General features: G+C 43.7%; 1 protein-coding gene and 3 long non-coding RNA genes across 12 annotated transcripts in view; all 4 read right to left on the bottom strand.

Moving 5' to 3' along the window:
• Positions 1-6,414: 6,414 nt before the first annotated feature.
• Positions 6,415-126,489, bottom strand: LOC308475925. Of its 4 annotated transcripts, none has more exons than XR_013985541.1 (3): positions 126,226-126,489; positions 116,278-116,374; positions 6,415-6,833 (listed from the first exon to the last, which is right to left on the bottom strand). It is a non-coding gene; the product is annotated as an uncharacterized lncRNA (long non-coding RNA). The 4 variants fall into 4 exon arrangements; XR_013985542.1 differs by lacking the exon at positions 6,415-6,833 and adding an exon at positions 58,623-61,806; XR_013985543.1 differs by lacking the exon at positions 6,415-6,833 and adding an exon at positions 80,924-81,034.
• LOC308475987 lies at positions 36,380-42,887 on the bottom strand. The gene is made up of 3 exons (XR_013985614.1): positions 42,801-42,887; positions 37,658-37,774; positions 36,380-36,681 (listed from the first exon to the last, which is right to left on the bottom strand). It is a non-coding gene; the product is annotated as an uncharacterized lncRNA (long non-coding RNA).
• Positions 86,908-97,600, bottom strand: LOC308475898. Of its 4 annotated transcripts, none has more exons than XR_013985502.1 (3): positions 94,680-97,600; positions 88,961-93,465; positions 86,908-88,915 (listed from the first exon to the last, which is right to left on the bottom strand). It is a non-coding gene; the product is annotated as an uncharacterized lncRNA (long non-coding RNA). The 4 variants fall into 4 exon arrangements; XR_013985503.1 differs by having other exon boundaries at positions 86,908-92,056; positions 92,695-93,465; XR_013985504.1 differs by having other exon boundaries at positions 86,908-92,923; positions 93,367-93,465.
• A 70,387-nt stretch (positions 126,490-196,876) lies between the features above and the next one.
• TBC1D4 (TBC1 domain family member 4) overlaps positions 196,877-231,309 on the bottom strand; it is a 93,804-nt gene continuing 59,371 nt past the window's right edge. For all 3 annotated transcript variants that reach the window (XM_081002913.1, XM_081002914.1, XM_081002915.1), the window contains 12 exons: positions 228,446-228,520; positions 226,721-226,947; positions 221,755-221,904; positions 213,858-214,018; positions 210,898-211,107; positions 209,097-209,255; positions 208,395-208,553; positions 206,813-207,057; positions 205,326-205,485; positions 204,511-204,680; positions 200,266-200,442; positions 196,877-199,370 (listed from right to left, as the gene is read on the bottom strand). In XM_081002913.1, the coding sequence (XP_080859039.1) occupies positions 199,158-199,370; positions 200,266-200,442; positions 204,511-204,680; positions 205,326-205,485; positions 206,813-207,057; positions 208,395-208,553; positions 209,097-209,255; positions 210,898-211,107; positions 213,858-214,018; positions 221,755-221,904; positions 226,721-226,947; positions 228,446-228,520 (2,106 nt within the window). In that variant the 3' untranslated portion in view covers positions 196,877-199,157. The remainder of the gene's footprint in view (positions 199,371-200,265; positions 200,443-204,510; positions 204,681-205,325; positions 205,486-206,812; positions 207,058-208,394; positions 208,554-209,096; positions 209,256-210,897; positions 211,108-213,857; positions 214,019-221,754; positions 221,905-226,720; positions 226,948-228,445; positions 228,521-231,309) is intronic.

Raw genomic sequence — 231,309 nt, 5'->3', positions numbered from 1 at the left:
TGGAGAGGCTCCATCAGTCAATGCAGATCAGGCTTAGGGAATTTGTGGACCGCTGGTTGTTGGACTACATATCCCATCATTCCTCACCATAGGCCTTAGCAGCTGGGGCTGATGGGAGCTGAAATCCAACAATATTTGGATGACCACAGGTTCCCCATTGCATTGCTTCCACTGGGATTCAGTCATCATGGCTAACCTTAGCGGAATAGGGGTCCTAACATACATACATCTATCTCAATTTCAGTTCCTTCTGGTAATATGTTCTTGAGTCTTTTCTGTCTGAGGTTCTGACAACAACAGGCCTACAAAAATTGTGAGACTCCAAGTGCAACGATGTCCCCAAGCCATGGTACATTTCCTGTTTCTGCTGCCTGCCCAAGATTTAAAAACCAGCAGGGCTGTTAAGTACCAGGCAGGCTGCAACACGCGATGAAAATGTTGGTGCTACATACTCATCTGCATATTTATTACACAAATCCAGGATGCAAAGACCGTGGAATGTGGTACATGCTTACAGACTGCCCCCTTTCGAAAAGGCCACTGTAGAGCTGGAAAAGGTGCGGAAAATGACAACCAAAATTACCCCAAATAAGTAGGAACACACTGGAAATTGTGTGTTATGTAAAGAACCTGGACAGACAGAGGTTTCTCCCAATAATAAAATTTGGGGATGCTCAGTGAAACTGATTGGAAGGAGATTCAGGACAGCCCAAAGGAAGTACATAATTACCATATTTTTCCGTCTATAAGACGCCCCCTATTTTGGGGGACTCCAATTTAAGAAAATGGGGGAAGATACTATCCGTGTATAAGACGAGCCCAAATTTTGAACATTATTTTAGAGTTAAAAAACCATAGTCTTATACACAGAAAAGTATGGTAACTTATGAAACTCACTACTTCAAATTGTGGTGAAGACCACTGACTAGCTTAGATGGTTTTAAAGGGGGGATTGGGCAAATTCAGAGTCAGCCTGGCCTGTGGCGACTGCTTGGCACCATCTCGCTTTTTCTGAGGTCTATGAGGACTTTTTCTGAGGTCCCTCTACAAAGAGCTGAGCCCCAGATTTTAAAATAAAGAGGAACAAGGACATCTTGATTGTGAAGATTATCCTGGTGATTTATTTCATAATTATTCACAGCACCCAGCATGAAGTCTTGGGGTATTTTTTAATCAATCATGTTTATTAATGCTATTAATTTTCAAACATTCCCCTGAAAGACAGGATAATGTGGCTAGAAAAACACATGAGTACAAGATAGAAATTGCTGTAAACTGACAGATGAAATTAAGTAGGTTTAGATGCTGGGGCACAAATTAGGTAGCAGATATTTAACTCCCGTGTCCAAAAGTTAACTCTAGATGGTCCTTCAGCAACTATATGTGGGATCAAGTGATTATTTCAGACCCCTGATTTGTTGCGTCCATAAAACCTAAAGAGGGGATCTTTCTGAAACTTCACATGACATATTTGGGTGCTTTTTCTCCTTTTTGCCAGGCAGAGGAGGAGGAGGAGACTCACAGCACAATCCCATGCATGTCTACTCAGCAGTAAACCCCACTGAACTCTGTGAGACTTACTCCCAGGTACACGAAGGGGTGATGGACTTGTGACCCTCAGTATGTTGCTAGACTACAACTCCCATAGCCCTGTGGTGATTTCCATGATACTAAAGCAATGTCAAGTGTGTTAATTATAGTAATTTAATTCACTGAAATTGTAAATGCTTGTATGCATCACTATGTGTTTAAATTTGATTGATTGGTAACTGAATTCTAGAGAGTTCTCTAGTAGTTCTCATGTGAGTGACTAACCTTGGTCACACGGGAGGTGTCTACTGAAGGAGAGACTCTCTTTTATGCAAAGCAAGATGGCTGTGTTTTAGGATCCACTGTGAACACTGCTAAGTAGAATGGAGTGTTTCTTCTCTGCTTGAAATAAAGAGAGCAAAGCTGCAGGAGAAGGTAAAAGTGGGAATCTCTCATAGGAGCTGCAAGGCATGGCCTAAATATGATGCCGAAGGCTGAGTGCTGAGCTCTGGAAAGAGAGGAAAATACAGTTGTTTGGAAGTTAGAAGAAGAGATGGTAAACCCATGCTTGGGTGTAAATATTATGCTTTAATTTATCTATAACTATAAGTTTCCACAAGTAAAGTTTTTGAACATTAAAGTCTGGACATTGGTTAAATTTTCAAAGAAGGGTGTCAGTCATATATATATATATATATATATATATATATATATATATATATATGATTTGAGCAGCTTAGCTGCTATTTCGCTACTCTGACTTCAACAAAGTGGAACCTTTAGACATGCTTGTGCTAATACTAGAAGAGAGGGGTAAATATTAAATCTAGTGGATTTAGTGTGAAACACAACATCAAAAAGACAAGGAGCTTCTTTATATATAGCTATGGCAGCAACAAGAAGGAACAAAGACAAGACAATAATCAGTCATCATTGTGGACATTTATCTTTCTATCATCACCAGTGAACAGGTCATACAGGATTTTGAAGCATTACAAAATCTTGCAAAACCTATTTGACCAGATGTGATATAGGGAGAACAAAATCAGTGGGCACATGATATGCATTAACAACTTAATAGACCGTAAAAGTATTTTTTGTCTTCTGCCTATCTGCTTGGTCTCCCCACTCCCCCGTACATCTTTGCTGTTTCTGTCTTGTCATTATCAGAAAAAGACTAGGAATCTAGGCTATGTCTGACAAGTGTTCACACTTATCAGGGCAGTGTATTTTTTCAGGCAGAGCAACCAATTATATAGCATAAGGAAACTTTCAGATTGGTACTGATTATTCATTTTGTTGAGGTGCCTTGTAACATCGTTAAAAGGTCATGTTTTCTCAATTTGTACTAGTCGATGTCAACTTTTATATATTCTGCAGCTCTCTCTGGATTAAGCCAAGCTGCAGTCTGCATGCCAAATTTGAAGTCATCTATAATCCAAGTAGGCTGTGATTAAAAATTACAGTGCTGATATCCTAAACTAGATTTTAATAGCTATTGCGATAAGAAAAGTGGCCTTATTGGATTATCAGCTTTGAATTAATTTTAGCTATCCACTTCTCTCTTATAATTGTTTCTCTCAAGCCTGAACATCCTACTTCCTCTTCAAATTCCAGAGAATCTAATGAACATTAGGAGAAAATAAATAATTGCGTAAAAGCTTTTAAAGTTAAGCAATTGCTCTGAACTAATTAAAGCTTCGTGCAGTACCATGTTAAAGAAAGGCATTTAGCCAACATGGAAATTAAAAATTGCCATGCCTACCCTGTATTATGTAAGTCTTATGCATTTAATAATAATATTAAGCATATATAAGGAGCATTTTGAGTATGCAAAGCACTACATTTAGCTTGAGTGATGCATATAACAGCCCTATAATAGGGCTGGTGCTGTGGTCTAAACCACTGAGCTTCTTGGGCTTGCCGATCAGAAGGTTGGCGGTTCAAATCCCCATGACAGGGTGAGCTCCCATTGCTCTGTCCCAGCTCCTGCCAACCTAGCAGTTCGAAAGCACGCCAGCGCTAGTAGATAAATAGGTACTGCTGCGGCGGAAAGGTAATCGGTGTTTCCATGCGCTCTGGTTTCCATCACGGTGTTCAGTTGCACCAGAAGCAGTTTAGTCATGCTGGCCTCATGACCAGGAAAGCTGTCTGTGTACATACGCCGGCTCCCTCGGCCTGAAAGCGAGATGAGCGCCACAACCCCATAGTTGCCTTTGACTGGACTTAACCGTCCAGGGGTCCTTTACCTTTACCTTAATAGGTCAACATTATTATCTCTTTCCATCTTCTGTGTTGCAGAGCATGGAGGGATAACGGTTTGATTTGGACTACTAAGTGAGTTCACAGCCAAGGTTAGATTTGTACCAGAGGGTTCCAGGCACCTGAGTCTCTTTGGTATACCAGCTCTTAAATGCAACACCACATGCTGTAGAGGACTCAGGACTGTAGAGGACTCAGCTACATATATGGCAAAGACAAAGTGCTTTATAGACTATTTATGCAGTCTAACACGATGACACCAGAGGGCGCTGCGGAGTTCCATTTTTGCCAACCCGATTTCTCATACAAAGTTTGCAATGCGTTTAACCGAAACACTTCTTTGATGTGTCTAGTTCTAGCCTGATTCACTGTTCATACCTGTAGGTGAGAAGGTAGCTCCAGATCAACTGGTAGATCTCTAGAAGATTTGCAGTAGACCCTCCAGGGTCTCTTACTCCAAATTATTTAACGATTTGTTGTTGTTGTTTAGTCGTTTAGTCCGACTCTTCGTGACCCCATGGACGAGAGCATGCCAGGCACTCCTATCTTCCATGGCCTCCTGCAGTTTGGTCAAACTCATGCTGGTAGCTTCAAGAACACTGTCCAACCATCTCGTCCTCTGTCGTCCCCTTCTCCTTGTGCCCTCCATCTTTCCCAACATCAGGGTCTTTTCCAGGGAGTCGTCTCTTCTCATGAGGTAGCCAAAGTATTGGAGCCTCAGCTTCAGGATCTGTCCTTCCAGTGAGCACTTGATTTCCTTCAGAATGGATAGGTTTAATCTTCTTGCAGTCGATGGGACTCTCAAGAGCCTCCTCCAGCACCATAATTCAAAAGCATCAATTCTTTGGCGATCAGCCTTCTTTATGGTCCAGCTTTCACTACCATACATCACTACTGGGAAAACCATAGCTTTTACTATACGGACCTTTGTTGGCAAGGTGATGTCTCTGCTTTTTAAGATGCTGTCTAGGTTTGTCATTGCTTTTCTCCCAAGAAGCAGGGGTCTTTTAATTTTGTGGCTGCTGTCACATCTGCAGTGATCATGGAGCCCAAGAAAGTAAAATCTCTCACTGCCTCCATTTCTTCCCCTTCTATTTGCCAGGAGGTGATGGGACCAGTGGCCATGATCTTCGTTTTTTTGATGTTGAGCTTCAGACCATATTTAACAATACCAACAACTAAAAGAATCCCTCACTTTACACACACATTAGGCTACTCTAATGGAGGAAGAATAGCAAGGAACCTGGTTTGTGTGGAAGGACGATGAGTTCAGTTCTGGTACTGAAAACAAAATCCTAGGCTGAGAGTCGGAAGCATAAATCAAAGTGTATGTTTTTGCTCCCAGAGCCACTATTTGGCACCTGGTTGGTTGATGCTTCTGAAGGCTCTAGTAAACCCATTCCCCAAAGCGGACCCAAGCAAAGGTCTGCCTTTGCCTACTGTAGACGATGGCTTGTGGTAGAGCAGAGCAGATAGGCAGAATTTGCAGCAGATACGTATACTGTCGCTTCAGAATCAGGAGTGGCACAAGGCATTCTGAAGCAGATCCCTTGTTGCCATTGATCTCATGCCGCTTCTCCTGTTTTTACTGCTTCTACCCCAAATGCTCTTAGGGGCCATTTCTCTCGATAGTTCCTGGTCCCCTGTCACCAGCTTGCCCACTCCCAGTCAAAAAGCAGCAGAAAGGAGAGGACCTCATGATCTTTCTCAATGACATATTATTTCATGCAGAAGTTTTTTTTTCTGAGATATGTACAACTTCTTAAAATATGAGGTTTTTCAAATACTGTTTACAACCTTAAATCAAATTTGCCAGTGAGTTTATATTTAAAAAAGAGAAAAGAATCGAAATGGAAATAGTATAAGGCTGTTACGGTAAAATCTGGGTGCGAGGCTGCTCTGCCACCCAGCTTGTCGGACTAAGTCCGCGGGTCCCTGCGGAGGAAAATGAGCGCAGCCGGAGACAGGAGCAAGATGCAGAAGATCCAAGTTTATTGGGCAACAGGTTCAAGGCGAGATTGAACCCAGAGGATGGGGTGACATGAACTTTTAAAACTTCCCTCCATGCCCCAGAATACAATGCAAAATCATCATCAATACATCACGGTTACATCATGAATACATTAAGGAGAGGTTGGGTTACACAGGATTAACATATGGAGGATGGAGGGGGGAATATGCAGAGCTGGAGATATGCACAGATAAGTATATCCTGAGTATCGGTGATGAAAGGACAATAGTCTGTCACCTGGCACTGCCCGGAGGAAAGGCTTGGCAGAGTGATTTGACAGGATTAGGGTCTTCCTGAGTGTACGTGACACCTTGCTTGAGGGATTATGGAGGACAGAGGAGGTGTCATGGAGTCCTAGAGAAATGGAGTAAATTGGCACTGAAAGCAAGAAAATCGGTGCTTGTGTAACAGTGGGGGGGCTGAGGGGTCCATGTAGGGCCGGGTGCCCTTGAGGTCATCGCCTCGGATCCTCTGGTGACCGGCGGAAGGGGTGAAGAAGACATGCCCCCCCTTTCCGTATCAAAGGCACAAGAACTAAAAGGCAGAACCTGACCTTAAAAGCAAGATAAAATCAACCAGCAGAAGGACTAAAATAAAACAGAACAAAAAATAAATAAAAGCGCCCTGCCAATGCAAACTCCAATGCATTGTCTCATTGCAGGAGGAGGGGGATGAGTCTGAGAGTGTAGATTACAACAACGCTTCAACACAGTGCAGTCCTTTTCTCCCTGCACTGCAGATTGGGCGAAGAAGGGAGAGAGTCATGTAGTAGCAAACACAGATCTGCAATGTAGCCCAGTGTTTTCGCTGTGCTGCAAGCTGAGAGCTGCATGGCTGCATGTGGGTGTCGTGTCCAGACGGTATCACAATCGTCTCCATTATCAGATGGGGGCTGAGAGTGATATGACAGTTCCCTAATAAAGGTTTAAGACTGCCACCTACTTGATCTTTACTGGAAAGATGAAACGGCGTAGATCAACAGCAAAGTAAATCATTCAAGTAGCAGCAGCTTATTGCGATTTTTCACTCCCTAAGCAATAACAAATGTGGGGAAAATATAATTAAAATTATACTGAAAGCTCAGAGGTTTGGGGAATGTAAACCATCCTTTAGGTGGTATAAATCTAGGAGGCAGGGAGGTGAACAGATATTTCTTATAATTAACTTATACCACCCCCCATCCGTACTTCAGTTTGTGAAGGGTGCTGGGAATTGCAGTTCTGTGTAGGGGAAGCTACACTTCCCATGATTCTTTGGGGTGGGTTTGCTTTAACTGAATGGTGCATGTGCTGCCTCTGTGTCCAGCTATTGGAAGTTGCATTTATTAGCTTGCAACTTCTTGTTCTTTTTCCTCTACAGTGGTGCCTCGCAAGAAGAAATTAATTCGTTCTGCGAGTTTTTTCGTCTTGCGAATTTTTCATCTTGCGAATTTTTCGTCTTGCGAAGCACGGTTTCCCAAAGTCTTCAAAATCACCAAAGTCTTCAAAAACCTCAAAAAAGGCTACCACACCACGTGCTATGAGTTGATCCTCGAAGTCTCCCTGGGTATTAACGGTTTTAAGAAAAAGGAAACAAACTTGCAAGACGTTTTCATTTTTCGTCTTGCGAAGCAAGCCCATAGGGAAATTCGTCTTGCGAAGCAACTAAAAAAACGAAAAACTCTTTCGTCTTGCGAGTTTTTCGTCTTGCGAGGCATTCGTCTTGCGAGGTACCACTGTATTCTGCACTTCCAGTGCAATCCTGTGCATAGCTATGCAGAAGTCAGTCTCACTGAGTCCAATGGAAATGTAAGTCCAATGGAAATGTGTCAGGATTTACTTCTATTAATGTAACAGAAACCAATCTATATCTAGGTTCTGTCCTGCTGACTTTGCATATCATGGCTTCCCTTTCTTGGCTCTGCCCAAGGACCCAGATACTTTGGCCACCTCATGAGAAGAGAAGACTCCCTGGAAAAGACCCTGATGTTGGGAAAGATGGAGGGCACAAGGAGAAGGGGACGACAGAGGACAAGATGGTGGGACAGTGTTCTGGAAGCTAGCAGCATGAGTTTGACCAAACTGCGGGAGGCAGTAGAAGACAGAAGTGCCTGGCGTGCTCTGGTCCATGGGGTCACGAAGAGTCGGACACGGCTAAAAGACTAAACAACAACAACAAAGGACCCAGAATTTCAAAATCCATGGTTAGCAACCTCCTGGAAGTTTGGCTTCAGGAAGTGTGATTCCTACGTTCTTCCACCTGGATCTTGTCACATTCTCTCTAGTATAATTATCTCCCTACTTTGCATGAAACCCAGAAGCAACAATGGAGAAAACACAAGTCTTTTGCTCTTCCTTTATCATCATCACTTCAGATGAACATTTTAAGTAATTGTTATTCTTTTAAAGGGATGTATTGATTTTTACTAATGTACAGAAACATGATGAGCTAATCCTTTCAAAGCTACCTAAGAATATTTCATTCTAAAGAACTCCTCTAAAATCATCTCAGAATAGAGTTGTGTGGTGTCTTTGAATATGACTGATTAGATGTCCTTTAAACTTCCTTCAGATATTATGAGCAACAAGCTCTTGTTTAATTTAGACCCATCAAATACAGATCCATGGAAAGAAAAGAGATAAATGCAGTTTCATGTTCAGTAGCTCTCATGCCAACTCTCCAAGTCACTTAGAAACTCTGATCCTCTGGGATAACCAGACTTATATAACCAACATGCTTAAGTCTAATTAATGCATGAAAGGGTTAAGACCGTAGAGTAAGCTGTCCTGCCAGGCTTAGTCTAGGTCACTCTCCCTCACCTTGGGTAATCAAGCCTATTGTTGTACCTCAGTCTACCTGACTCAGTGTGTAAAGAGGTGTGTTGCTCCAGCTTAGCCGCTTGACTCTCGCAAACCATTCTTGTGTTCCTATACCAATATTTTAAGAACTTTCACCACTTTGGAACTGAACTAAACTTTACTGCCCGTGCAACTTTTCCAACTGATGAATGAAAAGCACATGAACCTGACCTTTGAAGAGTGTGTAAGTAAACAGATTGTTTACTAAACTTACTAGGCTGGATCTAGAAAAAGTAAAAGTTGGGCTTTTTTTGTGGGCACTGATTTTAATGAGACTGGCTTAAAAGTAAGATGTTTAGAATTAAGGTCCTCTGGCTCAGTTTTCTGATTATGCCGAAATTTGGTTACAGCAATTCTCATAAATACAAAGTAACATTCGGACAACACTGTCCTGCTCCTTCTTTTAAAAAAGCAAAACAAAAGTGCCTGATATTCTGTCATATACTAAAAATAGCCCTGGAAGAAGGAATGTTATTAAATATCCTGAAGAATAAACATGAAACCAGTCCAAAGTATTTTGCTTGGATTTAGTCCACCTGAAGTCTTTTATTTCCCCCCTAGGCCTAGCTTATGCCAAAATTTCTGTCAGGTTCTTTCTCTGAATTTTTATGACTTCCTTATATTATTCAGTCAGTTAAGTTGACAAATACAGACACTCATTTCTTTGCCAGTTCAGCACTTTTCTGGATACTGTACTCGTACTGGAATAGTCTTCTAAATTCCAGAGTAGTATTATAGGAGGAGGAAAACTGAGCCAATGTGCGTTATTTGAATGAAAATATTAAGTCCCTATCCAGCTTTACTTGTTCACAGCTAGACATACATAACTGCTGGTAGCCCTAGACACCCATTCACATACAGTGGCGCATTAAGCCTGAATGCGTATTATTATGGTGTAGACAGGGAGATTGATCTAAATCCAGATCTACACACAGATTTCTCTCCAGAACTGGCCAAAATAATGCGGAATAGTTAGACTTTTATTATTTAAGGTATTCCAATTTCTATCGCACCTCATTGCCAAATGGCCTTGAGGCAGCTCACAAGACTCCAAACAATAAAAAATGTAAACAAGCAGCAATAAAGGACTTTTAGATTGGCAGAGGGCAGACTAAATAAATGTAGAGCTAATCGGCTAAAATAGCAGAGAGGCACTTAAAACTATTAAAGACGTGAGAGAACAGGACAGGCTTTACCTGACACCTGAAAGACGTATGTCTCTGCAGGGAGTTTTGCAGTTTAGATGCACCCACAAAATGGCCTTTTATCTAATTGTTACGCACCTGTCCAGCCATGCACATTACGGGGAAGGCTTATGAGAATCTCAATTTCAACTGAGAAAGCTGACAACAAGTTGGGTTCTCGTAGTAAAAAAAAGGTAATTGGCTTACCAGAATGTGCATTATTTCTGGAGATCCCATTACCTTTGCAGAGGTTTCTAGGCATTGGGGCCAGAGAATTACGCAATTGCCCGGGAGCCTGACACGGATCAGATCATTCTCATCACAGGTTTCCAGATGACTACTTTGCAGAAATATTAGTCGGGAGGGTAAAATCCCCACCATGTAGGCTGCCATTGATTTTCTCTTATGTTGTGTCATGAGTAATGTAGCTTCTGCAGATTGTTCTTCTGGATTTCGCGCATGTCTATTAAAAAGCAGAGTTAAAAGTGAGAGTGTAGCTTTGATAGATGCTACATCTTTGCGGGACGCGGGTGGCACTGTGGTCTAAACCACTGAGACTAGGGCTTGCCAATCAGAAGGTCGGTGGTTCGAATCCCCATGACGGGGTGAGTTTCCGTTGCTCTGCCACAGCTCCTGCCAACCTAGCAGTTGGAAAGCATGTCAAAATGCAAGTAGATAAATAGGTACCACTCTGGCAGGAAGGTAAATGGCATTTCCGTGTGCTGCTCTTGTTTCGCCAGAAGCGGCTTAGTCATGCTGGCCACATGACCCAGAAAAACTGTCTGCGGACAAATGTCCCTTGGCCTGTAAAGCAAAATGAGCACCGCAACCCCAGAGTTGTTCGTGACTGGACTTAACCTTTTTTAAAAAAAATATTTGGAGTGTGTTTAGAACTGTTGTATTTGACTTGTTATAGAAGATCTCCAGCCTAACTCTAATAGAGACTTATGGTCACCTTTCTAGATGGAAAAAACAGGGCGAAAATAGCTAAGGCTAAATCCTGACAACTGGAACATTGAGCTTCACACACACACACACACACACACACATTTATATATGATGTACTGGCCATTACTAGGGTGTGCTTAAGAGTGTTGACTAGTGAGCTGTCCAAGTTTGTTCTTTATGTCCTTTCTGAGCATCATAAGGCGTGGTATAGCATACTCTAGAATACACTAAGTTTCCAAAAAAATAAAAATAAAATAAAATTCTAAGCTGTGACCCAAAGCACATTTACTTACAACAAGACAGTTCCAGTCAGAGCACTGGTGCTTGTTTTCAAACCAGTAAATCTAGGATTGGAGGAGTCAATGCTTTGTGTGTCATAAATATAAGCCAGAAAGGTGAAGACCAATGTCGTCTGCCTTTAGAGCATCAGTATGACAGGTTCCATACAAGATGGAAAAATCTATGAGTAACAGGAAGTCTATCAAATCTACACACTACACAAACACACGTTTTAGTGAGGGGGAAATAGTTTGCAAATTGTATTATTATTATTATTATTATTATTATTATTATTATTATTATTCTACTGGGCTTTGATGACATTTATGCTGAAAACAAACATGATTCAACCTGTATATCTACCAAGCCAGTCTATATTTTACTGAAAGAAGGGTGGAGAGCATTTGTTCGGGTCCCATCTGGAAGAAATAAAAAGGCCATTCTTAGATTCCCTGTGGCATCTATTCACAACAATGTACATGATTTCATCAACTCTAGCTGTGCACCTGCGAGCTACTTAGTCTGTTTCCATACTGGGGCTGGGCTGGGGACTATGAGAGTCCAGTAAGACTTCTTCCTGCATCTCAGTTCTGGGAATACTCAAAATCCTTAAGGAAGCATGGGGGGTTAGTTTTTCATGATATACCGTATTTTTTGCACCATAACACTCACTTTTTTCCTCCTAGAAAGTAAGGGGAAATGTCTGTGCGTGTTATGGAGCGAATGCCTACGGGTGGCGGGGGGATCTGCTGCAGTTGTGAGCAGAGGATCCATGGTTCCCCTTCCTTCCCTCCTCCGTGGCTCGCTATGAAACAGCAAAGCGGGAGAGGAGCCGCTGAGTGGGGAGGAGAGAGGGACAGAGAGCTCTCTGTCCCTCTCTCCTCCTCACTCAGCTCGCTAAATAGCATTATTAGCAGCATCCTTCTCCACACACCCCATGCGTGCTCCTTGTCCCTTGAGTGCTTTTCCTTCCCTCCCCACTTAAAACGTGGTTACAAAGCACGGATCCACATGGATCCTCAGGATTTTTGCACTGGGTCACCCCAAATTCACCATCAGATCACATAGCATGTCCATGGCTACATCTTGCACCAAAAAAATCACGCACCCACTGTTGCCTGGGGCCGCAGTGGTGCAAAAACGTGGTTACAAAGCATGGATCCACATGGATCCTCAGGATTTTTGCATTGGGCTACTCCAAACTCACTGTCAGATCACATGTCTGTGGCCACAGCATGAACCACAAAAATCATACATCCACTGTTTCGTTTAGAATATTTTTTTTCTTGTTTTCCTCCTCTAAAAACTACGTGTGTGTTATGGTCTGGTGCGTGTTATAGAGCGAAAAATACGGTAAACACACCCCTTCCATTTAGAAGGCATGCATTTTCAATTGTCAAAATTGCAGTCCTAAGCAACCCTACTAAGAGAGTAAGTTTGAGGGATGTACTTTAAGGGAACAGACTCAGGGCTGCCTGTAATACAGCAATTTTCTAGCATGTGGCAGCAATAACAGCAAATAGCCCTGTGGCACCTTAAAGGCTAACAAATTTATCATGGCCTAAGCTTTGCTGGACTAGAGTGCACTTCATCAAATGCACTAATGAATACATTTGTTGGTCTTAAAGGTGCCACAGGACTCCTCGAGCAATAGCTTTTCTTGATCAGAGATTACCTGTGCTCCACATCTAGACCTGGGGACACTGGCAGAGGAAGAGGGGGGCGGGGGGAGCGCACCACCCCTGGCACCACGATCCCAGTGGGGTGCCATCGCGGCTGCCCCCCCATGCCCCCAGGATGCATGCCACGCCCCATGAGTGACTCGCCACACCCCCGGAATGCGTGCCACGCCCCTGTGGGCAGTGCGCCACACCCCCGAGATACGCACCAGGCCCCACCTAAAAAGACAACAAAATGATCTGGACTCCTTGGCAGGTTTTGAATAAATATCCACAAATCTATTAGTTGAACACATGGTAGATAAGGCAAGGATATGTACAATTTTATAACATGCAGAGAACAATATGTGCAAAGAAACCAGAGAGGGGAGCTGAGGGAAGTCCTGGGTGGGAGGGGAGAGGGAGGGTGGGGTGGGAAAGGGGGGGGAATAATGTAATTGATTATTTGGATTGATAATTTGCTATGTTGAAATTGTCTAATAATATATTTTTTGTAAAGAGATACGTACCACGCCCCCAGGACACCCACCGGCCACGCCCCTGCCTGCTCTCTGCCCCCGGTGCCAGAGCATGAAGCTCCGCCACTGCCTGGGGAAGCAGACAGATGCCTCTGCCAACAAACTGGAACGGTGTGGGCACTCATTGGAAGGTTTCGCCATTTCCAGTGGCTGTGCTGATCATGGTTTCTAGGTTACCCTGATGGAGAAAGGCAGTGCAATGAGGGTAATTTAACAAGGGGGCATTTTGCAGGGTCCCATAAAGTAAACACGGACTCCCATCCAAGTTTCTTCTCTCTCACACTCAGTGCAAGTGGTGAAGTCAGAGCTTTCTTTTGGGGAATTACAGGGAGAAGAAATACCCAAACTGTATAGAAATTTATTCATGTATGTGGCAAGAATGTTACATGCCCAAAAATGGAAAGAAGTCCCAATGAAAGAAGAATGGATACAAAAACTTAAGGAATACGCAGAAATGGCGAAACTTACCGGGAAAATAAGAAATCAAGATAACAAACTTTTAACAAAAGAATGGAAATGGTTTATTGAATATTTACAAACAAACTGTAAACAGATAGGAACATTGGCAGGATTATTCTAAGAACCTGCAGTTTTATAAGAGTATACATTTAAAGTAGATGAATAAATGAGCAAATTAAGATAATTTGGAATATGCAGAAAAAATTAAAAAATTAAGGCACCGCAGAAAAAGGGGGCAGGAAGTCGACTTTCGAAATGTTAAAATGGTTCTAAAATTATTGAAATGAACAAATTTGAAAAACATTTTTTTAAAAGTCTGAGCTTTCTAAACTCTAAACTGTGTGTCGTGAGACATTAGTGTGTTGGCTGCAGTGGGCTGCAGGTGTGTCCCATCGCTTCTCCTGGGGCTGGAAAGGGGTCAGCAACCTAAGGCCCATGGGCCAGTAGCGGCTCACAAGGCTTGTCTAACCAGCCCATGGTGACCCCTGCCACCCCCCCACCCCGCCGCCTGCTCTTACTGGTGCGGCGCGGGGACCAACTTCTGGGTTGATGGTGCCTGTGCACATGCGCATGGGCACTCCTCCAACCCGGATGTGCGCCGGAAATAGCGTGTGCGCACAAGTGCGGGACAGAGAAGCGCCCGTGCGCATGCACACACACTATTTCTGGTGCACTTCCGGGTTGGAGGAGAGCCGGAAATAGCGTGTGCACACGCGCACGGGCGCTCCTCTGATCCGGAAGAGCATGCGTGCGCACACACTCTGGCCCATCCTCAGATAAGGTTGCCAACCTCTGGTTTAGTTTAACCTCCAGTTTGCTAGTAAAACTGAATTACTGTGTCATGAACTGATGCATGTCTAAAATGTGTGTCACCAACATGAAAAGTTTGGAAAGTTCTGGGTTAAGTATATCAGTTTTAACTTTGCTACAAGGAGGGAGGCGATCTACCCAGCAGCAGCCAGCAATGGTGCCCCACCTATGCTGCCTCACTGGTTGTTACTGGGTTTTCTCCAGAGAGAGCACTAAAGGCCTTTGAGGCTGGCTTTAAAAACTGCCAAAATGAGGAACATCTCTCTCTCTCTCTCTGAATTTTCAGAGGCAAACAGGCAAAGCATTTAATTTCAAATTGAGACTCAGTGCCTAATATGCTGGTTTTACTCTTGCATTGGCTATAGCTGGTTCTGTTGGGGAAGAAGTAATTTTATTTGTTTTGTGAATTTGTTATTTGAATTGTTAGCTGCCTTCGAGCACAGGGCAAGTTTTGAACTGACAAAATTAAGGCGTTAAAGCGTCTGAATGCCACACTCTGCAAAAGGCTTCACTCTGCAGCTTTTTAAGCAGCCCGTATGCCCAGATCTACGGCAACGATGCCAAACGGAATGAGTAATATTTCATTCCTTGAATTCTGAGGCACGAAACGACAGATTAAATGCACACAATAAAATTCTCCCCTCCCCGCAAAGATTCAGTGGTTTGTTGTTCTTTGCTATAACTGGGCCCTGCGATGGGTTGTGGGTTGTTGTTGTTTTTTAAATGCAATTTGTCTTTGAATAGATAGGCTCTGTTTAAAACCAGGAAAGTTGAAAGCTTCCAGGCACTGCCTGATAGCCCCTTTTTCAATTGCTCACCTTCTCTATAGCTGAGTGAACACTTAAGGAAGTTGAATAGCATTGCAGCCTGTCTGGGACATGAAGGAATGCAGGAGGAGGATAATCACAGCATCATCAACCCAATTCTCCAAGGTAGCTGCCCAATAATGCTGTTCTAATTGAATAACTTATCCATAGCTATTTCCCCAGGGAGAGCCTCCAGGTTAAAGCTCTGTATGGAGGCAGATGGTGCAGAATGCACAATGAAACCCCTAATTTTCTCTCACCACTGGGCATGTGAGCAGAGATTTGTTTTCTCTCCCTCCTTTAATATTTTAACCATTTCCCCCAAATTATTATGTGCCAAGGAGGCAGAGATGAGGAAACTCGTGATAAATTACAGTCTGCTCAAGACACGACCCACAACTCCTCTGCTAAGCAGTAATTGTTGATGTAAGCATCTGCCAGGTGTGTGTGTGTGTGTGTGTGTGTGTGTGTAGAAATGAAAATAACCCAATTAATAGCAAGTGTCACCATTTTGAAGCAAACTCATACAAACTACCAAGCCTGACAGTTTCGGTCAGGAGTCACATAGACACGACTCAGATACCACAGGCAAATGACCAAGTTCAGATATTTAGAATGAGGGTGCTACCAAAAAATATTTTTCTTTGCACAGCATGTGACTAAATTTTACATAGATCATATTACATATATGATTGTTGCGATTCAGAAGCTTATATTTAGTAAGAAGTTCTAAAGCACCTCAGGTAACTGTGTGTAACAGGAAACCACCTCAGAAACATGGTCAGTTGTGGTGGGACACTATATTGCTATGATTTTCTTGTATTAGTGGTTTTCATTTCAACAGTATTTTGTAGCTTGTATTTTGTCTCAGACCCTCCAAGTGTCCCTCTTTTCCAGGGACGTCCCTGATTTGGAGAAGCCGTCCCGGTTTCTGATTTGATCCCGGAATGGCCCACTTTTCCTTAGGATGTCCCTATTTTCATTGGAGAAATGTTGCGGGGTATGGAGTTTTCAGATCCCCAAGCCATCTGAAGGCAACCCTGTATAGGGAAGTTTTTTTTTTTAATGTTTAGTGTTTTATTATGTTTTTGTATATGTTGGAAGTTGCCCAGAGTGGCTGAGGCAACCCAGTAATATGTGTGGGGTATATATAGTGAAATTATCATTGTGGAATGGGACGTCCCTATTTTCATCAGAGAAATATTGGTGGGTATCTGTCAGTTACTTCTTGTGGGCTCAGCCTTGTTTGGTAACTGTACTCTAGTTTCATGATGTTATGTTCTGTAACTATATATATATATATATATATATATATATATATATAGTGGTACCTCTGGTTACGTACTTAATTCGTTCCAGAGGTCCGTTCTTATGGGGCCTCCCGCTGCCGCACCGCCACGCAATTTCTGTTCTCAGCCTGAAGCAAAGTTCTTAACCCGAGGTACTATTTCTGGGTTAGCAGAGTCTGTAACCTGAAGCGTATGTAACCTGAAGCGTATGAAGCGTATATATATATGTTTAAATACACCTCTCTCTCTCTTTCTATCTCTGGATCCTATATAGTAGGATACATCCTTCTTGTGTATGGATCATGCCCTCAAATATGGCACATGAGAATGACTTTACCACCAGTATGTGCGTTAGTATTAGTAAAAAATATCCTCACTGCCAATCTTCAGATATCCAAAACTGCAATACCCATGCACAAGAGAAAGGTATCGACAGAAATACTAAAAATGTAAGGGGTGAAACCTGTAGGGCAGGCTGTGTATGTAACAGCACTTTGAGAACTAAATATGGTCAGTGACTCACTTTGAGTGCTATTGGGGATGGGAAAGAAAATTGAAGTGAGGAGGAACAGAGCGGGTCATCCTCAGAGAGAACGTGGCAGGCTGGCTGGACATGAGCACTTCATGCTGCAATTTTTGCTGCACCTCCCACTTACACTGCTTAAAAATCCTTCCTACCGGTGTACAGCCTGTGCTCTCCTGAGGGTTCAAGGCAGGGGGCACAAAAGTTAGGTCTTGTTCTTGATCTTGAGGGACACCCAGTGACTTTCGTGTTGCTTTCAAAGTGCATAGCTACAGTACGTATTACAGGGTTTCCATATTCCCGAGATTTTGAGTTTCCTAAGAAAAAGAAAAGGCTCCTGAATTTTACTTTATATGGCAACCCTAACATTCTATTTCAATTGCTTTGGTTTAGCAGTCACACCATCTCAGCGGTGAAACGCATTTCTTTGAGGGCGACAGAAGCTCTCTAAAAACAATTCTCAGCACCTTCGCCAACTACAATTCCCAGAATTCTCTGGAGGAAGCCATTATAGCTGATCTAGTGGGAGAATGCGGATTAAAATGAAAATATTGATGCAATCCATCCAAATGAACTCTCATTGACTTTAGTGGGGGGGGGGGTTAAGCAGGTGCTTAGCTTCCCCTCTGGAACAAATGTGATTTAAAATGGGATGACCTTTGGCTCGGTTGCACCCTATTTGAATCCAGCTTTTTGACAAAACAGTCTCTGTGGATTTCAAATCCAGTGGTTATTGTTGTTCCCCCCTTAATCTCTACCACGATAAATATGTGCCATACAGCTGTATACATCTACCTAGATAGGATGGAAAGCTCTCCTGAGTTTGACTTCTAAATGACAGGTCACAGCCGTGTTTTCTTTCCTTTTGTTCTTCAACCTGTAATACAATCAGCAGCGGCAGCAGCAAATGCGGCTGAAAGGCAGAGCCGCCTCGGAAGGCGAGGCACGCAGAGGCAGCCTGTCAGCAGCCTAACAATATGACAGATGACAGACCCACAGGCAAATCTGGGATTGCCAGCAGATCAGCCCGGAAGTCGGCCAACGAGCCAGATGCAGCTACTGCAAAGATGATATCCTCGTTTTAGCATCTGGGCTCTGCGTGTCCTCAGCTTTGACCCCAATGGCTAGAAACAAATGAGAAAAGGTCCAGTGATGTCAAAATATTCTCTCTTCCAGGGGTTTGTGCACTTATTAAGATTTCACCCTTCGGTTTCTATACTGACAGGAGCGAATCTGTTGACATCTAGGTAGCTGCAGAGCTATCCCCAAGGAGTGAATTCAGCAGGTGATTCGCTACAGGTAAGCTAGGGCATTTTCGCATGCCAGGCTCCCGCCTGCGTCTTATGCTAATGCGGGAGAGAAGGTGAAGGAAAGGCATCTGTGAGGCGGATGAATCATCTGTCCAGTGCCAGCTTTACACTTGGGTTTCACAAACCAAACTGGAGAAAAGAAACTGCCTGGTAGAACCCCGTGTGTGAAAACACCTTTCAAATTGACCAGGAGGCAATGCTAACACAACACATAACGTGATGCCAGATGGCACCTGCTCTATGCTAAAACTGATTTACTTCTCAGACACACAGCACTCCTCAAACATGCATAATTGCCTTGATTTGGGAGCAGTCATTGAATGGAAAGAGGTTTGCTCCTGCAGATTTCCTGTACGGATGATGCAACAGGCTCCTCTATGGGCTGGTTTAACAGCCGTTGCTTTCCCCCACAGAATTCTGAGATCTGAGGCTCTTTAAGGGAGACCAATGGTGTCCAATAGGCTTCTCAGGAAGCTCATCAAACTATGGACTTCTTCACACATTGTTCTCCATGTGACCAAGGATCAGCAAGGCTGTGCTTCCAGTTCCAGCCACAGTGTCAGGCAACTTCGACCAGTTCCAACCCTGACATCTGTGGAGGTGGGAAATAGACCTGACCCATGTGTACCCACATTAACAAACAATTCGGCTGGGTGCCTAGATTCAAAACATGGGACTTTGCATACTCTCCAGCAGGAGAGAGCCCCCAGCAGATAAAAGCACTCTCAGAGTTAACCGGCAGCATAGTGTTGAATATAAGTTGTTAAACCCTTTTGCATATCCCATTTCATCTGCCTTAAAATGTTTGCCTTCTCTCTCCACCCCTCTAGCAATGAACAGATTACACACTGATAGTTAAGTTTGAAATGACTTACTTACTAAACCCAAAGGTCTGGTTCATGTGTTTCTCCATGTAGCAGCGAGGAGAACACAGGTGCAAAATACACAATATAGCTTCAAACATGCGGTCTGAACTCAAAGTTCAGACATGTCTGTTCTGGATTATATGGTGAGAAAAGAGTGAGGAAAAGGAATAGAATCAGCTTCACTTCCTCCCTCGTGGAAAGGAGGAAAAGGAATAGAATCAGCTTCACTTCCTCCCTCGTGGAAAGGTGAGGATATCACCTAGCTGAGTCTAGAAACAGAACTCTGTGGTCTTAACTCTTTTGTGCACTAACTAGCACTCATGCATAGTTTCATTTGACTGCAATTTCCCATATCATCACACTAGGCATAGAAGTGGAAAACCCACGTCAGTTGACCTAGCTTGGACTGATGGAAGTTACATTAGGAAGACAATAAGTTGGGGAAAGCTGGCATATGCAGTTAGATATCTATGTGTTTAGGCTTTCTTGGGAGCTAGGACCTTGATCGTGCAGGTTTCTAGCTCCTGGGAAGGCCTGTGCTCAGAGAGATCTATGCCCATTGCCTCTCTTCCTGCAGATATCCCTATGGATGCTGAGGGCTAGCTAGGAGAAGCCATGCAACTTTAGAGAACAGCCATACTCCCCTGAGATTATGTGGAGCCACTTTCACATGTACTATATGACTTCTGAGTTTTTCCTTCCAGAATTCTTTGCAAGAGCCTATGGATTACCTGAAATAAAACAGGTATACAGTATGTAGTGTGGATCTGTGTTTCTTTAGACTTTTTCAGCTAGCCATCCCACCTTCAAAGCCTTCTCTTCCTTCCAAGCCAGCCAACCCATCAACAGCCACACAGAATCCACACAGTCAGGTGAACATACAGAATTCCCTTGCAACACCCCTCCTGTTTTACTCTTGCAGTTCTAAACACGAACCAAAAGCCCCAAACCGCCCAAAGGAGACAGGCCCAGCTGGAGACAAAGAAAGAATGGACAGCTTGATTACTTATGCTGCAAAAAAATAAAATAAAAAGTGATCCAAAAAACAAAACACATAAACAAATGCAAATAAACGCAAAAAATATATGTATTTCTAATTCATTAAAACAAATCAACAAATAATATATCATGATTGTTTCCAGTGGTGCTGTCAACCCACTATGGGTCCCCTCGCTGAAATAGTTTCTGCTGCGAACTTCATAATATGATTCTATGGTAGGCTGAAGTTCCTGGAACAAAGCCTCCATATGCACAATACACAGGGGGCAAGGAATTATGCCCATTCTTTGGACCTTATAAGGATCCTCTTTCAAAGCCCTGGAATTTTGGCTAAATAAAGGCATACTAGGGCAGATTAATTGAAGAGGGGAAAGGAGGAGTTTAACGGAGAGTGCAGAGTTATGGTATCCAGGTCTCCTTAATGTGAAATAAAATATTGTTACAAAAGCTAGGTGCCTGCCCGCCCCCCTCTGCCAAGCAGTGGCAACAGCGCATGGGGTCACAGGCCCACATGCAGGGTCTGTGTCCCTTTGAAGAATTTGCTCAGATTCTCGTGCTTTAAGAAATATGGTTTATTTGCTTATTTATACCTTCAGTCTGCATGGAGGGAGTCCAGATTTTACAGCATGGCTCAAAGCTTTGCAGGCAACCTTTCCTTCTCTCCCGCCAGAATGCATCTCATCCTTCGTTTTGTTTTTTTCCTTCTTCATCCTTCCCAGAAGCCCCTGCTTCAAACTCCCTTTTCCGGTCCCCTCAAACACACAGTTACCCCAGCGACCCTTGTGACATCTGACTCCCCAGGCCAAAGGATCCTTCTATGGCCCATCAATACTTTTTTGTAGTGCTCCTCTTTTGTAACGCAGGTTTGCATAAGCCAGCCCAGGAATTCCCACCCAGCTTGCATTCTCCCTTCATACCACAAATAACCAAAATCCTAGCATTTATTAATTTCTGTTTTAGCCTGTCCTTAACAATATTTAAGCGCACACATTAGGAAAGTAGTAGCAGCAGAGGAGGATGACACACACACACCCCAATACACTGATGTTTCCCATCAGGATGGTAAATCCTAGTTTTCCAACTAATATTTAGAAGAAAAGAAAAGTCTGGCTGCCTACCTGAAGTAGAGGGGAGGGGCACTATTCGTGACTGAAGGAGCGTCTCCACCCCCATTGTTCAGCCCATACACTGAAGTCCAGCTCCAAGGACCTTCTGGCGGTTTCCTCACTGCAAAAAGTGAAGTTACAGGGAACCAGGCAGAGGGCCTTCTCGGTAGTGGCACCCACCCTGTGGAACATCCTGCCATCTGATGTCAAAGAAATAAAAACTACATGACTTTCTGAAGACACCTGGAGTCAACTCTGTATCAGGGAGTTTTTAATGTTGGACGTCTCACTGTGTTTTTATATTATGTTATTATTATATTATATTATATATTATTCGCCACCCTTTGTGAGTCACTTTGATGGGTGGGATTGCATAGGAGAGGAAGAGCTAGACCGTCACTCTGATGACAGGTATGACAAGAAATAAATATGGGAAATGGCATGTTGCTTCACCTGATAAAATGGGTTAGAAGAAGAGTTTGGATTTGATATCCCGCTTTATCACTACCCGAAGGAGTCTCAAAGCGGCTAACATTCTCCTTTCCCTTCCTCCCCCACAACAAACACTCTGTGAGGTGAGTGGGGCTGAGAGACTTCAGAGAAGTGTGACTAGCCCAAGGTCACCCAGCAGCTGCATGTGGAGGAGCGGGGAAGCGAACCCAGTTCACCAGATTACGAGTCCACCGCTCTTAACCACTACACCACACTGGCTCCCAAAGAAATAAACAATTACATGACTCTCTGAAGACACCTGGAGTCAACTCTGTATCAGGGAGTTTTTAATGTCGGATGTTTCACTGTGTTTTTATATTATGTTGGAAGCCGCTCGGAGTGGCTGGGGTAACCCAATCAGATGGGCAGGGTATATGAAGTATTATTACTGTTGTTGTTGTCTTTGACTTGAGCTGCCACGCAAATTGTGAAGTGGAAGCCAGGCTCACGCCCCAGGTGGAGAGAATCTGTCATGGCTTCTCTTTAAACGTTACATCTTTTTTCACCTTCTCTACGTCTTTCTTTTATGCCCTGGCGAATTCTTTCTTTTCTTTTCCGTGTACCATCTTTGGGGAACACTCTCCCCCCCCCCTCCGCCATATACACACAATTACCTTCTCCATTTCTCTCGCCGCCTTTCAGGTTCCTTGACAGAGAGCCACTTTTCACATCCTCAGAGCCCTTTATGACCATTGTTAAATTAGTGCAGGGCAGCAATCTTAAAAGACGCTGGCTTGGAAGTTAACTCCATCCGAATCGATAGGACTCACTTCAGAGTAAATAAATATGTGGGAACATTAAAGTGAAATGAACCGCTATTCCTCTAGCCGAAACCTAGTGTGTGGAAGGGAGTTCGCCCTTCTTCAGAAATGTACTTTGCCCCTCCTGTGGTTCCCTACAGGCACTGCTTTGAGCATTTTTAATGAAAGAGCCATAAATAAATGTATGGCTGAATATAATGAAGGACCCTGAGCTAAGACGCAGGCAGAGAAGGAAGACCGAAAGCAGATAAGCCTGACGTATACAGCAGCCAGCTCCCACAGCATGCATTGCTATGACCCAGGCTGGGCATTCTGGGAAATAATTGAAGGTCTTGAAGGACAGGGAATAAGGTTGTTCTTCTAGCAGGAAGCAGCACCGGCCCCAGGGCAAGAGAAACTGGAAGGTGATGTACAGCTCTTGCATTCACCGCCGGCTAGATTCTTTTTGACACAGGGGGAATGTCACTGCCCCAAAGTGCTATCTGCTCCTGTCACTATCAGCATTCAGCAGGTGAAACTGTGTAGGCGATGGAGCTCAGCCGAGACGCCCAAGGAGAGAGAGAGAGAGAGAGAGAGAGAGAGAGAGAGAGAGAGAGATGGTGGAGGACTAAGAAAGAGCCCCAAAGGGAGGCCCGGAAATCACATTCACGAAAGGGCTGGAATGTGGGGAGAATTGAACAAGGAACGCAGAATGACACAGTCACTGCAACTCGGCCAATTATAAAGTTTTCCTTAAAAAACACAAAAAAAAAACAGTGCAGTTGGATCCTCCGTCTCAGCAGCAGTTTCTGCAAGAAAGCCAGGTACTGGCTGCACTCATTCACAGTTTAAACAACACGTGGCTTTTAAAAACAGGGAAACAAAATGGTTTTAGCCAAATGGCGATGTTCAAAAGAATAAATGCAAAGAAATAGAGAGCTGGAAGATACTTGTTATCTTTCAAAATGCACTTACCAATCTACCCTTAAAAATAATAATAATAATAATATAATAATAATAATAATAATAATAATAATAATAATAATAATAATTTATTATTTATACCCCGCCCATCTGGCTGAGTTTCCCCAGCCACTCTGGGCAGCTTCCAATCAAGTGTTAAAAACCATACAGCGTTACATATTAAAAACTTCCCTGAACAGGGCTGCCTTAAGATGTCTTCTGAATGTCAGGTTGTTGTTTATCTCTTTGACATCTGATGGGAGGGCGTTCCACAGGGCGGGCGCCACTACCGAGAAGGCCCTCTGTCTGGTTCCCTGTAGCCTCACTTCTCGCAATGAGGGAACTGCCAGAAGGCCCTCGGCGCTGGATCTCAGTGTCCGGGCAGAACGATGGGGGTGGAGACGCTCCTTCAGGTATACAGGACCGAGGCCGTTTAGGGCTTTAAAGGTCACCACCAACACTTTGAATCGTGCTTGGAACTGGGAGCCAATGCAGCTCTCTCAGAACCGGTGTTATGTGGTCCCGGCGGCCATGTTTACCTTCCCGCTGGAGCGATACCTATTTATCTACTTGCACTTTGTGCTTTCGAACTGCAAGGTTGGAAGGAGCAGGGACCGAGCAATGGGAGCTCACTCTGTTGCAGGGATTTAAACTGCTGACCTTCTGATTGGCAAGTCCTAGGCTCCGTGGTTTAACCACATGCACACGAAAGCTCATTCCAATAACAAACTTAGTTGGTCTCTAAGGTGCTACTGGAAGGAATTTTTAAATTTTATTTCTAGGTCAGTCAGCAGTGGTAACTGAAGGATGTCAGAAGTTCTGGGGCAGAGTGGGGGGGCAAGCCCATAGCTGTCAACTTTTCCTTTTTTTTAAGGGAAATTCCCTTATTCCGAATAGGATTCCTCGCAAGAAAAGGGAAAAGTTGACAGCTATGGGCAAGCCATTCTTAGCGGGCTTCTAGACCTGGAAGAGCAGGTATCTGAGATTAATTTCAACACACCACCACCCCATACTTGTGGGTTGGATTTCTTCTCCTGTTTTTGCAGCTCTTCACTTCTGCAGCCAACAAGGCAGGAGAACAAAAGCGGGCGGGGTGGGGGGGTTATGAAAGAGTAGAATGCCCCTGGCGTTTGCAACAAAACAGCAGCAGCAGATCAACGCTGCTGCTCTTGGTAGGTCAAGTAAGGTAGCAGTGTCAGAAATGCACTTTCCGCTACCCCATAGAATTCTCCTCCAGCCCCTTTATTCCAGCTAAACATTATGCCAGCCCACTTGAAACTGAGCAGATGTCCTCTGCTCACAAGCTGGCAACTCATCAACCTTGGGAAGGGCACTGACCTAATTTCCTCTTGTGGATGCAAAGCACTTGAGGCTGTCGCTCTAGTCACGCACAGCAGGGGCCTCAAGTCCTGGATCGGGAAATGTCAGACAAAGGAAGCTGTTCTGGACAGCAGGCAACACTGTGTCTGTATGCGTGCAGCGCTGGGGAACCCACAGTCCAGGTGAACCCACTGACTACGCCTGTTTTTTCACTGTTCGATCCACTCAGAAGGCAGCTGCCTATTTTGCCCTTGGGGATTGTCGTGCTAGACTGGAAGCAAGGGAGGTGTCTTGGGGAAATGCTCCCCAGACTATTGGATATTCCATCTGCCCTGCACCAGTTTTTAGGTTTGCACATCCATATTTTTATAGTTGCATCCCAAAAGCATCCTATTGTGAAGGGTTTCCGCCCGATCTGGGGTCATAAGGCTGGAGCTCACCTAGCTCGGAAACCCCAGAGGTCAACGTCATTCCCAGGGAGAGCCAAACCATCTTGAACGCTTGGCAGAGGTCCCCCATAAACGTCTCTCACCTCAGCTTGAAGCTGACAGTGTTGCTTGTGGTTGGACATACCCAAAATCGTCAGACCTGAGCAGATCTGGAAGTCACACATGGAACTAAGTATCCTATTTAAAGGCATTCTAAAAAATATCTTTTTGGCATAAGAGAGGAAAATAGCTTTTTCTCTACCTTATGAACTTTCTAGACCAGGTGTGGGGAACCTTTGGCTTTGCAGATATTGCTGAACTACAACTCCCATCATCCCTTGTCATTGGCCATGGTTGCTGAGGATGATGGGATTTGTAGTTCAGCAATATCCAGGGGGGAGGTTCGCCACACCTGACCTAGGTCTAGATGGCCTTTGACAGCTCCTCCAAGGATATCCTGACACAGAAACAAGCCTTTCCTATTGAGCCAGTTTTCCACAAATTTCTGATATTTTTAGAATTTGTGATCCCCGTTTCAAAGCCTGAGACTGTCACAATGAATACACATATGGCATTGCCGAGGCACAGTGACGATACCGTCACTGTTTCCCTTTTTGCAGAACCTTAACTTTGCTTCTTTTTCTTCCTCACTGCGGCAACCTGCACCTATAAATACCACTGAACACATTGCATCTGACAGCTCATATGGAAATCTGAAATACCCCTTTCCTTCTCCATCACCCGTCAGAGCAGCTTATTCAGCTACACAAAATACACTCTTTTTGTGTCATTCAGGTATAGAAAAGGGGCCAAGGAGCAGTGGAGACTAGATATGCCTATGGATGGGGCAATGGTTCTGTTTTATATTATTTATTCTATAAATGTGGGCAAGTGGGGGGTCAAACACTAAATGCTATCTGGGTATTCTTCCTTCTGTAACTTTCCAGTGGCTTGACTTCAACCCTAAAGGTGCACTCTCCCATTGTCTCCCTAGACAGAGGGATGACAACAACAATATACACAAAGATAGATAATAGTCTATCTCAATAGAAGACAACATACCCTCCAACATTTCTCAGATGAAAATAGGGACATCCCATTCCATAATTATAATTTTACTATTTGTACCCCACACATCTTACTGAGTTGCCCCAGCCACTCTGGGCAGCTTCCAACATACATAATAAATCATTAAACATTTTAAAAAACCCACTTCCCTATACTGAATTGCCTTCAGATGGGTTGGGGGTCGGATAACACAATACCCTCCAAGATTTCTCCAATGAAAACAAGGACATCCTAAGGAAAAGTGGACATTACGGAATCAAATCAGAAACCAGGACGGCTTCTCTAAATCAGGGATGTCCCTGGAAAATAGGGACACTTGGAGGGTCTGAGAAAATAGACAACGGAAATGCAAAACAATAACGTTTGATAACATTTGCTGGTCAAAAACAGAACTATATAGCACAAAGGGAATGGAGAATTAAAAATTAAGAGTCAGAGTCCATGAAATAAACATATATATTTCTAAGCGGCATTTAAAAGGGTACCACAATTTGACCACAAATTACCTGAGGGAGAGCATTCCCAAGGGCAGAAGCTATCACTCAGAAGGTCTCCTTCCACATTGTCACCAAATAACAACCTACTGGTTGTGCAATGAGCAGCAGGCTCCCTTCAGATTGGTTTGGTCCATATTTTGAATGCAGTTGGTGTGAATGGCACCATCAGAAAACTGAGAGGGATTGGTCAGTTTCCTCAATATGGGGAGCCTATGATCTTCCACATGGAGATATCTCAAAATGCTCCTTCCAGTTAAAGAAGAGGAAGATCCTGGTGAAGAATTGAAGGCAGTTAGGATATCAGAAAATAAAGAAGGATTGGATAATGAAAGAAAGGTGGGAAGAAAACAGCTGGGAAAGATAGAAGGCTGACCTACCCACTTATCTCATGGTTGGTAAGCACATCCCTATTGGATGTGCATTGTCTGTTAGGGAAATAAAGCTTTGGGAGTAATAAAATCAAGCAAACCTTTAGGAATGGTATCACAGCTTATGGATAAAAGAACATAAGCAATATTTTGGGTTGCTGGCTTCAACACCCAGATGGCAAAGGCTTCAGCACTATTCTACGCCAAGTCTATTATCTGGTTTCTCTCTCTTCTATAAGTACTCAAAATCATTTTTAAAATTTCCTTTTTGATTTCTGCTAAGTTGGCGGAAATTGTTCTGAATGAAAAGAGGCCCTTTAAAAAAAACAACCCACAACGCTCTTACTTGCAGGAAATTATTGCCAATGAATAAATTCCTTTCACAATGCATTATTCTATCGCCACAGCTCATTGCAGGAGCCTTTTTCAATGAAGTTATGATCTTCAAAGATATGACAGGCTAGAAATAAACCAGACAGTTTAACCGGCGTCTGGGAGAGGATTTATTTACAGGGCTTTGAATCAAGGGGCAGCAATTTAGCCAACTGTTGCTGGTCACTGAGAGCAAAGCTCAGTCAAGAGATGTGCATTATTTCCAGGTGTGCCTGCGACTGCGTGTTTATCTGTAATTTCAGAAGTAGTGTTCAAAACAGCAAAGAGAAGCTGGTATGCAAAATACAGCCAGAATCCATAGATGTAGAAAAGACAATGGGTTGCATTTAGGAATGTGGGAGAAATACGATAACATTCGCACTGAAAGGTGGACGTACATAATTCTCACTTTCCCACAATCATTTGAAATTCACGCAGCTCTGAATTTTGCAATGCAATTTTCCAGCCAAGGAATGTGTACAAAGTGTGCATATAAACACATGTGCCAGTGAAAATAATATACAAAAATGTGTTCTATTGGGGGAAATTGCATATAAAAATGTGTATAGTAAGTGAAATTTGCACTGAAATGCTGACGAAATTTTGGGACGAGTCTTTAAAAGGTGATGTGGAAATGTGGAGAACTGGAAAAATGAGAAACTGAGAGAGCTGAAATGCTCAGATTTCATCCCTAGGGTATCCAGTGTAATACTATGTGACTGCTCCTCAGTGCATTCTACTTGCACAATGGAATTCGGGGGAGAGGAAAGAGGCGTGGTCCCATTGACCAAGTGGAACCTTGCACTGATGGGCCACAGTAGTTGAATAAAATCACTTCTTAACATGGAGCCTGGAGATCCAGTGGAATTGTTGGCAGGTGCGGAGGAAGGGGGGTGTGGTGAGTGCGGGCCGCTCGAAGTGTCACCACTGAGGGGGGTGACAAAATGTCGGGTGGCACTCACCGTGGGGCCTGCAGCACACCCAAGCCACACGTCTCTCCTGGGTCCGCCTGCTGCCTCCCCGCTAGATGTAGGGTGGATGAGTGGGAAGAGGCAGGCAGACTCTGGAGGCCCCGCGGTGCACCCTGCCCCAATGCTCGCTCGCCCCACCCCTGGGGTGGCACCCTAGGCCATAGCTGTCAACGTTTCCCTTTTTTAAAGGGAAATTCCCTTATTCCGAATAGGATTCCTCGCAAGAAAAGGGAAAAGGTGACAGCTATCCCCTAGGCACCTGAGCGGCTTCCTCCGCCACTGATTGTTGGTCTGGAGGGGGCTTGGGGTTAAAAATCCTGCTCAATTAGGAAGTCCATTAGACAACTTCAGGCCAGTCTTGGGCCTTCCTCACAGGATTGTTGTGAGGATATGATACCATAAGAATCGTGCATCTTAATCCTGGCAAACTGCCCTTCGTGTAATTCAGAACTCAGTAGCTGCCAACACCCCTGGAAAACAGAAAACAAAAGGTTCTTGGGTGTTTTTTTTTAAAAAAAAAGATTTCAAAATTGACTCAGTGTTGGCCATTTAACTGCTCCCTGAAATTCCGTACGTTTTTGTTAAAGTCCTGGATACTGATAAGAAGTCCCCCAAAATGCCCCCAAATGTGGTGGTTGTTTTTCATCTCCAGGGAATGGTTGCAAAGTCCAAGCAACTTTCAGAGCCTGGAGAGGAAGCATGTATCAGTTAAATGCAGCATTTGCATTTAAATACTGAGATGCCTGGAAGGAAAGTTTTTAGGCTTGTTTTCTTAACAAGGTCAAAAAAAATAGAGGCCAGGGGGAGAGCTTTGAGAGAGTAAATACTGTGTTTGTATAAACACAGTAGCTGAATTTGGGCTGGGAAGTTTTCCTGTGCTTGGTTAAACAAGATGAGAGATTGTGCTGTTTCCTCTAAACTCTAGAGATTGCCCACAGTTCCCTGGAGCCTTAAAAAATCACAATTCGAGGGAGCTTCCTCAGCTCCATTTGGGATGTCCAATGGGGCCAAGTCTTAAAAACAACGATGAATTAAAACCACATTTTGTGCCAAATCTCATCTTATATTTTGAGGTATAGAAGAATTAAGCAGTGCAATAATGTCTGCATCAGAATACACATGAGCATGAAGAGCCGAGCAGTTTCTTACTCTGAACAAGGTTTTTAGAGGAAGTCTATGTCAAAAATGATAATCTTTTGGGGATCTGAGTTGCGCATATCCACTCTTCACAGGTGTACATCAATTTGTGACCACACACAAACACTGATAATGGCCTCAAACTAGGACCATCCACTCAGAACACCCCATGGCCCTGCAATTTGCTGGATGTAGAGTAAATGTTCATGTTTACACATAAACAGAATTAGCCCTCCCATGAGGCAGGGTGAAGAGGCTGCCTCGGACAGCCGAAGAGCAAGAAGCGGTACCCTGCCCTGCCCCACCTCTTCCACCAGAGGCAGAACACCCACTCTCCTTGGGAGTGTTCCAGCACATGGCATTATCGTCCATCCTCCCTGCTCCTGGGGTGGAGAAGATGAACCCCAAGGCCTAGCAGAATGCTGCCCCTCTCTCTGAGTTCGGTGAGAGGGAAGCATAGATTTTTGCTTTGTGTGTACATGCCCCCATGGAACTTCCCAAGTAGGAGCAGGGCATGTTGTGTTTCCCAGTTCTTATGCTGCGTTTGAGGAGGCACAGCTGCCCTCAGGTAGGTTTTCCATGCCAGTTTAAATGGTGAATATGGATTATTTGAATCTGAGGCCCCACTCGGTGCTCGTATGAGGAAACGGATGAACCTGAAGGTTTGCTCTGGGATGGTTCAGCAACTCGCAATACATTGCTAATGGAAGCAACAAGCACACCGTGTGAAGATGCAGCAGCTGTAATTTTTGGGTGGTCTTATGGCATGTGAAAATAACTTGAACCGGGCCTTCCCGACAGAGAACGAGGTGGCCAGGCAGTTTCAACCAACAGGCTATAACAAAGTTGGTGTTGAATGTCTTGGTTCGTTGTGGGTTTCAACATTCTGCATTTTCCCAATAACAACTAGGGGCAGCCAAGGAAGTGGAGCAGCAGTGAGGAAACACAACATGTCATGGCATGAGGAAGCAAGCAATTTCTTATAGACAACAGAGATGGCTAAGGGGTAGAATGTGGCAGGGTGTTTTTTGGTAGCAACCACAGGTTTAGCATAATGCTCTAGTTTGGCCTGCAAGTAGTAAAGTTCATTATTAATAATATTTCCGCTCCTTTCCCCCTCCATCATGTCATGAGTCTTTGAAGTCTCTGCTGTTCCTCACTACCAGGATGGAGTGCGTGGGGAGAGAACAGCCCTTAGGTGGCCCAGTGCCAGGGCAATCATGAACAAAACAGGAAAACCACAAATATGTCTGCAAAGGTTTTTACTGGTTTCTAGAATCAGGAAACTTGGTGTCTGCTTTAACAATGCTGTTTGTGCAGGACTAATAAATGGGTGCTTCTATGTGGCTAATGGTGAATGTGTTTGGAGATATTTCAGGAGCTTTTGAGCTAAACTCAGGTCTCCAATTTAGAAGGACAGCTGAGAGACTGTATACCCCTCCCCCAAGTTGCCTGACTGAGAGAAATGTATATTAATGGGTTCAAGTTGTGTAGTCAATAATTGATATTTTCGCTGCCCTGGCATGCAATATGCAAAAATCCTTCATCAACTAATGATCCCATGGAGTTGAGTGTGACTTCTCAGAAAAAAAGCCCTCGTGAACCTTCTAAAAAACACATGTCATAGGGAGTTTTTGTTTAGTGAAGCTGGTGAACATTACCCATAATAGAAAGCTTTAAATCAAAATCAGTCAAGTCTATCATTCTGTTCCCAATAATGACAGCCAGTCAGCGAGGGCAAAGTGAGGTCTAGTCTTGCTGAGTTTCTCAACCCCCTGAAATCTCCAAAGCCATGAGGTCCAGCCTTTCCCCTGCCCCCCGCAATAACACCAGCACATTTTCAGTGACTGAGAGGCTTCCGTCCATCTTCTCTGCTTAGCCAGTCATAAAAACCGCTAGCAATAGATCCCACGCACACCGAGCAACTGTCTCACATAAGAAGGGCAGAAATATTCTTGTCCTTTTCATCTGCTTTGCTCTCCCTTTCTCTCTCTGAAGCCTTGCCTCCAGGCACAAAGCTTAAGCTGGGAGGATGGGCGGATCTGTCAATGCTCACCTTAAACCTTCATGTGGCTCTTTGCTCTTTTACATTTGCACACAATATTCTCTTCCTTAGCAGTGCTTCAGATTGGATTAACAGTCAGTCTTCCAAGGGGAGTCTGGGAACTGTAGCACTGTGAGGGGAATGGGGTCTCCTAGCAACAATCAGTGACCGTTGCAAACTATAGCTCCCGGGATTATTTGGGGGGGGGGGGAACCATGCTATGACGCTGCTTTAAATGTATAATGCATACATATGTAGCTGTCCTTGCCACTTCTAGTTTGGTCCTTAATCTCATCATATGGAGCTGTCAATGGCTGGGTCTTGATAAAGTGATGCATTGATTGCCTCCGGCTTCATGTTTTGACTTAGAGCTGGCATGCTATAAATACTGCAGAGGTCATCACTGCAGCTAATTAAAACCAGGAGACATTCATTCTTTGCATAGTGATGATGAGGCACTTAAGGAATCCTCACCCCGAGAAACTACTTCCTTTCTGAAATGGCCCAGCCAAAGGAGACACACGTGAAAACTATGCATCCGCTAGGATTGAGAGCTTTGGTTGTCCTTTAGAAATTCTATTTCAGGTCTCCAACAGAGTGCAACAAGTCGTAACAAGCCTGGATGGAGGTTACATTTGTTTGGTCTTGCAGCCTTGGGCTTACTTTAATAAAAATGGATGCCTCTGCAGAACCAATAAATCTTGAGTAGTCTTGCTAGGGAAAAAAACACACAGAGTGGCTTATAAAACAAGCACCAAGCTAAGAAATGGCACACAATGGTTAGCAAGTAAAAAAGAACGTATGTGTTATATGTAAAACATTTTTTTTTACAGGAGGCATCAAGGCTGATAAATTTAAGGTCTAGATTCTGGGTGTCTTCATACTGCTATGACCACTGACTGGCAGAATAAAAGCTAGCAGGTAAGGTTAGCTAAGCCCATGGAATGGATTCCTTGAGGTGTCAGTAGGAGACTAATTGGCTTGCAGAGAGCCCAGAAGCAAGAGTACCATCCATTCTCTGTCTCCCTCTTAGACACACACAAACAGAGAGCAAGAGAGGGAGACGGGGAGAGCAATTACATCTGAGTGGAACTGGAGTCTACAGTCAAGTACTCTTATAATGTATGCCAGAGGGGGAAAGTGGAGCAGAAGTATGAAAAGAAAATCTACAGAACAGAAAAGGGGGAAAGAAGCACCAATTCATTATCGAGCAAGTGCAAGCCGAATTCACTTGCCACCACAATGCCTGGGTTTGAATGGAAAGATATCAGAGGTGTCAGCTTTTGTGCAGGAAGAACACGGCTCACCAGAACTGGTTCAAGTATTGCATGCAACTGTAGAGATGCACATTTTAAAGTTCACATGAGCAGGGATGGGAAATTGATGGACCACCCCTCCCTTCACTTTTGTCCATTGGCCATTCTGGCTGGGACTGTCAGGAGATGGAGACTAACAGCTTCCGGGGGGGGGGGCACAGGGTCTTCATCCCTATTCTAAAGGCTAGAGATGGACAGGTTTGGAAAGATGGTAAAGGTAAAGGGACCCCTGACCATTAGGTCCAGTCATGCCTGATTCTGGGGTTGTGGCGCTCATCTCACTTTATTGGCCGAGGGAGCCGGCATACAGCGTCCGGGTCATGTGGCCAGCATGACTAAGCCGCTTCTGGTGAACCAGAGCAGCGCACGGAAACACTTTACCTTCCCACCGGAGTGGTACCTATTTATCTACTTGCACTTTGCCGTGCTTTTGAACTGCTAGGTTGGCAGGAGCAGGGACCGAGCAACGGGAGCTCACCCCGTCGTGGGGATTCGAACTGCCGACCTTCTGATTGGTAAGCCCTAGGCTCTGTGGTTTAACCCACAGCGCCACCCACGTCCTGATCTTGGAAAGATGGGAGCCTATTCTAAAACCCAGTAGGGCAGTATTTGTGGGGGACAGCTCAGGCTTTTTCTGGATGGTCCACTCAAAAATAAAACAGTCCTTCTCCCATTCCAAATGCCTCCTCCCCCGCCAGTGCTCCAATATCACTCACCAGCCTCCGATGAATCTGGCTGGATTTCGCCAAAATTGAAGATTGCTTTTGATTTTTGCACAGCTGAGTTGTGTGGTCGTCACCCCATGGATTCCACGCTATTAAGGATTTTCACCAAATTCCACTTGGTGCTCAACATTATCAGATAAGGGCAGAAGACCATTTCTGATGCTCCAAACGTGGAGGGTACTCCATCTTTAAATATCACATATATTTGGAAATACAGAACAGGGCAAGGGATTGAGTGAAGAAGAGCCGTGGGCTGGTGGTAGAGCCTACAAGCTGACTCCATGGCTACAACATCAGTCTCATTTCCATTTGGGGTTGTGTTTCTTTTTCCTTTCCCTGCTCCCTTTAACATCTTGCAGTTGTAGGCAACGTGGTAGGGCTGCACCTCCTTCCAGCTGAGTCACTGCTACATACCAGTGGAGGTGTAAAGATAAAGAAGGTACTTTCTACCACATGTGGTGGACATGTAAAATAGTAAAAGACTTCTGGGTAATGATATATAATGAATTGAAAAAATGTTTAAGATAACTTTTATCCAAAAAAACCCCCAGAAGCCTTTTTACTAGGGTTAACAGGAGATGAAATGCCAAAAGAATTAAAAAGACTATTTATGTACATGACAACAGCCGCAAGAATGCTACTTGCCCAGAAGTGGAAGGAAGAAAACGTCCCAACCAAAGAAGAGTGGATAACCAAGATGATGGACTATGCTGAAATGGCAAAGATGACCATGAAGATCAGACACCAAGATGACAAGAAATTCAATCAAGAATTTCAATCAAATACCCCAGCCAGATGGGCGGGGTATAAATAATAAATTGTTGTTGTTGTTGTTGTTAAAGTTTATAGAATATCTTAAAAACCACTGTGTATACTTAAAAACGTTAGTAGGATTATTGTAATACGTATAATGTAATATTAGTTAAAGGAAAGGAAAGAGTGACAAAATGAACTAGAAAAATGCAATTAGATGCCAAGAAATAGGGGGAAATTTGGAAACCAGGGGTGGGGTGGGAGGAAGTCCAAGAGATCTAAGTAATCCCAGGAGTGAAAAATTTGAAAATGTTGTGACTGTATAAAAATTGTGTTTAAAAATGAAAAAGAAAATATTAAAGGGGGGGGGGAGAGAAAATGGTGATGGGTTAGGCAGCATGGTCAGTGTGGAGCCAATCCTGCACTCTTGCTGGCTTTTTTGCACTGTGGTGACCCCACCACTGCCTTGCTCCTCTCCCTCTCCATCCCAGCATGCAGCAGGAATTCAGCCAAAGGGAGAGCAGGTGAGTGGTGGCACACCATCTGCTGCTGACAACTTGCTGACAACGTGATGAAGAGTTCTGGGGAGCCTGAAGGCTTGCTGCATTTTGGGGACATCCTTCTTGATGCTAATAAAGATAATGTCCGACTATAATGATTCATGCAGTCACTTTGTATTTAGCTGTAACAAGCATTTGATTGATTTACAATTAAGTTCTCCTTCTTGTTGCTGTTAAGGGAGTTACTGTATTTTTCGCTCTATAATACGCACCAGACCACAAGACGCACCTAGTTTTTGGAGGAGGAAAACAAGAAAAAAAATATTCTGAATCTCAGAAGCCAGAACAGCAAGAGGGATCGCTGCGCAGTGAAAGCAGCAATCCCTTTTGCTGTTTTGGCTTCTGTGATAGCTGTGCAGCCTGCATTCGCTCCATAAGACGCACACACATTTCCCCTTACTTTTTAGGAGGGAAAAAGTGAGTCTTATAGAGCAAAAAATACAGTATATATGTTTGCAGTTTTCTGTTTTCATGGTTTTTCAGGATTTTTATTGTATGTGTTGTAAGTTCAGTACTGGGGGAAATGGGGGGAATGGGTGAAAACTTATGGGAAGAGAAGGCAGGTGCAGGGACAGCAAACCCACAAGCACACATGGTGCTGCACTGCCATATTGGCAGAAAAGTTGGGATTCTCTTGCATTCTGCATTTTGGTCCCTTTTCCTGGTTGCAAAGCACCTCATCACAACTCTCTCCTGGCCAAACCATCTAGACACAACCTTATGTGACCTCATCATCTTTGCTATCTGTTATGTAGACATTTGGCATTAAACTGCATAGCTAGGGATTTCTAAGGCTCTGGGGAGGGTGGGAAAAAACCACACAAAGGAAAGGTGATCAATAAAAATCTAGAGTAGCTATGGAAAGATCTTATTAGCGTGTTCTGTTGGGAAATCACAGTCCTACTTGAGCTATTCCTAGAAGACCAAAGGGCAGCTCACAGAGATATTCTATGGCTATCATTTGCCCCATATTCCAGTGACGTTTGTCTCGTATTCAACAGAAACTGACAAATGAGGTATAGCTGCTGAGTTCCTATACATTTTTTGCCTTGTCAGAAAGAGTTGCTGCATAAACTGCTTCAGCTGAAGAGGTCAGGTCACTGGTTAACCATAGAAGGAGGGCAAGTATGAACAACCACTAACACCTGGAAACAATAAAACATGCAAGCTATTCTAGAAATCCATTCAGTGGTGAGGTAAGAGTTCCCAGTCCCTAGGATACGACCACTGGGACATAGTCTTCTGACTTGCTAGAAGACCTCAGAGGATATTAGAGGACATAAATGCTGTACATATTTTGTTCCTAGAAGAGCTGAACAATGTGCTCAGTGGCACACGCAGAGCTGCAGAGCTGGTCACCAAAATACTGCAGAGAGCAAGAGGCGAGCTCAATGATTCCCACTGGGACTGGTGGGGTGGAAAGCAGGAAGACCAACAGTAGGTGGAGGCAGAACCAATGACAGGCAGTCAGCTTATTCAAGTTATGTCCCCATCCTTCTCCCTGCTGAGTTCTACAGAAGAAGAAGAAGAGTTTGGATTTGATATCCCGCTTTATCACTACCCGAAGGAGTCTCAAAACGGCTACATTCTCCTTTCCCTTCCTCCCCCACAACAAACACTCTGTGAGGTGAGTGGGGCTGAGAGACTTCAGAGAAGCGTGACTAGCCCAAGGTCACCCAGCAGCTGCATGTGGAGGAGCGGGGAAGCGAACCCGGTTCACCAGATTACGAGACTACTGCTCTTAACCACTACACCACACTGGCTCTCTGAGACACTGAGACTTGATGTCAGGAGCGAGCCAGCAGTAAATCACACCAAGCAAGTTGGAGTTAACTATTTCTTAGCAAAAAAATTTTTAAAAAAACAATCAACACAGGAGTGTCAGGCCTAATGGGCACAGCAACTTTTCTCTGATAGGTGTTGCCCCCATGAAGCAGTTGCTGAGACTGAAGGTCCTCACCTCCCCACTGCTGCCTAAACCCCCTCCTCTCCAGGGTTTCCCCCAAGCATTCAGAGACTGTGACCATGCATCACCAACCTCTCCTCTGCCCTTTTTCTGCCTCTTCTGGCTCTGGGAGATCAGGGGGAGCTTATATCATCAGGAGGGGGAGTCACTCATGGCTCTTTACCAGCCTGACTCATCTCGACCTCTTGGGTTTCCACCCTCCACCCACCTGCTTCAGCCTCTGATTCTGGACTTCTCTCTGCCAGCTCACTAAGCCCTGTTATCTCTTGGCTTCTGACACCTCCTCTTCTTCCTCTGACTACTCATTGTTGTCCCACCACCATTCCCTGGGATCTGAGCCTTCTTCCCTGTGTGGTTCCCCAGCTGGTTCCTCCCACCATTCTTCTGCATCCAACCAATCCATGACACTTGAGGGGGAGGAAACTGGCAGCCAGTGTCACCCACTGGACTGGGTGCAGGAAGGGCTGGGTGCAGGTGAGGGCAGACTGAAGATGCTGGGGCAGAGACTCATTCACACTAACCTTCACTGGGAGAGTGCTAGCAAAGAAGGGAGGTGAATGGATAGTCTCTCTCTCTCTCTCTCTCTCTCTCTCTCCGCCCTCCAGCTGCTTTTCTCTGCAACACAACACAGGAACGGGCTGTGGGAGGTGACAGAAGAAAAATGCCATCAGGAAAAGGGTCTTGCTTTCCCCCCACTACCACTTCCCCCCTGAAAGTTATGCTCTTCCCTCAAACACTTTGCAGCTGTTCAGTGGCAGCCAGCAATCCCCATTCAATGGCCCTGCCAAAGCTCTCAGGTTTCTGCCAATTTGTGCTTCTACAAAAATGCATCCTCCGTCACTTTTTACCCAGTTCCCAGAATTGCTGTGTGCATTGTTGGAATGTGGGAAAGACATCAGCCATTAGAGATGATGCTCGAGGAATTCAGCCTTTGGAAATCCCAGTATGAAGTGGCCTATCAGCTCCTCTCAAACAAATGTGTCGATCGAAGCTTACGAGACCTACCGGCTCTCTTGCTTCATACATCTGCCAATCCAATCGTCAACTCAGAAAAGTAAATCAATCAAAATACATCTACCAGTGCATACAGTGGTACCTCGCAAGACGAATGCCTCGCAAGACAAAAAACTCGCTAGACAAAAGGGTTTTTTGTTTTTTGAGCTGCTTCGCAAGACGATTTTCCCTATGGGCTTGCTTCGCAAGACGGAAACGTCTTGCAAGTTTGTTTCCTTTTTCTTAACACCGTTAATACAGTTGCGACTTGACTTCGAGGAGCAACTCATAGAAGTGTGGTAGCCTTTTTTGAGGTTTTTTAAGACTTTGGTGATTTTTGAAGCTTTTCCAAAACTTTCCCGACAGCGTGCTTCGCAAGACGAAAAAAATCGCAAGACGACAAAACTCGCGGAACGAATTAATTTCGTCTTGCGAGGCACCACTGTATTTGGATAGAAGATATACTTTGAAGCACATATTTACAATGCTTGTTTTTGCGTGGGTGTTTAAGAAAGTTAAAGTTTACGAAAGGGACACGGGTGGCGCTGTGGTCAAAACCACAGAGCCTAGGGCCTGCCGATCGGAAAGTCGGCGGTTTGAATCCCCGTGATGGGGTGAGCTCCCGTTGTTCGGTCCCAGCTCCTGCCCACCTAGCACTTTGAAAGCACGTCAAAGTGCAGGTAGATAAATAGGTACCACTCCAGTGGGAAGGTAAACGGCTTTTCTGTGCACTGCTCTGGTTCTCCAGAAGTGGCTTAGTCATGCTGACCACATGACCCGGAAGCTGTCTGCAGACAAACACCGGCTCCCTCAACCTATAGAGTGAGATGAGCGCACAACCCCAGAGTCGTCCGTGACTGGACCTAATGGTCAGGAGTACCTAGTGGTCAGGGTTGGTTTTCTTTTTTGGACGGTGGAGGGGGTGTGTGGTGTGTCCCATCTGTGTAGTTGTGATGGGAATGCTCTGCCAGGGTGGGATGGGGACAGAAAAATTGGAGTCACAGTATAGACACAGGCTTACTACTTCAGTCCAAACTACACATTATATTAGGAGAGCCAGGAGTCCAGATGTTTTCTCCCTCTGAGCAATTTGGTTAGAAAAGCACTACAAGCAGGTATTTTACCCTTATCCTCTTCATTGTCTTAAAAAATCATCATAATCTATATATCCCTCTTCAAGCTAGTTGCATTAGAGAAGAAAACTGTACACAAACTATACAAGAGCTCCCATTGTAATCCCTAAGCAGCTAATAGGAGTGTGTGTGTGTGTGTGAAAGAAAGAAAAAGCTGATTTATTTTGGGACTGTGGCACAGGTGGGGGAAGCACCGACACCCGCAGCCACCAAGTCATTTCCCCTGATCAACTCCTTCCCACGACAGCATTTCATAAAACAAGAAAACAAAAGCCCACACTTGGAGATTTAATCAAATCTCCCAGTGTAGCATGTAGGTCGGCCATGAGAAGGAGGTCAAAGTGCACCAAGTGCATTAAGTTGCGCAAAGAAAAACACATTAAGCCATGCTACTTAGTCTTAATGTTTTCCCCCTCTCTTCCACCCTCCCCAAAAGCGATGGAAGCTTATTTGGAAATGAAGTGTAATTGTGTTCAGTTTTCACTGAACGGATTCCCTTCCAAATGTTGGCCATTTAAAGCTTTGAAACATGTGTCTCATCAGCCTGCGGCACATCTCAATGCCATAGATTCACTGATGGGCAAAGGGGTGCAAGTATAAATTCAATCCCTGCAATCCAGGGTTCAGGGACCTGTGGTCCAATTCCCAACTCCCACCAGCCCCAGCCAGCATGCCTAAAGGTGATGGAAGTTGGAATCATCCAACAGCACCTGGAGGATCACAGATTTCCCACCTCTGCTATGAACTGTGGACCAGAGAAGCCCAGCTCAGAATGCTATGACTTGTCTTTGATGTGCTAAAGTCAGAGAAGCACCATTAAGGCTTTTTAAAAAGGGGGGGGGGGAAGAATTGTGTCTGGACTCAAGAACCTGGTCAGCAGCTGCAGACATAAGAACATCTAACCGTAAATTATGGTCTCTGCTCTCAACATTATACTTGGTAGCATCCAAAGGACTTCACCATTTTCTTGATAGATGCACCATTTATTTAATTAACCGCTGCCTTTGACTGCGTAAACAGGAAGCTAAATAAAGAACCACGCAAGTAGTTTTTCATTCAACAGCTCCCCATCAAATGCTTCACAGCAAACCACACTTGAAAACGAGAGGAGTTCCAAAACCTGCATGTGATACAGTATTTTGACTGTTCTTTGAAGTGAAAAAAAAAATCTTCCAGGACATGCACAAGCTATGGGCACAAGTGGCTCACAAAGACTTGCATTTATTAAAGTGAAAGCTTCTATGCTCCCTAACCAAGTGAAACCTCCCAGACATGGAAGATTAGGCATGGAAGAATATGAGATCTTTAAGGATTTCAAAGCATTTCTGAACACTCAACGGTTACAAGCCTGAACGTTATCTAGCTTATTATTTATCACTAATGTGACTGCTTGGCTACCTTGATTTCATAAAACAAGAGAATTATCTCTTTACATTCATGTCACAACATGCCGTGCCTGAAGCACATTCGATCATCCCTTGTGTTGTGGCCATGAAATAAACAGTGCTGAAGTGTGTCAAAGTGAAGTAGTTTGACTATTGTGTAGAAGGAGAATCTCTTCTGATGGCGCCCTGAGAAACCACCACAATTAAAAGAGAGTCGAGACCCACTCAAAGTTGTCTTTTCTGATTAAAATTGGACTTGCTCGATCCCATCAAATTGGCTTTCTTCATTTCATTATCTGTATAAAATCAGTAATCTGGTTTCTAATTAATGGATTGATAAATCGAACTGAAATAAGTTTGCTGAGTTCCAGAACTTCATGTGCTCCAACTGTCTGCGTTGTTTGCTTGTTTCAACATCAGGAATAGACAGTATCTATTTTCTGGAATCTATGTCTGGTTGTCCCCATTTGGCCTTTTGGTGAGATATTGTGGAATGGTGTTTCAAAACATCCTTATAGTGTGCACGAAAGCACATGACATTCCCCCCCGGCCACCATGATTTTGGCCCTCTGTCTTAGAAATAATAATAATAATAATAATAATAATAATAATAATTATTATTATTATTATTATTATTATTTTCAAATATCTCCCAGGTGAGGATAGGAACAGATGGATCAGCCTGCTTCCAGTCCACATCAGTTTCACATGTGTCCATTCATAAACCTCTTCTAACCCGTTTCTGCATCAATCTGTGGATTTTAAAAGCCGCATGAAAATTTGTACCAAATTTTGGTGTACGTATCTCTGAAGGTATTTGCAGATGCACAGTGTTATGTTCTGGTTTTGTTTTTTCTAAGGAGATGGCTAATGCAAAATTCAGAGAAGTATGAAATCCGGAGGATCATTTCATTTTCACCTGCACATTATGACAACAGGTACAGATCTGGTCAGCTGGCATTAGAATTCACATACATTGATTTCCTCAGTTATCCCTAGGTGGGGTGTGGGAAAGTAGGGGTGATGCATATTTTTGACTAGTTCATGTGAAAGTAAATATGTGCACACAATGTCAATGCTAGGCTTCCTTTACATCATTCTACGCACACACACACCTATGCGAGTAGTTGCTCCATGTTTTTCAACTGCAGCTAAGTGGAACATTTGGGGCCAGTTTACACACACATCCGATTTGAGAAGGCATGCTGTTGCAGAGTTCCTTAAAACAGTGGGAAGAGTCTCGCAGGAAAGCACCCATGGTGTGACATTACGGACCCCCTTGCACACAATTTTCATCTTTAAAGCGTTGGAGGTATGCAATATTTTAGGTGCTTTCCTTGAGATCGTGAAGCAACTGCAAGATCAGTTACTGTTCAGCAAACACAAGTCCCTCTTTAGCATTTTTGCTTCCCCAAATTTTGGCAATTTGCCCAAGCCAAAACAGCCTTCAGAAAATAAAAATTACACCTTTAACTTGTAGCACCCCGGATTAAAAAAATGTTCCTACAGGTAAAAAAGAGAGAGAGAGAGAGAGAGAGAGAGAGAGAGAGAGAGAACAAGAACAAGAAAAAAGGCAGCGGTCTCAACCTGTTAATCAATGAAAACATTGATATAGTTATTAATTAAAACAAATCTGCTTTGTTACCAAGAAGCTCAATTCAGCTGGAACTCTGCACGTGCCCTGAGACTATGCATTTATTTTAGCTACACTCTGATCAAAGAACATGGTGCTAGTGTAAATGGTCAGAAGATGTCCAAGCTAAGTATCACTTACCTAGAGGAAACTCAAGTGAAGTATTCAGAGAAAGTTCTAGTGATTTGTGCCAAATAGCGGCTGCTGCTCAGGGGAATTTCCCCACCAGAACTGATGTGCATAATGGCACATGTAAGCGCCATCCTAATTAGCCCCTGGAAACTCTGTTGTATCCAGTGCAAGGAGACACCCTTATCCAGCATCAATTAATGCTTGGACAGCAGCAATGAGGCATCCTCCAGCATCTTCCACTAATCATTGGATCAAGTCTAAATTGGCATCTCCTGGGAAAGATCCCCACCTTTCCCTTCAAGGGACACCTCAGGCCAAAGACAGCTTGAGACTCCACAGCCACTTTCCAACGAAAATCATATTGCGATGTTTAATGATAGCTCACTACCTGTTCTCTTTGTCGTGCTGCATATTCCTGGATTGGACTAGATCAGGCATGTCCAACTGGTCGATTGCGGGTCCTCCCTTGTGGATCCTGTGATCCAGATAGAAAAGGGGGAAGAAGAAGAAGAAGAAGAAGAAGAAGAAGAAGAAGAAGAAGAAGAAGAAGAAGAAGAAGAAGAAGAAGAACAACAACAACAACAACAACAACAACTTTGGTCACAGTCTCTTGGGAGTTGGACATGCCTGGGCTACATGATCCTGTGGGTCCCTGCCAGCTCTTTATGAGTCTTTCTGTCCCCGCCCTGTCCTTTTTTGAGATTGTCCTTTTCTCTGAGATCTGACACCCTCCCAGAAGCCTGTCCCTTTAATGATGGGAATCTCTCAGTCCCCACAATGGTCCCCAAGGGCTGTGCATGTTTGTGGTTTGTGTATGCTTTGGCCAGAGCCACTTTCGTCCCAATCACTCTCCTGGCTGATATGCAGGCCCTGATCGAGGGAACATAGCACTCAGGCTTCAAAAAAACAAAACAAAACAAAAAAGCTCTTGCAAATATTCATACTAATATATAAAGGTAAAGGACCCCTGGACGGTTAAGTCCAGTCAAAGGCAACTATGGGGTTACGGTGCTCATCTTGCTTTCAGGCTGAGGGAGCCAGCGTTTTCCACAGACAGCTTTCTGGGTCGTGGCCAGCATGACTAAACTGCTTCAACAGAACACTGTGATGGAAACCAGAGTGCATGGAAACGCCATTTACCTTCCCGCTACAGCAATATCTATTTATCTACTTGTACTGGCGTGCTTTCAAATTGCTAGGTAGGCAGGAGCTGGGACAGAGCAATGGGAGCTCACCACATTTCACAGATTCAAACCGCCCATCTTCCGATCGGCAAGCCCAAGAGGCTCAGTGGTTTAGACCACAACACCACCCATATCCCTATGTACTAATACAGTGGTACCTCAGGTTAAGAACTTAATTTGTTCCGGAGGTCCATTCTTAACCTGAAACTATTCTTAACCTGAGGTACCACTTTAGCTAATGGGTCCTCCTGCTGCTGCCACACCACCGCAATGCAATTTCTGTTATCATCCTGAAGCAAAGTTCTTAACCCGAGGTACTATTTCTGGGTTAGCGGAGTCTGTAACCTGAAGCGTATGTAACCTGAAGTGTATGTAACCTGAGGTACCACTGTATATACCCATTAGCTTTCAGAACTGCAACCTGATTTTTGTCAGGAGCAGCTGGTACCCATTGAGGCAGATGGCTGGAGAGCAGGGCACAACGCAAGACACACATCTGCAACCCAGACACACACTTGATTCAGACATTCACAGTACTTCTCTTAACCACTTTATATACGGACAACAAATCACATATGTCTGTTGGCACTGTCCATTTCCCCCCTTTGCCACCGTGTGCATTAAAAACACACATGGCACAATGGGCACCATCAGAGTCGTTCCCACACCCCTGAAAGCTGAAGTTCTTATTAGCCCTCGCTTTTCCTACATCTGTCATGCCCCCTCCCACTTTATCATGCTACACACAGCTGCTGAAGTGTGGAAAAGAAAGGGAGCCAGAGAGAACGTGCATGCGAGCAGGGAGGTGATTTGCTGCTGTTGCCTAGCCACGCTGCACCTAGGGACTGGCTGGCTTTGCCTCAGGCTCCCGTCAGATGGACACTTGCAGACAAGCAGGTAAGACTACTATGGAGGCAGAATGGTACAGGCAGGATAAATATCACTGCTAAATTCTACCAAGGGCAAACGGCTTTCGGTACCTATAGAAACTGCTACTTCCCTCTACCTTCCATCATCCATAGATAGACTGTGTCACAAACATAATGTGAAGTGATGAGCTAATGAATCTCTTATGAGTTAAGTACTAAATTTGCAACTGTAGTCATCCACACTAACGTTCCACTCTACCCTCCAATAATAAAAATGTACCGTATTTTTCGCTCTATAGGACGCACCTTTTCCCCTCCAAAAATTAAGGGGAAATGTGTGTGCGTCCTATGGAGCAAATGCAGGCTCCTTGGCTTCAGCGATAGCAACGCGAAGCCTCCGAAGCGCAGAGGCAGCGCTCCCTCCGCACTCCGGAGGCTTCGTGTCGCTTTTGCTGAAGCCTGGAGAGCAAGAGGCGTCGGTGTGCACCGACCCCTCTCACTCTCCAGGCTTCAGGGAGAGCCCCCTGAAGCCTTCCAAGCGCAGCGCGAGTTCCCGCTGCGTTCTGGAGGCTTCAGGTTCCTTTCGCTGAAGCCAGGAGAGTCTTGCTCTCCCGGCTTCAGCAAAAGGAACCCGAAGCCTGAGGAGCGCAGCGGGAACTTGCGCCGTGCTCGGAAGGCTTCAGGGATAGCCACGCAGCCCCTCCAGCAGGGAGAGACTGCACACGGCTATGGCTTCTTTAGCTCCACGCAGCCTCTCCCAGCTGGAGGGGTTGCACAGCTAAAGAGGAAGCCAAAACAGTGAGCGGGATCCATCCCGCTCGCTGTCTTGGCTTGTGCCATAGCCGTGCACAACCCCTCCGGCAGGGAGAGGTTGCGCGCAGCCTGTATGCTGCTCTTTGGGGCTGGGGGGGAAATAAGATTTTTTTCTTGATTTCCCCCTCTAAAAACTAGGTGCGCCCTATGGTCTGGTGCGCCCTATGGAGCGAAAAATACAGTAGCTCTCATTTTGACAAAAATTAATTTAGAAGTTAGTTCACTTAGACAGACTACATTTGCCTTTTAAAAAAAAATGGTGTTTTTCAGGTTTCAGACATTTCTCTCCCTCTGTTCCAAAATGTTAAAAATTATATTTGCTTTTGTAGCTAGGCTTCTCTAAACACAAATTTAAGTAGTGCAATGAAAGTTGGTTTGAAACTCAAGTGCAACAAACCTCTTTCCTCCAAGATTTTATTTTATTTATTTATTTGCAATAAAGGAAGTATGGGATAATATTTGCTTGACACAAATCATCTAACTTCCCAGCAAACAAATCATTGGATGAATAAATAGTTCATCTAGAAGTGGCAAAACAGTCAAACATTTGTGTAAAGAGATTTTGTTGTTGTTGCTATGAAAATTCAATATTAATAGTGTTATGTGACTGCAGTCTAAAACAAAATATTCTAGTGTGGTGTATTTAAATACCTGAAATCAAAAATCTAAACTCCAAATTCAAGTATACTTTAGGATTGTGACTTGATCTTTCTTGGAATTTTGGTTTGTATGCAATTTTTCCAAATATATGCAGTTTCGCAAAGCGACATGCATTTTATGCATGTTAATATTTTATTTTCATTACCATGTGCACTTTTATACGCAGTTTACTACAGTATACAGTATATGTAGTATTTTTGGACGTGCTGCTTGACTGGAGGATATTGAAGGATAGCTGTGTTTCAGTTCACATATTGTTTTGGAAAACCCTAATTAGGTAGGCTTGCCATTAAACGTGCAGTGGATTAAATTCCACCACCACCTACCCTTAATTAAGAGTCACATCTTCGGATGAAGGGTAGTGTACAAATCTAATACAGTGGTGCCCCGGAAGACGAATGCCTCGCAAGACGAAAAACTCGCTAGACGAAAGGGTTTTGCGTTTTTTGAGTCGTTCCGCAAGACGAATTTCCCTATGGGCTTGCTTCGCAAGACGAAACGTCTTGCGAGTTCTTGCGAGTTTGTTTCCTTTTTCTTAAAGCCGCTAAGCCGTTAATAGCCGCTAAGCCGCTAATAGCCGTGCTTCGCAAGACGAAAAAACCGCAAGACGAAGAGACTCGCGGAACAGATTAATTTCGTCTTGCGAGGCACCAGTGTAAATCATCATCATCTTGTAAGCCTCAGATATGAACAAGACCATGAGCTCTTTCTCCTGCTTTTAGACTGGTTTGGGTTGCACCACAGAATCTGTTAACATTCAATTATGGATTGTTATTGTTTTTTTTTTTTTTAGGGGGACGAGTAATTTTAAATCCTTCATATCCACATTAGGAGGAAATGTACCTTGCAAGAAACAGTTGAAATGCAACAGGAATCGAGCTTCCTAATCACTCTGAAAGACAGCACGTGTGGCTTGTAACAGATGGAGCGTTCCTGGGGCGAGAACTCATTCTGCCCAGCGCAGGCCTTCACCCCAGAGATTGTTCAACCCTTGGTCTCTTTGTCCAAGCACAGGGAATGAAGCCACATCTGGCAGGTGTTGACTTTCACCTAGCATTGCTCAGTACGGCAGCAAATAACCTTCCAGGCAATGCCAAAGTACAAATGCACACAGCTAAGGCTCCCAAGGAAGGCAAATGCTTCTCTGGCACGAGTTCAGTACTAAAGTGAGTTTGATGATTGCAAAAGCCCTGCTACACAAGAAAAGTGGCGGGATTTTAAAGGGGCGGTGCTCCAGAGTAATGCAAATTCAGTATAGTTCATTTACTTTATTCATTTATAAAAGTTACTAGACACCCAGTAGTTATCGCTGTGTCTGTGTGTACCGTATTTTTCGTCCTATAGGGCGCACCGGCCCATAGGACGCACCTCGTTTTTTGGGGGGGGGAAATGAATTTTAAAAATTTATTCCCCCCCCACCGCGGCTGCCGCCCTAAGCCTTGCGCACACCTGCCCGAAGCACGGGGCACCCTCCGGAGGGCTCCGCGTGCTTCGGGCGACAGGCTGCCGCCCCAAGCCTCGCGCGCGCTCGGCGGGACCTCCTGCCGGGCGCGCAAGGCTTGCGGACACTCGCCGGGGCTGCAGGCTGCTGCCCGCAAGCCTTGTGAGCCCGCGGGAACTCCCGCCGGGCTTGCAAGGCTTGCGGATAGCTTCCTGAAGCCTGGAGAGCGAGCGGGGTCGGTGCGCACCGATGCCTCTCGCTCTCCAGGCTTCAGCGAAAGCCTGCATTCGCCCCATAGGACGCACACACATTTCCCCTTCATTTTTGGAGGGGAAAAAGTGCGTCCTATGGGGCGAAAAATACGGTATATTCACGCAGGTACACACAGGTGTGTGCATAAGTAACAAAAACATGAATCCTAAAAAGAGCATTAAGCAATTACAAAAAAGGGCCCAAGCCAGCAAAACCATTAAAATACAAGAACGTAAAATCACTTTTTTTTAAAGCATTCAGAAGCAGAGAATTCAAAGGTAAGGTTTTGTTTTGTTTGGTAAACATGGTTAGGATTGCATTGTGGCTCTGCTACGCTTTTCCAATAAGAAAGAGCCAGCGTAAACCAATGTGGAATCTAGACATGTATAAAAAAACGCTGTGAAAATGCTTTAGAAATATATATTGAATTTGCCATAAGCTCACGATCGCCATCTGGTGTCACATTTGTATAATGCACTTAAAACACACTTAAAACGTTTTATTTGCAACTGTGTAGCTGAGTCCCTTGTGGCTTCTATCACCTGTTGCTGGCATGCAAGCCCTTCTATACAGCTGATGCAAATCCATATACTTCAGCTGTATTCAATAGGGCAGATCTTGGCAACTTTCAGAGCATGAAGTCTTCAAGGCTGACCTGTGTCTGACCTCTTTAAACGAGATGTATTTTCTCTACATGTGAACCTGGGTAACCAACTGAGATCCGTGTTTGAAATGGGACATTTTCCAAATCTATGAAACTTCTGTCTTTCCAACAGGGTAACAATATTATAATGCATTTTTGCTTACTTATGCTTATGGTTGTTGTTTGTGAAAAATACACTGTTGTTTGTGAAAAATACGGTGCAAGTCACTCAGAGGCCTTGTGTACAAGTTGTCTAATAAATGATCATCATCAGTTACAGTGATTACAGCCCTACACTTTAAAATATGCCATAAATGCTTGGTTGTGTGCCTGCTGCTTACCAAGAGGTAGAAGAGGATGGGGGGCTGCTTGTGAGGTCAGTGCGGTGTGAGAGTGCCAGATTGGCTCAACAGTGTGTTTGCACTGTGCTGACCTTGTTGTGGTTCGAGGACCCAATCCCCGCTTGGTGGAATGAAGACACACGGACACATAATATAAGGTTAATGGGCAAGTAAAGGCCACAACTTTATTGATTACAGCAAGTGAAAAGGTATTGGCTTAGGCATTGGATCACGTCAGCTGACTCCACCCACTCGGAGAGGGGTGAGTCTAAAAGGGGGGTTTATTCACCAGTAGGTGGAGCCTGTTGATGCTAATCCAACTATAAGCTCTCCCCTGAAGTCACCGAGGGTCGTGCCATGGCCCCCCGCCACACAGGCATCGGATAGGATCCACGACCGCCGGATTCCTTTAACGGAATACCCAAAAATTGAAGGCGTAGGCGATGGCCACACCTAGCCCTTCCACACACCACAAACACATTCCAATGCCTAACCGCCACCCGAGCCCAAAAAGGCTCGCCGCCAATACGACGGAAAGTGAGGCCGCGTGGCTGGCGCAGCAGCAAGTTAAGCTGCAGTCCACGCCCCTTCAGCGCCGCCTGGTTGGGCGCTTGCCCGTGGGCGTGGTGTGCCAGCCAGGTGAGTGGGAGGCAGGGGGCTAACGCCCCCTGCTTGAGGCGGTGATCGGATTCCGCCCACAACCCCTCCCCTCTTGCAGTAGGAGAGTCTTTGTCGTCTCCCCCTCCTGGTAAGCAGAGGTCAGGTAAGCAGGGCTGCCCAACCATGTCATCTACTAATGCCCACTACTGTTGTGATGAGTTCAAAAGGCCCACTACAGATACCAGGGCAGGCTGTCATTATATGGGAACCTTCAGCAAAGTCCATTATAGTGGGGTATCTCCTATGTTGGTGACGCTCCTCCTTTGTGGACGAATCCCAGTGCGTTTCATCTGACTGTGGTGAGAACAACAGGCAGATGCAGAACTACTAGGAGCTGCCATTTTAATTCCATACGGTGTCTGTGATATAGCTTTCCAGGGCATTGTGGATAATGAAAATGGCAGAGCTAGCTGTCTGTTCGCTATCCTGCTGGGGACCTACAGTGGCCAGAAGGTGTTATGTGCTGATGCTGGGTCCAATTGGGTTTGGACTTTAGACCTGTTAGGAGTACAGTCTAAGATTAATTGATGAGGAACATACACGTGCAATCCAGTATTTAATTCACCACCACCTCCATTAAGGAATTTGCTGCTATCTCTGCCAATTAGCTCATACTGCAGGAAATACTACTTTTGTCTGGCCGTGCCATAGTGGCTAAATTATTTTGCAAGCAATTTAGGGCTCTCCATATTCAATCTACTAAGAGGTTTGGATTTCTGAGAGTTTTTACCCCACATCTCCAATCGTCAAGTTCAAAAACTTGATTGCAGATCCCACCTTCCATATCAAACTGCTCAAGGCAGATAAGGAAATAAAAGGATTGGCCCAGAACCTGAGTAAAATGCTGCAGTTTGACCGCTCACTGGGACAGAATATCGCCATCATGTTACACTTGTGCTGAAAAACTTCTAGTAAGTGCCAATGGTCTTTGCATACGTTTTGATTGTGAAATTGCTTCAAGATGTTCCATGGGGAGTAATAAACAAACACTTGAAAAAATAAATTCAACATTGGGCAATCCTGCAGTTTAAAAGCAAGTATTTGTGCTTTCAGTCATGACATCTGCATAGGGCGTTATTCGTCTTTTTAAATATAGACTTTTACTAACATCCTGCCTGCACTGCTAATTGGGATTTTGTAAATCTAAAAGTGCTACTTTCAAAATTACTAGTGATAATTTGAGTGGGATTTGCTTGCAGGGATTCGTTTTGTAAACTGCTTTGATCAATAGAAATTAGATTGTGCGCTGCTCTCATACAAAGCAACAATGAAGCATTAAATATCTGAGCGAAATCAAATAACGCTGCCTATGCAAAGGGCAAGAAGGGTACTTCAGCACAAGTTCAGTTTAAAATGAAGTGGTGCTCCTGTCACTTCCGTGGCGAAGCCGCCAGCCACTTAATAAGCCTGGGAAACATTCTGATGCTTTAAAAAATGCTCTTCTGTGCTTGCAATTTGTTTAAACAAATGTGAACCGCACCATTTCCTCTCCTTGTGGCTGAGCATGCATTTGTGCAGCCTGGTGCAAATGCTCTCTGCCTCTCAGCTGCAATGTGCACTTTCTCTTGAAAGCAATGCAAGGCAGATAGCCAGCATTTGCACACAGGTGAGGATGCTACATATTCACATGGCATTTCTTTCTGTGGAATACGCACTTGGATGCCCATCCCACCGAAGGTGATGCAGCGAGAATAGTCCATCCAAACTGCTGCCCTGGGTCCTTTAAACTGCAGGGGGTCAAACTCCTGGTATCTGACTTGGAGGCAGGGCTGGGTTTAGGTTTGATGAGGCCCTAAACTACTGAAGGTAATGGGCCCCCATATATATGTCCAGCTGTCCTTTGTCAACAACAAATTGTCACAGTTTTTTGTGTTGAATATATGCTATATGGTAATTTATGGACCTAATAGGTATCTAAAGCCATTTGCACACAACAAAATACAGTGGTACCTCAGGTTACAGACGCTTCAGGTTACAGATGCTTCAAGTTACAGACTCCACTAACCCAGAAATAGTACCTCAGGTTAAGAACTTTGCTTCAGGATGAGAACAGAAATAGCGCGGCGGCAGCGGGAGACCCCATTAGCTAAAGTCGTGCTTCAGGTTAAGAACAGTTTCACGTTAAGAACGAACCTCCAGAACGAATTAAGTTCTTAACCCGAGGTACCACTATAGGTCAAAGTAATTGATATAGAAATGTGCAAACCAGTGATATTTTAGGGAGCAGGCTAGCAGGTGGGGCCCATTACTTACTTCACAGAAGCCTACACAACACAAAACACTGTTGCTGTATGTAGGTTTTATTTTATTTTTTATCTTCTATTTTGGAAATGTACATCCAGTTTTGTTTCCTTCACATTTTGGGGGGGGCCCCAAGAGAGTGGGGCCCTAAGCTATAGCTCGTTTAGATTATACGTCAATCCGGCACTGCTTGGAGGTGTTTGTACAAGGAGGAACTCAAGAGATACCCAAAAATTGGGAGAGAGGAGACGAAGGGTTGTGCTTAGAGATGGGGCAGCCAATTACGTTTTACCATCTGCTTGTTCTTTTGCTTCGCTGGGGGCTGGTGTTCTATGACTTTTACATAGAACATCTTTTCTTAAAACTCCATATTGTTGTCTTACTAAACCTTAGATCCCGTTTCATAAAACTTTTTCGGTCCCTTCTCATTTTAACACCCCCGTTGCCTGGAAGCCACAAACTACGCTACCTTAAGAGGACTCAGGGAGACCCAGGGAAGCGAAAGGCTGGACTAACTCTAAATAACTTCTTCAAAGGGGAAGGTGGGTGGGTTGAACCGAGGGATGTGAGCTGGGAACTCCCTTCCATCTGATGGTGGGGGACTCTGTGCATAGCTGTCAACCGTCCCTTATTTGGCGGGAAACTCCCTTATCCCAGCGCTGTGTCCCGCTGTTCTCCCTTATTGATGATGTCCCTTAAATTTCCCAGGTTTCATGCTCGCCCAGCTCGGGAGGGAAGCAGCGGCTCGGGGTCCTCCGCCGCGAGAGAGAGAGCGCGCATGAGCTGCCGCGTCTCTGTCTCTCCCTTTTCCCCCTCAGGGACACGTGGTGAGGAGACGGGTGGCGGCAGGCAGGCAGGCAGCCCCTCTCTTGGGAGACTTCCGCCGCGCTGCCAGGGGAAGCCGGAGGCGGCAGCGGCGGCTGAGGAGGCGGCCTGAGGGAGGAGGGGATGGGGAGGGACACAGAAGGGCGGCGCTTCAGCGGCCGTGGCGGCACCACAACCGCCTCATGCCAGGCTCGCGGGCGGCGTGGGCGAGAGTCTCTCTCCCTCCCTCCCTCCCTCCCTCCCTCTCTCTCGGGCGGGGAAGGGCCGATGGAACTCCTCGCGCCAGGATGACGGCAGCCTCGACGTGCTGCTTAGCATACCCTCCAACCAGTGCAGCATCTTAATGTAGTGATTTCCCCCTCTGCATCCCTTTCATAACTCTATTTTTATAAATCATTTGTCCATCCATAGTTCAAATTTTTACTACAAGTTTTCTGTTAATGCTACCAATGTATGTAACTCTTTACAATAGCTTTTCAACTAAATTATAAACTTTCCCCATTCTTTATTAAAGAGGTCCTCTTCCTGGTTTCTAATTCTGCCTGTAAGTTTTGCCATCTTGATGTCGTTCATCAGTTTTGTCTGCCACTCTTTGGTGGGAGTTGTAGACCCTTAGGATCATCCAGTCCAGCCTCCTGCAAAACACAGTCAGTCGCAGCCAAAACAACATGGCTCCATCAGTGCCGAATTTCTGCATAAGCTAAGCAAAATCCCTTATTTTCGAGGCTGCTGGTCCCTTATTTTCAAATCTGTAAGTTGACAACTATGACTCTGTGTGTGTGTAAAGTGGTCATTGCAGCAGCACAGCATTATTACAACAGCTGTAAAAATAACAGCACCTGACCACTGAGGTAAAGTCCATGCTTAACTTCAGACATCATGCCACTGTAGTTGTACTATGATTCAGCAACAAAAAACACACACAAACCCCGGTAAACAAAACTACAAGAGGCTTTTAATTCTGTTTTTTATTTAAAAGCAGTTTGCAAATCAGTGGGGAAGAAACTGCAAAAGATTAATACTGCCTGACACATCCATAGGCAAGCAGACTCTCACACTAAGTCATGTGTGCACAGCAGTCCATTAAAAAAAAAAATCTAAACATGATTAACACAATATTAAAACCAACACCCACACAGATTCAGACTACAATCCTATGCAGTTACTTGAGAGTAAGGCCTATTTAACACATTAGGACTTACAACTGGGTAAACAAGGGCCCGTAACTTTCAGGCTGCAGCTATATTTATTTTGCATCCTGGATGCACAGGAAAATATTCCACTATTAAAATATTGACTCAGTAGACAAACATTTGCTTTCATATTCATAAGCTGTTTGCTCTGTGGAAACATTTACCTAAATGCATATGGATAAGTTAGACACAGCAGCGCCTTAAATCTCTTACAAGCAGTTTTAGAAACCAGCCCCACTGGAATCAATGGGGCTGCTCAAGTGTAAACGGTTTGAAGTTGAAGCATTAAAATGTTTATCCTAATGTGATTACTTTTGAAATAAACATACTTTTTGCTTTTGCAGGAAAGCCTGGGTTTATTAATACAATGCTCACATCGCTTTCTAAAGTATAATATTTGGGGGTATGGATGCGTTTGTAGAATATACAAATCACGCTCTACAACCAGAAAGCTATCACACCTTGCTAGGGGCTGTACCCCTTGCTTGAGCACTCACCAACCCCTCTGCCATTCCTCCACCAACCCCTAAAGCTTCCCCTTTTCACCCCATGCAATTACTAAGCTCACTTTTCACTTATTATTATTCCTCCCAGAAGATGTCAAGGCAATAAACAACTATTTTACTTTTAAAAGACAACTGAAGGCGGCCCTGCTTAGGGAGGTTTTTATTTTTTATTTTTTTAATAATTTTTATTAAAGTTTAAAACAACATAACACAAAAAAAGAACAGAAAAACTCACATAAAAATAATACAAAACTTAACAATAAAAACACAAAAACCAACAATTAAAAACAAACTCTCTTTTCCATTTCCAATTTTACGTAACTTTTTTTTTTTTTTTTTTAAATTTTTATTGGCTTTTCACCTTTTATAAAGACAAATACACACAAAAAAGACAGAGACAAAAACATGTATAGTTTCAGAAAATCCCACTTCCTTAACCTTGCTCCCAGACTTCCCCCCACCCCCCTTCATGCATCCCACTTCCCAAAATTGTGTCAGCAAATTGGTATTTCTCTTCTTCATCATCTTAAAATTTATAAATACAAATAAAATAAATTTTCCTAAGTTGGATTCAAATTCTCTTCCATTGATTTCCCAATTTGTCTTAAATAAAAATCATATTAACCAAACCCAAAAGTCTTGAGTGTTTTTAGAATTCTATTCTTCCCTCCCTCCCATCCCCGGTTTTCGTCCCTTCCCAATACATGTCCAAAATATCAGTTCTCAGCCTGGGTTCCTCACGTCCGAGGCTTTCAAGTCTCTTTCCGTCCCTCTCCGCCGGTCTTGTTGGTAATCCTTTATGTCCTTTATTTTCTAGACTTCCTCAAACCTCCCTCCTTTGTATTCCAGTCCACATTGTTTGTTCAGCAATTTCTTTTCCACTTTTTTTTTAACCCCAATCTTTAATTTAATAAAATGTTAAAATATATAACTTCATTTTTTTAAAAAACCTAGTCCTTGGTCTTAATATCATATAACTTTAAAGTTTTCCCTTTTAATATCAAATTTCCATAACTTTAACCTGTGCAGCTGGAAACCACTTGTTTTCAGTCCAACATCACTCTAACATTCCTTAATTTTGCAGTGTTTCTGAAGATAGTCTTTGAATTTCTTCCAGTCTTCCTCCATCGACTCTTCTCCCTGGTCATGGATTCTACCAGTCATTTCAGCCAGTTCCATATAGTCCATAAGTTTCATCTGCCATTCCTCCAGCGTGGGAAGTTCTTGTGTCTTCCAATACTTTGCGATAAGTATTCTTGCTGCTGTTGTTGCGTACATAAAGAAAGTTCTATCCTTTTTTAACACCATTTGGCTGACTATACCCAGGAGAAAGGCCTCTGGTTTCTTAGGGAAGGTATACTTAAATACCTTTTTTAATTCATTATATATCATTTCCCAGAAGACCTTAATCTTTGGGCACGTCCACCAAAGGTGAAAAAATGTACCTTCAATTTCTTTACATTTCCAGCATTTGTTATCGGGCAAGTGATAAATTTTCGCAAGCTTGACTGGGGTTATGTACCACCTGTATATCATTTTCATAATATTCTCTCTTAAAGCATTACATGCCGTAAATTTCATACCTGTGGTCCATAACTGTTCCCAGTCAGCAAACATAATGTTATGTCCTACGTCCTGTGCCCATTTAATCATAGCCGATTTTACCGTTTCATCTTGAGTATTCCATTTCAGCAGCAAGTTATACATTCTTGACAAATTCTTAGTATTGGGTTCTAACAATTCTGTTTCTAATTTTGATTTTTCCACCTGGAAGCCAATTTTCCTGTCCAATTTAAATGCCTCCATTATTTGATAATAATGAAGCCAGTCTCGCACTTTGTTTTTTAGTTTTTCAAAACTCTGCAATTTCAGTCTATCTCCGTCTTGTTCCAAAATTTCCCAATATTTCGGCCATTTGACCTCCATATTGACCCTTTTCAAAGCTTTCGCTTCCATTGGTGACAGCCACCTTGGAGTTTTATTTTCTAGCAAATCCTTATATCTTATCCAAACATTAAATAGCGCTTTCCTGACAATATGGTTTTTAAATGCTTTGTGTGCTTTGACCTTATCATACCATAAATATGCATGCCATCCAAATACATTATTGAAACCTTCCAAGTCCAAAATGTCAGTGTTTTCAAGAAGTAGCCATTCTTTCAACCAGCAGAAAGCTGCTGATTCATAATAAAGTTTGAAGTCTGGCAGGGCAAATCCACCTCTTTCCTTTGCATCTGTTAGTATTTTAAATTTTATTCTGGGTTTCTTGCCCTGCCAGACAAATTTAGAGATATCTTTCTGCCACCTCTTGAAACAGTCCATTTTGTCCACAATCTGCAAAGTTTGAAACAAAAACAACATTCTAGGCAATACATTCATTTTTATCGCAGCAATACGGCCTAGCAGTGAAAGCTTCAAATTTGACCAAATTTCTAAATCTTTTTTCACTTCTGACCAACATTTTTCATAGTTATCCTTAAATAAGTTCCCATTTTTTGCTGTCATGTTAATCCCCTGCTTAGGGAGGTTTTTAATGTCCGATGCTTTATTGTTTTTAATATTGTTTTAATATTAATTAATTTAATAGTGTTGTTTTAATATTCAGTTGGAAGCCACCCAGGGTGGCTGGAGAAACCCAGCCAGATGGGCAGAAAATTAATTAATTATTATTATTATATTTTCCAATCCCATTTCTCTTTCGCCTTCTGCCCAACCATGAAGCCACCATCCTCTCCTATTCTGTAAAGACTTCCATGCCTCTGCTTTTATCTTCACCCCCATTCTGCAGATGCTCTCTCTCTCTCTCTCTCGCTCTCTCTCTCTCTCTCTCTCTCTCATATTGTTATCACCCTCACCCCCTTTTCCCTCCCTCCTCCTCCCTCCTTTTATCAACTTTCTTTGACGCAGACCACCCCCATTTCCATGCTTGTCTCCTGTTCTGCAGCCCCCTTTGCAAGCATTCCCCATGATCATACACAATACTACATCTTTACGACGAGGAAGAGCAAGCCTGTAAGTTAGCTTGTTCAGTTAGAGGAGCATGAGCTCACTTGGAGGGCGCTATACATATATCATAGAATCATAGAATCATAGAGTTGGAAGAGACCACAAGGGCCATCGAGTCCAACCCCCTGCCAAGCAGGAAACACCATCAGAGCACTCCTGACATATGGTTGTCAAGCCTCTGCTTAAAGACCTCCAAAGAAGGAGACTCCACCACACTCCTTGGCAGCAAATTCCACTGTCGAACAGCTCTTACTGTCAGGAAGTTCTTCCTAATGTTTAGGTGGAATCTTCTTTCTTGTAGTTTGGATCCATTGCTCCGTGTCCGCTTCTCTGGAGCAGCACAAAACAACCTTTCTCCCTCCTCTATGTGACATCCTTTTATATATTTGAACATGGCTATCATATCACCCCTTAACCTCCTCTTCTCCAGGCTAAACATGCTCAGCTCTCTTAGCCGTTCCTCATAAGGCATCGTTTCCAGGCCTTTGACCATTTTGGTTGCCCTCCTCTGGACACGTTCCAGTTTGTCAGTGTCCTTCTTGAACATATATGGCTGCTTGCTTGTTAATAACATATCTGTCCTAAACCACATTGAATCTGGAACTTCATGTTGAAGGTATCGCATGCTGTTATGTAATTTACATAATTTTGCTACAGCAGGCAGCAAAACAAGTAACATCATTTTGGGCAGAGACTAACTGCAGCAGAATGGAAACAGTGTTGCATGCAACAAAATCCAGGTGGCACAGAAATGATGCTCTCCTACATCCCTATTTTTGATGCAATGCTACGTGGGGCTTCCAATTTGTTCCTCTTTCATAGAATCATAGAATCAAGAGATTTGTCGATTCCAACCCTGCACAATGCACGAGTTAGTCAAGTCACAACTAGAGAATGTCAGTCATATAACAGAACCGTAAACACTAAGCTACACAATAGTGTGACTAACTCTGATTTCTGTCCTCCACTTGAAAAGAACTGGGCTTTCTTTGAAAGAGCTAGAGTTGTGAATGACTTTCTGATGAGTTTTGATAAGCGGACACTGTTAAAAGTCAGGAATGTGGAAGCGTTAATAGTTTCTGGCAAAAGGAAATTTTGAATATTGCAGATAATTTTGTTCCTTCCCTCTTTGGGGTACACATTTCTCACACCCTCCTTCCCTGCAAGAAGAGGAGGGCGATTTGCCATATAGAGGAGAAGTAGAGATTGGGCTATGAAATATACTCAGAGTCGAGAGTGGATTTCATGCTCTTTATTCAGCTCATAGTGGTGAGCAGGAATGAAAGTCCCCCCAAAGTATCTGCTTTATATACATTATTTACACGATGGGCTGCATGTGATTGGCTAATTCCAGAATTCTCCTGTAGGCCAATCAGGTTGTGGATTCACTTCCATCTGGAGCTGGATTGGGTGGCTCCTATAGACCAATCATACTGCTGCATTGTTCTAGAACCAATCAGACTGCTGCATTTTGGATCCTATTGTTCTAGGACCAATCAGACTGCTGCATTTTGGATCCAATTCAACTCAGTACATAACAGGCTATTTAAGCCTGCTCCAGCCCAAACTCTTCCCACTGAGACACCAACCTTCTCCCCCTTTTGAAGCATAGACTCTGCTAGTTGAGGGAACTGAGGGAATTTTGGGGGTGACACCATTTGGCCTGTGTAACTTTTTTTTTGCCTACTTCCCACTGTTTTGGATGTTGTCTCTATCACTGGAGTAGTGTTTCATTTGAATTTGGCTAATTGGCCTTTGCTCCTGGTAGATGAATGGATTTTGGAGAACATCTGACCAATATTGGAGCCAGAGTGGTGTTTGGGCCTGCCAGGGTGAACTACGGGGCCTATGGGGCCACAGTGCGCATGTCAGGCCCATATACCCAAGGAGGCCACAGTGAGAGGGGAGGATTTTCATCGGGTCTTGCTGCATGATCACAGTGTGTGTCTGGCAGCTGGCTCAGGAGATGGGAGAGTCAAAATCCTCCTGTCAATTGACCTCATTGGTTTTGGTTAATTTGCCTCAATTATTCTGATTGGCAGATTGTATAGTTGTTATATTTTAATAACCTGTCACCCAGCTTTCTCGTCTCGAGTCTTCTTGGGTGTGTTGGCAAATGAATAATGCACTATACTTGTTGGTTGTACAATATATGTGGCAGTGTTGGATCAATTAATTAATATTTTTATTTATTTTATGTCTCGGGGTGTGTGTGTATGTCAATTAGGAGGAAGCCAATATCCTTTAGAAACAATTTTCAAGTGCCTCACCATGAGCATCTATCTACTATTTATATTCACTTCTTCTAGAGTTCCATGCTAATATCTCCTCTCCAGCAGAAATGTAAAATAAGGACTTGTGGATGCCTCAGGCTCCAGGAACTGAACAGAGTCACTGCTTCATCTTCATAAAAGATACCAGCAGCTCTTTTTCAGTCAGGTGCTCTCCTTCCCCCTCCCAAACGAAAGGCAAGAGTCTACATGTGATAACCTGGAAAGGCAGGTTTGGAATTGCTTCTGATCTTCTTCATTCTTCTTCTTCATTTACAGACTTAAGGCCAGCAAGTCCCGGACTTCCTAAACCTGCAGTGCCTTATTAAATTCCCTCACTTAGGCAAGAAGTTTTAAACGTGGTTCGTAACATTCAGAACTGACCTTTCTCTCTCTCATATTTTAGTATTCTAGATTATGAATACATTACATTTCTTTTAAATCAATGGGGTATGTTGTCACTTTTGTGTAGGGCAGTCTGTTCATACTTTTGCTTTCTTAAAGCACAGAAAGGAGTTCAAATTCAAAACGTTTGAAAAACGCATGCAGCAGCAACAACAAAATTCCAGTCCACTGCAGTCCTGATGAGACTAATTTAATATAATTAAATACATGTGTATTTAATTTAACTCTGCAATAGTTATTCTGATGTCAGTTGGATTACTTAAAAATAGTTCTGCTACTATAGTGCTGTTTGAGAAGCAATGATAGCAAGATATATGAGTTATGTTTGACTTACTTCTCATCATAATATATGCAAATCAGTGTTTGTATCCTTTCTGATCTTTGCTGGCATTTTGTACTAAATGAATGTATTCTGATTTTACTCGTGTTTGTTTAGTTCATTTAATTAGTCTTTGTGAAAATGAAAGCAGAACTGCAACACACTAACTTAGCAAACCCCCTGGAGTTCTATATTCATCAGTCATCCAATCCGTAATGTGCCCTTCTCCATGTGATTCATTATCAGCCAACTGCAGGCTACATAATTAACATGTATAATGCAGATTAAACAAATCCAGACATTTGCTTCACTGTTTGACGTGGTACTTTGTGATGTGTCAGCGCATGGCAATTAATTTTGTGACATTTTCATTTGTTTCATTGTCAGCCTTGTCACCTCAGTGGGTTATAAAAATTAAATGAAGTTGCCATCTGAATTTCATAAAGCAAAATTTGTGGATGGGACAAAAAAAGCACAACCTTTGGGTTTATGCCATTCAAATGGATTGAGTTCATTGAACTGCACATTGCCCTTGAATACTCCAGTCCTAGGCTGAAGCACGTTGGTTAAAATGCAGTTAGATAAATGTACAAAAGTTCCCAAAGCTCTGTATCAGTCTTCTGGCTGGCTGTCATATATGCTAGCATGACCAAGAAACACAACCCAGACGGGGCGATGCAAAGAGGAACGGGCTTGATTTAGTTACCATACCCTCCAATATTTCTCCAGTGAAAAATTGTTGTTGTTTAGTCGTTTAGTTGTGTCCGACTCTTCGTGACCACATGGACCAGAGCACGCCAGGCACTCCTGTCTTCCACTGCCTCCCGCAGTTTGGTCAAACACATGCTGGTAGCTTCAAGAACACTGTCCAACCATCTCGTCCTCTGTCGTCCCCTTCTCCTTGTACCCTCAATCTTTCCCAGCATCAGGGTCTTTTCCAGGGAGTCTTCTCTTCTCACGAAGTGGCCAAAGTATTGGAGCCTCAGCTTCAGGATCTGTCCTTCCAGCGAGCACTCAGGGCTGATTTCCTTCAGAATGGATAGGTTTGATCTTCTTGCAGTCTATGGGACTCTCAAGAGTCTCCTCCAGCACCATAATTCAAAAGCATCAATTCTTCGGCGATCAGCTTTCTTTATGGTCCAGCTCTCACTTCCATACATCACTACTGGGAAAACCATAGCTTTAACTATACAGACCTTTGTCGGCAAGGTGATGTCTCTGCTTTTTAAGATGCTGTCTAGGTTTGTCATTGTTTTTCTCCCAAGAAACAGGCGTCTTTTAATTTCGTGACTGCAGTCACCGTCTGCAGTGATCATGGAACCCAAGAAAGTAAAATCTCTCACTACCTCCATTTCCCCCCCTTCTATTTGCCAGGAGGTGATGGGACCAGTGGCCATGATCTTCGTTTTTTTGATGTTGAGCTTCAGACCATATTTTGCGCTCTCCTCTTTCACCCTCATTAAAAGGTTCTTTAATTCCTCCTCACTTTCTGCCATCAAGGTTGTGTCATTTGCATATCTGCCAGTGAAAATAGGGACATCCTATTCCACAACAACAACTTTATTATTTATATCTCATGCATCTGACTGGGCTGCTTCAGCCATTCCAGGCTGCTTCCAACATATGTGAAAACATAATAAAACATTAAACATTAAAAAACTTTCCTAGACAGGGCTGCCTTCAGATGTCTTCTAAAGGTTGTATAGTTACTTATCTCCTTAGCTCGGGGATCGCATAACTCACTCTCTGATGAAAACAGGGACGTCCTATGGAGAAATAAGACATTCTGGGATCAAATAAGAAACTGGGATGACTTCTGTAAATGTGGGACTGTCCCTGGAAAATAGGGACACTTTGAGGATCTGAGTTACAGGGGGACGGTTTAGCTCCCATCCTAGTTGTACTTTCACATGCACCCTTTACTTCCCCCCATGTAACTAAATATACTGTTTACCCTTCTTGAAGAGGGTCGGGAGAGAGGAATGAGATGCTATACTCATGCACAAAATTGTGATGGGGCAAAAGGACCTTCAAACAAGATGGCACAACTCTTGCTAAAAGTGGAGTGTAGGGTGACACAAGCGCTCAGCCTGATGATGGGGATTTTGCTGTTATATAGGGGTGAGTGAATCTGTCAATTTACCTTCGTTTCTCATTTTCCAGTCTTAAAGTCTCTACTCCACATTTCCACTTTGCAATTTACCCCCCACCCCCAAAAAGTCCACATCGTTTTAGTTTAATCTCTCCTAATATACTCATTGGCGCTGTGGGTTAAACCACAGAGCCTAGGACTTGTCGATCAGAAGGTCGGCGGTTCGAATCCGCACGACAGGGTGAGCTCCCGTTGCTCGGTCCCAGCTCCTGCCAACCTAGCAGTTCAAAAGCATGTCAAAGTGCAAGTAGATAAATAAGTACCACTCTGGCAGGAAGGTAAACTGCATTTCCGTGCTCTGGTTCGCTAGAAGCAGCTTAGTCATGCTGGCCACATGACCCGGAAGCTGTACGCTGGCTCCCTCGGCCAATAAAGCGAGATGAGCGCCGCAACCCCAGAGTCGGCCACGACTGGACCTAATGGTCCGGGGTCCCTTTACCTTTAGGGGTGAGTGAATCTGTCAATTTACCTTTGTTTCTCATTTTTCCAATCTTAAAGTCTCTACTCCACATTTTCACATCACTTTGTAATTTACCCCCCCCCAAAAAAGTCCTCATCATTTTAGTCTAATTTCTCCTAATATACTCATTTATGCATGTATGTTTGCCTGTTATTGCAAGCAATTTCCCCTTATAGAATGCACATTGCATATTATTTTTACTTATATTTTATGAACACTTCACGCTACTAGATGCATATTTGTAAACTTTCGCTGCCTGGCAAGCTGCATTGCAAAAGTCCAAGAAGGGCTAATGTCAAAGGGTTTGTGCATTGTTTCAAAAAGTCCAAATTAGATGGTTTCGGCACCTGGTTCTCACAATGCTCTCATTCTGTTGAAACTTTATCGTTTCCAGGAAACTTGTTCCTATGATCACATGTTCTTCTTCCTCCTTTCTGAAGCTTCCAATGCAGTCTGTTTTGAAAGATGACCGTGGATGTCTACTATGTCTCTTGCATATGCCATTCATTATGAGATAGGTGGGTATCTTACAGTGGTACCTCGCAAGACGAATGCCTCGCAAGACAAAAAACTCGCTAGACGAAAGGGTTTTTTGGTTTTTGAGCTGCTTTGCAAGATGATTTTCCCTATGGGCTTGCTTCGCAAGACAGAAACGTCTTGCAAGTTTGTTTCCTTTTTCTTAACACCGTTAATACAGTTGCGACTTGACTTCGAGGAGCAACTCGTAGAACGCGGTGTGGTAGCCTTTTTTGAGGTTTTTAAAGACTTTGGTGATTTTTGAAGCTTTTCCAAAACTTTCCCGACACCGTGCTTCGCAAGACGACAAAACTCGCGGAACGAATTAATTTCGACTTGCGAGGCACCACTGTACTTCGAGTCTTAACTGCCTTTTTTAAACATATGCCTATTTAAACAGGATACCTATTCATGCCTTGACAAAGCGTGTTCTCCTTCATAGAGAGCACGTGTAGCGGTGGGGTCTGAACAGGCCACCCCTCTGTTGCTGGGCGGGTTAGTATGGATGACCATCTGCAGTGATTGGGCGGTTGTGTTACTGGGCAAATTTTGGTGTTGCCATTTAGGGGGACGGGCTAAAGGTTATAAAATCAAGTCACGCAGCACTGACTGGGCTCTTTTGCTGTGTGCATCGGATCACCCGCCCACCCTCCCTAATCTAGGGCTATTGCGTTGACCATGCTATGCCTGTCATGGGGTCGACTGCTTTTGGGGCCTGGTAGGAATTTTGTCCATTTGGCTGATTGGCTGGTGCCATTTGGTTTTTGCCTACTGTGTAGCAAATCGTCACAACTTGTAAGGTTGCGGTTAGGCATTGGTTAAAAAATTGGTTGGTGGAAGGGTAAAGGTTGACTGTGCCTGCCCCTCCAATGCTGCTGCTGCAAGGGAATTCCGTTAAAGGAATCCAGTGGCTTGCCATTCTTTCGTCCATACCCCTGAAGGGGGCTTAGGACCGCGCAAGCCCCTGGGAGCATGCGGGGGGGGATGAGGGTCTGGTGCCCGGCTCCATGCTCTCCCCGATATTGTTTTCCCTCACTGGCTTTCGCTGGAATGGGCGTGGGGACAGATGTTGTTGTTCTTTAGTCATTGCCGACTCTTTGTGACCCATGGACCAGAGCACGCCAGGCACTCCTGTCTTCCACTGCCTCCCGCAGTCTGGTCAAACTCATGCTGGTAGCTTCGAGAACACTATCCAACCATCTCGTCCTCTGTCGTCCCCTTCTCCTTGTGCCCTCCATCTTTCCCAACATCAGGGTCTTTTCCAGGGAGTCTTCTCTTCTCATGAGGTGGCCAAAGTATTGGAGTCTCAGCTTCACGATCTCTCCTTCCAGTGAGCACTCAGGGCTGATTTCCTTAAGAATGGATCGGTTTGATCTTCTTGCCGTCCATGGGACTCTCCAGAGTCTCCTCCAGCACCATAGTCATAACCAATGCCTAAGCAACCACTCACATTTATGTATTTTAATAAAGTTGTGGCCAAAATTATGCCAAAAACCTTAAACAAAAATTATGCGTGAATTGTGAATTATTTAGGGGTGGCTTGGGGGACCTCAACACGCAAAGTCATCCCAGGACTTTTCCACTGCCATTTCCACATCCTCGTGAAGCCGCTCACCCTCTTGTTAATTTTTCCCATTCTACTGACACCCCCCCTCACCCAGCTTTGACAAAACAGAGGACCAAATGATACATGCCAAATTTTTCGTTTTACATATTGCAGCAGCAGAAATGTGTTGAGCAATGAAGAAGCATGCAGAAACAATTATCTCTTCGTGCCTTATTAGGATCTTAGCTGCTGTGACAGATAAACTAGGGGGGAAACGTCAAACAATTTGCTATGTGAATGATGCAGCGGTTTATGGGAGAGTTTTCTTGGACTCTCCTTGTCACCTGAGCAATGACTACATGCAAGGTCAGACCTTAAAGGCACCTACTTCGTAAGGTCCACATATGCCCCAACTTGCCTTAGGTAGAGGCCATCCCAACAGCAAGAGAAATCCATTGCCTGGTTATTTTATTTTTCAGTTTCCTAACGGGGGGGGGGGTATACTCCTCCTGCCTCCTCAGTGCAACACAAAGGAAATTGGAAATACTCAACATCCATCTCTCCTACTAACTATAGTGGTAGCTCAGGTTAAGTACTTAATTCGTTCCGGACCCCTGCCATATGCCTTCAGCAGACACTTGCGTCCAAGTAAATAATTGTTCTATATATTTCTCAAAAAGGGCTGTCCAAACTGGTGGGAGCAGGCCAATACAGTGGTACCTCGGGTTAAGTACTTAATTCGTTCTGGAGGTCTGTTCTTAACCTGAAACTGTTCTTAACTTGAAGCACCACTTTAGCTAATGGGGCCTCCTGCTGCCACCGCGCCGCCGGAGCACGATTTCTGTTCTCATCTTGAAGCAAAGTTCTTAACCCGAGGTACTATTTCTGGGTTAGCAGAGTCTGTAACCTGAAGCGTCTGTAACCTGAAGCGTCTGTCACCCGAGGTACCACTGTATAGACATTCCAGTTCACAATGGCCTAGTACAAAGAGGCACTCTACTTCTTGGATATTTTTGTTGAGGGTCCAAATCTAGGGTGACTGAAAAGCTTGCCTTGAATGAGTGGGTAGTGCCAGGTGTCTCCATAACTACCAGTATTTTGTGCAGGATTTGCCATCGGACTGCCCAGCTGCAGCATCAACTCCCCTGTCAACTTCTCCCTGTATATATATTTTCAGGGAGCATATGGTTGATGGTATTACTCAGCGAACAGATGTGTCTTTACGATGCCTACAATTTCTACCATGCGTTCAAGAGACAAGGAGTTAGTCTATAAATGAAGTTTGGTAGTGCTTGATAAGGTCATTATCCTGGCCATTTTCATTATACATGACACCAGGCTGGTGGACCCAGAGAACCTGGGACCATATATCTGAGGAAGGCCACATTTTTATGTGTTGAAGTGTGTAGATTGGGCTGTTAAGACCACCTGATTTATTGCTGTTTTTACGGGGCCTCTGCTATGCTAGGATGATGGGTAACATGGCAATACGTTTCATTAATATCCCATAATGGAGTATTTATGATGCCACCATTGACTCATGGAGGCATATTTTATATCTCTGCATAGTAAGTTAAAAAGCTGGATAGTCACGAGTTTAGTGCAAGGGAATAATAATAATATTTTTTAAATGTTCCATTGCACAAGCACGGAACATGCTAGAAAGAAGTGAGGGAAACCTCTGAGACTGGGAAAGCAACTGCGTCAACAAGGGAATCTAGAAAAGGATCCAAAGTGATAAAATAATGAAGAAATCAATTGTCATTAAAGGTTGTGAAGGGGGAAGTTTCACTCTCCCTGATAGTGCTGATAGCAAAATTTGGCATGAATGCTGTCTGGTATTGTCGCAGTGGGCATTCCATATTTACACCAGAAATCATAATTTTGAGACTCTTCTTCTCGTCAGGGTTTCTAGAGCCAAGCAGGCACCTCAGCTTTTGAGTGATGCCCAACATTTCTATATGTAAAAAACAGCCCTGTGCCATCCTAAAGATCACAAACTTATTGTGGAGAAAAGCTTTTCAGAACTATAGTCCGCCTTTCTGAGCTGGAGCCAGCCAGGGCATGTCTGAAATGGGGTGTGCAGGAAGCTGATTTTCAGCTATTCAGTGGAAAGAAGTGCTTTGAAAGAGGTCTCTATGTCTTCAAAAGCTCCTCTCAAAGTGCTATCTTAACCTGTGCTTCAAAACTGATTTTGCCTTTTGGCCAAGCCCTGCCGATATCTACCCCAAACATGACACAGAATTGCAGAATCGTAGAGTTTGAAGGGAACCCGTGTGGGTCATCTAGTCCAACCCCAGCAATGCAGGAATCGCAACTAAAGCATCCATAACAGGTGGCCAGTGGGACATCAGGTGGGTGTGGCTTGGCTGAAAAGGCACCAGGAACCAAATGTGAGGCCTAGCTGGCCCAATCAGGCCATAGGACAGAGGTTCTCCTCTCATGGAGAACTGAGGGGGGACAATGGAGGGTGTATATGAATGATAAAAAATTGTTTTTATATGCGAAAACTGCAGCAAGGATATTGTTAGCCCAAAGATGGAAGCAAGAAGAAATGCCAACCAAAGAAGAGTGGCAAGGGAAATTGATGAACTATGCTGAGGTGGCGAGATTCACTGGGAAAATTCGGAACCAGCAGGACCAGACTTTCCTAAAGGAATGGAAGAAGTTTTCGATATATTTGGAAAGCGACTGTAACCAATTGACATCGCTTGTAGGGTTAAAAGAAGTTTTGCAAGGAGTAATATATAAATTCTTGTGAAAAGAATTAAGAATAGGTATTAAGAGTTGAATTTATAACAATAACTATAGCAACAAAATGCATAAATAGAAACCATTTTAGAAAACCATCAGTTGAGTTTGAAGGAAGTCTTAGGCTGTGATGCCAAAGATTTTGAAATGATGTTTAAAAGGATGATATGCTGGAAAATATGTGTAAAAACCAATAAAAAAATTATTATTAAAAAGAGGAAGACCACTAGAGAGGTCACCCAAAGGAATATTCTGGCCAATGAAGATTTTAAATTCGCATTATGAAGCAATCAAAGCAAGAATCGCTTTAAACCCCATGTGTAAAAATGCTCTCAAAGCTGGCGCTGTTTTGGTTAGTGCCCGTCCCACAGTTAATGAAACGGTAATAATTTTACAAGTCAGTGAGTGGATTTACATAACTCATTAGAGAAATGAAACGCTTAGGCCAGACACTGTTCCAAAGGTTTCTGGGTTTTTTTGCATCAAGGGAGCTTGCATTCCACTTTGCTTCCAACCCACCCCTGGAATGCCGCTGGGTTGTTCTTTTTTTCCATTCCATGTGCCAGGTTGCCAAAGAGCCTCCGGTGTGTCTTGTTACACAATACCCAGGGTGGTGAAAGTAATCGGACTCTGGAAATAGGGCCTGCCACTCAAGTTTCAGTGTAAATACAAAGTAACCGTAGCAGGTGCCCCTTTGTTCAAAGATCTCATCACCTGGCGTTTGAACCTCAGAGGAATACATGCAACTTAAAGGGCTGCATTCATCTGCAAGACAATGGCAAGAGTATGGTTCTTCAAACCTCCTTTGTCTCTTGCAGAAAAACAAGGGTATGTTGGGAGCAGCCAGGACTCGAACCAGATCTGTGTGCTGCTGCCCCTGGTGCTCAGGAACTCGACTACAGAGGCTAAAATGACCTTGCCAACAAAGGTCCGTATAGTTAAAGCTATGGTTTTCCCAGTAGTGATGTATGGAAGTGAGAGCTGGACCATAAAGAAGGCTGATCGCCGAAGAATTGATGCTTTTGAATTATGGTGCTGGAGGAGACTCTTGAGAGTCCCATGAACTGCAAGATCATCAAACCTCTCCATTCTTAAGGAAATCAGCCCTGAGTGCTCACTGGAAGGACAGATCGTGAAGCTGAGGCTCCAATACTTTGGCCACCTCATGAGAAGAGAAGACTCCCTGGAAAAGACCCTGATGTTGGGAAAGATGGAGGGCACAAGGAGAAGGGGATGACAGAGAACAAGATGGTTGGACAGTGTTCTCGAAGCTACTAACAGGAGTTTGACCAAACTGCGGGAGGCAGTGGAAGACAGAAGTGCCTGGCGTGCTCTGGTCCATTGGGTTACGAAGAGTCGGACACGACTAAATGACTAAATAACAACAATCCTCTCAAATAACAGCTCCATCCACTTAGACATCCCAGTGATCCGGCCTGAAGCCTGCCTATAAATGGTTCCAAGGCAGACCTCAGTGCCTGGACAACAATTAGATCAACAGCCTTGGTCTTTTAGGTGCCTACATTCCTAAATTTTCTTGTCTACTCCTTAGTCTGTCTCTCGGAGCGTTTACTGGGGAGCATTCCTCTCTCCCTGAAATTGTAATCGTGTGGAGAAGAAAGCAAGGCCTAGAATGGCTGTGAGTTCTACTTCACAGCGGGCATTCCTTTATTTTAAGAAGTCCTCTTTGAAAATCCATCTGATTTAAAGATAAAGAATGATCAGTTGGTTGCATTTCTTTGCCGCTTTTAATTCACATAAATCCCAAAGCGGCTGACAAACAATAAAGAGCAAGAACCAGAACCATAAGAAAGGAAGGCAGGAGGTTAACACTGAGCAGGCTTACACACCACCTGGTCACCAGCTTCCCCACTATGGAGAGATGTCTTCTATTTTTACATTAGCACCATACACATATAAATTATCATAAGCAGATTTTTTGAAACTCTGTGTCTTTTGCTATTGTTGCCGCCTTTCCTCTATTTTTGGCAGTATAGAAATGGCCACGTTCTTAGCAGAGTGACTGGAATAAAGCAGATGGGAGTCCAAAGAGAAAAGGAAATGATAATACTTTACTGAGACAAACTGAACAAGAGCAGTATATAATGTGAAAGAAGGTCACCCTGGTGTTGCAGCCGCTTCAACACATGGGAGAGATGGATTTATTTATTTATTCAAGACAGCTTGGATGGTGTCCAATGCCATCAGACAAGTAGCTTTCATGGATCCTCGCACAAATAGTTTTTAATAGAGATTTAGTCTATATCCTTTCTCAGTCCACATCATCAAAGTTCCTATCTAGATCTCCTTCCCATAACTTACAGAAACCCTCTATTCCTATTTGAAGTTACTTCATATATACAGTGGTACCTCGGGTTAAGTACTTAATTTGTTCCGGAGGTCCGTTCTTAACCTGAAACTGTTCTTAACCTGAAGCACCACTTTAGCTAATGGGGCCTCCTGCTGCCGCCACACCGCCGGAGCCCGATTTCTGTTCTCATCCTGAAGCAAAGTTCTTAACCTGAAGCACTATTTCTGGGTTAGCGGAGTCTGTAACCTGAAGCGTATGTAACCTGAGGTACCACTGTAAATTCATACTTCTGCACCCATGGTTGTCTATTTCCTAGTACAGTGGTACCTCGGGTTAAGAACTTAATTCGTTCTGGAGGTCTGTTCTTAACCTGAAACTGTTCTTAACTTGAGGTACCACTTTAGCTAATGGAGCTTCCCACTGCCACCGCACCGCCGGAGCACAGTTTCTGTTCTCATCCTGAAGCAAAGTCCTTAACCCGAGGTAATATTTCTGGGTTAGCGGAGTCTATAACCTGAAGCGTATGTAACCTGAGGTACCACTGAACTGACATGGTAGACACCATTTTATTGTCTTAAAAGTAATTTGTAAACCAGAAGCATTCCTTCTTGGGATTTTAACTAACGATATACCAAGAGAAAGATTATTTCTATACACAGCTACGGCAGCTAGGGTACCTGAAATATACTCAGAGTCGCAAAGTGATTTCATGCTCTTTATTCAGCTCATAGTGGTGAGGAGGAATGAATGAAAGTCCCCTCAAAGTATCTGCTTTATATACATTATTTACACAATGGGCTGCACATGATTGGCTAATTCTGGAATTCTACTGTAAGCCAATCAGGTTGTGGATTCACTTCTATCTGGAGCATGATTGGGTGGTTCCTGCCAACCAATCATACTGCTGCATTGTTCTAGGACCAATCAGACTGCTGCATTCTGAATCCTATTCAACTCAGTACATAACAGTACCAGTAGCCAAGTACTGGAAAAGTGAACAAATCCCTACTAGAGTAGAATGGGAATTAAAGTTAAGTGAGTACTTGGAACTCACAAAAATGACCAAATTATTAAGGAATAAACCAATTGATATAGTCCAAAAGGAGTGGGAATGCTTTAACACTTATCTAATGAGATAAGGTTCAACAAGCAAATTTGGTTGTGCCTAAAATAAATCCGTAAATAGTAAAAAATGTTTCCTTATACCAAGATGAGGACATGAATTGAAATACAGGGAAAAACTGTATCAGATAGATAGAATGAATCATGGTGAGATAGAAGGAAGTTGAAAATAAATAAAATAACAAAAGAGATCTATTCCAAAAGGGAAAGTACTTTGTTTGAGAACTGATGTTTTGGGATAGTATTGTATAGTTAATTTCACTTCATTTTTGTCCATGTTTTTTTCCCTTATTGTTTCTGTTCTTGCTTTGTTTCTTTGTTTTCTGTAGATGTGTTTGTTATGTCGAGTCTTGTTTGTATTTGCACAAAACTCAGTAAAAAAAGGTAATTTGTAAATTGAGACTGTCAGGTAACCAATTGGTGGGAAAGGGACTTCAGTAACCTGGTTAATCATTAGACAAAGTGATAGAAAATATAGTTGAATGCAACTGTGTTTTACACAGCTTGTCATAGATTGCCATCTTTAATTTGTGAGAAATGTGTTAGATGATTAATCAGGCTGATCAGTCAATAAATGTTTTCCGTCCCCTATGCATGTTTTTTAGAGAATCTCCAAGGAAGCCAATAAATAACCGCTTATTAACATGACAACAGGCTGATTTCTGTCAGTCCTGGGCCACCTCACTGGGAACTTTGCTTAGGGATGGAAGTATAGTCAGGACAACGGAGCTGAAACACAGACCCTCTGGTGGACTGAATTGATGGTCCATTTATGCAAAAGACATCTACCAGCGCAGTTCCCCATCCCATGGAGCAAGGTTGGCTCTACCATTAGGCAAAGGTGACTACCTTGGACTGCAGCTACTGAGGAATCGTGCTGGCAGAGCATTCCCACCACAACTACACCAATGGGACAAAGCACACCCACCCTCGACTGTCCTGAGAAAACTCCCCAATCCTGATTGTATTCTATTCTTCGGAAGGTTTACAAGAAGAAAAATAAATAAATAAATCTTCGAAAAGCTCAAGATTAGACATGGAAGTCAGCTACATTAGCACAAAAAAAGGGCATTTTAAATGTGTTATAAACATGCAACCCCAGATGGCGCTGTAGAGCACAAAACTTTTCTATGCGATTTTACATATTGTTTTTCTTTTATTTTGATATAATGATTTAATTTATAACTTATTTATAGCGTGTTTTTTCCTGCGGGTAGATCCACCCATGGATGCAGAAAGCGTTTTTTTATATAAAAAAATCAAGACTCCTTATGCTCTACTCTGCTTCCTCTTTCTTCCTGCCCAGAGCGGCCCTGTCCTCTGCTTGCACCTCAGAGCTAGAACATCACAAGAGGCTGGGCTTCAGCAGCAGCAGCCACTACTCCTCCTCGCCTGGTGTCGAGCAGCTGCTATGAGCTGCCCAAGGGAGGAATCCGGCAGCAGCAGCCACAGAGAGATCGTGGAGAGGCAATGGGATGCTCCCTCACAGCTGCCACTGCTAATAATAATAATAATAATAATAATAATAATAATAATAATAATAATTTTATTATACCTTGCGCTTCCCGGTTTAAAAACTGGGCTCAGGGCAGCTAACAGCAAAGCGTGTTCTCATTAAAGAGAGAGCACGTGTTGCGGATGGGGCCAGACAAAACATCCTCAGTTGCCAGCCAGGCTGTTGCAAGGGAATTGAATTGATTGGTGACTGTTGTTACTGGGGTAAATTGGATGTTGCCAAGTAAGGGGTGGAGTCAGAGGTTATTTATACTGGGTCCACAGCTTGTTCCTTTCTCTTTCGCTGTGGACACCGGATCACCCGCCCGCCCTCCCTTGTTTGGGCTTCGCTCTGACCTTGCTATTGCCTGTCATGGGGTCGTCCGCCTTGGTGCGGGGGCCTAGTAGGAATTTTTCCTTTTGGCTGATTAGTGTGTGCCAATTGGGTTTTGCTTACTACGTAGCAAATCGTCACAACTTGTAAGGTTGGCGGTTAGGCATTGGTTAAATTGGTTGGTGGAGGGGTATGGATTGGCTGTGCCTACCCCTCCAATGCTGCTGCGGAATGGGAATTCCGTTAAAGGAATTCTGGGGCTTACCATCCCCTTGTCCAAACCCCTGGAATCGGGTGCGGGCCGTGTAAGACCCCAAGGCGCAGGCAGGGAGGAACTGAAGGGTCTGTAACGCAGCCCCAGTTGCCCTGCTTGTTCCTCCACACTGACTTACGCTGGAATCCGGGAGTCAGTGCTATCCCCCAAGGCGGGGGGGATAGCTAGTCATAACCAATGCCTACGCAACCACTCACAATTTTGTATGATAATAAAAGTTGTGGCCAAAATTATGCCAAAAACCTTAAACAAAAATTATGTGTGATGTGTGAGTTATTGGGGTAGGGATGATTTGGGGGACCTCAGCACGCAAATATAAAACATTGATTAAAATGTGACTTAAAAACAGCATAAAAACCGCATAAAATACAACATAATGCAGCATCAATAAAATTCAAAAATTCAGGGGTCATTTTAGGAGGGGGGAAACCCCAATCAGTAAGCATCAAATGATCACCAGGGCTAACTGGCCAAGTTGGTCCTACTAAGGCCAGAAAGGAGACCCGGGAAGAGTTTAAATGTGGGATTCTAGAAGGGTTTCTTCATGGAAAAGGGAAAAGGGGATCAGGCTAATTCAAATGGAAGGCCAGGCAGAATAGCTCTGTCTTACAGGCCCTGCGGAATGAAATCAAGTCCTGCAGGGCCCTAGTCTCGTGGGACAGAGCATTCCACCAGGTTGGAGTCGTCACTGAAAAAGCCCTGGCCCTGGTGGAGGATAGTCTGGCTTCTTTACGGCCCGGGACTGCCATTGGCGCTGCCGCCACTCAAGGGAACTGAAATGTTGAGGGAGTCGGAGGCAGAGGCAGATTTAGGGGAGCGCAGCCCTTTCCAGTCACACTGGGTTCAGAGCCTTGCAGGTGCTGCCAGAGGCGGAGCTAGCTGCTATGGCACCTGGAGCGGCGTGCACCCAGGGGTGGGGCTAGCCACCCATGGGGATGGAGCTGGCATCCCAGGGGGCAGGGCGAGCGTCCCAGGGGCGGGGCACACATCCCAGGGGGGTTGGGCGAGCATTCCAGGGGGTGTGCTGGCCACCTCGCATGTCCCGGGGGTGCCACCCGCAGCGTTCTGGGTGGGTGGTGCCCGTGACGAGCATCGGGGGCGGCACGGCGATGTCACCCCCCCTCAGGGATGGCACCCGGGGTGGACCGCACCCACCTCTCCCATCTTTCTCCATCTCTGGGTGCTGCAGGAGACACCACAACTATTATATAGAATGAATAGCAAGAGGTTAAGGGGGGCAAATTTTGGCATTGCACAGGACACTGCTGAAATTTGAGGCTGTTGGAGGGAAGTTAAGACAGCAAACATGGAGAAGAAGTGGAACATTTTTGTCACCTGTTCAAGGCTTTGTTTTATTCACCTGGGATTTTCAGGTTGTTTAGTTTCCTGCTTGCTTATTTACATGCTTCATGTTTAGTAAAGTGTGCATTTTTTATTATTAATCTCACTTCCCCTACAAAATTATTTTGTAAACCACTTTGGGAGGCTGTATACCTGGAAAACAGTACAGTGGTACCTCGGGTTAAGTACTTAATTCGTTCCGGAGGACTGTTCTTAACCTGAAACTGTTCTTAACCTGAAGCACCATTTTAGCTAATGCGGCCTCCTGCTGCCGCCATGCCGCCGGAGCACGATTTCTGTTCTCATACTGAAGCAAAGTTCTTAACCTGAAGCACAATTTCTGGGTTAGCGGAGTCTGTAACCTGAAGCATATGTAACCTGAAGCGTATGTAACCTGAGGTACCACTGTATACAAAAGCCTTAAAATAAATCTCTCAATGCCTCACAGGCTCTTGAAAAGACTGAAGGTCTCCAGAGATACATCATTTTCGCTCTTCACCTGAGATCAACTGTAGTACCCTTTCCCACAGCCAGCTCACTCATATTTGTGTTGGAACATGGAGGGCACTTTCTGAGACCTCAGAACTGAACCCCCCCCCCCCAAAAAAGTGCTTTGACATCAATGGAGTCCACAAGCAACTGGAGAAGAGGGAACCAAGAATGGACCAAGCTGGAGAACATGTGAAGATTGAAGCTTACAAATTAGGAGTAAGAAGTGTAGAAACCACTTTGTTCAGCAGAGAAATAGTCTTTTCAGAAACCAAAACTGAAGTAGGCCTGAACACAGGACAACATCAAATGGCTATGGTTATTTCTATAGAAGAACAGCTGGAACATCTGGATGTTAGGAGTCGAAAGGGACTTGACTTACTGCATGGGAAGAGAAAATACGAGCCCCCAGCCCTGACCATCTGTCCATCACAGGAGAAAGAAAAGAAAAGAAAACCATGAGGTATAAGCATTTTCCTTTTGGAACATGTCTGCCACAGCAGCCTGATTTGTCCAGGAAAAAATACTATAAACAGTGTGTGCCGTTCATGTCTCTCCCTACCTCCCATTGCAATTACCACTCCACTTAACATGGAAGTTGGTACCACATAAAACAGACGAGAGTTTCCCTAAGATTCTTGTGTATATTTGCACAGAGATACTTGGCAATTTCCTTTTCAAGAAAAGACAGTTTTAAAAATTGGCCTTGAACATGAGATCTGTAAATGGAAGGAGGTTTTGCTGCTGCCTCCTGCTACAGCCTCCTAAAAGGCCTCTCAATGTTCTGGAGTCATCCTGAGAGGGACAGAATCACAGAGTTGGAAGGGACCACAGGGATCATCTAGTCAACCCCTCTGCAATGCATGACTCGTTCACCCAATGTGGGGCTCGAAGCCACAACCCTGAGATTAAGAGTCTCATGCTGTGCCAACTGAGCTATCCCACATCACCAAAGCACATGTGGGGCTGCAAAGGGAATTTTTGCTGTTCCTGTTATTTAGTAGCATTGATTGTTGTTGTGGGTGGTAGTCCTAATAGTATTCTTCTTGCCGGTTGTTGCTGCCATTGCTAATGTATATTATAATTTACCATATTTTTCGCTCTATAGGACGCACTTTTTCCCCTCCAAAAATGAAGGGGAAATGTGTGTGCGTCCTATAGAGCGAATGCAGGCTCCTTGGCTTCAGCGATAGCAACGCGAAGCCTCCAAAGCGCAGAGGGAGCTCCGACCCCTCTCCTTCTCCAGGCTTCAGGGATAACCGCCTGGAGCCTTTGGAGCGCAGCGCGAGTTCCTGCTGCGCTCCAAAGGCTTAAGGTGGCTATCAGCGACGCGCCTGTCATGCGAAGCCGGAGAAGGAACAGAAGGGTCTCCTTCTGTTCCTTCATCCCGCTGCCGTGAAGAGGCTTGGCGCGGTTATCCCAGAAGCCAGAACAGCCACACGGTATCCCAGAAGCCAGATCCCTCTTGCTGTTCCGGCTTCTGGGATTCAGAATAATTTTTTCTTGTTTTCCTCCTCCCAAAACTAGGCACGCCCTATGGTCCGGTGTGCCCTATGGAGCGAAAAATACGGTAGTTATTGGTTGGTGGCATTGTTACCTATTTCTGCTATTTACATTGTGCTTTTATTAACTTATTTATTGATTAATTTATAAACCACTTCCCAGCTAAATGTTTCCAAAGCGATGTACGATAAACAAAATGTATGATAGAAATAAATACACAGCAGTTTAAAAGCAAAAAAGGTTTTCAATATATTTGGATTAGATGTGTACATTATTATACACATACCAATTTCGTGACATTCAGATTCACAACCCTTCTATGATGTCTTGATCTATGTACAATCATACCTCGGGTTATAGCCATTTCAGGTTGCGCTTTTTTGGGTTGCGGACTGTTGAAACCCAGAAGTACCGGAATGGGTTGCTTCTGGGTTTCGGCAGTCGCGCATGCACAGAAGCACTAAATCGTGCTTTGCGCATGCACAGAAGGGCAGAATCGCGACCTGTGCGTGTGCAGACGCAGTGCTGCGGGTTGCGAATGTACATCCTGCACGGATCACGTTTGCAACCCCCGCGTCCACGGTATTCTCTTTGGGATCTTTTGATCAGTAGCGAAGGAAGCTGCTCGGGCGCCTGGGGTGGCGTGCCCAGGGACAGGGCGCACCACAGGGCCTCCGGAGTCTGCCTGCCTCCTACTACTTAGCCGCCCTACAGCTGGGGGGGAGGCAGCAGGCAGACCGTTCGGGGCAGAGTGGAGCCTGCGGGCACCCAAGCCAGCTGCATCACTCCCAGGAGAGACGCATTGCTCGGGCGCATTGCAGGCCCCGCGGTGAGTGCCACCCGGCATTTTGTCACATACACTCCCCCAGTGGTGACACCTGGTGCGGACCACACCCACCGCACCCCCCTTCCTCCACCCCTGCTTTTGATACATATGTATCAAAACACACACATTTAAGTGTGTTTCATGCACAAGGGTCACACACTGCTTATGGCTCCTTTTGGACTTAGAACAGTATCTTCTCCTTCCTCCATGAAATATGAACTCCACTCAGTTGTCACAGGCTGGTCCATACTATTAAAAAGTGTAACACAGAGACTGCTAAAGACGCATGCCTGAGTTCCACTTCCCTCCAACATTATAATTTAAGGTGTCTTTGCATGGCTTCTGCTAGAAGTGAAACTGCAAGCAACACCAAGCATGAAAGATGTGCTGATGGGCGTGCACACAGGAGAAAGAATTAGAAGTCAGGTTGTCTCCTCCATCAGCAAGGGTCAAGGCCTAGTTCACACATACGCGTGTAAATAATTTTGTGTGGCCTTCCAACCTAAAGTGAGTGTGAGTGTATGCTTGAACACCCATAATACAACTCCTTGCAAGTAGGAAACATGCTCAGCCAAGAGAAGGGACATTTACTTCTATATATTTGTGTAATTCTATAAAGATGAACTATAAGTATTTCTTTATAATCACCTCTACATTTGTAACCTTTGGAGATACTCCTGAATCTTCTGTTTTCCCATAGGTGAAAATCAGTGATTTTTGTGGTACTTGTAGGTGAAAATCAGTGATTTTGTGGTACTTGTACATCGTTTCAGTTGTTCTGTTGACGTAGATATTTACACGACCACCAGATTATTTTTAAGTAATAAAAGCAGAACACCACATGTATGGGCAGTCCACAATATTAGCTGTGCACAAAACAAAGTATTCCAGTATGTACATTTCTTTCCAATCCGGCATCACATTTTTCAGCTGCCCACATCCCTTAACTGTTAAATATATTGGAATTTGATACTTCTTTACATCTGGCCATTTTGCCAAAATCTTTCTCAATTATATGGGAATTCTATCCTTCCTTCCATCTGGTCATTTTAAAGTTTATGCATTTTACAGGGCAATCCTATGCATGTCTACTTAGAAGTAAGTCTCATTGGGTTCAATGAGACTTATTCCCAGGTCAGCATGTGCAGGATGGCTGTCTTAGACATTTATGGATCCATTGGGATATGGAATTTTGGAATGAATGAACTCTGTTCTCATTTGCACTGATGATCTGGAGGGGGAAAGAAAGCCAGGAGCCTGCCACATTCAAATAGCTTAAATGGGAAGAAATGAATTTAATATAGCTGCTAAGCGCTTTTATGTGCAATGGTGTTTATAATGGAACTCCTTTATTTGAACTATTGCATATGATAGAGATACCGAAGAGAATCATCTTGGTGGGCAATGGTGGAGAGAATTGGCTCATGAAGTATGAGAATAAAACACCAGCTGGAATTTCTTTCTAAGCATTTGGCTCGCTAACAATGGAAAGACCTTTCGGTGACCTGAACTAGATCAGCTGTTGAAAAGCAACTTGTAGCATCTGAACAGAATTCAAAAGCTATTGCTGAACTCCTTTGCAGTACTGACTGGCACCCAAAAAGTTCAAGTGCTCCAGTAGAATACCTCTCTTATTGATTTCAAGTAGTGCAAATTAAACAACGTATCTTGGTTGGATTAAATGCAATGTTCAAAAGGGAACACGAATTGCATTGCATACTCTGGACATGAATACAAATTAGAGAAGCATAAGGACAGTAAAAAGGCTCTAGTACACCCCCAGAAAGTCATCTCTGGAAGATTGGGGGCTTGGGGGCTGCAGGGTAAAGGAAGGGAAGGTCCTGATGCATCTGCTAGCGCATGATGCTGGATCTTGTCTTCGCTGCACACAGCACATAAGCCATTCCACGATTATAAAAACCAAAATAACAATTATACCCATGCAATTCCAGACAAATGATATTTCAAAACAAATGATCACTCCTGCAGGCAAATGCTATCTCAGCTTCTAAATTTTTGAAGCCATTTTCTTTCATTAATGTCGAATAATGACATCCTATGCATAATATATTATCAGCTGGCAAGTTGCACTCCCCACACCGCTAACTAATCATCACCTATACGAAGAAAATTTTCTCCAAAATTTTGATGCCCAAATTACTCATACAGGACACTCTGTAAAATACAACGTATACAGTGTCCTACTTTTCAGGTGAACCACAGATAGATGGGCAGATGAAGCTGGAATCTTATACAGTGGTACCTCGGGTTAAGAACTTAATTCGTTCTGGAGGTCCGTTCTTAACCTGAAACTGTTCTTAACCTGAGGTACCACTTTAGCTAATGGGGCCTCCTGCTGCTGCCGCCGTGCAATTTCTGTTCTCATCCTGAAGCAAAGTTCTTAACCCGAGGTACTATTTCTGGGTTAGCAGAGTCTGTAACCTGAAGTGTCTGTAACCTGAAGCGTCTGTAACCCGAGGTACCACTGTATTTTGCTTTTAAACAAGCTGTAGGCATAGTTTTTTATACTGCCAAACCTTGATCTCTAGATAATGAAGTCTCAAAATTTGGGGCACACACTTCAGCCAAAGTTAAGCGGTTTTAAGCCCAATTTAGCACATTTACGGGGCACTCCTGTGATTTTTACTTGGAAGTAAGTCGCACTAGGTTTAGTGGGCTTCATTCTCAGGTAAGTGTTGATAGGATTGCAGCTTCAATCTCTCTGCCACTGGGATATTAGTCTCCAATAAACACAAAAGGCCAGTCTTTTCTGTTGGAAAAGCTACCTTCAAGGTGTTCAGTGAAGTCCTTTAAAAAGTCCTTTAAAACTTTTTGTTGTTTGCAAAACTAATTTCTCCATTTAGAAAAGGGCACAAGAAACATTTATATTATTGGCTTACATAAGTTGCCTACAAAAGTGGTTTATTAATAAATATAGGCGTGCTCTGGTCCATGGGGTCACGAAGAGTCGGACACGACAAAACAACAACAGCAACAACTTTGACAGAAGTCCAGCAAAATTATATGTAAAATTAGTTCCAACTTCAGTCACACCTTGGAAGTCGAACAGCTTAGTTCTCAAACGTTTTGGCTCCTGAACGTCACAAACCCAGAAGTGACTGTTCTGGTTTGTGAACTATTTTTGGAAGCCGAACATCTGACGGAGCTTCCGCAGCTTCCTGCAGCCAATCAGAAGCCGCGCTTTGGTTTTCGAACACTTTGGAAGTTGAATGGACTTCCGGAACAGATTCCATTCGACTTCCAAGGTACGACTGTATATTCAAGATCTATGTGCCATTGTGAACAAAAAAAAACCTGTCAATAATAAGAACCCTGGAAACTGCTCTTAAATAAGCAGGTAGTTTGACAATATACCTTAGATTATACGCTTCCAGAAACCTTCAGTGCCCCTGCATGTGAATACAGGAAGTGAGGTCATATTGCTCGCCCAGTCAGTGTTGAGCACACTGTAGTCTCCACCCCCTTGATGTCCACGCATTGGCATGGATATCTAAATTGATGGAGCTTATGCATGTGTGTCAGAGGTCCCTGCATGGACATCTAGAGGTGGGGGTCAGTGATGTGCTTGATGGCAGCAATGACAGCAGTGGCCCCACTTCCTGGTAATTGTGTGGAGCACACTTCCCATTATTCGCATGGAGTATCCTTCACGCAACCGTTTCTGTAGCCATGTCTGCCAGGTCCCATAAATTGCATTGCCAAGCTGCACACACAAAAGCAATACAAAGGCGAAGATCGTGTTACGGGTGTGGGTGATGGATGACATCTTTATGTGCTCACAGTCTTGAAGTCCTTCAGAATGAACAACGGCCTAGATACGGTTTCTCTACGACTCAGGAACAAAGGAGAAATAACTAAACATTTTGTCTCCATTTTAATTTTATTTAGCTATGTCATCTTAAGAAACACATACTGGGACGTAATTCAAAAGGGTGCAGTTTCTAAGACTATTGCAGAATATAGTGTGTTGTCCTATTGTTTCCACACGCTCATGAGAAATGTGGAGTTCCCCTGGCTTTCCCCCCCCCCCCGGAAGAAAAGCCACAGAGTCGTCATGGCAACACTATCTATGTAGACATAAGTCAAAAGCAAGGCCTCAGGTATCATGACTCTTTGTTGTTCATCACCTTCTGTGGGTTAACAGTTCCCAGGTTCATTAAATTTGCTTTATTCAGTCTCTGTGTTACAGACTGACACTGTCAGACTTCGCTGTGATACTCCATTGACAGATTTCTCTCTCTTTCCATAAAACGGAATGTGAAGGGAATCACTCGACATGAAAAGAAGGAAATTTTGCACACTTAAAAGGTGAAGGGTAAAGGCACCCCTGACTGTTAGGTCCAGTTGCAGACGACTCTGGGGTTGCGGTGCTCATCTCGCTTTACTGGCCAAGGGAGCTGACGTACAGCTTCCGGGTCATGTGGCCAGCATGACTAAGCCGCTTCTGGCGAACCAGAGCAGCGCACAGAAACGCCGTTTGTCTTCCCGCTGGAGCGCTACCTATTTATCTACTTGCAATTTGATGTGCTTTCGAACTGCTAGGTTGGCAGTAGCTGGGACCGAGCAATGGGAGCTCACCCCATCGCGGGGATTTGAACTGCCAACCTTCTGATCGGCAAGCCCTAGGCTCTGTGGTTTAACCCACAGCGACACCTGAATCCCTTTGCACCTGGAAGCAAAACCTACTGGTTGGGCAGTGGTTGGACAGTGTTCTCGAAGCTACCAGCATGAGTTTGACCAAACTGCAGGAGGCAGTGGAAGACAGGAGTGCCTGGCGTGCTCTGGTCCATGGGGTCACGAAGAGTCGGACACGACTAAATGACTAAACAACAACAAAACACAGTAGGACTTCCATTCAGAGAAACATGCATGGGATTGCACTGATATCATCGGGCATTACTGTCTGAATCTGTGTGCCTGCATCACATATGCTGAATTTATCCCCCCCCCCAGTCTTTCCACATTGGGTGAGAAGGTCTGAAGGGAGATTCTTTGTGAAGTCATCTGAAAGCGCAAATAATCCTTCCCAGGATTGGGTACCCAATCATGGACAATTTATTGTCTACCACATCCCCATTCCCATGAAAGTGTAAGCACAGGCTTCCCCAACCTGGTGCCCTCCAAACATTTTGGATCACTTCCACTAGCCTCAACCAGGACTGTAACACCTCCTCTATCCATATAAACCTCCCCAGATTGTGTGATCATCATCTGAGGACCTTCAGCTCATGAACAGGCCTTTTCTGTAGTGGCTTCTCATTTGTGAAATGTTCTCCCCAGGTGGTTCGGCTGGCACCTTCATTATACACTTTCAGGCACAGGTGAAAATGTTCCTCTTCAACCAGACCTTTGGCTGATTGACACCTGACACCCTTTTAAATGCATTTGTGGTAGGCGGGATTATTGGTTTATTTTGCTCTTGTTCTTGTTTTCATTATGTAGTTTGTGTTTTCTATCTTGTATTTTTATGTTGCCAACTGAGATGTGAGGAGGAAGGGTGGTATACAAATTTAAATAAATAAATAATTTGATAATAATAATCAAAGTAATCCATGCCCCAACATTTGGAGGCCCAAAACCTGACATAAGCATCCTGTTCACAGTGTATCATTTTATGATTTGTCCCTATTTCTTATAATTTGTTTGCTTGGTTTTTTTTAAAAAATAGCATCAGTTAACTCTTTTTTAAAAAAAAGGAATTCACCTATTCCTGCACCAAAATGGGTTTCAGCCAGCAAAAGCTGATGCCACAACAAATCGATGGTGCCCCAGACTAAAGGAATATGCATGCCTCTCAATGGACTGCAAGGGGTCTTGAGCAGTGTGGGACTTACGTATAAGCTAAACAAGCTATAGCTTAGGGCCCCACTCTCTTGGGGACCCCCCTAAAAAAATTTAAAGGAAGAAAACTGGATGTACATTTCCAAAATATAAGATAAAAACAAATAAAATAAAACCTACATACAGCAAAGCAGCAAATGGCTTTAAATACCTATTAGGTCCATAAATTACCATATAGCTTATATTCAACACAAAAACAGCGACAATTTGTTGTTGACAAAGGACAGCTGGACATAAAAAGGGCCCCATTATCTTCAGGAGCTTAGGGCCTCATCAAACCTAAATCCAGCCCTGGTCTTGAGGGTTTCACACTTTGTTCTATTTGTGCAAGATCCCTTCATAATTTAGAACCCTGGAATATCAGAATCACATAAGGAACCCCCAAGGGGAGAAAAAACTCCCTGCTGCAGATGTTCAGCTCCCAATATGAGAATGGCAATAGAGGTGGGGGCAGGAAACAGGCCCCTGCTCACCCTCCCAAACACAGCGAGCCTTTTTTCAGAAAAACAGCAGCACAATAGTTATAAGAACTAAAGTATGGACAAAGATTTAATTTAAAATGAGATCTGAGAGAGAGAAAGAGCAGGGCGATGGTGTGAACCTTCCTTCCTAATCTGAATGCCAGATATACACATACGCGTGAATTAACTTTGGTCAGTCATCCATCCTCTCTGCCACCCAGTGGCGTAGCGTGGGGGGTGCAGGGGGGGCCGGCCGCACCGGCCGCAACATCTGGGGGGGGCACGCTCGCCGCCTCCGGAGTCGCCGAAGAGCCTCGGGCGCAGGCTGTAGCAGAGCCCCATGTCTCGCGGAACCGACGAGCTGACAGCGGCTCTCAGCGCTGGCCACGGAGGGCGCGCCAGGCAGCCCCTCCTCACAGCCCCGCCGCCGCCGCTGCAGCTGCTGGGCCATGTTGCATTTTCCTCGCATCTCTGCCCTCCTCCTCCTCTGGGCAAGCAGCGTCGTTTGGGCGGCAGCGCCAGCGGCAACTCGCTTCAGATCACCTGACACGGACCCGCCGCCGCCGCTGTGGCTACCTTACCGTAAATACCCCAGCTCAGGCAGCAGCAAGAAGAAGCTGGCAGCGGCGGCAGGTTAGGGGTTAGGGGGCGCAAATTACTTGCCTTGCCCCGGGTGCTGACAACCCACGCTATGCCGCTGCTGCCACCTATCAGGTGGGTGCCAAGGGACTGCAGAAACTTGCAGAGTCTGCTGTGGCTAATCTGAGTGCCAAATTAAACCGACAAATAATTAAACAAGAGGTGGACAAAATCAGATTCCAGGTGGAAAGCATCCAGGAAGAGATGAAACAGGCAGATCAAAACAAATGAAGGAAGGACCTCCCTAAATGCAATGAAGTTAAAAGTGAATAGAGCCAAAAGTGCCGTCTGCCAATCTCTGGCTATAAAGTACACAAGAGTCTGCCAATATGGCAGAAAATATAAATGGTCCCTAGTAAGCAGAGTGAAAGGAAACTGAGTTAATGGAGCTCCTTTTCTGAACTACAGCAACAGACAGACATACTTAAGAAAACACAAGCATCTCAGCAATCAGCTGGGATAAGAAAAGTTTGTTACCAAATTGCATCGTTTTTTAAAGTGGTACATGAATGTTTATCTCAGGGCCGTCTTAAGCATATGTCAACCTTTTCTTAGGGAGCTTATCTCTGCTCAGGAAAAGAAAACAGGAAACATAAGGAGCCCAGCGCAAGAAACCAACCCGAGACATCAGCATCACTGACTGAGCGAAGCCGGGCGCCTCGTGGTGTAAGCAGCATGCGCTGGACGGGCCTTTCCATGGCCCTACGCCAATCCCAGGCGCGCAGGAGTGTGGAGCCGGCCGGCCGCCTCAGCGCCTCGCTGGCTCGCTGGCCTCTGAACTTGTGGCGCAGAGCCGCCCACAGCAGAAGAGCCCGCTGTGGCGCTCCAACCGATGGGCAGGCTCTTCCCCAGACTTCAACTCTCAGGCCCCAGAATCTCGGCCTGGTGCCCCTGAGAACCCGGCGCCCGGGTGCCCTGCACCCCCTAGCACCTATGATTAAGACGGCCCTGGTTTATCTGCTCGTTGCCTGCCTTGAAAAGAAAACACTTTTTAAAATTATGGGTTGGATCCAGACTTAGTCATGCTTAGAGTCACTTGGGTCTACTTTAAGCAACACTAAGTCTGAATTCAATGCCATATTTCAGAATGCTGGCTTTCTTTTCTTTTCTTTTTACACTTACAGAATATAACTGAATAAATTCAACATCTTTTTTTTATATTATATTTTTATTAGATTTCAAATACAAAAACAAATTTATACATTCCATACATCTTAATTACATCTTACTTCTCTATTTTGACTTCCCTCAATTTGTCTGCCATTCCTTCCTATTGTTACTTTTTACACATTTCTGCCCTTTTAACCCTTTCCCCTCACAGAGCTTCCTTAAAGCTTACAAACATAATTTTATTATCACTCAGTTTTTGCATATATTGGATAAACTTTTCCCAATCTTCTGTAAATCTTTGATCTCGTCGATTCCGGATCCTTCCTGTCATTCTGTCCAGTTCTGCATAATCCATCATTTTAGTTCTCCATTCTTCTATCGTAGGTAATTCCTCCTGTTTCCATTTCTGGGCCATCAATATTCTTGCTGCTGTCACTGCAAATAAAAATAACTTCTTTTCTTTCTTATTTATCTCATTACCTGTAATGCCTGGTACAAATGCTTCTGGTTTCTTAACAAATGTATATTTCAACATTTTCTTCAATTCATTATAAATCATTTCCCAAAAGCATTTTACCTTCTTACATTCCCACCACATACCTTCTTTTTCTTTACATTTCCAACATTTGTTACTTATCTTATACATTTTTGCTAACTTCACAGGTGTTACATACCATCGGTACATCATTTTCATAACATTTTCTTTTATAACTGTGCATGCAGTGAAAGAATAAATTCAACCTCAATAGAAAAAGAAGGGTAAGAATGCACCTTCCAAAGGGTAATCAAAAGAGAAAGAAAGGGTGGGTAGTCAGATTGCACCCTGTTCTGGGTCCACCCCACCCCACCCCAGGGACACACAAGGGAAAGAGAGGGAAAGGAAATTCTATTGCAAAAGTGAGCTCACACAATTCCACCCACACAAGAACTGGATTAGATCAAGGGCCCATCCTATCTATCATCCGGTTTTCAATGCAGTGGCCAGCTAGGAGCCCTGGCAGTAACACTAGGATTCCTCCTCATGAATTTAGATTGTTCCCACAAATTAACAAGTGGGCACATGTTTTGTAAAGGACATGCAAAACATACTATAGAATGATTTCCAAGTTTCTCTGAGAAGTTGCGGGATCTCTTTCAATATTGAAAGTCACCTTAAATTGTTATCGAGGAAACTTAACATCCAAGACATTGTGGCACAGTGACAGCCGAGTAGTTCTTAGGTTATGGGAGGCTTTCCACAATGTCTATAATTCCTTTGTACAGCAATCAATGTTTACAGTAAAAAAGAAAGAAAAGTCTCCAAGTATATTGACTGCTCCATAAACCAACAGCAGCTGCTTCAAAAGAGAGAAGTGAGGTCTTTGATTTCCACAGAAAACACGGAAAATCATAATGACTTGAGACACTCTTGGACCCTCGACTCATAAATGTTTCTCATTCATGTATCACTTTCAGCAGAACTGGATCATTTCATGAACAATATAATACAAATGACTGGCAAAAGAAGTCTTGACTCACTATATACTTTACTACAAATAGCAGCAATCCTACCACAATATGTGTGTGTGTGTGTGTGTGTGTGTGTGTGTGTGTGTGTTTGCGTGGACAGGCGGAGTCCCCAGATCCCGAGCGGTCCCCCCCCCCGTCATGTGGAATAACGACTCATGACAACGTGCTATGGGATTAAATTGGCCACAACTTTATTAAATTTCAAATGTGGGTAGACACAATGCTCAGGCATTGGGCGTTCTCCCTCCCCAGTCCCCAGACGGGGACCTAGGGAGCATCAGGGTTATCCAGTGGGGGGGGGGGATTGGCCGGCTCTGGAGAACGTATGTTCAAGCAGAGATAGCCACCCCCGTTACGCCGCCGCCGCAGGGGAGAGCAATGACGACCTTTCGGCATACGGTCAATGCCTCCCTTCAGAAACCCCTTTAACGGGGAACCCTGGTATCGCCGCTGCAAAGAGGAAGATGGACTAAAGGATTCCGCCCAAGGCCTGATACCGCCAAAGTTGTGACATTTTGCTACGGGAAAGGCGAAACCTGCCAATGCAGGGAAATTCCTTTCCGGCCCTTTAACAGCAACCTTAACGTAGCAGCGCCCACATACCTGTGAAGAAAAGTTAACCTGCAAAACCTGTGAAGAAAAGTTAACCTGCAAAATAAGACATTAACTGAGGGTGGGTAGGGTGGGAGAAGCTCTGGAGCCAAGTGAGGATTCCCAGGTAAGATCCTCCCTCTATTGTGAGGGCAGGTAATCCCTCCCCTACCTGGCCTGGTCTCCTTGGCAACGCTTTCCCCAGGTGGGATTGGACAACTGACTGGGGTAGGCGGAGACCTCCAGGTATCCCACCTGAGGGAGGGCAAAGCCAAGCCTATGCTGATGGAGCCGCTCCAGATCCAGGGGCTGCGCGCGTCCACACAAAGGGCGCCCCCTGTTTTATGCGGGGAGCGGTCATTATTACTGGGCACAATTAAGCCAATATCAAGTGCTTCTGGGGCCTGCTAATTTCAACAACAGGGACATGTTACGCATATACTTGATAGTAAAATAATACTCATAACTTATGTAGCGCTTTTTGATGTTCACACACGTTAGCAATACCACAACAGGCCTGCAAAGCTGTTTTGGAACCCTGGAAAATCATGGAGGCCGAGACAGGACTACAAATGGCTCCCAGCTTCACACAGTAACCTTTCACAAATGGGAAGGTGACAACAGCAGCGACTGAAGGAGCAGGACCACAGGTTCTCATCCCTGCTTTGTTTGCTCGCCAAGAGGCAAGGAAAGGAATGTGTTGGGCTCATTTCTTTTGCAAAGCAACAGAATTAAGTTGAGTTGTTTATTCTCTGAGGTTCACTTTGTCTTTGTCAAATTTGATACATATTTAATGTGCAATTAAATGTTACAATAAAAAATACATAAGACGAGTGTCACATCATCCTAGAACTCTCCCGTTGCAGAATTAAATCCCAGCTCAAGCTTTAAGTATCTGTTGTGCTAATGACAATGAGATTTCCCGCAAAGGAAGTGACTCCGATATCAGCCTTGAAATGATTTGCCTGAAAGATGAGCTATTTCGAAATATTTTCATTAAAAACCACTCAAACCAATTGTCATGATGAAGCAGATTATGCGACAGTTCTCTGGCATGTCGTCAAATAATTCAAGGACTGGTTCATATCATAACCCCCATCTGGAGGCTTCCACCCACCAGTCCTCCTGAAGCTTCCCATGGCTTGGCAAAGTGGAACAATTTTCAAGAGGATAGAACTGAAAGGGATCCTTCCATTCTAAAGGACTATCATCATAAACCTGGTTCTTTTATTAACCGGATTTTAGGATGTGGAGCCAAATATTTAGTGTCTTAGTTCTAAATCAGATAGTTTATTTCAGAATCCGTAATTCTCTTTAACGTCTGTCATACTAGATAGTAGGCTGGTCTAACAGGAGAAGTTAATTGACTTTGGAAGACATTTTATTGTAGGGTTGATAAATGAGATCAGTATCAGAGATAGAAAAGTTTAAAGCCGTATCAGAAAACTTTATCTGCCATTTAATATAGCAGGCCCTTTAGCCAGAGCTATAACTTGTGGAGAAATACTATTTATTTATACTTCTTATGCAAAAAATTTTTTCCAAAAAATCAAGAACTTGCATTCTATCTGAAGTTTTCTCCCTCTCTTATTTTAAGCCTGTGCTATTCGAAATGACACACTTGCCCACTAGATTTCTGTATTCTTAATGGTTGACAACAGGGTTCCAGTTAATAGCTTTTGATGGCTGGTGGCTCCTTAAGCTACTGAAATATGTTTCACGCTGTAGCTAGGTCTGCGCTGAAGAAACAGTTTTGGTCATCTTGAAATACAGTGGTACCTCGCAAGACGAATGCCTCGCAAGACAAAAAACTCGCTAGACGAAAGGGTTTTTTGTTTTTTGAGCTGCTTCGCAAGACGGAAACGTCTTGCAAGTTTGTTTCCTTTTTCTTAACACCGTTAATACAGTTGCGACTTGACTTCAAGGAGCAACTCATAGAACGCGGTGTGGTAGCCTTTTTTGAGGTTTTTAAAGACTTTGGTGATTTTTGAAGCTTTTCCAAAACTTTCCCGACACTGTGCTTCGCAAGACGAAAAAAATCGCAAGACGACAAAACTCGCGGAACGAATTAATTTCGTCTTGCGAGGCACCACTGTATAGCAGAAAAGAGCAAAACAGTCAGGTGCACATAATACAATGAACCTTATCACGGATATATACTTTTCAGTCTCATTGATTTCAATGGCAGAGTTAAGCAAATTTGTCAATCACTTCCAGTTAGATCAAATAGGACTAAAAGGTGCTTAACTTTGGCTCATTACTCATTATTCATTATTTTTTCATAACGTTGCTCTCTAACACTTTTTTTTTTAAGTAAGGAGGATTACAGCTGTAATTTTTTGACCTCGCAATCATCATTGGATAGGCCCGTCCCCTTCTTCTCCCTCCCCTTTCATGCATAAATATCTCCTCCAATCCCTTTTCAGAGCTAAGATGCATTGTTACATCTGCACCACTGTTAATGCTAACCCTGGTTAGCTCAAACTGCAGCTGATGGATCTACTTTTAACGTCATGTCTTAAAACATGAATAGGCAAACTAAGGCCTGGGGGCTAGATCCAGCCCAATCGCCTTCTAAATCTGGCCCACAGGTGGTCTGGGAATCAGTGTGTTTTTACATTAGTTGAATGTGTCCTTTTATTTAAAATGCATCTCTGGGTTATTTGTGGGGCTTGCCTGGTGTTTTTACACGAGTAGAATGTGTGCTTTTATTTAAACTGCATCTCTGGGTTATTTGTGGGGCATAGGAATTCGTTCATTATTATTTTTTTCAAAATATAGTCCGGCCCCCCACAAGGTCTGCGGGACAGTGGACCAGCCCCCTGCTGATAAAGTTTGCTGACCTTTGTGTTAGAACAAGGAACTGAACTTCATGATGGACACCATTAATGTACATGGAGGGTATTTGTGGAGGTGGCTCAGGACGAGAGAGATGCTTTAAATGCAGACTTTGATGGCTGTAGCTTACTGCTTTGAGGAGGCAGAATGAAGCATCCTCTTCTCTCTCCTACTAAGGCCATTTGCTTTACTTGCCTTTGACTTAGGTTGGAAGGGACTTGTCAGTGGCAGAATTTGGGCTCTCAAATTTTAGCGGCGCCCTGTGTTCAGTACCCACTGCCTCTCATGCTCCATTCAACACCGTTGTTGTGGCACCAAACTGGCCATGCTACCCTAAAACCGCCTCTGGACTTGTGAATCAAAGCTAGCCATGTTTAGTGCCAACTTTGGTACAAAAAATATAACCCAACTAACTATGATTAAATGTAGAACATCTGCAATACATCACCCTATTTATCCCTTTTGAGTCTGTGCAGCTCAAATTAGTGATCTGCTTAGGAACTAAATGCTTCTCTAAACTTTAAGAACTCAGAGCAGCAGAATGTGAGGCAAAACTGTAGATCTACTAAAGGGCCACAATCTGAGAGATTTAAATACATCGTTGATATCAATAGGCTTAAGTGCACTAGCCTATGTCTTGAATTGTCTCTAAAAAGAAGCGAGGAACACCAAGAGTAAATACAAATCATTTAAAGTGAATGATCCAAAGGTCTACTGTAGCAAGTAAAAAAAAAAAATTAGTGGCACCAAGAAAAATAAATGATGGAAAGCTTTTAAACCACCAGGAGGCCAAAGTAAAACTTATCCGCTTAGGCAAGATAGTGGGAAATTAGAGGCAGTGGATAACAAAATGGTTGTTGTTGTTTAGTCGTTTAGTCGTGTCCGACTCTTCATGACCCCATGGACCAGAGCACAAAATGGTATTAAACACAAAATGGAATTAAACACCAAATAATCACTTTGGATCTGTGTTAAGCAACAATGAAAGCAAGGCAAAACAAGTGGGTGGCAACTTGGCTAAATCGCGGATCAGATCTACTAGGATAAAAGAACCCAATTTATTGAATGTGGAGATAGCATAAGAATTGGTTATAACAATGTCAGTTACTGTTAACATCAAAGGCAGTTAGATCTAGAGAGAACAGAGTGCAACAGAGAAGCCCTGAAAATGAAGCCAAAACAGTTCTGATAAAGATTTGTTAATTGCTTACTATAGTTAGAATATTTTAACCTGGTCTATGGGTTGTTGTTTTTTTAATCAACTATGCTTCTGATCTCAAAAAAATCAAGCGCAACTTTGGTATGACTGGAGAAATCTGGTATAAAAAATTATATGCATCAAGGTCATCATATCATTCTGGTTAATCACTTGCTGTCTGTAAAACTATCTGATGAATCAAGTTGTATCAAATCAGAGAATTGTGTTTCTTGCTAAAAAAAATAAATGCTGATGAAAGTAATTAGGAAACACATCCAGTGACAGCATCAAGAATGTGTTAGCAGTTTATTCCATCAAACATAAATTTGGCCTTTTTGTTTATGCTCTTCTGTAAAATTCCCTGATGGTGTGTTATAGAATATTATTTGCAAATGCTCAATGTTTTTGGTATTTGATTACATTCAGTAAACGGTGTTCTTCTTTCAGATGCAGAACCAGGTTGTGAGGTAGGCGCATGTGCAATCCCAGCGGACAGGAGGTGTTGTACCAGGTGTATTTGCCCAATTATTTCACCTCATTCATCCTCCGACATCAGAAGGAGCTTGTCTCTGTGTAGGCCTTGTCAGTCCTGCTATATTGTGTTCAGCATCAGCTTGATTTAGAGCTTCAGGGCCTGGAGACGGAGGAGGTGATGGATGAGGTGACTCACCTTCTCAGATGTTCATTAGCTACAGGGCACACCAAGTGAAATGTGTATCTCAAAACACATCCTGATGTATGGCGGTTGACCGCATTTACTTTGGTTACACAGAGCATCTGCATTATAAGGATTATTTCACAACCATTTTGCCGTCATCGTGAAATGATTTCTCCAGGCTGATGACAACATTGCCTTGACAACATTTTCTCCTGCCAATCCTATCTTGCTCAATGTGGTGTGTTTTTTTAAAATATCACCAACTCATGACTAAAATAGGTACTCCTTTGCGGATGTATATAGCAAGCAGCCTTGTGATGCAGTTACACATACACAAAATTCCCGCTCAGAGCTAATAGGATCATCATCAGCCAACTACAAATCATTGATTAGTTATGGTGTTTGGGTGGATGTGAACATACTATGATTTCAGTTAGCATTTCAGGAAACACTTAGCTTTCCATTAATAATTAAGAGTTTAATTTATAAACTAATTTCCCCTCTGGAAACAGAATCGCCTGATCCTGTACTTGTCTGCACTTTTGCCAAATAGGGCATGTAAATATGTGGTATAGCATATCTCCACACTTTCAATATCATGTGTTTAAAAGGGGCGTACACATTGCATTCTACTCAGAACTATGTTCCACTGAGTTCAGTAGGACTTACTGTCGTGTATGTTCCTGATCATTCGCACAGTTTCTTATCACCACAAAGATGTAGATGTGTATATGATGTCTATGTTTGCGAGATCAAATGCAGGAGAATCTTCCTGATGTAGAACAGGATGTCCCCGTTTTCGCTGGAGAAATGTTGGAGGGTATGCAACTAAGGTACCTTCACAGATCTAATTGCTCATCACTACACAGCCAATTCTCACAATTCTCCTGGATGTGTCCTGAAGTGGAGTTGGACAAAGATGTACATCAGCAAAAGCAAAGAGATTGCTAGTATTACAGGGGTTCTGAACCAAAAGGATAGGAGAACGCAAGAGTCCTGTTAGACTGGATCAGAGGATTATCTAGTTTCCCGTCTCCCACAGTTGCTTCTGCAAAGCTCGTAACCAGGACATGAGGCAATAGGCTTCTCCTGTATAATTCCATTGATTCCAAATGAGATTTTAATCCATAACTTTTTAAAGCTTTGTGCCGCATCTATGCTTTGTGCAAGTAAAATATATAGCGGAAGATTTTGCAGAAGACAAGCATGAAATTAAAAAGTGCATGATGAGCCAAGATCTCTAATTTGTCATTTTAGATAACACTGTTGGGCTCTGAGTTACCCAGTGCTGAAGAATTAATAAAAGCTGTATATAATGTCATAAAAAGTTTTTATACTCACGCAGGGAGCCATCGATACATTAACATGTCAGTCAGAGGATGCTGGTCTCTGGCATCTCCAAGCCTCACACTCATCCATGTGGTTTCCCATGGACCAAAACTGTATGAGTGGTATGATTGTTATATCATTAACATCTTATTACGAAATAATGTAGAAATGTAATTTCTCTAAGTGCCTCATCACTTCTTGTTTAGTCTGCCAAATGCAAGAAGTCTATTTTATGGAGTGAGTGAGTGAGTGAATGAAGTGAATCAAGCCAAGATGCGATAACTGGTTTGGCATTCTGAACCGAAGGTTTCATTCTGTGCCGAAGGCAATGTTAAATAGACGGTGATAAATGTCCATTTTGTTGTAAACCTTACCATTTGGTCAGAAACTTGAAGCTCTGAGGCACTGATCCGGCTCTAGTTGCATGAAAGGAGGGTACAGTGGACGCTAGGGTTGCGAACATGATCTGGGCGGGATGCACGTTCGCAACCCGCAGAGTTTGCAACCTGTGGGTTGTGATTTGGTGCTTCTGAGCATGTGCAAAGCACGATTTAGCGCTTCTGTGCATGCGCGACTGCTGAAACCCGGAAGTAACCCATTCTGGTACTTCCAGGTTTCGGCAGGTCCGTAACCCAAAAAACGCAACCTGAAGCGTCTGTAACCCGAGGTATAACTGTATTAATGTGCAACTACTTGCACAAGAATGTGGCATTCAAACACGTACCAGAGGGTGAAGCCCATTCAAAGCAATGTGCTGCAGACAGACAACATTTTCAATCGAACGGGCTGTTGGATGAGCATCAAACATGCTCATTTTTCCAGGAAGAAGTGTATATACAGAAGCCTTCTAATATCTACCAGTCCCCTTAACTTGATTGGGGCATTAATGTCTAACATCCTTTTATGGCCTCATATAGTGGTTTTGGCACCAGCGGAGTGGTCCCTTAACCTCTTCCCCCACCCCTCGATTGCACCAGACCCACTTATTTAACTTCCCCACACGTGGTTTGTTGTTGTTGTTTTTTAGCACTTTGCCAAACACAGAGCGGAACTAGCAATTTCTCTGAACAGAAATTGTTCTAGCTGTTCAGTAGCTAATATTGACATGTTAGTATAGGAAGGAACCCTTATATGCCAGTGCAAAGCACAGCACCGCTCAGCAGGTGTTCCTCACAGCCAACAGTCACATGATGAAAGGCATTACAAAATGGGCTGCCGGAGATCAATGGGCTAACATATAAATATTTCAGACACACACAATTACCCGGAGCACTGCACTAAAAGCCCTCGCAGCTAGTAAGGCAAAGAATAAAAATATTTCTAACCCTTTTGCAAAACATGAAGTCATCAAAGCTGAGAGACATTCAAAGCCATCTATGGGACACAAGCATCGAAATCCTACTGACAGTTCCTTAAAAAATCATTCCAATTATTATTTTTTTTAAAAATCAAAGCATAAAACAATACCAAGATGTAAAACAACCTTTAGCAGTCTGTATGCTTCTTCCTTACATAAGGTGAAAATAGCTGGAAGAAAAGAAAATAGTTGGGAGGACAAATGCTACGCACCAAATCCACTACAGAAACCTTCTTGCTAAATATAGTGCCATTTTATTAAACAACCTTAGGGGCTGCCACAGAGAAGGCCCTCTCGCAAGCTGCCAGAACCTCTGAGGTCATGGAACTACCACATGGATTTTAATGCCCCAAAGGCTCAATAGAGGATAGAGGCAGTCTTTCAGATATTTGGGACCTAAGTCCTTCAGGACTTTAAGCACTAATGTGAGTACCTTGGATTGAGCCCAGACATGAACCAGTGCAGGCATTTTACAACACAGCTTATACACATTCTCAGCTAGTAATCAGGCTGTGCATTTTGGACCAGATGAAGTTTCCAAGTCATCTTCAAGGGCAGCCCAACATACCAAGTGGAAGGCCACAAGTTAGCCACTTCTGGTTTACACAATAAGGTGGCGTATGAGTAACAGTTCTGTTGCAATGAAAATGTAGACTCCATTCCCTCTGGCATATGGCCTTAATAGACCTAGGATTCCCTGTTTTGTCCAGTAGTTAGAATAGCGATGAAGGAAAGAAAAGAGTCTTTCCCTCTAAATATATCTTCATAGATCTTCATCTGGGCACAGAATGTGCTGATAAAGAGGACCTCTCCTTATGCTCAGTTTCAAAGAAACCAACTTTGTAGGGTTTTCTGTCAGTAGGCCACTTAAGAAAAGTAACACATTTAGTGAATGAGCAATCCATCATATGGTAAGAACTACCTCTGACTGACCACCACACCAAAAATGAGCCCAAAATAGCTGCATGAATACGTCTCCCATCATTGCTATCTGCAATTGCTTGCCTGCAATTAAATGGTACTCTCATCACTGGAAGCTGATGAGGATGGTTTGGATGAGTATCAACATAAATTCCTGGAAGGCCCCTAATTTATATATTGGAGTATTCAAAGATCAACTGACTTGCTAATTGTTGAGGTCTGTGATTATCACCTTTCAGAAACATACTTAGCAGGGAAATCAAGCCCATCAGTATATACATTTAGGATCCTTCTTGACCAAAGTCTTTATTAAATGGGCCAGCTGCCCAGACACCTTCTAAGTGGTAGAATGTGCAGCTGTTGGGACAAGAGAACTGCTGTTTGTAGATCCTTTATAATAATGTGAGTAGTTCTTAATGTTAACTCCTTAGAAGAGGTTCCCGTGCAATGTACTGTGTGTTGTTTCTTTCCAAGCACCTATGGTTTACTGCCCCTGAATCAGTATTTGTAATATATCTGCGAGTCACCACAATGCCATTCCTTTGGGGATACTAGATTTTATTGGACATTGTTGTTGTAATTGTTTGCTAGGGGGAGCTCTTGCTGGTATTTTTCTTGTCCACATTAAGCCATAGAATACAAATGGCTTCAATAGCCTATAGTTTCTATAGGTCATTAGTAAGAACTTATCACTTACAGTGTTCTTTTTCATCCTTCCCACGATAATGTCCATGCTCCAGTTGATTGATTGCATATTTAACATTATTGGAAGCAATGCTTTCTCATGGATGTCAGGCAACTAATTTCTCCAATTATTTCTGTATCAGCGTCATTCTTCTCGTGTATAACTGTCACCGACTACAATATGCCTTCTAATGTTGCTTATTATCAACTCGGAGCACAGTTAACTCATTTCTTTCTCCTGGTTTTAATCAAAATTGTCTTGGGCTTCCATTTGACTGACATTTCCCCAGCACTCACATATATTATTTTGGATTAATTTCTGCTTTGTTAGCCATCATCTCTCCATCAGTTTGTTTTGCTTTCTAAATAATGTGTAATGATTTGTGCAGCACCCTGGGATTTAAATTGGATTATTCAAATTGGATAGCTCCATTTCTTTTCTCACCGCTCAACCTAGCCTATCAGTGGGTACCTGTGCGGTGTCCAATTTCTCCTTATTGAGAATTCAGGCTATGGTGTCTAGTCACTAAATGTAATCTTAAAACAGGCATCCAGAAAATACAGAGAGAGACTGCAGGAACAACCAGCTGTATGGAAAACATAGCTGACTTTACCTGAATCCCTCTTAACTCAACAATAATTCAATTTCATACAAAAATCAACATGAAATAATTTTCTGGCCATTTTGTATACCCTTCCATGAGCAAATCTTTAATTTATTTCCAGTGCTCAAGGCCAGGGGAGTTGCGGGGAGAAGGAGAAGGGAAGTAGCTTTGCAAAACTGGAAATATCAGTTCAGGGTGAGTTCATATGTGGAGGTAGAAAGTATATATGGCCCACGTGCAGGTAATTAACAAAAGAATTGGCTGGGTGTCTCAATTCAAAATGTGGGGCTCTGCACACTCTCCAGTAGTAGAGAGTCCCCAACAGAGTTTAAAACAGTCTCAGAGTTAACCAGCAGTATAGCATGGGATATAGGTTGTTAAACCTTTTTGCATATCCTGTTTAGTCTGTCTTAAAATCCTTGCCTCCCTCTTTCTATCCGTCTACCAATGAACAGCGTACGCACTGTTAATTAAGTTTAAAAGCTTTACTTACTAAATCCAAAGTTCTGATTTGTGCATTGTTCCATGCAGCAACAAAAAGAGCACAGGCAGATTGCACTTGGGTGCAAAATACAAAATATAGTTTCAGACATGCAGTCCAAACTTGGAGTATATTGTATTCTTGTGAAAAGCAGGGATATCACTGCATAGGACTGTTCTTCATGCAAAGAACTTATACTATTGACCACAGGTATGAAATTTACGGCATGTAATGCCTTAAGAGAGAATATTATGAAAATGATATACAGGTGGTACATAACCCCAGTCAAGCTTGCAAAAATTTACCATTTGCCTGATAATAAATGTTGGAAATGTAAGGAAATTGAAGGTACATTTTTTCACCTTTGGTGGACGTGCCCAAAGATTAAGGCTTTCTGGGAAATGATATATAATGAATTAAAAAAGGTATTTAAATATACCTTCTTGAAGAAACCAGAGACCTTTCTCCTGGGCATAGTCGGCCAATCGGTGTTAAAAAAGGATAGAACTTTCTTTATGTATGCAACAACAGCAGCAAGAATACTCATCGCAAAGTATTGGAAGACACAAGAGCTACCCACACTGGAGGAATGGCAGATGAAACTGATGGACTATATGGAATTGGCGGAAATGACTGGCAGAATCCGTGACCAGGGAGAAGAGTCGGTGGAAGAAGATTGGAAGAAATTTAAAGATTACCTACAGAAATATTGCAAAATTAAAGAATGTTAGAGTGATGATGGGTTGAAATTAAGTGGTTTCTAGCTGTACAGGCTTTAAAGTTATATATAGATCAAGATTAAGGATTAGGATTAAAAAGGTTAAAAGAATGGAAAATTGGCTATTAATAGATAAAAATTTAATGTTATATTATATTAAGATTAAGGATTGGGATTAAAAAGGAGGGAAAGGAATTGCTGGACAAACAAACTGAATTGGAATACAAAAGAGGGAGGTATGAGGAGGTCCAGAAAATAAGTAAATTCAAAAGTAGTGATGAAAAGATGGAATTGTTTTTAACTGTTTTTTCTTTTTTTTTCTTTCTGTATTTTGTATTGTGTATTTTTCTTTTTACTTTTAAATCCTTTTTTTATTGATGTGTTTCTTTTTATCTGAAACTTTAATAAATATCATTTTTAAAAAAAACAAAAAAAACACAAAGAACTTATACTATTGATTAGTCTGAGCTTGTGGAAGCACACGGCAGCCATCCACAGATGGCTGCAGTACAGACCAGTGGTAACAATCTAGTTTGATCCCTACAAAGCAAAGTTAAGGAAAGTGAAAAAAATTGTTAATTCTCCATGAGTCAACAGAGATGACTCATTTTTAATGCAGCTGCAAGCACCAGTGTTTCTGGGCAGAAATGGCATGTAATGCTGGGTAGATAAGGATCTCAGGTTACAGCATTTAGTGTGGGATAGTGCAGAGAGTTTGGAGTGGTGTGGAGAATTGGAACTGTGGAGGAATTGGAACTGTGGAAGACTGAAGACTTTGTGAAGGGTTGCTGAGCTTTACAAGCAACTGAGCTCAGAACTTGACTTGTGGATTTTGGCACAGCAAGGATTTTGTAGCAATCAACCCTCTCTGGGCTCAGAGAGTGAAGATTTCTTGTAACACCTATAAATAATGTGTGTATAAAGAGTGTGTGTTGGTAAAGATAACTGTGCTAAATAGCTGTTTACTGTGGTGAGTTTAACTGCTTGACTGAGCCCCAATAGACAAAACCGAATACCCAATAGACAAAACACATTCAGAAGTGAAATAATGGTTAAGAAGCAAGGTTTGGGACAAGGGACATTCATATGTAGGTCCAAATGACTGATTTCTGTACAAAACAAGAGCACAGGGTGTGGGAGAACTGAAGCAGAGGATATAAGCTCCTTATGTGTATTGATGGCAAAGGGCAAATCCACATCATACACTTTTAAAGAAAATGAATTCTCACAGGGAATGGTGACAACTGTGGTTTGTCAACGGTGCTGGAAACTGTAGTTCTCTGAGGGGAAAATTACAGTTCCCATGATTCCTTGAGGTAAGTCATGTGTTTTGACTGTGTTTCAAATGTTTGGTGTGGCTCAGCCCCCAAGTTGCCCTGTTCCAAATATCAGACTGCAATCTGAAACTGTGTCACTCTGAGTTGTAAACATAGGATATGGGCAGCCTGCCTCATGGTTTCAAAAAATGGCATGAACAACATAAAACTGTAGTGCACCGAGAAAGTAGCTATGAGTCCTGAGGACTGGATTAGGCTGTGGCATAGAATACCACCTATACTCTGGTTTGTTATTTCCCGCATTCAGTGTATTACAGGAAAAACCTGGCAAAAGGAGCTACTGGTATGCCCCGCAGAGGACCTTAAGGTCCATGAATAATCATAGTTTAGAGGTCCCGGGCCCTAAGGAAGTCAGACTATCTTCCTTTTCAGGGCCTTTTCAGTAATGGCTCTGACCTGGTGGAATGCTCTGTTCCATGAGACCAGGGCCCTGCAGGATTTAACTTCTTTCTGCAGGGCCTGTAAGACAGAGCTATTCCACCTGGCTTTCAATTTAAACTTAGCCTGATCTTTTATTCCCCTTCCTTCCCTCCCCCTCCCCTTTTTATGAAGATTAACCGCTCTGGGATCCCACAGCTAATTCTCCCCTGGTCTCTTCGCTGGCCCAAATAGGACTAATTTAGCCAGCTAGCCCTGGTGATCATCTAATGTTTATTGGATGGATTTCCCCCCTAAATTGATTTTTGAATTCTGAATTTATTGTTATTCACGTTTTATACTGTATTTTATGCTGCTTTTCGTTGCATCAATTAAGTGTTTTAAATTTTTGTTAGCCGCCCTGAGCCCGATTTTCTGAACCAGGAAGGGCGGGGTATAAATAAAAAAATATTATTTATTTATTATAATTTAACACAGCGTGGAACTTGCCTTATGGCACACTTGCCAGAAAAGTTAGCCACACAACTGATGCAGGACATGTGAAAGCATCATTAAAGGAATTTCTGTCTAGAAGAAATTAGCACAACACTGTACAGCATCAGTAAGAGCCAATGTGGTGTCATAGATTCACTTTGGTGAAGAACACTGAAGGAAGAAGGAATGAAACCACTTTTAAAAGAGAGCGGGGAAGGAAAGGGGGGGTCTATTATTGGTTTTGTATTTAGTTTTCATTTGTTTGAATCCCCAGCAATAAATAATTTAATATACTAAAGCTATCATTAAAGTCGCTGTGGTCGTAAATCAGTGCTTTTACTGTGCAAGGCTGAGCAAACCATTTTTTACTGTTCAAGTGTTGTTTTAAATTAACTGAATAAGATTTAAAATCCTCCCTTGGGGAGAGGAAAACAGTGTCTGGCTTGGCCTTCAGGTGTTTTCATGAAAATGTACTCACAGCTGCTTTGCAATAACTATTACATGTGAAATGTTTAGATAGCGTCTAAAAATAGGCATTTGCAGCCTGCGCGGCAAAGAGGACAGAGACAGAGGAAAGAAAGGATTGGTTGCTTGCCATCTCAGAAGACTTGCCCAGATATCGGTCTATGGGCTGGCGGATGTCATCCATATGTGATTGACAACCAGATGTCTTTTGTGTTTCTCATTCCTGAAATACTGATGTCAGTATAGGATTGGATGAGGACAAGGGTGAACAAACGAAAGCTTAATCGAGAAAGGGAAAAGGTGCTGGTGACTGATGTTTAGGAAATCTTCAAATATGTAACCTTTTTTGAATGGGATTACACTGTGTGGGGACCCCAGTGCCTCAAAAATCATAGCCTATCGCAGGCATCCCCCAACTCGGCCCTCCTGATGTTCTGGGACTACAACTCCCATCATCCCTAGCTAACAGGACAGGGGTCAGGGATGGTGGGAATTGTAGTCCCAAAACATCTGGAGGGCCGAGTTTGGGGGTACCTGGCCTATCGCTTTAAGAAACGGCTAAGTAAGGGCCTCAAAAATGATAGCTTATCTCTTTAAGAAACTGCTACAACACTTCACCCCCCAAAAAATCCATTTTATTTAGGGGATGACTCCTATATTTAGAATGACCAGGAGTCCTTTCAGCTGGTGTGCCAACTATACCCTTCCCTCAAGGAGCCAGATATGGCAACTTCCAAATAAGAACACTGAAATATTGAATTTTGAAGTTTGAAGACTGTTTGAAAACCACAGTTGGTTCAGAACACAGCCGCCAGGGTGTTAACTGAAGCAGGCAGACTGGAACATATAACACCAGGGTATCATTCCCTACACTGGCCAGTTACCAGTTTGTTCCCCAGTTCAATTCAAAGTGATGTTTCAGGCACTAAAAGCCTTATATGGCCAGGGACCAGCTCACTCATATAAATCTGCACATCCTTTAAGATCCTCAGAAGCCCTGTTCTGGTTTCTCTGCCATCTGAAGAATTACAGGCAGCATATTGGAGCACATGCATGAATTGAGCCTGCTACGAATTTAGCTGCGAAGTGATGTGTAGCAAATATGTACGGTTCAGCATTTTGACCCCGATGCTCTTTAATGAAGTACGGCTGCAAAGAGCGATTAGGTGGACCTTGGCAAGGACTGCAGTGCTATGAATCAGCCGAAATGTGGGGAAAACAAAAACACTCTCGGGAGCAGAGCATCTTTCTAAAAGATGTCACCGCAGAGGCCCAGCCATGACTCAAGCAAGAGCAAATTGGCATTTAATGACTCACCAATACCATATCCTCCAGCACCTCCGCTTTCCTTGGAGTCGTCCCATCCAAATGGTGACTAATCCCAAGACAAGCGGCCAGCAAAATGTGATCTTCCATAAATGCTTGCTCAGCGTCCAAGATCTGAAGACATCGCATCCATAGGTAGCGTGGCAAAAGGCCAAACAATCATTAGGCAGGCAGGCAGAGTTTGCTCCTAATGTACTTCTTTTGTTGTGAGTCTGTTCCAAACTCTGTTAAACCTCAGACTATAGTAAGCTTATGGAATATAAATAGTCCTGTAGCATGGAGCAGCAGAAAAGTACAATGCATGCCAGCTAATAAAACTGAACTATACATATTTTGTGAACATGCTCAAGACCGCAATACCTCAAAGACTGCCTCTCCCGATATGACAATGCGGACCCTGCAATCATCATCTGAGGCCCCCCTTTATAGTATAGTATAGTACTATAGAGATAGTATTCTTTTTACTGCTAAAAGAGATATAGCATAAAATCAATATCTAGATAGAACAGTTTAATACTTTTCATTTATTTTCCCTATCTATAGTTCACCCTATATGTCAGGCATAGGCAAACTCAGCCCGCCAGATGTTTTGGGACTACAACTCCCATCACCCCTAGCTAACAGGACCAGTGGTCAGGGATGGTGGGAGTTGTAGTCCCAAAACATCTGGAGAGCCGAGTTTGCCTATGCCTGCTGTATGTTGTAACCATCCTAGGGTGGGATACAGAAGCATTCCGTTAAAAACAGAAAATGAAACAGAAAATGCATAAGAAAAGATATAAGCAACAAATCTGATAAATTAAATATACAGAATGCTACCATTTTAAAAAAGCCAGTTCCAGGACTGGAACCATTCCTTAGCCACATTCCTTATGGGTTTCTGTTTGCATATGCCTTTGATATCTCCGCCGAATCGTGGGTTGATCTTCACACTCAAGTTTCACAGTAGAGTAATACCGCCTGCACTTCACCCTCAGCTCTGGGCTTTCATTTTCTTTAACATTTTCCGGATCGGTTACAAATTTCCCCCCGGAAGTGTCTTTTTGACTGATTTTCCAGAAATATTTTTCTCCAAGGACCAGCGTTCCACTTAAGAGCTGTGAAGCTGCAGCAAGGAACCCCATATAGATAGAAAACCCAGCACATTGGTCTTTTGGAATGAGAGGCACTCCCTAAACTTCGGGAAGTTTCATTCCTTCGTTTGCGAGGATAGAATACAGATTCCACGAAATGGAAATCAGTACAAATGTTCCCGCTGCCAAGTCCATAATTGCTCCAATGGAAAAGAAGGTAAAGATGAAATCGTCGTGTTTTCCAGGCTTGAAGATGTTATAGAGCGCAAAGGCCATACAAAAAAACGGCCACCGCATTTGCAACAATGGCTAATGGCATCAAGTCCTGGGCAGCGGTTATTTCAGCGGGTAGGGACTCCTCATCGTTTAACGCTGTGCATATAATGTTTATTTTCTTCACTGTAATTCTACTCACAGAACAGGCGCCCCAGATCCCAATCCCCACAATGCCAGGTTTGTTGCTGCCCATGATGTTCTCAACCTGCCACACTCTCCATTCGATATTGGCTGTGCCGCAGATGCTCATAACGCAGCCGATAAGAGCCAGGACAAAGGCACCAAGTTGAAAACAGGATACCCTGCACAACAGCCGAACCGGAAAGGAGCCATAATGTGCCTGGAGTGGAACTTTAGCTTTGGTACTGGGAAGGCTGGCAACTGAAGGCATGGTGAAATTGGTTCTTCAGCCAGTCTCTGGTACGCAAGGGCTTTTTCCAAGGCTTTCTCTGACCTCAGAGAAGACCTGAGAAGACCTGAGATGACTGAAGCTGGTCTGAGCTGGTCCCCATAGCAACTGCTCCTTGGAGTTCTGAGGCAGTTAGAATCCAGCAATGTTCAGAACACCACAAATCATAACTCCAGGGTACTGGTCATTTGGAACATTTGGCAACTGTTATGTATTGAAGTTCTCACCCTGGCCACCAGGGGTATCGTGTATATAGTTTTCACTCAGGTCCACATCAGTTAATTTAGGCGGGAAACCCTGGGCTGTTGTTGTCGTCACAATGTTGACAGCCGGCTGCCTATAAAAGCAGGCCGGCTGAGCTGTTTGCTGTTCAGTTCAGTTCCAGCTTACAAATAAAGAACTACTTGGAGAAATCTGTGTGTCGTCTGCTATGTCCACCCACTATTTAATAGCAACTGCTTGGAGACAGTATGCTTTCGAATACCAGTATGGTTCTGGCACTTTTAAAGGACACTTTTTTGTTAGATGTAAGCTTATGCAAAGATTGGGAACAAAATGTGGAAATAAACACTCCAAGCTGCCCGTTCCGAAGGAATGAGCGAGCAAGATAAATAGACAGAAAAAACAACAACACAAATATTCAGTTGTTTCCATTGGGTTTGAACACGGCTTTGAATTACAGTAGCGCTGGTGGATCAGACTAAGGATCCATCTAGTCCAGCATCCCTTTTCTAAAAATGAAAAGCTTTATAAGAACTCTGTGGGAACAAGCAAGTATTATTTCCAGTGCTTCTTTTCTAAAAAAAAAAATGTTTAGGGGTACTCTCATTTTGACTGAAGAAAATCACCATTTTATAGTTCAGATTGGGGGAAAATAAATACAGTAAATGGACAAAAGTACAAAGATTCACAAAATGTTGAGGGGTACGTGTACCCCTGCGCCTGCATCCCCCCCAGAAAAAAAGGACTGATTATCTCCATTTTACAGTCTGGCAGAGGTTTGGAGACGTCTGATACTGAAATAATTTCTAGCTTAAGTTAAGACCACTCTGTAAATTCATGGTGAGGGTGATCTTTGGTGAGATTTTTTTTCTTTTCTTTTTTCTGAAATATTTATATTGGTTTTACAAAATAAATCACACAATTAAATTTTGAAATAAAACAAGATTTTTCTGAATCTTAGGACTTCCCTTCACCACTTTGTGGGTCCTTTAAATATCTTAATCATCTGCATATTATAGTTCATCTGAATTATAGTCCTCCAAAATAGCCAAAGTCTTTATAACATTGCAAGAGTTATTTGAAGCCTGCCAAAGAGTTCAAGTGTTCTTTTAATGAGCACTCCCACTTTACATTGTGGGTGCCCTTTGCGGGATTGCGCGTGGTGCTACAGTTCCCAGGGAGCTTACTGGCAAACAGGGGCTGGCTTGCCTCACAGTGTTAATTTTTGGAGGTTCACGCCCAGCCTCAGTAATCAAGTTTTCTTGTTGGAAGGTGGGGCCAGCCCCATTTATAAATAGGGGGTGGAACCGACAATAGCCAGGCAGGCAGTTCTGGAGATTCACCCTCCCTATGTTTAATGTTTCTTGTTTGCAGGTTAACTTTTTACTCCTGTTTAGCAGGCACTGCATCGGTCTTTGACTGGTTGCTGTTGAAGGACCGGGGAAGAAATTTTCCTGCACTGGCAGGTTTTGTCTTCCCTACAGCAATTCATCACAACTTTGGCAGTTATGGCCTTGGGTGGAATCCTTTAGTCTTTTCTTCCCTATATTGGGGGTGGGGGTGGTGACTCACCCCCCTGTGGTGGCGATTCCAGGGTCCCCCTCTTAAAGGAGTTATATAATGGGTGTCACTGGCCATACACTGAAAGGTCATCAGTGAACTACCCTGCATGCGGGGATATGGGCTTGGCTGCCTGCTACATTTACATCTCACAGAGCACCCCCATATCCCATTTATCCTGATGAGCCCCAGTTCCCCTCAGCTGGGGGGATGGGAGTGATACAAACCCAAGGCCTAGGCCAAGGTCTTCCTACATTCGGAAGTTTAATAAAGTTGTGGCCTAATTTTAATTCCATATAACGTCAGAGTCTTTATTGCTTCCTTATGATCCTTGGGGACTGGGGCTGTCGCTGCCTGGTCACGCAAATACAATCTACATTTGTCCCATTCTCTATTGAAGTTTTGATCCTCCCGATTTCTGATTTTCCCAGTCCATCTAGCCATCTCTGCGTCTGAGGCCCTTCTTCATGTGCCCCCCTCATGAGAGGTCCATATGGCGACAACATGAAAATGGGCCTTCTCTGTGGTGGCTCCCCACTTGTGGAATGCTCTCCCCAGGGAGGCTTCCTGGCGATTTCGTTACATGTCTTTAAACACCAGGTAAAAACGTCCCTATTCATCAAGGTCTTCGGCTAATTAAACAATCTATGGCTTTTTAAATTGTGTGTGTGTTGGGGTACTGTTTTGTTTGTTATTAGGTTATGTATTTTTGTGTTTTACACTGCAAAGCACCCTATGAGCCTCAGATGAAGGGCAGTATAAAAATAAAAATAATTATATCTATAATTATAATACAGTAGTACCTTGGTTCTCAAACTTAATCCATTCCAGAAGTCCGTTCCAAAACTAAGGTGCGCTTTCCCATAGAAAGTAATGCAAAACGGATTAATCCATTCCAGACTTTTACAAACAACCCCTAAAACAGAAATTTAACATGAAATTTACTATCTAACAAGACCATTGACCCATAAAATGAAAGAAATAATCAATGTACTGTACTATAAAATAAATAAGACAGTACTACAGATGATATTAAAATTATTTTTCTTTCCTACCAGCACTGATGATAGTCATTGTTTGGATGGGCGGCTTTTATCCATTTCCGCAGTCACACAATCAATCAGTAGCTGAACCGGGTTCCACACAATCACAAAAACAAATTAACCAAAAAAGCCTCAAAAACACAAAATAAATAGCAAAAACAAAAGCGCCAAACTTAATCCGTTCCGGAAGTCCGTTTGACTTTCGAAATGTTTGAAAACCAAGGTGCAGCTTCTGATTGGTGCAGGCACCCCGGAAACAATAGCCGACAGCCGCAATGGACGTTTGGCTTCCGAAAAACATTCAAAAACCAGAACACTTCCAGGTTTTCGCATCTGGGAACCAAGGCATTTGAAGAACCAAGATACCACTGTACACTGTGATATGTTGTTCTCTGTAGCGACGCGGGTGGCGCTGTGGTCTAAACCACTGAGCCTCTTGGGCTTGCCGATCAGAAGGCCAGTGGTTCGAATCCCCACGAAGGGGTGAGCACTGTCCCAGCTTCTGCCAACCTAGCAGTTCAAAAGCATGCCAGTGCGAGAAGATAAATAGGTACCGCTGCGGCGGGAAGGTAAATGGTGTTTCCATGTGCTCTGGTTTCCATAATGGTGTCCCATTGCGCCAGAAGCGGTTTAATGATGCTGGCCATTACCCGGAAAGCTATCTGTGGACAAACGGTGGCTCCCTCAGCCTGAAAGCGAGATGAGCACCACAACCTCATAGTCGCCTTTGACTGGACTTAACCGTCCAGGGGGCTTTTACCTTTACCTTGTTCTCTGTGAAGTGACTCTGCCATAGAGGATGCAAAGACAGGCAAACACTGGACTGAACAGAATATTATAGGAGCAGCTTAGTGGGAAGAGAACTGCACTACATTATCAGTATCAAAAGTTAAAACATAGGTTCCCCTGTTGCAATCTGGCAATCCTACCACAGGCATTCCATATCATGACCAAAGTGGGGCTATACTCTCTCCTCCTGCGCATGCCCCTCCTTACGACAGCCCACTTGATCTTATGAACGTCTCTGCAACTTGTTCTGGTTTGGGTAACAGGCCACCACTGTGACGCCTGGTCACTGGAGGAAAGAGCTCTGCTGCTTTCTGAAATTCTCATCCAAGCACTGCTTTTGACTGAACATTTTTGACTGATCCCCTCAGGCTCAGTGCCAGGCTTTGCAGGAGCTGCGGCTGCCCCTTCCACGTACAGAGCTAATTATAGGACAGTCCTCGGGGGGTTTCCCTCAAAATGGAGGCAAAGCAGTTTGCTCTAGCCTATTTCCAGAGCAACTCAGCTGAGGTGGAGCTGGCTTCCCAAAGATACCGGTAGTTCTCTTGTTCTGGAAATCACTAGTTTCCCCTTCATTGCTTAGGATGCATTGTTTATAACATTAGGGCATTTACCACTTCAGATGCACGACCTTCCCTTCATTAAAACAAGATTTCCAAGAGCCAGCCAAATCACAAATTAAGAAGAATGAAGAATGTCAGTTTTATACATTTTGGGATGCATACATGCAGAAAGGGATAGTTAGGGTCAATAAACATTTAAAATCAGAGAGTCACAACAGGGGTAGTCAGGCTTCCACTCCTTTCACATCCCTGGTCAGCTTTCTACGTTTCAACAGCCTAATTTAAGTTGAAAAGTCACTTTGTGGCTAATACTCTTAAACAACTGGGAGTCAGGAGCACATGCTGGACTACTGAAATGCCAAAGCACTGTGGCGACAAAGTAAAACTTCTACAGTTGTGAAAATCAGACGCATTTAACTCAATGCGTAATGTTGGGCAAACTGAACTGCATGGTTTTATTTCCAAAGAGAAGAACCTTCCAAACCGCAGATCCAGATTGACTCCAGATGCAATGAATATTCACAGCATAATGATAGCTAGCACTGAGTGGCTGATGCAGAGAGAATATCCAGCATTGCAAATACATGCACTTGTTCCCAATACAATTATTGCTAGTGACTCAAGGTGAACTGGGACGCGGGTGGCGCTGTGGGTTAAACCACAGAGCCTAGGACTTGCAGATCAGAAGGTCGGCAATTCGAATCCCCACGATGGGGTGAGCTCCCGTTGCTCAGTCCCTGCTCCTGCCAACCTAGCAGTTCGAAAGCACATCAAAGGGCAAGTAGATAAATAGGTACCACTCCGGCGGGAAGGTAAACGGCATTTCCGTGCACTGCTTTGGTTCGCCAGAAGCGGCTTAGTCATGCTGGCCACATGACCTGGAAGCCGTACGCCGGCTCCGTCAGCCAATAAAGTGAGATGAGCGCCACAACCCCAGAGTCGGCCATGACTGGACCTAATGGTCAGGGGTCCCTTTACCTTTACCAAGGTGAACTGGTGAGCTGCTATTATGGTCCATGTCTAAGAAAGTTCTTCCCCTCCCAAGAAAATACTGAGCTACTCATCTCCCATGTATCCCTTAACTTCCTATATTGTATTATAATAGATTTAAATTGTTTCAAAAGGCTTGAGCAAATCTTGGCTGAAAATATGACCAGAAGTATCAGCTTGCCATTTGCATTCATTCTGACTTCGATGGTTTCTGCGCAGCTATGTTGTTTATTTATTCATGCTTTTATTCTTTTATATCCTGCTTTTCCCCCAATAAGCTCAAGGCAGCAGGGATGGTTTCCTAACCTCTCAGCTATCCACACGCAGAGGATTTCTCCCTGCAGACAACCACAACTCATGAAACTAATACCTCCAGGTAGAGAGGGAGGCATGCAATTGTGGGTCAGGAACAGCAGCACAGTCCTGCTCCTGTGCTCTTGCTTCAGTTTTTGCTTTTCGATGGGTTCGCAAAATTGGTTCACACTGCTTTGGGAATGCAAGTTGAAAAGCAGCATGTAAACCCTGCAAGTCAATGTTGTAATCCTACGCACACTTCCTAGGCAATAAGCCCCGCTGAACACAATGGGGCTTTTGTCCAAGCTAAACATGCCTAGGATTGTGCTGCACATATTCATCATGAGCTGCCACACAAGGCTGGTAATGCAGCAGCTTCTGAAAAGCTGGTACCTCAGACGCAAGCTCTGCAAAGAGCCACTGTATTTTTTCAGTTCCCTCCCTCCCTCTGTGGGAATACCTCAGCCATGTTTCTCTGCTTCTGTAATCTACCAGGATCAAAGAAGAGGTAGCAAAACAACATCACACCCTTGTGATGTGGTATGCAACTGCCAGCCAGAGTGTTAACCTAAGATCAAGCTTTCCATTAAACGTAGATCCCAGAGTATCAATATAATCAATGGGTTTAAAGTGCTGCAAAAATATCAAGCTTAGAACCACACATTCTTCTCCCCTGCATATTTTCACTGCAGCAGTTGCTTCCTAATTCTGTTTCTCGGAGATCTTGCTGAGGTCTTCCTTCTCTTCTGTCATAATTGTAGATGCGGGTATCCACCGTTTTCCTTAATTATTTTTCCATCCACGTCAGCCTCCATTTTCCCGAAGACATAATTCACATTGTGGCACTAATTAGAGTGTTTTATTAGCCCATCTTAATCTAGGGATTCTTTTTGTGCTGCGGTGGGTGGCTGACTTCATTGTTTCCCAACAGGGAACATGCAAACAACATTGCAAAGAGATAGCTGCTAAATAATGGGGGGGGGGGGGGAGGCTGGCTAACAGCCGCAATGCTGCGCCTGAGGGAGTTTGTGGTGTCGGCTCAGCCTTCATTTCTGTCAGTGGCAGGTACAAATTTCTACATGCATCAGCTTTGCTCTTCCACGTATGGTATAAATGGAATGGAATGATGATATTATTCTACATTATTCCAGCTTGCACCTGGAAATTAATGGACCCTGAAAAGGATTGCGACAAGATAATGTAATGCCATCTTCCAGGGATACCAGAGGATAGGTGTTTTAAAGTTATTCACAAAGAGTGAAGCATAACTACGCTGGAGCTCTATTTTATCTTTTGTGAAACAAACCCCAAAGAGCGTTCCCCCCAGGTCAAACAATTGTCATGTGAAACCAATTGGCCTCCAATAGCTGACCATAAAATTCCAGTCACCTGTTTCTCTTTCTGAAATTCAAGCCAATGTTTTAAAGAGAGTGGCTGTGTATACATAAAAGACATCCAAAATTACTACAGGATTTTCCCCCAGTAATAAATGGGGAATGTATAATGAGAGAGGCATTTCCTGAGGTCCAAAGCCCACTTGTAAAGTTATATGTCCCTGCTTACTCCCCAGATATGCACTGCCAGGAAATTATCCACCTGGAGAGTGAATCTTTATGTATCCTCTATTCTGTCATCTTATTGACCTCATCATCGCTTTGTCAAATTCATCTGTGCCAAATGCTGCTGTCACAGAGGTTTGTAAAATTTTACTGCATCATAAACGGGAGACCGTGGGTGTGTATGGACTATCAAGTATAATACATTAATACGAGCTAATATCTCCAAAACAAGCTAAGAATGTGGATTCCCACATCTGCATTTTATAAAAAAAATTAAACCCTGCCTTTACACATTATATATACAGTACCTATAAAAAAACACCAAACATCACTATTTCAACTGTGAAACAATTCGCTGTGTTTCATGTTCTCGTTTTTGACTTTCAAAGAGGTCACCCTATGCTCGCTGATTATTTATTTACTAATTATTTCAAGAGTGTTCTCCCAGGAAGTGTTGCCCTTCTTCTGAATTGTGTTTGGGCACCAGACAGATCTGCATGCATGCTGATGTCGGTGTGGCATTATGACACCATCACATTTGCAACATCACATCAACAGGGCTGGGGAACGGCCATTTTCATAAAAGGGAAAAGTTGAAGGGGAGAAAAGGAACATCTGGAAACCTACCAGCTGGTTAATCTGACTCTGATACAACAGGTGAGTTGTATATGAGGCAGCGTGGACAGCCACCTCAGGCTGTTGGGTTTGGGCAGGACTATTTTTCTATAATGGGACATGGGTGGCATTGTGGTGTAAACCACTGAGCCTTGGGCTTGCTGATCGGAAAGTTGCCGGTTCGAATCCCCGTGACGGGGTGAGCTCCCATTGCTCGGTCCCAGCTCCTGCCAACCTAGCAGGTCGAAAGCACATCAAAGTGCAAGTAGATAAATAGATACCGCTCCGGCAGGAAGGTAAACGGCGTTTCTGTCTGCTGCTCTGGTTTCGCCAGAAGCGGCTTAGTCATGCTGACCACACGACCCAGAAGCTGTACGCTGGCTTCCTCGGCCAATAAAGCGAGATGAGCGCCGCAACCCCAGAGTCATTCGTGACTGGACTTAACTGTCAGGGGTCCTTTTCCTTTTTTACCTTTTTATTTTTCTATAAATAGAAAATATAGGTGCTAGAACTGAGTTCTGGCAAGTTCTGGCTGAAAAAAGAGCCCTGGTTTGGGGCATCATGAAAGGGGAATATTGACTATATTGGGTATTTATTCCCAGAGAAAGGCAATTGTGGAAATTTCTGTGTCAAAATAACTTGACCAGTTTTGGTGGTTTCCTTAAAAAATAAAAAAAAAGCTCAATGCTTTGGGCATCTTCCTGGTTTTTACTTTTTGAAATATGGCAACCCTAAGCCTTTGGTCCTATGCACTTTATATTGGAAAGGGGAGTCATTTACTGTTCTGCCTCAAGCACCAAAATGTCTTGGGATGGTACTCTGCTGCTTTAACAATGTTTTTCCTGTACCATTCAAGACAAGTGGTCACCTACTTCCTGATTTCCCCCCGGTTATGTTTCTGTGGCCCAAGCTCTCTAAGCCAAGGACAGAAATTGCTATCTTGATTACACCCAGCATGCGATAAGATCAACATCAATTGTAAGATTCATTGGAATGTATCTGCCATAATCATACAATAATAATCTCCAGGGAAATGGAGAGCTTTCTTCTTTGAGATATTTCTGAGTGTGCTCTTGTTTGAGTTCAAGCACTTAGAAAATAAGCCATTTATCTTATTAAGCCATGTAGCTCCCACAAATGTCACATAAAAATGTAATAGGGAAAAACAGATGTTGCATTACAGAAAATGATAGTGAAACTTATTCACATTAAAAATTGTAGGAAATAACCTAGGCTTCCACAGCCTCGTTTAACTGCACTGTGAATGAGAGCTTTGCTCTGTTCTGTGTTTGTGAATCATACAAAGTGAGTCCCCCCCCCTCTTTCTTTCAGAAGGAACATGCTTGTTTTCTCCTCCTGTGGAGAGTAGGATTGGAACCAATGGCTTCATGTTACAAGAAAGGAGATTCCAACTAAACATACGGAAAAACTTTCTGACAGTAAGAGCTGTTTGACAGTGGAAGAGACTCCCACAAGAGATGGTGGACTCTCCTTCCTTGGAGGTTTGTAAGCAGAGGATGGGTGACCATCTGTCATGGATGCTTTAGCTTCAATTCCTGCATCGCAGGGGGTTGGACTAGATGATCCTTGGGTCCCTCCCAACTCTAAAATTCTATGATTCTATGAACCAGCTCAATTTAAGGATTATTCTTCCTCAGAGACAGGTGCACTGCATTCCCTCAGAACCAAGTTCCATTTCTTAAAAATGTTGCCAAACTCCAGAACAACACGGGTTGGCTCAAGCTCTAGGTGATTCTGTTCCCATAGACAAAAATTTAAATCTTCCCACTTCCAGATTTTGGTGTGTGTGTGTGTGTGTTGGGGGGAGAGTTGTGCGACTTTTGAGATTGCCATGACCAGCAAAAGGCTTGAGCAGGCTCAACATACTGCTAGGAAAGAGCCCCACTGGTTCCGCCTGTCCCCTGACCAGGCCTGGGTTGGGTCGCCACCATCACCTCCCTGGCACTGCCACTAATCCCACTTGAAACTCCTGGCTTTGCAGGGCATTGAATATTGTGGGAAATATATGAAAGATTCGGACCCTCCTTCCAGATGGGCTTGCCTGGTGATGCCAATGTCCCTAGGACAGGACCAATGTTGTATTTTCCACAGCGCCCAGTGTTTAGTGTCGCTAATGCCAGGCTCCCATGTCAAGTGCAAAGATTCATTGGTGGCTGTGGTGCCACCCCAGATTGTGTCACTAGAGGGCCCAACTGGGCAGACCATACATTCTCCATCCCTACTGTGTACACTTATTGGTTAAAAATAAATAAATAGCTACACTGATGTCTCAACTCTTCCTAATGTGGTAGTGGCCCAAAGAGCCACAATGAATGTGATAATGTGAACCCCTATAAATACTTCAATGTGCCCCTAATAGAGACGTTATGGTAACCTGTTGCTTTAAGAAACTGATGATTTTGCGAGATGCCGTCCCCCACTGGGACAGAAGGACAGCTAAGACGTAAATCAAGAAGATACAGCTCATAAGCTAGAACGTAAGTTGATACATGGTGCAAAGGGCTACACTTAGCACAGGTTCCCAACATGCACACTAACGCAATGTTAGTTTGATCACAGTGAGAATCAAAGTTTAGTTTGCAACGCTTATTGCGCATGTGTATTAAACATGAAATGAGGTAATGATGTACATGATTGGTGAAAATTCAAATCCTTTGTTTGAAATGTTATAAATACCACCGCCCTGACCCGTGGGCAGGTTGCAGTTTGGCGAAAAGATTTGACTGTAACCTATTGCTTTGCAATAAACAACAATGGACTCCTAACTCCTCTTGTCTCTGAGTTTTATTGGCATAAACTCAGAAGATAAGCCATTTTCGGCTTACAACACTACGATGACACCAGTAGAGTACATATTTTATCCTAGCAGAAGGGAAAGAAGCATTTAAAAATATTCTATGCCAGTTTGCCAGGTCACATGACCAAGCTGAATGAGTTTAGGATCCAGTCTAATCCCCACTTGCCATAGGATTGCTCCCTTGAGTGCTTTCACTTGGTAGAATAGACCATACTGTCCAGGGGGCACTGATGCCAAGCCCCTTTCTCTCATGTCCATTTGTGAAGGTGAACCAATTTCACAGAATACCAGAAGCATGCAAGTTATTCTATTGATTGAGAATAAATTGTAAACTGGCTGTTTGCAAGAATCATGGTAACTTGTATCACAATTACCAAAGCATCAGATAAAACTCTGATAAATGAAACTTAGGTTTTCATGAATCAAGAGAAAGTTATCTCACGGTATCAACGTAAATCTGACAACACAAAGATGGCATTAATAGTGCAGTCGTAAGATTGCAATAACACTTCAGAGGTTACATTTGCCATTAGCATTTAAAAGGTCAGTTGACAATAGAAAACATATTTTCAATGTAAACTTAATTAAGAAAGAGGGGTTGGCCAAATCTAAGGCAGATCATACATTAATTGGTAAGTGCAGACAAGGTTTCCCCTTAGAAATCACAGAGGCAACTGTTTAAAAGTGGCACTGATGGTCGTTCTTAGAGGTTAAATTGACGATTTAGAGTGCTAAAACCACAACAGCTGTCAGCAATAAGACAAAATTCACCTTATTTTTTCTCAGTCATAGTTAATATACACATTAAACACATGCTTTGAAAACCACAGACTTGCAACTACTGCCTCTTTCACAAATCAATCCCACAGGGACCCTAATCCAGATTGAGATTATGAGACAGGGGTGTGGAGGAGTGCTTAACCCTTTTCCTCCTTGCACCATTTCCCTGTTGAGAAGTACAGATTCAGTTTGGTAGCCATGTTGGTCTGTCATAATAAATAACAATGATGAAAGATATTTTTTTAAAATTTATTGAAAGATGTTCCAGTAGCACCTTAAAGGCCAACTAAGTATAAGCTTACCAGGTATGAGCTTTTGAGTGTATACACATTTCTTCAGATACTCTGAAGGAGAAGTCGCTACAACCTTATAAGTGTTGATGACTGTTAATGATGGCAGTTGGTTCCACAGGGAAGGGCAAAGGATTTTTAAAGGGATAAAAAGGTAAAGGTACCCCTGACTGTTAGGTCCAGTCATGGTCGACTCTGGGGTTGCGCGCTCATCTCACTCTATAGGCCGAGGGAGCTGGCGTTTGTCCACAGACAGCTTCCGGGTCATGCGGCCAGCATGACTAAGCCGCTTCTGGCGAATCAGAGCAGCGCATGGATAGATGACCAAAATTAGCTTTAGCATGTATAATGGGACATGAATTCAATATCTCTATTCAGACCAGGTCTCTCCACAGTTTTTAGTTTGGTAACGAGTTATAATTCAGCAACTTCTCTTGTTGAGAATTGTTCCTGATGCTGCTATTGTTGGAGAGAGAGGTTGGAAGAGAGATTCCTACCCTCCAGTAACAGAGTTAAGCACAATGGTGACTGCTCCAAGCACATTAAAACTTGGTTAGATTTACATGTGCCCTCATCTAAATTTAAACGAATGTTTCCTGCAAAAATACTTAGTATAGAATAAATCATAGACACGAAGAAGAGGAGGAGGAGGAGTTTGGATTTGATATCCGAAGGAGTCTCAAAGCGGCTAACAATCTCCTTTCCCTTCCTCCCCCACAACAAACACTCTGTGAGGTGAGTGGGGCTGAGAGACTTCAGAGAAGTGTGACTAGCCCAAGGTCACCCAGCAGCTGCATGTGGGGGAGCAGAGACGCGAACCCGGTTCACCAGATTACGAGACTGCCGCTCTTAACCACTACACCACACTGGCTTTGCAAACAAGTGAATCGTTTACTCACAGTTTCCAGGAGTCACAGCAAACAAGCTCCTCTTGTCTTCCTGAACCAGAAGAGGGCTGAAATGGGTGGAACTGTCTCTGATTGCTTGAGGAAAGCCCTGGAGAGGAGGGGAATTAGACACCTGTGAGGAGGCAGAGACTTTCAGTCTCCGCAACTGATTGATGGGGTAAGACCTGCTGTGGATGAACTACTGTGCTCTTTAGGCATGACACTCTGCCAAATCTGTGAAGATCATGTTTTTGCTAATAAAGAGTTAACTCCAACTTTGAACAGTGTGATTTACTGTTGGCACACTTTTTGACACTGTCAGGCTGCAGCTTGGGGCCACCAAACGTTGGTCCTGCATCGGTGGCACATCTCTCTGCCAGCAGAGGCGGACAAGAGAGGGGGTCTGCACAGCATCCTAATCTCCCCCCATCAACACCGGGGGGACTGCATTCTAAGTGGTGCTCCCAATGATCAGTAGACTGTAACATCTACTCTAGATTACTTTCCTTTTTATATAGTACTTGTGGGGTGTTGCTCTCATACACTTTCATATTCTATATCCCCCCCACACTCCATATTCTCTATTTCACCCATAAAACTGCCTGCTATTTGGTAATTTGAAGGGGAAAAAAGCAATGTAAACAAGCATACACATGTCTGTAATTGAAATCATTCATTCGGATCATAGAATGTGCATTTTCATTGCTCTTTTGAGTCTGATTGCAAAATTATGGGTGAGAGTGTTGGGGGTGTGACTCTGAATTCTAGGTCCTTTTATCCAGAGAGAGAGAGAGAGAGAGAGAGAGAGAGAGAGAGAGAGATTCCAGAATAACAGGCTGAATGCTAATTCTGAGCTGCAGTCAAAGCACAATGCATTTCCTGCAGATTAAATGCTGGCTGGGAGTTGGTGGCCTGAGGCATTGCGCAGGGCCATTAGTACCACTCAGCCATTAATTCTCCAGGAAATCATCTTTGCCAAGGTGATATCTATGAATGTTAACGGGGCAGATTTCTCCCACCCTCCAAATTACCAAATCTCTACATAGCTACATACCAAACCTCACTCATAAACAATACCTTACTTTAGAAAATATGTTTTCCAAATAGTTCCTTTTGCAGCCTTTTTCTGTCTTACTAGCTTTCTTCTCTTGTCTTGTACAGTACAGTTTTATACACTTGAATGGTCAGTCAATCCCCCCCACCCCAAGGTGTTTGGTTATCAAGGTCAGTTAATATTTCCCCTTCATATCTCCTGTTGTGTTGGCAACAAGCTTTGCCAAGAAAAACCTTTCAAAATGTTAAAATGCCGGGGGTGGGAAATGGCTAATTTTCCATTTGCAATCAAGGTGTCAAGATTTGGTAAGGAATTTGTCTTTCTCTCTGCTTTATTTTCTTACCCTAAAAGAAAGTCAGCTATAACAGCAAAGAACGGCTGCTATTCTGAGTTAACTTATTTCAGATTGGGCTGAATGTGCACACATCATAACCATTTTGTAAATGCTGCCAGTTCCTTGCTGGTTGTTCAGGTTTAGACACCCCGAGATCATGATATCTAACAAAAATGGATGGGAAAGTCAGCGAAACCCCGAGGAACCATCTAAATGCATCCCAGTAATTCAACATTCTGCTAAGGTTAGCTAGCAACACTCTTATTTCTCATCTTGAAATGTTTACAGTGATGGGCATGTTTCTGAGTAAAGGTTAAGGAATGAACCCACTCACAGAGGATTGGTATCTCATTCCTTGTTCATCCTGGAGAGAAACATCAATTTTGACGTAGATGGGCATCCATTCCGCATTAAAGATGCAGGCAGCCAGTTTGGGGAGACAGGCGAGTAATCCAAAACGCATTGACATTGTGCGCATTTCAACAGCACTCCTCAGATGCAGTGAGAGTGGTGGAGACCCACTCTGCACATGTTTTCTGTGTTTACTGTGCGGTTTTCCACTTAAGAAAAGCCAGAATGTTGGTTCTGCTCTTGCTATTCACATCCAGATGAACAACCTCTACAGAGTAATTATTCTTATCTACTAATACTCTTTTATATTGGGAAGTGGGTGGTGCTGTGGGTTAAACCACAGAGCCTAGGACTTGCCGATCAGAAGGTGGGCGGTTCGAATCCCCGCGATGGAGTGAGCTCCCGTTGCTTAGGTCCCTGCTCCTGCCAACCTAGCAGTTCGAAAACACAAAGTGCAAGTAGATAAATAGGTACTGCTGCGGCGGGAAGGTAAACAGCATTTCCGTGCGCTGCTCTGGTTCGCCAAAAGCGGCTTAGTCGTGCTGGCCACATGACCCGGAAGCTGTACGCCGGCTCCCTCGGCCAATAAAGCGAGATGAGCGCCGCAACCCCAGAGTCGGCCACGACTGGACCTAATGGTTAGGGGTCCCTTTACCTTTACCACTACTCTTTTATATTAGCTGGGCTAGTGCTATTGGGTATAAGGTAAAGGTAAAGGGACCCCTGACCATTAGGTCCAGTTGTGACTTAAAGGCAACAATCCTCGCAGGGATCCCCCTATTTGATGTAAGCCATAGGAATCCCCACTGCTGGTTTGACCCTGATGTCATTTCCAGCAGGTGGGCCGGAAATAAATGGTTACTGAAATATACTCGGAGTCGAGTGTGGATTTCATGCTCTTTATTCAGCTCATAATAGTGAGGAATGGAAGTTCCCCCGAAATGTCTGCTTTATATACATTATTTACACAATGGGACCCACGTGATTGGCTAGTTCCGGGATTCTCCTGTAGGCCAATCAGGTTGGGGATTCACTTCCACCTGGAGTTGGATTAGATGGCTCCTGCGGACCAATCAGACTGCTGCCTTCTGAATCCTATTGTTGTAGGACCAATCAGACTGCTGCAATTTGGATCCTAGTCAATATCCTATTCAATATCCTATTTGAGCCAGAACCCGAACCCCGGACCAGGGAACATCCCAGGCTGCAACGCACACGTAGGTGGTCTGCGTACCTTGAGGACTATGAATGCGCGACCTCCCGGTCAGGACTGGAACTTGGAGGGGAGGGGTGTTATGTACTGAGTTGAATAGGATCCAAAATGCAGCAGTCTGATTGGTCCTAGAACAATAGGATCCAAAATGCAGCAGTCTGATTGGTCCTAGAACAATAGGATTCAGAATGCAGCAGTCTGATTGATCCTAGAACAATGAAGCAGTATGATTGGTCCGCAGGAGCCACCCAATCCAGCTCCAGAAGGAAGTGAATCCACAACCTGATTGGCCTACAGGAGAATCCCGGAATTAGCCAATCACGTGCAGCCCACTGTGTAAATAATGTATATAAAGCAGATGCTTTGGGGGAACTTCCATTCCTCCTCACCACTATGAGCTGAATAAAGAGCATGAAATCCACTCTCGACTCCAAGTATATTTCAGTACATAACAGTTACCTATTGCCTATGCCAGGCTACCTCAACCCCGGCCCTCCAGATGTTTGGGACTACAATTCCCAGCATACCTGACCACTGGGTCCTGCTAGCTAGGGATCATGGGAGTTGTAGGCCAAAAACATCTGGAGGGCCGAGGCTGAGGAAGCCTGGCCTAGGCCAAACTTCTTCATCTGTAGTCAATAAAAGTTGCAGCCTGATTTGATCCCATTCAGTGGTGTGGTGTCATGTTTTGGTAGCGCATCTGAGCCGGTTGTGTGTGTGTGTGTGTGTGTGTGCGCACAGCCTGGGCCTGCAAGTGGGTCAAGAAGATGTGCATTTTACAAAGGAGAGCACTGAAAAATGCATGGATGTGCACTTTGCGTCACTGACACCTCCCACATTATGTATCCGAGTGCAGAAAGGTTTCTTATGAAGCAGGTCTAAGTGCCTCTCAGTTAAATGGATTGGACTACATTTCAGGACTTCAAAGTCCTCCCTCTTCATAGATATTCTATTTTTCTGGTGATCAATAAAGGTCCACTTCAAGCTGATGAGACCAAGTAGCTCAGCTGGCTGCTAAGACAAGAAAGCAGAAGTAGACCAGGCTTAGTTCTCATTGGAGATTAGGCTCAGGCAATGGAATTACAGATTAGCTGTAAAACAGTTTTTGTTTTTTCCCCCTGAGAAAATTTCTGAGATTTTTATTTTTCAAACTCCTCAGGGGGTAGAAGTCTAGTGCATAGATTTCTCCCCCTGAATATTTTAAACCATTTTTGTTTGTTTGGCAGCAACCCCCCCCCCCCCGACAATGCCACAGAATGGATGCAAAATGGTTGTCAGGCTACCAGCATGGCTGCCGCTGTCATTTGTGGTGGCAGCCGAAAGAAAGGAAGAAATAACGATTTGGTAATTCATAATCTGTCTCTGCTCAAATCCATACCTATCCGGAGTTATTTTCCAATTGGAATGAATTAATATAGCTCTGCAATTTCGGTAAAAGCAACATATACATTACAAAAAATGAGCAGACTCCCAACTTTTCATTTCAATTTATACTAATAGCATTTTCAGATTATAATCCTGTATGATCTGAGGGAAGCATTGCCACTGTGGTTTCCTACAGATAATGTTGGACTAATTTCCTATCATCCATTATTGGCCCTTCAGGCTGAGGATGCTCAGAGTTGAACAGCATCTCAAGGGCTCTACCCCAATCTGAGGCCATATTCTAGCCTATCTTTTAATATTTATTTATTTATTTGTTTGTTATTTATATATATATAAACCAAATCTCAGTTGCTTTCTCATCAGATGTTCTCAAGGTGAGATATGCAAAAATATAATAATAATAATAATAATAATAATAATAATAATAATAATTTATTCCCCCCCCTCCTTTCCTGGTTCAAAAACCGGGCTCAGTGTGGCTAACAACAAATTTAAAACACTTTAAAACACTTAATTATAAAAGCAGCATAAAATACAGAATAAAAACATGAATAACAATAAAATTCAAAAATCAATTAGATAATCCCCAGGGCTAGCTGACTGAATTGGTCCTACTAGGGCCAGCAAGGAGGCCAGGGAAGAATTTAAATGTGTGGTCCCAGAAAGGGTTTCTTCGTAGAAGAGGAAAGGGGGAAAGGGAATAGAGGATCAGGCTAATTCAGATTGAAGGCCAGGCGGAATAGCTCTGTCTTACAGGCCCTACAGAAGGAGATCAAGTCCTGCAGGGCCCTAGTCTCATGGGACAGAGCATTCCACCAGGTCGGAGCCATCACTGAGAAGGCCCTGTCCCTGGTGGAGGATAGTCTGACTTCCTTATGGCCCAGGACCTCTAAACTATGGTTATTGATGGACCTTAAGGTCCTCTGCAGGACATACCAGGAGAGGCGGTCCCGTAGATACAAGGGCCCTAAGCCATAAAATGTATAAACAGAAATGTTTAACTAAAAGACATGTCAGTGGCATCCAGTTTGCATATGCTTGATTTGTTGATGTGAAATATACACGATTTCTAATTTTTCCTGTTCTGGCTTAGTGTAAAAAATAACTCTCCATCCTTTCACAGTTGTGGCTGGGCAAAACTAGCCAGATGTGCCCATCTGTATAAATATAATATTTATATTATATATATATATAAATAATAATAATAAATCTGGAAAAAAAAATTGGCAGTCTACAATTGGCATATATAGAACTGGATAAAGTACACATAGATCTGGATTATTTTTAGAGATTTCATATTACTGGAACTTTAACAAAGCTCACTTTTATTTTGATGATCTTACAATTTTAAAAAGAATTGTACCAGTGATTAGTATGAGCAAATAAACTTTTAAAGTTATTTTTACTGTGCTAAGTGATTAATGCTTCATAGTTGAATAAAAGTATCATCAGCTTAGATACAGATATATTTCATATGAGATGTATTTATGCTTCATACTTGATATAGAAAGGTACATTTTTTAAAATTGAAGAAGAGTGTCATCAGCATAGATAAAGATATATAGATATATTCAGTAGGAGACAGGTACATATAATAATTATAGCAGACAGTTAACTTATGTTCTTCAGTCCTTCTACTCAGTACAATGAAACTATGTTGTTTTCAAATGAAAGTTTAAGAAATTTAACTTAAAAAAGTGACATCTGTTCCATGGGCTTTACTGTTTGACATTTGCCTTGAAATCTACCTGTATTTCTCAGACTACAGAATCCTTCTGTGATGGCCTCGATTTTAATTTTTTATTTTATTTTAAATGGATTTGATCTTTTTATTTGTGAAATGCTCCTAAGAGTCACAGAGCAAAAGCAACCTCATAATTTTCCTCACAGGGCTTTCCACATCCCACACATTAACAACTCATTCAATTATATCTTTATATGGTGCTGCTGTTTGTGATTATTATATCCAGGAATGATGAGGATCAGCGTAAGGTCTTTGGGCACCAGGGCATGAGATTCTGGGCCAAGATGATTTAGATTTCTAGTCCTTCATTTTGTTTTATTAATACCCAAGAAAGCATCTTGTTAACTGAACCCAATCATTTTATGGTGATGTGCATATGATAAGCTCAAGGTGAACTCAAATGGATAAATATATCTAGGGAGCGCAGCTGCAGATGCTTGAAGAAAATGATGGAGGATAGCTTCATAATGTCAAATACAAAGAAGCAAAATATTTTTATTCTGATTCAGCTAAGGGCTACTCCTGCTATGCATATTGCTAGCTGGATGGAGGGTTGCCTCTGCAATCTCTTTAGTATTTTAAACTCTTACAGTGCAATCCTGTGCACGTCTACTCAAAAGTAAGTCCCATTACTTCAATAAGGCTTAGTTTTAGGTAAATGGGCATAGGATTGCAGCCTTAGTTTTAAATCGTATTATTGCTTCACCTGGAATATTGGTTTGTATTGGATGGTGACTGATAAAATCAATAGTAATACAGAATAAAGCAACAGGGTATTGTGGCACCTTAAAGAATAACAAATTTATTATAAGTTAGAGTCCACTTCATAACCATGTTTTCATATTTTGGCAAGTTCCTAAGCTTGGTCTCATGGAGAAAGCAAGAGAGAGACCTAATGCCCAGTGAGTTGCATGCCTAGGTTGTGGATTTAAATATCCATATCTACTATCCATATCCATATCTAATATCCATAAATATCCATATCTACTGATAATGGTCTCCCTTTTTGCGGTTCCAGAGTTGTGGCGTCACTACTGAGAAAACTGTGGGATGTAATCCACTGGGAGCAGTCAAGTACAACATTCCTTGTTTTCCTAGAGTGGACATGCAAGGGGATGTTGGTCCAGCCAGTCGAAACTTCCTGTTTCCTCCTGGGCTGGAGCATCCTTCCTTGCATGTGACTAGAGGTGGGCATGGCCTTACCTGTCCAGGTAACAAAAAGGACAAGGCACGCAGCCATCTCTCTCTTTTTGATTTCCTCCCTCGTTGGACCAGCTTTTAGCTAGAATTGCTCTGTTGGCTCTCAGCCAACAGTGGACACTGGGATTATCTCCATATGGGATAGATCCACATGTATATACTTTGTAATTAAGTCTGCCTTCAGGGATCCAACTGTGAACTAATAATGTGAGTAAACTTCTTTTATATATTTACACAAGATTGTGGCGTGTTTATTCTTTTAAGGAGGGTATAAGGGAACTTACCAGGAATCTAATATTAAGAGGCTTAAACAAGCCTGCAACCAGCTATATCTACTGTGCCTTTAAAAGGGGAATGTAAAACTCTGCTAAGTTACAGAACTTGCTAGCGCAAGTTAGGAAGGATATTAATAAAAAATATATCTTTTCCTGCCTCCCTTAACATTCCCACAAAAACCCATGTCCTATACGTTTAAGGTGCCACAAAACTCTGCTCATTTTGTGAATAGTTGTTGCTCTTTACCACAGAAACAACTTGCAACCAAGGGTTCCTCGGGTACCACCTCATGCTATGTAGGATGCACTCCTCACTCCTCACTGCACTCCTCAGATGGGGCATGGCTGAGAGATGCACTTAGCTCAGCAGAACTGTTGGGATCCACTGCCTGGTAATCTAGAAGGGAGGTGGTGGTGGAGGAAGGAAGGGTCTCCGTCCACAACATGCAAGTGCACGACATCATTGCCCTTGCTGATGTCAGCAGGCCTTGTCCACACCAGGAACCAGTATTCATTCTTTATTATTATTTTTACAGTGTGGGAGTGATCTGTGCTTCCAGTCTTAATGCAGCAAAAGGGTTGCTTCAACTACCAAAGCAAGCAGCAAGAGAAACTATCCGGTTCTATAAAACAGTGGTAGCTGACCTGTGACCCTCCGGTATTCTTGGACTGCAACTCCCATCAGCGCCCCATTCCTCTCCGCACCATGGTCGACGGTCAGGGGTGATGGAAGTTTTAGCCCAGGAACACCCCGACTTTACACCCACGTTGTAAAGGCATACAATGAAAAAGGTTGTCCCATAACAAGTGACAAAGTGGATTGGAAGGGGCACACCGCCAATCCCAACCAAATGTGGAATAAGAGACCTGATCATTTGAAGAAAAACTTAGCTTAGAACAGTGATTGTATTCGCATTTACTGACAAACTACAAGCATTCTTTATATATATAAAAAGCATCTGTATTTACAACCCATAAATTCTTCCCAGCCCTTTAAATGAGCTCACCATCTTCAATATATTTGAGTTCTCTATAAATCTACCATTCCTTAATCTAAATGTAATCATCTTGTAATAGACCGATTCCAGTAAAAATGCCATTAATCTTGTTTCCTTGGAAGAGAAGGAGGCAGAACGGCGAAGAAGGGAATGAAGAGAAAATTTTCTTCTAGTGTTTCACTGTGGTGTTTTTTATTTAATTTCCAAATTTAAATAGAATCATGATGAACTGCAATAAACATGGGCAAGATCCAGCGAATGGCAAGCATTTCTTGCACAGTGGAATTTAAAGATGCTCCGTATTGGATCAATTGTGCTGCATATGATTTTGTTTACTTCCACTTGGGCTCCAATGTTTTGTTTGGCGTTTTAGAAAGACCACAAAATGCCGAATGAAGGCCCTTTCAAGTTACCAATTGTCTAATGCAGATTAACAATTCAGACGTCTCCATTTTACACAAAAATAAAAACACTCTCTGTAGGATTCCCATTATTGTCACAGGGAATAAATGTTATGTCACAACGGTGACATTATGCTTCCTCAAGTTTGTATTTCTGCAACCTCAAACAACACTTGGTTGGACTACTGTAAAGGGATCTTTACGGGGCTGCCTTCAAAAATGGATCGCATGCTGCGGCTTGTGCATGTTGAGCTTAGCAGCTTGTCAACATCATTTCACAGAGGTCATGAAGGCATTGCACTGCCTGGCGATATGCTACTGGGTCAAATTCAAGGTGCTTGTCAGAGGTGCACCTAGGTTCCCTTGCACCCTTGTCAAACAGCTGTACCGGCACCAGGGCCGGATTTAGGTTTGACGAGGCCCTAAGCTACTGAAAGCAATGGGGCCCTTTACATGTCCAGCTGTCCTTTGTCAACAACAAAAGGTTGCTGTTTTTTGTGTTTCATATATGCTATATGGTAATTTATGGCCCTAATAGGTATCTAAAGCCATTTGCACATAACAAAATAACCAGTCCATGCAGAATGTAGGCACCCTATACATAGAAAGGAGCAAACCAGTGATATTTTGGATAGCTGGCTAGCAGGCGGGGCCCATTATTTACATCATAGGGGCCTACACAACACAAAACACTGGTTTTATTTTATTTGTTTTTTTATCTTGTATTTTGGAAATGTACATCCAGTGGTTTTTTTCTTTAATTTTTTTTGAACGCCCAAAGAGTGTGGGGCCCAATATATAGCTTGTTTAGCTTATACGTAAATCTGGCACTGATGTATCGGTACCTCCAAAACTGGGAAAGACCAGGGACCAGAAATGCAGAAAGTTTGCTTTTCTGTGCTCCTCCAGCAATTTCCTCTGTGCCCGTGGGGACTGAGTCTGCTCTGCCCCTTTCCTTCTACTTCTCTGCCTCCCTCCCTTTTTCCTCCTGCTGCAACTCTCACCTGATCTCTCCGCCTTTCTTCCCTCTGAGTCATGCTGGGCGCTCCGGTCAGACTTCTAATAACACCAGCAGCCAAACTGGAGAGGTAAGCCCTGCAGGGCTGCCGCAACGGCCCATGCCAGGGGCCAGATTCCTCCACCAAAGTGCCCGGGGCTTCATCTAGCCACCCAGAGCAATGGAGGAGCAGCCTGGGGATGGCCACAAATGGGTGGGTTCCTAGCTCCTGTGAGCCAGAGTGGAGACTGCAAGCCTAGCCATTGCTGCTACCTGGAGCTCAGGAGCTTCACCCACATCACAAAAGACAGGATTCTAAAACCCTCCAATGACATTTGCTGGTAGATGGCAGGCAGCCAATCCCTGCTGCGATAGGGCCAGCATTGTGATTCGCCAGTCACAGCATAAGGCGACCTATCACAGGCGGGGAGGTGTGTTGTCTGGGCAGAGTGCCTCTGTTTGCCATCCTTCTTGATGTTACAATAAATCCTTTTTGAGCTGAAATCTGGTCTTGGGTCATGCCTGAGCCCACCTACACTTCAGAGAGGCATGGTTTTTGTGCCCTCGTGGACCTGCACCCTTGGCAGAGGCCCACCTGGCTAACCTCTAGGTATGCCCCTTCTCGTGATTACTTAAAAAGCCCTAAACAACTTGGGACCTAAATACTTCAAGGAGCATCTTCCTCTGAACCAACCTGCCTCCGAGTTCAGATCATGAGTTCAGATCATGCCCTTTTGTGGCAATCTACAAGAGGGACCTCTCTGGTGTGGCAGCCTCTCTCTGGAAAGTCTGCCCCTCGGATATATACAGCTGGCTCTGACTCTGTTGAGTTTTCGTTGTCAGCTGAAAGCATATTTATTTGCTCAGGCAATTTGCTTTTTGCTATGTTTGTTGTTCGAGTTGTTAAAAACACACACAGCAACCTGGCCTTTGATCTGATCTTGATGTAATTGTTATTTTTATTTTATTTTCTATTTGCTTTGTTGCACTCCACCCTGAGATTGCTAGTCAGTGAAGGGTTGGTTTAAAATGTTCTTAAATAAATAAGCACTTGACTGCACCTAGCCAACAATGATAGTAGTGGTGATTTGGATTGCAGAGTACAAACCAATTTGTGCATTCAACATCAGTAAACAAATGAAAAAACTCTTGTCTGTCCTCAGCAACAACAGTCACATCATTCCATTCCTTTTCCTCTACAAAGTTCTTGTGAGATTCCCATCTCACTTACCTCTGATGTGCTTCCAAAGATCCCCCAGAAAAGTTCCTTTTCAAAGAGCATGGACGTTTAAGAAAGGAGAATGTTTAGTTATTTAATTAGTTATTACTTATATTTCCCACTTATTTCTCCAAGGAGAGCAAGGTGGAATACACAGGTCTCCACCTCTTCATGTTATTCCCACCACAGCCCTGTGAGGTTGGTTAGGTAAGTGAGTGACTGGTGCAAGCCCACCCAGTGAGCTTCATGGTTGAGTCGGCATTCGAACCCTGGACTCCCAGGTCCTAGTCCGACACTACACCACACTATTTGTTTCTTGGAAGAAGCAAGGATCACCAGTGCCGAAGCAATGATTCTTCAACATCAACTTCGTTGGACTGGTCATGTTGTTCGGATGCCCAATTATCATCTTCCAAAGCAACTACTCTATTCCGAACTTAAAAATCGAAAGCATAATGCTGGTGGTCAACAAAAGAGATGCTAAAACTTAGGAATAAAGGGAGAAACATGCTAAGAGGAAGGCACACTTGGCAAACCCTCACCGTGATCAACTCCCACACGGAAACCTATGTCCCCACTGTGGATGGATGTGTGGATCCAGAATTGGCCTCCACAGTCACTTATGGACTTACTGTTAAAACCGTGTTTATGGAAGACAATATTACTCAGCTATGACTGATCGCCAAAGAAGAAAGAAGGAGAAGAAGTTTCTTTCTAATTTGTACTGCCCATTGATAGCCAAATCCTTAGCGTTCATAGTGGAGAAGTGTTCTCATTACCTCAAGGGCATTTATTTCTAGAGTGTTTTTTTTATTCTTCAGCCCTTTTATTTTATTTAAAAAGGACTTTGGTTTTGAGCCTGGTCTGACCAAGGCTGAATTGACCAAATGATTGTTGTTCGCTTTAGCCAGCCAACTAGCCAACATACAGAATCAACAGTCTGATCATAAGCAGATTTCCTCCTTCGCATGGGACTTGCTCCTATATATGTGTGTACAGAATAGCATCGTCAGTTCCTAGTAAATATGCTTTGGATTACAGCTTTATGCTTAACAGCTCAGCAAAAGCATGAACCTGAGAGCTCTGCAGGATCATCTCCAAATTCAACAGCTGAAGAAATAAATCTAACTTCATTATGTCACTTCTCCAATTTCTTTCTCTCTTTAATGTAATGTACAACAGATTTCCTTCTGCAGAGCATTATCCGACTTCAGTGTCAGACCAGCTTATTCAGATCCCATCTGTGTGCTTCCAAAAACAGTAAAAACAATTTCTTGAACAAGACTCGTATTATCATAAAGACTAAAGTTAGCAAAATCTCTCCAAAAGCACACTTTTTTCTGCCTTCTCTGGAAAGAAAAAGACCCCCAGATTAGAGTGTATTTTCTTCCTGTCTCCCTGCAGTAAATGTTGCCATTTTCTTGGGCTGAGAATTTTGAGACCATCTCCACACTGCAATGGGTAGAGAGAGGCTCCCACACCGAGGCCCCGCCATGCCTGCTTCTGCTGCTTCTCCACCCTGATCTCATTGCCTCCTACACTGTGGCAGCAGCATGGATCCAGCTAGCATGCTCTGCTACATCTATCATTGCCACAGTACAGGAAAGCCAAGCGAGCAGAGACTGGAAGGGCCTCTACCGCTGAGCCTTAGTGACATCAAGTTGCCACTAAGCAAAAGAATCCCTTTGACTTCCTAGCAGTGTGATGGCCTGGGATTTGGACTCGGAGGCTGAACCTGAGGAATCCCAGCCTGCACAGGAGTCCCCGCCTCCAGAACCAGCTGAGCCAGGGCTGGGGCTTGAGCCTGAAGGGTCCTCACCTGAGCTGGATCCTCAGGTGCAGGCACCAGCTGAATCTGCTCTGGCTCCTGAGGTGATGGAGGACCCATTGCCTGCAGGTGCTCCACTCTCAGCCCCGTCAGGGAGAGCTGAGGTTGCCTCTGGGTCCGGTAACCCTCCAGCCTCTCCTGAGCTGCAGAGGTTCAGGGCAGAAAGGTGGAGGGAACTAAGTTCACGCAGGAGGATTGCTCACCTCCAGGCCAGGAGAGGCGAGTCACCTGTGGACCGGGGCTGCCCTATACCTCGGGGCAGATAAAAACCAGCCAGTCCCAGGTTGCGGGAGCAACATTGTTGGTAGCCTGTTCCTGCCTGCACCCTGTCCTGCTCTTCTGCCAGAGTTCCTGACCTCACCCGACTCCCTGCCTTGGATCCCACCCCTCCATACCGCACCCTCGACCTCGGACTGGACTCGGACCTTGCCGCACGGTTAACCCTCGGGACCAGCACAAGCAGCTAGGAAGCGACACATGTGGCAACATCACAGCCTTTCTTGAATAACCTCTGCGATGGGGAAGATCTTGAAAGGAAAAGATGGGGGGTGCCAACCAGTCAGCCCAAGTGGCTCAAGGGGCAGCAAGGTAACAGGTGCAGGAGCCCCATGTTAGAAACACTCTAACATCTTGCATAACTCCAGCAGAGCTGGCAAGGGTGGAAGACTCTGTCTGGAGCAAGTAGGTTGGCAACCCTGCAGAGGAACAACCTGTCAGGAGCTCGCCCTACACTCAAGTAGGACCCTGGCAGAGACACATGCCCGACTGGCATGTTCTCTCCCTCCTGGACAATTGTTAGGGAGCTTCAGAAGCTTTCTTCAGCCCGAAAATCACAGCGACCGATGCCAACAGACATCGGCACACTTAGGGACCCTAGAGTTTGCGCAGCTTGCATAACAGACCCCAGCAACTCAGCATTTTGGCTAATCTACTTTATTTACATATAAACACACACGGAGCACTGCAACATGGCTCCCTCTCTCTCTAGTATCAGACAGCAAAGAGCAAAAACAAAGGACAATAGTCCCACTTCATGGAACACAGTAACACAAACATCCTGTCTCTGTCACTTCCCACTCTGTGGAGTCAAAACATACACCGTCATGTGATAAACAACAATCCCATGACTACAATCACGGAGCAGGAATTCTAACACAACCAATGCCAACCTGGTCACTGCTGCTGGTCATGCTGTGAGCCTTACTCCTGGCCATCATGGAAGAGGGTGAGGTCCTGTTCCCGTTGGAGAGTGGCCTGTTTTGACCCAGATGAAGAACCTGCAACACATTGTCCCAGTGTGGAGGAGAGAGAGCTCCATCAGTGCCTAAGCCTGTTTTTCCAACCATACCTCCTTCTTGGGGCTTGCAGGCTGGGGCGTCTTACCCATAGAGGCTAGTGGCGCGGGATACCAGGGCGCCAAGTTCTGGAGAGCGCCAGGGAAGAGGCAGAGGCTGGACGCGGAGCCTCCTGGCATCAACTTGCCACCCTCGCTGAAGCGGCGCCGCTCCCAGAGCTTCTGTTTGCCATGGCCACTGTGGCACGAAGAGGCCAGCTGAGCTGGGAGGCACCACGTCCAGCCTCCACCTCTTCCCCGCTGGAGAAGCCACCCCCTCCAACCACTGCCCACTTCCTCCAGCCCTGCCGGCAGCGCCGTCCTCCCTAAAAAAATGATTGACAACTCTGGGAAATGGGGGGGGGGCGCTGGAGGGAGCTTTGCACCACAGCGCCGGATATGCTTAAGACAGCCCTGCTTGCAGGGGAACTATGTGTGTGTGTGGCAGCACCCAGTTATGTCAACACAGCTCACATTCTTCCATCGGAGGAAAGGGAGGAGGCTTCCACCATTTCCTAGGGCTTCCCAACTGACACGACAAGTGTACAATTGTTGCCCTAAGTTCCCTTTTCTTGGAACAAAATAGATGAATAAATATTGTAATTGGTATAGGTTGTGACTTCAGATCACGGGATGCTTGGCCAATTAGAAAACAAATCCAGGAACAAAAAGTCAAGTTCAAAAGACTTTACAGGCACAGCTTCGCCATCAAGCTGGAGAAAGAACATCTGGAAATAATCAGCTGACGCGTCTTTTGGGGCAGAGTTGAAACAGCAGGCAGTTTCTATTATCTTGGTCACTTCATTACTTTAGTCATCCAGCCCTGTTTGGTGATCCTGGCAGATGTATTTAAGTGCAGAATGGAGCACATAATTCACAGTGAATAATTTCATATGAATAGTTCATTCTCTCATTTGAGTGTACAGGACGCAGGCAAAAGTACAGATACCTCCGGTTTAGTCATTATTTTAAAATGTTTGGCACTGTGGTTTTTTTCTGGCAGCCTCCATTATGCAGTGGCTTAAAAGTTGCAGTACCAGCCAATGAATGAACCAAACTTTTTTTCCAGGGAATAGGATATTAATCTCTTCATGAGCAGGCAGACGTCCAGCAGCAGTGCTACAGACTTCAGATTCTTTTCAATGAATGAGCAATTGAGACCCATGCTGCCTTTGGAATCTATCTACTTACAATTGCCTAAGTAGACTCCTAAAAACAGGCAGCAAAAAAACCACCAGTCCTGAATTAGATTCCCACTGACCATTTGAATGGCCTCTGCAGTGCACACACTTTCCTGATCGCTTCTAATCTAGCTGAACATCAGATCAAAACCTCTCTCCCAATTTGAATGGCAAAAATATCATTTTTCAGCCTCCTCAGTTTTTAAATACCATTTAGAGATCATCCCTGAGTTGGAAAAAAAAAACAGTTTGACAAACAATGAATGCATATACGGGGAGGCTACATTTCCAGTTCTAAATTGGTCAAAAAATGAAGTCCATTTTTCTATGTGCTGCAAAAATACATAGGAAGGTGTGATTAGTCATCCCAAATCTGAGATATCGCTCCATCAACTTGCCATTATCAACTTTCAGTCAAAATCAAGCTCTTAAAATAATCAGAAGAATAATGGTCTTCATATTCCAGGTGCTTACATTAGGTGGTTAAAGCACTAAGCAACTTAGGCCTCAAACATATGAGAGACCACCTCCTTCCCTACAGAGCCTCTTGGGGGCTTTCTTGGCAGTTCCAACGCCTTTGGAAGTTCAAGGGATGGTGGCCCAGGAGACAGCATGCTTTCTGGCAGCCCCTAACTGTAGACTTCCCTCCTAGCAGGGATCTGGCATCTTCATTATCAGTTCTCATTGTATGCCGAAGGGATTATCCTCACACCTCCGCTGGCTTTGCTGCTTCCGTGCCGGGAAACCTGATCTTTAGTGCTGAGTTGGAACCAACAACAATTGAGTTTTCTATGGATTGTTGAATGTTCCGATTTAGCACTAAAGAGTGGGTTTTCTGGGGGGAAGTGGCAGGGCAAAGGCAAAAGTGCTCAGAACGGAAGTGTGGAATAGCCTGAAGATCCAGCTCTTCATCCTGGCCTGTGACACCTGACGTATTTTGGAGACCCACCCTATTCTTGAGACTGTGGTTTGTTTTACATTGCATTTTAAATTGTTGTAACCCATCCTGAAGCCTTACGGCGAAGGGTGGGTGATAAATTGAACAACTAAATAGTAAATAATGGTGCTATTTAAAATGTATTCAGGTCTCTTAATTTATAGTTCTTCACTCAGTAGCAGGTGGCATGGTAGAGCAGCGTTGCTCACCTGAGCTGTAGTTGATTGTGTCGTTGCTTACGAGGAGGTGGAACAGTGATGTAAACAGCAGCAACACCCCGGCCAGAGGACAGGTGAGCATCCCCACCCTCATCTGCTCACAGCCTTCTTGTCACTAGTTTGCCCAATGGACAGCCGAGAACTGAAGTTGAGAAATAGTGTTTGTCAAAATCACACTTAACTTGTGGTTCTTCATTTTTTAATTGCATTTATATCCCACCTCCCAAGGAGTTGAAGGTAGAGTACAGGCATAGGCAAACTCAGCCCTCCAGATGTTTTGGAACTACAACTCCCATCATCCCCGACCACTGGTCCTGTTAGCTAGGGATGATGGGAGTTGTAGTCCCAAAACATCTGGAGGGCCAAGTTTGCCTATGCTTGGTAGAGTACATCATTGTCTCCCTCCTCGTCTAATCCCCACCACAACCCTGTGAGGTAGGTAAGGCTGAGAAGGAGCGGTTGGCTCAAGGTCATCCATTAAATGTCATGGGTGAGTGGGGATTTGAAGCCGGCTGCCACAGGTTCTAGCCTGACACTCTCGCAACCCTGGCACTCCCAGCTCTCCCACTGGACTGCAATTAAACCAGCCCCATTTGAATCCTGATGGTAATTCTCAGATTGGGTTTCCCTGCAGAGATGCAGCCCCTTGCTGTCATATGGAAACCAGAAATAAGGATCACTCTTAGTTTAGGATTCTGTGCTCTGACGTGCTTTTGCCTGTCAAGCCCGGGCTAATCTGTCTCCTTGCTATTCAACACCTGTCTCATCTATTCCGTCTTTCCATTTTATCTGTTTACTGCAGTGACTGCTCTTCCAGCATTCTGGACAAGCATCATTTCACCTTGCGGCAGAGTTAAACAGCTGTAGCTGCTTTCCTGTAGAAGAATTACTCAGTAGAAACCCTTTAGGATAGCTGGTTTGAATAGCCAATGACTGCATCCATATGTTTACCCTAGGACAGCTTAAAACAAAGTAACAGAAAAGGACAGGTTTGAAAACTAATTAGAAATACCATTGCCACTCAAGGCAGAACAGCTACTATGTGGATGCAAGAAAACAGTCGACGTTCCATTCAAAAGCTTCTCTATATAGACAACCAGGCTTGGTAAACAGACATTCTGGGCAGGGCCCGGTTTTGACTTCTGCCTCCCCAATGCTCTATCAGTTCATCCTTCTTCATCTAATTCCTTCTAATTCCGGAAACACATTGCCTCAGGTGCATTCTGCTATTTACCTGAACACGCTGTGAATGAGGGGAGGGGTGTGCAGTTCACGCAAGACCCCACCCCAAAGTCCCTGGGCACATTGGCTCTTCTTCAGACCTTTGTGCGGTCGTGCAGGTCACATTCACACAAAGGTCTGAAGGGGTTTTAAGCGTGTTAAAAGATCTTCTCCCTGCCCCATTCAGATTCCCAGTTGCAGAGAGGTTTCGGAGGGCATCCGACAGAATGCCTGTAAAAGCCCCCTTTGGACCTTTGCACTAAACCTACAAAAGTCTGAAGGGGTGTTCTCCTGCGCAGGTAAAGGTAAAGGGACCCCTGACCATTAGGTCCAGTTGCAAATGACTCTGGGCTTGCAGCGCTCATCTTGCTTTATTGGCCGAGGGAGCCGGCATACAGCTTCCGGGTCATGTGGCCAGCATGACTAAGCCGCTTCTGGTGAACCAGAGCAGTGCACGGAAATGCCATTTACCTTCCCGCTGGAGCGGTACCTATTTATCTACTTGCACTTTGATGTGCTTTCGAACTGCTAGGTTGGCAGGAGCAGGGACTGAGCAACGGGAGCTCACCCCGTTGCGGGGATTTGAACCCCCGACCTTCTGATTGGCAAGTCCTAGGCTCTGTGGTTTAACCCACAGAACCACCCACGTCCCCTCCTGCTCAGAGCCAAGGCTTATATGCATGTATGCCCCCACCCCGGTGAAGTTTGACCATTCACATGCTCAGATATGTGAACACACACACACACACACACACACACACACACACACACACTTCTGAGAAAATAGCAAATGCCCAAAAACAGTTTATCATTAAATAAAGAGTAAATATTGGGATGCCGCTGACAGATTTGCCCATGGCTCATTATCTAATTAGATGGTAGCTAATTTTGAAAGATTACGAACTGCCTTAAATTAAACTCGAATCTATAAACAAGAATATTCTAATATAGCAGATAAAATGATTTTGTAACTTCATTGATAGGAAGCAGGTGGCGGGAAACTCATGCCTGTGTCAGGATGACTTCATCACTTTGAAAGGGATTCCCAGTTAAAAAGAAAAAAGAAATTCATACATGGGATTTAGTGGCCTTCAACTTTCCGCAGCCATAAAATCTCTTCCATAGTTCTCTGCAAACTGTTGGCAGCCAGTCCAGGTTTGTTATTTCCAAGTGTAGGCAACAGGCTGATTTAGAGCAATCTGCAAAAACAATGATGTGTTTCCTTCACTTGTGATTCTAGGGAGTTTTCTCCTCCCTTGCTTTAGACTCAGACCCTCAGTGTGATGGTTTGTGCACAAAAGGATGGAAATGAGTAAACTAAAATGATCTCAGCCTGGCTTGAACTGTCATCAGGAACACGATTTTGAACAGCTGAGAAGGACTTTGGCAAGTGGTAAGTGAGGGTTGAAGTTCTGGTTTGTCCTTTGGTATTATTAGTCCTGAGACCAAACATCTCAGACCATGCTCACCGCTTGTGCCTGTGGATGTCTACTCAGAAGTAAGTTCCATCAAGTTTATAGCAGCTTACTCCCAGGTAAGTGTGCCTAAGATTGCAGTCTTATGCAACACAGAGTCATAGCTTGGATGGAGCTAATTGGTGGGATAAGATTACAGTCATTACAGTGGTATCTTGGGTTAAGTACTTAATTTGTTCTGGAAGTCCGTTCTTAACCTGAAACTGTTCTTAACCTGGGGTACCACTTTAGCTAATGCGGTCTCCTGCTGCCGCTGCACTGCCGTAGCACGATTTCTGTTCTCATCCTGAAGCAAAGTTCTTAACCTGAGGTAATATTTCTGGGTTAGTGGAGTCTGTAACCTGAAGCGTATGTAACCCGAGGTACCACTGTACTTTTCTAGTCCAATTCGTAACACCACGTTCTGGCAGGTAATCAGTATTGGGGTCTGAGATAACAGTAAAACTCAGAGCGAGCCCAGCAAAGATCTTTGGGCTACTCTTCACTCCACCTCTAGCAAGCATCCAGGCTCCACCTAGTATCTCACAAAGTCCCCACACTGGCTCTGCCATTCATCCCATCAGATTCTGCCCAGGTTCCACCCTGATGCTGCCTCCCCACCTGCCACATTCGACTCCAAGCCCTGAGCTGTCAGAATCTGCCCTGGCTATACACAGGGGTGGGCAAGTGATAATCTTCTTATACTGCATCATACAGATCAACCCACCCAAACCAGATGACAGTCCAATGCAGTCTGCAGGTACGGTACGTAACGGTGTCCCAAAAAATCCTTTCCCACCTTTCAGGCATGCATCTATCATTAGTTGCCTGACCTCGATTTCAAAGGAGCAATTGTCCCCTATTGCATATGCCCCGTTATGTCCTCTCTAAAACAAATATTGCCGCTAGTGTAATTCTATTCGGCCCGTGGTCATTTCAGCTGAACCTTTCCTGACTTACCTACTCTTGACATTAATGGTTTCCAAACGCTTCAGATTCAAATCATCAAAATGAAAATCTTTGCATCCATATCCGGTTTTAAAGACAGCCTTTTTAAAAAAGAAGAAGTCAATAACTGCTCCAAAGCTTTGACATTAAACAAACTAAACTTCAAATAATACAATGATAGAATAGATTTAATAAACTCAATGTCCAACTTCAGTAGTACTTAATCTCCCAGAATTATTATGTCACCCACTATCACCTCATAAGAAAAATTCCAGAAAGCAATTTCCCAGTGCACAAAAGCACACTATTTTATGCTTTTCTGTCACATTAGAAAGCAGCAGCTATATGTCTAACTGTTAAGGAGTTTCCACTGGAAGCATACAGTATATATGAGATAATAATTTTGGCAATGGGGTATGGATAGATAACTCTTGGTCCAAGGGACCAAGAATTCTGGGGACCCAAGGGACCCACTGAATTCTGCAGCCAGGCTGCATTTGCCAAATCTCCTTCCTCCCACCCTCCACCCCACTTATTCCTCCTGCTTCCTCCCCCCCCCCCAACACCGCCTGCCTCCCATCCTGAGTGAAGGGAGGAGGACTGGCCAGCAGGGGTGAAAAGGAATTGTTGGGTTCGCATTTCCATGCAATCACATCTTCCCAAATGAGTATATGTGAACTGAAATAAGGCTATCCTTCAAAATTTGCACTCCTCTAAAATTTGCAATGCAGTTCTATATCTTTTTTTTAAAAAAAATGGAATTTGAAAAGCACGTATTAGGGGAGAGTATATCGGTGAAAATAATGTACAGAATCCATTGCACTGGGTAACATTGCTTGCAAAGCTGCGCATATATAGGGAAGTTGCATGTGAACACGTGTACATCAAGAAATGCACATGAAAGTATGTGAATTTTCATGGTTTTTTAAAACCACAAACTGATCTGGAAATGGGCAGAACTCAGCTTAAGATTGGAAACAAATGAAAAACTGAGAAAAAATGACATTGACAAACACATCCGTCTTTGCTGGCTGGCAACTGCTCCCCACTCCCTCTCCTCGCTCAGCCAATCAGGAGTGTTGGCATCACCTTACTTCCTGTACGTTGATCAAGCCTGGCATGGCCAGCCATCCCATCACCTCTGTCTATTTCAACATCATTATTTGCTCTCTCCCATTTTTTTCTGCATGATAGCCAGCTGGAGCTCACACCTGGACCAGGAGCTGAATCCAGAGCTGGAGGACAGGGGGGTGTTCAGTCCCCAACCTTCCTCATGCTGAGTGAGGAATGTGAACAGAATTTGAGAACTTTCCCTACAACTGAGGAGCCTGTTTTATCACCTCCACCCACGTGAATTTACCTGTAAGCTAATGTCTTCAGGAGAGGCCTTTTGTGTGACCCTCTGCCATGTGAAATATAGAGAGTAGGGACTGTGAACAGGCCTCTCCAACAGCCGAACCCAAACTTTGGGAAGCCTGAGTCTGTCTTTGAGCATGTTCCTCTCGTTTGACAGTCCGTTCCTTTTCCCAGGGAACTCTGCAAAGGGAATAGGGGATCTCCTAACAATTATCAGCACTCTTAACAAAGTAGAGCTGCCAGGGTGCTTTGGGGGGAGCCATGGCTGTTTAAAGTGGTGTGATATTGGTTTAAATATATAGGGCAGGTGATGCTTTAGCATGAGGCTGATCCCAAAACCAGGTGGGGAGAAACAAAGAGAGATTTCCTGCATTTATCCACTTGCTACATTTATTTACTATACCAAAGAACCAATAGGTTCCTTGCCACATAACTGAAACCAGTCAGTATATTTTAAATCAATTTTAAATATTCTGCTTAGAATATTTTGCTGCAGACTGCAATCCTATATCCATGAGAGCCAATGTGGTGTAGTGGTTAAGAGCGGTAGTCTCGTAATCTGGGGAACCGGGTTCGCGTCTCCGCTCCTCCACATGCAGCTGCTGGGTGACCTTGGGCCAGTCACACTTCTTTGAAGTCTCTCAGCCCCACTCACCTCACAGAGTGTTTGTTGTGGGGAAGGAAGGGAAAGGAGAATGTTAGCCGCTTTGAGACTCCTTAGGGTAGTGATAAAGCGGGATATCAAATCCAAACTCTTCATTTACCATGGTGTAAGCTCCACTGAATCAAATGGGACTGCTGAGCAGACAAGTACCAAACTTGCAAGCCAGCCTCCACGTTTTCCTCAGTAACTGTGGATAGGTAGCTGGCATGATGTCATCTTAACAAATTTAATTCTTTCTCACACCTTGAGCAGCCATTCACTTTTGTTAATGATCATGTATTTCACACTCTGGCACAGGTCAGCCTTCAGATTCAACCTATGTATCCTCTTTCCAGCATTGCGTATTTTACAAAATTCCTACCACTGTATCCAAAAGTAACTGTGCACCCAAGCCAATTAAGCAAGGCTAAAGAAAATGAAAATATATAAAAAAAATCCCCCGACTGCTAGAATGGGAAAGAAATGGATAACCTGAATTATTTGCTGAAGCATTAAAACAATTGAATAATTTCTGGTGTTCTGATCATGAATACAATGCAATGCATAATCAGATGAAATAATTACTTTCTCAAATGAGAATATCACTCATAATCCCTGCATTGCTTGCGTTCTCACCACCTGTTAGATTTCATCTGTAGTACAGAGACAAAGGGCAAGTGACAAAATTCATAGCATTCTCAGAAAAAAATGTGACAATATATATTCTGGTATTTGCAACAAGAAGACATCCAATATGTTTGGGCGATTAGTAAGATGGAGGGGTATATGAGAGAAGACCTGGATTAAGACTAAGGACACATGAGGTGGTATCTGAAAATTTCCTTTGCACTGATGGAAGGCTGTCTGATCCAGCAGTCTTCCGTTAGTGGAATGGAGAAATAGGCTATTTTTGCAAATCCTCCCTGCCCAGTCCTCTGCATGCGCCCCAAATCTTTTTCAGAGTTAGGGGACCCTTCCAAACAGGGTGGGAGCTGATCTGGGGGGCTACAGCAGGTCCCTCCTCATTGTGGCGGTGCAAGGCTCTGCTGGGTCCTGTTGCACATGGGACCCGTTCCAGAGTTCAAGTCAGATCCTGAGGAATTCGCAACCGGAGATGCCGCTTCTGTTCATGTGCGTGGTGTGGTAGAGCACTTCTGCGCATGTGCGCACGGCGAAACCTGGAAAAATACTGCCGGGTTTGCCGCATGCGTAACCCGAAGGATACACAACGAGAGGTGTGCGTATCCAGAGGGACCACTGTACTTCAGTCAGCATGAAGAACCCCACTGGATACGACCCCACTGGGCTTACCAAAAGCCCAATATCTCCCCCCCGGGCCAGATTTAGGTTTGATGAGGCTCTAAGCTACTGAAGGTAATGAGGCCCCTTATATGTCCAGTTGTCCTTTGTCAACAACAAATTGTTGCTGTTTTTTGTGTTGAATATATGCTATATGGTAATTTATGGACCTAATAGGTATCTCAAGCCATTTGTACATGCAGAATGTAGGCACCCTATATACAGAAATGTGCAAACCAGTGATATTTTAGGGAGCAGGCTAGCAGGCGGGGCCCATTACTTACATCATAGGAGCCTACACAACACAAAACACTGTTGCTGTATGTAGGTTTTATTTTATTTGTTTTTTATCTTATATTTTGGAAATGTATATCCAGGGTTTTTTTTCCTTTAAATTTTTTTGGGGCCCCCAAAAGAGTAGAGCCCCAAGCTATAGGTTTTTTAGCTTACACGTAAATCCGGCACTGCCTCTCCCTGTTCCTTTTTAACAAAATGGAAACAATTGCAAAGATCTATTTAATAAATGCTGTTCATAGAAGATGTTACGTACAGGGAGCACATGCGGGGTCAGAATTATGCCTGTTGGTGATAGGTATTTAGTAGCCATTGTGAAGAGATTCTACACATGCAGAACACTCTTTTTTTGCAGGGTCCTCGGTTGCGCACACAGTGTGTCCATGTGTGGAGTCTGTTCACAAGCTCTAATGGATGCAGACTTCAGGGCTAGAAGGTCCAATTCTGAACCCCAACCTCATTTTCTGTATACACTATGCCATCTCAACAGGGCTATGGTATTACGATGAATCAATTAAAGCATTCAGGACATGGCTAGGGACATCCAACTCAGTTTACATTGAAAGGCAAACCTACCTCATTTGCAACTTTGGAATAATATAACACCAGTCCTAAAAGAACTACAGTGGCTCCCAGTACATTTCCAAGCACAATTCAAAGTGCTGGTGCTGACCTTTAAAGCCCTTACTGGCCTCGGCCCAGTATACCTGAAGAAGCGTCTCCACCCCCACCATTCTGCCCGGACACTGAGGTCCAGCGCTGAGGGCCTTCTGGCGGTTCCCTCACTGTGAGAAGCAAAGTTACAGAGAACCAGGCAGAGGGCCTTCTCGGTAGTGGCGCCTGCCCTGTGGAACACCCTCCCACCAGATGTCAAGGAAATAAACAACTATCTGACTTTGAGAAGACATCTGAAGGCAGCCCTGCTTAGGGAAGTTTTTAATGTTTGATGTTTTATCGTGTTTTTAATATTCTGTTGGTAGCCACCCAGAGTGGCTGGGGAAACCCAGCCAGATGGGTGGGGTATAAATAAATTATTATTATTATTATTATTATTATTATTATTATTATTAATGAACTAAAACACAGCCATCCTTCCAGATTTGCACATCTCTGAATGTTGTTATGTGTATGAAGATAATAAGGTAAAATGTCCATAAATTAGCGAAAGCAATGCCTTATGTTAGGAAATATCAGTCTATGTATCTATACCTACATCGATGTAGTGTGTGTATTAGGGAAAATATGCTTTGCAAAAATGTGCATATTATTATTAATAATAATAATTTATTAGGAAAAATCGCATGCGAAATGTGTATTTTAGGAAGAATTCACACAAAATACTAATGAATTTTCATGCAGGCTTTAAAAAACCCACAAACTGATGTGGAGATGCAGGTGCCTCACATTCTTGCTGCATTGAGACCACATTATTTCTTACAGGCCAGGGTATGGAAATGGTGGTCATCTCCCAAAGGGTAGCGAAGGGGCCTGTTCCCAGCTCATGTAGGTCCATTTATCACTCCAAAAGAAAGTAGGTGGGGAGCGGCAGTGAGAAGCCATCATATTTTTAAGATGTCTCCCCAAGGACTCATCAGAAGCTAGAGCCAGGCTCTGCCTGTAAATGAGTCTGGAAGCAACATCAGTTTCCTTCCAATTGGGGGGGGGGGGGGACAAAAACTGAGAAACTGTGAGAAACCCAACCTGACAGATTCGCCCATCCCTAAGTACGCCATCTGTCCTCTTTAAAGCGGCTGCAGTGCTTCAGAGATTGTCAACGTGATCTTGTTTAGAACTAGTTTCAGAAGGTGGTTCAGGGAGGTGGCATTTGATCCATTTGCAGTTAGTTAGACACATCCCTGAGTGTAATAGATAGATAAAGGTTTCTAGATAAAGGTTACCAGAAAACTCTCTCTCGTGTGCCATTTAATGGAAAGATAAAATTCAGTTTTAGCAGTATAAGCATGATGAAAGGAAATATGTAAGCCTGCCTGCCAAGTCTCTGACCAGCTTGTGAAGAACAGCCAAATCTTCAGCCTGGCCTTGTTCCTGAAGCATAAAGAAAGGAATTAATTGGGGAAGAAACATGCGAGGCAAAAGAGGTTCACGGCTGAGAGGCCAAGAGATCACTCATCAACTCTCCAGCCAGGGGAAACGCTTAAGATTTATTGCAGGGTGGGAATCTATTTAGGGCTAAACCACTAGATGACTGCCATGCCAAAAGGAGGAGGAAGACAAGAAATAACGCCAAAAAAAAAAAAAAAAGGTGTGGCAGGGTGAATGGAAACCAATTTGTTAATTCAGAAAGCAGCAGCTGCTCCCACCACTCTTCAGAGTCTCTTTGCCCATCTCTCTGTCTTTTCCGTGGATGCTGTTTTACCTGTTTCCTTCTCCCTGGCTGGTTTCTAGGCAACCTTTGGAACCAGCAGTGTACCCAAATGAGCTCAGAAATTTCTTGACTTGTAGGCAGCAGGAGAGGATTGGTCTGTTGGCTGCTAATGTCACGAAAACACTCGGGCTGAGAGTCTCGCCAGTTCCTTTCCTCAGTGCAGTGACTGGGACAAAGGGGCTTGTAACCAGGCATATGATGTTATTTCTGTGGGAAGGGTAGCAAGTTCCTCAGACATAGCCGATTAAATGCATGCATGCATGCTTTTATTTCTATGCTGCCTTTCCGCAGTTCAAACCAGGCTCAAGGTAGCTTACGACATGAAAAAAAATACATAACTACGACATAACAAAAGTAGTCATAAAAATAAATAAAACATTTTTAAAAAAAACAACCAAACTGAACAATTTCCACATAAAGCACAACAGGATTGTTATAAGAATTTTAAGGTCTAAAATATAGAATTAATATTCATAAATGCACACATACCTAAGTATAAGAGCCATGTGTCTGAAATTGTATGGGAGAGCAATCCTGAAGCCATTTTGACTCTCCCAATGACCTAAAATATTCCTCTGCAGTAAGGGAGGCAAATGGGGAAAGCCTTCCCAATGTCTTTTTGCTTACAAATCCTGTCTTAAGGGCGTATTTGTGTATGAATAGGGTGAGCCTGTGACCTGCATTCAGGAACTAAAGTGTTACCCATCACAAAAGAATGGCCAGGCTGCCCAGGTAATGCAATCAATTACCATTATCAGGTATCCTGGTAGGCAGGATTTCTGCTGTAGACCACCTCCTTCTGTGATGTATGTATGATTTTTTGGGCGGAGAGGGCTACAGGGTGGGCAGTTTCAAAAGTCTATATAAGGGCTTGCACACCATTGTTCAGGGTTCTCCTCCCTCCTGCGTGTGGTGAGTGGGTACCCCATTGCAACAGTTCCTTTAATAAAGATCAGGCTTACTAGCCACTTTGCTTCTCAAAATACTCTGGTTGGCCTCTGTTATTTTCTCCTACCGATAGGGAACCCATTTAAGGACTCTATACTGACTCTGGAATACCCCATAAGGGAAAGGGAGCAGTTATTCTTATAACAGGATCTAAAATAAAGCTACAGAAGACCAACAGCAACAACAGCGATACCACACTCCAAAAAAAACAAACCCTCCCAAAGAACACCCCAGCCCAATATCCTGTTCTGCAGTCTCAGCTTTTGCAGTTGGAGTCCGTCCACCCAGGCCTGGGGAATACTGATGTCACGAATGCTGCAATTTCTCCCTAAAAACAAGGGGAAACAGTGTGTTGTCCTAGGCAGTTCTGATTAGGGGAAGATCTTTGGGGAGCCCTCTCCCAAGGTTGCAGGTTCGCCAAAGAATTTATTCCTACTAATAAATTACTGAAGATCTGGAACTTTGCTTTAGAAATACAGACTAGTGATTTTCTGCCTAAGTAGAAGCACATTTTTTTTTAATGAAGGAGGGAAGGCCTTTCCGAAGAAAGGGTTAAGGAGAAACTGCTCTGCGGATTTGGAGAGAGCGAGGAATTTAGAAGTAGCTCCAGCAAGAGATCTCCAAGTAAAATGCAGTAGAAGAGGCCAAAGCTGGGAACCGATTGCGATTTAGCTCAGGTTGCAAAACACGCAGAGGTGGGGTTGGGGAGTCCGATTTAGAAATTTCACCAGGTGAGTAAGAATAATCACACTGGTGTTTTCATTTTGTGGTTGGCAGACTTAAAAAGGGGGGGGCGGGAATAGTCTCCTTTATTGTTACCTCTCCCACTCTACCCCCAAGCCAATAATCCAAAGAAATAACATGCTCTCTGTCATTCCGTTTACAAGAAGAACCCAATTACAAAAGAGGGGAGTTGCATCTGAGCAATGAATGAAATCAGCTCTTTGCAGGATTATCCCCTCTCCCCATGTTGCACAATGCACATCTAATTCAAGCCACAAGTAATTTTTGTTTTTTCAAAAATAGTGGTGGTGATTTTAATTTTACATTAAAAATCTTGTCATAGCAAATTCCTATGCACGCATACTCAGCAGTAAGGCCCACTGTGTTCTGTGGGGCTTACTCCTAGGTAAGTGGACATAAAGGTTACTTCCTGCATCTCTTAACATCCCTGATTTGTGTAAAAAAGTTTTTGAGTCACAAGCAGGTGGCATTAGAGTAGGGGCAAGTACTGGTGGAGAGATCAGAGCAGATTAGTGTTGCGCAAAATTCCATTTGTTTAGAAGCTGTATTGACTGGGAAGAACTAAACTTTAGGAAAATACGTAGCAGGATACCCCAATGGAAGGACAACAGGAAACCTTTTGAATCCCATGTACTCTGAGTTGTTTTATTCTGTGTGTTTCATTGATCTTTCCCCACTAGCTGTTCACATTAGCACAGCTTCAGTTCATTTCTTTTGTGTACATACCAGAACTGGAATTGATGTTGGTTGTTGGCATCCAACAATGGAGTGTGCCTCTGGGTGTGAAGCCAAACTGCTCGGTTAGCAGCACCAAAGTGACCTCCCTGGGGCGCAAGCCTGGGCAGTGTGTATGGAGGTCCTGTGCTGCCCAGACAACAAGAGCCCCACCTCGGCCTCGCTGATGTGGTCCAAAGGAAAGCAGAGCAAGACATTTGGCTCCAGCTTGGCTGCAGGAGTTGCCAGAAGCAGGCATACAAGACCCCATCAAACCGTCTTAGGGACTCCACTCCAGATTTGTAATAATAATAATAATAATAATAATAATAATAATAATAATTTATTATTTATACCCCACCCATCTGGCTGGGTTTCCCCAGCCACTCTGGGCGGCTTCCAACTGAATATTAAAAACAGTACAGCATCAGACATTAAAAACTTCCCTAAAGAGGGCTGCCTTCAGTTGTCTTTTAAAAGTAAAATAGTTGTTTATTGCCTTGACATCTGCTGGGAGGGCGTTCCACAGGGCAGGCGCCACTACCCAGAAGGCCCTCTGTCTAGTTCCCTGTAACCTTACTTCTCGCAATGAGGGAACTGCCAGAAGGCCCTCGGTGCTGGATCTCAGTGTCCGGGCTGAACGATGGGGGTGGAGATGCTCCTTCAGGTATACAGGACCAAGGCCGTTTAGGGCTTTAAAGGTCAGCACCAACACTTTGAATTGTGCTCGGAAACGTACTGGGAGCCAATGCAGATCTCTCTGAACCGGTGTTATGTGGTCCCGGCAGCCACTCCCAGTCACCAGTCTAGCTGCCACATTCTGGATTAATTGCAGTTTCCGGGTCACCTTCAAAGGTAGCCCCACGTAGAGCGCATTGCAGTAGTCCAAGTGGGAGATAACCAGAGCATGCACCACTCTGGTGAGACAGTCCATGGGCAGGTAGGGTCTTAGCCTGCGTACCAGGTGGAGCTGGTAGACAGCTGCCCTGGACACAGAATTAACCTGTGCCTCCATGGACAGCTGTGAGTCCAAAATGACTCCCAGGCTGTGCACCTGGTCCTTCAGGGGCACAGTTACCCCATTCAGGACCAGGGAATCCCCACACCCGCCCGCCCCCTGTCCCTCAAAAACAGTACTTCTGTCTTGTCAGGATTCAACCTCAATCTGTTAGCCGCCATCCATCCTTCAACCGCCTCCAGGCACTCACACAGGACCGTCACCGCCTTCACTGGTTCTGATTTAAAGGAGAGGTAGAGCTGGGTGTCATCTGCATACTGATGAACACCCAGCCTAAACCCCCTGATGATCTCTCCCAGCGGCTTCATATAGATATTAAAAAGCATGGGGGAGAGGACGGAACCCTGAGGCACCCCACAAGTGAGGGCCCAGGGGTCCGAACACTCATCCCCCACCACTACTTTCTGGACACAGCCCAGGAGAAAGGAGCGGAACCATCGTATAACAGTGCCCCAGCTCCCAGCCCCTCAAGACGGTCCAGAAGGATGTTATGGTCAATGGTGTCAAAGGCCGCTGAGAGATCCAGCAGAACTAGGAAACAGCTCTCACCTTTGTCCCTAGCCCGCCGGAGATCATCAACCAGCGCGACCAAGGCAGTTTCAGTCCCATGGTGAGGCCTGAATCCCGATTGGAAGGGATCCAAATGGTCCACATCCTCCAGGCGTGCTTGGAGTTGTTTGGCAACCACCCGCTCAATCACCTTGCCCAAGAATGGTAAATTTGAGACTGGGCGATAGTTGGCCAAATTGGCTGGGTCTAAAGATGTTTTTTTAAGAAGCGGTTTAATGACCGCCTCTTTCAGCGGGTCTGGGAAGGCTCCCTCACAGAGGGGAGCATTCACCACCCCGCAGAGCCCATCGCCCAGCCCTTCGGCTCGCTTTTATCAGCCAGGATGGGCAAGGATCAAGGAGACAGGTGGTCGGTTTCACTTGTCCAAGCAGCCTATCCACATTCTCGGAGGTAACAGATTGGAATTGAGCCCATGTAACAGGACTAGACAGAACTCTAGCACTCTCCCGCCCTGGCCCTGCTCCCACGGTGGAGTCTACCTCCTTCTGAATCTGAGTGACTTTATCTGCAAAAAACTCTGCAAACAGGAGATCTTGGGGTCCCTACCAGGCCCCGGTGGTGCAGGTGGTTCCGATAGATTGCGAACCACCTGAAAAAGTCTCCTGCTGCTGTTTTCTGCAGATGAAATGGAGGTGGCGAAGAAGGCCCTCTTCGCCATCGCCATTGCCACTTGGTAGGCTCGACGTTGAGCTCTAGCCCGTGTCCGGTCTGATTCAGAATGAGTTTTCCGCCACCGGCGCTCTAGCTGTCTCAACGATTGTTTCATTGCCCTCAGCTCCGGGGAAAACCACGGGGCTGTCCGGGCTCCATGCAATTGGAGAGGGCGCTTCGGAGCCAGACAGTCAATAGCCCTGGTTAACTCCGCATTCCAGCGGGCCACCAGGAAATCAGCTGAAAGGCCATCAACTTGGGATAAAACATCCCCTACCACTCTCTGGAAGCCAATTGGATCCATTAAGTGGCAGGGGCGGACCATCCGAATCGGTCCCACCTCCCTGCAGAGGGGAAGGGTCGCGGAGAAGTCCAGTTGCACCAGGAAGTGATCTGACCATGGCACTTCTTTTGTTTCGCTTTTAGTTAATGTCAGATTTGTGTAGGATTTACTCCTTAGCCAGTGTGGTGTAGTGGTTAATAGCGACAGACTCGTAATCTGGGGAACCAGGTTCGCGTCTCCGCTCCTCCACATGCAGCTGCTGGATGACCTTGGGCCAGTCACACTTCTCTGAAGTCTCTCAGCCCCACTCACCTCACAGAGTGTTTGTTGTGGGGGAGGAAGGGAAAGGAGATTGTTAGCCGCTTTGAGACTCCTTTGGGTAGTGATAAAGCGGGATATAAAATCCAAACTACTCTTCTTCTTCTTCTTCTTCTTCTCCTCCTCCTCCTCCTCCTCCTCCTCCTCCTCCTCCTCCTCCTCCCAAAGGTATTCTGCAAGACAGTGGAAGTTTAGGATCAGAATCTTCCTTCTCCTTGACGAACCCCTCACTTCCCTATACAGGATGTGCAGAAACTGACTTCTCTTGACCATTGAACCCACTATTGCAACGTGCTCTACGTGGGGCTACCTTTGAAGGTGACCCAGATACTACAACTAATCCAGAATGTGGCAAGCTAGACTGGGGACTGGGGGCGGCCGCTGAGACCATATAACACCGGTCTTGGTACATTGGCTCCCAGTACGTTTCCAAGCACAATTCAAAGTGTTGGTGCCTTGGCCCAGTATACCTGAAGGAGTGTCTCCACCCCCATCATTCAGCCCGGACACTGAGGTCCAGCTCCGAGGGCCTTCTGGTGGTTCCCTCCCTGCGAGAAGTGAGGTTATCAGGAATCAGGTAGAGCGTCTTCTCGGTGGTGGCGCCCGTCCTGTGGAACGCCCTACCAACAGATGTCAAGGAAATAAACAACTATCTGACTTTTAGAACATTCTGAAGGCAGCCCTGTTTACGAAAGTTTTTAATGTTTGATGTTTTATCTCTTCTTCTTCTTCTTCTTCTTCTTCTTCTTCTTCTTCTTCTTATTCTTCTTCTGTTGGAAGCCACCCAGAGTGGCTGGGGAAATCCAGCCAGATGGGCGGGGTATAAATATTATTATTATTATTATTATTATTATTATTATTATTATTATCCTCATCAGATCAATCCTGTCTTTGCATGCAGGGGAAGTCCCTAATTCACTGAGGGGTTGAGACCCATCGGCTAACCTCACCTGGTTTAGTCGGCCAGTGGAAATCATTCTTGAGTATGGCTGCTGTTGCCTGCTGACAGCTTCTAGGAGCCACAGGTGAGTACTGATTACAGGATGGGGTCAAAAGTGGACAAACAACCCCAGAAGGAGCATGACCCACCAGAGGTACTACCCCTCCCCTAACACCCCCCACACCCCCAGATCTGGAATCAAATACTTTTATCCACATTACACCAAATTAAAAAGAGTTCCAGGTCAGGCTTGATTATTGATTTGAGCTACTAGAGGTGGCACATCATGGCCGTTAAGTCACCTCTGTCTTGCTTCAGCTCTCGCACGACTTGATGGAAGCTGTGTCTGAGTCTCTGCTTCCCAGAAGGTGAGAGGAGTCATGCGTCCCCTGGCAATTTCCACAAAAAGGCCAGCGCCATATTTTGAGAACCTTTGGGCTTCGGCCAGCTCTGTCCATGGCTCCCAAAGAGAGGATTCTAGGAAGTGTAAAACATAGGCAGCATATAAAGAAATTTATATTTCTGCGAAAAGCCAAGGAACACCTGTTATCCCTTCCTGGCCTTTACAGGATTCATGAGTCCCCAGTGCGTAGCACAGAGGAAACTCAAGGTGTAAGCACAGGTTTTGCTGATGTAATAGTGATTTGGTTTAGTGTGACTGAGAAAGAGCAGAAGGAGGAGAGAGAGAGAGAGAGAGATTCAGAGACTTAGTTACATGCCTTGTTTGTCGGAAGTATTATTAGAAAAGCACTTAAGGATGGGCATTAAAGGCCTAGAGGAGGAAAATCAAAACCTATCTGTAGGTAGCTGGGTAGGTAGAGATGAGAGTATATAAATTCTACAGATCAATGGGTTGGACAAATGGTCTTTAGTTAAACTTTTTCTACAGCAGTTAAGAATAAAGGGATTATCCAGCTTTGGGAAGTGGAAGACTTAGCTGAACTTTGACTTGGGAAACTTCCATAACTAGCATGCATACATACACACACACACACACACACACACACTGTTGGGGTGCTTGACATGTAGATCAATCCCAGTATGTACGCTTAGTGCCTGGAGGTGGTGGGAGGATGGATGACAACTAACAGATTGAAGTTGAATCCTGACAAGACAGAAGTACTGGTTTTGGGGGACAGGAGGTGGGCAGGTGTGGAGGACTCCATGGTCCTGAATGGGGTAACTGTGCCCCTGAAGGACCAGGTGCGCAGCCTGGGAGTCATTCTGGACTCACAGCTGTCCATGGAGGCGCAGGTCAAATCTGTGTCCAGGGCGGCTGTTTATCAGCTCCATCTGGTACACAGGCTGAGACCCTACCTGCCCGCAGACTGTCTCGCCAGAGTGGTGCATGCTCTAGTTATCTCTCGCTTGGATTACTGCAATGCGCTCTACGTGGGGCTACCTTTGAAGGTGACCCGGAAACTACAGCTAATCCAGAATGCGGCAGCTACATTGGTGACTGGGAGCGGCTGCTTGAAAGACATACATTGGCTCCCAGTACATTTCTGAGCACAATTCAGAGTGTTGGTGCTGACCTTTAAAGCCCTAAACGGCCTCAGCTAAGTATACCTGAAGGAGCGTCTCTACCCCCATCGTTCTGCCCGGACACTGAGGTCCAGCGCCGAGGGCCTTCTGGTGGTTCCCTCGCTGTGAGAAGCCATGTTACAGGGAACCAGGCAGAGGGCCTTCTCGGTAGTGGCACCCGCCCTGTGGAACGCCCCCCCCCCCCCATGTCAAAGAGAAAAACAACTACCAGACTTTTAGAATACATCTGAAGGCAGCCCTGTTTAGGGACGCTTTTAATGTTTGACGGACTATTGTATTTTAATATTTTGTTGCAAGCCGCCCAGAGTGGCTGGGGAATTATTATTATTATTATTATTATTATTATTATTATTCTCAAAAGCAACTCCCACTTAGTTCAGTGGGCATGATCCTGAGGAAGGGACATACCTGCTTTCAGCCAGCCTGGGGGGTGGCGTTGAATTGGGGATTGGCCGAGGCAGATTTAGGGGATTGCGACTGGTTCACCTGCAAGGGGCACAAAGCCTTGGGGATGCTGCAACTAAGCTTTAGAATGGAGTGCGAGAGGCTGGGGCACCAAATTTTGCCGTCACACAGGGGACAAGTCCCAAAATTCCACCACCGGGGTTGGATTGGATGGAGGCTGATCTGCCAGCAGTAGCCTTTGGAAGGCCCCCAAGTGGAATCTTCTGACATCAGGGTTGGAAAAAGGGCTACTCTGCCGCAGGATCCCAAGTCAGCCTCACTGTGGGTCTGATTTCTGCACCGGCTCAAGGCTGGACCAGCTAGGGTTGCCATATTTCAAAAAGTGTAAATCCGAAGCTTTTGGGGGGGGAGTTGTTGAACTTTTCTGGCAAAATCGCCCCCCAAAATTTGATGTTTTTGAGCTATTTTTCAGGGAAATCAGCAAGAACGACGCTGCCGACATGGGTTGCCATACGTCCAGATTTCCTGGACATTTTGCCGATTCCCACCCAGACACTGCTTCCAACTGCGATATTCTGGGTTGGGTGTATCCAGGAACCTTTGGACGTATGGCAACCCTAGGACCAACTATTTGCCTGCTCCCACCAGTTTGGACAGTGCTTTTTGATAAATATATAGAACAATTATTTACTTGGGTGTGAGTGTCTACTGAAGGCATATGGCAGGGGTCAATAAGTAGGAGGACCTCTTCGTGTTATTTCCACTGTAGCACATTTATTTAAATTATAAGTCACTTATGTGATAGCTTTCTTCCATGGGATTCAAGAAGGCATGCGTAGAATTTCCAGATATTCTCTCATCCAGACGCTGAAGAGACCCAAAGCTGCATAGTTTCAGAAAGATTCCACGTCATGAACCTTCAGACCATGCCTGAGAGGAAGACCACTCATAGTTTCATGGCTTTCCATTTCCACAAAAATAAAAGGTTGTACAGTGTAGTTTCTTCTACCAGGTCGCTTCTGTGGCATTTGATATTTGTTCAACTACCCGCCAGTGGGTATTGGACAATTTGCACCTCTGTAGCCCCCCCCCCCCCAAAATGGCTCCTTATTTGTTGATGCTCCTTCTGCGTTGTCAGAGCGACAGTTTCCAGTCGCTCTATTAATAGTGCTACTCAGTAGGTGGCTGTGATGCTGTCAGCAGCCGAAGACTAACGATAATCAATGAATCGTCCCAGGGATAGCTGAGAGCATTGCACAGGGATATGCACTGCAGCCAACGCCATCCATTTTAAACTCAGCAATAAAAGCAGGCAGCACCAATACTGCAATGTTTAATAATGAAAGCATTGGTGAGCCAATTGCCTCTCGATTTGGGGGCACTCGCGACGCAGCTGATGCAAGGGAAGAGGTTGGGAGGCAAGGGAAACGACTCTGCGGGGAGAGGAAAGAAGTAAATTAAATGAATGGCGATGGGGGACAGAGATTTAAATCTCACCCTGGAAAGTTAATGGGGTGGATTTTGAGGGACCTGTTTCGGTGGGAAACAGAAAGCATAACACGATTGGCTTGGAAGTTTATGGGATAATTTTTCGGGGGGGGGGGAGAGAAAAGAGCCAGATTTAATTCTTGATTGAATGAAATCTTTGAGCAGAAGAATCAACACAAATTTATGTCACCTGAAGGTGTAGAAATGAATTTGAGGGAGCCTGTTTTTGAGGGAGAAAGCATAACCTGATGAGATTTGATTGTAACAATTACAATTGATTGGATTTCGATGGGAAACAATACTGGTAGTATTAATTTTCTACTTGAGCCATGTTCCATTTCCATATTGAACACACCTAATTTTTCACCTCGGCCACATGTACTTTAATATGTGGCTCCCAGGGGGTTGGCGGCCCTCAGCCCCCAAATGGTTCACCCCCCCCCCACGCTACATGTTGGTATAACCTGCGTTCCATTCTCTAGAACTGTGCACTGGATCCAGCCAAGCCAATTTGGGTTGCCCCAGGAGTCAGCTGAATTGAGCTGAGGCAGCCACAGATCACCTTGGGTCAAATTGAGACCACCCGGTGAGGGCCACTCTGACAACAAGGAGAGGAGGGGAGAAGGAGACATGCTGTCAAGGCTTCAGAGAATTCTATCCCTCCCACCGTGGAATGCCAAGAAGCAGAAAAAACAAGAAGAGTTCTTACCAAGGAGTTTATTCAATATGCACAGCAAGAGACGAAGGAATGTGGTCTCTCTGAAATAATGGCGTTGCTCCAAGTAAAGTTCCACCCCTTCAGTCCCTCCTATTGTACGTCACCCCTGCTGATCTGTGCTTACTGCCTCTGAGTTTTCATAGCATCATAGAGTTGGAAGAGACCACAAGGGCCATCGAGTCCAACCCCCTGCCAAGCAGGAAACACCATCAGAGCACTCCTGACATATGGTTGTCAAGCCTCTGCTTAAAGACCTCCAAAGAAGGAGACTCCACCACACTCCTTGGCAGCAAATTCCACTGTCGAACAGCTCTTACTGTCCGGAAGTTCTTCCTAATGTTTAGGTGGAATCTTCTTTCTTGTAGTTTGGATCCATTGCTCCGTGTCCGCTTCTCTGGAGCAGCAGAAAACCACCTTTCTCCCTCCTCTATGTGACATCCTTTTATATATTTGAACATGGCTATCATATCACCCCTTAACCTCCTCTTCTCCAGGCTAAACATGCTAAACATAAGGCATTGTTTCCAGGCCTTTGACCATTTTGGTTGCCCTCCTCTGGACACGTTCCAGTTTGCCAGTGTCGTTCTTGAACTCTGGTGCCCAGAACTGGACATAGTACTCCAGGTGAGGTCTGACCAGAGCAGAATACAGTGGCACTATTACTTCCCTTGATCTAGATGCTATACTCCTATTGATGCAGCCCAGAATTGCATTGGCTTTTTTAGCTGCCGCGTCACACTGTTGGCTCATGTCAAGTTTGTGGTCAACCAAGACTCCTAGATCCTTTTCACATGTACTGCTCTCAAGCCAGGTGTCACCCATCTTGTATTTGTGCCTCTCATTTTTTTTTGCCCAAGTGCAATACTTTACATTTCTCCCTGTTAAAATTCATCTTGTTTGTTTTTGCTTTTTTCTGTTCTATTACTCTCAAGGCACGCCTTGTTCTGGGGCGGGCAGGTCAGGAATGCTTTCAAGAGACACTGAGTCTGTTAGCTGTCTCTCGCCTGGTGCTTCTTCTTCCTGCCACTCTCCCCATATTGTTGGTGCTGACCTTTAAAGCACTAAACGGCCTCAGCCCAGTATACCTGAAGGAGCGTCTCCGCCTCCATTGTTCTGCCCAGATGCTGAGGTCCAGCGCCGAGGGCCTTCTGGTGGTTCCCTCACTGCAAGAAGCAAAGTTACAGGAAACCAGGCAGAGGGCCTTCTCGGTAGTGGCGCCTGCCCTGTGGAACGCCCTCCCACCAGATGTCAAGGAAATAAGCAACTATCCTACTTTTAAAAAACATCTGAAGGCAGCCCTGTTTAGGAAAGTTTTTAATGTTTAATGTTGTATTGTATTTTTAATATTCGATTGGGATCCGCCCAGAGTGGCTGGTGAAACCCAGCCAGATGGGCGGGGTATTAATAAATTATTATTATTATTATTATTACTAATACTACTACTACTACTACTACATTTCCCAGCTTCCCCCATCTGCAGCCTCTGAACTATAACCTTCTGCAAACCACCGTTCTAAATCTATACTGTCCTCCTCGGGAAGGTGCAGAAAGAGGGGGTGGCGGTTCCCACCATTCCTCTTCAGTCCAGCCCCTGAAACATCTAGGCAGCCTATGTGCATCTCCCCACACTGGAGGGAAGAATGAGATGTGTGTCCCCCTTCTGATTTCATGTTCAATTAGGGTTTTGAACTCCGGTTAAAGATATGGTGGGGAGGCAGAAGAGAGGCATATCTCCTCCCCTCTCCCAAGCACATGAATGTGCAAGGCCCCCAAATTGCTTCAGGGTCCAGATCCAGGTTGGTTCATCCTGGGTCACATAAAGGCCACTCCGAAGTGTCAGATCAAGGAGTGTTCACAGCCCTTCTAGAAACTTATACTAACCGTGCCTAAAGGTAAAGGTAAAGAGACCCCTGACCATTAGGTCCAGTTGCCAATGACTCTGGGGTTGTGGCGCTCATCTCGCTTTATTGGCCGGCGTACAGCTTCCGGGTCATGTGGCCAGCATGACTAAGCCACTTCTGGCGAACCAGAGCAGCGCACGGAAATGCCGTTTACCTTCCCGCCGGAGCGGTAACTATTTATCTACTTGCACTTTGACGTGCTTTCAAACTGCTAAGTGGGCAGGAGCAGGGACAGAGCAACGGGAGCTCACCCCGTCACGGGGATTCGAACTGCCGACTTTCTGATCAGCAAACCCTAGGCTCTGTGGTTTAACCCACAGCACCACCTGTGCCTACTGGATAGCAATTAGGCTATACAAAATGTTGTAATCTTTTCACTTACGCATAGCAGTGGGACATGTCCCAATTATTATATCATGTAGCAAGAATCCCTGGACCACTGCATAAGATATATATATATATATATATATATATATATATATATGGACGCGGGTGGCGCTGTGGGTAAAACCTCAGCGCCTAGGACTTGCCGATCGTCCGGTCAGCGGTTCGAATCCCCGCGACGGGGTGCGCTCCCGTTGCTCAGTCCCAGCGCCTGCCAACCTAGCAGTTCGAAAGCACCCCCGGGTGCAAGTAGATAAATAGGGACCGCTTTATAGCGGGAAGGTAAACGGCGTTTCCGTGTGCTGCGCTGGTGCTGGCTCGCCAGAGCAGCTTCGTCACGCTGGCCACGTGACCCGGGAGTGTCTTTGGACAGCGCTGGCCCCGGCCTCTTAAGTGAGATGGGCGCACAACCCTAGAGTTGGACACGACTGGCCCGTACGGGCAGGGGTACCTTTACCTTTACCATATATATATATATATATATATATATATATATATATGCGCTACAGGCAGGAAAGAGGAGATGGAAGCTGGAAGCCCCAACAATTCCAGTTTCCCCCACCCCCTTTTTATTCCTAACACTTCATCCAGTAACATCCAAATGTTGCAGTTTTTCAAAGACAGATTTATTAACTGATAACAAAAGTCTGTGAGGGTGAGACGAGCAAGAAGGCTGACAAAACCCATAAGAATTGTGTTTTTGGTTACAAATATTGCATCCATATGGAAAATGTCATTTTGCTGGATATTTCCCCCATGACTCTGAGGGGACTGGTCATTGATTTAAGAATCTGCTGGAATGAAACAAAGGGGTATGTGGAATGGCACAACTGTATAACAGGAAAACACTTTGCTGTTGTAATTCCAATTAAGTAAATAATAATATTAATTAACTACTTCCCTTCTTAGCTCATACTGTTACAAATAGTCGCATAAGTGGTATCTAGCTTCTGAAACTCACTGCCATATGATACTGGCAGTGACAAGTCACTTAGATGACTTTAAAAAGGGATTAGACAAAGACATGCTAAGCCAAACCTTGTCTTACTTTCAGCATGGCAGACACAGCAGCAAAAGGGATCTGTGAGGAGCAAAATGTCTCCAAGAGTTTACATGTTTGCACAGGTTTCATTAAGCCAAGATAATGAGAGTGAGAAAGAGCATTAGGATTTATAGAGATATAGAAAAGGAGTGTTATCTGTTCTAAAATAATTTGTAATAACCTGTTTGGTTTGATCGACGGATTTTCACACACAACAGCAAACCATCAGGCTTCTGTGTGCACTGCAAGGATCTTGACACAGCCACAAAATAGATGGCTTGTGGGGAGGTGAATGTCCCAGAATGCAGAATACGGTCCCATGCTCAAGAAATGGGAGAAACACTCTTCCAGGGCAGTTTTGTGATTCTGTTGCTCTTGCCTTTTCTTTTTCTTTTGCATGCTGCATCTAGAGACTTGTGTATGATAAGTTCTCTAATATCTGGACCATTTAAACCAGGGCGGCACCGATTTATGTATAATCCAGAACAGGTACACAGAAGAACAAGGAGTAGCAAAGCTGGTCAAGATAATAGCTGTCAACCTTCCCTTTTTTTGTGGGAAATTCCCTTATTCCAGCACCGTTTCCCACTGCTATCCCAGATTGTTAGATATCCCGTAGACTGTCCCCGGGATAGGTGAGGCTGCTGATCCCTTATTTTCAAATCTGAAAGTTGACAGCTATGGTCAAGATCTTATTGCAGATATTAATATTGAGCAGTTTGAACTGGCTGGAAGCCTAACAACCGACTCCTTGTGGAAGAAATCATTGTCCAGACCCATAAAAATATTATTCAAAGTTTACTTACAGAACTCCTCGAAAATAACACAGAAACATCAAAAATACATTTTTTAAAATCCATACAATAGATTGTGTAGTCCAGCATCTTACAAAAAGTCACCCAACAGACCTATACTGTAAGCAAAGGTCTCTCTCTCTTTAACCGGCTTCCATTTCACCTGGAGCTGTTTTCCTTGAGAGCTTCATTTAGATTTTCACCCCACAGAGTCTTGAGACAAAGGACTAAAGACAACGCCCTTCAAAACAACGGATTTGCAATTCAACCCCCCACATGTTATCTAGTAGAGAACAGCAATCTGTTAATTATCAACTAGTTAAAGCTCAGAGGCAGCTCTTTTTGCTTTTCTAAAGCTTCAGTGTTGCTGTTAAACCCTTTCACCAGTACACAGGCATTCCCATTTTCAGTGTGAATTAAACCAATTACAATTAACAGATCTTGCATAGTCCCATCCTAATCTCAAGCAAGTCACTGTGCAATGGGAAAAACCAGATGTTCGAATTTTCACATAGAGGCTTGGGCTATAGAGGGAATAAGTTGTTGGTGTTGATCCAGAAAGTAATATAAAATCAATGTACACACTTAAGGAAACACAATCATTTGGTGAGAGAATGGGAGACTACAACCTGAAGCACCATCTATACCCATATAAGCCTACCTGTTAATTCAGATCAGCATCAAAGGCCCTGCTCACACTCCTGCCTCTAAGGCTGATTTGACTGGCAGGAGCAAAAGACAGGGGTCTTCTCAGCGGCCCCCACGTTATGGAACTTGTTTCTCAATGAGCAAAGTTCCAACCTGAAGCACGTTTTCAAAACCTATTTATTTCAAGCTGCCTTTTCTTAAACGAGGTCTCTCAATGCTGCATGTTTTAAATTATGGGTGGAACTGTTTTGAGAATGTCACAGTACTCCTAGTATATTCCGGGGCACTGTTTTATTCATTAAAAAAACACAGTAATAGCTGACTGCCAGGGACTGGCTGGACAAGGAGTGGTGGAAAACTCCAGCCAGAGAACCCCTGGGAAACCTCAGAGGAGGAAGGATCAGAGCCAGGGGCGTGTTGGTGGGATACAGGGCCGAGGGTGAAGGGGGAGCAGAATGGATGGATGCTGAACAAGCAACAGGCTTGAGTGAGAGAGAGGAACCAGAGGCAGAAAGCACTGCAGATGCAGGATCAGCAGCTGCTGAGGAGGGGACAGAAGATATAGCAACTTCACAGGAGCCTGCTGGTCCTACTATATTCAACTCCCCTCCTCCTTTTCCTCCAAGGGCACCCAGAGCCTTGCATGTAGCAGAACAAAGAGCACAGAGAGCCGTTACCCAGTGGAGTTTAAGGCTGCTGGGAAAACATCCAGCCAAGGAGGAAACGTAGGCAGAAGTGGGAGGCACAGATCCTCAGTTGTGGCAAGTGCTTTACTGCGACCTAGACTTGCTCATAGGTTTCTCTCTGTGTATTCTGTTTCCTTGAATAAAGAATTAACTTTACTGCTCGTCTATAAGTCTCTATGCTGACCTGCAGGTGAACCAGCCCTGATGCTGACCCATGTATTGAAAGATTTTATTCTGGTTTCTTTCCTGTTGGTTTTTCTTATGCAAGCCCCGTTGTGAGGGACATCACCTAAAAGGCGGCCTATAAATAAGGATTTAATGACACTCATCACCACCATCTTGGGAGACTTTAGTAACATAAATCAGCGTCAGTCTACGGACTCAATGACTGCGACGGCAGCAAGGGGAGCTGCAAGAGTTATTGTCGCAAGGATCACTGTGAGTCTGATGATTTTCTTCTACAGAGCAAGGATATTTCTCAAGAAATGGAATTTGCCACCTGGATTGACTAGAGATTCTACAGCTTTAAATTCCATAGCAACACATAACAATTAAAGCTATGGGGACAGAAAAGTAAATCCAGAGTTGTTTACCTTCTGTGGGTGTAGACATGTTGCTATTTTATGAACAGAGAGCGGCTTCTGAGAGGCTGGCACATTTATTACAGCATAAGCATTTGTGGCCTGCGGTTCACTTCATCAGATATACGGTGTTATCTTGCGTTTCAAGTATGTACACACAGCGGTTGTGGCAGCTGCATTGTAGATGGTGAAGTCAGAGATCGCTGAAATGAAGAAAAGGACAGACCATGATCATTACATAATTAGGAGTGGGAATTCACAAAACAGCTGTTTTATTTCTTGTGGTGCTGTGCCACCATTCAGATTTTATTTTTTATTTTATTTTATTTTTTGGCTTCTGACATCATAAAATGCAAAGGAGGTTAAGCCAATTTAGAAATAGAGTAAGTCACATGGGAGGGGTGACCATCCCAGTCAAAAGTAAAGGGATACATTTACAGCACTTGAAAAATTGTTGAAGAGGAAGTTTTTCTAGTTCTGATGAAGATTTTCAGAATATGTCCTTCAACCCATTCCGGGCTCGGCCCAGGTTTAAATTATATTTCAAACACTGAACATAATCCAGAGAGGAATTCAATTTTTTGCCTGGTTTTTCTACATTGCAGCTTAGGGTATATTTGGATGTTGACATGTTCTTTGCAATGTCTCACATATCAATTACATATATTTCCAAAGGCCAGATATATCATTTTACATATAGAGTCATTTTAATGTGCAAATATCCCTGTGGTTGTACCTTTGATCGGTGTTTCAGTAATAGGCTTACTAGATGGTCCTGGAGGGCAAATGATGTCTTCAGACTCAGTTTTCCTATCTGTAGTAATGGCCTCGTTCATGAGAATGTTACTGCACAGATCAAAGAAATTAACGTCCATATTCCTCAACCAAGTGCTGTAGAGATAATAACAATGGCCGCTGAAGGAAACTGGGTCAGTAAAACATAGTAACCATATTACATCTTTCAGCATGGAAGAAATTGGGGCAAATCATTATGATTCGCATGCGTATCTTAAGCAAACTCATTGGAATGATTCTTCTGCAGGGTCTGAATTTAGTCACATGGAGAGTATACATTTGCTTCTAAGTGCTAATTTGGCCAGATTGTTGCAAATTGAGTTATATCTAAATCAGATCTGAAAATATCCAAATCATTATTTAAAAAAAATAATCCATGAAGCTAACTTCTGTCCATTCAGTCTTCTACCCAATCAGAGTCTGCTGTTTTTCCTCCTGGCATTTGAATTTAGAAGCTGCAGTAATGCCTACGAAGCAATAGTTTATGCAGAATAATCCTTTTACCACAGAATTTCAAAATCTTTTATTCCTGCAGGTTCCCAGAAGCTCAGTGCTGTAAAATTGGGATATGTTCCTTATTTAAAGGATTAAAGGATTTAAAAGATGTTGAGGGAATGAAAACCACAGTGCTGTATGAAAACGTCATATATTCTCTGATGGACTACGTGTTTATTGTTTAAAGAGGAACCGCGATTCATGAATGAATGAATGAATAATATTGCTACAGATCTGGGGTAACAGAGTTTAGAGGTGCAACGGCATCCATAACTGTTAGTGTTATAAATTAATAAATGGTAGAATTTAGTCAATATTTCGGATACTGAAGGGGAAATACAGCTTCAGCGGTTCTCCTGAAGTGTGCCAAACATGACATTCCTGGTTTAGCCTACGCAAACTAGCCTTTCTGTCCTCAATGAATGCAAGGATCACTGAGTTGAAAACGCAGAGAGAAGAAGGCAACACCAGAGCCAGGGCCTTTTCAGCCCTGGCCCCGGCCTGGTGGAACGCTCTGCCTCATGAGACCAGGGCGCTGCAGGATCTGATTTCTTTCCGCAGGGCCTGTAAGACAGAGTTGTTCCGCCTGGCCTTTGGCTTGGAGCCAATTTGATTCTCTCCCCCTCGTTCCTTTTCCTTCTGTGATGGAACCCCTATTTGGGGACTTCCCTGGCTTTTCTGGCCCACGTAGGACCAGTCTGGATAGTTGGCCTTGGTGAAGATTTGACATTTTCTCCCCCCAAACAGTTTTTGATCTGGGTTTCCACTGAAATGAGGCTGCATTTTAAGTAGTATTTTAATCTTGTTTTTAAGTTATATTTTAATCAATTGTTTTTATACCTGATGTTAGCCGCCCTGAGCCCGGTCTTGGCCGGGGAGGGCGAGGTATAAATTAAATTAAATAAATAAATAACAGCACAAAGTCAGGCTCGCTGAATTTAGTTTATACTTCGGCCTTTCCAGTAGCTCCATGCTTCCCTGCATGCATGTCGCCTCCCCATCATTTAAATATAGACTAAGGCAAGTAAGGTTGAAGCCCCCACCCAATCACAAAATGAAAAACTTGCTTAGGGGCCTTGAGGCAGTCATGTTTTCTCAGCCTAACCTACCTCACTGGGCTGTTGTAAGGATAAAAGAGGAGGTGGAAGAACCACTTCCCCCTGGCTCCTTGGAGGAACAGCAGGATAAAACAGAGACGCAAATAAATTTTCTTGAGAACATGAAAAAGGCACCTGTCCTCTAAAATTTATTACAATCTAGAATGCTTTTTCCAGTGCCCAATTCCGTTTGCTATCACTCTATCCAAAGTCTTGAAACACTGCCATGGTTAAACATCTCTTAATATCATCACATTCTTGTCACAAGGTTCAGGCAGCAATCTTATACCTTCCTACTTGGGAGTAAGCCCCAAGGAATTCACTTATTCATGTAGACAAGTGGAGGATTGTGCCGTCAGCGTTCTGAAAACTTCCCTCACTGTTGTTGATAAATTCAGAGAGACTATTTTATATCTTTTTTCCCCTCCAAGAAACTATTCATTACAGAAGTTAACGAGCACTCGCTTAGTAAACTGCCTTTAAGACAAAGCTGAGGACATGTTAATGGTGTAATGAATCAGTTGTTACATTCAATGATCAGTTTTCACAGTAAAGTACTATTGCTTTATTGACCCCCACATCTAAAGATTTATCACAGTGGCGTTTTATAGTGGTTACAGGACACACAGTTATAAGGCAACAGGGTGCCGTTTATTTTATATGGTACTTTTTATGTTTCACTGTATTGTGAACCTGTTGCGTTCTGAAATCCCAAATAACGTTTGGCGGGAAATCATTAAGTACGTCAGGTTTCTCAATGACGATGTGGAGCTTCTGTTGCAACCAGGAAGAATCTTCTCCTCTCCCTCAACCTGTTTCAGTTCCCTAAGAAAAATGTATTGAAGTCCATTTTAATATATGGCAGATATATAACTTGAAAAAAGAAATGAAGGACAGCACTATATATATGGCTCTTGCCAAACAGCATCTCCAAAGCGGAGCCATATATTTGGTCCCAAACCCACCATCAGTCCAACTTCCTGCAAGAATTGCATATTGGAGAAGTTCAAAGTGGGGTGTCCCAGTTGTGTAGAACCCCTGAAGGTGAGTTGTTGTTGCTGTTTAGTCATTTAGTCATGTCCGACTCTTCGTGACCCCATGGACCAGAGCACGCCAGGCACTCCTGTCTTCCACTGCCTTCTGCAGTCTGGTCAAACTTATGCTGGTAGCTTCGAGAACACTGTCCAACCATCTCGTCCTCTGTTGTCCGCTTCTCCTTGTGCCCTCAATCTTTCCCAACATCAGGGTCTTTTCTAGGGAGTCTTCTCTTCTCATGAGGTGGCCAAAGTATTGGAGCCTCAGCTTCAGGATCAGTCCTTCCAGCGAGCACTCAGGGCTGATTTCCTTCAGAATGGATAGGTTTGATCTTCTTGCAGTCCATGGGACTATCAAGAGTGAGTTAGGTTGGGTTTTACTTTCTCTGCAGGCACAATGCACATTGCAGGGTTGCTGTCAAGGCTTCAGGGAATCCTATCCTTCCCATGGTGGGATGCCAAGAAGCAGGGGGCGGGAAACAAGAAGAGTTCTTACCAAGTAGTTTATTCAACATTCACAGAGAGAGGAAGAAATGCGGTCTCTCTTCGATAATGGCATTGTTCCAAGTAAAGTCTCACCCCCTTAGTCCCTCCTATTCTAGGTCACCCCTGCGCCGGCTGATGTGTGCTTTCTGCCTTTGAGTTTTCTATTACTCTCAAGGCACGCCTTAATCGGGGGGGGGGGTCAGGAATGCTTTCAAGAGACACTGAGTCTGTTAGCTGTCTCTCCCCTGGTGCTTCTTCTTCTTGCTGCTCTCCCAATATTTCCCAGCTCCTCCCCCCCCCCCCCGCAGCCTCTGAACTTTGCCCTTCTGCAAATCGCTGTTGTAAATCTATACTGTCCTACTCTTCTTGGGAAGGTGCAGGAAGGGGTGGCGGTCCCCACCATTCCTCCTCAGTCCAGCCCCTGACAGTTGTTCCAAGAAGACCCAGGTATATTCCCAATCTGTCATCAATGTATACCCTACCAACAATGTGTCAGGTTGGCATCAGGCCAGTGAAGGATCTCACATCCAACATCTGCCTTTTCTAAGGACGTAGGCGACCTGGGGGACGCGGGTGGCGCTGTGGGTTAAACCACAGAGCCTAGGACTTGCCGATCAGAAGGTCGGCAGTTTGAATCCCCATGATGGGGTGAGCTCCCATTGCCCGGTCCCTGCTCTTGCCAACCTAGCAGTTCGAAAGCATGTCAAAGTGCAAGTAGATAAATAGGTACCGCTCTGGCGGGAAGGTAAACGGCGTTTCTGTGCCCTGCTCTGGTTTGCCAGAAGCGACTTTGTCATGACCCGGAAGCTGTATGCTGTCTCCCTTGGCCAATAAAGCGAGATGAGCGCCGCAACCCCAGAGTCAGTCACGACTTGACCTAATGGCCAGGGGTCCCTTTTAGGCGATCTGGAGACAAAATATGGTAGTATGGGAATGTTTCTCCACCTACTACATTTCAACTGCAATTTCTCCCTCTCTCTTGCTGCTTTCCTCTAGGCTGTGTGGTATTCCAGACAGACCTCTGGGCCGTCATGCTATGTGGTGTCAGAAGAGGCTAGCATTTGAAAATCATTGTTATTTCTTTAAACAAACCATTGTTGTTTTCTCAGCAAGCATTCTGAGTTTCACTTATACGCATGCCGTTGCAGAGCAGTTGCAAATAGAATATTTCCATAACAACCAGGAAAAGATATCTTTCCTTAAAATGAGGAGTCAAAGGGAATCACCGTGAGCATCGATTCATTGCCAAATAAATTATTTGCTGGTTTTTTCTACTAAAGTTTGAGAAGGATGCACATAGGACTGATTAGAACACAACTAGAAAAGAACAAATATTTTGTGACATTTCATTTGTAGGAATGTTCCACGTACATTCATGCTAAAAGAGCATCTTGCCATGCCAAGATACCTTCAGTCGTATTTAAACATTATTAAAGTACTTTAAAAAGCCAAATATGGTCTCATGGAAAGTGTTGGATATGAACCAGGATTAAATCCCTGAGAATAGACTAGAATAAGGGTGGGTGAGAATGTCAACTCAGTTCTCATTTAAAAGTGAATTTACATAACTCACTTTCCCAAACAAAATGCAAACCAAAACATATCCATCCTTCGAAATTCACACTTCTCTTAGTTTTGCAATGCAGTTCTCCAGTCAAATAATATATACAAAATGCATATATTGGGGTAAAGAATGGATATAAGTGCGTATTTTGTTGAAAATAGAATGCAAGCATGCATTAAATCAGGGGAAATTGCTTTGCAATAGTGCATTTTATTAGGGGAAATTGTGCACATCAGAAGAAATTCATGCTAAAATGCTAGTGAATTTTCATGAGGGGGTGGTGGAAGCAGAAGCAGATGAAAGAAACCAAAACTGGCATATTAATCCATTCCTAGTTACAAGTTTCTGAAACTATGAATGGCTCCTCAGGATTAAGACCTACTGAATTCTACTACAGTCATACCTCATGCTGTGTCCGCTTCAGGTTATGTCTTTTCAAGTTGCGTCCTTCAGCAACCCAGAAATACCTGAACGGTTACTTCCAGGTTTCGCCACTCGCGCATGTGCAGAAGCGCTAAATCGCGCCGCACATGGGCGCATACACAACGCTTCTGGATGTGAACGCTTCGAGTTGCAGACGTGCCTCCGGGACAGATTACATCCGCAACTCGAGGTTCCATTGTATTAGATTGAGGAACTAAAGATGAGGAAGTCAAAAGTGTGATGATAAAGTGGGCACAAGACCTGGGAGACAACAAACAAATGGAAGATTGGGGGGGAAATATGGAAATTTAATTTAAAGTTTACGGATTGTATATTGTTAAAAGAGAATTATATGAAAATGATGTATAGATGGTATATTACACCTGTGAAAATGGCAAAAATGTATAGAACAGGCTCTAAAAAATGTTGGAAGTATAAAGAAAAAGAGGGTACGTTCTTACATATGTGGTGGGATTGTAAAGCAATTAAGAAATATTGGGAAATGATATATAATGAAATGAAAATGATGTTTAAGATAACTTTTGTCAAAACTCCAGAAGCCTTTTTACTAGGCATTACAGGCCAAGATCTGCCAAAAGAGAAGAAAAAAAATCTTCATGTATGCTACAACGGTGGCTAGGATACCCCCAGCCCCAAAATGGAAAAGTGACGAGATACCAACTAAAGAAGAATGGCAAGATAAACTTATGGACTACGCCAAAATGGCCAAACTGACTGAGAGATTAAGAGATAAAGACAATAAGGACTTCTAAAAGGAGTGGGAACCATTTACGATGTACTTACAGAAATATTGTAAAGAAATGAACTCACTAGCAGGATTTGACTTCGGAGGAGAAACTGAGTTTATAGGTGTACAGTCTCAAAAATCTAAGACATAATGATGGAAGATCTTAACAGCTATGGGAAAATGCATGACATGGGAAGCCAGCATCAAATTGCTGGTACGAGTACACAAAATTTAAATGCTAGGCTGGGGAAATCTTGAAATGTCTATGCACCTAGGTAGCCAGGGACCTGGGATCTTTTTTGAATCTCTGCTCATTCATATTCCCAGCTCATTCATTTTCCCAGCCTTCCCAGACACAGCTATATATTAGACCTGATCAGAGCTTCAGCTGCGACTGAGGGGCTAAGGTTCCTGATAATAATAGTCTTTTGCCATCACAAATCAAGCAAATCGAGGCTTTCCGTAAAAATTATTAGTGAAATCCATTACGGTCAAAGGGGGTCGCAAAAATATCGGCAATAAATGTCGAAAACATATAGGGCATCATTTGATAAACTGTAGTATAATTTCGTTTGATGTTTACTTTGAAAATTGGTGGCTCTGCACAGGGTATTTTGACTACAGCATATAGTCATTTGGGTAATGGTGATTCTCCATTTCATGCCTGATGGCTTTCTGGACATAAAGGTAACATGTTTTTGCCTTCACCTATCCGTTTTTATTATTCAAAACTACCCAGAGATCGCTGAAGGGGGATAGCCTTAGTCGCAAGATTAATTTGCTTTTAGTGACGGCCTGGTTTATTTAGGATGGAGGACATAATAGAAAAAATGAGGACAGCGTGTGTCTCTGAGCTACAGGTTGAATCTGCTTTGTAACTTAAATTTGTTTGTTTGTTTTGTATACCGCATTTCATCCAAAGATCGCACAGCAGCTCATGAGATAATAATACAATGTGAGAACACAAAATGCATAATAGAAGAAGAACAAAAGCAAACCAATAAACGTCAGATCTACATATTAGCGAAACAAATGCTGACTCAGGCATCCGCAAGAGGGCTGCTTGTCTTTTTTATTGTTAAAGGTAAAACATGAATGTTCATGCATTTTTCTGTTTATCTGTTGTTATAGTATTTGGGTGGGGGGCATGAAGTTAAAAAAAAGAGAGGACAGAACTTGCTTTTAAAGGGCAAATGACACTTTAAAAGAGGGAAGGTGTTTCTTACTGACATCATCTGGTGTGGTCTGCACTGCTACCTCACAGAATCCGTTTGTTCCCCAGACCACAACTGTGGGAAGCAACAGACTGGAAAGGTGGAAAACTGCTGACCTAGTAGATTAAAATTTGTGGCTGGTGGAGCTAAGTTCACCTTGGGATGCCACAAATTTTGCAGGCATGCCACACTACCGTTTATAAATAGGATCATCAGCACGCACACAGTTTTTACATATATCTCTTTGACAATTACAAGAGAGGGGAAGAGGCCTCTTTCTCCTCTTTTTTTATTATTATTTATGTTTGGTGCCATTGATTTGTGCAATTAGGCAGATTACAGAGAATCATGGGTTCATACATAAACAAGTGGAATTTAAAATAGCCACATATGCAGAGGATTTGTTATTATTTGTAGGCCCAAATCGTTTCTATCAAAATTAATAAAATTGATGAAATTTTTTGTTGAATGTTGGGTATAATTTTGGTGCAATTTCTAGTTAGGTAAAGCGACCCCTGACCGTTAAGTCCAGTCGCGGACGACTCTGGGGTTGCAGTGCTCATCTCGCTTTACTGGCCAAGGGAGCTGGCATACAGCTTCTGGGTCATGTGGCCAGCATGACTAAGCCGCTTCTGGCGAACCAGAGCAGCACACGGAAACGCTGTTTACCTTCCCGCCGGAGCGGTACCTATTTATCTACTTGCACTTTGATGTGCTTTCGAACTGCTAGGTTGGCAGGAGCAGGGACCGAGCAACGGGAGCTCACCCGTCGTGGGGATTCGAACCGCCGACCTTCTGATCGGCAAGTCCTAGGCTTTGTGGTTTAACCCACAGCGCCACCCGTGTCCAATTTCTAGTTAATCCCTAAATTAATGCCAATGAGCAGTGTAAAGTCATCTAATTGGCAGTTTGGTTGGAGTACAGAGGCTATAACATATTTAGGTGTTTTGGTTTCTAGACACATTTCTCAAATGATTAAATTGAACTTAAATAGACTGGTGACAGAGGTATCTATTGATTCGAAAAGATGGGCGTCCCTAACAGAAAGGGCTCTGCCACACTTCAACTTGTCCTGTGCCTCGAAAGTACAGGTCTGAGTGGTTCTCTGTTTGCCTTGCCACTTTCCCCAGGAAAACCCTCTCTTTAGCGCTGAATCTGAGCAAACGTCAATCCGCAGAAAACCCAGCTGACGTTTCCTCCAATTCAGTGGTTAAGATAGGGTTTTCCCAGGGGAAAGCAGTGGGGCAAGCAGAACCCTTAGTAGTGGGGGCAAAGTTAAGACACATAGGATGTACAGGATGTTAGGGGAAGAGTAATACCTGTCATGGGCCAGGAGTCAGCTTCACCTGCTGAACAGCAGCCTGAAGGGGGAGAAGGCAGAGTGACTCCACCTGCAGCTGATCAGCCTTCAATTACACAGAGGGAGAAGGCACTGATGAGAACCAGCTGGCTTCAGCCTTCCTAAGCAGAGCTTCCAGCAGCAGTTAGATGCTGGCAGCAACACTTGTAGCTCCTGGCCTGACCTTCCTGCTTGTCTGTGCCCTTGACCCCAAGATCATCAGATTCCTTGACCATCCGACCACGTGAATTGCTATACGCCCAACTTTTGGACAACCTGGCTTTGCTTATGGACTCTGTTTCCAGGCAAGTACCCCTCTGTAACTCTACTGGTTGGCTGGCCTCTCACTCCACTGGGCTGTGCTTGTGGGTGTGCAGCACAGGACTATGGCAGTACCTCTTGTGGGAGACATGTTGTGCTCCTTCTGGAGTAGTTTGTCCACCTTTGGTCCCCACCCTTCACTCAAGGCTTACCTGTGACTCCTGGAAACTGTCTGCATGCGACAGTGGCCACACACCAGGAGACGGCTTCAACTGGCCGGCTAAACCAGGTGAGGGTAGCTGATGGGTCTCAAACGCTCTGTGAGTTAGGGTCTTCCCCTGCATGAGAAGACAGGCTATGGCAGATTGAGGGTCCGGCAATCAAGAAGGTTTCTGCATGTGCTGTAGAGGGAAGTGAGGGGCAAATGTGATTCATCAACCTGAACAGTACATAGGCCATCTGGGAGAAGGAAAGGTCTGATTCTTAACCTCCACTGCTTTGCAGAACATCTTTGAGAGAACAAAAGGCTAAGGCAGGCATAGGCAAACTCTGCTCTCTAGATGTTTTGGGACTACAATTCCCATCATCCCTTACCACTGGTCCTTTTAGCTAGGGATGGTGGGAGTTGTAGTCCCAAAACATCTGGAGGGCCGAGTTTGCCTATGCCTGGGCTAAGGAATAAACCCTGCACAAATTCATAGTGGAGTCCCTAAGATGGTTGGATGGCCTGTTGTCTGCCTCCTTCCAGCAACTCCTGCAGCCAAGCTGATGCCAAACATACTGCTCTGCTTTCCTTTAGACCAAATCATTGAAGCTGGGGGGGGGGGGTCTTTCCATCTGAGCAGCCCAGGACCTCCATACACACTGGCCAGGCTTGCGCCTCAGGGTGGTTACTTTGGTGCTGCTAATGCAGTGGTTTGACTTCGCTCCTGGAGGCACACTCCATGTTTTTTCGAGACAGATGGATGCCAACAATACACATAAGAGAAATATTTTGCCACATATAATTTATGTGCTTGTGGTATTCCTTTATATATACCCTGTGTATTTTCAAAGATTTAATGCAGCATTTTGGAAGTATATTTGGGGAACCAGGCATAGACAAACTCGGCCCTCCAGATGTTTTGGGACTACAACTCCCATCATCCCTAGCTAACAGGACCAGTGGCCAGGGATGATGGGAATTGTAGTCCCGAAACATCTGGATAGCCAAGTTTGCTCTAAACTTCGGGGGGGGGGGTTACTTTAAAAGATGCAGTTGTCAGTATTGGAAAGAGGGTTTAATTTTACAGATCTCTGACTATATCATAGGGCATGCCTTTTAGCACACAGAATTGATTGGCAAGTCTCCCTTTTTTTGCAAATAACCCTGCCTGGGTAGTCTTGGAGATGATGTATTCGGCATCTCTCTACAAATGGATGGCGTTGGGGAAATTTCCTCTTGTTATTTCAGTCATGAGGGATCTGTGGCTTATAGTGCCTTGTCAGGTACACTTTGACCCATATGCTCATGCTAAGATAACTTTATGAGGTAATCCAGATTTGAAAATAGAGATGCAGTCCTTTTTTTATGGAAGAAGCGGGTTGACAGTGGGATTTATACATTAGATCAGTAATAGGATGGGATGGAGAACTCTCATCATTTTCAGTCTCGTGGCTTCAATACCACTTACCTGCTAGGCTTGAATGACAGTATCTTCAACTGCAGAACCTTTTTAAGATCTGTTTGCTATTTAGTGTCAGCTTTGAGGGCCTCAGTATCTCTGCTGGAGGACATAATTAGTTATTTGCAGAAAGCTAACCCTGTATTAGTTGCTTATAAACATTTTTTGGAATGTTGTGGATCTTGGAGATCTCAGGATCTTGGAGATGAGTAGGACAGAGAGTTCCATTCAGCTCAGTCATGGAACGTTGTTTTTGCATCTGTTTGTGGTGCTTCTTTAGATTTAAAATTGAGATTGATTGAACACAGAATGTTCCTGGTACCTTGGGACTCTGCAACACCTTTATACGAACGGACTGACTAGTTCAAATAGACGCTAGTGACTTAATGCTGAAAGTGCCTCTTTGTGTCATGGACTGACTGGTGGGAGGCATCAATGGAACCCCCCCCCCCCCAAAAAAAAAAGATTCAGGGGATTGGTGGTGAGTGGTCCGAGGGATAAGACAGAGCAGACTGGGAGGAGGAGCTGAATAGGCAACAGGGGTTAGTGAGCAGAAAGAGGCTGTGCCAGAGAGCATTCCAGAACTAGAGGCAGAAGAGGAGGCTGGAGAGGAGGACGGGCAAGAGGCAGAGATCAGGCAGGCTGCTGAAGAAGCCAGGAGGTCTCCCCCTCCTTCTGCAACCAGCTCCCCTCTCCCCTGGTCTCCCAGGACTAGAAGAGATATGAAATGGGTGGAGCAAGGACAGAACAATGTAGCCTCAGATTCCTTGGGAAGGAACCGGGGAGGAGGAGCCTTAGGGAGCTTCAGTCCCCACAACTGCCTCATAGGGGAATTTCTACCAGGAAGAGTTACTGTGCTCACTAGCCTCCTGAGTCAACCTTGTTTCCTTGAATAAAGCGTTAACTTCACTGAAGCAGTGTGATTTATTGCTGACCTACTCCTGGCACCCGCCCCAGTGGTGTCCTCCTCCTGGTTGGAAATTATTGCCTGCGTTGACTGTGTTTCGGATAAATCCTTGCCATTTGTGGATGTTCATGGACTCTTAGATTGCAGTCCTGTGGTGTGGGGACCAACAAATGAACAGCAAAAGTGGATTCTGTTAGCCCTTTTGGTGGCAAAAGAGACCTATATTGCATTTCTTTGTTGTTGTTGGTATTTGTCTGTCTAGAGAGACCATGGAGTGGGCCTCTGTGAGGTCAAACTGCTACATTAGCAGCACTGATACAACCTCCTGGGGCACAAGCCTGGGCCTTGTGTATGAGGTCCTAGGCTGCCCAGATGACAAGACCTCACTCTTGGCCTTGCTGGAAGGACAGATACCCACCATCCACGACTCAGTGGTCTGAACATCTCACTGCCTTTTCTATAGTCTTGGTTTAGATAACTGTCTGGACATATGAAGTGCTTATATTGCTTCATACACTTAAATTAGGATTGATGGAATATTCTTATTGTTAATGTCATCTGCAGATTAAAAAAATTTAAAAACTAACATGCATACACACGGAGAGAAGGAGCTTTTACAAATAGCTCTTTACAATTCTGGGTTAGTTGCTATCCCTAAGCATGTGTATACCTCTTGGTTATCAGCGGGAACACAGAGTCCGGCTGATAAGAGAAATCCTTGGAGTGGTGTAATAGATAACTGAAATCTTGCCATTGAAATATTGCAGGACTTTAAGGGAAAGAAAAAGTCAATTGCATTTCATCGAAAAGTTATTATTGTAATAGATTTTCTGCTGAGGTAAACTAATCCCAGGCATTAGAATTGTAATATCTCTATTTTCTCCGAGCTTTGCTACTTTGGAATCTTAAAATGAAAGGCTGCCGTGTCGTTTTCTTCCTGCCACCTCACATAACAGTTAAAACTATAAAAAGATGTTCACAGGGGACTCAAGCATAATATGGTAGTGGCAAATGTGTCGTCCCGCGTTGGCTGCCTTCTGAGAGACGCATACCTGGGGGATACTGTTGGTCTCTTCTTGCTTGAACTGAGCCCAAATCTAGATTTCGTCAGAAAATGAAATAATTTGGTGTGGTGTCAACTGCGTTTCTGGCAGGCAAAGTCTATTCCATTATCGCTTGGGGCCTCCTGGCAGCACAGTAAGCTCCCATAATCCTTGCCTACACCGAAGTTGATCGGGAAATAAAGAGGCGGCTTTTCAATGTTTACTGCAGCGTTTATAGACCTATCATTTTTAATACAACGGTGCAACAGACAGGTTCATCCATTCAAGCTTGAGTGGTGGCAACAGGTGAAATGATGAGGCTGGTCTGATTCTACTACACAGCATATACTTTTAGATGATTAATAAAAACTAACTGCCCAGTGCTCTAGGAAGAGGGCTGCCGCAAAACGGCTGTTCGCCAAATGTGGCATTATGCCAGACTGAATGGATATCACATTAGCAGGACACACGGAAAAATCCTTTAGAATGGGGTGTGAATTAAAGTGGTAAGATGGTAACCCCACCCCCCAAAAAGATGTGAAAATAAGGCCTGAGGTTAAACACACACAGACACTGCAACTTGTTTCTTGAAGACTGAGAATTTTGTCTAAAAAATCTGTTCTACTTTCATCCATAATACATTGCCTTTTGCACAGTCTTATCAGAAGGAAGTGAAAGACAGAGGGAAATCCTATATAAGATTTCATACTATTAAACTTCTTGTTTATATTTTTGCTATTGAAAAACAGGCTAACCTTTTCCCGTCTAATACAAAATAATAATAATACTCTCACAAGAAAGAGGGTTAAGCGCTGAGAAAATGAAGTTTAAAAAGAAAGTACTGGGCAAACGGAACCATACGGTTGCACTTTTACTTAAGACTTGCCTACTCATAGAAACTGTCCCAATTTAATGAAATTAATTCCTTCAAGTGAGATACAGTCAACTGCTAAATCAGATTAAGTATAGCTTGTGTCAGTTTAACAAAATTATTCTAAACCCTGTGTGCCTGCATTGGTGGCTCACACCAAATTAAGACAGGAATCAATTACAGAACTGATTTAGTTAGATCAGAGCAATTTCTGTGTGGAGAGACCTGGTCACCCAGCCACTTACAGCCCAGCCCTATGCATTTTGCTCAGAAGTAGCCACCACTTGAAATTTAATGGGACTTATTCCCAAGTAAGCACACTTAGGATTGCAGACTTTATTACACGCGCTGGTAGATATACTACCTTGCTAATATAGTGACAATTTAGGGGCATTCTTCTCCATTCACTGTTTTAATATGGAGGAAGTAAGATTTAATTGTATCTTTGCACCAAGCTAAATCAATTGCTATTTATTTGCCATGTGAATTTAGACAACCAGCTTACCATATACTATAGAAAATGTGGAGAGGTTTGCCCATTTCATTAAGGTGTGGTGTGCTAAAGTGCAGCGACGCATGAGGCTCCATACATAAATACTGACTTTGCTGTGGAGTGGAAAACCCTTTTCTCCCTCGGGATGAGGGAAGAAATTTGATTCAGTTCACGTGTAAAGGTGATTCTCTCCAATCCACCTTTTCCAAAACAATGCATGTTGGGTAACAAGTGAATTGATTTTATGTATGTGCAGTTGTTGATAGAAACGGTTTATATATCTTTGTAATTGTTTATATAGATGCAATTGTTTTTAACTATTTTGAGATATCTAAATGTTTTAGATATCTCATCTTAAAAAGCAGAGACATCACCTTGCCAACAAAGGTCTGTATAGTTAAAGCTATGGTTTTCCCAGTAGTGATGTATGGAAGTGAGAGCTGGACCATAAAGAAGGCCGATCGCAAAAGAATTGATGCTTTTGAATTATGGTGCTGGAGGAGACTCTTGAGAGTCCCATGGACTGCAAGAAGATCAAACCTCTCCATTCTTAAAGAAATCAGCCCTGCGTGCCACCTCATGAGAAGAGAAGACTCCCTGGAAAAGACCCTGATGCTGGGAAAGATGGAGGGCACAAGGAGAAGGGGACGACAGAGGACGAGATGGTTGGACAGTGTTCTTGAAGCTACCAGCATGAGTTTGACCAAACTACAGGAGGCAGTGGAAGACAGGAGTGCCTGGCGTGCTCTGGTCCAGGGGGTCACGAAGAGTCAGACACGACTAAACAACAACTGTTTTAGATAGGCTTTTATTGTATTGTATATTGGGTCCTCCCTTAAAGAGGGCACGTGTTGCGGTGAGACCTCCACGGGGCATACCAGGAGAGGCAGTCCTGTAGGTACGAGGGTCCTAGGCCTAGGTCCTAAGATAGCTCCTAAGAAAGCTGAGCAGGCTGGCAAAGGAAGTTTTCCTTTTTTTTTTTTTAATATGATTTTTATTAAGGTTTCAATAAAAAGTTAAACAGAAAAACATAAAAAAGAAATACACAAATACACAATACATAATCCAAAAAAAGAAGAAAAGCACAGAAAACAAAAAACAAACAAAAAAAAGAAACAGAGCAGTTAAAAACAGTATCACCTTTTCATTTCCGTTTTTGAATTTACTTATTTTCTGGACTTCCTCATACCTCCCTCTTTTGTATTCCAGTCCAAATTGTTTGTTCAGCAGTTTCTTTTCCACTTTTTTAATCCCAATCTTTAATCTTAATATAATATAGCATTAAAATTTTACCTCTTAAGTACCAAATTTCCATTTCCTTAAACATCTTTAATCCTAATCTTTAATCTTAGTCTATCTATAACTTTATCCTGTACAGCTGGAAACCACTTATTTTCAATCCAACATCCCTCTAACATTCTTTAATTTTGCAGTGTTTCTGTAGATAATCTTTGAATTTCTTCCAATCTTCTTCCACCGACTCTTCTCCCTGGTCACGGATTCTGCCAGTCATTTCCGCCAGTTCCATATAGTCCATCAGTTTCATCTGCCATTCCTCCAGCGTGGGAAGTTCTTGTGTCTTCCAGTACTTTGCGATGGGCAAAGGAAGTTTTCCTTCAATGCTGGAAACATGGTAGGGTCCTTCGTTTTACCTGAGAGCAGCAGGCTGGCGACAAATGACACACACCAAACCTCGCTCCCTGCTTCTCCCCATCCTTTTGTCGCTGCCGTCTGATGCAGCTGCCTCACTTTCTCTAATGATAGGGCCGGACCTGGACATTTTTCTGTCTTAACTGGTGGTTGTTGGCTCAGCTGCTACCATTGTGAATAGGCCAGGCAGGCAGAGGATTATTGTTTGAGCTAAGCTGCCAGGCTGAGAGAAGAAACGCACAGAATTGCTCTCTAGGAGAATCTTATAGCGCAGTTCAAGAAACCTGATGGGGGAACAGAGCGCTAAAGCTGTGAACCATCCGTCTTACGCTCAACCCTGAATGTGTATGTGCAGCGTAAATAAAGCCTTACATAAGAAAAGCTCCATCAGGCTCCAGTGATCTTAAGTTCATGAAAACCAAGGTATGAGCGGAAACGCCTGCAACCTCCATTATGAAGCCACACATCGTGTAATTTTCAAGTATCCACAATGGTGTTGGAATGAGCATGCTGATTACATAGACTAGAGTTGTTGAAAAGTTGTCACTTGATGGTCACGCAGAATGTTGCTGTGTCCTGAGGAAGATTCTCTTGCCCCCCTTGTCCCCCCTCCTTCAGTTGGATTGTCTCTCGCTCAGGGAACTCAAAACCCAGAGACAGGAATCTCTCATTTGGTTTTATTACAGTCATTAGAAAGGTTTGCTTCCCTTCGCCCCTCCCACTTCAGTGTCTCTTTTTAAAATAATTTTTTAATCGATTTTCAAAAATATAAACATACAACATAAAGCAATTCAAGATGCCGAGATTACTCTGAATCTCCTGACTTCCCCCCATCCATTCCAGGAGTCCTTTCAATTTTATTTTCAACTGCATATCAATACTTTTCTGTTTTTTCATATTCCTAAATTACCTATATGTTCTGTTACGTTACAAGTGTATTTAAAATCCTGCTAATGTTTTGACCTGTTTACAATGATTTTGTATATACATTATAAATGTTTCCCATTCTTCTTTAAATTTATTGTTGTCTTGATTCCTGAGCTTCCCAGATAGTTTTGCCATTTGGGCATAGTCCATCAACTTGGTTTGCCAGTCTTCTCTGGTCAGGGCTGTCTCTTCCTTCCATCTCTGGGTTAGTAACATCCAGGCAGCTGTTGTAGCATACATAAACAGTTTTCTCTGGTCCTCTGGTATCTCAGTCCCTATAATCAATGCTTTTTTTCTGGGGGGACACAGGGGTACGCATACCCATAAACATTTTGTGAATGTTTGGCCTCATTGAGGGGCAGTATTTCAATATGAGTAGGAAAATTTCAAAATGAGTAGGAAAACATTTTTTTTAGGGGGGGGGAAGCATTGCCTATAATGCCTAATAAAAAAAGCTTCTGGTTTTTTAACAAAAGTTATTTTGAACATTTTTTTCAATTCAGTATAAATTATTTCTCAGATTTTTTTTTTTGTTATATTACAGGTTCACCACATATGATAAAAGGTACCTTCTTTTTCTTTACATTTCCAGCATATATTGGGTACTTGTTCCATACATTTTTGCTAGTTTTACCGGAGTCAAATACCAGCTGGTACATCATTTTCATATAATTTTCTTTCAATAAAGAGCATGCTGTAAATTTCAGATCTATTTTGCATAGCCTCTCCCAATCTGTCATTTGTATATTATGTTCCACACCTTTCACCCTCAATTCAGTGTATCTTTTAAAAAGTTCCTCCCCCCATGCAGCGTTTGCAAGCTAGCACCTTTGGGTCTCAGCTGCATCCAGTGCAAGCACTGCAGTACACAGGGCAAAAGGACCTTTGCAGCATAGGGGTTTTGAGCAACACTGCATCATGCCTGAAATGAGCCCTAGGTCAGGTTAGCTAACGACAAGGTAGCTGTGAAAAGCTTCTGGCCTGCATAAGATCCAGCCAATTAATAGTGACTCGTAGCACGCCATCAATAACCTAAGCAACTGACATTTCTCCCCACAACTTCTGTGGGCTGAGATGGTTGTAGCAATGGGCCTTTGCTGCTGTGTCTTGTGAACATTTCCCCTCAAGCCCAGAGGGAACAAGTGAGCGTGGAAAAGCAATTTGCCTGTTTTAGGATGGGGGAATTCAGTTCAGACCTCCATCATTTCCCTAACCTCTTACATAACGGGTGGTTTTTCGTTGCTCCCTCCCTTGCCCTTACGACCAGCACAGCGCCAGGCATAAGTCACCCCGGCATTCCGGTTGCATCCTGCAGTATAGGCCCTTGCCAGAGAGACATTTACCACACAGAACGACAGCCTCACCGAAGTCCTGAAGTGGCCAATCCCTCAGCAGGGTTTGTGGGAGTAATTTCTTCTGTTCTTTCCCTAGTGCAACTGGCCATCATTGCACGATGAAAGCCAGTATGTTGCCTAGTAACAGAAGTCCCTTTTCCATCCTTCCCAGAGCCAATGACACGGGTGGCTGACACAGAGATAAATGGCTGCCAAAGATCTCTTAGCTGCAGGACCCAGCCCAGAACAGATGCCCCACCCAGGCTGCAAGGCAATAAGGAGAGGACACGCAATCCATTTCCAAGGGTTTAAACAATGCTCCGATTTATTAGCTTTGCCTCAGTTTTCAGTTTCTGCGACATACATATTTAAACAGGCCATTTTTGCTGCAGAATTGAGCAGCCTCTGCCTTTTGTTTTCAAGCTCTGGAATTACTAAAAGCCTAATTTGTATGCAATTTCTTCCAGGACAGTGTTATAATACTCAAAGAATAGTGTCAGGTCTGCCTTCCTTCTGTCATCTAGTGAGCTATGATTTTGCTCATTCGATATTCCCTTTTTTTATAACTATGCTGAGTCTTGTTCAACAAATTAGTAAGCTATGTCATATTGTACTGCTGCTTAATTATGCATGTGAGCATTCATTTTATCAGAGCTCTACCTTTCTTGCGCAGGTGGCAGAAAACCAAGTTATGGTTAAAATTAAACATGAACTGATGTCTTGTTTGGAAGCAATGCCTTTGCTTATTCATGTGAGTTGATAGCCTGCGGGTTTCTGAAGAACCATCATTTGGTCATTTTTAAGAGCCACAGGAGACGAGATTCTGCTGGAATGCCCATGTGGGCTTCTCCTCACGTGGAAAATTGCAAGGGGATTTCATGAGAAATCAAGCCCAGCGTAACTGAGCTTGTTTTGAACTTGGTGAAAGCAAATGTGGAGGTTCTTCTCCAGATGCAATATTTGAGGCTGGTGGTCCACTTAGAAGGTCATTTCAAGAGGGTGATGCTTGGAGAGTGCTCTTTGACCTTGTGAAGCCTTCAGTGTGGGGTTCCTCAGGGTTCAGTGTTATCCCCCATGCTGTTTAACTGTACATTAAACCACTGAGTGGGGTCACCTGCAGTTTTGGAGTACGTTGTCAGCAATATTCTGATGAGAGACTGGTCTGCTTCTTTACATCTGCAGGTGAGGCAGTGGATGTGTCAGACCATTCTCTTGCCTCGGTTATGGACCAGATGAGAGCCAATAAACTGAAGCTCAATTCAGATAAGACTGAGGCACTGTTAGTGGGTGGTTCCCTGGACCGGATGGTTGGGAGGTTGCTAGCTCTTGATGGGATTATACTTCCTCTGAAGGAGCAGGTTCATAGCATGGGGATACTCCTGGATCCTTTGCTGTCGCTTGAAGCTCAGGTGGCCTCAGTGGTGTGGAGTGCCTTCCATCAGCTGCACCCCTATGTGGACAGGGATAGCCTAACTTCTGTCATCTATGGTAATCTCTAGGTTATTGCAATGTGTCCTACATGGTGCTGCCTCTGAAGATGGTTTGGATACTTCAGCTGGTGCAGAACGCAGCAGCCAGGTTACTCACTGGGTCAAGATGATTTGAGCGTATAACACCAATCCTGGACAACCATGGGGCCATCATGGAAAAGGCCCTGCCATTGTTGCCTGCCGGAATAAGTTCCCACCTTCATGGGCATGGAAGTAGGGCCTTTTAAATCTTAAAGAAAGCTCTTTGTAACCCAGAGGCGGAGCTAGCTGCTCCAGTACCTGGGAGCGGGGCGAACTGCGAGCGTCCCGGGGGGCGGGGCGGCAATGTCAGCCCTCCCTCAGGGATGACACCCAGGGCGGACCACACCCACCGCACCCCCTTCCTCCACCAGCACTGTAACCTTGGCTATTCTGGATGCATAATAACACAGCCTGTGATCATTGCAAAGGTCGGGTTTTCCATCAAACTAGCATTTAAGCATTGTTGGTATTCTTGCCGGTTTTGCCATATGAACTTTGCTATCAGTTTCTACCATGTCTGTATTATGTTCCAGAGGGATACTGGTAGATAAAAAAATAATAAACTCTTTACAGAGTGCACGCTGCTATCTTTCAAAGCCAAGATAGTTGCAAGTTTGATCAAAAGAACCCTACTTATTTCTGAAGGTAATGTATTATGAGGATTACATAGATATATCCTTGTGGGATTAGATCCCCAGGTATTGAACTGGAGTCCATTTAAATCACTAATTTAAACTACCTGCATATGTGAATGTTACTTTGAATGACAGACAAGAGACGGTTAACACTGTTTTAATAGTTTCTGAGCGATGCCTACAAGTTGCAGTTTTCTACACCCATTGTAATGTGGGCTTAAACCACTCTTAAGTGCTCTGAGGTGTACATAACCTGCAAAGTACAATCTTGAGAAAAGTTCCTACTAAAATATCGTTAGCAGACTGATGTGTTAAGGGACCAGCTAACTTCCCCAAACTGGAATTCCAGAAGTTTGTAGGGCACAAATTAGCTGCATCCATATAGCATTAGCTAGGAGGGAGAATGCATCTCATCTTAATATCTGTGCCATAAACAATCACTTTTGTAATGATTGCGGTTATTTGATCTTTCATTTTAACTGCATCATAAAAGCCTATTTATTATCCAAGCAGCCTGGTTTATGAGATCAGGCAGCACCTTTTCACTAATTTGTTCAGTGCGCTCTGGGAATACGGAGCAAAAAAACCCCACCCTGCCTCACCCCCCCCCCCCCAAAAAAGCCCCACCTTAAAGCCAAGAGAGCTCTGTAAGCAAGTTGCCTCGAAGAAAGGCCTCGCCCGCTGGCAGAGAGAGAAAGAGGGAGAGCTGCAGAGGCTAGAAAGAAAGGAACAAAGAAAGATAGAAATGTACATCGTAATCTAATGGAGCCGAGGCAACAACTAGACTGTCAATTTACTGAGCTGGAGAGGCAGGAGCAGGCTGGGGCTTTTCAATTCCGCTGTCTCCTCCCTGGGGTTAGAATCGAGACTGGTTGCCATGGATATCCTGGATTCCTGCAGCTAATGGGAGGGAGTTCTGAAGCCCTGGTATCCTGGGGACTGTCTAGGGCGGAAGATGAAATGGAGGCCTGTGGGTGTGGTGGTGCGGCACCGGGGAAAAGGTCAAAGGGTCGGCTTCCAACCGCGTTAAAGCTGAAATTTCATTTCAAGTCACATTCATCCGGCAATCTCCGTGTCAGACCTCGTTTGTCCTCTTCTCCTCTCTGTCCTTTTCCAAAGCTGCCAACATTGTTGTCTTAAAACGGCTATTATCAAAGCACTTAATATTGCACATAATTGGATGCACGCCGACAGTTCGGGGGATTTCCGCCCCCTCCCCTCCCTCACACACCACATACCTCCAGTATTTGTATAATTTGAGCCGGACTGGGATTTAAAACCTGAATTTCCAATTTCTAAACATGACGCAGTAGCAGTGCTATCTGGATTTACATCTGCTACGAACACAGAGGATTATTTTTTTAAACAAAAAACCCACACCACACCATCTGGAGTTTCTGGGTGTTTTCACTTTATAATGATGTATCGGTCGACTTTTGCAGAGTTTCGTCTGCGAGAGTTTTTTGTTCATGGCTATCCGTAAAGAGGAAGGTCATCTGTGGGCGTGACATTATATTTAGCCAGTATATTTCTCCTCTCCTTTGATCTGTGACAACATTACTGCGTCAACATTTCCCCCCTCTGGGTTTCTCTTCAGAAAAAGGGCACTCTTCCATTGGGTAGAATTAAAGGATTCTCTTCCAGTCGCATCAAGCATCCGATATACCTGAGGAAAGAGGCTTTGATACACACATCCCTAGTTATGCTGGATGGGGAGTTGTGTGAGGCAGTTCTCCACCTGATTCAGCAGCATAACTTGTGCACAGAACGATTTTTTAAAAAGTTTTTGTTCCTTCCCTTTCAATAAATCAGCTGGTTCAGGAGAGGAAGCAAGGGCTGGATTCATTCCACCTTTTACACTATTTCCACTTTTCGCAGCTGTCTGGCAGGACCACAGCTGCCCAAAATGGCTACATGCACTCAGCCCTACCTGTGCCACAGGTGCTCTGTTGGGTCAGAATCGCAACGATGACTTTTTTAAAAATTAAAAAATACTGATTTTCCTTCTTAAGACACCACCATGGGATTAAAATCAACCACAAGGGAACTTTTCCATGAAGAATTTGCACATAAATAGACATCCCACAATGTAGTTTTCCTAATAGGTAAAGGTAAAGGACCCCTGGACGGTTAAGTCCAGTCAAAGGTGACTATGGAGTTGCGGCGCTCAGCTCTTTCGGGCTGAGGGAGCCGGCATTTGTCCACAGACAGCTTTCTGGGTCATGTGACCAGCAGGACTAAGCCGCTTCTGGTGCAATGGAACACCGTGACAGAAACCAGAGTGCACGGAAATGCCGTTTACCTTCCCACCGTAGTGGTATCTATTTGTCTACTTTCACTGGCGTGGTTTCAAACTGCTAGGTTGGCAGGAGCTGGGACAGAGCAACAGGAGCTCACCCCGTCGCACGGATTTGAACCCCCAACCTTTCAATCGGCAAGCCCAAGAGGCTCAATGGTTTAGACCACAGCGCTACCCGCACCCACACAGTTTTCCGAATAGATTATCACCTGCACAGTAGTAAGCAAACGTCCCTCAATTTTAACCCTATACCAGATAGGGTTTTCTTCCTGAATATAAAAGAGCCTAGGCAATATAATCTGATCAGTGCCCTTCTTTTGTTTCTACAAGCATGGCTTTGTTGGGGACATATGACCACCCTGGAATACATTGGAAATTGCCTTGGGGTAGTAAAAAAAAATTTTTTTAATTGCTTATGTCAGCTTCTGACATAAGGCTATGATGACACTTTTATTTACCTCCATGCCCTCTTAGCTTCATCAGTTCTACAAGCTGTATGAAATGCTCCTAGCTAATTCAATAAGCCCATGTTCATTAGAAGCTACCTGTGGATGTTACCCTAAATGACTGTAGGATGGTAGTTTTGGATGCTTCGTATTAGGCAAACCTGAAAGCATGTTCATGCCTCAGGACTTGCATAGACAATGTCTGCTCGTGGAATCCTTCTGGAAATCGCTGATACTATAAAAAATACTGTACATTGCACATTCATATTGTTACTAATTATTACTAATATTAATAAATGAGGAAGCTCTACAGAGACTCATCAAACCTTTCCCCCAAGCCTGCATGGAGTTTCGCCTCGCCATCAGTCCTACCAACATATTGGGTCAGGATGTTGCCAGCACTTCATGTATTGTCATGGTGACCACACGCTTGAGGGTAGTAGACACTTTTGCCTTCCTAGGTTCCACCATAACTAGCAACCTTTCCATCACCACGGAGCTTGATAAGCGTATTGGTGCATCAGCTATGGCAATGACTCGCCTCCCCAAAAGGGTATGGTTGCCAACAACCAATACCAAGATGAAGATCTACGAGATTTGTATATTAAGTACACTGCTTTATGATAGTGAGACGTGAGCAACTTACACCAGCCAGGAGTGACACCTTAATGCCTTCCATGTGAGCTGCAATGGGATGATTTTGGGCATCAGATGGCAGGATAGTCACAAACAAAGATGTGCTCCTTCAAGCCAACTTTCCCAGCATGTTTGCACTTCTGTCTCAGTGACATCTATGCTGGCTTCGTCATGTCCACAGAAGATGGCAAGATCTCCAAAGATGTGTGCTTTATGGGGAACTGGCTTGAGGTACCAGGCCTGTTGGCAGACCAGCTCTATGATATAAAGATGTCTACAAACATGACATGAAGGCTGGCAACGTTAACCCCGCTGTGTAGAAATCCCTTGCAGACAACCACAGTGTCTGGAGACAGGTTGTGTATCCACAGCAGTGACCAGAGGAGAAATGACCACTGGGAAGAGGAAGAAGAAGAAGAGGAGGAGGAGTTTGGATTTGGATTTGATATCCCACTTTATCACTACCTGAAGGAGTCTCAAAGCGGCTAACATTCTCCTTTCCCTTCCTCCCCCACAACAAACACTCTGTGAGGTGAGTGGGGCTGAGAGGCTTCAGAGAACTGTGACTAGCCCAAGGTCACCCAGCAGCTGCATGTGGAGGAGCGGGGAAGCGAACCTGGTTCACCAGATTACGAGTGCACCGCTCTTAACCACTGCACCACACTGGCTTGCATCTGTAACAGTGAAATTGCATGCCTTCATCTGCCCCAACTGGAATAAAACATGTCTCTCCCATATCAGACCACAGCAGGCTCTGAAACTCTCCAACAGTTTGACTTTACTCCTGATACCACTGTCTCTCAAGACTGATGGGTGCCAACAATAAAAAATACTGTACTGTACATTGCACATTCTTCTTCTTCTTCTTCTTCTTCTTCTTCTTCTTCTTCTTCTTCTTCTTCTTAATTATTTTATTACACAGTCTAGTTTAAGCAGAGACCTGCTTAAACAAGGCAAAATTTCCCATGCTGCTTGCAGCGGAGCAGGAAAGCTAAGTTGATGTGTAGCCCCTTTAGGAATGACAAGCCATAGAAATATGGTTGCAGGCTGTTTCTCTGGAGAAAGCCACTCCCAGAGGGTCAGTGAGCACTAAGCAGGCAGGCACACAGAAATAAATGTTCCCTTCTCTTTCCTTAACAGGAAAATGGAGAGTTGTGATGTACCTATTCACAAAAGAGAAGCGGCAAGATTTCATGAATTCAGCCTTCCAGTTGAAACACTGCTCACACACATAGATACCTCACACAGACAATTATTGACAGGGGCACGACAGCTGCAGCTACATCTGGAGAGGGTTTTCTGAAGGAGAATTTGCTTTGGCCCCATGGGATCTGGACGCTTCCTTATAGAAGTTGTCGGCCAAAGCAGCTGGAGGACAGTGGGCCACCCACACCCATTTACCACCCCAGGCCTGTGACACTCCGGGACCAGACGAGAACTGGACTTCAGAGGCTCTTCAGCTGTACATCCCTCTGCAAGGACACCCAGGATCCATGGCTATGATCCGCCGAAGACATTTTGGCACCTGAGGCGAACCGCAAAATGGCATCCCTCCCCACCAGGGAAGAAGGGGTGAGTGAAGATCTACATCAGGAATGAGGAGGGAATGAAGAACAAGGCAGGACTGGAGACCTACGTGGGGAGATCAATCAGTGGTACCCATCATTGGGGGGGAGGATGCGCTGAATCATGTAGGATGGGTGCAGAGCCCAGGGGCTCCCAGAAGGCAGCCCCCCACCATTTCCTCCCTCAACCAGCAGCACCTCCTATTCACTGAAAGGATGCTGTGGAAGTGGTTTGAGGCAGGGGCTGTGGAGAAGGAGGCACATCTTGGCCTCCAAGGACCACACGACAGTCACTGCTGCTGCAAGGGCAGCAAATAATGTGTTTCCTCAAGGCTAGATCTGCTGCCCCTGTAGATTCTGCCACCAGAGGCAGTAAAATTCCTGGGGATGTTGTTCTAGGGTTTCACAAATGCTACAATAATTACTGCGAACAAAATTTGCCAAGCGATTTAGGAAGGCTTCTATATATAAGTTAATTAACCAATCAATTAATTGAGTAAAATGCTCAATATCGCTGAGTCTCAATAGACCCCCCAGGAGCTTCCTGCTGTAAAGACACAAAACTCCAGAGAATTTGTTCCTCCAGTCCTAAACAAATTCCCAACTTTCCATGCAGACAGACACACACACAACCAGTCTGCAGTCTGGATTACAATATTCCTGCAGCAGCTAAGCATGAAATGCAAAGCGTTGTATGCCCCTGACCTTAGTGATTTTTTTTTTTGCTTTTACATTTTATTATAATGTTTTTAAACTGTGCATGCGTATAAGAAAATAATTACAACAGCATATGACATATATCACCCCACGGTCAGTGTCAGACCACTTCCTGGAGAATTTAGGACTTAAGTCTTCAATTCTGCAATCAGGGATGGTGAACTAAATATCTGCCCTAGGAAACAAATGGAATTCAGTGGATTCCAATGTTTCTTCCCCAGTGGATAGAGCAGGTGATCCTATTGAAGCCCACACTGTGGAATACAGTGGTACCTTGGTTCTCAAACTTAATCTGTTCCAAAACCAAAGCGTTCCAAAACCAAGGTGCGCTTTCCCATAGAAAGTAATGCAAAATGGATTAATCCATTCCAGACTTTTAAAAACAACCCTTAAAACAGCAATTTAACATGGATTTTACTATCTGACAAGGCAATTGATCCATAAAATAAAAGCAATAAACAATGGACTGCAGTCACACAATCAATCAATCAATCAATCAATCAGTAGCTGAACTGGGTTCCACGGTCACAAAAACAACAACAAAAAGAGCCGCAAAAACAAAAAGGCAAAATAAATAGCAAAAAGAGACTGAACTCAGCGTAACACTCAAATTGGAAGTGTGGGACTCAAAATGGAGCATGTTCGGCTTCTGAAAAAAGTTCGCAAACCGGAACACTTACTTCCAGGTTTGCAGTGTTTTGGGTTCCAAGTTGTCTGAGTACCAAGGCATTTGAGAAGCAAGGTACCACTGTACTGAGATGCTTCAAGCTGTTAACAGGGCCGCCCTCGAGCACCCTCTCCAGCACGGTGGAACGCATTCTGCATTTTGGTGCACCATAGACCCAAGGGCGATGAAACATGCCAGAGAATGGCTAGAACACGTGGTAAAATGGGGCACTGAAAAGTCTGCTCACCATCATGGCTGCTGCATGACCTCGAGGGTGGCAAAGAAGACTGCCAGCTCTCCCTGCCTCATATCCCTGCCATCCTTTTGTATTGTCCAAAGTCTGTTCACAATCATATTTTAGACCCTTTGGAAGCCCATAGAGATCTATTTGGAAGGCATTTTGAGGATAAGATCGCTCGCTTCCATCGCAGTCTTGACCCTAAATCCACGTTCACTGCAGTCTCTTGTGAGGTGCCCAGTACGTCTGCTGCAACATTGTGGGATCAGTTTCAATGGATGTGTCTTGATAATGGGGCGAAAGTGCTTGCGACAATGTGGCCAACAAGGTGTTCATTAAAGCTGACAGACGGGGTACGATCAGGTGCATTTAGGGTGTGACATACACATCCCGTTCCAAAACATGACAGCAATTCTTTCTCGGAAATAGGGAAAAAACTTTAGTCAGGCTAATTGCAGGACAGCCTCAGCAGCAAGGTCCATAAGTTCAGGTTCTGAGGTTCTTGAGCAACGCAAGAGATTCAGAACTCAATGGAAGCTACGTAGGAAGATGTCCCAACACTTTGACATACCCTTCCTGCCAAGCTTCTAAAGATGAGGTGGGGCAAGCTCATTCACGGGACTCTCCTGCCCTACAAGTCTCCTGCAATTAATCAAAGGCATCTCCAAGGCTCTCCCTTTTTCTCTTTTACTGAAGAACAGGATATTTTAATGCCATCATCATCATTATCACCACAGAGGTGTCTATGGAGGGGATACAGTGGTACCTCGGCTTACATACGCTTCAGGTTACAGACTCCGCTAACCCAGAAATATTACCTTAGGCTAAGAACTTTGCTTCAGGATGAGAACAGAAATCGTGCTGCGGCAGCAGTAGGAAGCCCCATTAGCTAAAGTGGTGCTTCAGGTTAAGAACGGACCTTCGGAACGAATTAAGTACTTAACCCGAGGTACCACTGTATATTGATTGAAAATGTCAAGCTAACCAGATCGCTAGTTGGGTTCTTACTGAGGGTATTTGGCTAGCCAAGATGACAGTGATATGGGGTTGAGGATTATGGAAGTGGACAAAGCTGTATTGTAACTTTTGAATACACAGACACACATACGCCCCCTGTGTGTGCACACATGAGTACTCCAGCTGGTCCAGGTGCATTAGATCCCATGTATGTAGGCGGTGCCAGTTTCTAGGCAACAACATCTCTTGATTCAGCAAATCAAGGTGCAGTTAAATCCATACCTGGCTGGTCTTTATTCTGGCCCTAATGTTGATACGTTCTTACTGGGGAGAGAAGAGTATGGCTTTCACGGTAACCACTTTCTTTCTTTTATATAATTCTGCTGCAAATCATAGAATTGTAGAGTTGAGAAGGTCCTCTAGCCCAACCCCCTGTCACTGAAATCATGTTTTTACAAGCCTACAGCCTGTTGCCATGCTAATAATTGAAATGTCATAAATTCACCATGGAAATGTTCCTCAAAAACAGAGGAGGAGAAAACGACAAGTTTACTGGAGCAAAACAAATAAGTTGTGAAGTATGGAGAGAACTTTGATAGATAATCAGACAAACACCCATCCCAAAAGGAGCAAAATAGTTGTGCAGATTTACCAATGACGCACATTCTCTCTGCTGAGAGAAGCGGTACATTGGCACTCATGTGGAAAACCAACCCAAGGCTTTTTTTACACATTTGGGTGACATGGCTGCTCCCATTTGCTGTTGGGAATGTATTGGAAAATTCCGCCCACATGGCTGAGCTTCCACGCGGATACATAACACAGAAGCTATGTTACAGGGACGCAGGTGGCACTGTGGGTTAAACCACAGAGCCTAGGACTTGCCGATCAGAAGGTTGGCAGTTCGAATCCCCGCGACGGGGTGAGCTCCCATTTCTCAGTCCCTCTTTCTGCCAACCTAGCAGTTCGAAAGCACGTCAAAGTGCAAGTAGATAAATAGGTACCGCTCCAGCAGGAAGGTAAACGGCATTTCCGTGTGCTGCTCTGGTTCGCCAGAAGCGGCTTAGTCATGCTGGCCACATGACCCGGAAGCTGTACACCGGCTCCCTCGGCCAATAAAGCGAGATGAGCGCCGCAACCCCAGAGTCGGTCACGACTGGACCTAATGGTCAGAGGTCCCTTTACCTTTACCTATGTTACAGTGGTGTAAATGCACGAGGAAGCTCAGCCATCTGGGTAGACATTTTATATGACGCCATGTTGGAGCAAATGCATTAACATTCGTGTTGCCCCAGAGTGTGCAAGAGGCTGTGGCGATATTATTTGAGGTCCAACCAAACGCTCACATCCACAAGGACGACTTGGGCTGTGTACACACAGTACAATTAATGCACATTTAAAGTACCTGGCTTCAACCAAGGAATCATGGGAACCGCCCCTCAATGAGCTACCATCCCTGGACTTCTAGCAAATTACAGTTCCCAAGGTTCTTTGGGGAAATCTTTAAAGGGGACGGATGGAAAAGTCTTTATTCTCTTCGGTTTCAATGCAACTACGAGAAGCTTCTGAACTGAAGGGGATCTCTTGTATAATGTCTTCTTTGATCTTCAGACGCAAAATTTAAAAAAAATACAAGGATCTTTAAATGTGACTGTCGTCTGTGCAAAGCACTTAAATGGCATTTTATTCTATGATAATCACCTGCAAACCAAACCTTCCTCAGGAATTAGCCTGTAGTCTACTCCTCTGGCCAATAGTCTCAATGAAACTATTTGTACAGTAATAATAACTCAATAGCCGTTCTCAAGGGACATGTCCTGCATTTACAGAGAGATCGCCACAGTCTTAGAGAGCTTTTCCTGGAATCATTTCTCTTTCTGTCTCAAGAACTCTCTAATATGTTAACCTTTCCCCCTCTTTTTTTTAGAACACAGGCCTTAAAAAAAAAAAAAAAATCAGCTTGAAAAGGTGCATTTTTCTATAATCAGGGGGGTGGGGGGCCGCTCAGAAGAATTGAGTCAGAACCAGAAGACAAGAGCAGAGGATGTAATAAAAATTGAGGAATTTCACTTGATTTGATTGCCTGCTTCTTCTTGGGAATCTAGCGAAGGAATGCCCGAGCTGAGAAGGTGACCAAGGTGATAATAAAAGCAATGTGCTCCCCCTCTCCGCGCCCAGCAATTATTTTGTGCAAGAGAATTAAAAGGTCCAGGAGAGATGGTCCATGGAAGACCTCATTCTGTAATATCTGGAACAAAGCCAGCAATCAACCACACCTTTTCGAAAGAATTATTTCTCCTGCGCTTGTGCAATGTTTACATCTTTACAGAGCGATAATCTGAAAAATCAGTTTGGGAAACAAGTTGCCTTGGGAATCCTCTGTACCGGGCTAGGAGCATTATTCGCCTGGAAATTCTTCTTCGGAGATGGGGCGCCATCTAGTGGCATCTCTGCAAAGCACAAGATTAAGGTGGCTTTTTTTAGAAGGGTGGGCTTGCTGAAATATGGATTATCTAGCTCAGGTTTCTGTTCACACAGTGGCCAACCAGGTGCCAATGGGGAGAGCGCTTTCCCCACTTGTTTTCCCCAACAACTGGCATTCAGAAGCATGCTGCCTCCAACAGTGAAGGCAGAACATATCTAGCAATATCAATGTCTATGGAGTGCTTTTGTCTGTCTTGAATTTTCTGACATTCAGCTTCTCTGAATAGCCATGAGCCCAAATGACCCTGTGCTTTGTCTTGAGGAAAGGGGCATAACATCTTTCTTTCCAGAGATGGAAAGAAGAATCTGTACCAACCAAGGAGGAGTGGCAGACTAAACTAATGGACTATGTTGAAATCGCAAAACTTACGGAAGTAATCAGAAACCAAGAGGGAAAATACTTTATCAAAGACTAGGGGAAATTTGTGGATTACCTGAAATGTTATTGCACACATATAAGTTCATTAGCAGGGTCAACTTAAACCAAGCAGTTAAATTAATGCTAAAAGAATTAATAATTGGAGTACAGTGGTGCCTCGCAAGACGAAATTAATTCGTTCTGGGAGTTTTGTGTTGCGATTTTTTTCGTCTTGCGAAGCACGGTGTCAGGAAAGTTTTGGAAAAGCTTCAAAAATCACCAAAGTCTTTAAAAACCTCAAAAAAGGCTACCACACCGCGTTCTATGAGTTGCTCCTCGAAGTCAAGTCGCAACTGTATTAACGGTGTTAAGAAAAAGGAAACAAACTTGCAAGACGTTTCCGTCTTGCGAAGCAAGCCCATAGGGAAAATCGTCTTGCGATGCAGCTCAAAAAACGAAAAACCCTTTCGTCTAGCGAGTTTTTCGTCTTGCGAGGCATTCGTCTTGCAGGGCACCACTGTAATGAAGGAAATTAAGTGTTACAAATTGAAAAGTATGAAGCTCCACCACTGGTCAAAATATGTATGTTTATTGGGAAAATTTTGGGCTTTTATTTCTGTTAAAATTCCTTTTTTAAAAAGCTGAAAAATAAAATTTATAAATAAAAAGAGAAAAGGCGCATAACCAGCACTTCCACATAGACCTTTTCCATCTATCGAGGCACTTGCAATGTATCAGGACATCCGCATTTTTAAAACCCAGCTTGATAAAACAAGACGATGACCGCTTTCTATTTTGTAGACAAATTCGTCTGTTTTTCTCATCCCGCAACACTTACGTGTGCTCAAGTAAATCACAGCTAATGCCTATGGAGAGCAAAATTAAGGGGAGATTTTCCAGCGCTGGGTAGTTATCGTACAGCTGTATAGAACTGAACAATCAAGTAGAAAATCTCTACAGGTAGCTGAAAAAAAGAAAGAAAAAGAGCAAGAAAAAGGAACCACAGCCAGATTCTGTGTTCAGCAAAGGCTTGTAAGTCGCATCAGTGTCTTTAGAGGTGGGGTTTTGAAACAGGGTTTGTAGTGAATTTACTTTTCTCCATAGGAGTGAATTTTTACCTCTTACTTATTTGGGATAATGTAAAGGGGTTCACTTGGGCAGTACTATATAGCATGAAAGTGAACTCTATTCTTTGCCCTTGGTGAGCCCAGCAGCTGAGCTTTGTTTCTTCGCTGCACAAAGTGTGAGGAAATATTGGTGATGAAATCCAACCGGCCAGCTATCGAACATGCTGGAATGCCTGCAGACTTTCTTCATTTGGCATCAAAAAGACATCAAAAGTGGGCAAAAGACTTATATTCCATGCACAGGGTACCCCAACCTTCTTTCTGGGTACCATACACCTATATTTAATGGCAGGCAGGCCTAAAGAAAAGCGTCAGATGACTTGGAGTTTGTGGGTGTGAAGTTGTTTTTATTAAGTTGACCAAAATTCACACATACATTTCAATACATACCGTAATAAAATCATCTTCTTTTTTAACACTTCCAATCCCCTTTCCCATTGTGTTTCTGCTTCTCTCCCTCTGTGACACAATCTTTTCTCTCTTAAACCTTAACAAAACTACTCTAATCTTTAATCCCTTCTGTTGCTCATAGTTCAAATCCTGCTAGGGTGTTTGTCATACAATAATATTTATTTAAATCATCCGGAAAGGGTTGCCGTTCTTCCAAAAAACCATTTGTCATTAAGTTCTTATTCCTTTTTGTTGTTGTTTAGTCATGACCGACTCTTTGTGACTCCATGGACCAGAGCATGCCAGGCACTCCTGTCTTCCACTGCCTCCTGCAGTTTGGTCAAACTCATTCTGGTAGCTTTGAGAACACTGTCCAACCATCTTGTCCTCTTTCGTCCCCTTCTCCTTGTGCCCTCAATCTTTCCCAACATCAGGGTCTTTTCCAGGGAGTCTTCTCTTCTCATGAGGTGGCCAAAGTATTGGAGCCTCAGCTTCACGATCTGTCCTTCCAGTGAGCACCCAGGGCTTATTTCCTTAAGAATGGATAAGTTTGATCTTCTTGCAGTCGATGGGACTCTCAAGAGTCTCCTCCAGCACCAGAATTCAAAAGCATCAATTCTTTGGCGATCAGCCTTCTTTATGGTCCAGCTCTCACTTCCATACATCACTACTGCGAAAACCATAGCTTTAACTATACGGATCTTTGTCGGCAAGGTGATGCCTCTGCTTTTTAAGATGCTGTCTAGGTTTGTCATTGCTTTTCTCCCAAGAAGCAGGCGTCTTTTAATTTCGTGACTTCTGTCACCATCCGCAGTGACCATGGAGCCCAAGAAAGTAAAACCTCTTAACTTTGCCAGTTCTGCCTGATCCACCGCTTTGCTTATCAATTCTTCTTCAGTGGCTATTTGTTTCTTTCTATTTCGTGTACGTAGAGAATCCTAGCTGCAGTTGTAACGTACATAAGCAACTCATTCATCTTTTTGGGGACTTCTGTCTCTACCATCCCTAAAATAAAAGCTTCAGGTTTGTCGTTGTTGTTGGTATAGATTCCTGAAAGCAATCTTCCCACCCAACCCAACCCCTTTTCCGGTCCTGGTTTTCCAGCAAAGTCCAGCTTGAAAGTCTAAGTCCCCCCCCGCCATTTAAATCTCACGTTCTCTCATGCCATGAACCCAGACCCCACCTGGGCAGGTGCACTGTTGAAGGGGGAAGGGATCCAGAGTGAGTCACTGTGAACCATCCCGTCCTGTTATTAAATCGCTAACCTCCATTAGGGCAAGACCATAGAGATGGCCAGTCCCAAGCCATCGAGGCTGCTGTAACTCATATACACGAGAGGATGGTTACATAAAGGAGCTCCCACTTGGAACGACTCAAAAACATTGTCCTGGTTTTCTACAGGGCTTAGGAATTGCTCCCTTTTGTGGAGTGAAGCTTCTGTGAGGAATGGAGGAGACAGCAGGAAGCTCTTGGGGCTGCCCCTGCGGGGGGGAGGGGGGGAGAGAACAGCCTATTTTAAGCTTGCTTGAAAACCTCTCCCAGCATTATGCGCTCCAACTTCACGGAAGAACGGTTTAATCTCCGTTGCCATCATTAATTTTTGACGGAGGGCACCGCTCAACATCCTGTTTACAGCCCACTAAATCTCCATTATGAAGCTCCGGCTTTGCAGAAAGAGGAACCCTATGAAGGGCTGCGTTAACTTTTACGATTGCATTCCAACTCGGAAACGCACAAAGGAAGGGGATTAAAAATGCCGCGATTTCTTTCTGGGGTGGGGAAAACAGCAGCCACACTTCAGGATACAGCAAGAGAGATTATGGGCATGCTGTTCAACATTATTGCCACAGTTGCCATAGTTACCATACGCTCTACGACTGCCAGGAAGGAGCTGGTGGCGCTGTGGTCTAAACCACCGAGCCTCTTGGGCTTGCTGATCAGGAGGTCGGCCGTTTGAATCCCCACTAGTGAGCTCCCATTGCTCTGTCCCAGCTCCTGCCAGCCTAGCAGTTCAGAAGCATGCCAGTGTAGTAGATAAGTAGGTACCATTGCAGCAAGAAGGTAAATGGTGTTTTCATGCGCTCTGGTTTCCATCACGGTATTCTGTTGCACCAGAAGCGGTTTAGTCTGCTGGCCACACGACACAGAAAGCTGTCTGCAGACAACCGCCGGCTCCCTCGACCTAAAAGCGAGATGAGCACCACAACCCCATGGTCGCCTTTGACTGGACTTAACTATCCAGGGGTCCTTTACCTTTTTTATGCTCCACTACTGCCAGGCTCTGGCAGGGCAGCAACAGTAGTCACCCAGCCCCCTCCGCCCCAATGAACCAGCTGGGTCTGGTGTAACTTTACTCTGGCTTAACTTAAGCAAGGATGCAGGTGGTGTTGTGGTTAAACCACAGAGCCTAGGACTTGCTGATCAGAAGGTCGGCGGTTCGAATCCCCGCGACGGGGTAAGCTCCCGTTGCTCGGTCCCTGCTCCTGCCAACCTAGCAGTTCGAAAGCACGTCAAAGTTGCACTGCTGTGGTGTTACGTTGGTCACAAAAAACACTGTATGTAAAACATGTTAGTTAATATAGCACCACATTTTCTTAATACTAAGAACCTCAAAGAACAGAAGGTTAAAACATATAGATTTGTGGGGGGGCACACTAAATGTTTCTGTGACTAACATAACATGGTTAAGCAATGAAGTTTTAGTGCCCTAGTATTGACTCAGTATTGGTTCAGTAATCACGATGCTGGTGAATATGTATCAACACTTCCAGTGAGAAGGGAAATGTCTAGGAAATTTCACTAGGGTATATGAAAGGTACAGGGCCATCTAGCGGCTAATACAGAGCGAAGAAGAAATTGTTTTAACCCTCTGTCTGCCAGGAGCTCCATACCAAAGGCAGATTTTCAGAGAAATATCTGCAGATATTCATTTTTTGCACTCAAGCCAGTTTTGCAAAACTCTCCATCTCTTGACCACAGTATGGACAGATTTTCAGGTACTTACAATCAAGTTATCATCTAAGCTATCATTTCCCCCACAAGCAGCCAGTCTTCTTATGTGGTGTACACCAGTTGATCCTTTCAGAAATGTGAATCAGAGAAACCCAAGAGGTCCTGACTGAACAAATTATGTCAACGATTCCTAAGAAGAGAATTTTGAGGCTGAAACCTATAATTGTATGTTGCTTTGAGACATTCCTGTCGTGAGCAATGAATAAATGCAATAAAAATAAGAGCAGTGATAATTACGGATAAGGTTAGATTTGTAGAAGATTCCATCCAACTGTCTAAAACAATGGAACCATGTACATAAGTGAGATCAATGAAAGCTTGTTCCAAAGAATATGTGTGTGCTTAATAATTCTGTTTTTCCGGACATCATTTCTTTGTGCTGTGGAGTACACAAAGCAATAACCATTATTATCTATCTAATTTTTAAAATATTTTACTGTATTTTATTTTTAAAGTGTAGCTTTCATAACACAGTCTCTAGTCTAATGTTGAGTATTGACTTACTTTCTTTTTAATGACTGAAGGAGCTGACATGTTTTTATTTCTACAAGATTCAGTTAGAAAATTTAAACTTCATTTTACTCCCAGAGACTCCTAACAGCTCATAATTTATCTTAATGCAGAAGACAATTGTCTAGACGAATGTTTTGAAACTTTTGCTGGTGTCCAGTGTATCTTCATAGTACATTTCTCCTTCCAGAGACCCTGCTGTCAGCGTTCCCTGCTGTTTGAGATTTTCATCTTTTGTATTTTTATAGTTTACTAACTAAGGCATAGTTTTTATTTTTCAGCGCAGTAATTTTTGGTTCACATTAATAACATAAGAGCATCTCCCCTGGATTAAGTCAACAGTCCATCTATTTTTTAACACCACCCCCAAATTTGTCAGAAACAGCTTCACATAAATACAATCCAATATTTTCCAACTAATATATGTGTTTTGAACTCCCCCCCACTCCTTTTGGGGTTTCTTATATTTTTAAATTTATAAAACTGCATTTCCTTCACTACTCCCATTATTAACTGCTTCCTAGTTATCTTTTAACATTAAATACAACTGTTTGGTTTAAGTTAATCCTGCTAATGAATTTATATGTGTACAGTAACATTTCAGATAATCCAAAAAATTTCCCTAGTCTTTTATAAAGCTCCTCCTGTCCCGCGGTCTCTTGGTTCCTTATTCCTCTGTCGGTTTTGCCATTTTGGCATAGTCTGCGACGACTACTTGGCTAGTACTGAATCTTCTTTCCATTCCAGAGCATAAATCATCCTGGCTTTTTACCAGTGCAGGTAAAAAAACTGTTTCTTTTTTAAAAATATTTTGGTAACTCTACCAATTATCCTAAAAGAAAAGCTTCTGGTGTTTTTTAAGTAAAAGTTATTTTAAACATTTTCTTCAATTCATTATAAATAATTTTGCAGAAAGCTTTTACAATGGTACCTTGGTTCTCAAACATCTTGGTACTCAAATGACTTGGTTCCCAAACGCCGAAAATCCAGAACTAAGTGTTCCGGTTTTCGAATGTTTTTCAGAAGCCAAACGTACAATGCGGCTGTCGGCTATTGTTTCCGGGGCGCCTGCACCAATCAGAAGCCGAGTCTTGGTTTCCGAACATTTTGGAAGTCAAAAGGACTTCCGGAACAGATTAAGTTTGGCGCTTTTGTTTTTGCTATTTATTTTACGTTTTTGTTCTTGAGACGTTTTCGGATAATTTGTTTTTGTGACTGTGTGGAACACAATTCAGCTACCAATTGATTGTGTGAAATTGTGTGGAAATGGATAAAAGCCCCCCATCCAAACAATGACTATCATCAGTGCAGGTAAGAAAAAAATTTATTGATTACTGATTACTGATTTATTATTGACATTGATTATTGCTTTCATTTTATGGATCAATGGCCTTGTTAGAAAGCAAAATTCAAGTTAAATTGCTGTTTTAGGGGTTGTTTTTAAAAGTCTGGAACAGATTAATCTGTTTTGCATAACTTTCTATGGGAAAGCGCGCCTTGGTTTTGGAACGGACTTCCAGAATGGATTAAGTTTGAGAACCAAGGTACCACTGTACACTCTTACAAGGCCACCACACATGGTAAAAAGTACGTTCTTTCTCCTTACATTTCCAGCACGTATTTGATTTTGAGGTCAAGGGTTCATCTAGTTCAGCATTCAATTTCCCAAAGCAGCCAGGCGATCAGGTGTCTGAGGATGCTCATAAACCAGCCGGGAGGTTGGCTTGTTTATAGCCACTGCTACAGAGACGTCTCCTGCCTTTCAATATGGAGACTCCACTTAGCCAACAAATTTAGCCACCAATTTCCTCCATGGATGTGTCAAATCTAAGCCACTCTCTTTTGGCAGCTAATTCCATAATTAATGGAATTGTTCCACAATTAATTTTCCGTTAAAAAGCAGTTTGAATAGATGCTCTCTTTTGCCAGTCCTGAGCTTACTGCCATTTAATTTAATTGGGTGACACCCCCCCCAAGTATGAGTTTTGCTGATACACAAGAGGAACAGGAATTCCTCTCTTCACATGCAAAAGATCTGTATCGCGAATGAAAACAACCAGAGGAAATGCAGCAATGACATTTATTGGAAATTCTCCAAATGATACATGTGAATAAGTCCAACTTAGGGTGTCTGCCTCTAAAAAAAAAAAAAGTTCTGAAAAAAATTGCAAATGTGCGCCTTAACAAGTTGATCGATGCAGTACACAGTTCAACAGTTCTATGGGACTGGTTCTGTATGCACAATATTGCTTCAAGTGAAATTGCAAAAAACAAAAAACAAAAAAGGAGAATTACTTTCCCCCTTCCATCTGGGAAAATGCAATTATTAGTATGATTTCACCGGATTCCATGTGAGTTTATTCATTTGGGTAAGAGGCAACAGCTGCAAGAAAATAATGCTAGGCACAATCTATTAGAAATCTGTCTTCCACAGTGGAATTTCCTACAATGTCACCTGCTAGACTGTGCCCCGTGATGATCACACCATTGTTATCAACTAACAAGAAAAGACTGATACTGCCGTTTTAAATCAGAAAACCAACTTTGTTGTCCCTCGGATTTGCTTGTCGCTTGCATTATGCATTCTACAAAGGAAATATTGGCACTCTCTCCAGCTCACCCCACACCTATGAGTAAGACACTTGGTTGAATTTGGCACTTGGCTTATTATTATTATTTTTTAAAAAACAACAATACCTGGAAAAATATAACAAATAAATCCCCACTGGATGTTACGATAATTCGATTCAAGCATGTTCCCTCAAATGCAAATTTCCTGCGCATGATTAACTGCTATTTTCATAGCTCCCTCAGATCAAAGATTGACTTCAGGGTCTGGTCTACAAGACAGAAATGGCTTCCAGAAACAACAGATCTTCAGCGCTGTGCAAAAGCAGAGACTGATAAAAGAATGGGAAAAGCCCGGAAAAAGCATTGAACTGTGTCTATTGGTATTGAATCCTGCTTCTAAACAAAATGAGAAAAGGTACGCCACAGAACAGATATCTTAAGCTGAAATGTACTAACCACTAGATTTGGACGACGACTTCCCTGCAGAGTAAACATGTCTATCTGCTTCTCTGAGGCAAGGGCATTTTTGAGGCATCATAATAGTCTACATAGAGAATCCTGAAGGTTTGTCAGTGCCCATATCCCAATAAAGGGAAAAAACTGGACGGGTCATTGGCCCTTTGCACAGAGAGAGGTTGGGGACTCTTACAAGGTTTCTTTGGCTCGTTGAAACCATGTATTCATCACATATTAAACTGCATGAAGCAGCACTCAAATCGAAGGTTATCTTATGTGCCAGCAGACAGGCAGAAACTCCATGTAACGTATCTGTTGGTGTGCATCATGTGAGAAAAAGGGCGAGAAACGAAAACTTCGATTCTGTCTCCACATAAAATAATTCCTACACCTACAGAGCTAGCGTGTCAGAGGCAAAAGCTACCTTGGAAACACGTGCTAGTTCTGTATATGAAGGGAGTAGTTTATTTGAGGGAGCGTTCACACATTTCACAGCCAACCGGCTATTCATCATGGTGTATCTCCCGCAAGATACATCATGCGAGATTTCCAAGAGCCTGTTTCGGCTCTTAATTTCACACCACAGTGAACGGGGGAAGAGGAAGGGCTTCCAACTTTGGCTTTTCCTGCCTCCGTTGGGGAGAATAAGGCATAGCTACTTCTCTACATGCAGGAGAAACATGGCACCGTTGAACTCTCCTCAACAGCTGAGCCGCAGAATGACAGCCGGTCAGGGTTATTCTTGGACGTATGTGGAAGTCAGCAGAATGGACTGCAGGCACGTAAGAGCTTACAGGGATGTCCTCCACAAAAATGGCCAGAGACACACACACAGAAAAAAACCTTACACGAAACACAAAAGAAATCCCCAACTAAAATGGAAAACATGCTGTTCTTTGGAGGGGAACAATTACATTCTTGTTTTCTTTTCAAGTATTGATCAATGTATATAAAGACAACAACATGTTCCTTTCACTAGATCCAGAGAACATATTGAAGTTGACATTTAAGTTACCAGCGGTCCAAAAGGGTGGACTTTCATCTCTTTCCCTTTACACCAATCCTAAATATACATCTAATTGTCTTCTTTAGATCCAATCGTCTTTTTCTTTCCTTTTTTTGCATTGCTATTTATGTACACCCATTATTAAAAACATTTAACCTGGGATTTGCATATCAAGATTTTAAAAGGCCTCTCCGCTGCTAGAAGAATCCCAGTACCCGTGTGTGGTTATGCAGATACCTTCTACGTTTGTCGTTTTCCCTTTTCTTTATTGTTCGAAACCGTGTTGCCTGCAACGCTTCACTTATGGCTTATTTCTAAATTTTGCTTGGGTTACAGTTTGCTTCCTTTAGCAGCTGTTCACAGTCAGGCAGCACCTCTTCCGGCAAGTATTTACAGATTTTCTCAATAGTCTTTCTATAGAGCGCCTTCTCTTCTTCCAGAGACTGAATTAAGCTCTTCATCTTGCTCTCCCTTTCCAAGACGTCTTCCAGGTTCGATTCCACACTCTGGATTTTAGCATGAGCTGCCTAATTGGAAAGTAGGAAAATGATTTTTTAAAATCGAGTGTCCTTGAGAGCAGAAACACATAGCACCTACCTGCATAAAATGCTTGCAAATACGTCATACAAATTGCTCGCTGTTCCCTTCAGGTTCATTGGGGATAAAGCATTTCCTGTTTGCTCTCTGTAGTTCTTGTGATACAGGCACATTTAATTTCCAGTTTACTGAAAAGAACTAGTTGCACAAAGCTATTTTATTGTGGATCTTAACTTCTAGTCATAGTCTACTGCACTTTGGCAACAACCATTCCAAAACTGTGTGCTGGGATACCACAGTGTCTACCCAGCTCCATATTGTCTACGCTGACTGGAAGCATTTCTCCAGGGTTTCAGGCAGAAAGAAGTTCCTCTCAGCCCTCCCTGGGGATGAACCTGGGACCTTCTGAACACAAAGCAAACGCTCTCCCACTGGGCTATGGCCCTTCTACTCTGGCATAGATGCGATACAACCTGGTGTGTTTTCCTATCCTACCTCAATGAACCTGAAGACCAAACAAAGCTTTCACCATCAGATGTTTGGCAAATGTGTAAAAAAAACAGGGGAGAGGATGGAATTTGAAGAGGAGAACTGTTGGCGGGAGTGGCTCACTCTTCCTCCATAATCCTCTTCCGCAGCCACCGAGCAAAGGACTGGGAGTTTTCCTTTGAGGAAAAGAGGCTGGGATATGGAAATACAGAAGGGCATCATGTACCTGCTCCTGCTGGTTCTCCTTTTGTTTAGTCCAGCCCAGATCTGCTAAACATTTAGAGAATTGAGAGCCTGAACGGATCTATTAGGTTTCCTAGGCCAACCCCATGTGCCACACCGGTTCTGCAATGCAGGATAAAGTCACAACATGCAGCTTGGCCCTTGGTAGTTTACCTGTAGTTTCTCCAGGAGGTCCATATTCTGCCTCTTCAGCTGATTGTTTGCCCTCTCGAGTTTCTCGGGAACCTCCCCATCATCGCACAGATTTGAGTTCTCTTGCAGTTCGTCTTGCAGAACGTGGTACTCCACCTCGTAGGCGTGCAGCTGTTTGGAAATATCCATCTCAAAGACCTACCAAAAGAAGAGAAAATATTTGGAGAATGGAGAATATTTAAGGATTATATAAGATCATATTGTACCAACCACACCATATTAGTAGATCATGAGTGATCCTTGTAAACACAACAAATACCGTTTGTGGAGTAGATGGGAACAATATTAAAGAATATAAAACTGTGCAAACAAAACGACAGTATAAACAGTACAATGAGAATGATTGGAAGACTCATTTTGTCAGAAGTCTTTTTTATTTAAGTGTTTATTTAAGCATTAATTAGGAAGATTAAGTTTTTTATGTACAGAAATCTGTATTTTCTTTTCTTAATTTTCTTTTTGTAGTATGAGATTGTAAATTCTTTGTATATGTGTGCAATTTGTAATGTGTGTAAAAAAAGAAAAGAAAACAATTTTCCTTATGAGAGGTCCCACCGTGTTTAATTCAGGCAAATTGGACCATCTGAACAACTACAAGGATGCCTCATCCAACTGGTTACATGAGTCAAGGAGGCGTTTGCACTTCTCCCCCAGAAGGGATGACTCTCAAGACTAGAAGCTGCTTCTGGATAATGAGCCTGAAAGATGCAATCTTGAAAAATCAGCAGCATGTATGTTCCAAACTGAAGTTTGGTGGAACCTGTGCAACTTGGGTTGATGTGGCTACATTAACACACTTTCTAGACAGGCTAATAAATAGAGGAATCTTACCAGAGGCAGAGAGTAATGTCAGTGAGATAGCTGGGGAATTTTCTTGACCTTTTGCCAACATGCTAACTCAAAGACGTTTCAAGGATTAGCAGCTAAGTACAGGGACTAGGGTGGCGCTGTGGTCTAAACCACTGAGCCTTGGGCTTGCCGATCAGAAGGTCGGCGGTTCAAATCCCCGCGATAAGGTGAGCTCCCGTTGCTCGGTCCCAGCTCCTGCCCACCTAGCAGTTCGAAAGCACGTCAAAGTGCAAGTAGATAAATAGGTACCGCTCTGGTGGGAAGGTAAACGGCGTTTCCGTGAGCTGCTCTGGTTTGCCAGAAAGCGGCTTAGTCATGCTGGCCACATGACCCAGAAACTGTCTGCGGACAAACTCTAGCTCCCTCGACCAATAAAGCGAGATGAGCGCCGCAACCCCAGAGTCGTCCGCGACTGAACCTAATGGTCAGGGGTACCTTTACAGTTAAAAACACAAACACCCACCCAACCAACCACACACACATTTGTAATTGCACATGTACATTTTTAAAACGCACACACATTTGTGATATATTCCGATGACATTTGGAGGATGCTGCAATCGTGCATTTGTTTGTTTAAAATGTATTTAGCTGTTAACCTTAGACATTTGTAAAACATTTATACAAAATACAGCAGGCCAAAAATATACATGTATGTATTCAGATGATAGTAATGCCTCCACATTAGATAGGCATATATGGAATTGGAATTGCTGACTTCTATAATGACATAGTATACCTTTTCTTTTATCCTGTTCAGTTAAAATGTTCTTTAAAAATCGATTTTAAAAATACCTCTAATATGGCAATATCTTGAAACTGCAAGATAAAGTTATAGCACTGACCCACAGAGAGTGCTCTTTTCAGTTAGTCCTTCACAGAACAGAGTTTTCTTTCTTTTTTTTTTTTTTAAATGATATTTATTAAGATTTTCAAAAATACAGAAAGTAAAGATTAAAATACATTCAAAGCCTTATTTTCATACATCCACTTTCCGGGACTCCCCCCTTCCCCCACCCCTACCATATTCTCCTTTCATATTGTTGGCTCCACAAGCTCTCAGTTCTAATTGAAACTTAATTTGTTTAGACCATTATTCGAATTTAAAATTTATACACTCCTCATCAATACCCCTAATAAAAAACAAAAGTTCTCTCCCCAGGGCCCACCCCATTTTCATTCCACAATTTCCCTTTTTTTAATGATAAGGACACCCCACACAATAGAAATATAAGAAATAAGAAATAAAAAGTATAATAGATGAGAAAGAGCTAATTCAGAAAAAAAAGTTGACAAGCCTTTGGATTTTAGTTCTCCCCCCCTGTCCCCGGTTTAATTTCCCCCTGACCACCAAACCATATTATCTGCCTGGAATTCTTAAAGTCCATAAATCACCTATTTCCCCCAACTCCTTGCTGGCTTTTTCTTTTTATAATTATTTTTTAAAACATTTAACTTCAAATCTTTAATAAAACTCCCCCCATTGTTCTTTCCAAGTTGTAGTCCAATTTCCTCTTGTTCCGCTGCTGAAACGTTCTAATTCAGAAGTTTAGTAACTCTGCAGGGATTATTGTTATTCAGGAACAAAAACTTGCGTTCAGTCCCTTCCTTTCTTCAATAGAAAATTCTATTGTCTCCTTTAGCTGAACACCCTGTAGACAAAATATTATTTCCGTTTTGCAGCTTCCCAGAAGATAACCAGTCCTGTAAAATTCCAATGGTATTTTTCCACTTACGACCATCTTTGTAATGTCCCGAAATTCCTCTAGGGGGATTGTTGTAACTTTGTTTTCTCTAGTCCAAAAGTCCGATTGTTATCCATGTTTTCGCCATTTTGTATCCAAGTTTTAACAGGTTATAGCAAATTGTAACAAATTTAACCAGCAAAGTTCTCATAATAAAATCCTCTCTGCTTTCCGACTTTGACAGCTACTTTGACAGCTGTCAAAATCTCCGACTCTTTTCACCAGGCTCTCTCTTCAATCACCCCGGTTCCCGGGGGGGGGGGGTTACGTTTCCCTTCTCCCTCAATTCTTCCTCCAGCACAGTTCTTGTAGTTCCCCATCGTGGAATTCTTAGTTTTTATCAGCAATACAAATCTTTTTGGACCTTGGTTTCCCCATCCTTGTTTTGGAAGGTTTACAGTAGGGAGGGGGACTGACTTCCTTTTTGGATCCCCCCCCGCTCGTATCCAATCCGAAAAAAAAAATTCTTTTTTTTCTCCTTTTGAACCCGGTTTCCAAATTACTCACGGGTTATTGTTAAAAAGTCCGAATTTTCAATGGAAGAAGTCAGCGCTCTCCGCCGGATGGCATGCGGCTTCGCTCGGCAGGGATAGCAGAGGACTCAAAGCACCACGCTTCTCCCCGGCACCCGATCCGTAGCCTTTAAAAAGGCTCCTTCACGAGTCGGGAGGGCGCTAGCGGTGCCAGCCGAGTCTCCATGTCCACGGCCCCCGTGGCCGTGGTTTTTAAGGGTCCCCGCATCGCCGGTGCGGTAGGACCCAGCCCCTGCCGAGCAGGCTCCCTCCGGAGCTCGGAGGGAGTCCGCCATTCGGCGATGGCGCCAACCCGGAGTTTTCAATCTCCTCCATTAACCCAGATATAAGCTAACCAACCAACTCCTTAAAGATGGCTTCACACCAGAGCTTTGCACTCCCAGGATGGTGTCAAAGGCACTAACAGCTTGTGCATGAAATTGTTCACAGGAAGAAGAAGAAGAAGAAGAAGAAGAAGAAGAAGAAGAAGAGGAGGAGGAGGAGGAGTTTGGATTTGATATCCTGCTTTATCACTACCCGAAGGAGTCTCAAAGCGGCTAACATTCTCCTTTCCCTTCCTCCCCCACAACAAACACTCTGTGGGGCTGAGAGACTTCAGAGAAGTGTGACTGGCCCAAGGTCACCCAGCAGCTGCATGTGGAGGAGCGAGGACGCGAACCCGGTTCACCAGATTACGAGACTACCGCTCTTAACCACTACACCACACTGGCTCTCAGTCTGCTTGCTTGAGGTGGAAACCAGGGTATGAGCAATATGACTCACAGCGTCGGGATTACAACCTAATATTTCTAATTAGAACAACAGTGAACTTTACAGAGTGCTTCCTGTACATCAGCTCAGTAATCCTTACAAAAAAACCCTGTAAGGAAGGCCAGATATTATTCCCTGTATCCTAGACTGTGGCTGGAGAGTGGCTTGCCTCAAGCCACCTCGTGAATTTATGGGAGAAGCGAGGTTCAAGCCAGGAGCCTTTGGTTCACAGCTCAGTTCTTTAGGCACTATCATATAACTGAATGGCCAAGTGATGCATTATCAATGCATTCTACTGTTTGTGTGGGGGTGGAACAGACTATTATTACCTGCGTCATAATCTTTTCCATTTGGAGCTTTGTCATGTCTGGTAGAGTGTTTTTCAGAAACTCGACGATGCTTTCAAATGCCTCGCACATCATGATGTGTTCCTCTTGGCTGCTTAGCAAACTTAGTGCTACTTTAAATATGACTTCTGTCCCCTGAAGAAATATAATGTCTAGGGCAGAGAACAAAACGTAGATTAGATTGTGTTTCCCATTGAAAATATACATATTTATGTTGAAGATTCAAGGGGATTAAAAAAAAAGTCATTTGTTTTGTGTTGTTACACTTATCTGTTAAAAACATGTTTTATAATTAACATATACATCACACATGCTTTAATATTCCAAGTCAAGAAAACGTGTCGTGTCTTCTCAAGTAAAATCCAAGCACAACACATGGCTTGGTTAGCATCAGTGAAACGTCACCATGGCCCAAGAGCTAATGAAATGTAGATTATGTTCCTGCAATACACTTTTTAAAAATTCCTGCAGAAGGATCAGTTTCAGGAAAAAAAGAAGTCTTAAACAATTGTTCTAGTGCGGAAGGAATGCCCAAACTACTCAAAAGGATGTTTTGTTACATACACACACGAATTAGGGAACCGTTCTTACACCTGAGAAGCTGATGTCAAATAAGCCAATGTATGTTAGCCAGCGTAAAGCAGAATTAAATGTGGCTGGTCTGGTATAAATCTGTCACTAACGGCACTATGATTACGTCAAAGGCGTGTTGCAGAATAGGACCCCCCTCACAAAACCACCAATTTGGAGGGGCCTATTATTGATCTGCCCAGCCAATACACGGAAAAGCTTCTTACCGAACACTCTGGCTACAAATCCCAATGGAAACTGCGAAGCAAATAAAGTCAGAAACCAGGGGGCAGCATAAAGGCTGGGGCTGATCTCGTTCTCTTCAAGGTGGTTGTAGAGGTCTCTGTGATAATCATGCAGTAGCCTCGACAGCTGGTACATCTGGATCTGTATTAAAATACGGGAGAGTGAAGAGATTAAGAATTTCTCTGACTTCTTGTGCAATTCGTACCTGCTATCACAGTTTCCCCAGGGGGGAATCCTGAGGCTGTTTGGGTCCCCTCTCCCTGTGGCTGCTGTTCACATGATGCTTAGTCTGTCCAGAAGGTGTGACCACATGTATATACAGTGGTGCCTCACAAGACGAAATTAATTTGTTCCGCGAGTTTTTTCGTCTTGCGGTTTTTTTCGTCTTGCGAAGCACGGTGTCGGAAAAGTTTTGGAAAAGCTTCAAAAATCACCAAAGTCTTCAAAAACCTCAAAAAAGGCTACCACACCGCGTGCTATGAGTTGCTCCTCGAAGTCAAGTCGCAACTGTATTAACGGTTTTATGAAAAAGGAAACAAACTTGCAAGACGTTTCCGTCTTGCGAAGCAAGCCCATAGGGAAAATCGTCTTGTGAAGCAACTCAAAAAACCAAAAACCCTTTCGTTTTGTGAGTTTTCCGTCTTGCGAGGCATTCGTCTTGCGAGGTACCACTGTATGAACATAGCTAGAATTCACTGCCATAAGATGTGGTCACAGTCACTAACGCAGGCAGCTTTTCAGATTTGCAGCACCCAAGGTTGTATTTCAGGTTGGTTTTTCTAAGCTAGAAAATGATCACAGATTTCCCAAATAATGTGTCATTTGTCCCTTACTCTAACTGATAAATTATGTTGAAACAGTTAAAGTACTCTCCTGTGAACTAGCACTCTGGAATTTGTCTTAGGAATTCCAACCAGAACAGCACAGAGGAGGGAGAGATCTGCACAGCTCTCCCTCAAAATAGAGAAATGAAAAGCAGGGAGATATTGATCAGCTGCCACGTCTTATTACATTGCCAACAGAGGGTTACACTTAAAGAAAGACGCTATTTCTGAGTGAGGGAATAGTTTGCCACATCACTTTGCCGCTGCAACAAGTTGAGCAAGGACGAAACCCGGCCATGAAGCGAGCTAGCTTCTAACACCGTGTTCCTCTCATTCAGCGCTTCCACTGAAGGTACCTAATAAAGTCATGGAGCAGCAGAATATTTGGCAGCAGAGTATGAGGTGAATGGAGTAAACTGCTGAGATGGTTGAGAAAAACACAGGGAAGGTAACTGCCCAACAAGCCAATGGGAACTTTTAAGGGACAATACAGGAAACAGTGGTAAGAGAGGTTGTTCTGAGTACGACAAGAGATCAGAAACCAAAGGGAACCAGGCGGCAGGTCACATTTAGTTCATGAGCCTTCTGCAGTGCTGCCTCCAACTCCTTTCTTTCTCCCACGTGGAAGCCTATTTCTGCCTTACCTGTAGAGACATCATGTCCGGCCTGTACTGCTTCCGGAAGCCGAGGTCGTACATGAGGAATTTGAGCATTTCGAAGGCTTGTTCTTCGCTCATGTGGAGGAGCAGCACCCCAGCTACAAAGCTGATACCTTGGCAGTAGCCCACCTCCTTGTCCAGCAAGGAATAAGCTTTCAGAAGATTGAAGAGGGAGAGCTGCCCTGCTCCTAATTGAGCAGAGAAGTAAGGATGTGTTGGGAAGGTCCTCCCTGGTGCAGAGAGAGAGAGAGAGAGAGAGAGAGAGAGAGAGAGAGATGTCATCTGAAATGAAGAACTCACAGGACACTTAATCAGAATAAAAATCATCAGAAGTTCTATTACCAGCGTATGCGATCATTTGGGAAGCCAGCCATGTGTTTAACTGACTAGCTTCCAAAGTGATTGCTTACCCACACATACACAGATATAACCCTTGCTATATACACTTCCTAACCATGGGCGGCAACAACAACAACAACAACAGCAACAATAATAATAATAATAATAATAATAATAATAATAATAATAATAATTTATTATTTATACCCTGCCCATCTGGCTGGGCCTCCCCAGCCACTCTGGGCAGCCCCCAACAAAATATCAAAACGCAGTAATGCATCAAACATTAAAAGCTTCCCTAAACAGGGCTGCCTTCAGATGTCTTCTAAAAGTCTGGTAGTTGTTCTTCTCTTTGACATCTGGTGGGAGGAGGTTCCACAGGGCGGGTGCCACTACCTCTGCCTGGTTCCCTGTAACTTGGCTTCTCACAGTGAGGGAACCGCCAGAAGGCCCTCGGCACTGGACCTCAGTGTCTGGGTAGAACTATGTTTTACTCCGAGCAAACCCATTGAAATCAATGGACCTAACTAATGTTTGTTATTTTCAATGGGTCTACTCTGAGTAAATCTTCATTGACTACCACCCCATTATCTAATAGCAACAGAATGTTAAACTTCTCTTTTGTCTCTCGGCAGGACTAGGAAGTCTCCCCCCCCCTCTTGGTTCCTTACACTGTGCTACTCCTGGGCCGCGGCCTTGAGAAGTGTGAAAATGAACCATTCTAAGCAAATGAAAAACAGGGTGCTTATTACTGGGGGCTGTTTCCAGGCATAACAACTGGCAGCCATAAAATAATAACTGTAAGCAAGCTGCAAGATTTGGGTGGCACAGCAGAAGTACAGAACTGAACACTAGGCACAAAATTCAGGTTCCCCAAAAAACTCTTTTCTTTGTTGAACGTCAGATCTCTAAGCCTCGTGGCTAAAATATGCAGCTGCGTGTTTACAGATAGTGCCACCTAACGTTCCAGAAACCAGAGCGGGTGGCTGAATAAGACTTCAAGAGAGAAAGAGTTAGTCTTCAGTGCTCACGTAGTTCTTTACCCAGTGGCTAGCAAAACAAAAATGAATTTATGCAAATTAAGAGGTGTTACCCTGGTACTTCACACTCGTACAATTTATACAATCTGCAGAACCGGATTAACTTGGAACAAGTCCCCTCCCCTGCACATATCCCCACCTCCAACCTGTTCATGACCTAAAGTCGTGACTATGGGGAAAAAAGTTACCTAGGTCTACAAGGATGGCATGTTGCTGAGCTGTCAACTGTTTCAGGAGTTCTTTGTAAGAGATATCAGGGGGTTGCTGTTTATTTGGTAGCCGGTGCCTTACGCGATGCTGCACAGCAAGAAATTGCCATATTTCTCCCCGGCGACTTTTGGGAACACCTGAACACAGAAGATATAAAACAAAATTATTCAGGGGATTGTGGGGTGATTCAACAGAGTTCCCTTCAAATATAAAAATTACCCATTTCTAATTTATAACCATTAGGGTCATTATTTTGAACTTCTACACACTCTGTTCCACATGAACACTTTCAACATCTCATTTATTGCAGCCTCATAATGGGGCAAAAAAATGGGATCCGTTTGCTGGCCCAGTGACATTCTCCAGGAGACTCAGAATTTTCAGACCTATTTTCTGAGCTTTGGGGAAATAGTTTACTTTTCCACCCGAAATCAAGCGGAGCACTCCCTTTCTCTAGTTATAGCCTAGAAATCTTTATTTGTCAGCCACTCCTTTCCCAAAACTCAAAGGGACTATAATTTCCCAGTTTTCAACTGGGAATGCAAGGCAACAAAAGCGAGGGGAAATCACCAGAAAAATGTCATTGTTTTGCATCAGGCTAATTCCCTGCCTATGGTGGTGTTCAAACAGATGAAAAATGCAAGGTCTCCAAAAAAAAAAAAAAATGCACTCAAAATTACCATCTTTCAGAGTTGCATGGATATCTTCCATGTCGCATCTGATTTTGGCTCTGCAATTCAACAGCTTCTTATCCCAGATATTGATAGCGTCTTTCTGACAAGTACCAACTTCCTCATAGTCCAGCTTAACCTTTCTGGACTGGAGCTCATCTCTGCTTGCTGCAAGAGAGAACACAAGGCACAGACCATTTCAGATGATGGACCACAGACCAGCATTTAATGCCATGTATGTCTGGCATGTAGGCCTCATATCACGTCAACCATCCTACAGGCCGAGGTTTAGGAAGGCATGTTTGGGGCCAGTTACCCATAATACTGTTCTCTTACTGTGCAAAAGCTCTGCAACACTTACAGCCTTGTACAGCCAGCTATTAAAGCTGTAGAAAGTTCAGTAAGACTCAGTAAGACTTTCTTAAAACCTGTGGGAAGGTGAGAACATGCGCTCAGCTGTCTCCCCTGAGCCAACCTGGTACACAAGCTCCTTCTGCCGATGATCTGAATTCCGCTGTATGGTTCACAATGTGATTATCCTGTCCTAAAGCTAATCAATAGATTTGTTGGAGGTGCAAATTACATGCCGGTTGAATAGATGGAAGCAGCACATGCAAGACGTAAAGCTACAATTCCATCACTCCAACTGCGAAGGATTTAGTGCTATTCTACTATCTGCAGGGCTTCAAATAGTGGGATACATATAAGGAGGGGAAGAAAAGATTTTCCTTACGTGCATCTTACCTTCTATAAAAGAAAATATAATTCAAGCTTCCTCGACAGCATTAAGAAGAATACGAAGTATTTTTATTAGTATTTTGTCAACAAATTTCATCTGATGATGAATAAGCAAAGAGGGTGTACGGGCAGAAATAAATTGCACAAAGGCAGCAGTGAACTCTGCTGCAACTTGCTTTATCAACTTAACTCTCTGTGCATGGGAAGGTGAGGAAGAAGGCAGGCAGGTTTATACGTTGTCTCAGCCATCGAACGATGCAATGTTAAATGCTATGTGATACAGCAAAGAATTTGAAGCTGATGCAAATCAACCAGCTGAAACAGACTGATTAGAAACTTCCACTCTAGCAGAATTCCCACAGCCACAATCTGTTTTCTCATTTTCACCACTTCATAATTCAACGTTCTTATGGAAGAAAGAGAAAGAGGTGTTTGCTTTATGCTTTTTTAAACCCACAAAACTATGAAAAAAGGGATTACAAGGCACTTCTGTCTACATTTTCTTCACAAGCATCTCTGCCAAATGGTGTATGATGCAAATGCCCATATGCACCTCGTAGACAGTTCAAATAAGCTAAAAATAAAAAAGTGAAACAAACAAAGTCCAAAATCTGTGGTAATGTTTGAAAAGTTGAGTGTCCCATTTAAGGGCCTGCTTATCTCTCAGTCACCTCATTAGAGATATATGAGTGAGTGAGTGAGTGAGGGTGTGAGGGCTGTGAAGCTGGAGGCAAAACTGGAAGCAGGAACTGCCTATCATCTTACAGATAAAGGAAAATAAACATAGTTTTAAGGTGCTGAAATGCAACAGGGATCGCAGGTCCAGCCAGACCCAAAAGCTATCCAGGATGGGCTTGTCATTAGCTTAAACAGTTTTTTCTTAATTTTGTGACGCATACCAAAAACCTTTATATTGAAGGACGAAATGTAAGCCCATGAAATATGGCAGTCGCACAACACCATTTCGTTAGCTACTTCTGCTTCAAGTTCCACAGGGAATTCATTAACTAATTCCTGGGACATCCAAGCCTGGAAGGCAGAGCAACCATTCTTTATCTTAACCTTCACTAACCTTCCAATTTCTGGTTTTCCTTTTCCATTCGAAGTAGCAGTATTTGCTGATGGATGGCTTTTCTCCACAGACTCTGCAGCTCTTCAGAGTTCTTTTTCTCCCCAGTCTTATCTTGAACATCATCGTTTTGCAATAAGGAAACAAGGGGGTCTTCATCAAAAGATCGTGCAAGAGGAGACAGCGGCAACAATTCATTTACATCACCTCCATCTGCAAAATATCGCTGCATTAGACATGGATTTATTCAATACTGTTTGAGAGTTCTAGTATGGTGGCAGAAATATGCATGAACATCCATCATTAGGATTTTATTTATTATATTACTGCATATGCTCATATTCACCCATCTCACTTTTCTTTCCTCTTAGGAGAGAGACCTGGGTTACTGGGTTTTGGTTTTTTTGCTTATTCTTCAGAACTGCCATGCACATTGATGACACTCTATAAATAATAACAGTAGTACGTAGTATTTTTAGTCTGTGCTCCAGCACTCAATAACATATATACTACCCTAACTGAAGGGACGCGGGTGGCGCTGTGGGTTAAACCACAGAGCCTAGGACTTGCTGATCAGAGGGTCGGCGGTTCGAATCCCCGTGACAGGGTGAGCTCCCGTTGCTCGGTCCCTGCTCCTGCCAACCTAGCAGTTTGAAAGCACGTCAAAGTGCAAGTAGATAAATAGGTACCACTCCGGCGGGAAGGTAAACGGCGTTTCCATGCGCTGCTCTGGTTCGCCAGAAGCAGCTTAGTCATGCTGGCCGCATGACCCGGAAGCTGTACGCTGGCTCCCTCAGCCAAGCGAGATGAGCACCGCAGCCCCAGAGTCGGCCACGACTGGACCTAATGGTCAGGGGTCCCTTTCCCTTTACCCTAACTGAAGCCCATGGACCTAAGGACATGTTGCTACAAGCCCAACTATACCCTCATAAGAAAGCAAGATGAAACTTTTATAATGTAACCCTGATACAGCCTAACTTTGGGATTATTATCTCATCCAATACTGCTTCTTTACACACCAGTCAGCAAATTTGTTTTAAGATTCTTTGCATCCACAGTTTTGCCTGCTAGACAGACAGACAAGCCATTCTAACAGTGTCACCTATTGGAAATCAAGTGCTAATGAACATTCATCTTCTGTGGTTCTGCTGAATATAACAATCAAGTCAGAAAGTGCAAGCGGACATACATAATTCTGCAAGTTTTGTTCTCGAGAGTAAAGTGCCAAGGCTATATATGCCCTTATGAGCTGCAGACTGGCTTTAGGGAAAGACAAAAGTTTAAATGCTTGAACCCTTTTTTTCTGGCCTATGGCCTCCCTTGAATAAATACTTCCTAACTGTTAATTGCCAGATGTAATTAGTGTTCCTTTTGATTTAGCATTGAGAACTGTTACTAGAGCACTCTCCTAGCAGCAGAGCCTGTCAATATGATAACTGGATATTATCCAACTTAGGCATTGAAAGCAGTACTGCAGCAAACTTGCAATTAGCAGAAAGTTTCCTCCAGGGTTGAAACTTTGCCAATCTTAACCAAGAGTTGATCTAGCTTTGCCCAGTTGGCCTTCATTACCTGAGACAGATCTGGTGATCTGGCACACACCCAACACCTGCCTTTTCCTATGCCAGGAATTTGTATTAAACAGGACACAAAGTATCTCTAACATATTCTTTTAAAACCAAGGAAAGGTGGCCCATACCATCTGCATCACATGTGATTCATAGCATCTGAAAGGCCATATGATACAGGCCCAAATGATGAAAGGTGGTTGACAAGTACGGGGTGAAGAAAGAGGAAAGAGACGTTTTTGACCCTCCCTTTTGTCCCTTCCTTTCATCCGGTTTAACTGGCTGGCAGGAGATTCAGAAGAGGCAAAAGGAAGGGATATGATCACTTGCCTCGATGGTCTTAAATGCGGACTGGCAAATTCATGGAGGACAGGGCTACATGTAACAATATTAACTCTAATTGCCAGTAGCTGAGAAGCAATGACATAATGCAGGCATGGCCAAACGTGGCCCTCCAGATGTTTTGGGACTACAGCTCCCATCATCCCTAGCTAATAGGACCAGTGGTCAGGGATGTTGGGAACTGTAGTCCCAAAACATCTGGAGGGCCAAGTTTGGCCATGCCTGACATAATGAATTTACTTCAGACTCTGCTTGTGGGCTTTCCAGATGCACCTGTGCATAAGGAGGCTATTGGGCTAGATCAGGCGTTCCCTCCAGCTATTTTTGGACTACAACTCCCATCATCCCTAGCTAGCAAGACCAGTGGTCAGGGTGATGGGAACTGTAGTCCAACAATAGCTGGAGACCCAAGTTTGGGAAACCCAGGACTAGATGAACATTGGATCAGATCCTGCAGGACTCTTCTTATCATAGAATCATAGAGTTGGAAGAGACCACAAGGGCCATCGAGTCCAACCCCCTGCCAAGCATTATGTCCAACCCCCTGCCAAGCATTATGTTCATTAGCCTGTTGCCACCAGACATCTTCTCTTGCACCACCCCATACGACTTCCTTAGCTGTAACTTGAGGTCAAGGCAGTGCTGGCGACAAAGATACGTTGCATAATATAGTTGTTACCCAAATGTTACCAGGGAGGTCAGAAGGAAACATGATTCGGAAGCAGATAGGAGGAGATGTGGCCATGTGTTTCTGGAGACAACTGAAGTGGTTACTCTTAGAACAACATGTTGAAAGATACAGGGATAAGTCAATCATACACTTGACTCTGACTTCGATAGCTTACTGCCACAAAAAGGCCAACTACCTGAAAAAAAATCCATTTGGAACCTTAAAACGAAACACGCACCTAACACGCATATCAAGTATTCAAACTTGGGTCTTGCAGAACTTGCCCACTTCTTTTAAGAGCGGACTGGAAACTGCCACTCTTCAACAGAGATATGAAATCGAATTGTCGTGACATAAACTGCCGCCTCAAAATGAAAACTGACCTTGAAGTTGCATTGCTGAGGGCGATTTCTTCATGGGCGATGCCACCCTTAGGAAGATTCTCTGCCGCCAGGAAATCCGGCGGGGGGTAAGAGTAATTCCCCCAGCATTTAGAGAGTCATTGCTGCACACAGAAGAGGTCCTTTTTCTTCTTTCCCCATCACTGCAGGATCAGGAGGAAAAGACAACAGCCCAAGTCAGCGTCAAGGAAGTCTGACAGAAGCCTAGGCATGGCCATGCAAAGCCAGCGGAACAGCCTTGAACACACAAAGGATTACATCATTTCAATGTAATCGCCATATAGCGAGGCTTCCCAGATCTTTTCATTAAGGACACCGGCCTCATCTGGCCCCAAGTTCTCGCTGTATTTTTGTCCTAGACACTGTCCTGTTTCTACAACCAGAAACCTGGAAGTTTATCCACAAATCTCCAACAAGTTTTTTGTAAGTCCCATACAATTTTGGAATCTACGAATATTTAGAGTTGCGGAAAAACTATGTTGCACATTGCATATTTATTAGAAGAAGGAAAACTGTATTTAAGAGAACCCTCATTATCAAAATTGGGAATAGACTCTCTGTGTGTGTTTTTCCCTCATGTCCATAAATCTGTAATCTAAGCTAAAAATGCTATTGATCTCAACTTCTAGGTTATCTGAAGGTTAACAATTGCCTTAGGCTTACGGGATAGATAAGGCTAAACAACACAAGGAACTTGACGTGAAGGTCCAAACAAGCGTATTAAGTCTCTCTTTTTCAAATTGCATCCACATTCCATGAGGCTTGTATGTGCATGAAAGCAAATGAAGTATCAAAATTTTACTTCTTCTGAAGAATCAGAGTTTGTTCTGTTTGCAGCTGTGATGTCAAAAGTTTTCGTAGATGAGATAATGTGTGGTAAAGATGACACTGTTATCTCTCAGAAGTGGAGAAGTCCCTGCCATAACGTCTTTCTATTTTATTTGCACCCAAATTTGTACCACCACAAAATGGACAAAAAGGGAAATGAACAACAAGGGTGCGTGATCAAGAATGGTTTCCTTATTCAACACCTTTGAAGAGAAACTTTAAAAATAATTTTTATAGCATCAATGCACATGGAGGTGCAGGTTGCAGCCACAGCAAAGGTGGCATTTTTCCATCTCCGCCGTATTAAGCAGTTGGTCCCTTACCTTTCTCGCCCTGATCTGGCCACAGTGATCCATGTGACGGTCACCTCCAGGCTTGATTATTGTAACTCGCTCTACGCAGGGCTGCCCTTGAAGCTGACCCAGAAACTCCAGCGGGTGCAGAATGCTGCAGCGAGGCTCCTCACGGGGTCCTTGCCACGGGATCACATTTATCCAGTGCTTTACCAACTGCACTGGCTCCCGGTGGAGTACAGGGTCAGGTTTAAGGTGCTGGTTTTGACCTTTAAAGCCCTATGTGGCCTAGAACCCACGTACCTACGGGACCGCCTCTCCTGGTATGCCCAGCGGAGGACCTTAAGGTCCATAAATAACAACACTTTCGAGGTCCCAAGCCTCAAGGAGGTTAGATTGGTTTCAACTAGGGCCAGGGCCTTTTCAGGAATGGCCCTGATGTGGTGGAACGCTCTGTCACAAGAGACTAGGGCCCTGCGGGACTTGACATCTTTCCGCAGGGCCTGCAAGATGGAGCTGTTCTGCCTGGCCTTTGGTTTGGACTCAGTCTGACCCTTATGTTTCCCTCCCCTTATGGTCTTGATTTATCAGCTACTTTAAAATGAGGCTGCATTTTAAATTGCATTTTAACCTGTATTTTAAATTGGTTTCCCCCCCTATTATGTTTTTATTGTAATTTTACTGGTGTTAGCTGCCCTGAGCCCAGCTCTGGCCAGGGAGGGCGGAGTATTATTATTATTATTATTATTATTATTATTATTATGCCTTTCAGGACATATGCCAAGGATATGCCAGTATCCCAAAGTGCTTACAATCTAAAGCAAAGAAAAGATCCTATTTATTCAACCAACCTTTGAACAATCATGTTGCCTATTGTCTGGTGGAAATTAAGCCCCACACCCTTCTAGACGTTTGGTTATTATCCTTTGGCTATTCAAAATGACAAATTTAAGGTAGATTTGTTACCCACTGGAAAAAAAATATTCACGTCCAGCACTCTATTGCATCAATATGTGCTTATACATATTACTGTTTATGGCTCATAGTTCAGAACTTCTGCTTTGAATATGGGGGACAATGCCAGATTCTATCTTCAGGTAAAAGGAAGTCAAGATAACTGGGCTGGACACATTAAAAACAATAATAAATTTAAAAGAATTTGCAATTTCCTAAGTGCATCAATTTCACAGGCTTCCAGTTTGTTTCTGAGCCTAATTTAGACTGTTCACTACCTTTTCTAAAGCCTTATATGCAGTGTGGGGGTTTTTTCCAGGGCGTACTCAAAGGCACGCAGTACTGGCACCCCCTTTTGCTGTTGTTAAAAAGTGCAGCACTTAATGTAATAACTTCATGGTGAGTATTGGCATCTATTGTTCTAGGGGGGAAAGCACTGCCTATATGGGCTTTGGTCCAGGATATCTTAAGGATCATCTCCTCCCCTACAAACCTGCCTGCTCATTAAGGTTTTCTTTCTGCATGCTGCCAACATCCAAGTTCCAATTGGTTGGAACATGAGACAGGGCTTTCTCTGGGGCCAAGTCCTGGCTTTTGGAACTCACTGCAGAAGGAGGCTTTCCTCGAAGACCTTCAAATTATTGCACCAAGACCTTCTGTTTCCTACTGGAATTTGACTTGCCAAGCAGTTCATCTCCCTGGCATTTCATCTGTGGAGTTTTCAACGTATTTTAACTGCTGATATGAATGGTTTTTATTTTGTTGAATTTTGCTGTCATTCTGCTTAGCCACACTGAGGATTTTTTTTAATGAAACGGAATCACCAACACTGGAATACTGGACTCAAAGAGAGAAACAACTACCAGACTTTTAGAAGACATCTGAAGGCTGCCCTGTTTAGGGAAGCTTTTAATGTTTAATAGACTATTGTATTTTATTATTATTATTATTATTATTATTATTATTATTATTATTATATATTATGAGGACATACAAACCTAGCAACTGAAGCAAAAAAAAAAGGGGGTGTAAATAGATACATTATAAGTCCAGTGAATGGGTTAGAAAGCAGTTTTTCTTCATCGTGAAGTTGACCAGAATAGCCGCCAATTGTTAAATTCTTAATTCCTGGGCCTTTGTGTGTGCTTTAAAGAATCATGACTGAAATATTCTAGAACCTGAAATTCGCAGACAAGAAAGAGCTTCAGGAGATGATTTTGTACAGCATACAAAGCAGTGAAACACCATGACAAAGAATGAAACTTAATAAAAGCAAGTCCCATCATATTAAATGAATGAAAGAAAGAAAGATGTCTAGAGACCTTTGCTCTCTTATCTAAGCACTAGCCAAGAATCAAAGAGTATTTTCTGCCAGCACCTCAAAAAGGATCTTTAATGTGCCTCATTTCTAAGCTAAACAGAATATGCAAGTATTTTTTTAACTTCCACTAAGGTAACATTACATTAATATTCTACTTAATATTTAAAGCTAACAGTACAAGATCAGTACATAAAAGCAATGCAGATATAATTAAAAGAGTTTGGCTGCTGTGATAGAGTTAAAAATCAGACTGATGTATTCCAGACTAATGAAGAGTGAATATAGTCAAACACAGAATTACAAAGACTGAACTACAAAAGAGGAAGAAACTAGAGCCATAAAAAGGAGACAAACATGGGCTTTCAGAGAAAACCCTCTAAACTCTCTCAAAATGCACTGCCTTATTGTGACGAATCAAAAGTATGTCGAATGCCCTTATTTGACAATCTGAAATATTTTACATACATAGCAAGTGGACGTGAGATAGCTTTTATATAAATAATGCACCAAGAAAGAACTATTTTGACCTCTTTTGTTGCCCCCACACTCATCACTAAAATGCTAATTTCTAAACAGGATAGCCATAAATGCTCCCTACTTTAGTTGTGCAAAAACTGAGCTCAGATCAATGAATGCTGTGCAATATGTTTTCCTGTGGACATTTAATTTTTCTGATCCCAAGTAACCTAGTTTTCCAAGCAGGTAGCAAATGCAAGTCTTCGATAGGTTTTTTTAAAAAATGGTTTCAACAAGAAATGGCAAAATCCCCTAGAGCTTAGCAAGAGCAGTTTCTGGGGGGTAAGTAGTACTACCAACTTTTGCTTGTAAAGTGTAACAGTGGCTTTGGAGGGAAACAAATGCAAGTAAGACTGCCTTCTGAAAGTGAAATGTGTTTATCGTTTCCCTACATTTTAATTAAAAAACGCCCTACATTGAAGATTGCTCTCACAAGCACACACCACAAATAAAAGGACTTCCATTAACCCATACTAAACCCATCTAAGTTTTCATGCACCTTCTTAGAGACAAAACAGGATAAAAGTAACCAAATCAAAACTGCAAAGAAAACCACCTAGTTTCTCACTTTGTATTTTTACTCTTAAGATGCTGATAAGTTATGAAACATTAGAAATTAGCAAAACACTTAAAACGACCTGATTGGCCATGAACCCAGTCTCCATTTAGCCAGCTGTGAGATCGTGTGAAGTTTGCCTCTACTTTTGCAAACTTTTACAGGGAAAAAAAGGTTCTTTTAGAACGATCTGGTACCAAAACCACACTGTAATTACAAAAGCCCTTTTCTATTCCTTCTTCCAGTTTCATCAGCAGAAGCATTGAGCTTCTCCAAATAAATGCAGGGGATTTCCTAAGCGACAAGAGCAACAGGCTCTTGGTAGCACAGTTCCACAACCGTCTTTCAAAGATAATTTCCCTTATTTTGTTCACAAATGGAGCATTTTTGAGTTTTAACCCGCAAGCCGTAACTCACCCAAAAGTAAATCTTTAGGGCTGCCGCATATGAAAAATTTGCATTGTCTCTCAGCTTTGCTTTTAGTTCAACTTCTCCTTTCCTTTGAAGGAAAGCAGAAAACTAAAAGGGAAATTCACGCCTTAGCCTGTGTATGTACTCACTGATGTTAGCTGAAAATGAAAACACACCCACCCGATGAATAGAAAAGAGCTGCTCAGATGCTTACGCCTTTAACTAATGTGTCCTAAGGCTGAAAGATTCCTATCAGTTTTAATCCTCTGATGGGTTGACTATGATGTTGCTTATCTCTCTGTGTATTACTCTGAATTACACAAGACCACACATCCGATTTTCCTGGTTGCCCTAAAAGTGCAAGAAGAAAAACCTGGGCCCTAGATGATAGATAGATAGATGATAGATAGATAGATAGATAGATAGATAGATAGATAGATAGATATGCTGATGAAATGCCTGAAATATTATGAAACTCAACAGCTTTACAATTACATATATAACTTGTAAATAAGATGGCCAGTCAATGAATTGGAGTGCTCATGACTTAAGTCCATCACTAACAGCGATAACCTGTTATGCATCGTAGGAGCAATAGGAGGCCATAGAATAACAGAAATGTGGAGCCAAAAGGAACCACGAGAGTCTAGGATGAATGAAGGAAGGAATGAAGCAATGAAGGAATCTTTTGGTCAACGTGGCACTCGAACCCATGACCCTAGAGTAAGAGTCTCGTGCTCTGCCGACTAAGCTAAGAAGATGAGGCCAAGATGCTCCTCCCCGCAGAAATATTTAGTAAAAAGAGGCCAAGATCAGGATGAGAACAGTAAAGGGTTTCCTCCGCCAGGTAGGTGGATTTTAGCTGATAGCTATAAGATAGCACAGATAAAAAGAGAACCTATTAAAAGTAGGGCTATAGCCAGATTAAAGAAGCCTTAGTCCACTAATTTAGGAGATACAGTTGATCAATTAATTCAGCATATAGTTGCCTACAGTAAATTTTAAAGAAAGACACATGCACGATATGTGTTATCTTATAAGAGGCATTCCTCACACAGAAAATAATGCTTTTCTTTTGCCTGTGGCATTTAAGCACTTCCATGAGAAAGGTAGTTTTAATAGTTCTGCTGCCTCCTTCGGCCATCAACAGTGCTTTAACTGCTTAAAATCAGGAACAACACTCCTGCTCCTATTAAAATCTGTATCAACCAGAATGCTAACACCCACTTATTGTTTTCAAAGCTCATTGCAGTTTTTAAACTTGCAAAATAAAGAGATACGAGCAACAGTTTGTTATTGAAATCACCACAGCTGAAAAATCTTGAGATGGGAGTTTGAAAGCAAATGACCTTGGCGTGAAAGAGATGCTGGCTAGATGTACTCCAGATTTAATCACATTTTAAGTTATAATATGGTTAAATAATAATTTTTGGTTGCATCAGACAAACATTGTCACTCTAATAAGATGGTCTGCAGGATGACATTTGGGTTTAGCAGGAAAGAAAAACACATCCCGTGATATTTCTCAACTACGGTTATCGCTGTTCTTCACTGAAAATCCTGCTAAGCCAATTAATTGTGTGTGAATCAGTATGCACCACCAGCCTCCTCGACTCTTTGGGTCCTGGTCCAATGTTTCTTGCATACTCACAAGCCAGTTTGGCAAAGAACGGTACCCGAGACAGAAGGCCACAGGCTGGGGCCAGTGGACACTCTGCTGGGCCTGTAGACCTCCAGTTAAATAGAACATTGCTTTGGTTCAGTGAAAATAAAATCCAAACAGAGACATTACAAGTAGGCCGAAGCACAATATCCTCCACATCAGGGTCCGCAGACTGCCTACACTTTCGCGAGCAGCAAAAGTGGTGAAATCACAATTCTGAAGCCATTCAAGTGCATCACCAACGAGATGTACCACTGTTACTTTTTGATGCTTTCCTCATGCGCTGGGGCTTCACAAAACCTTCATTGCCATGCTCAGAAAGTGAAGGGAAATTCACACTTGCTGTATAGTATGTGTCATTGTGTACTGAAAGGAGGGCAGTTTGGGGAATCTAAACATAACTGCAGTGGTTGAATCATACCAGTAACCGGGTGCCTTCAAAATGCAAATATCCAGGTTGGCCAAAGGGAGGTCAGTTCACACAACCTATAACAAACCTCCCTGATAGCAGGCACTAGCAGCCCAGTGCAAATTATATTCCTCATTTAAAGCATTAAAAACAACAAAAGCATGCCAATGTTAGTCACACACGGGCAACCTTCACATTGCCCCTGCCATACAGCACACGATTAAGCAGCTAATTAGTATAATACCAACTAATATCATCAACATTGCCATTTTTCTCTCTCCTTTTTTTAAAGTGCCCGGGTTATTTTCTTTACATTGTTAACTCAGCAATAAAGGTCATTTATTTTTAAAAAATCTGAGACACTTCAAAGTGTGTAGTGTAAAATGCCCTGCTCGTTATCATCTCCTCAAACGAACTTTACAACCATTCTGTGTGGTAGAACAAGATTGTTCCCATGTCTATGGATGGGGTAATGAGGATGGCAGAAAATCCGTTTTATTCGAGGAATAAAAGTGCTTCCACATCCAAGTCTTGTACTAGACTACACTAGGGAGACATGCAGAGATTGTCCAGAGGAGTAATTTAAAGTCATATACAGATTTATGCAGGTTTTTTTAAAAAAATATCCCATTTGGGGAAAAACAACAATCAGTATATTTAGAAACCTCATGATTTTTCCCTTACTGGGTTTGGCAATGTTGATCTTTTTTTCACATTATTTTGGCATTAGTCAGAAAACAGTGTAGTAGTTACGCAAGATCTCTGTGCTGTAACCCTCAGCAGGCATTTCCAAAGAACGCTCTGTTCACAGGTTTTCACGAAACAAGTGAAGTATCTCACTTAGAAGCGAGTGGCAAAAATTCCTTATCGCAAGCCGGCTGCATAGGAAGTGCAAACTTGCAGGCCAGGCAGAAACCAGTGTTCTCACCTCTGGGGGAGCTCATTTTCAGACTGAGGAGATGGTTTTCCTGAGCTCTGGTAAAAGCTTTTCAGGAAAGATGGGGCAGAGAAGGAAGAAGGGAGACTCGACGGCGCAGATGATTCACTCTCACTGCGAGCGCGTCGGGCAATTGTCAGCCTGACAGCAGGCAATAAGAAAAAGCGTAGCAAATGAGTTTCAGTACAACATTTTAAAGCGGTCCCACACTCCATACTCACCATGTAAGAGGTTCAGTCAAGACCTGAATTGTAATTGCGATTATTACAGTAACAGTGTGAAAATTTGGTGCACTTTAAGTTTAATGCACCACGAAATTTTGCTGAAGTTGAGTTGGGGGGCATTTAAAGAAACCGAAAAACTGAGTCATGTACTTGGCTTCACATTCCCTCAACCTGCACATCTAGTCAAGGTAAACTACCCCCTCCTCCCCCTTTCAGGGATATACAGTGGTACCTCGGGTTACAGACACTTCAGGTTACAGACGCTTCAGCTTACAGACTCCGCTAACCCAAAAATAGTACCTCGGGTTAAGAACTTTGCTTCAGGATGAGAACAGAAATCGTGCTCCGGTGGTGCAGCAGCAGCAGGAGGCCCCATTAGTTAAAGTGGTGCTTCAGGTTAAGAACAGTTTCAGGTTAAGAACGGACTTTCGGAACGAATTAAGTACTGTACCCGAGGTACCACTGTAGGGATGTGGGTGGCGCTGTGGATTAAGCCACAGAGCCTAGGACTTGCCAATCAGAAGTTCGGCGGTTCGAATCCCAGCGACGGGGTGAGCTCCCGTTGCTCGGTCCCTGCTCCCGCCCACCTAGTAGTTCGAAAGCACGTCAAAGTGCAAGTAGGTAAATAGGTACCGCTCCGGCGGGAAGGTAAATGGCGTTTCCGTGCGCTGCTCTGGTTCGCCAGAAGCGGCTTTGTCATGGCGGTCACATAACCCGGAAGCTGTACGCCGGCTCCCTCGGCCAAAAAGCGAGATGAGCGCCGCAACCCCAGAGTCGGTCACGACTGGACCTAATGGTCAGGGGTCCCTTTACCTTTACCTTACCACTGTACTAGACCCTAAAGGTTCCGCTTTCATTAAAACTTAAGAAGCTGCAAGTCTTGTGACATACTGGGAACTAAGAAAAACCACGCGAGCAGTAACAGGAAGGTTAGACAGCACTGAAGACACAATCCTGATAAAAACACCCCACCACACCTTAACTCATCCTTCTCCTCCTATAACATCACCTAGAATTTACCCATTGCCTGACATTCGGACAAGAAGGAAGTTCTGCTACATCTTACAAGGGGGCATATGGGAGATGCTGGATACACGTCTGCCATTTGTGGTGGTAACTGCTTATTCAGTACTTCAGCCTACAGCATCTCAACTATTAACACAAAACAGGAAAGGGAAAGTTGCTCAGTTTGAGGTTGCCTGCCTTGCATGCAAAAGGTCACAGGTCTAACAATCAGCATCTTCAAAGTAAGGCAGCATAGAGGGGCTCCCTATGTCCCCAGGACAACTGCCCGTTTTTTATTTTCTCTTATTCAAACTTACCGTATTGGCCCGAATATAAGCCACACTCCCCCCCCCCCATCCCAACTGTGAAAAGTTAAAGTGCGGCTTAAAATTCACAACCTTACAAAAACCGGCTTTTACCATATTGCTGCTGAAACAGACATATGGGAAAACGGAACAAACAAAAAGTTTTATTGCTGATCTGCAAGTTTGAGACTGTTGTGCAATTAATTCTAATGTCATTCGTCGCTTTCCCCATATTTTACAGTGCAGTATTGATTTTTTATTTGCATTTACAGTGCTACAGATTTTCTTCTACATTTGTCATTTACAGGTGTGAGTGTCTGCAGAATTTTAAGGGAGCAGCTTATATTCGGGTATTGTCTTTTATTTCTCCCCCCCCCCTGAATTTTAAAGGGGTGGCTTATATTCGAGTGTAGCTTATATTTGGGCCAATACGGTAATAGATTCAGTTACTAGTTTACTTATGATCAGGCTTCTATCAACTCATATTGACTTGCGATTTCCCCTTCTGCAATGTACCTGCAAAGTGCTACACTGCCACCTTGTTTTCAGGTACAGGCTTGCTTTCAACAAGAAAAACAACATTTCACCAGAATATTATTTGGAGTGGGCAGAAAGATGCTACGGGGGGCGGGGGGGTAGAGAGATACAAAGCATGCAGTTATTTTACAGTGATAGATTCCAAAATGATGGAGTCGATCAAAATGAATGTGTTCTAGAGTTGGTGGAAAAACTTAGGTATTGTCAGAATTATTTCAGGCTGTTAGAAGGTGAATCATTACAAGCCTCCGCCGTCAAATATTTCTGGGGCGACTGTTTTTGAGTCTACACACATGCACAAAAGCAACTTATGATCAAAGTGTTGAAGACTTGCTGTTTTGACTAGCAAACTTGCTGAGCAAGCAAAGACAACAGCTCTGCAGCAATGGGCAAAGAAATGTTGTCAGCAAGTCTAACACAATTATTGTTCAAGTTTCCTGTTCCACTGCAGCATCGTAATGATTAGGGTCTGAGGGTGGGGGGTGGGGGGAGCAACCTAACACTAAATCAGCGAAAGACAAGGTCACTTTGCTGACAAGCTACAAACTGCCAGAAGAGGGTGTTGAGAGGTGTCAACTAACCATGGACACAGAAGGGAGGATTAGCAACAGATACTCCTGTTGGCAAGCAGACTTACTACTAGGGACAATTCATTGGAAAGTTTGGAAACTGGTTACTACACAGAGCTGCGGCAACCTGCTTAACGGGCCAAGATTGATACCAGTCTTTTAGGGCTGAAACAACTTGACTGGCTTCAATCACACTGCAATCCATTGTGGATCCGGTCACAAACACTGGATGAAGGGAAGCTCAACTTGGCGATGGTGTTAATTAGCACTAACTGGGAAAAATGGATTACCTATCTCTATAAGAAAGGATCTCAACCGCAAGGGCTGCTGTTACAACTGGTCTGGCTGTGGGGCTGACTGTACAATTAGAAATAAATGAATAAATGGTCGTCTCAGTCATTTCAAGAGAGAAATACAGTAAAATAAGGCTTGGTACATTAAACACTTGGAAAATGCTTGCTTTCTCTACCCTAGATGTTAGGGGGGGAAATCTCAGCTAGAGGTGTCCTGAACCCAGCTCATTCTTTGCATGAATCCTCTCATCTCAATTAATTTAAAAAGTGACTTGGTATTAAGACTACATGGTTCAGGGGGGGTTATTTGGAATCCAAGCCTTCATTCTGCCCTCCTAAGAGTTAAAATGGCACCACCATGTATCTCCTCAGCAGGCCTGACAGAGTAGGTGTCAGAACATAGTGTATTGTGATTCCTTGAAATTGCATGGCCACTGTCTGCAATGGAGGCTCATGAAGACCGCAATTCACCTCTGCACATTGTTCCATGAAGGTAAGGTGTTCCGCAGTTTCAAGGGGAAGTTTTGCTTAGGATTACGAACAAAACCACCTAAATTAACTGAACTTACTGTGTTTCTAGTTTTGAAGGCATTTAAGGACACTTAAGGTGCAATCCTTTACATGTTCAATGAAACTTACTTCCAAGTACTGGGCCACATCTTAAACACTGCAGCTGTTGCATAGGAATTGTTCAGTATCTGGATGGCGACACTGCCTGCTAGTCAAAGTGTACTGAAGCTTTGGCTGTTGTCTTACATGCCTTGGCCACATCCATGTTCAACGGCAGCAATGCACTGTGTGTTGACTGCTTTGGCCAAGTGCTCAAAAGCTGCAGCCACTGAAGAAGGCAGTGGCCAGAGAGAATGAAAGGGGGCGCCTTTTTTGCGAACATATCACTCAGAAATTATTTGATACTTCCAGCTTGTTTTGAAGCCTGATCCAAAAGTGCTGGTAATAAATTAAAACTCCCTAAACAGGTTGGGAATGAAGTTAAAGAACCACCTGCTCCCATATTATCCTCCCTTTGTCCCACCATTTTTAGAAGTGCAGTTGTTGGGAATTCCTCTTCCTCCAGTATCAAAAGACTACAGTTATTCTATGTCCTTTTGAGATTAGGTGAGCTATGTCTCTGCTCCCCTCTCCTGGCTGAGAGGTGCCAGAACAGTTCTGTTGCTGATTTTGCTTTTGCATTGCTTAAAATCCTCATTGTTCAATGTTTGCTTCTTCTTACATAATAATATTTTTTCCCAAGATAATTAAAAGTATATTTTTTCTACGCTGCTTTGAGAGTTATTTTGGGATAGAAAAGCACCCTCAAAATGTTAGTCTGAAATAAAACCATTGTATTGTAAATCCCTGAATGGTGGAAAGAGAAAGGTATCTATACTGCAACAAAGCACAAGACTTGAACCACTCTAGAAAAAAACAAGGCAAACCTTCTTTTAAACAAAACTGTTACTTTACTTTATAGCAAGCATTAAAGGCCTTAAAGATTTACATAAATAAAGTCCAGGAATCAGTGGGTCCAATCGCTTTTGTGCATCTTCCGTTCATTTCAAGAGGTTTGCGCAGAAGAGTGAGCCACGTCCAAAGAGCAGCTCTTTATATACCCATATTTGTATTGGCTGGCTATAGCTGCTTTCTGATTTATAAAATGTTGACCATCATCATTACAAGCATCTAACTGCTTCAGATATTTTACAGCCGTCGAATGCAAGTGTTTTTATTAACAACAACAACAAAACAACAACAACAATAACAACAACCCAATCTCTATTTGTAGAATGCAAAGCCCTACACAGGAAGAAGTCTCACTAAACTCACTGGAACTTACTGTTGAGTAAAATATACTGAAGATATATGCTGTAAACTGTTACTCTCCGGTTGCCTGAGATAGAATGAAAAACCCAGGCAACTATTCCAAGATTCTTACCCTTGTTCCATCAAAAAATAATAATGGGGAAATAAAAGATACCCAGACAAGCCTACAAGATTCCTATGCAGTTGCTTGGCTCAAAACTCACCTGCTATGCTCCACAGAGTTCTGTCTCAGGAGAGGAGACTTGACACTTTGAGACCTTCCGTCTTGGAAAGTAATCCTCTTTTTGGCACTGGACGGTGGATGGCTAAAGGTATGAGCTCGTCTCCTGAACTGGGGAGAATCGGAATCCTCTTCGGGGAACGGCTGCCAAGCCGAGGATATGGGAGAAGCCGGGGGCGTCGTGGAAGGAGATTCCCCAGAAGAGCATTCCTGGAAGAAGTCAGCCACAGTCAGGAATGAGGTCGCCCCTTTTACACCCTATAACTACACAGTGAATGTCAGAGTAATCCCTGCAAGTTAACAAGAGAGGAGATGAAACTGAGCCTCCTCCTCCTGGGCGGAAAAAAAACGAAAGCAAACCCATTGTATGCTAATTAGAAACTATGCCAAACATCCTTTGCCCCTGGAATTGCCATGACCTCTCGCGAACAATACCGCAAAAAGAATCCGAATACTTTACTGGCACTGCTACTACATTTTCAAGCCCGGGTTCCAATCAAAACTGGCTTCTTTTCTCGGCCTATCGTGTACAGATTTCCTGTCCTGTCAGAGCTCTTTCCTGGAAGAGGGATCTGCTAATAAAAAGCTGCATTAAGAGCAACAGGAAAATTAGAAGTCAAAAGAACCGCTCTGTTTCCACATCTCTCAGAGGAGAAATAATAATAATAATGTGTGTGTGTATGTGCAATTGCTATGTAAAAGAGGAAATAAATGGAAAGTGTATGACGAGATGTTTACACACGCTGCACAGGCAGGCTAACGGCAAAGGATGACAGATTTAAAATGTCATTGTTTAGGAGACATGTATCAACTGGGATAAACAAGGGCTTTCAGGGTTTTATTCTGCTTTACAGGCTTACTTCCCCTAAGTAGGTTTCATTCCAATTGGCAATGAGTTATTCTGTTTACACTCATAAAAGCAAGTAGGATTTTAGAATCGATGGAAAGGATCTTGAGAGTCATCTAATCCAACACCCAGCAACACAGGAATATGCAGCCAGCCCATATGGGGCTTGAACCCACAACCGTGGCGTTGTCAGCACCACGCTCTAACCAACTCAGCTAACTAAAGATCCTCTTACACTAGTGGTGTGGAACCTGAGGCCCAGGGGCCAAATGGAGCCCTCTTTCCAGGCCACCCCCACCACTGGCCTTGCATTTCAAGCCCAAATATTTTTGCCCCATGGAAGGTGGGCCAGTTCCCCACCTCTGCGCCCTAGAGGATGACCCGATTCAGACTTCTGTTTTACTTGTGTTTACTAAACAAAGCTTAAAAACTCAGCCTTTCCTAATATGTATTTGCAGTTGGCACCCATTGTTTTTGACTAATGAATTTATGAAACGGAATGTTTTCCACCAAGAAATAAAATATCGGCCCTGCATCACTGCTCCTTGTTTTTCCCCCAAACCATCGAGTTACCACAAATGTCTAACTCTTCCAATTTAGACCTTCTTCCCTGCTGGGTTGCCAGGCAGTGACTCTAACCAGCCATAAGCTTACAAGGTAAGGGGCAGTTTTCAAGGCTACTTGTCGTTTTGTTTTGCCTGTAAAAGTAAATAGTCAGCAAACCATAATCAGCAATTCTATAAGAAAGTGAGCTTCTCACAAGTTTTTTTTTTTTTAAGGAAAATCTGAATAAGCTCCTATATCCAGCATAATTTTGCACTTTATTCCCCACCCCCTACGCATGCAAAGCCTGTTACTTACTTTGTCAGAAGTGAGGTTGTTGCACCTTTCAAAGCTGTCCATGCTCCCCAACCGGCCGCGCATTCGGTTAGCTCCCTACGGAATAACAATAAAGCATTCCACCTGTTAAGATCCCATTCCCCACTCTCTGCAATTCACAAACAGCAGCTTACTTTCGGCTACAAGGGAACAAAGCCAGGAAAACAATTCACAAAAGGATTTCGCCTGGAGCATTAACGGCTCAGCGACAGCCTGCAGAGGCCGGAAGCAGCCTGTGGACCCCTCTGAAATTGGGAACTTTCCCATTTTGTAGTTCCCTTGGAGAAGCTGGCAAGAATAGGCCAGAGTGCTTGAATGTGCTGTGGTGCTTGAATGTGCTTCTAGCACTATCTGTACCAATATAGCTGTCAAGTGCTGAAAGGCAAGCCATTTAATTCCATGCTGAAGAAATATCCTTGATAAACAAATCCAAGTTGGAACGTGCTGTGAACCAACCCCAAATTGGCACACTTACTTGAAAACTGAAATCCTGTGCAACTTACATGCGCTCTAGCGCATTCATGTGTCAAAAAAGGATACAGTCTCGAATCCTCTGATACCATAAGCAGAAATCTGTTCATGGGATTCTCCCGCTGGAGAACAGATAGGAAGGCAATTTTCATTGACTCCCCCTTTCCTGTCACTAAACCCCTGAAATTCTATGTCACAGGGTCAGGGAGCCATCCAGACAGTGTTCAAAATTGGCTAGGCACCAGGCACATTTTGCACCTGGCTTTTAACCACTTGCACCAGGATTGTGCCCGGTATCTCCACCACCTGGGGATCATTGGATCTGGACTGTTTTCACGCACAAATACCCCATCTTATAGAATTCTATCAGTTATATTTTATCTGTACAATCGGAATGAATCTCAGGAACCAAAATGTTAAGAAAAAGAGGTTGGAGAATATATATAGACTGTCCCTGGATCAAGTGACTTTTCTTCTTTAAGTTCTCAGAACCCAAGTTCTCAGGACCCATCTGCACTTGCCAGATGTTTAAATGAGAATTAATCATAGTCAAGCCCATCATTTGAAAGCTAAGACTTCAGAGCCACTTTGCCCCCAAATGGCAAGTAGACATTCCATTTTGGTGACTGCAACCCTGGCTTAAGGAGCAGGTGTGGAGGACTCCCTGGTCCTGAATGGGGTAACTGTGCCCATGAAGGACCAGGGGTGCAGCCTGGGAGTCATTTTGGACTCACAGCTGTCCATGGAGGCACAGGTCAGTTTTGTGTCCAGGGCAGCTGTTTATCAGCTCCATCTGGTACGGAAACTGAGACACAACCTGCCCGTTGACTGCCTCGCCAGCGTGGTACATGCTCTAGTTATCTCTCACTTGGACTACTGCAATGTGCTCTATGTGGGGCTACCTTTGAAGGTGACCCGGAAACTGCAATTAATCCAGAATGCGGCAGCTAGACTGGTGACTGGGAGTGGCTGCCGGGACCACATAACACCGATCTTGAAAGAGCTACATTGGCTCCCAGTACGTTTCCGAGCACAATTCAAAGTGCTGGTGTTGACCTTTAAAGCCCTAAATGGCCTCAGCCCAGTATACCTGAAGGAGCGTCTCCACCCCCATCGTTCTGCCCGGACGCTGAGGTCCAGCGCCGAGGGCCTTCTGGCGGTTCCCTCATTGCGAGAAGCAAAGCTACAGGGAACCAGGCAGAGGGCCTTCTCGGTAGTGGCGCCCTCCCTGTGGAATGCCCTCCCACCAGATGTCAAAGAGAACAACAACTACCAGACTTTTAGAAGACATCTGAAGGCGGCCCTGTTTAGGGAAGCTTTTAATGTTTAACAGACCATTGTATTTTAATATTTGTTGGAAGCTGCCCAGAGTGGCTGGGGAAACCTAGCCAGATGGGCGGGGTATGTGTGTGTGTATTATTATTATTATTATTATTATTATTATTATTATTATTATTATTTGGTGCCTAGTTAATAGATCTGAGTTTCTAACACTACACCCAGAACAGCATAGATGGTGCAGGAAGAGTAATTAATGAAACTGCCTTCTCTCTTTTTGCCAGCGGGATCCTGTTGCCTCAAAAGCCCTTCTGTGAATGGGAGTGAAGCACAGGATCCAAGCCATGGGGCTTAGTACAGAGGGCTGCGTGAACTTCAGTAGGCAGCCAGGAACATCTGGGTAGGAATGTTAGGAACATCTGGGACACATGCAAATCCCACCCTCCACAGCCATGTGTGCGAACTTGGATGCCATTGTGCTTTCATCCCAAAATTGAGTTTGATTGTTAGACATATCAGAAGTGGCCCTTAACGACACCTCCATTTGTCATTAACCTTGCAAGGTAACTGAGCATTGGTGCTATACCTACTAAGGCCTGTTGAACAGAACTCTTGTTAAGGGAAGCAAATATTTATCTGGCAGCAAAACAGTAGGAGATATAAATGAAATTCTTAAGAGGCTCAGGATTTTGCTTCAGGAAAGCATCAAGATTTCCTTTCAATGTTCAAAAAAATGTGCTGACTGTTCATAAGCTACCCTAAACAGAGTATGGCATGCTTTGAAGACAAGAGAAATATGCTATACTTATGAAACCTGGAGTTTAATAGGTTGTATTTATTCAGTCAACTGGAAACAATTTTTGCCAGACAACCCCTTCCCTCTCATATCTCAGCACTTGAGATAAGAGCTTGCAACTGTGGAAGCCTCAACTTTTGTTTATTTTTGAAACTAAATACATTTTGGGTGTCTCGTTGCATGGTAGGCTTTGCCTGTTGTTCATCTTCTACCACTTTTAATCTCTTCACAAATGGCACTTCTGCAAACCTAGTTGCTGCCCAGGGCCATATATTGCTTATTAAACAACAAATCTAGCATC

This window comes from Podarcis pityusensis, assembly GCF_964106645.2.
Source record: "Podarcis pityusensis genome assembly, chromosome: 4".
Lineage (NCBI taxonomy): Eukaryota > Metazoa > Chordata > Lepidosauria > Squamata > Lacertidae > Podarcis > Podarcis pityusensis.
The sequence above is the reverse complement of the archived record's forward strand: the minus strand, read 5'-3'. Positions and strand labels throughout refer to the sequence as shown.